The following is a 270,741-nucleotide window of genomic DNA, read 5'->3' as shown; positions in this document are numbered from 1 at the left end:
CATGGGTTTGTAATAGAACTTGATCCTACCACCCCTCCAATGCTCCCAAAACGAAAACATAGAAGCATGCTCAGGCTGGGAAAGGCTGTGTCTTGTGGTACAATAGAACTCAACCAGACACCTGAGAAATGGGGCAGGACACATGTATAGTTAAATGGCACTCCACTAAGCCCGAGGCCCAAATGGTCCAACAAATCAATTCCACCACTCCCTAAGTCATTTAGGGCAGACACCAAGGACTATGAAATGTAAATTGTCCAGCATAACAGGATGTGACTGTTTGGAGGGTCAGTCTCTAAGGAAATCACCTTCAAAGAGGAAAAAGTCAGAAAGTGAGCAAGAGGAAAATATGAAGAGAAAAAAAGTGAAATTACTAAAGATCTCAGAAGGAAAAAAAACACATCTAAAGACCTTGAATATAAGCAGATAAATCAAAAGGGAAAACATTAATAACAGAGGGAAATATGGTCTCCAGATCAGCTAAAAAAGTTCAAAAATCTATAAACAAACATTGCAAACAAAAAATTAAAGGAAAATGAATCAACATTTGATTGAGCAGAAGATCCTGTGGATTCCCAAGAATATGTGGAACTATAGAAAGATGTTGCTGAATAGTTTAAAGGAAAAAAAAAGATTTGTGAAAGAAGATTTTAGGGCCTGAACAGAAAAAATATTAGAAAACTAGAAAACTTGAAACCATGCCGGCAAATTTTATCAAAGAAACAAAGCATAACTAATTAGGAATACAAACACACAGAAGTGAAGGACAATATGAAAGAAAAGAAGAAAAAACAATAATGTTCAAATAAACACGATCTCTATGTAAGCAAAGCATATTGAAAGAAATTGTCCAGAACTTCTGAATGTAGACACTGTTGAAATAATTAACAGATGATCTCCAGAGGAAAACAAACATAATAGTGGTTAAAAAATGTTGTTCACCCTTTTTTCTCAGAGGACCAATGATATCAGCAGAGTGATGTCCTGACTTGCAAGTGAATTGGATTTAAGGGAGGCAGAGCTGTGCAATCATCAGCTTCGCTCTCTCCAGTCCTGAATACAGCTCTTGACATATGGAAATGTTCCATAACTATTTTCTTCTTCCTTCTGTGCCTCTGTGTGAGCTGTCCCCTATGGTTCAAATGTTCTCCTTCCTTACCAGGACCTCTTAGACACTGAATCAATAGTTAGCAATTCACCAACAGTGAGATGTCTTTTCAAATAGGTTTTGTGTTCTTGATCTCCTTTATCCTTTAATTCAACCATTCCCCCACATTTTTATTCATTTGTTACTATGAACTTTAAAAGCATCAAGAAACTGTTTACAAAAATTTTCTACCAATGCTCTGCTTTCCTTCTGATCTTGGCTGCATTTGTTTTATTTGTACAAAAACTTATAAGCAAAGAACAGATAAGGATTGTGTATTTCTATCACACGGGTTATATTTTTTTAACTTGTCATTATATTTAACACAATACTAAGAAAACTGCCCTGTTTGCCTATGTCCCCTTGTGAATTTCCTTCCTTCTGTTAGTTTTTTATATATTTTAAATGTTCCCCTGGAACTCTTTTCTCTTCTTCCTGTTTTTTGCATCCTCTCAATCCCTTCATTTTATAGGAACCAAAAGCTCTGAGATGTGGTCAAGGTCACTCAGGGAGCTAGGGCCAGAGCAAGCTGAGGAGTTTCTGACCCTTTGACTCCTCTGTTTCTGCTACAACACTCTGCCTCCCCAGGCCCAGCCAGTTTCTAATTAGCAGAGGGGAAATTCCTGGCCTCCAAAACATTGCAGGAATCGCCTGGAAGAGTATTAAGACCTGTCTTCTACTTAAGGGTCTGACTCAGATTTTCTTTCTTTTAAAACATATATATATATATTGACTAGATTAGAAAGGCCATTCTTTGTCTCATTTCTTTCTTATCTATCCTTAGTCACTGAATAGTGAATGTCTCAGTTTCTAACGTGGGGAATGTATCTGAAAGAGGGAAGGGTGGTGGACTGGAGTCAAAAGGCCTGGATTCTAATCCTGCCCCTACCACGGACTGGTTTTGTGATCATGGGTCATTCCCTCGCTTTTTCTGGGTCCCAGTTTTCCCATTTACAAAACAACGCATTTGTGCTAGATGAACTCCAAGTTTCCTCTCGTCCGTGGCCGTCTATGATTGGATTCTGCATTTGTACAGAGTTTCCCCATCCCCAGCCCTGGTAACAGAAATGTCTTTGGAATGTTCCTGGGGGCACCCGTTAGGGCCAGCAGGGCATAAAATGTGTGGCCACTCTGTTTATGTGTACATGAGCCTGAGGGAAAGACAGAGGAAATGGAGGAGAGGCAGCCCCCCTCCCTCCCTTCCCCCTGCTCCAGAAGAGCTCTCATAACATCTTCTACAAACACATGGGAGTGTTTATCCCCAAACAACAGCAGGCTGGAGCCAGGAGCTCCGTTTCATAAGATGTAGTCCAGACAGAGCTCAGGGGCTGCCCCCTCCTCTGATAGAACAGGGAGGCCCAGACCATTCCCGCAGGCCCTGCCCTGTGACCTGCCTTTCCAAGGAATCTGAGCCACAGAACATCGTGGAGGCTCTAGGTACTGACCCGTTGGGCAAGAGCCATTCTCCACGGATCTGCGGCCATCCGGCTTGGGTCTGGGTAAGTGGGAAACCATTCTGTGACAACAGCTACCCATCATATTGATAGAAAGCAATTATGATTTCCCAAACACCTTCCCCCCACAAGGGGGGCTGCAAGGCGGGGATCCTTAGTTATCCCCCCGGACAGATGAAAAACTAAGGCCTGCCAAGGTTAAATTGTCCATTCAAGGTATGACAGCAGTAGAGTTGGATGAGTTAAAAGTTCTTTTTTCTCCAGGACAAAAAGTTGGCCTCTTCTCATATAGTCCCTACAGAGTTAACCCCTGGGGATTGAGAAGCAAAATCTGAGAATCAATTCTACTTCGCCTGCCCCAATCCCCCATAGGCCTGGAACTGAAAGGGACCTTGGAGCCTAACTTCTCCCCATTTTATAGACTAGGAAACTGAGACACAAATAGTAACAATGCTGGCATTTATAGGGCACTTTAAGGATGGCAGGGTATCTTGGGAGGAGGGTTGAGCCCAGGAGCAGCATTCTGTTCACAATGTTACCTTACCTCCTTTAGCCTTTCTCTCTCCGTCCTCCCAGGCCCATTCATAATAATAACCATGACATTTATAGAACACTTTTAGATCTGAAAAATGCTTTTAGGTATGTGCACTCACTTGATCCTCACAACATCTATAAGATGGGAACAAATTTTTATCCTGCTCTGGAAGGCAACTGGGGGGTTATTTGAAGTTAAAATCCCCAGAGAATGGGAGGATGCTCTGCCCCGTGAGAATGGGGCTCTGGATGAAGGCCAAGGGGAAGAAGAGTTGTCAATTTGCACAAAAAAGTCCAATGGCTGTTTTCAGAGTGGCTGCTACTGGCACCCTGCTCAGCCCCATTCTGGTGCCTTTTGGAAAAGTAGGAGGGAGGGATGGTTTACAGCTCAGTCCCTAAGGGTAGTGACTAGGAAGCTTCTCCTGGTTGGCCAGAGAAAGTCAGAGCATACCTAGGTGGTACAGGGCGCATTCGCCACCAATCAGGATACATCAGGTTTCTCCCAGAGCCAGGAGGTCTGCAAGGAAGCTCTGAGACTGCCCAGGCCACGCCCCTCATTCTGCCCAAGAGAAGCTGAAGTGCAGACAAGGTTGGAGAGCATCACAGTAGCTTGTGGGTGCATTTGGGGGCTTAAAGAGAAAGGAAAAGATTTGGAACAAATGTTTCGGGGAATGGGATTGTGGGCCTGGGTGGATGCCATGGATCCCTTTGGTGAAGCCCAAGGACACTTTCTCAGAATCATGTTTTTTTTTAAAAATATAAAGCAAAATCCAGAGAATTACAAAGGGAACCCAGCATGTTGAAATAAAGATTTAATTTTCCCAGATGGGATCCCAGAGAGTCAGGTATGACAGACAAGGAGAGACCCATACAGAACCAGAGAAAGACCCCACCTCCTGTGCCCCAGGGCGGGAAGGTTGGGCGGCAGAGCATGGCTCCAACACTGAATGGCATCTTTCATCCCACCCTTAACTTACTGAAATATCCAAAGTTCAGAAGGCTTTCCCATCTTTGCTTGGGTGGCCTGGGAGGCAGCATGTACCGGAGTTAGGACGGGCCGGATCCAAATCCTGCCTCTGACACACTAACTCCTTTGCAGAATCAGGCTCACAGGACTCACAGGAAGGTGAGCTAATTATCTTTTCTCCTGACAGCCGAACGTAGCACGTTCTTCTCACTGACTCTGGTGTGCCATGACTCTCCTCCTCCTGCCCCACTCTCAGACAAGTCAGACTCCTCCTGGCTTCCAGGCCCCCGGCCACCCTGATGGCACCCTGACAGGAGCCTTGTTCTGCCTGGCTGATGGCAGAATGAGGGGCAACAGGTGGAAGAGGCGGTGAGGTGAATTTGGGCTGGAGAGGAGAAAAAACTGACTATTAGCACTGGCCAAAGGCGGAATGGGCTAAATGAGTTAAGAAGTAAATTCCCCAATATTGGGGGTTTTCAAGTGTAGACTGGCTTACCATTTACCACAACTGGCTAACCACTAATTAAGTGGAAAGTTGGGGGGTGATAGCATTTACATTCTGCTTACAGTGTGCCAGGCATTATGCTAAGTGTTTTACAAATGTTATCACAACCCTGCAAAGCAGGTGTTATTATCCTCAGTTTACAGCTGAGGAAACTGAGGCACATGGAGGTTGTGACTTACCCAGGGTGACTCAGCCAGTAAATGTTTGAGGGAAGATTCGAACTCTTTGTGTTCCCAGAGCTCTGTCCACCAAGCCCTGGGTCAGGGCTGGACCAGCGGACCTCCCTGATTGGATGATGCCCTGTTCTTAAAGCCCAAGCAGATTCCACTTACCTCTAGGATCTGATATAAAGTCCTCAGTTTCTCTCTAATGTTCTTCACAAGCCGGTCTCTTCCTGCCCCTCCTCCTGCACGATTGCCCTCCCCACTGTATGGTGTGGCCATGTCGACAGGCTTTTTCCTTCACATACAACGTTCCACCTGCCGTTTCTGGGTCTTGGCAATGGTTGTCACCCATTGCTTGGGATGCTCTCCCTCCTCACCTCCATCACCCAAGATCCCTGACGTCCTTTAAGACCCCCGAATCTTAAGAGCCGGACCCTCAAGAGTTAACTTGTATTTATTTAGTATATAACTTCATTTTATGAGAAAGTATATTCTTTTAATACATTGATTCCTATCTATAGCATTACTTTCTGCATTTCTTCATTAGAGTGTAAGTTCCTCGAGGGCAGGGACCATCTTTTACTTTTTCTTCGTATCCTCAGAGTATAGTACAATGCCTGGCACCAGTGCTATTTTTATTCAGTCACTTCAGTCACTTTTCAGTCATGTCTGATCCTTCATGACCCTTTGTTTTGGGTTTTCTTGGCCAAATTATTGGAGGAGTTTGCCATTCGCTTTTCCAGCTCTTTTTACAGATTAGGCAACGGAGGCAAACGGGGTTAAATGTGCCCAGGGTGACACAGCTCCTAAGTGTCTGAGGCCACATTTGAACTCGGTTCTTTTTAATTCCAGGCCCAATACCTGGCACAAAGGGAGTACTTAATAAATGCTTGTGGATCAGCTGACAGTTAATTGACTGAATGCTTGTTTACTATGTAGTGTGTCTGATAACTTCTCTGAGGAAACGGCTCAGATGTCAGGTCTACACATGCAGGAGAATTTTATCCCCAGTACAGCTGACTGATAACCCAGTGGTATCACCCAGCCAGACGTAGAAGGGGCGAGACAAAGGTATAGCCAGAGATGTCCCACAGATACAACTGGTAAGATGCCACCATTAGCAGGCACGACCTGGAGGGAGTGGATAAAGGAGACTGAGGAGGTCATATGGGTAGAGAAGCAGATCCAGGAAAGGAGGAATGCCAAAAGCAGCAGAAGGGTGGACACCACTCTGACCTCTCTGGGCTGAAAGGCTATTCAACTTGGTGATGAGGGCACTGGTCACTACGGAAGGGACGCTTCAGGGGGCCTGCCAGACTGAAGAAAGAGGGGTCAGTCGTACCAGCTTTTTCTGCAAGGGAGGAGAGACGTGGGGAATCATCGGCTGAATAACAGGAGCGCCGTTTTCCCATCTGGCCGTCCGAGGACGCGGGGTGTAAGAAAGAACGGGAGGACGGTCTCTGACACTTGCCAGCCATGTGAATGAGCAGTTTACTCCCTCTCAGGGCTCCGTCTGCTCCCCTGCCAAAGAAAAGAGGCAGGCAAGAAGATTCCTGAGGTCTCCCTTCCTGCTCCCGTTCCTGTGAAACGACCCTCCCCGGAGACACCTCCATCAGCTGTTAGCCATCAGCCGGCCCTGGCGCCAGGGAGAGGGATGCTGTCCCTTTAACCAGGGGGCAGCTGGGCTCTGTGTGGGAGAAGAGAGCAGGACATGCAGTTCTCAGCTGCAACAGTCCATTAAGAAGCAGGCAACAAAAGGCTCCTTAATCATTAAGGTTTCCTAACCCAATGCCATGCAAACATACATCTTTTCCATAGAGTAAACACCAGGCCACCCAGGGAGCCTCCCTCTGCCTCCTCCCCCTTCCCCAAGAAACAGAGAAATAACAGCAGTGCACGTTTCTATAGCACGTGTAGATGGGAAAAGCTCCCTCTTGCCAGTGGTCCGGGGAGGTGAGGGCAGGTGAGATCTTCCAAGTTTTATCCTGTTCCTCTGACACTCCCAGCTTCCTTTTGGGCTTAATCCAAAGGCTGCTTCCTACAAGAACCCTTTTCTGCCTTTTCTCCGTTTATTTCCCAGGTATCCAAGATTTTTGCATATGTGTAAGTTTTGTCCACTAGAATGTAAGTTCTCTCAGGGTAGGGCATGTTTCATTTCTGTTTTCACATCACCAGCCTCAAGCACAGACCTTAGAACACACAATGCTTTCTTACTGAACTGAATCTGCATTTTACAGATGAGGAAGGAAGCAGGGCCTAGAAGATCAGAGCTTTCTGCAGGCCCCTTATAGAGTGTATCACTGATCCAACAGTAGATATATATTACTTTTATCATGTCTGACTCTTTGTGGTGCCATTTAGAGTTTGCTTAGCAGAGATGCTGGAGCACTTCGCCATTTCTTTCTCCAGCTCATTTTACAGATGGGAAAACTGAGGCAAACAGGGTGATGTGACTTAGAATCCCACAACTAGGCCAGATTTGACTCATGAAGAGGAGTCTTCCTGATTCCAAGCCCAAGGTTCTATCCACTGCATTAGATCTGGGAGGAGGCTTTACAAATACAAAAGCCAGAAGTAATCTTAGAATACAGAAGGTTAGAAAACAAAACATTAGCGCCGGAAGGAACCTTAGAACGTAGAAAGCCTAGGCTTGGAGACCCTCTAGAGCAATGCCTGTGAGACTATAAGTTGTCAGAGACACAAATGAACCTCAATGGTTCTAGCACTTGTTTTTTTTTTTTTTTTCTCTTGAACCATTTTGCTTTCTCTTCCTGCTGTCATTTGCTCCTGTGGCCCTACTGAGAATAAGTGAATAAATTTAGAAACAGCCAAGCAAGCAAACAAATACATAAGTAGACCCAGCATCCTCCTTCTGGTCCCAAGTCACTTTTGTTCCTCACGAAAATACCCCTGAGGCCAAGTGGTATTTATCAGTGCTCACGTCCTTAGGAGCTGAGCTCTTGCAGCCGCACACATGAATGCCTCCTTGCCACTGCCACCAGGACTTCCCAAATAACTCCATCACTTAATAAGTGGGGGAGGCGGGGGGTGTGGAGGAGGAATTCCATCAAATGAAATTATGCTGATGCACATGTTAGTTAATGATAGCTCCAGTCATTTTCAGAGGGCCCTCTGGGAAACACAACAAGAGGCAGTGCAGAGCCCGGGGGCTTTGTTCTCTAGGCATCTGGGCAGAGCATCTGAGCATTCTCTGAATACACAACCTGTTCCAGGAGCTGAGACGAGAAATTCTTCAAAAACAGAAAGTCAAGAAGTCACATGACAGGCTTTCCTTAGCTCATCACTAGAGTCTGGTTTTGGCTCCTGCACCACCCTCCCCCACCCCCAAGAGACCCCTTCCCTGGCGAGCCAACGAGAGTGCAGCCGGACTTCTCTGGCCTTTCCCAACATAGAATGCAGAACATTAGGGCTCAAAGACAGCTGCTCACATAAGCTAATGCAGCCTGAGGGAAGCAAAACTTCCCTTATTGAATCTTCACATACTTCCCCTTGGCCCTAAGCTCGTAGGACGTTTAATGAACATTTGGGTAATTGAATTGCCTGGACATTTGGCCTGGATAATCAAGGACTCTTCAAGGAGGACTGGTGCTCAGAGAGCCCACCAGGCTTGAACAAGAAACCACATTCTCCACAAGGACTCATCCAGCCTTAGCATGAAGATGTCCAATGAGTGGGAGCATGCTGCCTTCTGAGGCAGTCCCCTGCACGTCTGGGGGATGTCATTGCTAGGAAGATGTCCTTCCTAGCAAGTTAAATCTGCCTCTGCCACCTTCCACTAATCTCTCCTCGTTCTCCTCAGAAACTAAGCAGAAACAGTCTAATGTCTCTTTCCCATGACCATCTTCAAATAATTGAAACCAATTGTTATCTCCCCTCTCTTGTTTCCAGGTTTAACATTCTCAGTTCTTTCAACCAATCTTTGTCTACATGAGGTCCTTCATCATCCTGGTGACCCTCCTCTGGACATTTTCCTGATTATCAATGGTTTTTTTTCTTTTTTCCCTTCCTCCCTCCCTCTTTCCCTTCTTTTCTCCCTCCCTTTCTCCCTTCCTTCCTCCCTTCTTTCCTTCCTTCTTTCCTCTCTTCCTCACTTCTTCTCTCTTTCCCTCCCTCCCTCCCTTCTTCTTTCTTCCTTCCTTTCCCTTCATGTACATGATCTCACTACTGAGCAGCATGAAAGTTTTGACCTGTCCCATTCCTGAACCAAGGTGGCTCACTGTTCCATAGAAAATCTATATGTCTTCCTCCCAGAGGCTCACCATATTGGTGCCCAGTTCAGCGTGGACACCCAATTAGCTTAGCCGAATCCAGCTGAGAGTGTCCTAGCCCCAGGGATCCAGCACTCTCAATATCCTTAGTATCAGGAATTGCAGGCATGTGCCACCAGGCCCAGCTCAATGTTCTTTCCTGAAAGATAGAGACGATGGCACCAGCACAAAGTACAGCGAAACCCTCTTCTCCTTAGTCTTAGCAATCATGCTTCTTTTAGTGATATCTATAATAATTATAATGGCGTTCATATAGCATGTCAAGGTTTGCAAAGCACTTTACATATGTTTTCTCATTTGACCTTCACAGCAGCCTTGGGAGATAAATGCTGCTATTAACCTCATATAACTGTTAAAGAAACTGAGGTAAACAGGGTCACACAGTTAGGAAGTATCTGAGTAGACCCAGCATGCTATCCCAGCACGCTGCCTGACTAACATCACATCGGACCTCTGGGTTGCCGTATCAGAGCTGACTCATGTTCATCTAATATCCACTAAAATCTCAACATGTTTTTACATTAAATGCTATATAGCCCTATCTTGTACTTACCAGACTGACTTTTTGAACTCAAATGTAAGACTTTACACTTAATCCAAAGAAATTTCACCTCGTTGGTATCTAAACCTCCCAAAGGTTTTTTGAATACTGGCCTTTGTCAAACAGGGTTTTGAGCTCTCTCCTCTCCCCACCCCCATTGTCCTCCCCACACACTCTGCTTTGTTCTATCTGCAAATGGAAAAGCTTGCTATCTATGTTTTCATCCAAGTCATTGACTAAAAAATGTCAAACAAAGGGCCAAACCCAGATGCCGGAGCCACTGGAAACCTCTTTCCAAGTGGACATCAGACCATTAATGACTATTCTTTGTGTCTGACCACTCAACCAGTTCCAAATCCCGCCAATTGTCCTATCCTCAAGCCCACATCTCTCTGTCTGTTTTTCCCCAAGAATGACAAGAGAGACACAATCACATGCTTTTCTGAAATCTAGTTAAACTATAGCTACGGCATTCCCCTGATCTACTCGTCTAGGAATCCTGTCCAAAAAGGAAACAAGCTCAGCCTGACGTGACCTGCTCCTGATGAAGCCATGCTGGTGGTTTGTCATCACTGCATGCTTTTCTAGATGCTTGCTAACCATTATTTCAATAATATGTTGAGTATTTTTCCCAGGAATCATAGCCTATAGTTTTCAGGCTTCATTTTTTAGAAAATCAAGGCGATGTTTGCACTTGTCTGACCTGGCAGTTCTTCTCTTGTTCACCACCGTGTCTTAAAAATCATTAATGGAGCCTCAGCAGTCCCAATGGGCTGGTGCTTTCAGTTCCTGAGATAGTCCTTGGTCTGGAATGTGGTCATCCAGCTCAGGGATCAGAACCACCTCCTTCTGTGGGTGAGCTCAAGAACCATCTACACACACTCTACATTTTTACAGAAGTTCCCCTATCCCCCGAAGGGCTACCATGGTATCTGTAATATTCCACTATTAAGGAAATTCTACCATTAAGAGAATCACTCCCTTGAGTCGTAAAATCATCTGGTTCTCTGGAAATTGCTGTGAAAACACAAGGACCTTTAGGAGGGAAGGATGCCTCAAGAGACTTCCAAGAATTAGCTGAGAATTAGACCTTGCAAAACAGGACACTGAATTGAGGCTCAAGGAGCAGGAAGACAGAAGTACAGAGGCCAACTAGGGCCCTCACAATTTGAGGAACAGACGGCTATCAGTGTTTCTCATTATTTGATGGGACAGGAATTTTCCCTAGGACAGTTAATCTCAAACTTTCAGAGCCCACCATTTTAAGAACTGCTGTTCTAGGAGAGAGCTGGTGAATATATAAATATATATTCACCAGCTCTCTCCTAGATATATATATAGATAGATAGATAGATAGATATATCTATATCTATATATATATATAGTTTTTATTTACCAGACATATGCATGTGTAATTTTATAACACTGACAATTGCCAAACCTTTTGTTCTAATTTTTCCTCTCCTTCCCCCACCATGGCAGGTTGACCAACACATGTTAAATATGTTAAAGTATAAATTAAATACAACATATGTACATATGACCAAACAGTTGTTTTGCTGTACAAAAAGAATCGGACTTTGAAACAGTGTACAATTAGCCTGTGAAGGAAATCAGAAACACAGGCAGACAAAAATAGAGGGACTGGAAATTCTATGTAGAGGTTCATAGTCTCCCAGAGTTCTTTCGCTGGGTGTGGCTGGTTCAGTTCATTACTGCTCTACTGGAACTGATTTGGTTCATCTCATTGTTGGAGAGAGCCCCGTCCTTCAGAATAGATCATCATATAGTATTGTTGTTGCCATGTACAACAATCTCCTGGTTCTGCTCATTTCACTCAGCATCAGTGCATGTAAGTCTCTCCAGGCCTTTCTGAAATCATCCCACTGGTCATTTCTTACAGAACAATAATATTCCATAACCTTCATATACCATAATTTACCCAACCATTCTCCAACTGATGGGCATCCACTCAGTTTCCAGTTTCCAGCCACTACAAAAAGGGCTGCCACAAACATTTTGGCACATACAGGTCCCTTTCCCTTCTTTAGTATTTCCTTGGGACATAAGCCCAGTAGTGGCACTGCTGGGTCAAAGGGTATGCAGTTTGATAACTTTTTGGGCATAGTTCCAAATTGCTCTCCAGAATGGTTGGATTCTTTCACAGCTCCACCACCAATGTATTAGTGTCCCAGTTTTCCCACAGCCCCTCCAACATTGTGCATTATCTTTCCCTGCCATTCTAGCCAATCTGACAGGCATGTAGTGATATTTGCATAGCTGGTGAATCTTTTATGAGTGTTTCTAACATGGCAATATTTAGACCTCATACTCCATTTTAGTCTTTGAGCTTTTCAATCAGTTTTATTCCTCACAAAACCTTCCTTTCTATCATGACATTTGTCTGCTCCTGGACGAATAGTGGATGACTCTAGTATCTGTTATATTTATTCAAGTTCTTTGGCCTAGATTCAAGCCACATGACCTAGCCTGCCCCCCAAAATACTTCCTAATGCTCCAACAAGGTCAGGTCCCTCATTGTCTCTACCTTGGTCTAGGCCCTCACTTCCTTACTGCATCCAACCCATTCTTTGGGGGCCCAATGGAAGGCTCATGCCCACCAGGATACCTGTGGTAACCAACTGGCAGTAATCACGCCATCCTCTGGCCTTCCACTTAGCATCCCCACCACATAATTTAACCTTCAATCCAATTCCATCTGGTGTGACCTCTACTAGCATCCAGTGTATATGGCTTCCTAACTAGACTATGTGTGTAAGGAGGACAGAGTTCCTCTTCCTATGATTTTTTGCATCCTGCACACACATGCACACAGAATTAGCTAGATGCCAGTCTCGCAGGTACCTTCTAGACCCACGTGAACTTGAGCTAGAGTTGTGGATCCATTCAAAACATGGCATGGAAAAAGATCCAGGAAAACTACAGGCAGAGTCCCTGGAATTCAAGTATCACGCAGCACACATCTAAGGCTGTGGGCTTTCTGTTTTGTTTTGTTTGACACAAACCCTTTATCATGCGGTCACAGGCCCCACACCCTGTGGCTGGCCCTCATCAATGACTGTCTCCGACACGTGAGGGGGCACGAGGCAAGGAGCTATGGGGAGGCACAAACACACATGTGTCAGGGCCCAGTCTGAGTCAGAAGGCAAGAGCTGACATCTGAAAACAGCTGTCGGAGTACAAGACAGGTCAGGATAACATCACATGGCAGCCCTTGGCTGTGGGAGGGAGGAGACAGATAATACAGCGAGTTCTCATCTGGGGGATCCCGGGCCGTCTCAGATCTGGGGGATGGCTCTGGGTCAGGGGCGTGGGCGGGAGACACAGGAGTACGATTTGGAGTTCCCTGCCTCACATTCGCCTCTGGTCGTCTTGGAACCACCCGGGCAAAGCGGCACCGGGCCCCATTTCATTTCCCTTAGACAACAAGGCAACCAGATGGAGTCAAAGCTGGTTGTCCTGCATAGACAGAGAGAGGAGTCTTTGATGGCTTGAGGTCAGTGTGGACCTAGGTCATGGATGGGAAGAGAACCCCAGGAAGCTGGGGGTGGTCTCGTTTAATATTTTTATCAATGACTAAATGCTCCTCAGATCCCAGCTGGCACAAAGTTAAGAGGGAGAGTCCGGGACACATCAGATGACAGAGTAAAGAGGATGCAAAGCCTTGATAGGATAGACAGAACATCTGGCCAAATCTAATCAAACTTTAGTAAGAAAGAAGGCAAAATCTTAGACTTTAAACAATCAATGTCATGAGCCATGACATGGCCAGGCAGCAGTTTGGTAGGAATCAGAGTAAGATGGGCATTAGGGAGCTTGAGGTGCTCTTAGGGCGCTTTCAAAGAGGCAGAGCTTCCCAGAGTGTTCTGCCCGCTCTTCTAGCTCACTTCCCAGCCCTTTGCAATGTGGCTTTTGACCTCATCCGTTCTTTCCTGACATGATTCTCTCCTGAGTTACCCATGATTTCTCTCTTGTCCCGTCAACCTAACCTGTTCCACTGGTCGCCTTCTCTATCTCTTAGCCAGTACCACATGGTTTTGATGACCATGGCTTTATAATATAGTTTTAGGTCTGGCACAGCGAGGCTATCTTCATTGGGATTTTTTCCTTAATTCCCTACCAATGACTTCTTATTCGCCAAATCTAATCATCTTTTTGAATCCTAATCCTCCTCTGCTATTGCCCATCTTCTCATTCAGGTTTTTATGACATTTCTCTCTCTTGCTTCCCCCGTTTCATCGCTGACAGCCCCTTCTTGGGGTCCATTGCTGGTTCACCATGTATGTCCCTTAAATAGGAGGGTGAGGATGTTCTCCTGATACCGCTTTTCTCTCTCTAAACTCTCTCACTTAATGACTTCGTAAGTTTCCATAGATTGAATTATCCTTTTTTTATATCTAGAAGTCCACAATCTCTAGAGTCAATCCTCAACTCTTTCCTGAACTCCTGATAGAAAATTATAATTGCATATTGGACATTTCAAATTTAATATTCTGCAGACATTTCAAATTCAACAAGTCTAAAACAGAATTCATCATCTTTCCCCCCAAACCCACTCCTATCCCAAATTTCCCAATTTCTATTCAGGGAATCATTGTCTTTTGAATTACACAGGTTGGAAACCTCATCATCATCCTTGACTCCTCATTGTTCCTCACTGACATGTCCATTCAGCTGCCATGTTTTGTCATTTTTTTATCTCCACGGTATTTCTCACATCTACCACTCTTTTGATACTCACACAACCACCATATTTGTTCAGACCTTCATAACCCCTCGTTCGGACTACGCAACCTTTAAACTGATCTTTCTGCCTTTTCTCTCCTCTCTCGATCTTCCATACAACTGCCAAAATCAGTTTCTCCAAAGTTCAGGTGTGAACATGTCACTCTCCTATTCAATAAATCTCAAGGACTCCTTATTCCCTTTAGAATAAAAGATCAGCTCCTCCATTTGGCATTTAAATTCCTTCACAAGCTGAAATCTTTACAGACTTATTTTATATTGCCATCCTTCTGGAATTCTCTGGTCCAATACATCTGGTCTTCTTGCTCTGAGGACGCCTCATCTTCCATCTGATGTCTTTGTATTTATTGCTGGTGTCCTCTGCCTGGGATGCATTCCCATTTATTCTCCATCTCTCAAGATCTCTGGATTTCTTCAAAAGCCAGGTTAATGAAGATTTTCCTAATCCACACAAGTCCTTGTACCCTACTTTCCACCTCATATTTATTTCATATATCTATATGTTGTCTCCCATGAAAATACATAAATTCTTTAAGGGTGGAAGACTGTTTTATGTTTGTGTCCTTACAGTCTAACATAGAATTTACCACATAATAGATACTTCTACTCTGTTGAAGGGTAGCCCTGGTCACACCCCATCTAGAGCAGTTTGTTCATCTCTGAGCACTTCATTTTAGAAAGAACACTGACAAGTTGGAAAATAGCCAGAAGTCACTCAGTGCAGTAAATGGCCTTGAGTTCATGCACAGGAGGTTTGTATTAGGGGACTGGGGATGTTCAGCTTGAAAAAGAAAAGGGTTTTTTTTTTTTTGGGGGGGGAAGATATGATAATTATCATATAGGGCTGTCATGTCCAAAAAGAATTGGCCTCTTTCTGCTTGTTCCCAGAGGGCAGAATTGGTAACTTTGGGCTTACTTGATTTAGAACAATGAGTGTAATCCCAAGTGACATGGTGGGGAATTCCTCCTTTTTGGGGTCTGCAAGGAGAGACTGGATGGCACTTCTTAGGCATACTGTAGAGGGGATTCCTGTCAAGCATGGTTTGGGCTAGATCATGCTGGATCCCATCCAACTCTGAAATTAAAGTCATTCTCTCAATTCAGTATACCTTTAAAGAACAACTACTAGGGGTAGAGCACCGAATTATCTGCAAAGATAGGAATGGGAAGGATGTAGCCAACTCAAGTAAACTTATCAAGCACCCACTCTGTGCCAGACACTAGGCTAAGCACTGGGAATACAAAAAAGTAAAAGGCAATCCCTGCACTCAAAGAGTTCAAAATTTAATGAAGGAGGCATTGCAAAAAAGCCTAAGTAAAAACAAGATATAGTTAGAAAAAATTGGAGAAAGCGACAAAGGGAAAGCACTAGTTTTATTGAGGATTAGAAAAAGCTTCTAAAGGAAAGTGGAATTTTAGCCAAAACTTGAAGGAAACCAGGAGGTAGAAGGAGAAAGGGAGAGTTCCAGACACGGGGAACATCCAGTGAAGATGTTTGGCACTAGGAGATGGAATGTCCTATTCAAGGGATAGAAAGGAGGCTGGTGTCACAGGATCAAAGAGCATGTTGAAATCGGGGCTGTGGGGTGTGAAGTGTAAGGCATAATAAAACTGGAAAAGGAGAAAGGGGACAGTTTACAGAGGAGAAAGGGGAGAGTTTACAGAGGACTTTAATGGCCTAACAGAGAATCTTCTATTTGATCATGGAGATAATAGGGAGTTGGATTTTATTAAGTAGGGAAGGGGGGAGCGGTGTGACATCAGACCTACACTTGAATAACATCAATCTGACAGCTGGGTGGGAGATGGACGAGTGGTAATAATAATACGTGGCATTTATTTAATGCTTTAATGCTTACAAAGCACTTTGCACATGAGTCTCAAAGCCCACTGGTACTGGACTTTCTCCTCCATGGTGAACTTCAATGCTCCAGGTTTATATGAGAGGCTAGCAAGTGAGGAGAGCTCCATTCAGCAGTTTAGGCCTCTGAAGTCCCTTTGGAAGCTTCTGTTTTCCATTTCTGAGAGGGAAGATGAAAGCTGCCAACCCCTGAAGTTGAGGTTGCTAATGGGGAGAGTATAGTTCTGGGCAGAAGCTACATGAGAAGAAGTGTCCATCATGCTTCTACCTCTAGCTTGCTTGCTATATTAGAAGCTTTGAGGAATTCCCTTTTGGGTAAGATCTCTGGATCTATCTGCCTCTGCCTCTGTGTCTCTCTCTCTCTTTCTCTCCCTCTGTCTCTGTCTGTCTGTCTAACTCTTTCTCTGTCTCCCCTTTTCTTCTCCCTCTCTCCTTGCTTCTCTCTCATTCTCACTTTCTCTTTTTCTCTCTTTCAACTGAACAAAAATTCCCAATTATATTCCCAGTAGAAGAGCTCCTTCATTGTATTGTCTGATGTTTTCAAATGCATACTTTCCAGAATTTATATTTTGTTACTTAGTTGGATAAGAGCAGTTATCTAAGAAAACTGCTAAATGTATTTGTTGTGGAATTGATATTTAGAGGGAAGTGAGTAGAATCTTGGAAATAAAGTTCAGGTTCTCTTTTCACCATTAATGAACAGTGATCAGAAGTTTAGCTTGAATCTGAAAATTATATCCCCTAGACTAACAGTATTTAAGAAAGCAAAAGGATGAAATTCTAGCATGGTAACTGCTGTTTCTGAGGACCACCGAGTGGCCAAGCTTTGGACCCCAGCATCCTACTTCCTCTCCTGGCAGGAATTAAAAGTCTCCCTTGAAGAAAAGGAAGGGGAGAAGAAGCTAGAGATGTCTCCTCAGCTCCTCTTAGAGCCATCCAGGACACCAATATACTACATGTGTGCTATGGCCTCCCTACACAAAAATTATCTCATTTAAGCCTCATAAAAACCTTTTGAGGTGAGTGCTATTTTCATCTCCATTTTACCGATAAAGAAACAACCTAAGAGATTACTTTACTTTTGCCCATAGTGAAGGCTTAAGTGGGAAGAAGAAAAAGGTGTTATTGCAGGATTTAGGAGGAATCAGTAAAGTTGGAGTAAAGCTATTTGTGTTGTGGGGAGGGGGAGGAAGAATTGGAAAGGACCTTGTGACAGGTTCATACCCTTTCTCTTTTGAACCTTTGGGGTGTGGGTGTGGGTGGGGTGTGAATCCAGGAAACTCTAATGTCAAACATTAAGCAGGAAGCAAAGAGCAATCAGCCTCATCTTCGGGGATACCTCCCCCTCCTGCCCATATCAGCTGTGATGGGCCACACCAGGACACAGAGTCACCAGGGGAGGCAGCTCCCTGAATGTTGAAAGAATTTCCTGGTCAGCTGTGTGAGTCTCCGTAAACTTCGGGGGCCAACCACGCTCCATTAAGAAGAACAACCCAAGAGGGGACCTGGGATCACTGAGCACAGAGAATTCCCTAGGAGGACCAAGAGAAGGTGGAAGAATCTTCCTCCCAAGCAGGCTGCAAGTTTTATAGTCCCGTGGACGGAGCTAAACAGGCTTGTCTAGAACCGTCCCCATGGCACTTTGGCTTGGGAGCCCTGCTGATGGGGGGGAATGGCTAAGTGGGCAAGAATTTCCCATGGTCACATGAAGCCTCCACCGTAGAAAGCTTCATGAGGAATGCTGGGATCGGGGGAAGTAGGGAGTGGTTGTCTACTTAATGATCCTGTAACGGCTGGAAAGCCCATGGCAGGGACAAAGGGCAGGGGAACAGTACCAGCAGGGACAAAGATCCCATCTGAAAGTCAATATTTTACTAAGATCAAGGGAGGCTGACAAGCACAAAAATAAAGAAGGGGAAGGCAAAGAGTCTGGGGTGCTAGTGACTGGTGATAGGCATCTGATTAACAGCTCCAACCAATGGGTGTTCCTGACCCTGTTCTTCCCCATTGTATGTCAATATGTGCCACCCTTCTCCTGAATAATAACTCCTGCAAAATGTACAATGATTCACGGTTCACAAAATGCATTTATATCTAACATCTCACTTGAGTTTCACACCAGGTAGGGACAGGGGATGTTATTGTCATCCCATTGTACAGATGGAAAAATTGAGGCTCAGCTGGTTAAAATGACTTGCTAGTAAATGAGGCAAAACTAGGATCCAGGACTCCTATTATTTTTTTCCCACCAAAAGAATCATAGGGAAATAATATGCAGACTGTCAAGAACGGAAAGGAAAAGAAAACAAAAATAAAAACGGAATATTCTATAATTATGAACAAGCTCAGTCCCAATGAAGACAGCAGAATATATGTCGCAGAGTTGGGGGACCACAGATGATAAATGTTGCATATTCTGTCAGACTTGACAGATGTCTTGGCTAATCTGGGACTACTTCTCTTTCAGCCTTTTATATTCTTTGTTATGAACAATGTGCAGCACATAGTGGGTGCTTAAAAATGTTTATTAATAGATTGATGGATTAATAAGGAAGGGTGAGAAATTGGGAGTAAAATAAAAACAAAAAGAATCAGTGACTTTTTAAAAGTAGAGTCATAAAGCTGGAAAAGACCTTAAAAATCATCTAAGCCAGCCCCGCCGGCTTACAGGAGGAGAATAAGTTTAGCAATAGTGCTCCTCTCCTCCATCAGGTTCCAATGGGGCATCCCAGGAGGTTTTTCTGGGCTCTTCCCTTCAAGCCTCGGCTCAGTATGGAATCCCTTCCTCCATTCCCAACCAGATTCTCCAGTCCTTGAAGATTCAGCTTAAGCCCCCCCTGGTCCATCATGAAGCCCCTCTTCCCTCCTCCAACTCAATATGACTTCACTCTTCCCTGAAGCCATAGGATACTATCAGAACACCTCATCACATGACCTTATGCTACAACCTGACAGTTTCCAGTTCCTAACATCTTCTCTTCCTCATCTGGCATAGCAGAGTATACATATATTTCTTTTGTGCTGCTGGCGTATCCTTTATCTCATTGGTTTGTAAGCTCTTTCCGCTAATGTATTCTTATGTCCTGTAATTCTTGCCTGTGCTTTTCTAGAAATCCCCCAAAGAGGACTTTCCCATCATGGTAGATGCTTTCTCTGATTATTTTAATATCTTAGGAATTCCATATAGCACTTATATTGTCCATCTGTTGTTTCAGTACAAGACCAGTTAACCACTTTCTTTCTTCATGTCTTACAAGTCCTTAAAAATGTCTTATATGTCACTTCTAATCACTGATAAAATGTTCTACCCTGATTTTACCTACCATATATCTTTGTGCTTTCCTTTGGGTAACCTGAATTTGGAGTCCTCCGCGATCAGTGGTGAACAATTTGCAGCCCTCTAGCATCATGAGGAGATCATCAGTTTTAAAGAGATGTGGGTTTTTTCAGGATTTTAATTTTAGTAAGAATTATTATTTTGAACTTGGAAAATTTCAAACAATATGATTTTCCATATACAAAGAAGAACAGAATGGATAGGAAATCATGAATCTCTATTATGTACAGATCTGTTAAAGTTTAATGAGCTAACACATTAGTTCTAAAACTGTCCAGGTTAAGGTTCCATCTGAAATTTTCCTTGGTTCTCTTCCTTACTTCTTTTAATGTTTAATTGATGATCTTTTCTTTTCCTCTTGTTTTTGTCATCATCACCATTCCTTCTCTTTTTCCTTTTGTCCTTTTCCAAGGCCTTTCCTTGTAACAAATAAGCATATTATCATAACAAATTTAACCATTGGCCCTATCCAAAAATGTCTATATATCATTGAGTGCCTTCATCTATCACCTCTTTGTCAAGGTGTGGCAAGAGGCAAGTTTAAGGAACAGTAGGAAGCACACCGGATAGAGTATTGGGCCTGGAAGACTTAAGTTCAAATTTAGTCTCAGACACCAGTTGTGTGATCCTAGGCAAGTCATTCAACACTGTTTGCCTCAGTTTCCTCATCTGTTAAATAAGCTGAAGAAGGAAATGGCAAACTACTCCAGAAAATCCCAAATGGGGCCACAGAGAGTCAGACATGACTTAAAATGACCAAACAACAACAACTACAAAGACAATGTGGCTTCCTGGAGAGTGATGCACACTTTCCAAAAGGTGCTATAAATAGATCTATCTCCTGATCTTATTCAGTGGGGGCTCAGATCATTACCTGTGTTCACAAGCAGCACCTGTCTGAGACATATATTGATGAACTAACTTAATGAGCAACTTTTTAGGTCTAGATGATAAGCACTTTTCATCCACTTCAGTTCCCAATGTGGATGGTTAAACTGAACTTTTTCATTTTGAAGTGCATTTCATGGAGGGGATTTAGTCTTGTTGAAAGGCTAGATATAAGGAATACAATGTAGTAATACTGTAACTAAAATGCTATAAATGGAATATTTAGAGAATCCAGTTCAAAAATGAAATCCCTGAGAATAGGAATTATCTCAACTTTGCATTTGTATAAGAAGCACTTAGTCCAGTATCTGGCAGATAGTAGGGTTTTAATTTTTGTTGGTTGATTGACTCAGACTAGAATATCTTCCCAGATACTAGCAAACACCTTAAAGCAAACAAATCTTCTCACTTAAAACCTTATCTGATTTCGACATTCATTGGGGTACTGGACAATATTCTGGGGTTCTCTCTGGTCATATTCATCATCAGTAGTGTATTATATTAAGGTATACATGAAAGATACTTGGCGTGAGGAAAGTTTTCAGGCTCCATTTTGTGTTTACTGAGGCAAAGGTGTTTTGTTTTTTATTTGTTTTATTTTTAAGCTGTGAAGGATAATTTTTCAACAAGCTATTTTCCTCAGGTTCATTTGTGAAATAAGGGATTTTTGCTGACTGAACCCTTAATTTTGGTCCTTTATGATGTCACAACAAATATTTATTAATAGGCTACTGGGCTGGGAGAGAGATATAAAATTTCAATGAGACAGGATGCCTGCCCCCATTGAGCTTACAGTTAGCTGATGACACAACCACAGGTAACTGTTATATAGGTCTACACAATAAAAATTATAGAAGCTCATTCCTCAGTAAAAAAGTGGTTCATGAATATGAAGAAACATTTCTTGAAACAAGAATTGCAATGGATTTATGACTGTGAAAGAGTGTTCTAAATCACTAATAATAAGAGAAATACAAATACAAATAATCCTGAGGTTTCATCTCATACCCTATAATCAGGAATAAAGACCCAAAAACATAGCAATATTCAAAGTCGGCAAGGCTGTGGAAGGACAGACCCACAAGTAGATTGTTGGTAGAACTGTGAATGGTACAACCATTCTGGAAAGAATTGGAAATTATGCAAATAAAATGACAATGTCCATATCTTTTATGACTCTATTATTGGCCTTAATGACACTATCTTTGAGACTTAATTAGACCAAGACTTAAGCTCTAGTCTCTTGATAGTATCCTTTCCATGCTATTAAATAAACTCTTTATTAAATGTTAAAATTATAGCACCTCATCTTAAGATAGGACTTTGTTTTCAAAGTGTCTCATACATATCTCACTCCACCTTCCCTTCAGCAACCCCATAAAGTAGGCCTTATTATTATCCCATTTCATAGATGAGGAAACAGAGGTTCAGAAAAGTTGAATTATATGGCTAACAGGCATCTGAGACAGGATTCTTTTTGAGTTAGCACTCAGTATGTACATTAGAGAAATTCAAAGTGAAGCTCAAGGTGATATGGGGCAAACAGCAAGTTCTCTGAGCCTTCCTCTTCTTATCTATAAAATAAGGTCCCCTTCCCATTTCACAGGTCGGGTAGAGAGGGTAGAGGGGGTAGAGAGCCTGGCCCCAGACCACCTGGAACCACTCACTATTTCCTTGAGATTCCACAAGACTGGCTGGGAGGGGAGCCTTTTGGGAGGGGCTTACTGAAGCCAGTTCAGATACTTCATTATTACATCTTCAGTAGGAGCCTTCACACCTCAGAAAGCCACAATTGCTACAAAGCCAGGTTTGATTTATTGTTTGGTTAGTTGTCTAGACTTAAGAAAGTGAGAGAGAATAATGTACATTAAACTTAAAAGTGTGCCCTTGCCCAGATGCTCCAGCCCAATATCAATTGTCCCAAATCCTTCATGGGGGTCTAGAGGGGCAAACCATACTACAGGTGCCTTTCTCTAAAGTCCCAGCTTGCCTCTTACTCAAATGCCACTAATGTCTCCCCTTTCTAATAGTCAGAGGTTTGAACCCTTCCAGGACCCCCCGCAATGGAACCAACATAGTCACCAATAATAATCCTTCTAGATGAAGAACTACCAAGTACCATCATTTGCCTTGCCCTAGGGTCCTAATTACCATTCAGCCTTAGCATCTGTCTTGAAGCGATGGATGCCCTTTTGGATCTCAGGGACTGCCACTGGCCCTGCTGCTTCCCCCAGAGCCTTGCCATCTCCTCTGCTACCAAACCCTCAGGATAACCATAAAAACTTTAGCCTGAACTGCAGGTGAATCCTCCTATAGATGTTGACCCCCCTAATTAGAATTGGAATTCTTTAAGATCAGAGACTGTCTCCTTTTCCCCTTTGCATTCTTGATGTTTAGCAAAATATTTGGTGGTTAGTAAACACTCAATAAATGTTCTTCCTCTTCTACATGAAGGTGTTTTGAAAACCTTAAAGTACCATCCAAACGAACTGATCCATTTGAGAACCATTTGCTAAGCATCTTCTCGGTGTAAAATACTGTGCTGGGCACTGGGAAATACTAAGATAATCAAGACAGGTTTACCAGATCTATCAGGAGGAGTGTTCAGCTATATGATGCTCAGCAATTACCACAGGGCAGTGTAGAGCATGGTAAGAGGATATGTGTGGCCCATAAACCTCAGAGAAGAGCAGGAAGGTTTTATAGTGAAAAAGCCCAGGGTCAGACCCTCCCTTTTCCTACCTGTGGGGTCTTAAAGAATCACGTCCCTTCTGTGGGCCTCAGGCCCACAGTTATTAGGTGTGCTATGTTCTAGGTACTGAGACAAAGGACCCTTTCAGATCTAAGGCTTATGGTCCTCAGAGTATAGCACAAGCAAGATCAGAGGGAGGGTTATTATTTCTGAATATCGCCCTAATTCTGGGGGTGCATCAGTCCAAGAGTATGCTAAAGGACCCCAAGGTCTGGGGAGCCATTTTGGTCATTCCAAGGTTCTCCCATAGCATGATTCCAAAGCTATCAGTGTCCTCCGACCGGAGCCTGAGCAGAGGAGCCAGGACAGTGCACCGGCTGGCCACCAGGCGCTCTTGGAAGCACGGAACTGCCTGAGTTTGGGGACCAAACGGTTCCATCAGTGCGACTTTCAGACTGCCTCCCTCCACCCCCCCACCCCCCCCCCAGCTCCTCTGGCAACATCCCTGCAGCAGGCTCGCTCAGGTAGCATTATTAACCTGTGTAACACCGCCACCTAGTGGAGAACATGCCCTGAATGCCTCCAGGACCAGGAGCCCCGGGGCCAGGCAGGGACGAAGTTGGCCACTGACCAGCCTCTGACTCCTACTGGGGGCATGGGGCTCACACACGTGACACTCACCAGGATGCTACAAAAGAGCTGATAAGTTCTAGGAATCACCCATCAAAGAGAGAAATATGCACTTATTAAACCCACTACCATGTGAGAAGCACCGAGCTTGATGCTTTACAAGTATTATCTCATTTGATCCCCACAACCAACTAATAGTAATAGCAATAATAATGGGAATTATTACTCCCATTCTACAGATGGGGAGACTGAGTCACAAAGCATGCCTCCATTAAGCTTGCCTAGAGTCGTCCAGCCAGGTGGTTTTCCTGACTCCACCACCACTCAGCCACCTGGCCGGAAGGTTGGACGGTGAGATCAGTTTGAAGTGGGATTCAGAGTTAGGATGTAAGGGGTGGGCAGAGAGCCTGGCCCGAGCGTTCAAGAACAGGACGTGTCACCTCTCTCGGGAGCCAGCCTGGCAGTGAAGGGCACTGGGTTTGGGTGACTCAGAAGCCAACCCTACGCCCCTGCCAGGCTGCGAATCTATGGCCAAAGCCTCTGTTTCCTCCCCTACCTAATAAAACAGGGACCGAGACACTTCCATGACGTGTCCCAGAAGAGCCCAAGGAAAGTCATTACTTCCCTTGACATGATTATTGTGGTCCTCAAGTGAATGGTTCTGCACATCTCCCTCTGTGTCTGTTCATATAAGGCTCCCCATGTCTCTCTGAATCTGTCAAACAGAACCTTAGAGCACTGCATAAGTGTGAGCTATAAAAATGTGAGCTGTAGAAAGGGTCGGACCAGAGGGTCTCTAAGCACTCTTCTGATCCCGTGAGCCTGTGTTCAAGTCCTGACACCTGGAAAATTTCTCTGGGTCTCAGTTTCCTTTTCTATAAAATGAGGGGGTTGGACTTGAGATCCCTTCTAGGCTTAAAGTGACTAAAGGACCCAAAGACATAGGGCTTCAAGAAGGAATCAGAGCTTCTTGAAGAATGAATAGGGCTTATCAAACAAAGAGAAACTGGTGGTAATAATGAGAGCAATGGACTATGGAGGAGGATGTTTGGGGGAGGATAATGAGAAGTTCCTCCTTACACATATGCTTCTCGGGGGTTGGGAAGTGGGAGGGAACAAGCATTTATTAAGCATCCAATTGGCCAAGTTAAATTATAATATGGAGAAGGGAGACATAAGGAAGCATCAAGCATCCTTAATCTTCCTCGGAAGCCAAGCCAAGCTGCCATTTTTATCAGTGAGGAAGGACACAGTTGAGGAATCTGATAGGTAATTTTAAATGCAGATAGATAGATAGATAGATAGATAGATAGATAGATAGATAGATAGATAGATAGATAGATAGATTCTACTGATTGTTTTTCAAAAAATATCCTATTCATTTCTAGGTTACTCTCCACACCATAGTCTCCCTCTTTTAGAAAAAGTTAAAACAAAATTAACAGCCATAGACTAAGACTAATGATACATGAAATATTCTCTAAGGAAAGAGTTCCATCATTTAGTACTTTGAGAATCAGAATAGGTCACTATGATTACTCAAGATTTCTTTTCTTTTCAGTCTTAGTAACTAGACTGAGTGTTTCAGTTGTTCATTACTGATACCATTGTGTGAAGCAGGTCATTTAAAGTTCTAATCTGATCCACTGAGAAAGCTACCCTCTCGATTTGATCCTCTCCTTTTTTATCTCCAGAAATTCAAAATGACTTGCAGCATAGCTCTTGCTCTTTCTTAGACAGGCATATGGCTAGAGATCTATAAGGTGGACTAAGAGACTTGCGTTCTACTCTTCCCTAAGACAGTTACTGGCTGGTGTAAATGAACAAGTCACGATGACCCCTCTGAGGATTAATTCTTGACTGGTACATAAGGGTACTCGGACGGCGTGTCTCCTGGGCTCATTCTAAGGACAGCACTTGGCAGATTTCAGAGCACTAGAGACTTGTGGGCTGTGATTACTGCAGGGCCCCTACTCTAGTACGTGGTGAGCTCTAGAGAGCTCTAGAGACTGCGATGTGGGGATCTGTTTGGCTGGACAGATAGGCTGGGATGGGAGAGCACTAGGATGCCTTGGTATTCATTTTATAAACTGTTTCTGGACCAAAAACGCTCTCAAATCACCTCTGAAAGATAAGTGCAGTTGAGGATATGATGGGAAGGATATGATGTGGAGAGGGAAGGTCCTAGCTCCACCCCCTCCCCTAGGCCACTAAACTGGGCCAGGGAAGTCATTCACAGCTGCCCTCAGGGCTGGGGAGGAAATAAAACACCTTAACTAAAGATCAGTGGTTTCTAAACCTCGGAAGGATGGTTTAAGTGCTGTTAATTGCCAATACTCTAGGGCAAATCTCCGTTGTCCCAACTCTAGTTGGACAAGACATTCCTGGCTGGTAGTTACAGTTACTTACCCCCTCGGTTGTAGGGCTCACAGGGCAACATACACAGGCTCTGGTGAAGCCACAGAGAACCTTGTTGACCTTATCGGGTAACCTAGTTACTAAGAATCCACAGGGTTTTTGGCCTAGTAAAGAACATGTTAAACATGGGTTCTGGACCTCACGGAGTTTTCTTGTTTTAAAAAAAATTGTCCAACTGAACCCTGAGAAACACTGGTCTGAGGTAACCTTTCAAAGACTCCAAGTCACAGATCTGAATTATATAAAAGCCAGAAGAGACCTTAGAAATGATCTAATTCCCAAGTTCTTAAACAGTGGCCTGCAACCCCATATGAAGTCTCATAAATGAATGTGGGGATTGCAAAATTAAATTATTAAATTAAAAATTAAATTTAAAAAAAATGTTGTCAGTAAATGTTTGATTTGCATACCCTTTGTATATACCTATATACCTGGGGTCTTGTAAAAATTTCTTGGGCAAAAAAGGGTGGCCAGTGGGAAAAGCTTAGAAGTCCTGATCTAATTCATCTACCCTAGCCCATCTCCATTTTATAGGGGAGAAAATGGAGGTCCAGAGGGGAAGTTACACTCCTTATGGGAGATTCAAACCCAAGTCTTTAGCTACTAGCCAATGGCACTTTCCCCCACAATGTCCACATCTACACAGCCCTTCCTCTTCCTCCTAGCCCTCAATTTCTGAAAGTCCCTTATGGAGAGAGGTTCCATAACTTCCTTTATCTCAAGTAAAATAACATCCCCCTCCTCTGGCTTTTTTGAGTTGGAAAGGCATTTAGAGATCATCTAATGTGACTGATGGAGAAAGTAAGACCCAGCATGAAGCACACTAACCGAGGTCACTGGGCAAGATGGAAGAGAGCAAAGCGAATGATTACCCGTGGCTGTCAATGATCACCGAGGCTCTAGAACTGTGCTAGGGAAAAACAACTCCAGACATAGACAAGGCTGTCCCTTCAGACCTGAAGTCTAACTGAGAGATGATTAATGAGCATGCAACAGTGAAGGTGTTTTGGACTGACTTAGGCTAGCCCTTCTTCTAGGTAGCTGACAGGCCTGGATGGGCAGGGGTGTAACAGCTCGAGAAAAGAGAAATGCCATAAGCAAAGACACAGAAGCAGAGATGAGCAGGGATCGCCTTGAACAGAGACCCCAAATGGGGACCAGGGCATGGGAGAATCCAAAGGACAGGGACCTTTCACTACTGGCTAAGGAGGCTGAACTTGACCCAGTAGACCACAGTAAGTCCTGGTTGGTTTTGGATCAAGGGGAGGATTCTGGAAAGCAAAGCTTTGGAAAAGATTAAAGTGTAGGGTGAATCTATTTCCATTCAAAATGCTCACGTAGCCTGGCTTCCTGGAAAGTCCTTTCTCATGTCCTAGAAGTGATATAACAAGCACTTTAATAACTGGGGCAGTCTTGAACTATTAAAAAAAAAAAAAAAAAAAAAGGGTGCACTCACCCACTTAGTGCTTCGGCCAAGGAGGAGGGAGGAGTAGGACTGGGGGGGGGGGTGCCAGCAAGCCGTCTACAAGCCAAACGGATCCATTTCCAATCTAAAACAGCATTGGCTATGCAGTGGCTGGGTCAGGCCCTGTGCCTGGTGCTCAGTGGGAAAGACAATGAAAAATTCTTCTTGTCCCATTCTACTGGAACGTCCCCAGCTCTCCAAGAAGATATTGAGAATGACTGCTCCCTATCCACTGCATCCCCAGCCTCCTCACAGGTTTCCTGTGTCTAACCTAAGTCCATCTTTCTTTGCTGTTTGTTAGGTCTTCATGCTCAGAGAGGAAGACTATAGGAATCAGAGACACAGGATTTGTGGCTCAGGGGCATTCCCAGAATCTCTTTCTACCTAGAACTCCCTCACTGAGTCAGGCAGTCTGTGCTCTGTGTTGTCTCTGACCTCACTTCTCCTGCTTAAGTGTCTCCTTCCCCAACTGCCCCATGGGTGGGTTGGATCAAATCCAATCTAAGAGTTGGTCCAGCCCTGCCCTAAGCCATGGCCTGGCATCAGAAGACCAAGGTCAAATGTGATCTTAAACACTTACTATTTGGGGAGTGTGGGCAAGTCACTTAACTTCTGCCTCAGTTTTCTCAGTTATAGAAGGGGGATAATAATAGCACCTGCCTCCTGGGATTGGGTGGAGGACCAGATAAGATAGCACGAGTTAGGTGCTTTGTTAGCAGAGAGCCTGACACTTAATAGGCACTTTATAAATACTTATTCCTTTCCTTTCCCCTTCCCTCCCCCATATGACCACAGGCAAGGACTAAGTCTCTTTAGCCTTAATTTGTTCTTCTATAAAATGAAGATAATTTGCCTGTCTCCCAGGATTATGGTGAGAATCAAATGAAATAATAAATGAAAAACACATTTTAAACCTTAAAATGCCCTACAATGTTGTTATTATTACAATAAAGTCAATAGCAATGGAAGTCCTCCTTCTCACCAACTGAGGCCATATCATACCCTAAATTGTTACTCAAAGTGAAGCACAAACCTAGATTGAAGATTGAAGCTTATTGGAACAGGGGCAGCTATTTACCTAGGTAGTATGATTTGAGGGGCTCCAGATAGGTTTCCTCAACTAACCAACATCTCCTTCACTTTCTGTTATTATGTCTACAATTGTACTCTTCTTTTGGACAATAATTTCCATCTTTTGGATTGCCCTCAGACAATACAAATGCTGCTGAGAAGGGTAGACAGAAGAAGTGGCTTCTGAAACCTTGAGATCATCTTACGCAATCCTATCTAGATTCCCAGTGAATCACAAGCCCGAGAGACAGGGAAGGAAATGGAAGCCCAGAGACAGAGAACAAATTCCCCAAGTAACCTAGGGTGTTTGAGCCAGTTCTTGAAGCCAGATGTTCTGATTCCCAATCCAATACAACCTATTCCAATAAACATTTATCAAATGACTACTTTGTGCCAGGCACTGTGCTAAGCACTGGGGATACCAAGAAATAAATAAAGGATAGTCCCTGTCCTCAAGGAGCTTATAATCTAATGGAGAAGTGGAGATAACACATGAGAAGACAAGAAGGGAGATGAGGGGGTCTCCACAAGGGGTGTCTTGTGCTGAGGAGATGGAACAAGCAGAATAGCAAATGCAGAGTAGAGTGAGTAGGAAACCCAGTCTCCGCCCTCTATAAAGGAAGGTATTGAGAGGAGTTTGGCACTCAGTCCTCCAGCCGAGAGGAGAGGAGACTGAGGGAAGTGGTGGCAATCCAGGCTTGAGTCAGGATGCTCTTTCATCTTCCCCCATCTGTTTGACAGTCATTTGGGACCCTGTCCTGGGGAAGAGGCCACAGGGCAGGAGATGGGCAGAAGGGATGCAGACTAAGGAAGTGAAGGGTAGATCTGGGGGTGCTTGGCCAACTACCATTAAGATGAGGGCCAGCTAGAATGGCATTGACTCACACTTAACACCACATACTAAGATAAGATCAAAATGGGTCCATGATTTAGGCATAAAGAGTGAGATCATAAATAGATTAGAGGAACAGAGAATAGTCTACCTCTCAGACCTGTGAAGGAGGAAGGAATTTATGACCAGAGGAGAACTAGATTTTATTATTGATCACAAAATAGAAACTTTTGATTACATCAAATTAAAAAGTTTCTGTACAAACAAAATTAATGCAAACAAGATCAGAAGGGAAGCAACGAACTGGGAAAACATTTTTACAATCAAAGGTTCTGATAACGGCCAAAATATATAGAGAATTAACTCTAATTTATAAGAAATCAAGCCATTGTCCAATTGATAAATAGTCAAAGGATATGAATAGACAATTTTCAGATGATGAAATTGAAACTATTTCCACTCATATGAAAGAGTGTTCCAAATCACTGTTGATCAGAGAAATGCAAATTAAGACAACTCTGAGATACTACTACACACCTGTCAGATTGGCTAAGATGACAGGAACAAATAACGATGAAAGTTGGAGGGGATGTGGGAAAACTGGGACACTAATACATTGCTGGTGGAGTTGTGAAAGAATCCAGCCATTCTGGAGAACAATCTGGAACTATGCCCCAAAAGTTATCAAAATTATGCCCTTTGACCCAGCAGTGCTACTACTGGGCTTAGATCCCAAGGAAATACTAAAGAGCGGAAAGGGACCTGTATGTGCCAAAATGTTTGTGGCAGCCCTTTTTGTTGTAGCTAGAAACTGGAAGTTGAATGGATGTCCATCAATTGGAGAATGGTTGGGTAAATTATGGTATATGAAGGTTATGGAATATTATTGCTCTGTAAGAAATGACCAGCAGGAGGAATACAGAGAGGCCTGGAGAGACTTACATCAACTGTTGCTGAGTGAAATGAGCAGAACCAGAAGATCACTATACACTTCAACAACAATACTGTATGAGGATGTATTCTGATGGAAGTGGAAATCTTCAACATAAAGAAGAGCTAATTCAGTTTAAATGGATCAGTGATGGACAGAATCAGCTACACCCAGAGAAGGAACACTGGGAAATGAATGTGAACAGTTTACATTTTTGTTTTTCTTCCCAGGTTATTTTTACCTTCCGAATCCAATTCTTCCTGTGCAACAAGAAATTCAGTTCTGCACACATATATTGTATCTAGGTTATACAGTAACACATTTACATGTATGGGACTGCCTGACATCTAGGGGAGGGGGTGAAGGGTAGGAGGGGAAAATTCAGAACAGAAGTGAGTGCAAGGGATAATGTAAAAAAATTACCCATGCATATGTACTGTCAATAAAAAGTTATTAAAAATTAAATAAAATTTTATCACTATAAAATAATAAACAAAGAGATGAGGGCCAGCACCCCAACTCCATTGCATGCTCTTTAAAACTGAAGTGATGCTTTGTGAGGAGCATTCTATCTGCCTCCAACTCTTCCCTTCCTCCTCCTCCTCCCTTCATCCCCCAGTTTCCAAGGGAAGGCAGCCTTAAACTTGTTTCACCTGAACACTGGCCTGACCCAGTGAAGGCCCAACCATGTCACCAGGCCCACTGGCTCCGAGCACAACAGCCCTGGAAACAGCTGGGACAAGAACACAGAATCCCATCCCAACTTCTCCTACTTCCTATGTTGCCAAGGGCAGTCCCGTTTAATGACTATGTTTCCTCTCCACAATCTCCAAATACAAGTCAGAATGACAGAAAGCCTGTCTGCCAGTGGGGATGAGGAAGATACAAATGAAAACCACATTCAGAGCTCTGCAGGCCTGGTTCAAGAGAATTCCCCAGAGAAGAGGGAAAGAAGCTAGCCCAGAATTCATTAGCATTGTCTTCAAACCACATTCAATATGGATTCCAAATGGATCTGGCCTTCAGAGGAGGCCACGCGCTGTCTGAAAATTAATGAACCCCGGACTTAAACAAATGGATGGCTCTTTGCCACCAGGCAATGGCTGCACATTGGGTTTAATTGGTTAAGCACCCCATGTACGAAATCAAGGACCAGCCATTCCTTGGGGCATGTGTTTCGATGCTGCCCTCAATTGAAACTGTCCTGGCAGTGGATGAGAGAGAACATGACCATATTCCAGACTTGGGCCCACCCCTCAGGTCTTAAACTGGGCTTGTTATGCAACAACTCAGTGGTTAATTCACTCAATGAGAGCATTGTGCCTTTGGCCAGCCAGAAGGGACTTTGGCAAGAGGAGAGGAGCCCTTTTCTTGCTGGATCTCAAATCCAGACACTGGGGCGGAGGAAGGGGACTCCTGTCTATGAAGAGAGGCAGTACACAATGTGATTTGTGTCGGGCCCCACACCCCTCTAGAGACATTTCTGTTCTCAATGATTTTCACTAAGATCCACATGAAGGATGGACCATTAGAAAGAGACACTTTGGTAGTCACCAATAGCAAACCCTCTTGTCTGATGGATTTGGGGCCTTCAAGTTACAAAAAGCTACAGCTGAAAGAGAATTTTCAGAAAGGATAATGGGTAGAACTAAGAGGTTACCTAGAGTAATAACTGAGGCAGGCATTCACAGCGTTCTCACAGGGTGACAAAAAAAAATTGGGGGGGGGGTGATCCCAAAATCTGTAATCTTCCAGTCATATAAAAACAACTGAGCTTAGCCATTAGCAAGATTTAAAACTGTACCCCAAGTCTGTCAACACTCAATCTATGACTCTTTCTACTTTTATCCCTTTAATTCTCAGGTCTTCCAGCACCCAAATTGGTTTCTTCATCACTGTCACCTTCCTCGGCATGATCAATAACATGTATATAATGCTGTGTATAGGTATGCTTTAGATGACTTTTACACATGATTTCATAAGGAAGCTCAGTCTCTCTGGTACCAAGATGACCAGTCAGCAGCCCAGCTGATGGAAGATTTTTAAGCATCCCTTTGCCAGGTTCTATGCTAAGGGTGAGGAATAAAGAGAGAAAAGCAGCTCTGGAAGTGGCCTGCTCCCCACTTCCACTTCCCAGGAGGAAGTAATGTGATTCCCAGAAAGGGGTCATGACATCTGGGGAGATTGGATGCCCTGAGCAGTCTGGACCCACAGATCAGGTTGCTAGTTAGGCCAGTGCCAAGCCCCCTCCCAGCAGGAATTCCAGCTCCTACAACCTCGAAAGCAAAGAATTCTATTGAAGGGCTGGAGAAGGTCAATGTCATCTATTTATTCTCAAAGGTTGAGTGGCTGGGCTGGTGCCCAGCTGGACCCTACATTCTGTTTAGGACACGTCAGGCTCCGGGTGGTCCAACAAAATGTCCAAGGAGACCGAAGACCCTCCGAGAAATGTCTACCTGAAACTCCAGCTCCTCCCCCACCATAGTTCTCTTAGAAGCACCAACTATGGGCAAAATTGTGAAGCTGGCAAAATTTGTTCTCTTGGCTTTCCCACCCCTTCCAGGCCCTTCTGTCTATTTTTGACACCAGATCCCAGGCCAGCCGAGGCCCACCCCCTCCTGGCACCATGATAACAGTAATGAAGCCATATATTTCTATATACAAAGTATATCATGTCCAGTATTTTCTTTGAACCTTATAACAAGTTTAGGAGCCAGGGAGAATGAGAATTATTAATCTCCATCATGGAAAGGTGTCTTTCCACAGCATTACTTTTGAGGTGGTTATTCTGTGTTCTTGTTTCCTTTATGGAGAGTTCTAGCAAGGTACAATGGAAAATATTGGATTGCAGTCAGAGGACCATTACCTCTCCAACTACCTACACACTACCTTTTCAACTTTGGGCCGATCTCCTAAACACTTTGGACATCATCTAGAAAAAGGGTTGAACAAGATGTTCAGCTCCTTCCATTTGGGGAATGTACCCCAGTTCTAAGTTTACAATTTTAAGATCTAGAGATACTTCACAGGAACCACATGGCAAACCATTCACACTGGACTCCAAGAGAGAACCCTCTCCCCCTACCCTACTTAAAAAAAAAAAAAAAAAAAAAAAAAAAAAAGACGTGGCTAGTGAGAGGACTGTGGTCAGTGAGAAGACTATGGGCTCACTGTCCCAGATGGTGCAGAAGTCCTCCTGCTTGGTTCTGCTCACCAGGAATCCCAGACTTGGCTGGTGCAGCCATCTCCTAATCCTAAATACCACCTCAAACTGCGGCTGGGACTCCTTCCACTTTCAGGCTAGATACAAACCTGCAAATGGGTGGCCCAGCACATCCATTTGACAGATGAGGCTCAGAGCGAAGTGACTTCCCTAAGATCACACAGCCATTGTATTTAATGACAGGATGAATTCAAACCCAAGTCTTCTGACTCAAAATCCAGCCTTTTGTTTTAAGAGGATCTCTGGTCCCTTCCTCCAACACCAACTCCTTCTCAAGACCCCAAACCCCCCAGACACCAAGCTTTCTTGGGTCCCCTCTCTTCAAGGTGACAAGATAACTGATAAACTCATCAGCCTTGGGAAGGCAGCAGCTTAATTGGGGAGAGGAGTGAAGGAAGAGGAGGAAAGGGGAACAGCATTCTAGAAGATAATTTAAAAAGATACAAGAAAAGCTGGTAAAATGATCTTAGCCTTTGACCCAAGGACTCCATTCCTGGAACTTCTCCCCAAGGAAGTATTGACATTAAGAAAGGAGCCACATGTACAAAAATGCTCATTCCAACATTCTTGGTGAGAACAAGAAGCTGGGAACAAACTATTGCCTGATGACTGGGGCATGGCTGAACAAACTGTGGTCTGTGAATGCGATGATATTATTGTACTGTATGGAATGATAAATATGAAGAATTTAGAGGAATACAGAAAGGTCTGCAAAAGCTTTTGCAGAATAAAGAAAGAAAAGCAAAAAGTCTATGTTATATTATCTTATATGTGTAGCGGGACAAAGAGGAAGAAAAAGATAGAGACAGAGAGACAGATATATATAGATATAGATACATAGATATATTATATATAAAGAGAGAGAGAGAGAGAGAGAGGCAGAGACAGGGAGACAGAAAGACAGACATATGTGTACATATATATATATATATATATATATACATATATATATATATGAGAGAGACAGACAGAGAGAGAGACAGAGAGAGAGAGAGACAGAGAGACAGAGAGAGAGAGAGAAAGAGAGAGAGACATAGACAGAAACAGAGACAGACAGATAGACAGAGACAAAGAGAGACAGAAGAAGAGAGAGATGGAGAGAGAGAGAGAAGAGAGAGAGAGAGAAAGAGGGAGAGAGAGAGGGAGAGGGAGAGTAGAGCAGAGGAGAGGAGAAGGGGGAAGGAAGGGGAAGGGAGAGGAGAGGGAGGAGAGAGAGAGAAAAAACTAGTAAAGTCAACATGGATCAGCAACAAACCAGTGAAATCAAAGTCAATTCTAGTGATATATTTCTCTTTGTTAACGGTGAAAAACTGTTTTTGGCAAATATATTTTGCTTGTTTTGAGATGTGGGAAGTTTAGTTATTTATTGGTATAGCTAACCCTTGTTCCAAAACTCCAAGTTCTAGGCTGCTTGGGTTACCTCCACCTTTAAAGCTCATATTCCCACCCAAGGGTTCCCCTAGAAACAGAATTTGGCTCCTGTGCCTGAGCCTCAATATAAGCCCCCAGATTGAGGGTAGACTTTGAACATAGGACAGACTCGACTTTGCCCCACAGAAAGTACAAACTAGTAAGAATCACCCCCAAGCCCAGAAGCAGTCAGGATGATCATCTCTTCAGAAAACCCCACTTCCCCAGAGACCTGCACTGTCATTTAGACTTTGAGGTGGCCACGTTGTACATTGGATAGAGAACCCGGACCTGGAGTCAAGAAGATCAGAATTCAAATCTAGCCTCAGACACCTGGCAATATAATTCTGAACAGGCTGCATAACCTCTGCCTCAATTTCTTCAAATGTAAAATGAGGATCATAATACCTATCTCCTTGCTTTTTTGTAAGGATCAAATGAGATCACATTTGTAAAGCACTTAGCACAGTGCTTGGCACATAGTAGGTGCTTAATAAAACTTTTTTTCTCTCCTCCCTTCCATAGTCCTCTGAATAAAATGCCCCCAACAAGGAAGCCTATTTCCTAGAAGGTAAATCCCCCCACCCAAAAAGCACAATTTCACAATCCACAGATTTGTTCTGGTTTTAAAGAAATCTCCAATTTTAGTCAATAATGTCCCAGAGCTAATGCTATAAGAGAGGCCAACCATACAGAATAAGAGAGAGGATGTCCCTGCTCGAGTCTGTTTTAATCAGATCAGATCTGATGATCTGTACTCAGGGCTGGGCATCCTGAGAAGGAGGCCTGGACCTTCAGGGTAGACCCAGAGAAGGATGGCCAGAAGCTAAAGGATTGGAAGTCAGGCCATGGCAGATTAGATTGAAGAATCTGGATATGGCTTAGCTTGGAAAAGGAAAAACTTAGGGAAAATGAAGGCTGTCTTCAAGTATTTGAAAGATTACATGGAGGAGAGGCTAGATTTCTTCTTTCTGTCCCCAGAAGGCAAAATTTGGAGCAAGAGTCAAAAGTTGAGCAAGAGAGGGAAGGAAGGAAGGAGGGAGGGAGGGAGGGAGGGAAGAAATGAGGGAAGGAAGGGAGGAAGGGAGGGAGGGAGGAAGGAAGGGAAGAAAGGAAGGAGGGAGGGAGGGAGGGAAGAAATGAGGGAAGGAAGGGAGGGAGGGAGGAAGGGAGGGAAGGAAGGAAGGAGGGAGGAGGGAAGGAAGGAAGGGAGGGAAAGAGGGAATTACACACCATCAGTCGATGCCATTGGTCAGCATCTCTTGCAATGATTTACATGGAGCAGGTTAACATCCTCGCTGGGCTCAGTTTCCTTGTCTTTAACACATGAGCATTGGCAACTGGTCTCCAGGACCTTCCCCACAGTCTTATATCAGTTTACAATTCACAGAAAAGAAGGTCCAAGAAAACAGACTCATCCAACATCATACAGCTAGTGCTTTTTCCCACATGTCAAGCTGATTTTCAAAAAGAACTTTCCCAATGATATTGGATGTTAATAGCAAATTCAAAATGAGTTTCTAATTGTGGAATTTTAACTATCATAGCAGGCATAAAGGAGATGCTATTTTAGGAAGGAGCCTCAAATCCCACTGTGTGTATACCTGTCTACATATATATTGTTTGAGCACTTAGATTCAAAGAATTTAGGACTAGCAGAGTACTCAGAATCATTTATTGCAGGGGTCCTTAACCTTTTCGGTCTCCCGGACCTTTCTGGCTGTCTGGTGAAGCCTGTGGTCCCCTTCTCAGAATAAAGCTTTTAATGCATAAAATAAAATACAGAGAACTACAAAGGGTACACTTTATATTGAAACGTGGTTGCCAAAACATTTTTTACCATCAAGCTCACAAGATACTGAGTGAAGTGAGCAGAACCAAGAGAACATTGTACACAGTAACAAGATTATGTGATGTTCAACTGTGATGGACGGGGCTCGTTGCAATAATGTGGTGATTCAGGCAATTCCTTCCAGTAGACTTGTGATTGAAAGAGCCACCCTCATCCAGAGAGAGAACTATGGAGACTCTTTGTGGAGCAAAGAATAATATTTTGACCTTTTTGTTTGTTTTTGCTCATGTTCTTTTTTTCCCTTTACGTCTTACTTTTCTTGCACATGACAAATATGGAAATATGTTTAAAAGAATTGTACATATTTAACCTATATGAGACTGTCTAGGGGAAGGGGGGAGGAAAGGGAAGGAGGGAGAAAAAATTTAAAACACAAAGTTTTACAAAACGAATGCTGAAAACCACCTTTATATGTATTTGGAAAAAATAAAATACTCCTCATTTTCTAGGAATGGAAACTGAGGCTCAGGAAAGAGGACATTTTTTTTTTTTTATTTATTATATATATATATATATATTTTATAATATTATCCCTTGTATTCATTTTTCCAAATTACCCCCCTCCCTTATTCCCTCCCCCCGACGACAGGCAATCCCATACATTTTACATGTGTTACAATATAGTCTAGGTACAATACATGTGTGTGAATATCATTTTCTTGTTGCACAATAAACATTAGAATCCGAAGGTACATGCAACCTGGGCAGAGAGATATTAGTGCTAACAATTTACATTCCCCTCCCAGTGTTTCTTCTCTGGGTGTATCTACCTCTGTCCATCATTGATCAACTGGAAGTGAGTTGGATCTTCTTTATGTTGAAGATTTCCACTTCCATCAGAATACATCCTCATACAGTATTGTTGTTGAAGTGTACAGTGATCTTCTGGTTCTGCTCATTTCACTCAGCATCAGTTGATGTAAGTGTCTCCAGGCCTCTCTGTATTCCTCCTGCTGGTCATTTCTTACAGAGCAATAATATTCCATAACCTTCATATACCACAATTTACCCAACCATTCTCCAACTGATGGACATCCATTCATCTTCCAGTTTCTAGCTACAACAAAAAGAGCTGCCACAAACATTTTGGCACATATATGTCTCTAGGAAAGAGGACATTTAATTGAGCAGTACAGCAAGATAATTGATGGGAATGATTTCCTCATGTATACATTGGTTTACCTTCTCATCCACATATGAATCACAAACAATAAGAACTGAGCTGGGATTCAAATCTAATCAATCTGTAAACATTTATTAAGCACCTACTATATGCTAAGTTCTGTGGGGGGGAGGGGGAGTACAAAGAAAGGCAATCAATGTTCACATAGAACATTGTGACTACAAATGATCAAGAAGGCCCAAACATTCAGGGATCAAGAGAAGTTTCTCATAGAAGGTGGGATTTTAGCTGGGCCTTTTAGGAAGCCAGAGGGCAAAAAGGAAGAGAGGATATCTCAGACATGGAGAAGAGCCAGTGAAAATCCCCAGAGCGTGGATTTGGAGTGTCTTGGCCAGATCTATTACTTTTGTCCCTGCTCCAGGATGTAAACCTGACCACTGACTTTCTAAGCCCCTTCTTTCAGAAATATCCTCATTTCATCCAAAATCAGCCATGAAATTACCCACAGAGGTCATAAGGTTTCTGCAAGTCTTCCCCATGGGGCTCAGTCAGTCTCTTCTTGAATGCACAGCCAGGAATTTGTTGCAGAAGGAAAGATTCCGTCACCAAAGAATAATTGGAACCAATGACTGCTGTACCACAGCAGAAGAAACAAACCTTGTACAACGTGTCCCCTCCGGTGCCGGGGACTCTCCTGGTGATACTGCCCACTTACTCCTGCAGAGTTTTGTTTATTTAAACAGGGAGAGCTTATATTCTTCCTGCTCAATTTTTCCCAAGCATTTCTCCGTAAACAACTTGGCCATTGGCAGAAAACATGGGGGCTGTGTGTGCCCCCAACATATGAAAGGATCTCAGTGGGCAGCAAAGGAGGCACTGAACAAAGAGTGCCACGCTTAAGTTAATGCCAGAAAAGTTCGCTGATTCCTGCTGGCCAGAAGTAAAAAAAGAACACTACATTACCGGCTCCCTGAGAATCCCTTTTGCCTCTCCCTCCCTGCCTCAGGCTTGGAGGGGATGGTGGCTAGAGGGGCAGATGCTGTTGCTTCTGCTACTGATGTCAACTCTTCGCATCTCAGAGCTTAAAGAAAGGAATTGGAACCAGAAGGGCCTTAGAATATGTAATGTGGGCACCTCGGAACACTGAATGTTAGAACACAGAATGCAGAAGGAACATTGGGAGTGAGAAAGCTATGCCTATTAGGTACCTTAGAGGTCAATAAGTACATTTCCATTTGACTGAGGGAAGGGAAGGCACGCAGCAGTGACTGGGTGATTAGTCCTGGGTCTCACAGACAGGATGAGCATCCACTTCCCTAGACCAGCTGCTGTTTCTGCTCCATGGCTGCTCATCGCAGGTACCAAAGACAGAACAGAAGCTGGTGGTGACCATCAGACTCTGCTTCTGTAAAGCAGTTAGATCTGTGTGGGTGATTTTGCTCCTGCAGAGATTCGCCATAAAGACAGTGTGGGACAGGGACAGGGAGCCAATGTCTCTGCCAGCTTCACCTGGCTCCTCTGTTCTTGTCCTCAGGTGTATCTACATACCATTTAGGGGGCATTCCCCTTAGATTCCTCACATTTTCTGTTTTGGTGAATACAGATTGAGACTCGGGGTCATTAACTTGAGTTATAAGGAATTTTGTAATCCCAATCAGTTAGTTCGTTTGGGTCAAAGGTCTTAAGAGTAATAGGGGAAAAACTGCTAAAAAATGTAATCTTAGCCCTGAGGTTTCTACTGGTTGCTGAGATATACCTTAAAAAACATTAGCTCTCCAGGGGCAGGGATGGGTTTAGCAGGGGCTAGCCTCAGTAGATGGTAGCAGAAAGCAACAGATGAGCTGAAGAGCAGATGATGAGGGACAGAAGAGGTTTGGTGCTCTTCATCCAGAAAAGGACACCACAGAAAGTTGACATGACCTGAGCCCCAGTATGTGAAAGCTGGTAGAAAGCAGCATGATGACACCCTCAGGAGACACTGGTAGCTACGTAGCATGAGAGGTAGTCACGTATCCCTGCATACATGCTTAATATGGGTGCTCCACAGTCTCATCCTGTTTTGTCTATGCTTCTTCTCCCCATTTATGTATGGTGCTAAGCTGTTGAATTAGATGTCTCTAGCTTTAAACCAATAAACCAAGCAATCAAAAAGTATCTGTTAGGTGCTTATTTTGTGCTAGGCAACAGATGAGTTCCTTTTAGTTGTGTCATGAAATATAAACACTTGATAGGCACTCATGAGCCATGGTTTTGAGTTAATGCTGATACCCACAAGGTACCCAATCTGGGGGAACATTGGGAGGGTCCATTTGTGAAGAAAACACCTATGAAATGTAGGGCTTGGGTTTCCTAATCTCTGAAAAGAAAGGGTCAAATCCAATGACAGCCCTGTGTCTCATAGGGTCACAAAGTGACTCACCCATGGTCTCTCCCACAGTCAGCCAGAGCCCAAGCCAAGAGGTGAACCCCAGATTGCCATCCCTTCCAATGACATGGTGACTTCTGTGGAATGCTAAGGACCACAGCTGGCACAACAAATGGAGGCCAAGAGGACTGTCTAAAAGCAACAGCAATTTTTTAAAAATCTAGCTGCTACCCACCCCCCAAAAAAACTCAGCAGAGATTAAAATACCAGAGAGACAAAGGGGCTGGGCTGGGGAGTCTTTCTGCCTCTGCATTCCACAAGGACAGCCCCACAGGACTGGGCTTTATTTACTTTTCCCATGTTTAATGTTTGTCCACAAAGTTAACATTTCTAGCATACACTGTGGTGAGTTTGGAATTAATCAAAACAGACAAATTCAAAAGCAGGCATGCAAAGTTTGGGAACTCCAGGATGAGAACCAGTAGGCTTCTCTGCCTTTTTTTGTCTGAGGGGGAGAAATGGCCACACTATGGGCAGTGTGGTCTACATGACATCCCATGTCCCTTCCATCTCTACAGTTTCTGAGAACGTGTGAAAGTAGTCCTGACCCACAACCAAAGAAGGGCTGTCCAGTGACCGAACTCCGCTCCGGGACTTCTATGCCTGACTGGCCTTCCAGCACACCCTCCTCATCTCCTCTGGGCACCTTTGCTCCCTCAGCCTCCGGTGCCTCTTCTCCGTTTGATGGACACTCTACCTGTCCTCTGAGCTCCAGATTAACGGCAGGCTGGTAGTCAAGAGAAATGTGCTAGAGTCCCATCCTTGCCATCGATGCATTACGTGACCTGGACAACATCTTTTCCCACAGGGCCTCTGGAAATGAGGACACTTCAGTTTAATTCTATTCAACAAGCAGCTAGTGGAAGTTTATCAGAAAAGGGGTCCTGAGGTCCCTTCCACCTCCGAGTTTGTGGGTTGCCATCCCCAACTACTCTTGGTAGATCAGTTCTTTCTGTTTTCCTTCCTTTGAATCTCTATATTACCTATCGAGATTTTGCTTCCTTACTTTTTTCATGGTTATGAGTTTCCCCTTGAAAAACCTTGTAGTAGTCCGCTCACGTCGCCACCTCCGTGGACCATTACAGTGGTCTCCTAATTGGTTTTTCTGCTCTGAACTCTTCTCTGCACAGCCACCCAAGTCACCTTCCTGAGGCCGCAGGGTGGAGCCTGCTGCTCCCTTGCTCCTCCAGGGCTACTATAGTGATGAAACAGAAAATAGCCCAAAAAACACTTGTTTAAAAAAAGTCTTCAGGGGACCTTTCCTGCTGCCCCAGGGTCTTTCCCAAACTGGTGCCACACAAGCTTTACAAGCTGATTTCACCTTCTTTCCTTCTATATACTCTAAGTCTTTCCTTTTTTACACTCTACTTTTCAGCCAGGCTCAGCTCACGTGAGCCCTCTACAGGAAGCCAGCTCTCATTTCCCTGCACACCAAAGCCTTCCTCCCTCCACATGATTTTATAGCCATTTACATTTACACACGTGTATGTGTATGTATGTGTGACATATGCACAATGTCTTTTCCAGCAAGCATCCACCATATGCTTCTTGAAGGTAGATGTTTTGTTTTTGTATCTGGGCCTGGGCCCAAGTTGGAGGCCCGTCTCCTTCAAAAGATATTTCGAATTTTCCCAGATATGAGTTCTTTCTAGTTTCTCAATTTTCCTCACCTATAAAGTAGAGGAATAACATGTGCACCACTTGCATCCCAGAGTGGGGAGACATTATAGGAAAAATGCTGGACAAAAATGTAAATGCTATATGAGAAGAAAGGCAAATGGAGGGGCAGAGAATGGCGGCGGCAGCTGAGATGTCCGTGGACCATGAACCCCCCAGAGCAGGTGTGCTGCGCCAAGCAGAGGGCCCCAGTGAAGGCTGCTTTCTCCCCGCCCAGGCGGTGGGCTGCACAGCATCATGGCCACTCTCAACAGACGTGGCAATCTGTCACTTCCCAGCCGGTGCCGGAGCATGCAGCACAAATGAATCATTTCCCGTTCTTATCTCATTGCTCTTCTGAAGCCAGAAGCCCCCGCTCAGCAAACAGTGCCACTGAGCACTGGCGTTATTCTCTGGGTGCCCAAAATAGCCAATTATCAGCATAATCACCGTGTTCAGGCTCACTGAAAAGTTACAGAGCCCCAGGGCCATCAAATGATGCTGCTAGTTCTTCAGTGAAAGAAGGGAGAGGAAGTACAGCAGGCCCAAAGAGAATAGCTGCCATATTTACCCGACACCTGTCCTCCCAACAAAAATGACTGCTTCCATTTCTGGAGCACCCTGGGCTGAATGAACATGCTGTGAGGGAGGCAGGGAGAGTTTAATTACCCTCAAATTACAAAGGAGGAAACTGAGGCTGAGAGGAGACAGGCCTTTCCTCTTGTCCAAGAGCTACAAAGGCATGAATGGATTCAGATGCAAGTCTCCAGGTCACCAGCCAGAGGTACTCATGACCTTGCCCACCCCTCAGGACCGCCGCACCCCACTGCCCACTTCCAGAGGAATATGACTCAACCAAAGTCACCCGGGGTAATCATAAAGAATAAAAATGGATCTGGTGAGGATCCAAGGAGATGATGAAGAATAATAATAATGAATCTTAAGGCTTTGTAAGCTGTAAAATGCTACAGATGACAACTATTTTTTATGACTGCTAGGATTTACATAGAGCTTTGGATCTTCCCAACAATCCTGTGATGGGAGGGGCCCTTAGTGCCTCAATTTTACAGAGAAGGAAAATGAGGCTGGGAGTGGATGAGGGTCTTGTCAGAGGTCACATTTCTCCTAAATAGCTGAGGCAGAATTTGGACTTTGGTCTCCTTGATCCAAACCAGCATACCATCCATACTACATCAACAGCTGCCTCCCTTGTCCTTACATAGCATTGGTTTTTGGAAGGCAATCAGGATTAAATGACTTGCCCAAGATCATACAGCTAATAAGTATCTGAGTTGGGATTTGTATTCAGGTAGTCCTGACTCTAGGATGGGCTATTCTATTTATTTGCACCATCTAGCTCTTCCTAGCATTTTGAATGGAAATAGTGTATTGCCTTCCATTTTAGAAAGGAGAAAATGGAAGATCAGATGTTTCTCTAATCTAATAACAATAACCAAGATTAGAAGTAGAATTTATTATGTAAAAAAAAAATCAGGAGAGGAAGGCCTGATAATCATGATCTCAGTCAAAGTTAAACCTAAAACAGATTTAATCAAAAGAGAAAAATAGGAAAACTACACTATAGGTCAGCCATATTGACCAATATTGTTTTAGACTTCTTAAAATTACTAAACAATATAAGGTTGGAATATTATTGTGGTACAAAAATGATGAAGTGTTAGATCTAGAAAAATAAGAAAAGACTTGAACTTATGAAAGAAGATTTTATCTGCCTTCAAAGAAACAGAGGGCAAATGAGCATACATAGAAATCTTAGAAGCATATGATAATAAAGATATATATTATATATGTGTACATATGCTTGTATGTGTTGTAGCTATTTGAATATATACACATATAGGATATATATGTGCATGTGTATGTGTATATATGCTTATACACATACACACATAAATATATATTCAAGCTTAATTGTAGCCTGGGGTGTGGGGAGGAAGAGGGGAAAATAAAGTAAAAAGCACACAGAGCACAGTAGAAAATATACTAAGAAAATACGAGCAGTCTTTTTTTTTTTCTTTATCTTTGTATCTCAAGCATTTAGCTGTAATGTTCCAGCTAGCTTTCTGGAGGTCCTCTGAAAGGGCCTTGGTTTCAGCAGAATAATCATCACAAGAATAGTTAGGAATAAAGTCCAAGGTCTTTATTATCTCCTTCACAGTCTGTCTCCTTCGCCTGGGGCCGGGCTAGCTTTCTGGGGGACCTTCAGAGGAGCCTTGGTCTCAGTGAGAAGTGAAGGAGGACAGGCCAGCCACCCCGAGGGTCTCTATCTTGAAGTCTCTTTGAGTCTTCCTGACTCTGGCCTCTTAAATACTCCATTACAACTAAATCCATTCATCATACTGAGTATAAGCCAATCATTATATCACTAGGAAACCATTATTTGTTGTAAGATTAAATCAGGCATACTGAACTAGAGAACTATTAATCACCTCGATAAACTAAATGACCATTGTCTCATCAATTCCACTGAGTTAACACCTTGTTATTAGAATCCTTTCATCAAGTATATTTCTCCAGAGTTCTGGCCCATTACATTTAGCGCAGAAGTTGCCACATTACAGAAGGTACTTAAATGCTTGTTGGCTTAATTTGACTGAAAGAATACTGGTTTTACAAATAAGGCCTTTGTTTCAGAGAAAAGCTTGGGGTCACAAAAAACTATGACTTGTAAAGTAATATAAAAATATTTTTACAGATATATTATTAATAATTGATACCTTGAAGTTTTCAGCTTATCATTATAAAAATAATAGTAAGAAATAATGCAAACAGTTGGTAAAGTAGTAAAGAATACTGACCTTGAAGCAGAAAGACAGGACTAGCTGTGTGTCTGTGGACAAGTCATTCAATTTCTCTCAGTCTCCATTTCCTCCTCTGTAAATTGGGCATAGCAGTAGCACCTACCTTACCTTACAGGGTTGTTACAAGGATCAAATCAAATGAGTGTATATATATATATATATATATATATATATATATATATATATATATATATATATATATATATATTCTGTGTGAGAGTGTGTATATATGTATACACACTCTCACACAGAATATATACATGTACACAGTATAGATCATATATACATACAGTATATATAAATACATACACACCCATATATATGCATGTGTATGTATGTATGTAGGTATATATGGGTGTGTATGTTTTTATAAACACCAGGATCACTATACAAATGTGTTACTAACACCAAATCTATAAAAATATCTGTATACTCCTTTTCAATTTATAAAATATTTCATTTACAATAAGTCTGTGAGGAAATAGTGCCAGTATTATTGTGTACATTTCAGAAGGGAAGGAACCAAGGTTATACGGAGGCACTCAGGTCTTGGGAACCGCTACCCCCAGCCTGTTCTACCTCTCCTGGAGCGGCCTCTCTCCATTTCCTCTGAGCACCTCACAAGACATCCCACAGATACCAGGCTAACTGGCTGTCCATTTTCCTTTGTCCTCTTGTCCCTTCGGATACCTTCCTCTGCCCAGTAATCTCAGGCTCCCATCCCAAAGCTGGCCCCATTCGCCTGTCCTCCTCCCCATCCCTGAGGCTGCTGACAAGATGCTCTTCTTGGCCCTCAGCTCCCTCTGGTGCTCAATCTGTTTCCTTCTTGCCTTTCAGGATACCCGAATGGGAAAATAGAGGGGTGTAATCCCAAATAGATAATTGGTTTATTTTAGAGAATAGTAAAAAGCTAGTTTTCTCATCAGTTTCTCATTTGGAAATTTCTACTAATAATGAAATGTAATGTGATATAGTGGACTCAGGAATGGTCATAAAATCAAACAGATGTGAGTTCAAATCTAACTTATACTAGTTTGGGGACCACAAACAAGCCACCTGACGTCTCCATGTTCCATCTTATTACAACTGTGAGTAAGGGACTCATTTGTGTGGATCTAGGGAGTTTGTGCAGAGGAGCTTCTTTCACCAACAGAATCATGGATTTGTACAAACTCCAAAACTAACCAGCACTTAAATATACTAATTAGTCCTTGCTATTTGTTCTTGATGATAAAGCAAAATACAGAAGTGCCTTTGAAATTATTAGAGTGCATAAAGATGGTCACCGAAACTACAGTTTTATTGCTAATTTAATATGATGAATCTTTGAAAGTTGAGCAAACTGATATGGTATAAGCAGGGAAAGAGCCCAGAAACTGCAACCAAAAGAAACCTAACTTTAAATTCTACCTCCAACATTTCTTGGTTGTGCAACAGGCAACTGAAGTTCTGGGTCTAGAATGGAGCCAGGTGCTGGTAAAGGCAGATGGCCCATCTCCTGAGCTGCTTCAAGAGAAGTCCCTCCCTCCCCTTATACCTCTCCCTTTGGGATGGGGGTGTTGCTGGACTTTCCAAGAGCTCTCTGGTCCTGAGTCCTCAGTAGGAAGGACAGGAACAGTTAGAATCAATTTTTTTATCTAGCTGACTTTGGTACTAACTTAAACAGAAGGCATAAAAAGGTATATTTCGAAGTAAATATTTCCTAGCACAAGCAGCAGGAAAGAGATGGGAAATAGACATCTCTCTGCATTCTCTGGGAATACAGTAAGCCATTGCTGGCAGCTCGGGTACCCTGAGCCCACTGAAAGGTCTCTCAGCATCCAGTCTTGTACAGCTCTTGCTTCAGTTAGTCAATAACCATCAATTAGTCACCAAGCCTATGTTAAGTTCTTATTTTATGCCAGGTTCAGAACTAAGCAATAAAGATATAAAGAAAACAAAACAAAACAAACAAACAAACAAAAAAACATGGTGGAGGCCCTCAAGTATCTACATTCTAATGGGGAAGACAACGCATAGATGATTAGATGCATATAAACTACACATGGTGTAAATGGGAAGTAACTAGAGAAGGCAGTAGCCATGGTAGGGCTTGGGAATGGGTTGGGAAAGAACCTTTTGACAAGGATGAAGGATGCTGAATCAAGGAGGCAGAACATTTCAGGTGTGGGGCCAGCCAGAGAAGAGTTAGTGTCAGGCCAGTCTTCCCCAGGCACGGAAGAGGAAGAGCCAGGAGGACCTTGTCCATCTGCTGCCTGCCTTAGTTCTTCTGCCTCAGGGCACACTAGAGAGAGGAACCAAGTTATGGTCTGTTTGGGCCTTTGTAAAGTACCTCCATCAGAAGGTGGTGATGAGAAGAAGCCTCTGTGAACCTCCATCTCTTTTTCAATGTGAATTTACAGAGGCTGACTCTTAGCAGAAGCCTGACATCCTACCCTGGGGCCAGCCTGATCAGCAGGACTCGGGGACTCACTGATATTCAGAAGCAGAGAAAGATTCATTAAGGAAAGGGCCCCATCAATAGGAGACATGACTGAGAGTGACGGAGATTAGTTCCCCAAGAAACTTCCCACCGTGTGATCAGATTACTCAGTACCTCACCTGATCTCCAGGTCTCCTCAGCTTGCCAGTACTGGCACCTGACCGGCTTCACTCTGGGGCTCAGGTGGGAAACTAAAGCTGGCTCTTTCAGGAATGTCGCTCCATCACCAGGTCAGTTACCTAGCTCTATTTTCTCCCATGCTCATAGACTGCACCCCCAACCTCGGCCAGCCATTCAGCAAAACTATTTGACAAGGGATATTAAATGAGATCACTAGGAACTCATCCTCTGCTGAGGGAAAATAATAAACCTATTCCACAGAGAGAGGATAAGTGTAAGATGAGGGAAAGAGGGTTAAACTGAGAGGGAGGGAAGAAGGATCACACAGGGAGACCCTGAAAAGACTCTGGAGACCAGCTGCCCCAGCCTTTCCTGTTACAGAGGCAAAAACCAAAATTCAGGGAGATGACTGTCCAAAATCCCAAAGAAAGTGAAGCCAAGAATGGCCTTCTTTCTACTGGCCCACTCAGCATGGCCTCCCCTCAACTTCATTTTCTTTCTCTATAAAGTGAAGAGGTTGCATTAAGTGATCCTTTTCAATTTCAGAATCCTAGATACTAATTCTTATACTGGTTCTGATACTAGCTTGCCTTGATCAAGTTATAATGTTATAATACTAAGTTCTCTGTATTTCTCCAAAATTCTATGAATTGCTTTTAAGAAGTGTAAGTGTGTGTATACACACACATATACACACGTGTGTCTGCATACATATGGGCAGTTAGGTGGTACAGTGGATACAATTCAGGAAGATCTGAGTTCAAATTTGATCACATATCTAAACAAATATGTACATTTACATCTTTTAGAAGAGATATGTAGACATCCTGTATTCTTATCAGTGACTCCATCCCCAGGACTACTATTTAGGAAGGTCCAAGCTTCACTCTTTGTTTTCCACTTAAACTCAAGTAAGTAATAGCTTCTTACCCACTCTTCCTGCTCAAGTGTGTACTTTTTGGTAAGGTCATATTGTCTATTCTTCTTCTAATGTATAATGTCCATTATACATGTCCACCTAGCAGGGCCTGTGGGTAAGCAGTTAGTATGATCAATGAAATGTATCCTGCCACACTGGAGGCCCAGAGCTACTTCTTAGCTCCAACATGGAGGGGCACTGCCTACATAGTGACAAAATAAACTTGGAATCAGGAAATGCAGTTTCAAAATCTGGCTCTCCATTTAATACCTGCAGGACCTCAGCTGTGCCAGATGACTATTCATCGCTGACTCCCCAGCACTCGCTTCCTTCATGTACAATGTCAAGAGGTTTGGGCCAGAAGCCTCTTACTGTCCTTTCTAACTCTGAGTTCTGTTTCCCTGTACTCATTACTAAGCATCTAGAAGAAGTCACTAAATCCCAAACCAGATTTCCCTTCCAATTACCCACTTGAGGCCACATCATGGGTCAAGAAAACCATTCCATGACTCATAACATTTACCCCTTGAATAGAAAGTTGGTGCTAGAAGCTTAGCTAAGATCTGAGGCCTGGATTTTAGTTAGATTTCTGTTGGGATTTCCCAGGGAACTGCCAAAAATCCTCCTGCTCAGAGGATAGAGAATGAGTAAATTAAGAATAGAAAGAGCTATGTTGTAAGGAAACTACCTGGAAAAAAAAATCTTGCTAATAACACTTTAGCTTTCTTAATACCAAAGACAGACTCTTAGATATGAAGTTCAATCCATCTTCTACACTGCTGCCTAACAGATGAGCTTAATGCAGACATTAGTATTTTATTGCAGAGACAGCAGGGAGCCACTGGAGGTTTTAGAATAGGGGAATGGTGGGGGGTTTTAGACCTGAGCTTTAAGCCTGTCAAACGTCATCTAGCTTAACCAATATTTAGCAAAATTCTCTTCAATATCCTAGTGTTCATTCAGTCATAACTTGAAGACTTCTAATAACGGGGAACTCATTAGCTCTGAAGCAGACTGTACAACTTTTGTTCAAATCTAATAATTAGGAGGGTAGCCAAGTGGTGCAATGGATAGAATGCAGGGCTTTGAGTCAGGAAAACCAGAGTTCAAATCTGTCCTCACACCCTTACTAGCCGGTAATCCCAGCCAAGTCATTTAACTCTGTTTGCCTCCGTTTCCTCATCTGTAAAATGAGCTGGAGAAAGAAATCACAAATCACTCCAGTATCTCTGCATAGAAAACCCCAAAAGGGGTCACACAGAGTCAGTTGGAAACAATTAAACAACTGAATTACAACTGTTAGAAAGTTTTGGATTTTTTTGTTTTTGGTTTTTTTTCTTAGAGTGAGCTTAAATCTACTCTTGCAATTTTCACCCACAATTCCCAGTCGTCTTCAAGGGCCAAACAGAACAAATCCAATCTCTCTTCCATGTGACTTGAAAATATTATATTCCCTTAAGTCTTCTCCAGGGTAAACATCCCACGTTCCTTCAATCTATCTTCATATGCCATGAGCTCATCCTTGCTTCTCTTCTGTACACTCCCTATGGCGCCTGGAGCTGAGTAGAGTGTGGGTGTTATCTGACCTGGCCATCAGCACTATCACCTCCTTCAATCTGAGCCTGATTCCTTCCTCTCCTCTTGCTGCTGAAGGTCCTGGGAATTGATTATTGTTAGGAGTGGAGGGGCAAGGAGGGTAAAGGAGATTTAGCTGCCATATCACACTGTTAATTCTGATTGAGTTCTCAGTATGCCAAAAAACTAGGCCTTTTTTTCAGATGAATGGTTATCTATACTTTTTAAAAAATTAATTTTAATTTAAAATTTAAAAAAATTAAATAATCTTAAGTACAAAACTTTTCATTTATTCCTGTTATATGTATATCATTACATCCAGATCCATGCTTTAGTTTACTGAGATCACTTTGTATCCTAACTCTATCATCTAGCAGGTTAGTTAGCCCTCCTACCATTGTGTCATCTTTACTGATAGCTATGCCTTTAACCCAATAATGGATGAATGACTCCAATGTAGCTGAATTTTAAGTAGGATTTGTTCTTGATGAAGTCATGCTGGCTCTGCATTTACTGTTTCCTGTTCCAAATGCTCACTATTCAGTTCCTTAATCTATTTAGAATTTTGTCAGGAATTAAATTTCAGTTTCTTGCCTAGAGCTTCAAAATTCCATTCTCTTCCTATGTTTTGAAAATTGGTTTGAAATCCTTTGAATATGTGTATGTATCTATGATATATACCCATATAGATATATGTACACATATTACATATATATGGATATACACACATATGTATATGTGTGTATACAAATATGTAGAGAATTAGAGAGGAAAAGAGGAGAAAAGAGGAGGGAGAATTAAAGAGGAGAGGAAAAAGAGGGGGATAGAGGTGGGAGACAATGAGGATACACTGAGAGATGGGGGAGAAGGAAAAGCGGAGACAGAGCGAAATCGAGAATGCACCTGAGAGCTGTTCTAAGCAAGGTTATGAAGTTCAATGACATTCGCTGCTTCATTAGTTCCTTCAATTCCTTCCAGCCACTAAACTCTCAGATTTATGGTCACAACAGTGAAGAACATTCACACAGGAGAATAAACAAGGTAATATATACTAATAAGCATTTAATATCTGAAATAAATGTTCTGTGTATGACTAGCCCCTAATGCAGACTGTACCTGAAACCTATTAGAAATCCCCATCAGAGGCAAGAATTTATTTTCAAATATTATATGTAACTAATTTGCTTTCAGAGGTAGTAGGGAAAACTTTCCTAGATATAAATAAGGTTCCTAATTTTGAGTGAATACTACTTTCTATTGATCTATGGGAGACCAGTATAATTCATGGACATTATTTCAGAGTAAAAAAAAAATACATTTTCTCAAATTGAGAAACTGAGAGAAAAGTTAAGTAATGTCCCATTATGTGCCAAGACAGAAATAACAGAAACATAGTCTCTCAGTCAAACCTTCAATAGTAAGCCAACACACACTAGAATAATAATCGTCTCAGAAAAATGATTATCCAGCCTTGTCTTGAAAACTTTCAGTTAGTGGAAATGCAACCACTCCTAGAGATGCTTATTCAACTTCTGAGGTAGCTCTAACTGTTTGGAAGGTTTTCTTCATGAGCTAAATCTGCCTTCTCCATGTATTGTTCCAAGTTTTGTCTTCTAGAGCAAAATAAATCTAAAACCTTTTCAGTCCCTCAACTTCTCAAGAATAATGATTTCTCCACCAAATAGTAATCTCTTCACTAAATCTTCTCTGTATTCCCACTTCTTTCAGCTGTTTCAGACATGGCATCAACCAGCTGTCCCTCATTATCTCGCCATTTTATTGAGCACTTGCTCCATCTTGTCAGTATCTCTCCCAAAACCTGAACATAACTTTCTAGATGTGGTCTCATCAGGGCAAAACACTGTAGGAGGATCAATGACCTCATTGTGAACATTCTGCCCTAAGTATGGCACCTGGCCTATTGGTCAGCCAAGCCACACTGCTAATCCTTAGTGAACTTAAATTTTACTGAAACTCTCCATGTATTTCTTGGAAATTTGTTGTCTAATCATATCTCTAACATCCTACTTATACACCTTTTTTTTTTTTTTTCTTAGCTTCCTCTAATTTTTTAAATAGCATCTTATTTTTTCAAAATACATGCAAAGATAGTTTTCAGAATTTACCCTTACAAAACCTTGACACTTGATTTTTTGAGCTCAGCTATACACTGACCTCTATTCAATGTCATTCTTCAATTTGGCCCATCTTTTCAGCCTGTCAGAAACCTGATCCTTCCATCTAATGGCTGAGAATGAAAACTGAATCTCAAAGGTCCCTTTGATCTTCCCCAACTCATGCTTAATCTGCTAAAATGAGTATTTCCAAAACTGCTCTAAGTAGAGGAATTTAAGGCAGCTGGGTAGCACAGTGGTGGCTGTTATTGTTCTTTCATTCGTGAAGAGGACCTCAACATCAGAGAGATGATGCCATGACATGCAAGTGAATTGGATTTGAGGGAGAGCTGTGCAAAGATACCCGTCTGGATACGGGAATGCAAATTCCCACCTCAAATCTTTACCAGTGGGGATAACTTTGGGCTAAGCATTTTTCTAAGATGCAGCATTTATAAAATATCAATAATAACAGCACCCTCCTCAAAGGATAGCTGGGAAGATCAAATAAGATAACAAATACAGAATACTTAGCAAATTGGGGGCCCTACATAAATGGAAGGCCCCCTACATGGGGATTCTCAAAGCCACAATTACAGGGAGTTAACAGCAGTAGTAATAAATCACATTTAAAATTATAATGCATGTTCTTTGTAACAACCCATTTTTTCAGATGAGGAGGCTGAATCTCAAAGAGGTTCAATGGCTCAAAGCCTGGGCCCAGCCTGGGTTTCTTCTGGTTCCAAGGACAGTATTTTTCCCACTATCCCATAATTCAGGGAGAGACTAGTAAATAGGGGTTAATGACAAATCTTATGATTGAAGAAGGATCAGGAAGAAGTGGTTTATGGTCTAGGAAAATTAAACATTTAGGAACTTGTCCCCATTCTCTTTCATAGTTTTAATTCTTCATGCTTAGTCTCCCCTCTTCTATGTTTCTGAAGTGGGTTTTGTTTTTGTTTTTTGTTTCCACTTGCTGGGTCATTTAATTATATATTTAACTGCTTTTGTGTCTTGGGTTGAATTAAAATTAACCTTTGGTTAGAAAGAAAAAAAAAAGTCAAGTCTTTAGCCTAAATCCAAATAAATGGGACTTAGGGAGAATAAAAACCTTATAACACCCCAGGGATGAAGTGTGAGTCACCCTCAGCCTCTTTATGGATTGCGACCATGTGTAACTTTAATGCCTCTTAGGTCTCAATTTGCTTGATTATAAAATGAGAGTTTGGATAAAATGAGGACCAAGGACCCTTCTAGCTCCATATTCTATGGAATGGATCAAATAAAAGATGTTATAGTAATGGGGAGCCAGTGTCAGGATCAAGAGTGCTGGGCACAAATCCCTTTCCTGACATACTGGTTCTGTGACACTGAGCAAGCCAACAATCTGGCAGTGACCCACGCAACTTTGTTTTCTTAAAAATTTTAAATTTAATTTTAATTTCTTAAATTTTCTTAATTTTTTTAAATTTATTTTTTTCAATGAATAAGCATCACCTTATGGAGGGAACATAGGGAAAAAAAACCCTCCAACAAGTATAGTCAAGCAAAACATGCTGACCATGTCCAAAAATAAATCTCCCCATGCATATCTTATCTATCACTGGTCAGTATGTGGGCAACATCCTAAATCATTGGCCCTCTAGAGTCATGGTTGATCATTGCATTGAAAAGAGTTTTTAAGTTTTTCAAAATGGTACATTTTTTGTAATGTTGCTGTTAAGAGTATATTGTTCTCTTGGTTCTGCCTTGTAACAGTTCAAAATGAGGTTCAACCAAGAGAATATTGTACAGAGAAACAAGATTATGCAATGATCAATTCTGATAGACGTGGCTCTTCTCAACAATGAGGTGATTCAGAACAGTTCCAATGGTCTTGTGACGGAGAGAGCCATCTGCATCCAGAGAGAGGACTGTGGGGACTCTGTGTGGATCACAACATAGCATTTTCACCATTTTTGTTATATTTGTTTGCTTTTTGTTTTCTTTCTCATGTTTTTCTCCTTTTTGATCTGATAAACATAGAAATATATATAGAAAAATTGTTTGTTTAACATATATTGGATTACTTGCTATCTAGAGGAGGAGGTAGGGGAAGAGAGGGAGAAAATTTGGAACAAGGTTTTGCAAAGGTGAATGTTGAAAACTATTTTTGCATATATTTTGAAAATAAAAAGATATCTATGATACATACCTAATATTGAAATGTTTTTGTAAAGGGCTAGAACTGAGCAAATGCACTTGGATAATGAAGCACGTGAGACTATTTGCCAATTAGAAGGTTCCCTATTAACTTGTTTGAAGGTTGACCCTCCCCAGCTATTCTGTGCTGAATTGATTGGTGGGACAAAGAGGGGGAAGTGACGTGTGTGTGGGAGGAGTAGGAGAAGAGGAAATTGAGATTCTCCCGCTCAGTCTCTAGTGGCGTTTGAGGGAGGAAGGTGTGTGTGAGATTGCTGGACCTAACCCCCTGACCTTGACTGTAAAAGATCAAGAATAAAGACGTTTAGTGATCCTGACCCCGGCTGATTTCTGGGAAGACAGAGTTCCAGCATGTTTTATGTAATTGTACATATATAATCTATATCATATTGCTTACTGTTGAGGATGATGGGAAAATTTGGAACTCAAGTTTTTAAAAAATGAATGTTAAAAATTGTTTTTACATGTTTTTGGAAAAAATAAAATACAATAGTATTTTAAACACTAAAAATATAATATTAAAATAGTATTTTAATACTAAAAAAAAATTGAGGTTCAAATGAAATGCATTCTCTCTGCTCCTTCCCTGCTGCTATAGCCTTCTACTTATGTTCCCCTCCCCATTTCTTTCCTATTGTGTCCCTTACCCCATTCCTTTCCTTTCTTCTTTTAAGATCATCAAAATATAACAAAAAACACTCCCAGGCAGAGTTTCTAATTTGGTTGCATTTATGAACTCTGTAGACATTCTCCTATTCTCCTATATCATCCTTCCTTCTCCCAATTAGAATGTTTACATTGATTTTTTTCTGTTTCTCTTTACTCCCATGTTTGTTTTTCAAGGTTTCTTACCAGACTTAAAAATAATATTTAGAAGTGGTCTTTTTCATTAGAATTCCATCCCTTTCTAATCTTCCTGTTCTCATAGGATTATATTCAATTTTGCTATGTCAGTGATTCTTGGTTGTAAGCCTGTATCTTGACCTTTTGGATATCTAATTCCACATTCTCTGTTCCTTTAGTTTTTTTTTATTCCAGGTCCAAGCCAAAGAACTGAAAAGAATAAAATATGTCCTCTGACAGATCAAGCTCAAGGGTAGAATCATTTACACAAGCTTTTTCTTTATGTCACTTTTTTGTTTTGACTTCTGTACTTCTAGAATTTGAGGATTGAGGCAGACAGATCATTCTCATTTTCCAAAGGAGGAAACCAAAGTCCAGAGAGGGGAAGAGCCATGCCTAAAGTCATACACTGAAACTTTGTACCAGAACCCAGACCTCCTGCTTTTCATTTCATTTCAAAGGAGTTTCTACAGACACTAAGATACCCTGGGCAATAACTCAGAATTCTGATGTGATAGCTAGGTACAATAGGGGGAAAATAGTAGTCCAGAAGACCCAAGTTCAAATCTGGTCTGAGATACTTCTAAGTCATTTATTCTGTCTGCCTCAATTTCCTCATGAAAAATTAAAATAATTGCACCTATCTCCTTGAGTTGTTGTGAAAGTCCAATGAGATGCTTATAAAGCACTTTGCAAATCTTAAAGCGCACTCTAAAGTCTAGTGATGGTTATGACATCTAAAGCAAGTTCAGAGAAGGGTGGGTGGTACAGGGCTAGAGGAGAAGGGGTCTGGAGGATAGGCTAGTCAATACCACACCTCCAGAGAGTCCAGTCTTTGTAGGGCCCCAGGAAGAAGGTGATGTGGTGATGGGGTGATTAGGTCAGCAGTCACCTGGGGGAAGTGGACCTCAGAGGTGACCTTCATGAAGGTCCATGCCCATGGACCATGATCAATACTTTCCTGCTAGTCTCCAGATATTCAACTTAAAAAAAAATTCATAATAATCCAGTGGCAATTCCTAGGTTATTGCTTGTCAGTTTTCAAGTATCAAGATCTTAGGTAAGGAGAAGGGAAGCTATTACAATGAAATCTTGCTTTACAAAGTGTAAGAGGGAGAAGCCTTCATGGCTGTATGATGTGTAGGTGTGCCCTGATATAAGAAAATCTCAAATGCAAAACTATGAATGAGAGAATCATATTACAAAACAATCTCTCACTCCCAGTGAAGGTTGCACCTCTGGTCCTTCTCTAAATAGCATGCATCCTGAAGGCATTCAAGGCGTGACTTCATTTACATACAGCTTTCCAGAAACGGGCAAATATCCTCAGAGGGGTCTGTATTGAGTAAGGATTCTAAACAAATAGGAGAATTTGGAAACTGCTGAAGTGCCCCATCACCCAAAGGGCCTTGTTTGGACCGAACAGGCTGCTGTTGCAGTATCCACATTCTATTTTGATTCTGGTAAGCCATAACCTTTCTTCTAGGAAAAAAAAAAAAAAATTGCTGGGGAAGCAGCCAAAAGGGACAGAGGCAAAGTGGGCAGGGGTGGGTGTTATGCAAGCTTCCCTGTGTAACTGTAGCCACTCAGCCAGCCTCTGCCACTTGACCTGGGTCTGACAAAGCCCTGTCAGCTTGCCATGACACTGACCTGTACTTCCCCTTGGTAATTCTAGCTCTGGGCTTTTCCTGGGCAGGCACCTCACTAAGGTCCTAGTCCCGTGATGTTGATAATGACCTTGACCACAAGGATCAAACAAGAACTGAGAAAGGGCCTTACAGGGAGGAAAAAGTTTCCCTGAACGTGCTTCTGTCTGAGCCGGACCCCCACCTCACCCCTACCCTTTCCCTTTCAGTCTTCTGCACTGATTAGGTTGGTTTCTGACAAAACTCAGAGGACAGGTTAAAAGTCAGGAGGAAAAACATGAAGGTTAATGAGAAACTGTGCTTTTGGAAAACTACATAAAGACTCCAGGGATGCCCCTCAATCTTAAAGCAGTCTTAAGCCACCGACTCAAGCTTTTTCAGAGCACTAAAGCTTTGGGGACACCCTGGATATAAACTCACCAGATATGACCTTGGTCCTTATTAAAAAGACAAACACAAATGGTCTTTCATCACTATGGGCCAGCTAGTGACCTGGCTGGAATCTAAAAGGCAGGAAGCATGTTATGTGGGACCTCTGGACATGGAAGTTATTTTCCAGAGTCTATTCCTTGGGCATTTTTCAAAAGCTCCAACCTCATGATTTTTTCTTTCCTAAACTGTTCGCCCCACAGCTGTCCCAGGACTATAATAGAACGGACAGGCTCTCGGAGCTGACGGGGTCTGTTCCAGTTCCAACTCCCTCTTTGCAGATGGGGAAATGGAGGCCCTTGCCCAATGCCTGAAAAGGGCAGAAGGAACGCTCCTCTGCCACATCACACTCTGATATTCTCCGAAACATTTTATCTGTTTTTGAAACTGCAGCTCTGAAAAGAAACCTTGTATCCTGAGCAGTTGGCAGCTTGCCACACTGACTTTCTCTGCATTTCATTCCACAGGATGTGGGCACAAGCACAGAACCCAGCTTTCCTTGTGATTCGCTCTCGGCTGCTTGAACCAGACTCTGCTCCTGGCAAGCAACAGACTTCGTGGGGTCACTCTCCCTGGGCAGTTTAGATTTGAGGAAATAAAAGACAAGATAAGTAAAGTGCTGGCTGGCCGGCCTCACACACCACCCATAAATCAGCCCAGAGGACTGCACGGCTGAAAGCCCAGCGCCACCTAGTGCCTGACGCCCTGTGAGAGCTCCTTCTGGATGAGAAGTCCCTAGCCAGAGCCATTGGGCAAGACTCAGGACAAGGGGGAGCCAGCAAAGGAGGAAACCCCTGGCCTGGGCCTCCCGGCTATGTGCATCCGTCCAGCACGGTCCCTCCCCCTTGACCAGGAAAGCCCAATCCAGGCTGACATAGCTCCAGGGGATGGAACCTCTGGGTGCTCACAAGGGAGTGCTCCCTGGCCAGGACCCTCACTGGCTCCTCTCTCTCCTCTCTCCCCAGGGAGATCTTCTCAGCTCCCACGGGTTCCACGAGCATGTCCATGCTAATTTCCACATCTGTCAATAAAGCAATAGTCCCCTTCTGAGCTCTGATCCAGTATTACCTCAAACTGGATGCGCCCTGTACAAAGGGGAGTCAATCAGATTTCTCCCTAAATCTCCTTCCAAACCCTCCTCTTGCTCTTCCCGGTCACCAGGTGTAAGACATCCTCTCCTCGCCACTAGCACGGCCCCAACCCTAATGAAAAAGGGGTCCTGTTTATACAGCACTTGGAGGTTTGCACAGCAAATCATCTTTCACTGGATCTTCACAAAGACATTGTGCAGTGGGGGCTATCTCCCATAGAAACTGAGGCAGAGGGTCATAAAGCTGCTAAGTACTTGTGGCAAGATCCCAAACCAGGGAGTCTTTGACACACTCTTCCCACCATTCAACCTGGCTGCCTCCTCACTTCTGGGCCTGATTCTTTTGCTTTTTAATTGGCTCACTCTTCTGAGCTATACATGGCTCCTCGGGCTGCCAAATGGATTGTTTCTTAAAGCTCAGGACTCACCAGTCACTCCTCTACTCAAAACACTCCAGCTAATTGCTTCCAGAATCAAATCCATTGTGGTTGGCTTTTAAAGCCCTTCGAGTCTGGCCCCCTCCCGCCTTGTCTTTTTGCATCTTCCTCCTCTCCACACAGTTCCCGACTCTGCCTTCCAGGCCTGCTGGATAACACTTTCTGACCTTAAAGAGCCTTTGCATCCGACCCTGCTTTTGCTGTTTCTTATATCTCCAGAGCTTGCCAATTCCTGGCAAATGCTTGTTGACTGACCCCAAAATAAAAACAAAACAAAAAACCTCAGTTCCTGCTCTTAAGAAGTTCCCATTCAAATGGTTAAGACAATATACAACTAGCCACTTATGTACAAGATATATTGAGAAGGTAACCTCAGAGCAAAGAGCAACAATGGGCAAGGTGGGATTGGAGCAGTCTTGAAGGTGGCAAGGGAGTCCAGGAGGTGGAGAAGAGGAAGGCACACATTGCAGGCACTGGAAACAATCCAGTGAGTGTAAAAGGCAGTCAGCAACCATGGAAGGTCATGTGTGAGAGACAGGAAGAAGTCCAGAGGTAGCGGATTGGAGTTTATAAGGGAATGCAGAAAGTGGCCGTGTGGGGAAGGACTTCAAACAAACCATATTCCAAACCTAGAGTTCACAAGCTGGCATGCTTGATTGAGAAGGGGGAGTGACATCATCAAACATATTTCAAGGAAATTACTGTGACAGCCAACTGGAAGAAGAAATGGAGATAAGCTAAAGTGAGGTGATGAAGCCTGAGCCAGGAAATGGAGAGAATGAGTCAAATAGGAGAGATGGGAAGGAAGAAGCAAGACAACAACAAACTGGATGGATGGGGTGAATATGGTGGGTCTGTGCAACTAGCAAGATGATGGTGCCCACAAGAGTAACAGGAGTGGGGAGAAATTTGGCTTTGGACAAGAGTCTGAGATGGCTAGAGGACATCCAGTTTGAGATGTCCAAAAGACAGCTGACCACGTACAATTAGAACTCAGGAGACTAGGAAATATAGAACAGGTCTGGGAACCACCTACAGAGAACTGAATCCATCAGAACTAATGAGATCACCAAGCAAGCTCAGGCAAAGGATGTGCCATGAATTGCTCTGGCAGTCTGGTGAAACCTATAGACCCTTCTTATAGCAACAGTATTAAATGCAGCAATTAAAATACATCAGAGTACAAAGGAAACCAATTTTACTGAAGCAATTACAATTTTTTTTTTTTTTAAAGGAAAACAGCAATTTGGCAGATCCAGTTAGTAGGGTCTGATTTACATGAAGATTCAGCAAAGAAGACTGAAGAGAATTCTGGCAGGTAGAACCAAGAAAAGACAGAGCCATAAAGACCTAGAAAGGATCAAGAAGGTGATAAAGTATCAATGGCTGCAGAAAGGTCAAGATGAGGGTTGAGAAAAAACCATTACATTTGGCAATTAAGAAATCACAAAGAATGAAGCTTTGAAGGAACAATTTTGGTTGAATAATGAAATCAGAAGCCAGATTACAAGGCATTTTCTTATTTTTAATATATATATATATATATATATTTCCCCCCCCTCCCCGAGGTATTTGGGGTTAAATGTGCCTATGTGCCTAAGGTCACATAGCCAGGAAGTGTTAAGTGTCTGAAGCCAGAATATTTTTAATATTTTTTTAAAAAGTTCCAAATTCTGTTCCTCCTTCCAAGCCTTCCCTGAGTTACAGAAGAAATGAAACACATAATGAAGATAGCTTTCTAAAGTTTAGAGAGAAAGGAATAATGAAGGACAATAGTTATTGAGGTTGGGTGGATCAAGGGAGGGGTTTTTAAAGAAAGAAATTGGCATGTTTGTTGGCAGAAGAGGAAAAGTCAGTAGAAAGAGCAAGAATCTATAAGATGGGTGGGAGGAGAGGGAAGCAAAGGGAATGCTGAGGGGATTTGCCTGAGCAAAGGGCCATCTCTTCAGTGAGATAGGGATGGAGAGATAAGGTCAGATGTTCAAAGGATGCGATAGTTTTTCTTCTTTATCTCCAGTGCTTAGCAAAGAGCAAGGCACATGCAAAAAAGTGAATAAATGATTCCTACTTGAATTATCATCACACTGCCAGCTAATTACTTTGGGAATGAAGAATCTTGGGAACATTATGAATGCTAGCAAGGGCGAGTTTGGCAAATTAGGGTGACAATGGCTATAGAAGGGCTGTTAGAATCATCAGTCTTCCAACTGCTAGTTGTACAGACACTGTCTCTGTGGATGTACTTTTTAAAATCTGGTGCCTCTGTGGAGAAATGGTGATATGAACTGGAACAAGAAGGTACCATCTGTACATAACACCAAATCTGTCCTTAATAGATGTTTGTTGAAATCGAAAGTCAAAGACTGGAATTAGCAACAACCTGAATCAAACTCTTCTTAGGATCAACATCTATTGTCATCTATTTGGTTTAGGGGGGAGGAGAGGACAAAGGGTGGCTATTAGGGCTATTACTAATCACTGGAACCATATAAGGAGCTTCAAGAAATGACCTAGCCAAACAGAACAATCAAGGGCCTCCTTTCCTCATCTCAATTCAGAAATGTAATTGGAGTAACCTAATATCTGTAACAACATGGTTCAGAGCTGAACCAGGACACACCTAGGTTTGGATTCCAGCTTGGACAGTTAATTCCATGGTGATGGGTAGCTCCTTTGCCTCTTCGCATCTGTTTCTCCAGTTCAAGTGTGGGCTAGGAGAAAAGCTAATTCCTTGCACTATCTACATTAACAACTCCAAGTTATTGGGGACAGGAATTTGTAAACTTCAAAGGAATTTAGCTATATTGAAGAGCTGACTACCTTCACAGACCACAGAAATTATGTTATCTTTCTTAGTCTATGGAGAAAATACTATAATGTTCTTGAATATTTCTATGAATAGCAAAGATATTTTCTGTCTCTATGACACCTTCATGAAGTTTAAGAGATTTGTGTCTCTGGCTCCCACATGCCATCTCCACTTTTAATATTCAGAAGAATTTACATTTCTGGAAGGAATGAAGCATGTTACTAGAAAAAGCCAGTATTATCGGCTTATAGGATGAACAGGGTGGTTAAGAAGGAAAGAAGTGACAGTCTTTAAATAGGGGAGAGAACAAGATGTTGCAGAAAATCTCTATGCCAAGCCACTACTTCAGTGCCCGTGACCTCAACTAAAATTCTAGCAATACAAATCTGAGGAAAGATCCTAATCTAGCACCACAGAAGGCAGAACTTGTGTCTGCGGCAACAAAATTCAGAGGCTGTCCCTACAGGACAGAACATTGCTAAAAAGCATCAGTAGATGAAGATGGGAGTAATCTTATGTTCTTAGGTCTCCAGGTTACAGCTGGCATTGACTCGATTCCAAACTTAATCAGACTTTGTTTTGGCCCATTGTCTTAAATTCAAATAGAGACGAGAAAGTCATTTCCTTAGTGACTTAGATGACCAGGACTTCTTGACTTTATTCTCCAACACTGCCACAAAAAGGCAGTGCGCTGCAACAGCGGTCAAATCCCAACTGAGGAAATGATTAAGATGCCTATGCAGTTTTTTCACTTGAAAAAGAGGAATCCAACTTGTACTCTCCGACTCACAGGGGTGTGAGGAATGCATTTTGCATGCCTGAGTATGCTTCAAAAATGGGAATTATCCTAAGGTTTTTCATTTCAAAGATGTGTGATTTGGTCAGTATGGTTCTTCCCTCTGGAAGCAGACAGCAGCCTTTCTCCTTGGCAGTCAGTCTTCCAAGAATTGTTGTGTTTGAAAAATTAATCATCCCGTATTCAGTCTGGAGATCAGGTCTTCTTGACTACAGGTGCAGCGTTCTATCCACTGTGCCACCTAATTGCCCAATGATGTACAAGGCGGTCAGGCAGGTCCAGCACTTTTGGTATGAGGATTTGCTGAATCCTTTTCAGGGCTGATCATTCACTTTTGGTGTTTACCTGGCACTCAACTCTCACCTGTGGCTTCAAGAAGCTGTAGCATATAGCCACATCCTGGTAAAATTATCTTGGCAGATGGGCTAAACCTCACTCATCCATAAGTTAGGGGGATGTTTACACCAAGTGTGTGAAGATTTCTCCAAGAATGGGCAAATGAGAATTTGTACCAACAGCCAGCCAGGCGGCTGAAGCAAGGGCTTGTGGAGTGCTGAGTGGTCAGACATCAAAGCCGCCAAGGTCACTCACTCCATCAGAGGCCATCATCACTGGACTTCTAAGACTCAGGAAGACAGAGACTGATGACTTTATGCAATTCTCCCTCACATCCAATGTCTGAATCAAGACATCACCTCATGATGTCACTGGTTTTCAAAAAATAAAAAACACAACAATAACAGTACCATGTGAGCAGGTTAACATTTTATAGGTTCTTAATTATAGGAAATGTTTTAAATAAACTGTATGCTTCAATATTGCCACAAACTAATTTTTTGGCACACTGGAAGTCTTATCAATGTACTTCTGACTAACATTATACTCTCAATGCATTTACATTTGTTATGCATGACCCCTTTGTAGACAGCCATTATCATCATCACCACCACCACCACCATCAGGATATCTTTATAAAGCAATGACCTCTGCTGAATGGGTAGGTCTAGGGAAACTTTCAGAGCTTTCCAAAGGTTAACACTTGGTAGATGAGGGTCAATGGTGAGTAAAGAAGACTTCCAGAAAACAACGGAAATGAAAAATGGTCAGTCATTGTGAAAGCAGAGAACACTCACACAGAAAACCAGTGTGTAAAGAAGGTTTTTATAGGAAGGGATGGACTGGGGGGCCGAAACCCCGGGGAATGATCAGAGTGTTGGAGTGGCGAGAGGGGTGTCAGAATCCCTCAGGAAGAGATAGGAGTGGAAGAAGGATCAGCATACTTCACCTCTTTCTCAGTCTTTTTTTTTGGGATCTTAGATCCCTATGTGAGATTACCTAAGGGTTCTGTCCTAAGGCATCTTTACTTCCCTCTGTACTCTCATCAGTTCCCATTACATATAATCTAGTTCTGTCCTTCTGTCCCAACACCAGACATCTCCAAGTAGAGGAGCTCAACATGCCCCAAAGGGAGCAGGTTGCATTGTCCTAGTGTCCCAGGGGCCTGACTTTTCAGCCTTCACTCTGTACAGATAAACTCCTCAGCCACTCCCCAGGCTCAGGTCCTCAATCCCCATCCCCTGACTCTTCCAAAGACCTCCCAACTAGTCCCGTCTTCCCTCACATGCTCAAAGATGTGTGATTTGGTCAGTATGGTAGCCCGTTATTGACTCCAAGGATAAAATATAAACCCTTGTTTAGCACTTAAAGATATTCCAAAGTAGGCTCCCACCTTTCTCAAGCCTGAGCTCCTCTGACTTGGGCTCAATTCCAGCCAAACAAACCCCCTGGCTTCCCATTACTCCTAAGTTCACCTTTGCATGGTTGCCCTCCATGCTAAGATGCACTCTTATCAAGTTCCCTTGACAGGCTTCTCCTGATTGTCTCAGTTATTGATTCTCCACTCCTCCACTTCCAAATCATTGGACATTCTCTTATCTCAGCACATGTCCTACCCCCAGCCTCAGAAGATTGTAAGCTTCCTGAGGAAAGAGTTCATTTCAGTGTCAGTCTTACATCAGGAATCAAGAGATCCCAATTTTAGTTCCAAAAGATACTAACATACATGGTCTCATCTTTTTCTATTGTGAAATTAAGAGTGGATAATCTCTAAAGTCCTTTCCAGTCCTAAAAATGTATAATCTCAAGTTCCTGAAAAGAAACTAATGAATTAGATTATAGATGTGGCAGGACAAGAGAAAAAGGAGACACTTTTGCCACTGTTCAGTGCTCCACTGTAGAAATGTCATAACTTTACTTATAATGGGGACTTGAAGCTACTCTAGGAGTTATTCAACAGAATAGTTACAGCCTAAAGCAGGGGTTCTCAAACTACGGCCCATGGGCCAGATGCAGTCCGCTGAGGACATTTATGCGGCTTGCCAGGTTATGGCAAATGAGCTGAGGGGAGGAGACAGTGTGAGGTTTTGTTTTTACTATAGTCCGGCCTTCCAACAGTCTGAGGGACAGTGAATTGACCCCCTGTTTAAAAAGTTTGAGGACCACTGGCCTAGAGACTGTCAAACAACAGAAGTGCTGCCCAACCCCCAAGACAGCAAAGCCACCTGTTTAAAATGAGACACCCGTAGCAGAAGGAGCTCCTGCCTCAGCTAGGCTGGCCCTGAAAAGAGGGGCCAGACCAAGAGCAGGGCAGAGAAAGGGAACTTGCACCACCTACTGCCAGGACTATGAAAAGCAATGATGAAAAGAGGGACCATTTCATACTATAACCAATTGGTAACAAAAATTCCTTTTTATAGTATATCCCTAAAAATAATATGTGACTCAATACCATGCCCAATAGTATACGATTGGATACACATAGCAGATGTGCAAACTAACTGGGCATAAATCAATACCACCCAGCCCCAAATGATGCAACTTGCTAAAGCAAGGAGTGATGCTCTCTTCCTCGACAACTCTTGATGCAGTTTGCAGTCTGCTAGCAGAAAAAGAAACAGCACACGATGTTCTCTCAGTGAAAATACAGCCGTGATGTGCATGCATGTGCGTGTGCAGTTATTAAAGCCCAGTGCCTAAACACAAGATAGAGCAGAAATATGCAATTGTAGGCTCCAATTTTCCTCTATTTCAAATGTTTTTTGCTTTGGTATGATCTGTATAAAAACAACCATCTAGATGTTTTACTTTTCAGGAACCACAAGATAAATAGTCGCCTGGTCAAAAAACCAAAAGGAAAATTTAATTAAAAAAATATAATTGCCTACAAGATGAAGAGACAAATTAAATCACTGAAAGAGTGTCCTGCCTTATGATGCTTACATTAATTTGTAGGTTTGGTATCAGAAATCTAAGAATGAGGGTTATGCCAGTTAGATGAGGATCTGTTTGGAAATAAACGCATTTTAAGGGTGGAGGGTTCCTTGATTATTTCTAAATATCAAAAAGTATCAGAGGCTGTTCTTTTGAACACCAGCTTTTCTCGTAGAAGCTATTGTCCAGAGTCTCCAATTTTCCATACAGGATAAAGTCTTGGTTTCAGCCAACTCTCAATGGAGGGGCTACTAATACAACCCCATCGCCTCGGACAAACAGCATTGGAATGTTCCGCTTGGTTGACTGAGAGAAGAAAAAAAAAGAAAAAAAAACTTCATAGAATATATCTTAAACAAATACTTATGGATTTTTTTTTTAAAACAAAGAAAAATTCTATGAATGTCAAAAAGAATATCAGAATACACATTTGGACTAGCCACAAATAACAGAGAGAAATTATTTCAAAACCCGATTGTCACATGGGCTCAGCCAAAAAGAAAAAAAAAGAATTCACTAATTCAATTTTCACTACCCCTTATCAATCATCAAAGTTATTCTAAAGGTTTAAGACTGGATGACCAGGAAATAGATATAACATTAAGGGAAACAGGAAACTCAGGAAAATCAATTGAGATTTTTTTATGAAGCATAAAGGAAAAATGAGAAGTTCCATCTTTTAAAATATTGCATTTGCCCAGAGATCCCACTGTTTTAAGAAAAAATCCCACAAACCCAAAATATTGATAGCAATATTTGTTTTCGTAAAAGCAAAGGACTAGAAACATAGAAAATGTCCATAGTACTTGAACAGAATGCAATATTACTCAATTATAAGAAATAATGGGCGACAATGTAAAGTTAAGTAAGCAGGAGCAGGAAAAGAAATAGAACTACAACAAAGCAAATGGACAAACCAAAAATCAAAAACTGAATGCTATGTAATTATAATGGTTTAGATTGGCCCAGAAGAGAGGAAAACATGCTTCTCCTTCTGTTCTTTTCACAGCCAGGTGCTGTCACAGACTGTGAGGCTAAGCTTTGGGGAACTGTTTTTTCTCTACTTTCCTTCTTTTTTATTCTTTGTTACAAGTGATAATTCTAGGGAGGCAGAAAGGGATTTATTTGGAAATGAGGATGAAGTAAGATCAAAACATAGCAATAAAATTAAATAAGTAAGCACTAAATTTGAAGAAATGGCAAGATACAAAAGGAAATATCTGGCAGGCAGATAGTTCATTTGGGATAGAAAGAACTGCCTTTGGGCATAGAGGAAATGAATTCAGACACTGCCTCTGTCCCTTTCAACCTGTGTGACTGTAGGCAAGGCATTTAACCTGTCCAGGTTTATCAGTCTCCTCACCTCTAAACGAGAAGACTGGACTAGATAGTCTCTATCTAGGCATCCTGACTCCCTATCTTTGATCAAATGACAAAGGAGCTGAAGAAAGAGCTAGATGTAAGACAATAAGAAAACAGTAGATCTCTTAAAAAATAAAAAAACTGGATAAAGAGTAGAAGATTAAAGCCTAACATTAAGGAAGCAGAACCAAGAAATGAAAAGAAGAATGAAAATTGAGCCTGTATACTACATTGTGAACTACAGTGTTACAGAAGCCAAAAGAACAGTGTTAAAAAAGAAGCAATTGTCTGTAAGGGTTGCATACTAGCAGGGATGGAATCAATTTGTTGAACTGAAAAATTAAGAATGCTAAATCATTCTATTAGACAAAATAGGCAAAATAACTTACTTTATAGATCTCCTCATAGGTTTCTTCATCAATTTCTATAGTTGTCACAGTCTCTTCTACATCTCCCAAAATCATGTTTAAATGCTGATCATAAGCCTAAACAAAGAAATGCAGTTGAATTGTTAAATTACGGAATGTGTATAAACAATTTACAATTTGTACATACCTGAAATTCAGGTAATATACAAAATGGATACTGCTAATGATTTTTTTTTTTTTGATGTGTTCTGAAGTAAAGAGATCATTAATATAGTCATGATTTATCTTTTTTGGCTTTAAAAAAAAAAAACCCAAACTCCCTTAATAGACACAATTTTAAAATTTCCTTAGAATATATAAAACTTCAGTAAACAGGACACACCTTACATATTATTTAAAGGAGACACACTATCCATAGCACATAAGCAATTAAAACTACTCTGAGAACAAAAAGAATTGCCTTTCCCAGCTTTAAAATATGTGGACAATGTGTCTTTTGTTTAAGTGTATTTATTTCTTACTGGCACAATCTTGAAGGGGATAGAGAGAGAGAGAAGAGAGAAAGATAAACAACAGCAATGTTTAATATGTGTGTGTGTATATATATATATATATATTTTTTTTTTTTCCAAAAAGAAGCAGTATATCAAAAACATCAAAAGAAGAAGAAAAGGAACCATACACATAAATATATGAGTAAGCAGTGCCAGAAGGACAATTTCAATAATAATAACATTTGGAAGGGAAAAAAAAGCTTTTGTTTTTTTCCAAAGACTTGGGAACTCTACTCAATGCAGCAATCAATCATGATTTCAAAGGACCAATAACAATGCTTGCTACTCATCCCAACAAAGAAAAAGTCGATGGACTCAAAGTAAAAACTGAGACATACATTTTCTAAGATGGTCAATGTGAAAATTTGTTTTGCTTGGCCACATATATATTTATTATAAGTTTTACCCTCGTTTTTTCATTTGGAGGTAAAAGGGGAAGGTGGGGAGGTATCGTTCCCCAAAAAAGCAAGAAAAAAGAAATGAATCATTGAAACATTTTTTTTAATGCACAAAAGTTTACAGACAAAAGGTCAGAAAGATACAAAGACAAGCAGGAAAGCTTTGAAAAATTATATACTGAGTTTCTTCTGTTTTCAAAAAAAGAAAAAAAAAAAGCAAAGTGTACACAAGAGAGACTGGGAATTTTCTATGCAATCCTTTTTCTATTTGCAGATAGAAATACTCATTCTTATTATTGTTTAAGTTCAGAACTTAAAAAGTCCTAATAATCAGAGCTATGCCCAAGTAGAATTGGTTGCTTTTAAAGGGAAAAGATTTCCCTCCCCAGTCAGGCTTCCTGTGGAAGTCAGACCTCTCATAGAGATATGGAAGAAAAGATTCCCATTCAGGGAGAGTTGGGATCAAATGATGATCTTTGAAATCCCTTTCAAATATCCGAATTTATGAGTTGCCCAAGTGATAAGGAGAAGGAGGAGACAACCAGAAAGATAGAAGAAAGAATAAAAAACAAATAAGGCTATTTTGGATACATAAAATACTAATACTAGAGAAATAGAAATGAAAATAATTCTTGCAGTTGTATCTCGCATCCTGAAGAATGGGAAAGACAAACAAAAGGACTGAACAAAAACCCAAGATGGCAATGTGGAAGCAGCTGTGGGAAGGTAAGGCACACTAAGGCACTAATCATAAAGCTGTTACCTGTAAACTGGTCCAATTATTCTAGATATCAATTTTGGATTATACAAGAAAAGTAACTAAACATTTGACACAATGATTGCACTACTGGGCAAAATTCCAAGAAGTCAAAGACAGGAATAGAGATCTTATATATGCCAAAATATTCATATCAGCACTTTGTGCTAGCAAAGAACTGAAAATAAACAAGTGTCCATCATTTAAAGAACACATGAAAAAGCAGCGATTTATAATAGTATTGTGTTGTAAGAAACGAATACTGGAATTTATCTGAAGGACATGGTACAAATAAAACCAAAAGAACAATATACACAATGCAAATAAGAGGATCTATGAAAAGAAGTCAAATCCTAAGTAACAGAAAAAAGGAACATCCTGGAAAATAGGCCATGACACACGTGTTACAGTGGAAAGGCAAGTACCAAAGATGGAATACATCGTCAGATGCAAACAGTGCATCAAATCTATGGGAAGGGGAAGAATTCATGACTAAAGAAGATGAAGAGCATTACAAAAGACAAAATAAATAATTTTGATTATATTAAAAAATTTTTTGTACAAACAAAACCAATGCAACCAAGATTAGAAGGAAAGCAGAAAACTGGGAAACAATCTTTACAGCAAATGTCTCTGATAAAGGGTTCATTTCTTAATATATTCCCCAAATGAAAAATGGTCAAAGATGTGAACAGACAGTTTTCAGATGAAGAAATCAAAGCTATCTATAGATAAAGAAGTGCTCCAAATCACTTCTGATTAGAGAAATTCAAATTAAAACAGCTCTGAGATACTTTTTTACATCTATTGGACTGGCTGATATGACAAAAAAAGGAAAGTGATAGGAGAGGATTTCGGAATATCAGAACACCTACACACTGCTGATAGAGTAGTAAACTAATCCAACCATTCTAGAGAGCATATACCCAAAGGGCAACCAAACTATGCACATTCTTTGACCTAGCAATATAACTACTAGATCTGTATCCCAAAGAGATCTAAAAAATGGGAAAGGACTTATATGTGCAAAAATATTTATTGCAGTTCTTTTTGGAAATGCAGAGGATGTCTATCAATGAGCAGGACCAGAAAAATACTGTACACAGTATCAACAACACTGTGATGATCTACTAGGATTGACTCAGCTTTTCTCAGCAACACAATGATCCAAGAAAAGGACAAAGGATTTACCAAAGAAAATGCTATCAAAAAGAACTGATAGACCATGAACGCAGATTGATGCATATATTTATTACTTGTTTTAGTCTTTCTTGGGTGATTTTTTCCCCCTTCTGATCTTTTTATTCTTTCACAACCATGATTAATATGGAAATGTATATTATATGATAGCATATGTATAAACTATATCAAACTATCTACCATATTTGGAAGCAGGGAGTGAAGGGGAAAAAATATGGAACTCAAATCCTGTAAAAATGAATGTTAAAACATTTTTTCACCTGTAACTGGGGGAAAAAATAAAATATTTTAAAAAAGACAGCAATAAACTTTTTAAAAACCAATAATATCATCCAGCATATACAAGTAATCCTCTCTGAGCCATCTACTAATTACCAAACCTAATAAGTTAGAAGACAAGTGAATGAGAGACAACATATGTGCATGTGGATAAACACAATTACGAAAGTTATGTGTGATACTATTTATTAAATGTTCTGGGAACTTTATATGCCCACTCAACCTTTCTGAGTCTCAGACATCTCACATGTAAAATGAAGATTATGATGGCACCTACTTCTTAGTGGTTGTTGAGAATGAAATGACTTAAATATCTTCTAGTGTCAAGATAGTAAAGTGAGGAAGGAAGTCTCCAGAACCCTCTGAAATTTCCCTCCAAATAACTAGAAAACAACTTCAGGATTGACCTAGGAGAAGCTAAGCAGCTTACCAGCCAGGAGGAAAGTTCTCTCCTGGGTGGAAGGGGAGAGAGATCCAAGAGCAACAGCAGCAGCAGCAGCCCACCTCATAGCAGGGGGCTTTCAAGAAAGATCCAAGTGTGGAACAAACCAGCAGAAAAGACCCTACCTTCCTGTAAATCAGTAGAGCCTTAAACAAGTCATCAGTTTGTACACCACAGCAAGGCCTCACTCCAGCAACTCCACCCACAGCACAAGCCTTGAGCCCATTTTGGATCAGGAGTGAAGGCCCTTCCCCAGGCCTGGGGACATCAGATTTCCATAGCAAGCCCAATCAGGAATAAGATCCCTCACTCAAGAGCCATAGCATGAGAAATAATATGCAAAAATTTGCTGAGAAAAATAAACCTCCAAAAATAGAATTTGCCAAATGGAAAGGAAAGTACAAAAGCTCACTGCAGAAAACAATTCCTTAAAAATTAGAACTGAAAAGTAGAAACTAATGACTCTGAGATATCGAGATACAATAAAACAAAATTTAAAAAAAGTAAAAATAGAAAAAAACAAAGATTAAAAAAAGTAAGAGAAAACACTAGAAATTTAATAAGCTTAAACTTTATTATATGGCAAGATAATATTAGTAACTCTTGGGAACTTTATTACTATAAAAGCAATTAAGAAGAGTATATCTAAACAGAGGACATGGATATAAGGTGATTTTGATGGGATAATATCCCCTAAAAGAAAAAAGCACTGGAAGGAGGGAGGCAATTGAATAGGGCAAATTATCCCACATAAGAGAAGCATGAAAGAGCTACTCTAATGGAGGAGAAGAAGAGGGTGAGGGTGGCAAGCAAAGATTGAGCCTTACTCTCATCAAAACTGGTTCAAGGAGGGAACAATATATGCGCTCAGCTGGACAGAAGCGGGAGGGGGTTAGGGAAGGCAGCGACCAGAAGTAAGGGTTGGAGATGAAGCCTAACCTCTGAACAGAGTTTGATGGAAAGAAACCTCTCTCTAGTTCCAGACAGAGTGGAAGCACTTCAGGAAGGGTCAGTCTCACTGGGGTGAAAAGTGTGCTCAGCCCAGCTAAGATGGAATCTGGGAAAGCCAGTGAGAGGCTCTTAATCACAGCAGATCAGCAGCTAAGCCCCTCAGTCCTGGCTCGGAGCAGCAGAGCAGGGAGGCAGCTTCCAGTCCCAGCTAGGAAGGCAAAACTCTGAAAAGCAGGCTGTTTCCTGAAAAGAGAAGGCCAAGCTGCCCCTACAAACACAAGGGGGCGCTGTGCTCAAAGCCAAGGATCAGAGCTGCACAGGAAGCTTGGGACAGCCCCCTTTATCCCAGGAACAGACTTTGACCTTAAAAAGTTTAAAAAAAAAAAAAAAAAAAATCATTATACACTTCAACAACAACACTATATGATGATCAATTCTGATGGGCGTGGCCCTCTTCAACAATGAGAGGAACCAAATCAGTTCCAATAGAGCAGTAATGAACTGAACCAGCTACACCCAGGGAAGGAACTCTGGGAGAAAACTGAACCACTACATGGAATTCCCAATCCCTCTAATTTTGTCCACCTGAATTTTTGATTCCCTCACAGGCTATTTGTACACTATTTCAAAGTCCGATTCTTTTTGTACAGCAAAACAACTGTTGGACATGTATACATATATTGTATTTAACTTATACTTTAACATATCTGCAGGGGTGGGGGGAAGGAGGGGGAAAATTAGAACAAAAGGTTTGGCAACTGTCAATGTTGTAAAATTACCCATGCATATATCTGGTAAATAAAAACTATTAAAAAAAAAAAAAAAAGTTAAAAATACCAAAGAAAAGAAACCTTGGCCATAGAAAGATATGGTGACAGGACAGCCCAAAACACAAACTCAGAGAAGGACAAAATGTCCACAAAGGAAATCTCAAAGCGTGATATGAATCCGTCTCAGAAGTAAAAGTTGTTGTTTGTCCTTCGTTTTCCAAGACGACCAGGACATCAGGGAGGTGATTCCATGACATGCAAGTAAGTTGAATTTAAATGAGGGAGGCTGTGCAAGGTCAAAATAAATAAATAAATGACTGACTCAGATCGAGTGTAAACAGCAGTCATTTCTGCTCTGGCCAGAAACCCCCAGGGCCTCCTCCTCTTAGATTCATTCATTCATTTAGATTCCCCCCCACCCCCCCACTAAGTAAAAGAGACCATTCTTTGCCTCAATTGCTACTTAGCCTTAATCACTGAATGAGTGCAGCCTGAGTCAACTGAGACCTATTGAAGACCTCAGTTTAAAAAGGCCAAGGTTTCCCACAGAGTTCAGAGCTATCTCCAGTCCTCTTGATCTCTATCTTGCCACTGGACCCAGATGGCTCTGGAGGGGAAAGTGAGGCAGATGATCTTGTCCAGCCTCCCCTCACTTCAATGCAACTCGCTCACATGTCATAGCTTCAACTCCCTGATGTCATGGTTCCCTTAGAGAACAAAAGACAAACAACAATCACTGTGAGTAAAGCTGGTCTGGAATTGGTCAATTGGAAGATTCTTCCTCCTTCCTTTCTTCCCTCTGTCCACACAGGGTCTTATACCTTTACCCACAGATTAGAAGGTAAAACATTTGTGAGGATAAAGGGAGAGGGGAGGGGGGATAAACAAGTGAAAAACCAGCACTGAGGGGAATATGCAGTTTAACTATAAATGTGAATGGATGCCTTATCCATAAAAAGGAAGTGGATAGCAGACTGGGAAAAAAAAAAAAAAAAAGAAGCCTATATGTTGTTTACAAGAAATACATTTGAAAGAGATTCACATAGGACTGGATCAAAATCTATTATGCATCAGCTAAAGCAAAGAAAACAGGGATAACAATCATGATCTCAGAAAAAGCAATAACAAAATTGGTCTAATTAAAGGAGATAAAGAAGGTAAGACAAAGATTATCTTGCTGAAAGGTACCATAGACAGAAATTATATCGATATTAAACATATATACACCAAATGGTAGGGTATCTAAATTTTTGAAGAAGTTGAACGCATTACAGGAGGAAATAGATAAAATTATACTAGTGGGGGACCTCAATTTTCCTAAAAAACAAGTGGACCAAAGAATAAATCACAGAAAAAAAAAATTTGATTTTATTAAAGAAAATTACAACAACGAAAACAACATACCAAATTTTATAGGATGCTGCCAAAGTGCTATTTAGGAGAAATTTTATATCTCTATATCAATAAAATTAAAAAAAGCAGACTAATGAACTAGGTACACAACTAAAAGAAAACTAGAAAAAGAACAAACTAAAAATTCCCTATTAAACACCAAATTGGAAGTCCTGACAATCAAAGGCAAGATTAACAAAACTGAAAGAAAATCATTGAACTAATAAAACTAAGAAGCTGGTTTTTATGAAAAAACAAAAACACAACAAAATCAGTAAACTATTGATTAATTTGACTAAGTAAAGGGAAAAAAAAACCAAATTACTAGTATCAAAAATGAAGGGGATGAATTCACCACCAATGAAGAGGAAATTTAAAAAATTGTTAGGAACTATTTTATCCAATTATATACCAATCTAAATGAAATGATTAAGTATCTTTAAAAATATAAATTACCCATGTTAACAGAAGAAATAAAATATTTAAATGATCCCATCTTAAAAAAAGAAACTGAACAAGCCATCAATGAACTTCCTAAGGAAAAAATCCCCAGGAGCAAATGGATTCAAAAGCAAATTCTACTAAACATTTAAAGAACAATTAATCCCAGTTATATAAGTAATTTGGAAAAATAAGTGAAGGAGTCTTAACCAAATTCTTTTCACGACACAAATATGGTGCTCATACCCAAAAGAGGAAAAGCCAAAACAAAGAAAGAAATTTATAGCCCAATTTCCTTAAGAAAATTGATGCAAAAAATTTTACATTAAATTATTAGCCAAGAGGTTACAGCAATGTATCACAAGGATAACATACTATGACCAGGTGGGTTATAACAGGAATGAAAGGCTAATTCAATACTAGGAAAGCTATCAGCATCATTGACCACATCAATAACAAAACCAATAAAAATCGTATAATTATCTCAACAGATGCTGAAAAAGCCTCTAACAAAATATAGTACCTACTCCTATTTAAAGCAGTAGAGTGCATAGGAATAAATTTAAGTTACCTTTAAAAGACATAATATTTATCACTAAATCAATAATATTCATCTAAAACCATCAGCAAGCATTATTTGTAATGGGATAAGCCAAAAGCCTTCCCAGTACAATCAGAGGTAAACCAAGGATGCCCATTATCATCTCTATTATTTAATATTGTACTAAAATATTAGCTATAGCAATAAGAGAAGAAAAAGAAATGAAAGGAATTAGAATATGCAACGAGGAAACAAAATTATCATTCTTAGCAAATATTGTGGTATATTTAGAGAATCCTAGAAAAATCAACTAAAAAACTATGTGAAATTATGAACAACTTTAGTGAAGTTGCAGCATACAAAATAAACTAACAAAAATCACCAGCATTTCTGTGTATTACCAATAAAGTCTAGCAGCAAAAGATAGTAAGCAAAATTCCACTTAAAATTACAAACAATATAAAATATTTGGGAGTTTACCTGCTAACCCAAACCCAAAACTATATGAACACAATTATGAAACACTTCATACAAATAAAATCAGATCTAAACAACTGGAAAAATATTAACTGCTTATAGGTAGGCTGAGCCAATACAATAAAAATAACAATTCTCTCTAAATTAATCTATTTGTTCCATGTCATACCAATCAAACTATCAAAAAACTATTTCATATGATTGGGGAAAATAATAACAAAATATATCTGGAAGAACAAAAACTCAAAGATATATCAAGGGTATCAATGGGGGGGAAAATGTGAAAGAAGGTAGTCTAGCGATACCAAATCTCAAACTGTATTATAAGTGGTAATTATCGAAATAATCTCATACTAGCTAAGAAACAAGACACAATAGTAAATGACTACAATAATAGTCTGCAGTTTCTGGAAGAAGATCTCAATTGGACAAAAACTGCTGGGAAAATAGTATGGCAGAAACTAGGTATAGGCCAACATCTCACAACATATACCAAGTTAAGGGCAAAAGGTGTTTATAACTTACACATAAAGGATGATAATATGAGTAGATCAATAAAGTAAGAAATAGTTTCATCTGTTAGATTTATGAAAAAGGGAAGAATTTAGAACCAAACAAGAAATAGAGAGCAGATTATATAAAATTTCAAAATTTTTACATAAACAAAACCAATGCAACCAAAATTATAAGGAAAGCACAAAAGCAACAAGCATCCCTGAAAAAGGCCTCATTAGTCATGGAAACTAAGACAACTCTGAGGTACCACTACATACCTCTTATATTGGCTACGATGACAGAAAAAAATGATGAATGTTGGAAAGGATGTGGGAAAACTGGAATCCTAACACATTGTTGGTGGAGTTGTGAACTGACCCAACTATTCTGGAGAGCAATTTGGAACTATGTCCAAAGAGCTATCAAACTGTGTATATCCTTTGATCCAGCAGTATCTCTACTGGGCCTGTTTCCTAAAGAGATCATAAAAAAGAGAAAAGACACTTGTGTGCAAAATGTTTATAGCAGCCCTTTTTGTAGTGGCAATAAACTGGAAACTGAGGGGTTGCCCATCAGTTGGAAAATAGCTGAATAAGTCATGGTTTATGAATGTTGTGGAAAATTATTATTCTATAATAAATGGTTAGCAGGATGATTTCAAAAAGACCTGGAGAAACTTACATGAATTGATGCTAAGTGAGTAGAACCAGGAGAACATTGTACACAGCAACAGCAAGATTGAATGATGATAAATTTTAACAAATATGACTCTTTTCAATAGTGAGGTGATTCAGGCCAGTTCCAATAAACTTGTGATGGAGAGAGCCATCTGCACCCAGAAAGAAGACTGTGGGAACTGAGTGTGGATCACAACATAGTATTTTCACCATTTTATTGTTGTTGTCTGCTTGCATTTTGCTTTCTTTTTCATTTTTTTCCTTTTCGATCTGATTTTTCTTGTGCAGCATGACAATTGTAGAAATGTGTATACAAGAAATGCACATGTTTAACATATTAGATTACTTGCTGTCTAGCTAGGAAAGGGGTGAAGGGAAAGAAAGGAAAAAAAAATTTGGAACACAAGGTTTTGCAAGGGTGAATGTTGAATATTATCTATGCATATGTTTTGAAAATAAACAGCAGAGTTAAATTTATAAAAATGCAAGTCATTTCTCAATTAACAAATGATTAAAAGATGTGAACTGGCAGTTTTCAGACAAAGAAATCAAAACTATAATCATATGAAAAAAAAACTATAATCATATGAAAAATGCTACATCACTATTAATCAGAGAAATGCAAATTAAAACTATTCTAAGGTAACTCCTCACATCTGTCAGATTGGCTAACACGATAAAAAAGAAAAATTTTAGATGTTGGAGGGAATATGAGAAAACTGGGACACTAATGCACAGTTGTGAACTGATCCAACCATTCTGGAGTAATTTGGAACTATACCCAAAGAGTTACCAAATTGTGCATATTCTCTGATCCAGCAATACCACTGCTAGGTCTATAAAGATATCCAAAAAAAGGGGAAAGGACCTATTTGTACAAAAATATTTACAGCAGCTTTCTTTACGGTTTTTGGCACTCAAAGCCCTCCATCATCAAGCTCCCTCCTACATACAGTCTTACGGTACTTCCAACATACTTCAATCTCCTGGCTGCCCCACAAAACAAGACACTCCTCTGAGCATTTTCTCCCTCCTGTGCTCCATTACTGACCCCTCCAGCTTACTTTGAGTCCCAACCAAAATCCCTTCTTCTACCTTCTAAGCCTTTCCCAATCCCTTGATACTAGTATCTTCTCTCTTATTTACTTCCTATTTAATCTGTATATAGCTTATTTGTGCGTATTTGTTTGCCTGTTTTCTCCCTCATTTAGACGGCAGGTTCCTTGATGGCAGGGATTATGTTTTGCCTCTTTTTGGTCCCCAGAGCTCAGGCCAGAGCCTAGCACACAGTAGGTGCTTCATCAATGTTTATGAACTGACTGATCTTTCAGATTCCTTATTCAGTAAATGTACAGATTTTAGAATTATAAAAGGATCTCGGGGGATCTTCTAGAAAATGGGATCCAGAGAAGCTGGGTCTTGTCTCAAGTTACACAAGTAGTGAGGGAAATAATCAGGATTAAAAAACTCAGGTTTCTGTTAAAGACAAAGCCTCTCACCATTTACAGCAGATATTCTTTCCTGAGGTGCTTTCTGCTATCTTCCTGTGTGGTGGTTCTCTTAATCCACAAATATTCCATAATACTTTTAAGTAATCAAATATCTTTTGAGGGCCTGCTATGTGCCACACATGAGGATACAAAGACGAGTGAAAACAGTCCTGCCACAGGAAGTAACTCATGGGCAGATGAGAAGAGAACATGCAGGGGACACGGCAGACCCGAGGCCGGATCTTGCTGCCTCCCTTCAGGCGGAGGTATAATTGCTGGAGTCCGCGCTGCGGCAGAAGGAAGGCCCCAGGGCAGGCACCATTTGGTGCTGTTTGCCCAGCACAGTTCCCTAAACCAGCAGTGTCAGAATGAAATAGAACAGGATCCTTGTGGGTCACACTAATATGATCTATTTTCATGTGACTCTGCTACACCGGGGGATTCTGGGGGCTGCCAGTTTGACACTTCCGCCCTAAAACCTTCACTAAGTGTCTGACAGGCTTCTGGCTCATTCTCACATCCCACAGGATTTAGAACTAAAATTTACTCTTACAGGTGACATGAGTGAGGTAAATGGAACCCAAGGACATTCTGTGACGTGCCCCAAACCATCCATAGATCCAGGATTCAAATCTAGGTCCTAAGAACGCCCACACTAGTTTAATGTTATGGGCGGGGAATACAGGGGAATCAGAGAACCTGGGTTCAAATTTTATCTCTGTGACTTATTATCTGTGTGACTTCGGGGGCGCATGGACCAGATGATGTCCCTGACTCTAAGTGCGCTATAACATGTAGAGAAGACTACAAATCCTACCGAGAAGAGCTCCAGTGTGGAAGGTTTTTTTTTAAAGCGGGTCTTGGACCGATTTAAGAACCTTCTCAGAAACTTATTCCAACTGTGGCCCGAGAAAGTCACCTAGCTTCAGCGACACTTCTGCAGCGAGAGAAGGACCATCCCTTCTGTTTCTTTTACCCCGAAATCCCATCTCCAGAAAAACTTCAGCACGATTAGAAAAGTTCCCATGTCCACGGTTTGATTTAACTCACATGCAATCTTCCTCGTAGTTCTCGGTCATTCCTCATTTTCACATAAATTCTTTCATCTAGACTGAGCCGGATGAGATCCAAGGGCTCCTCGACAGTGTTGGTGGTCTGTTGCTGTTAAAAAGAAAAACTGCGATGATGCATCCCCCAGGAGTGACGGAACACGCTACTCACCTGTTCTCTGAGGAATCTCTATCTCCCCTTAATACTTTCCACCTGACCTACAGCTACACAAGGCGACTCAATTAAAAATAACGTTTCAGTTCTCTCTTAGAAGTCAGCCTGTCAAAGGCAGTCACCTGAAGGCCGTTTGGGGCGAGGGGAGCAGAAGAGTGCGGGTGTAGTACTTCAGGGTTGCTGTGCAGAATTCACACTTTCCCAAGGGAGTGATATTTGCAAAAGAGGTAGAGACGCTGCACAGAGGCAAAGCTGAAACTTACACGAAAGCGAGCCAAGTCTGGGGCCTGAAGGTGGGAGGGGAGAGGATTCTGTGGATACTGGATGACCTTCAAATGGGCCTGCCTTGAGTGTCCTCATCTGTAAAATGGGGTAACAGAACCTACCTCCCAGGGTTGTTGTGAGGATCAAATGAGCTGTTTGTAAAATGAACTTTAAAGTCTATTATTATCGTAAGGAGGGAGGTCAAAGAGCACAGTTATCAAGGATTCCCATTCCGAGACCCGGACTGTGCATCTGCAGAGAAATAGACCGAGACAAGAGGCAAGGAGCAAGAAAGCAAGCCCGTCCCCCCGAGAGATGCCCCCGCGGGCACTGAGACTCCCCGGGGCGTCCCATGGAGGGGTTCCCGGGACCCTTAGCCCAAGGACTGCCGGCGGGGACGGGGAGCCAGGGGCCGAGCCGCGTATCAGGAGTGTGTAGTCCAACCAACGACCAGAAAACAAGCCAATGAAAACTCTGGCTGGCCGGCCTGAAGGTTATTGACAGTTCAGTCAGCCAATGGCAAGACGGGGGAGGGCGTGGTCTTCTCCATTCTCAGCCCAAGACTTTGTGAGATTCCCCGTTAGTGGGAAATTTCTGCGCAGGGTTGCGAGGAGAGACGATTGGACGGGCCCCGGGAAGAGAAATCAAAGAGTTCCTCCAAAGAGCATCCTCCGAGCCCTATTGAAACAGCCCAGGGGACTGGGAGGCTCTCAAGCAACATACCTGATCCGCGTCGTCCGCCATGTTTCAAATCCGGTTCTTTTTCCCGCTTCTCGCGAGATGATGTGCACGCTCTCGTGGCAAACCGCTAATCAGCGGCAGCGAGCGTGATGACGAATGTCCCTGGAGGCGCGTAGAACGAGGGTTGCAGTCACCGGAAGTAAGGAAGGAATGCTTCACTCCTCTCGGTTCCTAGCTTTCGCCTCGTGGATTTCACTTAAGCTACAGGTCTGTCTGCGGAGACCGGCGCCGGGGGCGTGGCTTGGGCCGCTGGAGAGGGTGGGTGCCCGTCAGGCCCCGCCTCCGCGCCCAGGCTAGACCCTGCAGCATGGCTCGAAAGCGGGCGGCCTGCGAGGAGCAGCCGGGCCGGGGGCGCCCCAAGAAGTCCCGGACCCAGGAGGCGGAGCTCGGTGAGCAGGGGCGTGGTCAGGTCGGACTGGGCGGGGCGTCCCCTAGGCTCGGATATATAACTGGCGGGGGCGGGTCCAGGCAGGACCCTCCTCCTCCCCCCGGGAATCTGGGATAAATCTGGCAGCTCCGGCTCCCGCCTCAGAGCCTTTGCCTGGGCTGCTCCCCGCGCCTGGCATGCACCCACCCTCCAGTGTCCCTTTTAAATGCCTCTTCACCCTGAATTTTGGGTCCGGCGCAGCGATGGCCCGGGATCAGTGGTTCACTTATTCAAAATAACATGTGAGGGAGAGCTGAAAGGCCACGTGCCGCCTCAGAGTAAGGAAGGCTCGTTTCCAAAAGCGCCATCCACCAGGAAGGCGGCGAGGTTTTTGCAGCCTGAGACTGGACGAGGGAGACGATAACGCGTAGCGGCCTTTGGAGATAAGTTATAGACCGAGCTGGGAAAAGCCTAGAAAGTCCCTTTGGAGGGGGCGGAGAGTAGGAGGAGCGCAGGGTGAAATAAATCGAAAGTAGTGAGAAGTACCGGGAAAGTAGTGAAGTACCGGATCCGGTCAGGGACGGGAATTCTAGGCTGGGGATCTGGACTTTGGTGCATAAGAGCCATTGAAATGCTTGGAGACAGAGCAACAACCACTTTATCTTTATATAAGCAAAATTAGTTTTGCAGGGGGGGGGTATGGAAGAGGTCGTTATTTATGGAAACTGAGGGTGGGTGGGGTACAGCCTGATTCCTGGTTCTCTGAAGGGTTGGCCCACAGCGCGTCACTTTCTGCATCCTCCGAGACCGCGACTCCAGCTTAAGTTTGTGTTGCATTGCAAAGCTTCAACTGGGCCCCTTGAGATTTTTACTTAATGATTCTATCTATAGTGACAGCTCTGATAAGAAATCCAAGCTGTTACCTATATTTTATATTGGTGTGCACATATGTGTGTGCATGTAGGTGAGAAAACAGGGGTGCAGCTGTAAACTTGGTTGCCTCTGGCCCCAGAGCAAGTGTTTCAAGCCAGAGCTTGAACCTTGACCCCACAGGAGAATGCCAGGTTTCTTTCCAATTCAGTTTTTAATAAACAAAAGGGTCACTGAGCAGACATTGGCGCAGGCCCAGCCCCAAAGACGCTTAAGTTCTGCAGCATCCTGGAGCAGTTGTAGATTTCAGCGTCGGTTTCCTGAGGTCTGCCTGCTGCGGATGCTCGGGCAGCAGTCCCCGTGCGTGCGTGCACCGCACACAGAGTGAACGAGTCAGAGTCCGGCGGGATGTGTGAGAGAGAGCAGAGCTGCTCCAGGCGGGGCTGCAGGAGGCTGCTGCTGAACCGGGGCTTTTCCTGACCTCATCCTCGTCCCTCTCAGTGCAACAAAGGCTCAGGGTCAGGAGGCATTTTGGGGCAGCTCACAAGGAGCCAGTGAAAAGATACAAATTAAAGCTCCCAGTCTGTGTTCATTATAAATTGGGCCTGTAAGATGCCTCTGCTTTCTTCCCAGTTCTCTAGATCAGGGGTTCTCAAACTATGGCCCTCGGGCCAGATGCAGCCACTGAGGACGTTTGGGGGGGGCGGAGGCAGAGTGTGAGCTTTTGTTTTTACTATAGTCTGGCCCTCCAACAGTCTAAGGGACAGTGAACTGGCCCCTACTTAAAAAGTTTGAGGAGCACTGCTCAAGATTTTTCTGCCCTTTCTAACATCCTTTTTAAAAAAATCTATTTATTTATAAAAATTGTATGAATGAGTAATTTTCCAGCATTGACAATTGCAAAACCTTTTGTTCCAACTTTTCCCCTCCCTTCCCCCCCCCCTCCCCGATGGCAGGTTGACCAATACATTAACGTCCTTTTTTTAAGTGTTTGCATACTTGGTTGATAACGGCTTTGTAGCAGGGGGACTTCTGGTCCTTGGAACCGTCACAGGGAACACTTTTCTACACCTCCAGGCCCATCTCCAGAGCACGGAGACGGACACTGCGCATACACAGGGGTCACTTTTGCTACTCAAAGTAGAGTTGACACCTCTGCATGAGGTATCGTCCCATTCTCGAGATGGAAAAATTGAAACAACACTAACTAGTCTGGAGGCTTGGGACTGGATCCCAGAATAGAGCCCAGAAATCCTGATTCCCAGGATGTTTTTCAAACTTATTCTTTTAACAAGTCTCCATTCAGCCGGCACTAATCATGCATACAACTACAGGAAAAAATACAGCCCCGCCCTTGGGGGGGCCAATGCTATAGACTCAAATGTCGCCTAATCTGAGGAAACTGAGGAGAGCAGTCAAGAAGGGCTTTCCTTCCGAGCCCGGGGAGAGATCCTGGGAGAGGTGAGAGGGAGACTCAGAGTTCTGAGATTAGGGAACAACAGGGGGATCACTTTGACAAAAACCAAGACCACCGGGGGGGGGGGGGGTGATGCCGGTCTGGGAAGGGTTTTAAGGCCAAGCTGAAGTTGTTGTGTTTTATCTTAGAAGCACTAGGGAGCCATTGCAGATTCTAGAGTAGAGAAGTCAACTCTCTCTCCTGACCTGCTCACACCAAAGACCATTTGGCAGTTATAGAGAGAGAATAGATTAGAGCAGAGAGATACCAGGATCAGGGAGATCAGCTCAGGAGTAATCCGAATAAGGAATGGGAGACCCTAAACTAAGGTGGTGGCTGGGGAAGGATGATGGTGTGAGAGAGGCTGTGGAAGTAAAATTCACGAGCGTTGACAACTAATTGACCGAGAGCTAAGGGAGAAAGGGCAGGTGCTGAAAACTGGGCTTCAACAGTACGGAAAAGGGAGTTTGGAGAATGGAGTCAATTCAGAGTGAAGTTAATTAAGAGAAAGGAATAAGTATTTGTAAAGCACCTCCTATGTTCCAGGCACTGTGCTAAGCACTTTTTACAGATGTTAGGTACGTTTGGTAATCATTCCCATGCCAGGGAAATGGGATTCAGGCTATTTTCCCAGTTCCGTAAACATTAAGAACACCTACTATGTGCCAGGCTCTGTGTTCAGTGTTGGGACACAGGGAGGCAATGACAGTCTCTGTCCTCAAGGAGCTCACAGTCCAACGCTTGTGCACAAGACGAGGCTTTGGATCGGGATTGTGGCTGTGGAAACAGTGATGGGCAGGGAAAAGTGAGAGAGAATTTGGGGCAGCACTTGGATTGTCCTTCCCCTGCTGCACCTTTACCTTCTTCCTCCTTCAAACAGATGTATTTGAAGATGAGAAGCCAAAGAATGTCCGTGTCCCCAGAGTCCCAGGTGGGAAAAGGAAGAAAAGGAGCAGTAGCCCTGGGGGGCCCTCCGTCGGTGCGTCAAAGAAGGTGGGAGCCAAGGCAAAAAAGAAATCCGAAAGCCATCCCAGCGTCAAGGAGGAAGCCTCTAGTGAGGAAGAGTTCACGTAAGAGAGTTCTCAGTTTCTCTGTATTTCTCATCAGAAAATGATGGTGCTAAGAACTACCTTTCTCTTCCTTAAGCTATTCCAGGCAGCGTGGAGGCTGCACAGGGCATAGAATGCTGAGCCTGGAGTCAGGAAGTCTGAGTTCAAGTTCAGCCTCAGGCACTTACAAGTTGTGTGAACCTGGCAAAGCTACTTTACCTCAGTTTCTTCATCTGTAAAATTGGAATAATGACAGCATCTGCCTCCCAGGGTGGTTGTGGACATACATGGAATGGCATATGTAAAGCCCTTTGCAAAGTGCTATATAACTGCTAGCTGCTCTTTTTAGAGCACTTTGAAATCTTTCAAACAAGAGCCGAAAATTCTGTCATTTTAAAGTAGGAAAAAAATCTTGTAGCTCATCTGGCTCAAACCTCTCATTACAGATCATCACACTAAGGCCTAGGGAGGTGGCTAGGAGGAACCAGTGCTAGGCCGAGGCCAGGGCCTTTCCTGCTGCCCCGCGTGTCGTCCCCAGAAACAGAATCAGAGTCTGAGAGTTGGAAGGGTCCTCTATTATTTGTCCAGCCCATTTGGGAAGGCGAACCCTGACTGCCGCCCCTCCTCGGACCAGGGGCTGTTTAGCCTTTGCATGCAGTGGCCATCCATTCCACATGGGGCTGGTTCTGATTGCTGGGAAACAAAACCTAAATCTACCTCTTTGCAACTTGAATTTTATTTTGTTCAAGTTGGTAAAAATGTGAGGCCCTGGGCATCTCCCAACAAGTTGTCAAGAAGTCATCAAGGACTTCTCTGGTCAGGGGTCCTTTCATCCACTCAGGATGATGGGGCTTTGCTGATGTCTAACCTTTCTTCTGTTTTCACATGACACATTCTTTGTCATCACTGCTTTCTTGTCTAATTTCTCCACAACATCCCTTTAGTGATGCTTCCGTTATCTCAGCAATCCAAGTCACAATCACCTGCTTGTCCCTGCTGTTTCCATTCTCCTTTGTTTTTTACAAGTTGGGAAAATATTTCTGCATCAAGTCTGGATGTAAGGTAGGATTTAAAGAAAGAAAGAAGGAACTTAGCAATCCCCTCATTTTACTGATGAAGAAATTGAGGTGCACAAAAGTTAACTGATTCCCTAGAGTTCAAGGCTGGGTCCTCTGACTCTAAATCTAGTGTTCTCTCTACTACAACACATTCATCTTTGAGGATTTAGGGTTCTTTGAGTCTAAAGAGGGGAGAGTATTTAAAAATTCATTTATTCATTCATTCTTAAATTATTTTTACTATCTTGTTTGCACAAAAGCCTTAGTATTTTTCCCCATTTTAAAGAAAACATTTCTATAGCCCCTACTAAGTGCCAGGCACTGTGATAAGCACTTTACAAAAATTATCTCATTTGATCTTCACAATACCCCTGGGCAATAGGTGCTACTAACTTCATTTTATAATTGAGGAAAATGAAGTAATAGATCACATTTATATAACTAGCCCCTAATCAGTAAAGTTGGGATTTTAGCTGAGAGTTGAAGCCGGGAATAGACACAAGGGGAAGAGAATCCACTCACAGGTGAAAATATACCAAGTCTCAAGTGGGGAGCATCTCATGAGGAACAGCAAAGATGCCAGAGCCACTGGATTTCAAACTGGAGGAGCAGGAAGGGCTTTAAAAGCCAAACAAGGCTCCATGTTTGATCCTGGAGGGAACAGGAGCCACTGGGGCTTAGTGAATGGGGGAGAAAAGGAGTAATAGACTTGTACGAGGACCAGTGGAGGATGAATGGGCAGAGACCTGAGGCTGGCGGAGCCACCAGTAGCTATTGCAGCAAACCAGGTCAGGGGTAAGGGCCTGCACCAGGATGGGGGCAGTGTCAGAAACTAGAAAGAAGCATATTTGAGAGATGATGCAAAGGTAAAATTGATAGGCCTAGGCCAGAGCTTAGGTATGAGAGGAGAGAGGGTTTTGCCAGTCTGCTAAGAGGCCCTAAGAGCCCCGATCTCAGCAATAGACTTTCTTTCTGTGCTTGGTCTTTGTTGTGTGGAGCAGTTGCAGATCTCTTCCAGGAGACTTTGCATTGTTTTAGGGCTTGATAAAGCCATCTCGCCTTCTACAAACTGTGGCATCTGGAGGACTTCCCCACTGCATAAGATCTCCTTTCCCACAGTGTCAGACTCCTTTGGCAAGCATCATGTCTTATCAATAAAAATAAAAACAAGACAAAAAAAGAAAAAGCCAAATTATTTTCAATACTTTGTTTCAATAATATGTTTAAGGAGTGAGAGAGCTGAAAAATTCATTGAATACCTTCCTTTAATGATGCCAGAAAAAAAGTTGGTTCTACTGTTTGCATGCCTGTGGGCTATTATTGTAACCCAGGGCTCACATTGATTTCAGTTTTCTGATTGTCTTCATGTTTGTCTTTAATATATATATATATATATATATATGTTGTATAAACATAAATATGTTTATAATCTTGTCTGTGGCTTTTTTCCATTACTTTTTGAGGTAGGTTTATAAAGTCTTCATTGTTTTGACATAGGACATAGAAGATGGGTCAGCACATGGATTAGTGGCAAATTCTGTATTAAAACACATTCTTTTAATGAAAATTGCAAATGCTTAAGGAAGAAAGCTGGCATAATTAAACAGAAAATATTTTTAGCCATAGAAAATTAATGACCATTTTAATTTTATTTTTTACATAGTTGAATAATTTTATTAATGATTGTATTTGAAGGCTTACATAGTGTTAGTTTTTTTTTTTTTTTTTTCCTTTTTCTTCCTTTTTTTTTAAATTACAGCTTTTTATTTACAAGATCTATGCATGGGTAATTTTTCAGTACTGACACTTGCAAAACCTTCTGTTCCAACTTTTCCCCTCATTCCCCCATCCTCTCCCCTAGATGGCAGGCATATGTTAAATATGTTAAAGTATATGTTAAACACAATATATGTATACATATCCATACAGTTATTTTGCTGCATAAGAAAAATCAGACTTAGAAATAAGGTAAAATTAACCTGAGAAGGAAATCAAAAATGCAAGCGGACAAAAACAGGAGTGGAAACGCTATGTTGTGGTTCACGCTCATTTCCCATAGTTCTTTCTCTGGGTGTAGCTGGTTCTCTTCATCATTGAACAAATGGAACTGATTTGGTTCATCTCATTGTTGAGGATGGCCACGTCCATCAGAATTGATCATCATATAGTATTGTTGTTGAAGTGTATAATAAACTCCTGGTTTATTAGTTGTTTTTAGACACATGATGTTGACCAAAGTATATCATACAAGTATTTATCTTAATATTGAAAAACAATCTACAGCATAGAAAAGCACTTCCAGTAGCAAAATACTTATTCAGAACATCTCAATCACAAAACAGAAACTTAAAATGGAATCAGTTATGCTAAATTGATATACAGTTGTTTGGAGGAAAACCCCTCCAGAATAGCCAAAGGGTATTGAATAAAAGAGGATTCCTGTAAAGCAGAAATAAAAACGGAAAAATAACCTGGCCTACTCTTCAATTTTGGTTAGAAATAGGCCTGACATGGATCCACACTTAACACCATATACCAAGATAAGATCAAAATGGGTCCATAATTTAGGCATAAAGAATGAGATCATAAATAGATTAGAGGAACATAGGATAGTTTACCTATCAGACCTGTGGAGGAGCAAGGAATTTATGACCAGAGGAGAACTAGAGATCATTATTGATCACAAAATAGAAGATTTTGTTTACATCAAATTAAAAAGCTTTTGTACAAACAAAACTAATGCAAACAAGATTAAAAAGGAAGTAACAAATTGGGAAAACATTTTTAGTTAAAGGTTCTGATTAAGGCCTCATCTCCAAAATATACAGAGAATTGACTCTATAAGAAATCAAGCCATTCTCCAATTGATAAATGGTCAAAGGATATGAACAGACAATTTTTAGATGATGAAATTGAAACTATTTCCACTCATATGAAAGAGTGTTCCAAATCACTACTGATCAGAGAAATGCAAATTAAGACAACTCTGAGATACCACTACACACCTGTCAGATTGGCTAAGATGACAGGAAATAATAATGATGAATGTTGGAGGGGAAGTGGGAAAATTGGGACACTGATACATTGTTGGTGGAGTTGTGAAAGAATCCGGCCATTCTGGAGAGTAATTTGGAACTATGCCCCAAAAGTTATCAAACTGTGCATACCCTTTGACCCAGCAGTGCTACTACTGGGCTTATATCCCAAGGAAATACTAAAGAAGGGAAAAGGACCTGTATGTGCCAAAATGTTTGTGGCAGCCCTTTTTTGTAGTGGCTGGAAACTGGAAACTGAGTGGATGTCCATCAATTGGAGAACGGTATTATGGTAAATGAATGTTATGGAATATCATTGCTCTGTAAGAAATGGCCAGCAGGATAAATACAGAGAAGCTTGGAGAGACTTAATGAACTGATGCTGAGGGAAATGAGCAGAACTAGGAGATCACTATACACTTCAACAATGATACTGTATGAAGATGTATTCTGATGGAAGTGGATATCTTCAACATAGAGAAGAGCTAATCCAATTCCAATTGATTAATGATGGACAGAATCAGCTACATCCAGAGAAGGAACACTGGGAAATGAGTGTAAACTGTGAGCATTTTTGTCTTTCTTCCCAGGTTATTTTTACCTTCTGAATCCAATTCTTCCTGTGCAACAAGAAATTCAGTTCTGTACATATATATTGTACCTAGGATATACTATAACACATTTAACATGTATGGGACTGCCTGCCATCTAAGGGAGGGGGTGGAGGGAAGGAAGGAAAAAGTTGGAACTGAAGTGAGTGCAAGGGATAATGTAAAAAATTACCCATGCATATGTGCTGTCAAAAAAAAAAAAGTTATAAAAAAGAAAGAAATAGGCCTGAACTGTTAATGACAACTTGTTAAAGGGTCATCATTTCTTCCTCTTAAATTTGATAAGGGAAACACTGAAATAACAGATATTTAAGCCTTTTGCATGTTCCTTCCTGTGATATTTGTAGGAACTTTGCAAGTGTTCCAAAGAAGGAGATCCCACTAAAGGTAGAACCATCAGTTAAAAAAGACAGCAGTGAGGAAAATGATGAAGATGAAAGCGAAGAGGACTGGGAGGAGGTTGAAGGTAAGGCTCTCTGGTGCCAACATGACCTGCCTCTTGAATCGTTCCTTTTTTTTCAGGCTTGCAGTCTCTATTATAGCCCTGTTGTTTTCTTGTGAATAAATGTCTGTCCCTCTCTCATTGGGCTTGTCAGAAAGCATCCTCTCTTATACCTAACTCATCCAGGTGTTCTGAATGGTGAGATCAGCCCCTTAGCCAAGAGGTCCCTGGGGCTCCAGTGACTCAGTCCCAGGCTCTCCTTGCTCCAGGGATTCCCACAGGCCACCCACCCCATCCATGTGCTTAATTAAATGCCATCCCCCTCAGGGCCAGCTGCAAGCTTCCTAGAGACCAGGACCACATCCTACCTGTGTTTCTCACAAATCCTAGACCAGGATGGATACTTATTGAGGAGACTCAACATCCATGCTCAGCTTTCTAGAGATCTTACAAAGTGGCAGATTGTCTTGTTCAGGGTTGCCTCCAGCTACTGTTCGGTGCCTCAGAACCTTCGTCCTTTCCTTGCTGGGCCAAGAAGTGAAATCGCATGGCCACTTTGTCGAGGATTTTAGATAACTTGGATGGACAGGTTCTGTCCTGCTGTTTTGGGATCACACCCTCCTTGGGGGTCCCCTATCCCCTCTAGGAGCACCCACAGAGTGCTCTGTTTGACATTTGGAGCCTTTCATCACCCAGCTACCTTTTGGTCTTCTGATACCTTAGTCCCCATCACATCCTCTGGTCTATTCTGATACCTTAGTCCCTACCACATCCTCTGGTCCAGAGCCACAGGCCTGTTGGCTGGTCCACAAACAAAGCTGTCCTTCCTCCTCCTCCCCAGCCCCTGGCCTCCCTCATTCCATCCCACCTTCTACAGGAAGCCCTTCCCATCCTCCTGAAGAGTGGTGCCTTCGTATTGAACATCCCCTAGTGGCTGTGTATGCTTCCTCTGGTTACCCTCCTGTGGTCTCCCTCATAGGTTGGGAGCTCCTTGAGAGCAGGGTGTGCTTTCTGCCCCCTTGGAGTCCCCAGAGCTTGGCACAGTGTCTGGCACACGGGCTTAAAAAATGCTTATTGATGACTGAGCCGCAAAAGTTGTCAAGCCCTGGTGACTGACAGACCCAGCGGCCAGTGGGAGGTAGAGAACGCACCGAGGGGTCAGACTGGCCGCATCCTCGCCACCTCATGGGCATCATCTATGGCATACTCGCCACTCGCCTTCAGGAACCGCAGATACCCCTCTCAATAACAGAGCAGCTGGTCTCAGAAGGGGCAGCACTCGGGGGCCCCGTCTTCTGAAACCGCAAGCATTGCTTCTCCATTGTTGAATGCACTTTTTTCAGACTGATGTTCACATTTTGTTGGTAGAACTTAATGAGCCTGGACCAGATGGAGTGGGAGAAACTGCAACCTCCTTTAAATCAGCTCTGCCTACCGAGTCCGTGGAGATAGAGATTGAAACGCCAGAGCAGGCAAAGGCAAGAGAGAGAAGGTAAGACCTTGTTCTGCTTTGTGTGCCATGTAAGGCTGCAGCCTTTGGAAGCCTCGGGAGGGAAAAGGGGCGGGCCAGCCATGCCCGAAGTGACCCAGGGGCCCGAGAAGGAGTCTTTGACCACTCCCTTGTGGCCCAGCCCTGCAGGCTTCCGGGCACTGCTTCTGTCAGGAGAGAGCTCTCCTTTTCTTCCATCCAACCCCGGGCCCTAGCAGGCCTTGGAATGTTGGACTCCTCAACAGAGCCCTGTGACCTGGGGCATGAAACCCTCAGCAGATTGTCTGTCATTGGTCATTATACATTATTGGTCATAGAAAAGAGCATATAAATACATGTAAATGAATGTAATGTCCCTCAAATGTGTAATCAAGTGTGAAGGGTCAGGAAGTCAAGCAATAATGATGATAAGTTGGTTAATCAGAAGGCCAAATGCCTGGCACATAGTAGGGCTTAATAAATGCTTGGCGATTAACGCATTCTGATCTGCTGTACTCGAAAGGAGTTTGGAAGAGGAGAAGAGCCAGATAGAGGTATAGCAGTGAGAATAAGCAAGCCATACACAGTAGGTCCAAAGTGGATCAGACTTGTCCGGATGAAATGAAGAGTCAGTGACATAAGGAACAGTGATCATGCATTTGTTGTCTTGAGTCAGAGAAGTGGGCTGGTGAATCATGACCTTCCGAGCTCAGCATTTCCCTTTGGATTCCCACTGCAGAGAAAAAAGGCAGACGGAGTTTGAGACATACCTTCGGAGAATGATGAAACGCTTCAATAAGGAAGTCCGTGAAGATACACATAAGGTGTGAGCCTCAGCGTCCACTCGGGTCCAAAAACATTCTGTGTGTCTGGTGCCGGGGGGAGGAGAAATAAGGCACGTTCTGGCCCTCACAAAGCAAGCACTCGGGGTACTCTTCATGTTCAGAAACGGCTGATCACAAGGGACTGAATCCAAGGAGAATGGGGTCTGCTCCCTCAGAATCAGAGGAGGATGAGATCGCTGCGGGCCTGAGGAGGAGGAGGAGGATGTGGACAGGCAAAAGGCAGGAGACAGACATTAGGGATAGAGTGAGTTTGACAGACCTGGAAACAAGTTGGGATGAGTTGAGAAATAAAATTGGAGGTATAGGCCCCTAATTTATAGGGTATAAATTTCTGAAGCAAGACTTTGAGCTGGGTCTAGAAGACACTAGAGTTCTTACAGGTTCTAGGGCTGGGAAGCAATGTTAGAAAAACGAGCTTGCTGGACAGATTGGAGGCAGGAAAACTGAGTGGGATTCTGGTCTGTAATGCAGGGATGAGGGGAGGAGATGCTGATTGTGGGGCTGGTCCAAAAAGGTAAGAGATTATAGGCAGACACGATTCAAGCTAAATTGGGACATCAGTCTGACATCTCAAAACTCTACTTGCTTTGGCTCAAGCGTTTTTGGTTGTTTTCCCCTTCTTGCCTTTCCTGTCCTTATCCCCCTGCTTCATAGGTCCATCTGCTTTGCCTACTAGCAAATGGTTTCTTTCGGAATTCTGTCTGTAACGAGCCAGACCTCCAAGCCATCGGCCTCTCCATCGTCCCAGCTCACTTCACCAAAGTGCTTCCTAATAAAGTGGATGAGTCTTACCTTTCAAAACTGGTAAAATGGTATGATCCTCCATCCCACCTCCTGCACAGCCTGAGCCAGGGCAGGGGGCGTGGGGGGATGGGGCTTTCCCTTCAGCTAGAGAGCAGCCATCTAGCCAGGTGACTCCCAAGTCCGCAGAATGGGCAGCAGCACTTACATGCTTTGTTCCCTCCCAGGTTCATCGCCACGTTCACGGTCAATGCAGAGCTTTCCACAGATGAGCGAGACAGCTTGTGTTCCACCTTGGAAAGGCGGTTTGCTATTTATTCAGCACAAAATGAGGAAGAATTGGTCCATGTAAGAGACTCAGTTCTTAATACTAAATCCATGTGGGGATTAATTTAGGGGCAAGTGATTTAGAAACTTTTTCATTAATTATTCAGTAATTTTAGAAATCCCGAGAAAATACCCAGTTTAGTTCACACGCTTGGTTTTAGTCTTGGACTCTAGGCAGACCAGTGTTCTCTCTGAATAAGTGCCTCTAACCATTTGGATGTAGAGCTGGGGGTACTCAGAGGACAAGTTATAGACCGGGGTTTTGAAGCTAGAAAAGATGGAGCAGGGAGCCCATCACGTCAGACAGCCGGCCGGGCCCGTCCAAGAGCATCACGGCATTTCCGTTCCCCTCGGAGACGGAGCCTCCGCTGCTTGAGTTCTCCTTTGTCCTGTCTCGCTGAGCAGAGAAACGGAGGCCAGGCCTGAGCAGAGAGCCGCCGGTTGGGCCCACGGAGCAACGTCTCAAGTTTGCTTCTTGGTTTGAAGGTCTCCAGGCCAGGGACATGACACTGATCTGTCCGTTCTTGGTTCTCAGCCTTGGGCCCACTGGCCCGTTTTGGGGAGCTTTTCAATGAGTGTTGATTGGTGACAGTAACCCCTGAGAGCCTCATAGCCTTTCCATACCCACTGTCTCTCTTTCAGCGCTCTGGGTGGTAGCAGGGCAGAGGCAGATCAGAGACCCGAGACCAGTAAGGTTCATTCTCTTGCCCATTGTCACACTGGTCTTCTGAATCCTCCTCTGCTGCCTCTGAGAGAAACATCTGTGACGCGCCACACACTGTTACCAGAGGTCCTCCCTCCGGGCTGACTTCCTGACCTTTCTTATCCTTGCCAGTTTTCTGAGGGAAATTCTTTTAACTTTATAGTTCTCTCGATAATAGTGATTTGGATCAGTTCTCACATGGTTTTTTAATTAAGTGAACAGACGTAAGGCGCTGTTCTAGAGACTGCTGGGGAGACAGTTGAACACAACCTTTTCCAGGACCTTATGATCGCATAGGAACATTAAGACATGTATATGAATGTTATAAAAATCCCAAACATGGTCAAATGTATCATGTTGAAAGAATTATCAAGACAGCGTGATGGGAATTAAATGAAAGACAAAGTGACATTAAGTATGCATCGGATTAAAATGGCCTCTTCCTAGTCTGAGATTCTGCAATTTGAGGGCTTATATTTCGCTTCTAAAAACTGTTTATTCCTCTCTTTTGACAGTTTATCCACTGAAGAATTACTTTTGTAGAACATGCTTCTTTATTTCTCTTTCCCCGAAGATATTTAGCACAGGGCTGGCACTAGCTCTTAATTAATCTTTGTTCACTGAATGCCCATTATAACTCAATGGGAAATTGATTACACTGATGCCAGTCTTCACTGCTTTGCATATTTACCTTTATTTTTATAGTTCTTGCTGAAAGAAATTGTGTGAGAATTTGGGTGGAATTTTGCATGAATTTTCTGAAACGAACTTTTGGCTTAGGTAATGAGGCTTTATGCGTCCTTCTCTTTTTCACAGATTTTTTTATTGATACTACGATCACTGCAGCTTCTGACCCGGCTGGTGTTGTCTCTACAGCCCATTCCTTTGAAATTGCTGGCTGCAAAGGTGGGATTTTATTGGGGCCCCAAGCAAAGGGGTGGGCTGTGATGGAGAAGAGCGAATCTGTTCTCTCTTACTCTTTTCAAAAGCACCTTAGAGTTGGAGTTCCATAATGTAGCTCTTTCCAAACCTTGCATGGACTAGTTTGGAAAGTGGAGGCCACAGACAGAACGGAGTCCTGTTCTTAGCTTCGTCCTGAAGTTGTCAAGAGCCCGCACGTGTCGTGGTACTGCCCAATGCTCTGATCCCCCTGCTGCGAAATGATAACAGTCCTCTCCTCTCCTAGAATGTTAGGGCGAAGAATGAGTCTGGGACAGACACTGAACTGTATAAAACATTTTTAACGTTCTCAGATGAACCTGCCAAGTTTTCTGTGTTGAGGTTGTGGCGCTGAGCTTTGTTACTGTTTCCTACTTCATTTCCAGAATTTCACAAGAGAGAAGATTTTTTCTGTGAGGCGGTTAGTACAGTAAAGAGGGACCAGGGAGATGAGAGGGCTTTTGTCTCAAAGAGACAAATAAAGTTGTAATGATCATGTTGACTTTGCTACGGTTTTCAGCCAGTGCATTTGCACCAGTCAGACCGACTGAAATCCGTCTCAGGTTCCTTGGGTTTCCTGCCAATCAGCCGCTCGCCCGTATCTCTGGCACGGTTCCTTGAGGGCAGGGACTTGTTATTTTTGTATTTTTCCTAATGCTTATTATTGGACTTTATATGTAATAGATTTTATAAATGTTAAATAAATAAATTTGTACTCATAAAATGAGGGGGGAAAATAAAATATATAATCAGCTTCTCTGTTCCAGGGCAAGAAAAAGTCCCAGGACAGTTCCTTAAAGAATCCCAGAAGTTCTTCTCAATCCCCCAGCCAAAAGATCCAGAGCCAAATCAAATCAAAGGCCAGCCCAGGACAAGCCGTAGCCTCTTCCAGGAGGGCAGCAGAGAGCAAAAAGTCAGCGCCTGCAAAGTCAGCCGTGGGCAGGAAGAAACAGGGCCAGGCCTCTCCGGGCGAGGAGACGCAAGGAGCCCAGAGACCCGTCAGGGAGCGACGGAGGACGTCAAAGGTGTCCTACAGGGAGGAGAGCGGCAGTGACGGGGCCTGGAGCAGCTCCGACACGGAGCTCTCCAGCGAGGACGACAGTCGCTCCTCTGACGGAGATTCTCCGCCCGGCCCCCGGAGGACGAGGAGGCCGCCGGTGCCCCGGAGGAGAGGGCCAGCGTCTGGGGGCGGCCCGCCAGCAAAGAGTCAGGGACGAGGCGGTCCGGCCTCCCCCCTTCCGGCAGCACCCCCTGAGGCCTGCCCGGGCACCAAGAGAGGCAAGATCATTTCTAGTGATGAAGAAGAAGAAGAAGTCAGGAAGGCAGCTGGTGTGGACCAGTGGCTAGAAGTGTTCTGTGAGGGGGAGGATAGGTGGGTATGCGTAGATTGTGTCCATGGCGTGGTGGGCCAGCCCTTGGCCTGTTATAAATATGCCACCAAACCCTTGTGCTACATCATTGGCATAGACAATGATGGGTGTGCCCGGGATGTCACACAGCGGTATGACCCAGCCTGGATGACAGCTACCCGCAAGTGCCGAGTAGATTCAGAGTGGTGGGCTGAGACCTTGAGACCCTACCAGGGCCCTTCTGGGGCCAGGGAAAGTAAAGAAGAGCTGGAGGTAAGCCCGCGGACCCCGAGTGCCACTTGTTGGGGCCGTTGTCACGGCTGGTGGTGTTCATATGGCCCAGGTATCATCGAGTGCCAGGAGCTTGGGGGGCTGACTGAGGACCTGCCCCGTCCCACAGGACTTTCAGCTCCCAGGAAGGAAGGAGCTCAGCATTGCTGGGATGTGAAGGTCAGGCAGGGAGTGACCTCGTCCCAAAACACGGCCTTCCACGTGCTAGATGATTCGCGAGCGTCGGAAGGAGGAAAGAAAGGGAGAAAACAAGGCACCGGGTGCACCCGGCTCACATACTGGGGCCCCTCACACAGTGAGAGCTGCAGAGTGGCAGAAATGGGCAGTCAGCGAGGCCTGTCAAAACATGATTTTAACGTGCGCGGGTCAGTCTTTCCACTAAGAGAGAGAGCTTGCGCCAAGGTGGCTCTGACACCATTTTCCTTATAACTATACAGTGATTCGTGGTCTGCTCTAAATAAACCTTCAGAGTCTTCTCTGGGTGGCCACTGTTTGAAAACTGCCTCCGAACCCATTGCCTCCTCCCCACAGAGAAATAGGGAAGGCAGGAAAAAGAGGCAAGGGATTGGCAGTTAGACTCCTTGAAGGAAGGCTAACGGAACTCTGGTCAGGTAGTTTGCAAAACTTTTGACTAGTTCGGGGTGGCTGCTTTTTCTGTTTCTACTGAGAATTACGCTGGAAGCTGCACTCCTTAGTTTCAGTGAAGAGGCTCAGGTTAGAGAAGTGTTTTGTTAGCTTGCGGGGGGGTTGTGCCTCTCTTCCAGTGGAGACTTGTGATGATCAGCCGTCCACCCAGAATGGTTGTAAACATGTGTAGTCACAGAGAATCCCTTCCCAAAGTCCAATCTGACCCTAGAATCTTATATTTGTTGAAAACCTATCAGGGGGACAAAACTAAGCTAAAATCATTGTAAAATTATTAACAAATTTGATCATTAATCCATAATAACACTCAGCAACCAACATACGATAATCAGGAGGAGTCCAGATTTTATTTAAAAATAAAACTCACTTTTACCAAGATCTTAACATCATTTCTTTGGCCTGTGCAGTTTCAGGCAAAGCTAGAGAGCCAGCCCTTGCCCACTGCTATAGGCATGTACAAGAACCACCCCCTTTATGCCTTGAAGAGACATCTCCTGAAATACGAGGCCATATACCCAGAGACCGCCGCCATCCTTGGGTACTGTCGTGGGGAGGCTGTGTATTCTAGGTAAGAGAACCGTTGTCAGTGTGCACATCACTCCAGCTGGTGAGCAAGGAGCTGGCGGCCCCAAGTCCTGCACAGCTTCAGTCATGAGGCTTGGGGAGTAAAAGAGGTGGTCAATGGGGGGACGGGAGGGAGGGAGTCACATGATTGCTGGAAGAATAGAAGTTTGGTGAGGAGAAAGAGGGCAAGAGCGAAGCCTTGTGAGTGGAAGTGAGTGGGAGGGTCTTTGGAAGAGGAACGTCCCACAAAAGTTAGATGTTTTATCGGGGACATGCTAGACCAGCACCTAATTATCCATCACCATTAAAAATACTTCACTATAAAGAGTTGGGAGCTAGAGTCATGCTAGTAAGGGACGTGTGCAGATTTTGAGGGTTGAGCTGCCTTTCAAATGAGATAATATTTGTAAGGAGCTTAGCACAGTGCTTGGCAAATAGGGGTTTTAATGCCTTGGCTTGGTTGAGAAAGAGACTGTTATTTATCTTCATGTCTCACCCCGTGTTGCTCATTGTACCGTACATAGTATGAGCTTGATATGTCTCTGCCGAGTGTCTTCTCAAGATTGTGGCTTAGCGTCAGACCCAGGAGTGTGCCCCGCCGTCCGCTATGGTTTGGCTTTTTACTGCTTGGAAGCCATTTTCCCTCAGCTGGATGGCGTGCTTCACGGGGGCAGAAACCATGCCCTTCGAGGCACGGACGCGGGTTGAATGCTGTGGCCACTTTGGAGTAGTCCCGACTGTTAACACAGTGTTGTGTGTATGTGCGGAGTGGGCGGTGGTTGTGAGGCCCCTGAAGACAGAACATGAGACAGCTGGGGAAGGGGAGGGAAATCCAGAGGCTGCTGAGACAGAAAACGGGTCCAGGGGCCTTTAGCGTGAGGCTGCCACGCAGGACAGGAAGTCAGAATCCGCTGCTGTTCTGCCTGACACTTGGTTACTTTAAGCTCAGAGCCCGCTCCAAGGGGTAATTTCACCCTCTTTCTATAGGTAGATATCAAAGGTGATAGCTTCCTCCTATTCTAGAATTAACATCTGTAGTTTTAGAAAACAGGGGACGTAAGGAACAAATATAGGTCTCTGGTTAGCTGAGGAATAACTGACTTGTCACATTTATCTCCCCCTGGGCATCGTCTTTAGGGACTGTGTCCACACCCTGCACTCAAGGGATACCTGGTTGAAGCAAGCGCGAGTGGTCAGGCTCGGGGAAGTCCCCTACAAGGTAACTGGACTCTGGCTAGTGGCAGCTTGATGGCGACGGTTTGGGTGGAGAGACCGAGGGAAAGGGATTTGCCTGAGGCTGGCGGTGAGAAGGGAGTGAAACTTGGCATCCTGTGGAATAAGAGCAGACAAAGGGCTGCAAGTTTAGAGAAGGGACCAGGGTGTCATTTAAGAAACTCTCGGGCCAGAAAACAATGGCCAAATCTAGGTCAGGGTCAACGTGGGAAAGAGTGGAGCTCTTCTGCTTGTGTGTCTACGGACAGCAAATGGTCCTTCGGTGAGTCTTCCAGCATATCAAAGAACGTCAGAGCTCTTAAAAACCATCCTCGACACATGAATTCCTTTGACAAGTTTCCAGCTTCCCGGTGTTACACCACACAGGGGTCGGGCGGGTGTTAGTGGGCAGAGCCAGAGTGGCTGGCCGGGGCTGGCGCGGGTCAGAGAAGCCAGCTTTTTTAAAGTCCTGGTCCGGGGCCGCTGCCCTGAGCGGAAAATGCCTTTCAGGATCTATTTTTGAAGGTTTGTTAGATATGTCTGATTCTTACTTAAAGTATTTTAACAGAGGGCTAAATAAAATGCTAGGTTTTACCTTTAAAAAAAAATGTACCCGCCCCTGTCACAGAGGAAGAAAGTGAGGTTTGAAATTGAGTGATTTGCAAACTATCACCTTGATTTCATAACAGAAACCTAACTAGAAAATAGAATTTCTGACTTCTGATTCCTAGCCCATTGTTCGTTCTCATACACTTTGCCAGAATGTCCAGGAAGCTCTGTGAAATAGTTCCAGTGAAGTCCTTGGCTGAATTTTTAGCAGCACTGATGGTTGTGGTAGTGGGGCCCAGAAGAAGGCAGCCATTTACATTGGGAGAGGAGGATGGGGAGGGGAAGCACACATCCAGGAAGCCCTAACGGCTCACCTGTAGGCCCTGCTAACATGGGGAGAGTGAGTGGAGGCGACCGAGGCCGTGGGCCCTGTCTGGGGTAGCCCCTCTGGGCCGGGGCCTCAGCCGGCTGCTGTGCCCTGCTGTGCTCCACACATTCTCCTCTGGAGCCAGGGGACCCAGCTCCATCCGGGGAGGTGCTTTCGTTGTTTAGACCTTCCTGTCCATTGGCCCCTAGCTGGCCACAAGCAACTAGCCCTTTTCTGTGCCTTCCAGACTCTCTCTTTCCAGACCATTCCCCCATCATTTCATTCTCTGACATTTACTTCAGGCTTATTCCCACATCTGCTTCTGAAGCCACAACTCTCTGCCTTTTATTCTGATTAACAGGAAAGGAGGGCTGGCTAGTCAGTCTCTGGAAAATAACCTTTGATTTTCCACCAGCACCTTCTGCCTTTAAACAAATTGTTCAGCCTTTTTTACCGTCTCCCTGACTTCCGTCAAGTAAAACTAGAGGTTTTGTCCCTCAGGGGCTTCCACGGGATTTGGGCAGAGGTTCTTCATTGTTGGTGCTTTTTCTGCGAGATCTGAGTTGTTGCCTGAGCTGCTGCTTTTCCTTCTGGTGCAGATGGTAAAAGGGTATTCCAATCGTGCCCGGAAGGCTCGGCTGGCAGATCCCCAGTTCCGGGACCAAGACGACCTGGGTCTGTTTGGCCACTGGCAGACAGAGGAGTACCAGCCGCCCGTGGCAGTGGATGGGAAGGTAAGTGCCGGGGGGAAGAGCAGAGCGCACCTCCCCAGCAGGAGAGAGCGAGCCTCGGTCCTCTGGAAATCAGCTTGTTCGGGCCGGCGCATCGTCCTTTGTCTGCTGCAGGTCCCTCGGAATGAATTTGGAAATGTTTACCTCTTCGTGCCCAGCATGTTGCCCATTGGCTGTGTCCAGCTGAAGCTGCCCAACTTGCATCGAGTTGCTCGAAAGCTGGGTATCGACTGTGTCCAGGCTATTACTGGTTTTGACTTCCACGGCGGCTACTCACATCCCGTGTAAGGAAGGCACCAGCCCACCTGGGGTCCAGCTAAAATCAAACACCAGAATGGAGGCGGTTTCATTGTGGGATGGTCGCATGTGAGCTGGCCCAGGCTTAAATTGAAAGATTCATCACCCCAGGAAATGAAGTGGGAGGGCAATTTAGGAATGGCAACTCTGGCAGGCCGGGGGGGAGAACAATGCTAAGCAGTGGGGAAAGGACTGGAGGGATTCCCCGCCTGGGGGACAAGGCTGAGACAAGGTGCGTAGTTGGACGGGGACACTCTTGCTGCCAAATCCTGAGCTATATTTTGACTTAACCCAGGAAGCAAAGGCAATTCTCTCAAATCCTGAATACTTAGAGGGGATTCCAAAATGCTATTTATTTCCCAGCCAAAATCCCCACCCTCCTTGTGGATGTAGCCAATCATGAGGCTGAAAGCCCAGAATGAGGGATGAGGATGGAGAGGGAAAGAGCCAAGTCCAGGATAGAAATTTCTGTTGTAAGCAATGAAGATGATGTCATGTCTGTTCTTTCTTGTTTCTTTAAGTCCATATGGAAGAATTTTTAAAGTGCAAACACATGCCTGCCTCCTCCCCCACCCCCACCCCTACCCCCAGGGAGACCTGTCCCTCCTTCTGCCTCCTAAGAATATGTTGTCTTCTGCAGAACTGATGGGTACGTCGTGTGTGAAGAGTACAAAGACGTTCTCTTGGCTGCCTGGGACAATGAGCAGTCACTCATTGAGCAAAAGGAGAAAGAGGCAAGTACTTTCTAACTTAGGGATCTGGGCACTGGAGGATAGAGAAGTGCACCAGGATGAGACTCTGGGCACCGGGGCCACAAGTGTGCCATGGACGTATCTTGTGCAAGTCACAGCCACTCCCCATGTCTCTGTTCCTGGGTTGTGTCAGAGGATCTCGGAGATCCCAGGAAAGGGGCAGGATCCCAGAGGTCCCCCAAGCCCTGAGAAAGGACAAGATTCTGTCAAGCAGGGAATGCAAAGAAGTAAATATGTAGGAAACACATTAAGGAACTAAAGGTCATAGAAAAATGTCAGCCTTGGAAGAGACCTTTAAAGGTCAGTTAGTCTAACATGATTTTACAAAGGATCGAACTGCAGCTCATATAGGCAAAATGACTTGTCCAGAGTCCTGTAAATGGTTTGTGTCAAAGCTCGGATCTGACCTTAAAGCCTTCTGAGAATTCTGGTCCCCAGGCCAGCCCTCTCAGCACAAGATCATACTTCTGTGGGTGCTGCTTACAGGCCCTACATGCTTCCACTTTAGAAAACCAAATATCAGGCCAAGTAAAGCTGCTTTGGATTGTGGAAAGAAAGGTGAACATCCTGGGACTTGGAGCATCTGCAGCGTCTGGTTCAGTATGGACTACAGGGAATCCCCTCTACCACAGCCCTTTGTCATGAGTGTCCAGCCTGTGTTGGAGACCTCCCTCCAGCAAGGGGGAACCAAGCACATCCATGTGTGGGATACGTCTGGTTCTTCAGAAGTTTTCCCCCGTCAAGCCTCAGTCTGCTCTAATCCTTCTTTGATATAACTTTATCTCCACTGAATCTTTTTTTCCAGACCTTACATTCCTAGTTCCTCATGACATGAACTTTTTTCCTTATTTTCTTCTGAACTCACTCACCTATGAGCATCTATCTTAAAATGAATTGCCCAGAATTGGAACATAGTTGTCCATATTGGGTCAGCCTAGGACAGAGGGCATTTTGGAATGATCACTTCCTTATTTCTGAAAGTTATTCTTCCCATTTTAATGAACCCCTAGAGTGATTTGGCTGCCATATTAATTGGTGACACATATGGGGCATGCAATCCACTAAAAATGCAAATCGGGGGCAGCTAGGTGGCGCAGTGGATAGAGCACCAGCCCTGAATTCAGGAGAACCAAGTTCAAATCTGGTCTCAGATACTTAACACTTCCTAGCTGTGTGACCCTGGGCAAGTCACTTAACCCCAGCCTGGGGGGGGGGGGGGGGGAGAGAACCATTCTCTCACACTGAGTAGGTGCTTAACTATAAGCACCCTACTGTCCTTGATTCAAGTACACCTTTTTCAGAGTTCTGGCCTTCTACAGATTCCCCTCTGGCTCTGATCTTCAAAAATGGCACACAATTGTAAAGAAACCATTTTTAAAAACAAAACAGTTTTGGGAATAAATTATGGAAAAACTAGGCCAAGTATAGAATATAAATTTCTAAACTGAAATCATATCCTTTGAGAATCCCATTTTTATTTTTGCCCTGAAAATATCAGCTTTAATATGACTTTTTCTACCCCCCCTTTTATTGTTCCACACAGAAAAGAGAAAAAAGAGTTCTGGGGCACTGGAAGTTACTGGTGAAAGGACTCCTCATAAGAGAGAGGCTGAAGCTCCGCTTTGGTGACAAGGTAAACTGGCCCTTGTGGCACCCGTCGGATCCCATCTCAGAGGTGCCAGGTGTGCAGAGCATCACCTGAAGTCTACCTGGGCTCCAGACAGGCTTCAGCTAGCGTGAGCAGAGGGGGAGAAATGAAGCCCTGACACAAGTGTGATGGAGAGGGGAGCTACAGAGAGGGCAGAGGGGCAGCGTTCCATTGGGGTTTCTAAGCACTTAGGTATTAATTGTAAGATGATGTTGGAAGATCTTCCTTGTATGTGGACCACTGGACTAGACTGGGTTCCAGAGAAATTGTATCAAGAGGCTTTCAGCCTGGAGAGCCAGGTAACACAGGCGGACAGCTGTCTATTGCTCTCCCCCCCCAAGAGCTCCATGCCCTTTCTGGAGTCACCTCAATCAGAAGGCAGAGCCCTTGAGCTGAAAGCTGCTGGTCTTTTGAGGTAATTTACCTTTCTTTCGAACTTAGTTTCACTCATCAATAAAATGAGGAGAGTAGAGAAAAACTATAGGTCAGTGGTTCCTAGCCTTTTCAAATATAAAGACTACCTTTTTAAAGTTTAAAAAAAAAAAAAAAATTCAGACCTTGGCCGCATGTGTTTTATTTGTGCTTCTTTTTTTGTTAAAAGTGACCTCCTAAAATGGGAGAAGTGCACCCTTGTTTCTTAGGTCAGTGTCCCAGTGACATTGCCAGGCCATGCTAAGCTTTTTTTTTCCCCACAGCTACCTGTAGAGAGGTGGTGGTTCATGTGAGAGAGGACCCAGTAAGAGCCAGCTGCCTAAAGCAGGGTCACTCTTTCTCCTGATCATTCACTTGTATTTCTAGGGTGAAGCTGTTGCAACAACTTCAGAGGGAGGAACAGGATTCTCGTCAGATGAGGAAGGGACCAGCTCACAGGCAGCAGCCAAAAATCTGGCTGCCTCCTGGCCCCAGAACCGAGAAACCGAAGAGCAGCAGAAACTGAAAGGAACTAGGAAGACCAAAAGGGAAAAGAAAGAGGAAGCCAAACACTTGTTCCCCTTTGAAAAGTTGTAATTTTGAATGAACCGCGGGGCCAGATACTCTCCCACTCCCTGGCCATGCACTCAAAGGCAGCTGGGTAAGTGGACCACTAGCTTAGTTGTAAAGGAAGAAGTGGTCCCCAGTCATTAGGATGCTCCAGTTATGCTGCAGGACCTCTCCTCGTGGAAGAGCAGAGCTTTCACTAAGCCTTTTGGCCCTTTTTAGTTTTTAAAGCTGGATTATTTTTTTACATAGGAATCTTACCTTTCAAGTGGTATCTTTCAACAGTCTGACAAATGCAAAGTAAATGGATTTCTTTGAAAGTCCTGAGGAACTTTGGGCACATACTGGGTTAATTTTCTTTTGGGAGAAGCACCAGATTTTGATAGATTCTACCTGTGTTATGCACATGCAAAAGCTCTCTGCTATTCATTTAAACACAATTTCCAATAATAAATAGCTATCTTCTTGCCTCATTAATTTATCATCTACAAAGACTTAAGAAATATCTTTTCCTGGCCTTAACTGCATTGTTTTCCCCTCTGAATCTTTATTTAAACAGAGGAATTGCAGCTTAGGATCTTTGGATTCACTTTAGGATATAGGTACCTATCAAAGGGCTAAAATCAATAAATCCCACAAATGTCAAATAATAAACAGCAGCAATCCTGAGCCCCTAACTACTGTACTAGTTAAATAGAAAATATTTTACATTGTAGATAGTCAAAGATAATTGTTTTGATCACTTTAGGAACAATAATAAAGTTTATATAAAAACTGATTTCACTATTTTCTTTCATAGGCCCATTCCCTCATTTTACAAATGAGATTTTTAAGTCCCAGAGGGGGAAATTGATTTGCTCAAGAGTCACACAGAGAGGGAGGGGCGGAGCTAAGTGGAGAGCTAGTCTGCTCTGGTAGAGTCAAGCTCCCATAGAAATGGGACCCACTGAGCTTTATATACGGTTTCCTGAGAGCCATATTGACTCAGAAACCCATGTGGTGACACCTGGGTTCTAGCATCTTTTTGTCAGCTATTTCTTCATTACATTTTCTTCTGTTTCTGGGGTACTGAGGAGTGATGGGGTCATCTTTCTCTGCTCTAATCTTTCACCTACCATCTCTAGTTCTTTGGAAGTCTTTTTCCTCAGCTGGTAATTAATAATCATACCTCAAAAAATCTTTGCCCAAGAGTTGACTTGGTGTGACTCAGAATCCAGTACTCACTGCTCATTAGAAAGATTTTTGTTTTGTTTTCCTTCGCAAGTATATACATCAAGTACATTTATACAATTGGGAATTTATTAAACCCTTCTTAACAGAAGTAGCCTTGGGGAAAGAATGGCAAGACAGATCCAATACCAATCACAAATAAACATATAATACTTGTGTTTTAATATGTTGAACCTATTTTTAAATCTAATTTTATCTTCTATCTATAGGCTAGTAACATCTTCACACAGCAATAATTTTTTTTTTTTTTTTTTAATTAACTATGACAGGGATCATTAGGAATGTGAGTGAGCAAATTCTGGCAAAACAAAACATAGGGTGTGACTCATGTGTAACAAAACCTTCTCCAGTATAAACATGTTGAGAAACTGATGTTCCCATAGAAACATCACTGCTACAAAAGCAGCCCCACTTTCCATAGAAGCCATCTTCTCCTAATTTTGATTTTTTTTTTTTTTTTTTTTTTTGAGTTTTGCAAGAGGAATGCCTGGCCGGGTATGGAAATACTTAAAGTATAGGGCAAGATTGGGAACTCACCGAGGGCCCAATCCAAATCACCTGATTCCACTGGCCCTAGTGAGCAAACCCCCTCTACTAAGCACAGAGTTGTCTGAAGGCAGAGAGAAGATAAGGGGGTTTTACTCAGGACCACAGGCCAGACTCATCTTCCTTCACTGCCTGCTATACCACACTGCCTCCATCTCTCTGTCATGACTGAGGATACTTCAGAAATCATGAACTGTCAAAAATGTATTTCCTGTGAGTCTTCTCGTTGGACTTGAATCAGATGTCAGTTTTCAAAGCCTCTGCTGCTTACAATAAATCTGTTTTGTCTGAATGCTTTCAAAATATCTTTTAACCACTATTAAAACTGTTTAAATATATTGTCTAACTAATAAAATATACCTAGAAAGTAATAAGGTTTTCAATGCCCCAGTTTAATTCTTCAAGGTAGAAATTGCAATGACAACAGAGAAAAGAAACAATTGTTGATGTCTAGGGTACCAAAAAACACTGCACTTGATCAAAATACAGGCAGATAAAAATTCATAGAGAATTATCCCAAAAGACTTAATTCTTCATTAACATTTTACATTTTCAAGAGTAAACACTGAAAAACTGCCAGGAATTAAAATCCACATAGGAAAAGGCTTACCAATTCCATCGTCAGTATCTTCTTGTTTATAGATGGAATCTGGTTACTCGGTATTAGAACAGAGAAAATGTATAACCTTTCATTAAGGTTAGAATTTAAAGGACTGAGAAAATGCTATCTGTTCATTGCTTATTCAACAATTAGCAGTATTGTTTTCATCCCTAAACAACAAAGGGATTGTATTTTGGGAGGAGCCTCATACATCTCCCAAGATAATAAAGAGGAGAATCTGAATTAATGGTATCACTGGTTTCAGAAATTCCAACCCCAATGCAACTCCTACTAAATATTTATTTACTAAAGGCAATCATTGCACATCCAAATTCTGAATATTAAAAAGACTGATGCACAAAGAACCCTTAAGGTTGCAACACCCATCTTTAAAACAATATGAGTGGTTAGTTGGGAAATTTAAGCTTAGGTAAGTTGAATGGAAGAATGTGGGTGGATTACTGTAAAACTAGTTAACTTGTGGGAAAATATAATAGACAAGCACATTTCCAATTAGTAATTTTGCCAATTCTACAATTATTAAAATGGTAAAACAAACTTCATTTTTCCAAGTCAAGTCTTATCCTCTACCTCCAAAGCCAGTTAGACTGACCAGCTTGAACAGCAAGATATACAGCTCTGCTAAAAGGCACTTTTTAATGTTATCGCTGAGCTGTCAGGCACCTCTGTAGCCATCAAGTTCTAGTATGTAACAATATGGCTCTATCTTTGGTTCTACTTAAAACGTGCCATCAGTTTTTTAAAAGCCCTATGAAGTTGGCTTTTTTTTGGTGTGTTGTGTTTTTTTCCTTTTCTTTTTTTTGCTGAGGCAATTGGAGTTAAGTGACTTGCCCAGGGTTACAGTCAGGACGTGTTAAGTGTCTGAGACCAGATTTGAACTCAGGTTCTCCTGACTTCAGGGCTGGTGCTCTATCCACTACACCAACTAGCTGCCTTTCTATTAAGTTTTTAAAGCACATATTTCCAACACATTTCTTAAAGTTCATCAATTCAGTTTAAAAGATAAAGAACCTCCTGCGTTAACATCTACTACCTACTGCCACGCTTCCCCTTCCCATAAGAAAAGCAAATTGCTTGAATAATGTTTCAAAAGAATTTTTCTAAGGTACATGCTGATGAGGGAAAATCAAGAGCCCCTTATAGTATTTTTACCAAACAAGCAAAAACCTAGTTGAACGTGATTTCTGTATTTCTTTGCAAATCTTTTTTCTTTTTTTTTTTTTTTTTTTTTTTTAAGGCAATTGGGATTAAATGATTTACCCAGAGTGACACAGCTAAATAAGTTCAAGTAATTTTCTTTCAGGAAGAATGCTTAGCCCTAATGGATATAAACTAAAATAACTAAAGGTTGCTAATACAAGAACTACACTATCAGATCTAAGAGGAGAGCCAAGGGAGCTTCCCCAACACTACTTATCTTTGAATAAAATCCACTAAGTAAAAAATACTAGGCACTTTTTATTAGTGGATCTCTGTGGATTTTATGGTATTCTCACCTCTGCACTGCAGCTGGATCAACTACAGCAAAAAAGGAGCTAAAAGGTCTCCCCAGGAAGATCAGAGGTAGAATCTAGATTATCCCGGCAGTGATCCCTTCCTTAAAAATAAAACTCTTTCAACAAAGGAAGTTCAAAAGGGTCAGTGGCACCAGCAGGAAGAACCACTTCCACCAACCCAAGCTGCTTATCAGAAAGAAAGAAAGCCTCCCCAGTTCACCTAAATACTAGAGAGACATTCAAGTCCCTAAGTCAGGAGGTGGGGGAAGAAGAGTGAAGTTTCCAACGGGTCCAGGTCATTTGTTCTGCCAGCTGGAGCAGGTGACTCGGCAGGCACGTGGGAGTGGTGAGGGATGCAACGTCTCTAGGATCAAATTCTCCTCCAAATTCTGAGGTGAAAGTGCACAGTCTGGAGTGTTCTTCACTCCTGTTTTTTTGCTGGTGCCCGGGTTCGAGCGATGAGAATAGGAACTATGGCCAGCAAGCCAATGGCCAGTGCCCAGAGAGGACGGTAAAAGAGCCAGCCAGCAGAAATGGTCAACAGAGTCAGGGACGTGGCAATACAAAAGGCAAAGGCTTTCAAGCCGATATTGACCAGGTCACGGAAAAGCGGAAACCAGTCCACTGTAGGGAGACAAAGAAAAGCATCTGGTTATCACCCTCGGAGCCTGCTGGCCCCTGCTCTTCAACCCCTGAGGTTCGGGTCTGGGTATGAACAGTTCTACAGGCACAGATCCGACTACTTGGACATCTCAGCCAAACCTGGAAGCGTGTTTGGTTTATGGCTGTTTCTGGCCTGCCAAGAGTGCAAACCTGTGGGGTTTGCTGTGGAACGGAGGGAGCACAACTTAATTTCTGCTCTGTGCATAGAGAGGGCAGGGTAACAAATAGGTGGCACAAATGAGGAATGCCAGAGAGCATGTTGCAGATAAGCACGAAGCCAAGGCTCCGGTGGAAATTCATTACAGGAACCACCAAACTCAGATGACAATCTCTGCCCTTGCCCAAGAGGTCTGCTTCTGCTGGAGCCCCCACTGGGTAAAAGCTTCACCTAAGCCACCACCCCCAGACACTCACTGTCACTCACAAGACACAAAATCCTACTTCACTTTTAAAGGCCTTTCCTGCATTTCCAGTCTCTTATCCTTCTTTACCCACATCCCCCTGATGCAGTGACAATGGCCTCCTCATTGTTCCTTGCACAAGCCACTCCCATCTCCCAACTCCAGCACCTCTCCTGGCCATCCCCCAGGCCTAGAATGCTCTCGCCCCTCACTTCTGCTTCCTGGCTTCCCTCTCCCTCCCAAAATCTTCCTTTCTTCAAGCCCTTCCCTATGTCCCACCATGCTGAGCCTTGACTGAGAATGATTCTCTCTTTTCCTGGGTATCCCTCATTTGTCCATATTGGTTTGCATGTTCTCAAGGAAGAGGGGCTGTTTTTTCCCTCACTTTGGATCTGCAGGGTTAATAAATGCTAAATGACTCAGCACCCTTCCTATGGCATGGGCTGCCATAGTAGTGACCAAAGTGCAGAATAGCCTCTGGACACCAGGGGGTTGACCTAGTTTTGAGCTGGAAGATTTGCCAGGTGAAGAGCTGATCAATCTAACTCCTCTGGGTCAGGACTGACATGGTGTGGGGTTCAGGTCAGATTCTCACACCAATCCGTGGAAAGCAGCTGCCATACTGTTTGTGACATGGCCCTGCCAGAGACCATGTTGGACACTACTTTGCATCCAATGTTTAATTCAATGCCCGACCAGCCCTCTCCTGAAGAGCATCTTCCAAACTGCCCAGGGTTCTGCAGCGCCAGGCCCTCCTGGTCGAGAACAGGGGCAGGATCGGGCTTTGGGAGGTATGGCGCCTCGTCCTCCCCAACTTTTACAGCCTGCCTTCATCTCCTTCAAGGAGCAATGAGAGGGGATCACACAGGCTTTCCAAAGCTAGGAAGGGATCAGGGATCCTTGGAGGGAATAAACCTACCCAAGGTGTAGAGGATCCGAGTCATGAGATTGATGCCCACAAACATGGCCATCCAGCCAGCGCCTCGGAAACCCCAGGTTTTCATCGTGTTGCTCTGATGTTCTCTCTGGAACACCTCCTGGAAGGTAAACATCAATTAATCCTCTGGAAAGGGATGGCTGAGAGGGGCCATTTTCTCATTCTATAAATAAGAAGAAAAACACTTTTCAGTGTGAAGCCTGTGAGGGAAGTTACACTAATAAAAGTGTCCCCATATTTCAGAGATTAGGAAACTGAGGCACAGAGCCATTAAGTCACTTTCCCAGCATCACAGAGCTAGGAAACGTCAAAGATGAAACTCGAACCTGGGCTTTCTTTAAGATCAATATCCTTTTTCCACTAGTCCACAATGCAAAGATAAAGAAAACAAACTTGCAAAATACTGGGACAACAGTCTTATCTTGTGAAACTTGAATAAAGCAGGCCCAAATCCAATGAAGGTCATGGATTAGCCCATGTGGCACAATGTGGCACAGGCAATAAAAAGAAGAGGCCCACACGTGGGCCCCAAGGCCCAAAGTCCCCAAACTTCTGCATCAATGGTCACTCCAAATCCAGAGGGTGAGAACGCATGCATCAAGGGGAGGCCAAGAAGAAGACCTCCACCATAAATCACTCCCTTAAACACCAGCTATCTTATCCGTCAATGACGATTGGATGGAATGTTTATCCCTCAGGTCAAATCCCACATTTACATACTCCCATATCGTTTTCTGAAATGCACTATCTTCAGAGCATGGAGCGCCTTGGGAAAGCTGACCCATCCAGAAGGGAGACACCAGGAATCCAGACCATCAGAGCAGCATCCATACAAGTGCTCTAACACTTTCTCCACTCCCAACATTCTCCCTCCTCTCCCACCCACAAATGTCCGGGCTGTGAACAAGGAGGCAGGAGCAAAGTGGCTCCTGACACTTTGGAAGGTGGACACTGACCACAGCCTGGGTGGGGTCTGACTGGGTTATCCACAAAGGAGGGAGGAGGCAATAATCGCCTTTTCTCTGTACTAACGGGAAGAGGCCGGGGGCAGGGGGGAGGGAGGAGGGGAGAGGGGAGCTGGGGATTTAAGCAAGCAGGAGGAGAAAGTGCACTGGCACTGGGCAGGACAAAAGGAAAATCTCTTTGGCTTCCTACTTTAGTAACGCCTGAAAAACTGAAACCCATGTCCCCGGGCAGGGGCTTTGCCAGTGGAAAGCATGACTCATGCTGGGATAGGCCCATAGAGGCCGAGCTTGAACTGGGGGAGGTGGGGCTTCCTGAAAGTCCACCCTGCAATGCTAGCAACAAACAGGGCATCCAAGCCTGACGCCCTCCTGACTCATCCAGGTCTCTGCAGTACCCCAAGGCCTTCCCACCCTGGTGAAAAGGCCTTCTCTTTGTCATAACCTGCCTTTTCACTAACATTCCACAGGCTTCCTAAGGGAAGACTAGCAAGGGTGCCAAGGGGCTCATCCTGAGGATCCTTCCCATTTCTCACAGGAGTCACTCCACAGAGGGCATGGGAAGCGGGCAAGTCCATGGGGTCTGTGAGTCCTCTGGTCCAATCCACACCTTACAGCTCATGAAATCAAGGCCCACATGTGGAGGAACTCCCTCAGGATCACCCAGGGAGTAAAGCAGCAGAAGCAGTATTTGAATCCAGAGCACTTGGCTTCCTCTTCAGTGCTGTGCCCATCATATTGGTAGTGCCTTCTGTGACTCCAGAGGCCACGGGGCAACCTGGGGGCCTAGCTCTGCACCCACAGCTGCTTAGTTTTCCCTTCCCTGACCCAACAGAAGGCATTCACCTCTGCAGTGAAATCTCCATGGTGCAAAAGCAGCAGGGTGTCCCCAGACTTGGTGGTATATGAGACCAACTGGTCTCCACGCTGACGAGCAATCACAGTGACCTGAAGAAAAGTATAAGTGGGAAAAATGAGGCTTGGCTCTTTTTGCCTACACTCCTGCTCTTTCTATGTCTATCTAACAATAGCCTGCTGTAATCAATGAACAAACAATTCTCAAGTGTCTCTACAGGCGGGCCCTGGAGAAAGGAAAACGAAAATGGAACAATCTCTGTCCACAAGGGGATAAAAGCCTGGATACAGTAAGAATATGCATGATCATTTGTTAGTTTGGAGAAAGGGAACATGTGCATTAGGGAACCTCAGAGAGGCCGGGCATCCCACTTGGCTAGACCGGGGAATAGATGAAGGGGCATAATGTAAAACAAAACCACATCTGATTCTAAGGCTAACGGGGAGCCACTGGAGTTTATAGAGGAGCAGACTTCAGGCCCCTGCTTAAGGAAATCCTGTGGGCAGCTGCACAAAATAGACCTGAGGCAAGAACTCCAGTTAAAAAGCTACTCAGCCTTTGCTTTTCTGGAGTTAACTTAGAAAAGAAAACCAAGTTACCACATGAGCTGGGCCCAGGTTGGGGTCATCACCACTCAAGCCTGCATAGGAAAATGCAACACGTACATCTCCGACCTGGGAACACATAAGGAAAACATAAATAGAAAATCGCAGTGGCTCTGGGGGCTAGCTTTTGGATGGCTTGGGGACTGTGCCAGGGGCAGAGCAGGGAGGAATTTCCTTCTTCATGGTTCAGCCAAGGAGGGAGGGCCAGCAGGAGCAAGTACCTAAGGGAGTTTGCTGGTATAGAACCCCACCTCTTGTCAACCATTTAATCCTTTTTCCTTAAAAGACTCCTGCTCTAAAAGCTTTCGCTGCTAGAGCCAGCAGTAGCTCTTAGTTCACAGTCTGGCGCAGGTTTGCACACCAAGGCCTTAGACTTACTTCTGGATACTTGGGGTTCTCACTGTGATAGAAATAGTCTCCTCGTCGGATGATGTCGACGTGAGGGTCCTCCATATGGGCCAGGCTCAGTGGCTTGAAGTTATCAATCTTGTCGATAAGACCTAGACAGAATGAAGCAGAATCTCATCAAAGAATTTTAAAAGAAAAGTACTAGTACAGCATCCCAAAAACCCAAGTTGAACACCTTCCTCTGGGCAGATGGGATATTTTAATGGGGTGGAGGGGAAGGGATGCAGGCTGCTGTGGGAATCAAACCATCATGATGAACCACTGCTTTTTCTTGTGAAGTTGAGAACCATGCTGGAGAGGAGGCTACTCCACAACTGCTCTGGGGGGATTAAGGCAGGGAAAAACACCCTTGTTTCCTCTCAGAGAGGTTTTTTTTGCTCTCAGTAAGGTTGTCTCTACCACAAAGAAGCAAGGCACAGGGTGGATTTAAGTGAATGGCACTTAAAACAGCTAGGTGGAAAGGGGAGGGCCTGGACTTTCCTTCTTCTTTGGTAAAGGATTCCTCCTTATCATCAGAAGCTGATGATAAGCAGGTTCAAATATGCAACTTTCCTCTAAGAAAAACAGCTGTTCTGCTGAATTCTTTGCACACTCAAGATCTGATGCATTTTGATGTCAGTATGCAAATACAACTGGCAAGTTTTGTCTGTTTTTACAAATGCTATAATATTATGTTAAATAAAATAATTTTTGAGTTTTCTTTTACCTCTCATGAAATTTAAAATTTAAATTTTGTAGCACATCCAGCATAATCTTGAGAATGACTGGCATAGTAGACAAGAGTGTTCTTGATTGGCATTTTAGTGAAATTCAAATGTTCTTGGAAAAAACAACCCAACCCCAAGAGGTGGCTTACCCGAAGAAAGGAAGAACCTGCCTATCTGGACAAAAGGAGCGACAGCTGTGAAGGACTCCACGGCCATTGCACTGGAAGGAGAGGAAAGAGTCAACCAGGTCCTTCACTTCCTCCCACTCTCTGCCCCTACACACATCTCTCAATCCCATCGCATCATGGAAGCTCTGCTTCCTTCTGAGATACAGCAGGCACTAAGGAATGAAGGGCAAGGTATTGCTCATGCAAGGCCATATCCTGCCATCGTTCTTAGTAGCAACTTCTGGCACCTACTAGATTAGGACACTATTACTCAAGCAGCAAAAACAATTCCCTAAGCAAACACTTTCCACTTTGCTTCGAACTCTGTTACGAATTGGCTCAAATGGAAGGCAGGACTGAGATTTAGAATCTTGTTCTTTGTAATGGAGAAGATAATTAGAACAGGAGAACTGTGATAGAACCCTGGGGTTAGCTAGTCTTTCATTTTTAAAAATTTTCCATCAAGATTCAGTAATGAGATTGGTCAATAGCTCCCTTTCTCTTGCCTGGATATCAGAATCACCTTTGCTTCAGAAAAGGAATTTGATTAAGTACTTTTTATCTCTATTTTTAAAATCTAATTCTTATAGCATAAGTCCTTACACCTCTCTTAGGTGCCTGTTGGAATTCACTCCAATTTCTCCATTTTACAGATTAAAAAAAAAAAATTCCTTGAAAGGGAGTAACCTGGAAAAAGTCACCCAGTAAATCAGAGGGAGAGGGGGTACAAACTCAGGTTATTTGACTTCTTCTATAACAGTCTTTCCACCATACCACAAGAGCATCAGAAAGAAAAAGAAGTATCCTAAATAAGAATTTTAAAGCTCTTTTAGCTAAAAATTTATTTAGCGCAATCCGTAGAGCCCAAAATATTTCCCTAATTTTAGATATAATTTTTAATAAGCTTTATTTCCCTCTAAGACTTAAGAGCAAGAAAAACAGGCAACTGAGATGGCCCAGTTACAGAAAAGTCTGCCCATATTCAGGCCTAGAGTTTAAAATAAATAAAACTCATGTCTTTTCTTTTGAGTCCAGCATCCTACCCACTTGGTCTCAAGCCTTGCCCTCTATTCACCTGGGATTTTTATGCCCAATCTCTCGGTCAAAGTTCCTGCTGTTCACGATTTCTGATTTCCACTCGGTATCTGAGAAAGGGAAAAAAATTGTTGAGGAGGAACATTGTAATGGCCTGCATTATGTTTTTTAAATAGAATAATTTCAGACTCATTATTTCATGGCTCGTTAAGCCAGGCAGATGCTACTGATCCCAACTCAAGAGGATGAACAAATGTGTCAGCTCCCTGCTCAGCATCTTGGTGTGATCCTCCCATCAAAACCAGAGCTCTGAGCTGGAGCCTGCAGAGCTGGAGCCCAGGACCCCCTATCTCGGAGCTGCACGTGCACTATTTTGTTTCCCATCCAAATCCCTCACCCTTAGCTCCCTGGTCAAAAGAGACAGCTTCCTTTCAGGCCTTCCCATGATGCTATTCCCTCTCAGTAAGATGAACAGGCTTAACCAAGCTGGTTTTTAAGTTGTCTTCCAACCTTCTCATTCCCATAAAGACCTTATACTATATTGAGATGCTCACGCACTAATTTTTATAACCATGTATTCCACAAACAAAAGGGATCTACAGTGTTGGAGAGCACAGTCTCTCAAAGCCAACCTCCCATTCTGAGGCTTATTCTCTCTCCAGCAGGAAGAGAGCATGGCCTTACAAAAGTACAGTCCGAGTCTCAGGTCCTGAGCCATCGTGGAACTTGTGAACTACTCAGGGAAAGCAGGGATCGGGGCCCGTGTGGCCCAGATGTGGCCGCCCACAGTCCCACTTACTGTAGGAGTATCTCCTCTCCGTTTTCACTTGACCATCTTCTGTGTACTCCCTGCAAAGGAAGCAGACATGGCAAGGATGGTCAGACCCGGCCCGAGAAGCAGGACGCTGTCATCTGCACCGGAACACCTCGAGGAGTCTCTTTTCTGCCCCACATGATGGGGCCCCTGCGCCAACATCCAGCAGGACTGAGTCGGGACATGGCCACATGGGGCAGAAGGACACAGAGTATCATTGCTGATAAAGCCCCAAGTAGCAAATCTGCTATTTTAAACAATGTTTCCATAAGCTATTACTCCCTGAGGGAGGAGGAAAAAGCGGCTTCATGCCAGACAGTGAGCATAGGCTCGGATCACCAAATGCAGCCCACAAGCTACAAGAGGCCCTGAGGAACTAAGATACACGATGGAGATGAGAATTCCAAAAGGAATCCATACCGACTCCAACCATCTTGGGGTCACGCAACAATGTCAGGAGGATGGCTTGCTGGGAACAAACCCACAGTCACCCCAAAGTGAAGACGTCCCTCAACTCAACAGAGCTGGAAAGGAACTGGCAGTATGGAGAAGTCTAAGGAGCCTCCCTATACATTAATTTTGAAATAATGAAAGTTGAAATTATGTTGAATAATGAAGTTGAAAAGTTGAAAGAAATGCCAAATTTCAAGTAGGATTAGTGACTATCCACATTCATAAACCCTTTGAGTACTACCATGGGAGTACTCAGACCCTGAGTTAAGAGTACCTGACCTAAAGCAATCCACTCATTTTACAAGTCTGTGGCACACAGAGAAAAGTGACCTTCCTGGTATCCCCAGCTCCTTCAAGCTCAATTCAGTCTATAGCCAAGGTCCCCCAATTTTCCCTACATATGTCAGACTACTGATTTAGCAGGCTATTTTACTACATTTTCAGAAACATACATCTATGCACTGGTCCTTTCTTTCCTAGAAATAAGTGCCAACTTATCAAGTATTATTACATATGGCTGAAATATTGTGCATAAAACAATTTTCCAAATGAGTATCAGTGATGTTGGCTTATTACTAATAAAAGTGTTAAGTGATCTTCTTTGTAACCCCAGTATTTAAGTACCTCACACATACTAAATTTAATTGACTTGTGAAAAGTGATTTATTTTTCAAAAGAAGGAAATATTTTAAATTTTAAAAGATGAAAAAAACATGGAAACTCATAGTTCATCTTTAAACACAATTATTCCATTTTCTTTGCTTCCAAAGTCTCAATTTCCCACATGGTAAAAAGACATTGCATAATCTGGAGAGGGGAGAGAATGAGGAACAAGAAATTGTAAGATTGTGACAGAAATTCTGTGTGCCCGTGGAATGCTTCTAATTTTAATTATCATTACAATATGAAGGCCTTAGCATCAATCCTCAAAGATAAAGCCCCAAATGGAGTCACTGATTGGAGAGCCTTCAGGAAAGAAATGCTGAGATATCTACCCAAAGCCAACAGAAAAATCCACTGTCTATGGTAGCATTCAGTTGTACTTGTCAGTTAATTTGACAAAATGGGAATTATGGGTGGGTTCCCATGTGAAGGCAAATTCTGAAGTCAAGAACAAAGTAATTGGGATTGTGCAGGCCCAAAGGAACTGCTGGGTCACAAAGGATCCACTGGAAGTAGAGATTTCTTTTCTTCAAGGACTGAACAGGACAAAATAGTCACTTGCAAAGCCTGCTTTGGAGAACCTTTTGGGAAGGAGATTAGGCACGGTCAAGAAATGGATAACTTCCAATGGGGCCAATGCACATAAATCTCTGGGAAACCATGAGGTAATGCTAAAAGGAAAGCAGAGGGGAAACAGCACCTTTGGGGACAGCTCAGATGAGTTCCTTTTCTTTAGGGTTCTGGAGGGGAAGGAAGGTCAGACTAGGTCTGGGCCATATAAGAAGTTAGGAGAAGGCATCCCAAAAACAACAACCAGACTTAGAAACGTCAGGCTTCCAGGCCAGGTTCGTCTATCTCCTTCCTGGGTGACACTGAGCAAAGGACTTTCTCTCTCTAGGCCTCAGTTTCCCCTGTCCAATAAAAAGGTTGGGCTAGACCACCTCCAAGGATCTTATCAACTCTTAAGGCCTATGATCTCATAAAGCAACAGGTGAGAGAGAGCTCCTGCCCAGGTCCTGAACCTTCACAGACTCTACTGAGAAGAAACCTGAAGCCAGCTTCGGACAGGAGAAGCACGAACAGCAGAGGCATAAGGGAGTGGAGGAGGTTTTTTACAATCGGACTCCTATCTCACTGCCTGCCTTCTCTTCTACTACTCCCAGCACAAACACCCCCCCAAAGAGTCATTGCCAAGGGCTCACCTCCCATGTGAATCCCCTCCACTCCAAGGCAGCTCTTCCTGCTCTGTGCTACCTTCACTCTGCTGGTATCCTGCTTATTTATGGTCCAGTCTGCCCCTCACCAAAGTAAAATGTAAGTCTGAAGAAAGGACTTGTTTCATTTTTGTCTTTACACCTCTCAAGCGCCTTGCTTAAGCAGGGTTGATAGTGACAGAGTTATCAGAATTACACCGTAAGGCCTTTCCTAACTTGTAAACTGTTGACCCAATCTTATTTCCTGATCACCACAACTGTCCACTCTGCTGCAGTGCCTTATATTAAATGCCCCTTGGATCAATAAAGAGATTAATGTGCTATTCATGGAACATAGAAAGGCAAAGGACAGATGAAACTTCTGATCTGTGCCCAGAGGAGGCTCTGGGGTCAGGCAAACCTAGAACACCAAGGGAAGCAGGAGCATTTAGGAAATAAAAGCAGCGCCAACATGCTAAAATGTGGGCTGGAAAATCCACCCCCCAACCAAGCAGGAGAAGGGCCCACCTCACCTGGACTCTTCCGACTCCACCCATTGGTACATCTCCACTTGACGTTTCAATTTCACGGCAGGGATGAAGACTCCATAGTTGGGATCAGACAAGAGCTTTAAAAGAAGAAGAAGAAAGTAAGCCCAGACTTGAGATCCCAGGGAAAGCTAAATCAGGGCCCATGAACTGGAGAAGCTACTAGATGAATTTCAAATCAATCAACCTGAAGGCCATTTACTCTCAAGGACATCACACAAGAAAAAATGAACAGGGGGCATTATGTTCTGAAGAACATAATATTTAATTTCAAATTTATGTATTTTTATTTCTTGCCCTCTGCCCATAAAGCTTAGTGTACAGCCTCTGAAAAAAGGTTCAGCTCATTTCAGAGATCAGGCAAATTCTCCCATCCCAGTCTTAGGAAGCCTGCACTAATCAGCTTTTCCCTTTGCAGTCTTGCACAACCACAAATGAGGTGACATTATAAATATTATTTTATCCATAAAGATGACATAAAGAAGCATAGTCCTAAAGTGTCCTCTGACCCACCACATACAAAACAAAATCAGGTGCAAAAAGGTGGGTGCAGCATGTAGCAATGGCCCTGAAAGTGCCAACTCCTTCCTTGCTCTGCTCCTGGGGAGGGGGAACCAAGCCTGGCTGTGTGTGACTTTGGTGGAGGCCCTTCCCATCCCTGGACTTCAAGTCTCTTAGCTGTAAAGCGAGAGAGCTAGAAGCTGAAAATCTGTGATGATCGGGGCTAACCCAGCTATGGCACTCATAAGCCATGTGGCAAGGCATAATAAGCCCCTTCCTCTCAGTTTCTTTACCAGAAAAAGGAGAATAATCCTTCTACCATTTATTTCATAAGAGCAGATAAGAATTAAATCTGATTAACATATGATATGTTCTCTAAGCTGTGAACAGACATATAAATGTGAGCTATTAATATTCAGTCTAGTTTTGCTGCCAAATTTATTTTATTCTATTTCTTTGAAAATGGGTAATCTAAGAAGATATAAAGAAAAATGCCTCCTCCCTCCAGGTGAAGATGACAGAATGTGATGTTGTCAGATACTGCAGTCACACTGGCTGCTCTTGCTTAATTTTTTTCCTTGTCACACAGGAATATTCAGTTTGGGGGTGGAGGTAGGAAATAACTATAAGGTAAAGATAAGGCATTAATAAAACTTTATGAAAAGAAATAAAACAGACAATTTGAATTTGGCCCAAATGATAATTTAGGATGGCAGAATGTAAAAGTAAAAATAGACCTCAGAGAGTCTCTTCCTTAGGCAAGAAGGGATCACCCAGAATCACATAGTGCTTCTGACTCTGGGGCCTCTTTCCCCACACTATAATCCCTGCCTTAAAGGAATTTATAATGTAAGAACAGTTTACAACACATTTCAAGACTTGCACACACTGCACATGCACACACTCACACACACGAAACAATAAATGACACAATAAATGAATTATAAATGACACTATAACTGTCTCAATACAAGCTGACAGGATATAAATGCAAAACTCTCAAGAGAGAATAACAGAGGCCACAGATGCAGGGCCAGATGTGGCAGAAGCACAGAAAAGAGAAGCATTGGCTTTACCTTGGATGTCCGGAGGGAGCCAATCAAGTGCACCAGTCTTCCCTCATTTTCTGGGGCCACACTGTGGATGGTGCTAAGGGGGACCACAAGCGAGAGACCCTCAGCCAGAGAAGTCGCCGTCCTCAAGGCCCGGCCCTATGATTGCAGGACAGAGGGAAATGAGAGAAAGCTAGTGGGTGATGTCAACACCCTGCCCTCTAGAGCAGTGCCATGGTGAAGTTTGATAACCCTGGGTATGTATTCTAAACAACATGGGGATCAAGTCAGGTTAGTGATCTGCAGCTACTTCCAAAAGCAAGAGGTTTACTACATGGAATATTCTCAACTGTAATAGACTGATCTGCTTTTTTGTCTTAGAATCCTTAAAAGACTGTAAACTCTATGAGGACAGATTCTGCCTTATCTGAGTTTTTTAAGTTTCCAGCTGCTCCTAACAGAAGATTCTGCATATATACATACATACATATATATATATATATATATATCTGGTGTTCAATTAAATCTTACTTGAACATGCTAAATAATACAGACATTTCTCCATATAAAAACAACTAAATCACAATGAATGAGCAACACCTGCCTTTTATTCAATAAACCTGAATTACACACATACATTGTATCTAGGTTATACTGTAACACATTTAATATGTATGGGATTGCCTGTCATCTAGGGGAGGGAGTAGAGGGAGGAAGGGGATAATTAGGAAAAATGAATACAAGGGATAATGTTGTAAAAAAATAAATTACTCATGCATATGTACTGTCAAAAAATTATAATTATAAAATTAATTTTAAAAAAAATTTTAAATAAATAATAAACCTGTATTATATATAGTGCTCTGCATATTGGAGACTCAATGCCTTTTAACTGGAAAAACTTTTATCCTCCTCAAAGTCAACATGTATTTTATTAAGAGCCTATTATGCCCTTAAAATGGGGAGGGGGAGGAAGGAAGGAGAGGGAAAAGAGAAGACAAGAAAAATGAGTGCTTGTCTGTCCAAAAGAAGAGCACCCTCTCCCTTAGGGGCTGTTAAGACATGAATTAGGGACTGAAAGCCAAACACATCCCCATTGCTCCACTGTCACTCGAGCTTTTCTGCTCCCTGGACGTGGTCAGTGTTGTTGCCTCTGCCCAGAATAGCGCCTTCCTTCTTCTCAGCTTTCTCAAATGCCCCTCCCTAGGGCCCTTCAGTGCATCCGAATACCAATTTTAGGTGTTATGTGTGAGTTAGGGTTATCCCTATTTGTGCGAGTCACACCATCGCCATTCACCAGAACTAGTCTCTGCTATGCTAACACCGGCACAGGGCACTGCACGCCACTGAATGAAGAGCTTTAAGGCTAACAAAATACTAGACTTTAAAGGAGAAGAGGAAGGAGCTTCGAGCAGCTGGGATCATTCATTCTCTCTTCTCCTGCTCCCTGCTAGCTGGGTCGCTCCCATTCTTGAGAGAGACAAGGAAATGAACTGTTTTCACCCACTCAGGAGCAGAAGAAAATCAAATCCTTTCACACAGCTTGGACTCCCTTTCCCTCCTTTGGCCTCCTACCAGTATCTGAGCGCACCGAAACAACAGGCAGTGATTTAAACTTGGTGCAGAAGACAGAATCAGCCTATTGGCCACACATTTTTACTGGAACGGCTACCTCTTTCCAAGAAGGATACAGAACACAGGGTTAGATGAAGCTGCTTTTTTCTCTCCTGCAGCGAACAGAGAGAGCCAAAAGGCAACGGAGAAAAGGGGGGACGGCACCATAACTAGACACAAGCAATCTGGTTGCTTTATGAGAGCCTGGCTCTACCAGCAGTTCCCTGAGGAGTGTTGCCCACTCCCACGGTATCCCCATATTAATAAGTCCAAAGCGTTTCTCCTAATTTTCTTCCCCATGACCCCAAAGTTCTCCTGGAGAGTGGTGGGAATAGAAGCAATTTACTCAATGGGTTTTTAAATGTGTTTCTCAAGTCTGCAATGAAATAGCAAGGATTTCCCTAACTTATCCCTCTTTTTGTCAATGCCTTTTACATCAGTGTATGTTGTCCTATTTTGTTATATTGACAGCAACTTCTGTCCTCCTGTCATTCGCTGCACTGAGTTTTCTACAAATCCCAGAAACAGGCCTGAACCCTAAGAAGGGACTTTTAGAGACACAGTTAAAAAGACAAGAGAGAAAAGAGAGTCATTCGAAGGCTAAAGTGGCGAAGGACGGTAATCCCCATCTCTACTCAGCCTTCTACTTTCCTGTCCTCCTCTTCAACATCCCAGCTGCAAGCGCCAAGCCTCACTAACTCAAGAAGCTGAGGGGAATCTGACTTCCGCAGCTACCTCCCGGCTCTCCGGGCGTTCTGAGAAAGGAAGCTTCCCCCGTGCTCGAGGAGGGCCGCTGGAGAAGAGGGCAGCGCTGACACTGGTGGCTCACCTCGTTAGTAAAGATCAGGTAGAAGGAAAGCAAGAACGTCGTCAGTCCCACAAACATGCCGCCCGACGTTTCGCTGAGGCGCTCCAGGAAGCCCGGCTGGCGGTCAGCTGTGATTCTGACATGCTCCTTTCTGTTACTTGTATCAGAGTACTAGGAAAGGGGGAAAAGATACAAAATAGATAGAGATACTGTACACAGAGTCCTTATCAATCTGTGATCACTTTAAAATTCCTTAGGAAACATTATCATAGTTATAAGCATGGAAACTACTCCAATTTTTTCTATCGTAAGATCAATAAAAACTAGGAAGCTTATAAAGTAACAAGAAAACATGACCTAACAAACATGTATTGTGCACAATCATAGTGATAATAACAACGAGCTTAGACTTTGTAATATACTCAACGTGATTACCTCGCTCTCCATTTGTATCACAAATGAGCAAACAGACTAAAAATGGGGAAGCCAGAAGTCCAGAAAATGTCAGAACGGGCTGACAACTGCGGGCCTCCTGAGCACAGGAGGAGCTTTTGTACATTCTGGGGTTGCGATAAAGGCTGACTGCGCGGATGCTCTTCGGAGCTCCAGAAGTAACCTTAACATGCAAATGAGCTCCCTGGGGGCCCAATGAGGATCCCTGGTCCTGAGGGTGCGCCAGCCTTTTCTCTGACCTTTCACTTTTTCCTCCGTAGAAGGACAATGGCGCTCCGGTCTCCCAGAGCCGCCGTGGGGTACCGAGCCCTCCGGCGGGGGGCCTGAGGAAGTCCCATCATCTCAAGTGAAAGGGACTCCTTCAGCCCCGCAGAGGCGGGTGGAAGGAGGCGTCCCGGCGGCGCTTGTTCGCTACCCCGGGATTCAGAGCAGGAGGGCCCTCACCCACGGCTCAGTCCGGCCTCCGACGAGAGCTGGGCCAGGACGGGGGCTCTGACTCCCGCCCTTTTCCGCGTACCGCACTCTATGATCTCCTGACGAACTCCGGACCTCTCTGCCTGGGGCCGCGGCCCCGGGCTGTCACTCAAGGTCCCACGGGCCCTCGCCACGCCTCGCCTCTGAGTGACAGAACTGAGTCTGGGCCCCGGAGCCAGGGTTAGTGTCAGGGGGCACAGCTCGGGTCTTCCTTGAGGGAGGGGCTCGGTCAGCCGCGGAGCCCCCCTCCCCCCCCACGGCTCTGGCTTCCGTAGCGGAGGTTCAGGGCTTTGTAGCCCTGGAGGTTCAGGGCTTTGTAGCACTAGGTACCGGGCCGGAACTAAACATAACCAAAGCCCTCCCTGCGAGGCGGGAGCGAAAGCAGCCCGAACTGGCCCAGAGCCGCAGCTTCGCTTTCACCGGCAAACCGTGTCTCTCCAATCACACAAACCATGTTTTCTTAAAGCTGCCCCATGAGGGGCGGGGCTTAGTTTCCGTGGGAGTCACGGTCAGGGCCATAAAGACCGCTCCCTCACTTCACAGGCGGGGAAACTGAGGCACGCGCTGTTTGACTGGCCTGCCACACTCGTGTGGCCATTCAGGCCTCCCGGACGCCTCCGCACGCGGGGCACTTCACAGACACTATCCCGCGTAGTTTCACAACAGCTCCGGGAGCTGTTCTCACCCCTGTGTTTTAGAGAAGGAGCTGTGGCACAGGAAGCCAGGGCTGGATTTGAACTCGGATCTTCCTCACCCAGTCCCGTGTTCCATCCTCTACAGCAGGCAACACCTTGTACACAGGAGGAGCTTCATATTTACTGAGTTGTCCCCATTTTACAGATGGGGAAAGGAGAGTTGGAATTGTTAACTGAGGAATAGCTTCTCAAAAACACCGCCCTGCCTCCGGAGGCCCGAGAGGACGAGGAGGCAGAAGAGCAGCCTGTTCGGCGAAAAGAGCAAGACTGTTTCCATACCCCTCCAGACTCGGCCCTCGGAGGCCGCAGTGAGTGAGTCACCCGGGCAGTCGCGGCTCCCCGCCCCCCCTACGGTAGAAGCGGCACAGGGGAGGGGCCACCCCACCCAGGCCCGCACCGGCCGGTGGCCCGAAGAGAGCCGCGGCGGCCTCGGCGCCCAAGGGGCAGGAGGAGGAGCGCACGGCGGTGGGAGGCTGCGGCCGCGGAGACCCCCCCCTCCCCTGGGCCGCAGCGCGGAGGCGAGCAGGGAGACCCCCCGGAGGGGCGGGGCGGGGCGGGGCCACCGGCATCTACTCACATTGCGGGACATCGTCAGCCTCGGTTTGGAGATGAAGCAGGACAAAGGGCCGGAGGTCGGCGGGCAGCTCTGCAATTGGCCGGACGCGCGGCGGGAGCTCCACGAGCCGGGAAAATTCAGCCCTCTCTCCCGAGCCGCGAAAGCACGCAGACAGGAGAACAAGGCTGGGCTTGCTGCTACAGAGTTACCACCCACGACAACCGAACGACTTTACTGAGCCTGCGCGCCGCAAGGTTTCCTGGGAAACGTAGTCTTCTGTGTTGGGGGGCGGGGGCTCACGGGAGCCTCGGCCCGGCCCTTCCGCCTGGTCCGGCCTACGTCCTTCTGGGATATGTAGTTTCCCGGGGCTAGAGGAGCTCGGGAGGCGTAGGCCGCTGGGCGCCTGGCGGGCCGGCGGCACGGAGGGAGAGGCCCGACTGGTGCGCCGCGGGGCAGGCCCTAGGAAGGGGGGCGGAGCCCGAGGAGAGATCCCGGCGCCTGGTGGCCACCGCGAGGCCGCAGCAACGAGCGTGGAGAGCGGGTCGGAGCCGGAGCCACTGGAGCCGCTGGTCCTCAGCCATGTCCTACTGCCGGCAGGAAGGTGCGGACGGCCAGGCCGTGGGGAGGCGGGGGGCGGGGAGGCGCGGGCGCGCGGCCAGGCCGAGGGGCTGCTATGGAGACGGGCCGGACGAGGGCCCGGAGGGGGCACGCGGTCCCCCGTCCGCGACGGGCGCAGGCACGACCGGGGCTCGGGCGCGCGGCCGATCGAACGCTGGGCCCCGGGCTGTTGGAGCGCGGCCCCGAGGCAGTGCGGGGGGCTGCGGGCTGAGCTCATGTGGGGCGCGCTCCCGGGGCGAAGCGCCCTTCCCCAATCCCAGGCCGAGCTGTGCCGGCCCCTGGGCCAGCGGAGGGCTCGGGCCGGGGCTTCCACTCCCGGCACGTGCGCGCCCTGGGGAGAACAGGAGGCGCCCCTCCTTCCCCCCCCCCCAACCTTGCGGGCCGCCGGGCCGGCGCCAGGCCTTGCCTGAGCTTACTGCATGACCTTGCACAAGTCATTTCCTCTCCAGGGTTCGTAAAGTGAGGGGCACCTGAGGGTCGTTCCTAAAGACATTTCCTGGTGTAAAATGGCAGATTTCATCCCAAACGCCCCCCTCCCCCCCCCCGGGGTCCGTGTCCTAGAGGCCCCTGGATAGCCTTCCCCAGCCCAGAACCCTTGGAACAATTCCCAAGGTCAACATGGAGACCATCATTACATAATCCTGAGTCTGGGGACGGGCCCCCGGGGTTCGTGTGGCTCAGGGGCTCTGACCCAGACCGACCTGCGCCGACTCCCGGAAGCCCAGAGGTCCCGGCCCTGGCGGTCCCGGAGCCGTCGCCGGTACCGGGCCTTCGCCCAAATCTCTGGTTATTCTGAGTGTCTGGACCTCTGGGCCCCCCTTCCTCAGAACCGTTAGGGATTCCTCCTTGTTCCGTAACTTAGTACAGAAATTATCCTAATTCTGCCTGTCTGAGGCTCCGGGCAAGTGCCTCCTGCACCCTCCAGACTCATTCAGATGCTAAGAGGGACTTGTGGATTGACTGGCCGGGGAGTCTTTCCTTCATTTGTTGAATGGATGGATGGAGGAGGCCTACCAGCCCAACCCCCAACCCTGAGCCCTGGTAGTGGGGGCTGGGGAGGAAATACTGCCGCCGGTGTGACCCCCCAGGTGGGGGCGGGGAGCTCCGGGAGGGCGGGATGCTGCAGGGAGGGTTGGAGTCCTGGCCGGGTGTCTCCGCTAACACCGCCTGGATCCGCTCCCCCGCAGGTGGTTGGGACTCCAGGCCTCTCACTCATTCCGCACCCGCATTTTGTGTCATCCTCCTCAGGCTCTGTCATTGTGTCAGGTCACAGACTCAAAAAGTGGCCCGGCGGACGCGGGGAGGAGCAGGGGGGTGGGGGTGGGAGTGCGGGGGAGGGAAAGGCCAAGGAGCATCTGGTGGTCCAGGTGCGGGGACCTAAAGCACATGGAAAGCACAGTAGGAAAGAGCTCAAAGGTCGGGCAGAGGCTTTCTTCCTGTGTGCTGAGGTGGGAGCAGGGGACTGGCCGCCCCCATCGCCCCCATCCTCTTTCTGGCTGGCAGAAGGCTTTCGTTATTTCAGGCGCAGGCGCGCACACTGAGGGGCATTGTGCCCCCCATGCCAGCCGAGGCAGGTCACAGAACCGGGCCAGAGCCAGACCTGGACAGCGTGGCAGATAAGATCTCCCTGCACGTGGGAAATCCCCCGGGCAGACACCTTCTTCCCATCTCTCAGAGCCGGCCTTCCCATTTTTACTTGCCAGACTCTGACTTTGTCAGGGAGCCCGGCTCCCCCGTTGCAGCCCGCTGGCCTGCATCCTCGAGCCCCTTTTTCTCGGTATCACATCCCTTTAATCACCACCAGATCCCTCTGGATCCAGAGCTTCTGTCCCAGCTGTGGAGAAAGAGACGGACAGGAATCCTTCCCCTGGAGGGCGCCCACTTCTGGCCTTCCCGCCGCTACCTGTGGGTGTGGCTCTTTCCACTGCGCCCGGTTCTTTCCAGTTACCAGCCGCCTTTATCAGCCTTTTCTCTCTGGTCCCTGGGGGAGGAAGGAGCAGCTACTCAGCCAGGGAAAGGAAGCGCCTCCTGACTACTGAGGCCGCAGAGGGGAGGGGCTCTGAGCCGGCCCCCTGAGTTCCCCCTGCTTGCCACACCTCCCTCCCAGCCGGCCTAGTCACCTGTGCTCATCTTCAGCCATTCTGTTGTTGCTCAGTTGTGTCCTCCTCCTGACTCCATCTGGGGTTTTCCACGTCCTTCTCCAGTCCATTTTACAGAGGAGGGAACTGCAGCAGACAGGTGAAGGGACTCGCCCAGGGTCACAGCCAGTGAGTGTCTGAGGCCGGGTTTGAACTCGGGCCTTCCTGACTCCGGGCCTGGCACTCCGTCGCACCACCTAGCGGTCATCCCTCAGATCTTTGACTCTGCGGCCCCCGCGTGGTTTTCTTGGCAGAGATACTGGCATGGTGGGCTCCTTCTCCAGCCTCTTGTACAGATGAGGAAACTGAGGCTGACAGGGTGCCGGGACCGGCCCAGGATCAGACAGCTAGGAAGCGTCCGAGGCCCGTGGTGCCCGTGGCCAAGCTGTCTCCTGCCGCCTCATGCTGTCCGGGGGGGACGCCTATCCAGCCTTTGGGCACAGGAATGACAATGACTGGGGGTCTCTAGCTACCCTCACACATGTACAGTAGAAAAGGGTGGAGCTGCTGAGCTGACTTCAAGGGCAGAAAGGAAAAAAGCGTCGGCCAAATGGTGGGAAGGCACGTCTGAGCCCTTAGAGCGTCCTGTTCAGCGGTGCCTCTCACTGGCGACTTCCGAGCGCGGACCCCCTTGTCCCTCTGGCAGAGACCCCTGGGCACTGGGTAGAACACGGTTTGATCTTTGAGCTCCCTTTCAGAGCCTCGATTTTAATTAACCCTGGGCTTTGGACTCCCAAGGAGAAAGACTCTGGTTCTTACCCTAAATTGGTCTTTTCTTCTCTCTGAACTTGTTTCCCCACCTTCAAAAATGAGGTGGGGGGAGGAGACTCCATGATCACTCCGTGTCTTTGTGAATTTGCTGTGTGGGAGAAACACACAAAAGAACTTTACAGACGTGTTTCAGCCCTGCCTGGCTAAAATCAAATCCAGCCATTGCCTGGTAGATCAAGGCGGTTGGTGCAAAAGCTCAGGAGGAACTTAAAGGGGGCTGAAAGAGCTGGCACGTTCTCAAGCTGCACTGATAAAGGCTCGTCCAGTTAAGAGACAAGTCCTGCTGTGCTCTGCCCCACGAGGCCGGGGCGAGGGAGGACCTGAGTTCAAATGTGCTTCAGACACTTAGTACTTGGATGACTGAGCAAGTCATTTCTGCTTTCCTCAGTTTCCTTGCCTTACCTCCTCGAGTAGTCGTGATGGTCTAAGGAGATGGCCTTTGGAGGCTCTCCCTACTGCTTTCTCCCTCCTTCCCCCTCCCCATCCAGAGTATTTCTAGGTGCCCCATTTTTAGAAGGGACAGTGAGTACTAAGTACCCTTGGAGGAAGAGTTGAAGGAACTGAAGAGATGACATCGGCCCTGTTATCAAGTATTCTGAGGGGGGTGTAGAAGGCATTAGACTTGCTTGGGTTAGCTTGGAGAACAAGAGGTGGGTGAAAAGACCGAGAGGGGATTCTGGCCCAGTCTGCAACAGTATCCTTCGGAGAGGAAGTTTTGCTGACGATTGCTGTATTGTTAGCGCTCTGCCAGGTTTGTGAAGTTGGAGGTGATCGCTTATGTTATGCCCATGTTAAGAGGCAAAGAAGCAGTTAAGGTTCAGAGAGTCTGTCTTGTCTCTTGTCAGGGAATTAGTAAGTAGGATCAGGAGCTTCAGCCAGGATCAAGAACTAGTGGGTGCTAAAAAGCAGAAGGCAATGCCATGTGGCTTTTAACTGGAGGCACTCGCTGGCACAGGAGGCAGGGGTGACAAGGGAAGGCTGCTCATGCCGCAGCCAGGCCCTCATCTCCACGTGGTTCTGAGCTTCTTCGTGGAAGGACAGGGAAGGTTCGTGAGCGCAGAGCCTCAGCAGGTTCTCAGGTGGAGAGAGCTAGGACACCCGAGTCTGTTTCAGGGCAGCTCGTGCAGGGTCAGGACCAGCCAGGGACCAGAGCAACTCTGGGGAGAAGAAAGGAGGCTTCCTGTTCAGGCAGACTCACGAGCCTCAGTTCATAAGCAGCTTGGAAGCTGAAGATTCTGGCCTGAAAAGTGCCAAATCTAGAAGCCTTGGGCGGCAAGGGCTTCAGAAAAAGGGCAGGAAAAGACTTACAGGCAGGAGGATGGCACATGGCAAAGGGACGGGAGGTCTGTTGGACAGAGGGTTCCTGGCTCCCATGCTCCCCCCCACCCCCGTGGATTCCTCCTCCTGGCCGGGAGGGTGGATGGAGAGCTCAGAGCAGCTCCCACAACCATGGAGCTCCGACCCCAGGGCCTTTTTGACACAAGAGGAGACCCTCGGGGCCTGGGATGTTCCCAGGGGTCCTCCTCCGACCCCAGGGCCTTTCCTCTTTCCAGTGCACTGAAGAGCTGTACGACCATGGCAGGGTATTGTGGACTGGCTGTTAGTGGTCGGAAGCTAGATGTGAGGTTAATAAATTGGGTAGAATGCTGATCTGGAGTCAGGAAGACTTGAGAAAAGACCTTATGCTAGTTGTGTGGTCATGGGTAAGTTCCCTCACCTCTGGCTACCTCGGATTCCTCATCTGCAAAATGGGGATAGTAATAGCACCTACCCCTTCTGTCCAAGGTGTTGAGAGGATCAAAATGAGGTAATATTTGTAAAATACTGATCACAATGCCTGGCGCATAGTAGGTGCTACTTAAATATTATTATATGTTATAGACAGGTGTGAGGTGGTGTTCTCTTGGGTCCTTTTCAACTCTCAGATTTCATAATTCTGTCAATAGCTACAAACTCTACAGTTAAGTTCATGAGGGTAGAGATTTCCTTAAACACTCAAAAGCAGGTACCAGAGTACCAGCTGCTGTCACATAAACGTTCCAGGCACTAAGGTGATTTTAATTTTGACTTGGTTAATTTTTAAGGAAAAAATGACCCTTAATCATGTGACTCGTGAGGTGCCATTCAAAGAAACTTGTTCCTTGTCTGTGACAGAATCTTGGTATACAAAGGGGCTCCTGGATTCTAGACTGTTCAAGTCCTTGGGGTTTTTAGAGCTCCCTCCTCTTCTGGATGAGGCTCCTGAGGCTAACTGGGCTCAGCACAGTTCCTGGAACGGGGGTGGGGGTGGGGGGGCTGCTTAATAAATGTGGATTGATGATTCTGTGGGCACCACAGTCTTTTGTGACTTCTCATACAGGACACAACTTTGTCCTGGGTCTTTATCTCGTGTACTACATCCACGGCATAGGCAGGTGGAGTACTTCTCTCCCTGGAGGTGTCCCCTCTCCTCCACAAGAGTAGCCATCCAGCAAGAGTGCTCTTAGACCAGCACGTTGGGGCTAAAAAAGCTTAATCTAGCCCTTTTTTCCCCCCTGAGGTGGGTGAGTCTGGGTTGGGACTTGGGGGAAATGCTATATATACTGAACTGGTTTTTTGAAGGAATGGCTCAGTGGATGAAGTAATAATATACTGGTAAATTAAAGTGATGTAAAAAACAACAATATATAAAAAACAAAGAAAAGAATCCATTCCCCTTCTTTCCACATAACAGCTTATCCCTTTTAAATATTTTGCAAATTGCTTTGAAATTCAAAAAAAAAAAAAAAAAAAGTGGTTGTAATAAAGAAACGGCCCCGCATTTTTGAGGAACTTAGCCAAGGTGTCACCCAGCGGTTTAATGGCAAACTAGGATAAGGAGAATGGCGTCTCCCAAATCTCTCAGTCCAGGATACCTTCCCCGTACTGTTTGTCCAAACGTTAACCAAGACTGTCTGCATGGTGATCTGGGCTCTGTAATGCAATGAATGGCTTTGTAACCCATCTTCGTCTCCTACACGCCCATAATGTCTCTGGGCTGTTAAAGTGAATACTTAGCTGCAACTTTTTTTGCTCTTCCACATGTCAGGAAAGGACCAGATTATATTTGTGACCAAAGAAGACCATGAGACACCCAGCAATGCTGAGCTGGTAGCCGATGACCCCAACGATCCCTATGAAGACCATGGTTAGTAGCACTTAATTTCTCTCTCTTCTCCCCCTCCCCCACAGCATTTTCTGTAAGAAGGAGCCTTTGAGGGCACTTTGGGAGGCTCGCCTTAGTGCTCTGTAACCTTTCCCCACAGTTGCTGGGGTTTCTTTTCTAGGGGATCTTCAGGGGTCGGGCAGCTGCTGGTCCTGTATCCTCTGTTTCACCTGCGTTTTTCTGTATGGTAGGTCTGAAAAGTGTCCCTGACAAAATGCTGTAGGAGCAGCTGCTGGCAGTGAAGGGTAGTCCCGTTTGGTGAGCCACAGCGTGGCATGGCACAGTGTGGAGGTGACTGACGGCTTGGAGGCCTCAGGACTGTCTCATCTAGCGCGCCCTCTGGGGCCAGCAGGAGGGGCCCCCAGGACCTCTCCAGGGGTCTATAAGTTCTCCTTTTAATGTTCGATGCACTCAGCTGATAGCTCCTGGTCACAGGGTGACGAGAGCCCCTGTGGCATTGTGGTGAGGGTCTCTAAGGGGGACCCTGAGACGGGCCCTACAGAGAAGTCTTAGGGACTCTGAGCCCCAGGGAGGAGCCGAGGGCCTGGCCTGTGGCTGGGGGTCACCGGAAGCCTTGGTGGTTGGTGAAACAGGCTAGGTCCTGTGCAGGCCGGGCAGATGTGAGGCGTTCTCCTGGGCCAGCTGCCCTGCGCTGGGCTTCTGGTGTTTGACCACCAGACACGAACTCACAAGTCTGGGCCGCAGGGCCACACGGCAGGCAGCCCCACAGGGGTCTGAGCCATGTGAGGGAGGGTCTGGAGAGGACCGTTCTCTTATCAGGCCAGAACCTCCAGGGGGCAGCCTTGGCCTGGATTGGTTCTGAGAGGAAGTTTGTAGGTCATCTGTTGCAGGTTGGTAGATTCAGAACTAGCCTCACTTCCAGCCCAGTTTTACAGAAGATGGAGAAGGTCAAATAGGTGGTTAGCTCTAGAGCTGGGATTCAAACTCAGGCCTTTGGCTCCAGAGCCCATGCTTTCCCCGCCCGGCCCGTCACTGGCAGAAGAAACTGAGTCTGCATCCGTTTGCAGAAAGCAGTATTTTTATCCATGTGAATGGGTCTGTGACTTTGCAGGCTACTCCTTCTAGGCCTGGTGCCCCGGGTGCTCTGAGCTGTGGAGGTTAGTCCCTAGAGCATCAAACCTTTTGGCTTTTGTGAAGACTTGAGTGAAAATCAGGGCAGAAAGCAGTGGACCAAGATGTATTTTGTGCAGATAGGATGGGGGAGGGGAGAGGGCACCTTTTCCTTATTGTTGAATTGTCTGGTGCCCTGGTTGTCCCCTGGGACCCACGACTCAGCTTTTTGGAATCTAGACCTCTTTGCCAAGAGGTGAACAGCATGTTGTCCTTCAGTGGCTGGAGATCAGTGAAGTGGGCACGGCCTCTCGGGTATAGCTGGGCAGGGAGGGCACCCAGAATACATGGAGGCTCCTACTGGAACTTCTGGAGAAGGCAGCGCATTACTGGCCAAATGCCCCCCAGGTGGGAGAGACAGTGGGGAGTCTGGGGGCAGGGAGAGCAAGCTTCTCAAGCGCCCTTTGCCCAGGGCCTTGCATCCTCCCCACAGATGGGCCAGGAGGCCTCCGCTCTAACAGCCAGTGGGCCTTTTTGGTTCATGATTATGGCTCTCTTTGAGCAAGATGTGAGGTTACAGATGGGTTCTTAGAGCTGCTAAAGAAACCTTTAACTTCCCCCTCCCCGTTATGGGCCTCTTGTTTTAGAAGGAGATCTGGAACTTGGTGATTAAGTCAGACTTCTAGCAAGAAGAGGCTCAGACAGGTCGAGCTGTCTAATTTTACAGATGCAGAGCCAGAGGCCCAGAGTAGGGAAGTGGCCTGCCCAGAGACGCCCAGACAGAGCCGGGATTTGTACCCAGGCCCCTGTTTCCCCCCGTCCCATGTTTTTCCCTGAGACAGTCAGGTTAGGAGCTGAGGTTGGGGGGTGGGGAGCAGGTGGTCTGGAGGAGAGAGACTAGGAGTGAAACTCAAGGTCTGCGTTCTGCTTCTGTCTATGAGACCGCCTGTCACCTCACCTCTTACCTCTGAAATGAGAGAGCCCGCCGAGGTCTTTTCCAGGCTCTGCCATGAGCCCTGACCGGCGAGCCAAAAAACGCTGGGTTTTGACCCCTGGCTGCCCTAAGCCCTCCCAGCCAGTCTGCCAGCCCCACAGGACGGGGCTGTTTTCCCCCAGAAAGCTGTGAACGCCTCTGACATTCTAAAGCTCTGTTCCCTCCTCCCTGCAGGTTTGATACTGCCCAACGGAGACATTAATTGGAACTGCCCGTGTCTTGGGGGAATGGCCAGTGGTCCTTGTGGAGAACAGTTCAAGTCGGCCTTCTCCTGTTTCCATTACAGCACAGAGGAAGTCAAGGGTTCAGACTGTGTGGACCAGTTCCGGGCCATGCAAGAATGCATGCAGAAGTACCCAGACCTCTATCCCCAGGAGGAGGATGAAGAAGAGAAAGCGAGCGAGGGTGTGGAGGAGGCCACGGCAGCGACCGCAGCAGCGACCATGGCAGCAGCCGAGGCAACCGAGGCATCTCTGACCAAAGAGGAGGAGGGGTCCAGCTAATGAAGCTGGACAGAGGCGCCCGTCTCCTGCCTTTGCCCTTCTCGGAGAGACATGGACCTTATGCAAAGTGTCTCTCGGGGGTCTTCACAGAAAGTCTCTTACCTTTTCATGTTTTGTGCACTGTATATGAAATAACTTATTTTGATGGGCAGGGGCCTCAACCCTGTGATACAAACACTGAAAAAATATGGGAGTTCTGTGTGTGGGTGTACATGTGTGTGTGTTTGTGTTTGTGTATGTGTGTACCATGTAAACCTCTCAACAGATGTAGCTGCCGCTGCTTTTGAATTCTTGTCCAGAGCACCCCGAGTCTCACCCCTTTATTTGAAATAACAGATTCCCCCGTCCCCCAAACTACTGTTCTTCAGGTTCAGACCAAGAGGGGAGGCGTGCTGGATTCATTCATTCTGTTGAAGTCCCTTTTGTGTGTATTTCATAATTCACTTAGGACTTCTTCGATATTATTATATTTTGCATATCGAAGAGAAAGGACCATTTTCAGAGATGATTGATTTTTAAGACAATCTCAAATTTATATTGTGTAAAGGTACTGATTCATGATACATTTACATCAGGAATAGATGGATATTATATATATATATATATATATATATACACACACATACACATATGTACTGCTGATAGATTCTGGGGGGGAAATGGCTTGGGTGGGATTTTTTGTTTTTAATTTATACATTGAGCTCTGGTTTTCACATATTTTTGAAAGTATAGATGTGCGGGTACATCAGGCAGCCTCTGACTCTTAGAAAACAAATGCAAAAATATGTTTATCACTGTTCCTTTACTGTTGAGAACACCCCGGTTGAGGGCCCCTTTGTTAATGCCTGTTCCATCTTTACCAAGTCATACACAATGCCCTTGGGAAGTGAGACTGAGCTGTTACCTGGAGTAACAGTCTCAGACAAAAGAGTGTGACTTCAAGTGCATATTAAAAGAAAAAAATATTTTTACCTGCTTTTGAATTCACTGCCTTTGTTTTTGCAGTTAGCTTTGTTTTCATTTAAGAGAAGATGGTCACTTACAAGAACATGCCAGTTAGTTTATCATTTATGGAACTTGGACATCCATTAGCTCATTTGACCCTGTGAGGGAGGTGGCAGTTACTGGGACACTTTTTTTTTTTTTTTTTTTTTTTTTTTTACAAACAAGGAAACATGTTCCAGCAGGTGAAGGGATTTCCCTATGGCCCAAAACTAATGATGGCAGAGGCTCCCAATCCAAACCCAGGGCATCTTTCCTCTCTACCCTTCCAAGGCGAATGGAAAATGTGAAGTCAGTGAACTGGTGTCTTACAGGCAGCTAGAGGAGTAAGGCCTTCTGTTCTAAAGCCGGAAACTTCACAAGGTATGGTATATACACAGCTCCTTAATGTCCCAGCCCCGTCAGGCCACGAGCTGCTCCATGTTCCTCATGAGTGAGTGTTTCCCAGGGAGCAGAAGATCTGATATATTTCCACACCCTCCACCTTCTTGATCAATGGTTGCTAAGCAGGATGGGAATTGGTACTTTTCTGTGATTCAGGCCTCCTTTTGCATTCTCCAGGTTATACTGAATTCTTCCATCTGCTCCCCTAGGTTTGATTTATCTTTTTCCCTGGGTCTTAGGCTTTTGCTTTCAGAAAACTTATTCTCAATTTAATTTTTCTTTCTGTCTGTAATAAGTATTCTAAGAAACCATTTAGCTAAACTTATTAGAATAATAACTGGCATTTCTACATTGCTTTGAGGTTATAAACCACTTTCTATACACTATCTCATTTCATCACTGCTCTGAGATAAATATTACAGATCTTAGTATTCTTGTTTTACAGGCAAGGAGACCGAGGTTCTGTGAGATTATTCATTCAGCTTCCCCAGGATCACAGAGTGAGGAAGGGTTTGCGTCAGAATTCAAACTTAGTACTTCCTAATTCTAGGTTCGGCCCTCTATTCCACACCGCCCTATATAAGTAAAACTCAGTAGCTGATAGAGTTCCTATGAAGAAGATGCAGGATTTTGTTCTGGATAGGTGGGGTATATTATCTTTGACTGTGGTCCCTCTGCAGAGATGTGATGATTCAGGCCAGTGCTGTTAAGATGCCCTCAATCTCCATCAGACAGGACTAACCATAGACCTTGAGAGTTCGGAGTTGTAAGAAATGTCAATGGACTGAATGTAAAAGGGTAGCTGATGAAAGAAAAGACTTGGCAGTGAGCACAGTCCTCATAAAAAGTAAGGTTTTCTCTTCACCACTGACCTACAATGCCCAGTTTGTGTCATCAAAGTTTTGCAACACAGGCTTTGGGAAAGTTGTTTTTTGGTTGTTTTTTCCCCCCCCATGTTCACATTGTAGGAATTGTAGAAATAAGGACTGTCAGTATGGAGTGGAACCTGTTCATGACACAAAGGCTGTTTGGTCATCTGGCTGTCCTTTTCTGCATTATACAAGATGCTTTGTTACAAAGCATAAGGACAGATTGCTGATAGTGACTGTGGCTCCTCCTCTGTGCATAGGCCCAGAGGGGTCAGAATACTGGGGACTTCCAGTCTTCATTAACCTGTCCTTGCCTGACCGACCACACCAGTGCCAGGGGCAGCCACAGTCCGAAGAACCCCCAAACCAGACTATTCATTACAATGGCACAAGTGACAGCTGTCATTCTAAAGGCTGTCTTAACAGTACAAAAGCCCCAGTACTAGGACTTCATAACTCTAAACCTAAATTTGTCATAGGTTAACTATGGGCCCTACTCTGGGCTTCAAGACCCTTAATAATGGCAATGAGGCTTTAAAGACTCTTTTCAGCTCTAAATTTCTTCATCCTTTTAATTTAAATGTCCCTAAGGTCCTATTCTGTTGTTGACATGCTTGGAAAATTAAAGAGGCATTTTCCCATGATCCAGATTTCCTCCTGGAGCTTGGGCTTTTATTAATTCAATTGAAATCCCATTTTTAAGGATTGGGATAATCTGCCCATGGACAAAGTACGATGGCAAATGGTATAGTTTATATTTGGTTGGCCTTGGCATTGGGTGATTGATATATTACTAATTCATTGCATGAGCTTGAAGATATCTCATTTCTCTTCATACGAGGAAGCAGTGAGATGAAATGTCCCCTTGGGCAGCTCCTTCCATAATTCTTAGTCCTTTGGGAAAGCCCTGCATTTTGCACCAAGAGATTTGAATCCCAGTTCTGTCATTTCACACGACTATTAGAATTTAAAGTTGGAAAGGGCCAATTCAACCCACGTCTACTTTGGGCCGCTTGTTTTCCTTGTCAGGACCTGTTTCTCCATCTGCAATAGGGGCTCGGTGGCAGACTTGGACACTGCAGCTCTAAATCTCCTGATTCCTTTTCTTTGGTGCTCTATAAGGATTAGGTCAGGCTCTGCAAAGGACTATGGAGCTGGTGGAAGGGGTCAGTCATTAAGAGGGTTCACGGAAGCCTGCTAGCAACCAGAGCTGGCTTTCAATGTTGCCTTGCTTATTAAGCCAAAGGCCTGGCCCAGAATACCCCCCCAAAACATGGAGAGCTAAGGAGGGCCAGGCCTACCATTGAATTTCTTTTAAGAATGAGCCTTTTGGGGGGCAGCTAGGTGGCGCAATGGGTAGAGCACCAGCCCTGAAGTCAGGAGGACCCGAGTTCAAATCTGGTCTCAGACACTTAACACTTCCTAGCTGTGTGACCCTGGGCAAGTCCCTTAACCCCAGCCTCAGAAAAAGGAAAAAGAAATGAGCAATCATAGCCAGTGATGATGAGCCTCTGGCTATCTTCCAAAAGGGAGCAAGCGGGGCTGGGGCTGTCTAGGATGCAATGTCTGTATATTGGGGGAGGGACCACTGAGGCTGGGGAAGCTCCCATCTTTGTTTGGACAAAAGGCACTCCCTACTTCCCATGTCCCAGTAGCCTCCCATGCCTTTACCACTGATTGAAGCATTTTAAGCCTCAGAAAATTAACATGCATTGAGACAAGGAAACAAGTCACCTTCAACCAAGGTCACACAGCAAGAGCTGAAAGCAGAACTAAGGTCCTTCAGCCCAGGCCTTTGCTACCTCTCTACAGCCTTGTGGGAAGTCTGAGACATAGATCAACCAGTAACCAGGATCAGGTGATGAGGATGCATTTAAGTACTTGAGTCTCTGGACCTGGGAGGGAGAGATGCTGAACATAGAGGAACCCTAAGGGTGGGTGAGCCTCTAGCATGTGTGTAAGCTTATTTTCCCAAAGTGATCTGGTAACCTGATGACTCAAGTCAAGCCTTCTTCCCACAGACAGCATCAATACTTAGTACCACTTGTTAAGGCTGGTCCAGTCTCGTGAATTTCTAGGATTTTATTAAACAGTGCAACCTGGAAGTTGGAACTTGGATCACCCTTGGACACAGTGTTTCACCCCCAAACCCCAAACCAGACCCTCTGCCTCATTATTCACAATTCACAAAGCCAGAATTAAAGACCACACGGGAGTAAGAAGGGCAAAGCCCAAGATCTAGCACTGTTCCTTCTCTAGGCAAATATCCTGACGTTGATACTGGTGGTGATGTCTTACCAGATGGACCTCCATAACGGGCCTGAGAACTCAGTACAGATTTAGTAAGCATTTGCTGAGTACTGAAACATGAAGCTAAAAATGGACGTAGTCCCTATCCTCAAGCAGCACATGCTCTCCTAGAAAAATACGACACATGTAAGTGAGTGTTATGATAGGTAAGGAACAGAGATATAACAAAGAGAAATCCAGTGTCCCAAGGAAATCAAAGGCAGAAGAGAACTCTCTCAGCCCACAGGAGGGTGATGGGGCAGGGGGAGACAAGGAGAGCAGCTCCTGGAGTCTTGAAGGAAGAGGATTCTGGGGATGGAGAAACAACCTGCTTGAATGCACAGAGCAGGGGAAGGCCAGGGTCAGGTGGGGGAATAGCCATTTTGTCCAATTTAACTAGCAAGTGTCCCCTTCGAGGATTAACAGCATGTGAAAATGGACTGCCAAGGAGGGTCCCTGGCCTTCCTTGACTGGGGCTGGCCACCAAGGACTGGGCAGAATGACCTGGAGATCTCTAAATTCACTTGGGATTCCTCCGGCTTGGAGAAGGGACTTTTGGACTGGGGTAGGGTGGGCTGCATGACATTTGAAGGCCCTTCTAGTGCTGAGCCTTTCTTCTTTAAGGTGCCATTTCCAACAAGCGAAGTCAGACATCGAGATACAAAGAAGCAGAATCAGTATAAGGAGAGAAAACATGCAAATGACTAAGTACAAATGAGGGAAAACCAGACAAATCTGAGATTGGGCGAAAGATACAGCAATAAGAGATGGAGCAGGAGAAGCTACTTTTGGTGAGATTTTAGTTAAGAATTCCAGGCTTGGGGGACAGCCAGGGAAGACAGGAATCAGGAAAATGAGTGTCATGTACAAGGAAGAGCAAAGAGGCCATTGGATTGTGGGGTACTGTGTGTGGAGGAACAAAGGGTCTAAGAAGACTAGACAGGCAGGAAAGGGCCAGATCATAAATGCTTTGTAAACCAAAAGGATGATTTTATATTTGATCTTGAAGCACTATGGGAGGCACTATGTACATGTTGGGGGGAGGTATGTAGGTGTGCACTCAATTCAGCCGTGCCTGATTCATTGTGACCTCATTTGGGGTTTTCTTGGCAGAGATACTGGGGTGTTTTGCCATTTCCTTCTGCAGCTCATTTTACAGATGAGGAAACTGAGGCAAAGATTAAGTGACTTGTCCACAGCTAGAGTTTGCTAAATGGGGTGGGGGGAGAACACTTTAGGGAGGCCACTTTGATAGCTGAGCAGAGGGTGAAGTAGAGTGAAGGGAAACATGGCAGGGAGGCCAACCAGAAGGCTTTTGCTCGTCCAGATGTGATTGATAGGATGGGGAGGAGTTAGAGTGAAGGGTCAAGGATGAAACTGAGCTTGCAAGCCTAAGGGACAGGAAGGACGGTGGAATGTAATAGGAAAGTTAGGAAGAGAGGAGAGTTTTAAGAAAAATTAATTAGGATGTCTAATAGGAAGCTGGAGACACAAGACTAGAAATGCAGAGAGAGGTAAGGGCTGAATGAAACATCTGGAAACCATCTGCATCAAAATGACCATTGAATCCAGGTTGTCACTGACAAGCTAGGGTAAGAGCAGGGATTCTGTATTTGAGGAATTCTTTCCAAGGATCACGGGTCTAGACCTAGAGAGAACCTCTCAGACCCCTCCTTTGGCTGATAAAGAATCCCAGGCCAGGAAGTACTTGCCCAAAAGAACACGAGTGTTAAGAAGCAGAGCAAGGGCTCAAAGACAAATTTTCCACCCCGTGCTATTTCAGCTCGGTCCCATGGATCTCTGAGGCCCATCAGGTCTGACTCGCTCACGTTATTGATGAGGAAATCCAAGCTCAGGTGGCAAGAAGCAGAGCCAGGGTTTTAAACTCCATCATCTTCTGTGTCTAAAGCCAGCCCCCTTTCCACCAAACCATGCTGCCTCCAACTTTGCTTCACCATAATAAATAACAAAATATGGTATCCAATGGTAAATTCATATTTTCCAATTGTAACACTAGAAAAAGAGAGGGCAAGAGACACCCATCCCAAAATACAGCACCCTAACAGACAATCTGTGTCGGGTTAAATTCTAGATGTGGAGATTTATGAGAATAGCAGTCTGCTCCATTTGTATGGGCTTCCCAGTCTACAAAGTGCTTTTACCTCCATCCTCTCATTCCTACAACCTGGGAGAGGAGCTGGCCCAGTAGTGTTATTGCCATCTGTTTGGGCACAGAGGAGTCCGGGTTGGAGTGATCTGCTTAAGGCCATGTAAGTGAGAGTGGGAATCAGTCTCCCGAGACCTCTACCTTGGGATGCCTCCGTCCTATCAGCATTTAAGTCCCAGCGGAATCCCCCTCCAAGGAGAAGAGCCGGCTCTGACCACCTTCTCTGAGCGAGACCGTTTGCTTGGGATTCTGCTGGGACAGCAGGGGCTCTACAGGAAGGAAGGACCTTGTCCTGAGTTTACAAGAGGAGGGGCAGTCCACACCGATTCCTGGGGAGTCAGGGGTTTTCAGAGCGGCGAACACATTGTTGCAGAGAAGTGAAGCTCAGGGCGCCTGCCTCGGTTACTTGCAGCCAGTACGGAGGATACCTGTTACCTGTTTTCCCAGGTACACCTTCCAAGGCTTCACCAGGCTGTTCATGTTGACTAAGAGTTTGCTGTTCTTGGGGTCCTCCTGCCCCGCGATCAAGTAGTCCGTGCCTGGTGGGAACATAACCACCAGCAGCAGGAAGGAAGGTTACCAACCACTCTGACGGCTCCCTATCACCTCCAGGAGCTGCCCTGTTTGGCATTCAAAGCCCTTCACACCTCTGCCCCTTTCCTTTCCAGACTTCTTCCACCTTTCTTCCCAGCACTCATTCTTCTGTTCAGTGACCCTGGCCTCCGACATTCTGTCTGTTGGCTCTGGCTGTCTCCCCCATCTGAAATCCTCTCCCTCCCCTACTCTGACTTCTGACCCACCCGCTTCCTTTTAGTCCCATCCATCAGTGGAAGTCTTTCCCAACCTTTCTGAATTCTATTGCCTTTCCTCTGTCACTTACTTCCAATGGATCCTTTCCCTAACTTGTCAGTGTTTGTCTGCATGTTGGGAGATGGTGACCTCCTCAACACAAGGGACCATCTTTTGCCTTTCTTTGTATCCTCAATTTGCACAAAGTATAGAGTAAGTGCTTAATAAATGCTTATTGCCTGAATGACTAAACACTTTAAAATTCAGGTCCTGAAAAACTGATACATGTATGATTCTAAAGAAGAGCTATATTCCTGAGGGTGAGGACTGTTGCTGCTTTTTCTTTTCTTTTTCTTTTACTCCCCAGGACTTAGCAGAAGTCCTTGGCACATAGTGGACACTTAATACATGATTGTTGATTGATCCATTGATTTCACTGGTCGGATTTCTTCCAGCCATACTGGGTTTTGTACAAGGGCACAGAATTATAGAATTTAGAGTGGGAAGGGACCTCAGAAGAGCTTTGCCAACTTGAACTCCAAAAAAAAAATGCCCGTCCTAATAGGTTGGTATAGAGGATTCAGAAAGGTCTTGGGTTCAATTCTCACTGTTATCTCTCATAACCAACTTGTGGAAACCAGGACAAGTCACAACCTCCCTGAGCCTCAACCTTTTTCTCTGTAAAATAAAAGGGGGAGGACTCAGTAATCTCCAAGATCTCGTCCAGATCTAAATCTACGTCGCTGGAATGGAGGGAAATGTGACTGACTTTTCCCACAAATATGACAGTAACTGACTCTTTAAGGTTTACTTTGCACAGCGCCTCCTCCCACCCCATGTTGTCTGTCTGTCTCTCACCCATCCACAAAAGTCCCCATGTAGCTCATCCCCCATCCCGGCCCATGGCAACCATCTTGCCCACTGCTTACCCGGGTTCAGAATGGGGCAGGTGCATCCCCTGTGGGTCCAGGACTCTGGGTAAATGCTCTGGTGACTCCGGGAAATTTTCATTTGACCAGACTTTAGGACCTTCTTCACCTTCACCCAGACTTCAGCATGGGTGCCCTTGTCATATGCCGAAAGGATCTTAGCCTTTATCACTGTCCAAAGACAAACAGATGCACACACACACACACACACCTGTTCAAAATTGGGACTTTACATAAACCCAGTCAAAAAGATAGAATGTAGACTCAAGTAAAACACATTTTCTGAAACTTGAGCTCATAGAATCATACAGTATTGGAACTTTGAAATCAAACACGTCCCTCCATCTTATATGGCCAGTGCAAATGCCCAGAATGCCCTCACCTCTGTCTCATAGAATTCCTCATTTCCTTCAAGATATAACTCAAGTAGTCTGCGTTCTACTTCTACTACGGGACACCTTCCCTGATTCCTGACCCCTAACTCCTAGAGCCCTCCCTTCCTCACCACTGTGGGTTACACGTGTTTGTTCTGTATATACCTTTATGCTTGTATGTTATTTACTCTATCAAAATGTACGCTTTCTGAGGGCAGGAACTGTTTCCTTTCTTTGTCTTCATATCCCGGTACCTATCACAGTTTCAAAGTGCTTGATTAATTGACTGATTGCACAATCAGGGTCTCATAACTCTTCTCCATCAGTTAAAATCCTTCCCTTCTTAGACCAGGTCCAAAATCCAGCTCTCACATACAGTCTCATCAGATTCCCTTCTCCCTCCCTACTTCCCATCCAGCCGAGAGTCATAGATTGGAGTTAGAAGAGGAATGGGTCTTAGGCCATCAAGTACAAACCCTCCATCTTACAGATGTGCAGTTCTGTCTGGTCTCCAAGTTCTGGCCATTGCAGGCTTGCTAGCTCTACCAGTAACTGAACCCTATTTCTGACAGCCCAGCCCTTCCCAAAAGCCACTTACCATATGCATACTTCATCTGGCAGAAATCCCTGACCTTCCCAACAGCCTTCTCCTTGCAGACACACTTTTCTAGCCAGTGAAGGAAGAGGCCAGAGCAAGAAGAAAAATGAAATCAAGGGTCAGCTTCACACCAGAAATAGCTAAATTCTTCCCAAACCTCTGATTTCCAGAGGGAGATTTAACAGGCAGAGTGGGATTTCTTGAAAAGTCAGATTTTTTTTTTTGTTTCTATTGGGACTGTAGATTTAGAGCTGGAAAGAAACTCAGAGGTTACCTGCTCCAAGCTACTCTTTTACAGTTAAGGAATACAAGTGACTTGCCTAAAATCAGGTTATTAAAATTTCTTCTGCTTCCAAATCAATAGAGGGAACAAAGAAATTGGCAATAAGTCCTTTAATAAATTTTAATTTAATTTAGAATAATTTAAATAAATCTTAAACATAGATTAAAACCCCATTATAGAGATCATTCCTTGGACATAACCAATTTAATTCTATAGGGACTTGGCTGGGGATAGTTAGACAAAAATGAAACCATTCCTGCCCTCATAGTTTCTTTTTCTTTTCTGGGCAGAAATCCTATATAACAAATAATCCCATATAACAAAAGGTTTTTTTTAGACCTTGCCCATCTAACACTCCCTCCCATCATTGAAGACTATAGTAGGCTGTTTCGACTACAAGTCCTCACTTTCCCCTCTTGCGATGGCCCTAAAAATCTCTTTCCCCTTTCCTATCTCAAACATCCTAGTTATATCCTGGGCCCTCACACTGAGAGGCAGGGTGAGTAGTGGATAGAATACCTAAGTTAAGAAGATCTAGGGACTTGTCTTTGGTACTTACTATCTGAAAGATCATTATGGGATCTAGGTGGGTCAGTAGATAGAGTTCTGGGCCCATGATTACAAGAACTGAATTCAAATCTATGCTCCGATAACTACCCAAACTACCTGTTTCCTCAATTGTAAAATGGGGATCATAATGGCACCTACCCCTCAGGAGTGATGTGAGATTCAAATGAGATCAGAACGGAGCTCGTCCTGGCTCAGTGAGCAGATTGTTAGATTTTCAGTATGGGTACTTTAAACTTAGAAATGGTCAAATGCTACAAATCAGAACTTGATTTATTATTCTGTTGAGTATCTAGACTTAAGAAAGTAACGGGAAAATGTGAATACCACATGTTAAATTTAAAAGAATGTCCTGTGCTACAACTTTTTCCCCAGAGAGCCAGTTGTTAAACATTTGTGAACGTATCCTTGCACTGTGTAAAGATATTGCAAAGGATTCTGTGTGTAGAACGTACATACATTGTCAAATCCAGATGACATCAGCTGCATTAGCTGAACAACTTTCTGTTCTCATTTTTTTCTCTTAAATTCTTTGTTATAAAGGATGGCTGATTGGGCAGGGAAAAGGAAGGCTACATCTGGAAATGAAGGTGATATAGAGCCCAAAGGTATGGATATTTTTTAAAAAACACCCTTTTCTTGATTTCTCTTTCCAAGGTCTCCCTTATGCATCATCACCAATGACTTGATAGTTCATATCATATTTATCTGTGTGCGTGTGGTATCCCTTGCCTTCCTCCACCGTAGTAGAAGGTAAGCTCCTTGAGAACGGGACTTGTGTCATTGAGAACTTTCTCTCCTCTGTGCTTAATCTCACCTAGGCTTATAGTGGGCATCTCATAAACATTTGAGAAACTGAATTGAATCATGAATGGGACTTCAGCCTCCTACCTGGATGTCTCAGGGCAGAAAACCCTCGCTCCTGACCATCCCACCTCAGTGGCTCCGGCTCTTCGCTGTCATTGCTGGGTCCCGGGACAAGGTCAGGGATCTGCCCCCCTACAGGGATGTGGAGGAAAGGCTCCTTTTCATGTCTGGGAAGGAAAGAAAGGAAATCCCTCATTAGACCATGAAGATTTTCAGCCCCCCGCCCCCACAGTAGGTGGGATCATGAAGTCCCCACATTGAAAAGAGACTTCTGGACATCAGCCAATCCTAGGACCTCCAACTCATTTGTTTGTTTTTAGGATGGCAGCACTCTTGATTTGTACCTCCACTCAACAAATTCTTGTTTTTCTTCACAAAAGTGGGGGACCTGGGTGAGAGCTGAGACCCATAGATTTTGCAATTTTTGATTTAATCCATCCTTCCCCAATGGGTGGATCTGGAGTCACAGGGCCACAGACAAAGAACTCAAAGGAACCTCAGATGCTATTTAGTCCCAAAGAGGTTATGTGATGGATTATCCTTGGCCACAGGGGAGGCGACCGTCAGAGTCAGGGTCCAAATCCAGCTCTTCCTGGCTCCAGGTTCAGCACCACAACTTCCTCACCATTGTCTAAAGGGCATCTGGGGGGCAGCTAGGTGGCGCAGTGGATAGAGCACCAGCCCTGAAGTCAGGAGGACCAGAGTTCAAATCTGGTCTCAGACACTTAACCCTTCCCAGCTGTGTGACCCTGGGCAAGTCATTAACCCCAGCCTCAGGGAGAAAAAATAAATAAATAAAGGACATCTAGGGAAAAATTCTACAGCCTACCTCAGTAACTCACCCAAGTGCTGGAAGGAATTAACTCCTGTCTACTTCTGACTGGGTCTTCTTGTCTTGCTGGACGGAAACTTCCTTTTCTTAGCTTAAAATAATCATGCTCACTACTGGTTTGAATGAAGGGAGGGGGTGGGTCAGACCTGATACTTCATGTCTATGTATGTATGCATGTATCTCTATACACTGCCATTATCATTAGTGAGAGGAGAGTTAATCAATGCTTGTCAAATTGAACTGAATTTCTATTTATTTATCAAAATCAGTTTTAGCCTTCAAGGCCCAGGGAACTCCCACCTCTTCCAGGAAGCCTCCCCTGACTACTTCAGACCACAGGGCTTTCTCCCCTCACTATGACATCATCAGACAGCTACGACTTCACATGTATAATGGGATTTGTATTATTTGCCTAGTTTTCAGTGAGTTGAGGAGGAGCTGTAGCCAGGGAAACAATTTGAAACTAAAAATAAATCATTTAAAATAATTTAAACTCTAGCTATATGACACGGTGTTTAGAGTGCTAGGAGTCAGGAAAACCTAAGTTCAAATATGGCCTTGGATATTTACTAGCCATATAGTACTGGAAAAGTTATTTAACCTGACCCAGCCTCAGTTTGCCTCATCTGCAAAATGGGGATAATAATTTAGCAATTGCCCATCAGGGTTGTTGGTTATAAAAATCAAATGAGATAATATTTGCAAGGTACTTAGCACCCTGCCTGCCACACAGTAAGTTCAATTAATTTAATTTAATTAACACTTAAGTGCGCTCTGTGCCAGGTGAGTCATAAATGCCGACTTCCTTCCTTCCTTTTGTAGGAATATGCCCTTCGCCAGATGGTGGCCCTGGGTTTGAATCCCATCTCAGCCCACCGATAGCTGCGTAATCTGAGAAACGACACCGGTGTCTAGTGAAGGCCATTTTTGGTTCGCTTTGCAAGCTTGCTTCCTGAATCTCCCTGACAGGTCTCCCATGGGGAGCTCACTTACCCACTTAGGCAGGCCCCGGTGTGGGGGTCACACGCCCCAGAGCAGTTACAAGGACGACAGCCATTTCCTCCAAAGCCCCAGTACCCCACCAGGCACCGCTCACAGTGCGGGCCGGCCACTCCAGGCTTGCAGAGACAGTACCCTGTCTTGGGATGGCAAGGGAAACCCTTGAGGGAAGTCCCATTGGATGAGCCCAAGGGCTGGCACGAGCAAGCTGCGGGAAACAGGACTGGTGTCAGAGACAGGCAGAAAGCCTGGTGCAAATCCTTGACCTGAGTCTAAGAAGACCCAAGTTCTAATTCTGGCTCAGCTATTTATGAGCTGATAACTTCTATCAAACCCCTTAAACTGAGCCAGTTCCCTCATTTATAAAATGGGTCCCATCTATTTCCTTAAAGTTTGAGTGAGGTCATCATAATTCATGTTGACACAGTTCTATAACACTTAGAAAGTGATTTCCTCGCAATGGTCCTGGGAGGAGGTTCCTCCATTTGACAGTGAAGAAAAGTAGGACCAATTAATCAATGAACGAACATGTATTAAGTGTTTTGATGCTGAGGATGTAAAAGAAAAAGGGAAAAACACCTGCCCTCAAGGAGCTTACATTCGATTGGGAGAGACAGCATATAACCCAGGATAGACAGGATAACATATCATGTCTGGGAGATCAAGAAAGGCCTCCCAGCGGCGGCACTTGACTGAATTTTAATGGAAGTAGGGATTCTAAGAGTTGAAAGGTGGTAGAGATGGCATGTGGACACATGGAGAACAATTGCAAGGTCTTGGAGACAGGAGATAGAGCGCCATTTTTCATCATAGAATTTGTAAAAGGGAGTAAAATGTATGAAAATTAGGAAGGAAGAAAGGGCCCAGGTAGTGAGGAACTTTAAATGTCAGAGGACATTTGGAGGTAGTAGGGAGCCATTAAGGATTCAGTGGGAGACTGACATGGTCAGAACTATAGGAAAATCACACTTTTCCCCCCACAACTATGTGAAGGATAGATTGGAGAAGGAAGAGAAAAAACAAGGAGGCCAGTTAGAAGACCACTGCAATAATCCAAGCAAGAGGGGATAAGAACCTAAGGTGACTGTGGGGTGATAGAGACAAGAGAACATGTGTGAAATATGTTGGGACAAGAATGACAAGATTTGGTAAATGATTGGACATGTGGGATGGGGGAGAGAGAGCAATGGAGGATACCAAGGTAGGTGACTAGAAGCCCATTAAAGGGGGAAGGTTTGGGGGATGGGGTGGGAGAAAACATATTGGACGTACTGCATTTGAGATGCCCAAGGGACATACAGTTTCAAATTTACATTTACCAACTCTCTCCTAAAGCTGCCTTCTCTTAGCCCTGTCTGAAGGGAAAATGTCTCAGTACCCATTCTCACCCTGGGGATCTGAGACAAAAGAAATGATAGACGTTTTCAAAGGCGGGACAGATGGCCCACGGGGTGCTCCCATATAGAAGGCCCCCTTTGGGGCTTTGCCCACAGCTCCTCCCCAGATCACAGCGAATAATAAACTTTCAAATCTTAATCCATAGTCCCATGTGTAAAGGGAACTTAATTAAAAATCACCTTCTCCTTCCTATTGGTGACAGCTCATTCTGGAACCATGCCATTAATTTCTAGGCCTTTAAAGAACCAATTAATGATATGTGATGAATTCATAAACTGAAAGAGATGACCCTTCCTAAAAACTTCCTAGAATTTTCTTTTCAAGACTATTTCTGTCTTGCCTTCCCTTAAACCAAATTTTAATTAGACTATAGACATTTCCCTCTCTTTGCCTTTTTCACTAGAAACGGGACAATTGTAGAAGCCTTCAAAATGAAGAAACAAAAATAACGCTCGGAAGGCCTTGTCTGAGAACCTGAAGAAGTGTTAGATGCCATTAAAAACATCTGAATTCTTAAGAACTGTCCAACAGTTCTCCACCTGCTCTGACTAAGCCTTCAGGAGGAAATTATCTTCCCACTACGGGGAATCTTTCAGGTTCATTCTTCCAATTGAAGCATCTGGAAGTAATGACTCTGACAATTCCCCTATTCCCCCTTTGCCAATTTAATAGTCAAATAACCAGAACAAGGTTTGCTAAAGTCTCCGCTGATTGAGCTGAAGACAGCCTAGAATGGGGGAGGAGAGTTCACCCTCTCTGTTTCTGTATCGTCCATCTATCACCCCCTCCTACAGAATGACTTCTCTTAGCCCCGGGGAAAGGGCTCCCTACCCATTCTCACCTCTGTCCTTTGGGATAATAGAAATAGACCATTTTCAAAGGCTATTAATGATTGTATCCAACTTATTGAAGGGCATTTGATTTCTGGAAGAATAGTAAAGGGATCCTAAATATTATTTAAATCAGAGGCTCTTTACTTGGGACCAGAATTTCTTTTGCTGAACACCTTTCAATATAATTCTTTTATAATATTATATATTTTATTTTATACATTGAAAAACATTCTGAGAAAGGGTCCATAAACTTCACCAAACTGCCAGAGGGGACCATGATTTAAAAAACAAAAGAATACAAAAAGCAGTTAATCTGCTCTAGTCCACCCTTCTCACTTTACAGGACAGAAAAATAATTCAGATAAAATCACTTGGGAGAGCAGAGGTCCATCGGCTCCTTCTCCTTGAGCCTCACTCCCCATTAAGGAGCTGAGCTCAGTTTCTGCACATGTTCCCTTTTCATTTAGTCCAGAGTGAAGAGATTAATAATAATAATAGCCCACCTAAAGTGTGACCTCATGCCTTCATCTCTGCAACAAGCCCATAGGTGGACAGGGCGAGTGTACATCTCTTGGAGCAAATTATACCAGTATGAGGCCCCGGACAGATTCATTAAGGTCTGTTGATAGTAGGCTGTTCTCATCCCCACTTTTCAGATGAGAAAACCGAGGCTCAGGGAGGTGACACTTTCACAGCCAGTGAATGGCAGAGCCGGCTCTCCTGAGTCTTCCCAGATCCTGCCACCTCCCCCCACCCCATCTACAGCCCAGAGAAGACTTCCTAGTGCCACCTGGGAAACAATCAGGATGAATTCTCAGTCTAGGTGCATTCAGGTGGGATGGAGCTCCCACAAGGCTGACCTCCTGGAAGGCAGAAGGTGGTTGGTATATTGGACAAGGTGAACTCTGGACTCAGAGGCAGGCGACTCGGCTCTCAGCCTTGCTCTTTTAGGGACTTTCTGTGTGGCCCTGGGTGAAATGTTTCCCTTCCCCAAGGTTCCTTCCCAGTGCTAAAAGCTGTGGTTCTGTGGTATGATCTGAGGGCACAAGGGATCCAAGGTATGGGTAATGGGGTCAGAGCACGTTGGAGAACACATCAGTGCCTAAATCACCAGCAGAGACACACTTACCCTGCAAATGAGGGTAGGTGAGCCCTGAAGGGGAGGGCTGATGGGGAGAGGAGACCAAAGTGCAAATACTCCCTCCCCTGCCCCCCCTTCCCTAGATATCTAGACTCTAGTGTCAGCGCCAACCAACAGAGCCAATTGTTAAATTTTCAACAGGAGCATTAACATCTTAGAAATTAGCTGCAAGTCAGAGCTTGATTTATTGTTCTGTTGCTTGTATAAACTTAACAAAGCAATGGAGAAAAATACAATCAGTCATACAAATTAAACTCAGAAGTGTGTCATGGACATTTCTCTTTGGAGATCTGGTTGTTGAACATCTACTAGCACACCCCTGGCTGTATTCCCCTTTAGAATGTAAGCTCTCAGAGTGAAAATGTAGCAAATACATAAAATACATATATAAAGGAGCAGGTTGTGGGAGAGAGCCTTGAATCGTGAGGAATCTGCATTAGGCACAAAGGATACCCTTTAGTGATCCAAAAAGGCTCACAGGAGAAATCAAGTATGACTAAGAGGGAAGTGGACTTTTAAAGTCAGAGGAAAGTGGGATGTAGGGAGCTAGGGAGGAGTTCAGGGAGGAGTTAGGGTGGGTCCTAGTTGGGAACCAACTTACCTGTGCAGATAAGTGAGGAGAGATGAAAGTAGGGTTTGCTTTTTAGATACACTAAGAAGACAGTCTAAGAGTCTGTGACTGTGTGGGGGACTTTGGGAACAGGGTGGACTAATTAAAGTTCTGACAATGGAGGATGTTCACGTCCCTTTGGGGGACCAATCACAGTGATTAGCATTGTTCAATTAGTTCTTATTGATTGGAGGGCAGTGTGAAGAATAGAAATCCCCACCTCTACCACCTAAGGGACCTTGGACAATCTTCCTGGGACTCAGTTTCCTCATCTATAAAATGAGATCATTAAACTAAGAGACCTTCAAGGTCCCTTCCAGTTCTAAATCTATAGTCCAATGGTCCTGGGATTGATTGAATCAGATAGTGACTCTTAGGAAGACAGGCAGAAAGGGCATTGGGAATCCACCCAGAGAAAGAAAGGGACTGGTTCCTGGGCCCGAGGGATGCTGCGCAGGATTGAGGGTTGGAAGAGGCAAGATCAGCCAATCCAACTTAACTCATCATTTTAAAGAGAAGGATCCTGGAGTCCAGAGAGCTTCTGATTGATTCAGCCAAGCAGAGTCAGAGACTTGTTCACAGTGATCCAGATGGTAAAGGGAGATTGTATTAGAAAATCGGTCTAAAGTCTCCACAAGCCAGAGGACACCCCTTCCCAGCCTTGCCCTTCCCAGTTTTCACTGACTGGCTCAAGGTCACCCAGACATTTAACGGGGTTTGAATTTAGGTTCCTGGCTCGCAGAGCAGAGCTCTATCTGGATCATACAGCCTCTCCATTCATCTTGGCCTTGGCAGCAGGTGAATGCACTTGAAATGAAATGAATTTGGCTTGCTACATCCTTTCCGCTGCCTCTTTCCTGCCTGGGACGCCTGCCAACCCCTGAGAAGGGGATGTAGCCAGACCCCACTCAGGGAGCCTCTGCTAAGGTTTCCGCGCAGACAGAGGGAACTTTGAAATAAGGTGGTGGCCTCCCAGCTGCTCTTGAAGATTTCTTAGATAGGGTGATAAACTCACATCCTGCTCGATGATCCACAGCTCCAGACACTGGGATATCTGAGGAGCGGGGGACAGGTACGACTTGAAATTCTATCCTGGCACTCAAAGCAGCGTGGTCTGACCCATTCCCCTTGGCATAATCACCCACGACAACAGGCAGGCCGGAGAGATGGAGCAGGCTGAATACCCAAGGACCCTGCTGCTCTGCTCTGTCACAACCACAGGGTCTCCCAGGCTTTTAAAGAGGAAAGAACCTGGGAAGGATGGGGAGGAGCAAATGTGAGCCCGATGGCTGGTCTTGGAGTCAGAAAGTGCTGGGATTCAGTCCTGCTCCAGACCCTTCACAGCTTATGACCCTGAGCAAAATAGGAATAATTACAGCACCCATCCTCCCAGGGCAGTTATGGGGATAAAATGAGATAATGTAGTGCTACGTTATCCAAATGCAAAGCAAGAGCTACACAACAGCTAGCTCTTGTTGTTTGTCCTTCTGGAAGAGACCAGTGACTTCCCAAGGGGATGTCTTGATTCTTGAGAACTGGATTTAAGGGAGGCAGAGTTGCACAAAGTCATCGGTCTCACTCTTTCAGAATCATGGAAGACCACCGGAATGGCTGGTGATGGCTGGGATGCAGGGGATGCTCTTGACATCTTCAATGTCTGACCTAGTTCTAAGTGCTCCACCTGCCTCAGCCACCTTTGGGACACTTGGAACAGAGTGGTCTCATCTGCAGCGGGGAAGGCTCCTAATTCACTGATGGGTTTGAGGCCCGTTGTTTAGTCCTTCTGCTGAATGGGTTCTGCTGTCAGGGTGTGGTGGCTACACATGCTACAGCTTCTGGGAACTCCAGGTGAGACCTGAGGTAGATGAACAGTGCCTGAAAAGAGCTCCAGGATGAGAGATGCTACTCTTGTTTGCCCCATAGCTATTATTATTATAATTATTATTATAATAATTATTATAATAATGCACTTGGGAGCCAGGTGGCCTACATCTGCGGTCAAGTTCCCTGCTGGCTAGTTTTGTGATGATGGGTCTCATCTTGGTCTCTGTTTCCCCTTATGAAAAGGGGGATTTTGATACTTTCACCATATCATACAGGGCTGTAGGGAAAGCACTATAGTATATATATTAATTATTGTCCCTTAGGCCCTGTTAGTTCCTCAACACTTTATGTCTTAAGCCTACATCCAGCTATGAAGCCCTAGGTTCTAAAGCCCCTTCGTTCTACAATTCTGTCCAAGGTTCCTTCCAGCTTTAACGTGCTAGGTCTAACGACCCTTCTAGCTCTAACATTCAGGGTTCTAAGGCCTCTTCCGGCTCTGATGTTCTAGGATTCTGGGATTCTCTAAGAAAGCTCTGAGCCTTACCACATCCCCCAAGCTCCAGGCCCCGATGCCCAGCAGATACTCACGTTTGCAGACTTCTGGGGAAGACATGGGCTTGCTCCAGTCCCGATAGAACCCTGACTTGCATTTCTGGCAGTGACGGCCCTCCGTGTGGTGCCGGCAGTTGTCACAGATGCCACCTGTGCGCTTCCCAGAGCTCAGCCAGACGTCCTCATCAAAGTGGCAGCTGTCAGCGTGGTTGTGGCAGCGGCACTCTGTGTGGAGGGCAGTCCCCAGTCACCCACGTGAGCAGACTATTGGAGCTGGCCATAGTCTAGGTGTCTCTCCCCGGTTTTGTGCTCTTATCTCTCAGTGGGGGGAGAATCATGGGGGTTTGGACAAGTTACATTGCACAGGTCTACTTCCCATCTCTCCCATCAGAGCATTTGTCTCTAAGTGAAATCAGATTAAAAGAAGTGTCCGGCTATTCCTTGAAGGGGGATAGAAATCACCAGTGTGGAGGGACCACTTGAAAGGGGCCAGGAAGTCCCTTTGACCCTTCCTACTTTTTTGCAAGTTGACTATCTGCTTGTGAATCTCAGATCCCTCCTTCATCCTCATCCTCATCTCCTCCCTCCTGCTTCCTCCTTGTGTCACTAAACAGCACTGGCCACTTATTCAGTAAAGAATTTCCAAGCCCCTCAAAGTGAGGATGACATCTTGTTCAACCCTTGGGACAGATAGCTTTGACACCAGAAAGGGATCCCGATACTGAACATCATGGCATTCATCTTCTCCGAGGGTTTTGGCAAGAGTGATAATAACAACTAACATTTAGTGGTTTAAGATTCACAAAGCACTTTACACATCTCACATGATTTGAGCTCAGAGCCACAACTGAATTTGATTCAATAAGTCTTTACTAGGAGTCTAGCTGTGTCCTTTATGACTTGTGATGGCTTTGCTGTCAAGGAGACAGAAGGACCTTTTTCCTCCTCTGAATAAAATATTGGGAGAAATGATTCTTTCTCTCTTGTTATAGTCAAGGAGAGTTTCACATATGAGGTAAGCTTAGCCTTTAAGGGAGTATAGCTAGGAGAAGATATTCCGCCTTAGAAGAACTCATTCCTTTGGGTTTGACAGACATCCCCACAGGTTCTGCAAATATCTCTGTGAGGGTGACTGTAACATGCTGTTGTCTCCAGAAGCTGCCGATCGCTCTCTGGGAGGAGATCTGCTGTGTCAACTCAAATCTCTTGGACAGATTCTTCTTCCTGTAGAGAACTGTTGTCTCCAGACAGTTGCCGTTAACTCTGGTCCAGAGTAGTGACTTCCCTCTTTAATCCTCCCAGAGAATGGGTGTGGGATAATGCAAGGGCTTCTGGGAAAAATTACTTCAACCAATGAACTTGCTCCTCCTAAGCATGCAAGCTCTTCCCCAGAAATTCACAAGTAAAACTCCCAGTCATGGCCAGAACTAGAGAATTGTCAAGTATTGACTTAGCACTTAGTAAGAACCTAATATCTCCCCCTTTCTTTTGATTTAGAACATAGGGTGGTCATGACCTTGAAACATAAATCCATCAATATGGGAGGCATTACACATAATTACATAGATTACATAAACACATAGTAACATAGTAACATAATACATGCTAGAAGTATGTAACAAATAACAGGATCAAATAATCATAAATTGAGAATTTATACAAGTCCATAAATCCATTGTCCATTAGTCTCATCTTGTGTTAGGAAATCCAATGATTCCTGCTGGTTTTAAAGTTCTTTAACAGTCTTCTTATCAGCCATGCTCTTTCAGTGTCAGATGTTTCTTAGATTTTCTCCTTTGTTTTGAGGTCTTTCTCTTTTTCTGTTTCTCTCTGATGGACAAGGCAAATACAACTCGTTGGCACCCATCTGATTCCTTCTCCTGCTGAAAAAATACAAGCAAACCCTCTCCCCCCAGGCAGTTAACCTATCTGGTCCCTTCCATTCACCACTTTCTGGGTCTCTCCACATCACCTGGCGATTATCTAAGGACAGTGTAGCTGCTCACACTGGACACTGCCCTTCCGGTGAGTTATAAAACCTGTCTGCTGGAGCCAGTGCATCTTTGTCAAAAATTAAAAAATTAATGGTATAGAGAACTAAATTTAGAAGTTCTCTAGGGCTACCTGTGGCTCCCCCTTTCTTTTGTTTTTGGAGGAGTCTCTTAATGTCTCTGTTTCTTCTCTCTACTATTGCCTGACCTTGCAGATTAAAAGGTATTCCAGTGGTGTGTAATATCTTATACTGTGCACAGAAGTGCAAAATGTTTAGAACTATATGCAGGTCCATTATCTGTTTTTATTTCTTGTGGCACACCCATAATTGCAAATGCTTGGATAAGGAATTCAGTTACCACTCAGGCTGTCTCTTTTGCTGCTGGTATTGCAAAAGTGAATCCTGAAAAGGTATCTACCACCACATGGATAAAAGACAGATGACCAAAAGATTTATAATGGGTCACATCCATTTGCCAGATTTCATTGGGTCTCAAACCACGAGGATTCTTCCCTGGAGGAAGTGTAGGAGCGTGGAAAGGAAGACAAGCTGTACAGCTTTTTACTATGCTCCTAGCTTCCTCTCTTATGATTCCAAATTGTAAACATAAAGCTCGAGCAGCCTGATGATATTTAGAATGAGATTCTTGTGCTTCCTTAAATAAAAGACTACTGGCTAACATAGTTAAAAGGCTATCTGCCTTTGATTTCCATCAAAATAGGACTTGGAAGTCCACTATGTGAGTGGACATGCAAGATATAACTCTTGCTTGGATGTTTTCTCACTTGCTCTTGAAGTTCCTTAAAGAGCTGATAAATATTAGAGGTTGCAAATTTTATTTGGGCTGTGGCGATTCTTTGTACTACACCTACTGAACAGGCTGAATCAGTAATTATATTTACGTCTCCTGGGTAATAAGTAAGAGCTAGCATGATAGCAAATAATTCATTCTGTTGAGTGGACTGAAAAGGAGTCCTGACTATTCTCTTTATGGTTAAATCATAAGAGTATACAGCACAAATATTTTCTTTGGAGGTGTCTGTAAAGATTGTTGGTCCTTTAAGAGGAACCTTAGAAACCTTTTCTTCAAAAATTCATCGCCAATTATGTAGTAGCCGGGTTATCTTTAATGGAGATCCATGTGCAAAATTTGGAGCAGTGGCCAATAAAATTTGCCATTCTGACATGGTCTCACAGCATACATTAATTTGTGCGTTAGTATAGAGTGTGTATATTTTTTCAGGACTTATTCCAGATAATTGTATTACTCTCTTAATAGCCTTTAATAAAATCCTAGCCACAAGCACTGGGTAAGGAGTAAGGCTTTGTTCTGGTTGTGCTGGGAGGTTCACCCACTCAATCACACTGTCTCCTTGATGAAGGACTGCTGTAGGTGCCTCTTTTGTAGCAAAAACTGATATTTCCAAGGGTTTTTGAGTGACTCTTTCAAGCACATTGGATAAAGCCAGTTCAACTTCTCTCAAAGCCTCTTGTACTTCTTTTGTAAGCTGGCGTGGTGAATTTAAAGCACTGTCTCCCCTTAAAATGTCATATAGAGGTTGTAGTTGATTGGTAGGTAAGCCTAACACTGGACACATCCATTGGATATCTCCTATTAATTTTTGGAAATCATTTACTTCTCTGTTCTTAAAGAAAGCTTTTGTACTGTGAGTGTCTTAGGATATACTTCATATCCTAAATATTGAAAAGGAGCAGGTCTTTGAATTTTTTCTACAGCTATATGCAGTTTGTAGTACTTTAGTGTTTCCATGGTCTTTTGTAGACATGCTTCTAACATTTGTTCCTCAGGTACACATCCCAAAATATCATCCATATAATGTAACAATATAACTTTTGGAAAGGCTTTTCTTACTGGAGCAAGAGCAGCAGCAACATACATTTGGCACACAGTAGGGCTGTTTTTCATTCCCTGTGGCAAAACTGTCCATTCATATCTTTTATAAGGCTCAGCCAAATTAATTCTAGGCACTGAAAAAGCAAATCTTTTCATATCCTCCTTATCTAGAGGGATAGAATAGAAACAATCCTTAATGTTTATAACCCATAGAGGCCATTCTCTTAGCAACTCTGTAGGAGATGGAAGTCCAGGCTGAAGAGTTCCCATAGTTTCCATCTGTTCATTTACTCTTCTTAGATCAGTTAACATCCTCCATTTCCCAGATTTCTTTTTCACCACAAATACTGGGGAATTCCAAGGACTTAGAGAAGGCCGCAAGTGTCCTTGGTCAAGTTGTTCGTTCACTATGTCTAATAAGACCTGAATTTTATCACTTCTTAAGGGCCACTGTTCTACCCACACTGGTGAATCAGTCTTCCACTGAATAGGAACCGGTGAAAGTGCAGGTAGGCCTTCAACAGCAGCCCTGCCTAAAAAGCCGAAGTGCTTATTTGTAATCCTATCTGCTGTAAAATGTCTCTTCCCCACAGATTGATGGGGATTTTTTCAACCACAAAAAGTAAAAACTCCTATTTCACCTTCAAATATCCATCTCAAAGGCCTAGCACTAACTTCTGCTGCTATTGATCCTCCTACCCCAGACATGTAGGTGTCTGCCTTAATCTTTGGCCAGTGACTGGGCCAATTGGCACCTCTAATAACTGTACGATCTGCACCCATGTCTACCAATCCTTCAAATGGTATTCCATTTATATAAATAGTAAGCATAGGTCGGGCAGCTGTCACAGCTGCTGTCCCATATATTCCTGGGTTTTGTTCATTGGAGTCAGAATCTAGGCCACTATCACCAGGTTGCTTATTAGGGGTACGTAACAATAAGCCTGATGCTACTACTTCTCCTGGTTGATAAATCACATGTTGTCTACCTGTGTTAGTGACTGGGATATTAGCTACACGTTCTCCAGTTTCCCACATCAGTGTATGGATGGACACTGTTTTGTAGGCACTCTCAGAAGGTGAAATGGTCAAGCCTACTGTGCCTGGAGACAAAGAATCCATAGGCTCAACAGGAACAGATTTCACTTCTCCAGGGAGTATCTCAGTAGTCTCTACTGCACACAACTCTATTTTTCCTAATTTCAATCCCTTTCTTCCATCTGATTGCCTTTTGGCTGATTGATTATGTCTTAAAATTCTCTGGATGTAACCTCGGCTGCCATCATGCCCCACTTGGGGGGCTGAAGCTGGGCCCCACCTGTCATTTCCCTAGGTCAATCTACATTTGGAGACCCAGTGGAGACCCTTGTGACATTTTGGACATGGAGTTTTAGGTCTTCTCTCACCCTGTCTTCTCACTGTATCTCCATATCTACACTGAGCTCTTAGATGTCCAATTTTTTCACATTGGAAACATCAACGAATTTCTCTAGAAGTCCCTTGCCAGGAGGGACCCTGTCTTTGCACGTTCATTATAGTCCAGGTGTAAAAAGCATTTGTTCCCACTATAGCACAGTGTCTTATGATCTCCTCTAAAAGAGCATCTTTGTCTAATCCCCATCATAATTCTTTTGCAAATCTCATTGGCATTTTCCTTAGCCAGATGTCTGGTCATTATTTCTGTAGCTGCATTTTCTCCAATAGTTCTTTTGACAGCAGTTTGCAAACGTCCCACAAAATCTGCAAAAGGTTCATTGAAACCTTGCTCTATTTTAGTGAAAACCTCTCCCAGATCTTTCTGTCCAGGGAGGGAACCCCAAGCTTTTATTGCAGCCTTAACAATTTGCTCATATATTGTCATGGTTTAATTAATCTGTTCTGAATTCTCTCCATAACGACCTTCACCAGCTAAGTACTCAAAAGTGAATTGTGTGTTAACTCCTATTTCCAAATTGCATGTGATTTGGATTTTACATAATTAATGAAACTCTGCAAGCCATAACAAATTTTCTCCAGGTTCTAAACATGTCCTTGCTATGGATTTCCAATCATTCGGGGTTAGGACTTCATAAGACAAACCATCTAGTAACATTTTAACATAAGCTGATGTAGCTCCATAAAGGGTACAACCTTTTTTCAAATCTTTAATTTTATTCAAATCTAAAGGTGCATATCTTCTCCTTTTATGACCTACAGAGTCAATATCTTCAATCACAGGATATGCATGTATAAAATCACTTATATCCTGTTCTTCTCTCTTAGCTTTAACCAATGCTTTTCTAATCTTGTCATCAGCTTAGGCTGCTTCACAGGCAATTCTGTTTGTGTTTCTGCCTCTTCCCCTCCTCCTTCTTGCTCCACCCCGAAGGGTTAATTGAGGGAGGAGATGGGAAATGCTCCTGTTGCTCAGAATTGTACTTAACTTCATTGTTATCTGATTCATCCTTTTCACCTAGTTTAGTTGACACTTCCCCATTTTGCTCCTTCTTCTCTTCCTTTAGAATAACATTTTTTAAAGCCATTTGGATTAAATTGTAGGTATGAAGTGTATCTGTGGAAACTGAGTTTGGTCTGGAACCAAAGGGCAAAATGTCACAAGGGCAATTGTAGTGTTCACCTAATTGCTTTCCTACTAATTCCCATTCATCTAGATCCAATTCTTCTTCCAAAGAAAAACAAGGACATATGACCTTCACAGTTTTTAAAAGTTCAGTAATCTCCTCCAAAATTATTACCAATCCTTGGCTTTTCATAACCTTGATAATGCTCTCTAAACATTTTCCTTGAACAGAAGACGTTTGCCCCATTTCACTATAAGAGATTGCTGGTTTAGCCCTTAACAAGTTAAGTTCCTTATTTATCTATTAGAACTCTCACTTAATCTTTAACAAAGTTTCCTTGTTACTCATGGTTCTGGGTCAGAGAGACTGAGATCTGGATCAGAGGCTTTCCCACTGGAATCAGGATCGTTTCTGTCCCTGTTCAGGCGCCAAATTGCAATGGTCCGGTCTAGCTCCTCTGAAGGGCTCAGAATAAGTCCTTGTCAGGATAAACAAAAGTCCTTGCCCCACGTTGGGCGCCAATTTGTAACGTGCTGTTGTCTCCAGAAGCTGCCGAGAAGTTGTCTCCAGAAGTTGTCTCCTCTCTGGGAGGAGATCTGCTGTGTCAACTCAAATCTCTCAGACAGATTCTTCTTCCTGTAGAGAGCCATTGTCTCCAGACAGTTGCCGTTAACTCTGGTCCAGAATAGTGACTTCCCTCTTTTATCTTCCCAGAGAATGGGCGTGAGATAATGCAAGTTCTTCTGGGAAAAATTACTTCAACCAGTGAACTTGCTCCTCCTAAGCATGCAAGCTCTTCCCCAGAAATTCACAAGTAAAACTCCCAGTCATGGCCAGAACTAGAGAATTGTCAAATACCGACTTAGCACTTAGTAAGAACCTAATATCTCATTATTTCATTAACACTTAGTAAGAACCTAACAGGTAACCACTTATACCTCTGTGCAGATTAGCTGACATCCATTTGAGATCTAGGAAACCATTTAAGATTGGCATACAAGATGGCACATCCAGAGAGAGGAGGATGGGGACTGAATGTGGATCACATCATAGTATTTTTACCATTTTTGTTGTGGTTATTGTTTGCTTACTTGTTTTTTTCTTTCTCATTTTTTTCCCTTTTTGATCTGATTTTTCTTGCGCAGCATGATAAATATAGAAACATGTTTAAACTTATATTAGATGGCTTGATGTCTGGGGAAAGGGAGGTGGGGAAAGAGGGAGAAAAATTTGGAACATAAGGTTTTGCCAGGGCGAATGTTGAAAACTACAAGCATATATTTTGGAAAAAAAGCTATTACGAAAAAAATAAAGAAATACAAGATGGTATGGGAAATGCTTTATTATATTATTTGGAAAACTTGTTAAACATCATACTATTTAAATCTAACTATTTCCTAGAGGTTGTTTGAATCCAGAATATTGCCCTGACATCAGTAACTCTCTAAGGAATTTTGGGTTCTTTCAGCTTCCAGATTTACCCAAAAGACTTGTTTTGGAATCCCTCACTCAAGTCTTGTTTTAGATCCACTTTAGCTTGGGCTTTGGGCTTCCCTTATGTTGTGATTTCACCTAAAGTTCATTGAATATTTATATTTACTGATTTTCATCTCAATTGTCCCAGCTTTCAAGCTGTCTTCTCTGCAAAACTGTTTAATTATGTGTGGATTGTGTGTAGGTGCCCTAGTCTAAATCTTATGTAATATAAGCCCTTCCAAGGCCTGAATGAAACCCTTTCTTCTCTCTCCCAACCAGCAACCTAATACATTTATTTTCAAAACTATTTCAGATTTTGGGGTTCATTCTTATGACTAACAATGGTAATCTGAAGCAAAAAAGGTAAGCTAAAAAAAAAAAAGGGACTAAAAAGGGAGGTAGGAAAGTGTCAAAATGGATGTCAAAATATCCCCCAGTGAGAGTTTGGATCCACTTATATACTTCCTCATATACTTGGGCATGACACTGTCTGAGACCCAGGATCTTTTCAGGTCTTTACCCCAGCCACTTACTTTTGCACTCATTGGGCTGATCGGTTTTTCCATCTCCTGGTTTCCACGGCTGGTCATTGTACAGTGGCAAACACTTCTCACAGTGAAGGCCTGCTGTGTGATGTCTGCACACACATGTCCCGTGAACCTGTAATGAAGAGGATGATGTCCAAAGTCCCTTTAAGTTGACATTCAAAAGTCCAAATATAAAGCACTATGCAAGTACATGATGTTGCTAGTACGAATTCAATAGATAGTTCCAATTCATTTATTTTCAAGATATCTTTTTCTTTCTTCCTTCCATTCTCCCTCCCTCCCTTCTTTTTTTTCCTTGGTGTTAAGTGGTTTGCCCAGGGTCATACAGCTGATAAAAAGCTCAGTCCTCCTGACTTCAGGGCTGGAGCTCTACCACTGTACCACCTAGCTGCCCCTCTTTTCAAGATATTTATTAATGACATATTTACATATGCAAATCATGTGCCTAGCTACTAGGGATACCAAGTTTAAAAATGACCCAGTTCCTGTCATTAAGAAGCTTCCAGTTTAGCAGAGGGAATAAGACATATACATAAGTAACACAAGTTAGAATGGAATATTTTCCTTACATCAGATATAAATCTACTTCTTTTCTATGTCCACTGTCTGCTTCTAGTCATGTCCCTCTAAGGTATGATAGGTGGCCCAGTGGATAGAGGGCTGGGCCTGGAATTAAGAAGATCTGAGTTCAAATCTGTTCTTAGAAATTTACTAGCTGTGTGACCTTGAGCAAAGCACTCAACCTTTACCTGCCTCAGTTTCCTTCATCTGTAAAATGGGGATCATAATAGTACCTACCTCCCCAGGTTGTTGTATCAAATTAAACAGTATTTGTAAAAGGTACCTACTTGTTTCTTTTCCCCCTTCCTTCCCCCTGGGACCAAGCAGAACAAGACTAATCCTTCTAATGCCTGCATCTAATACTAATTTCATGTAAGCAAAGGAGAGATCCAGACAATGGGCTATAAAGAAAGGCTACACAAAGGCTCAGATGCAAAGAAAGAGAAAGAATCTCAGCAGGCAGAGGGGAGAAAGGACATTGTTTCAAGGCACATTGGAATTCGTTAAAAGGTATATATTAAAAAGAAAAGGCAAAATGGGAAGAGAGCCAGCTTCAGGTCCAAAAGGCCTGAGTTCAAATCTTGCCTCTGGTACAGGGTAGTTGGGTAATCCTGAGCAAGTCACACTTAATCTTTTTCAAGATTAACTCTCCAAGACCACAACTGAGAATGGAGGTGGCAACCTGCCTGGGTGGAGGGAGCTTCCTCATCCAGGAGTTCCCTTATAACAATGAAATCACAGACCTGGACCCATGCTTATTTATTAGAAACAAAGCCTGCAATATTTAATGTAAAATGAACTTCTGGACACTAGTGGAGGAACGATCATTGATTGTTCAAAGGATCGTTCAAAGCAATTCTCTGAATGACAAAGTTGTAACACTGGAGTGGGTAGAATATTAGAACTGTGAGATGCATTAGGGGACAATTGTCATAACCCAAAAAAGGAGGCCCAGAGGGGAGAAAGCACCCACCCAAAGTCAAACACAGGAAGCAGGTAGCTGAGGGGGAGGGTAGAACCTTCTTACTTGAAATCTGATATTCTGGGTTCTATGTCCCCCTCCAACCCTGACATTCCAGGTTCTAAGGCCCCTTCCTTTACTAAGGGGTCATAGACAATATAGAAGTTTAAGACACAGACTGGGGAATGGCCATATATTCAAAGCTATAACTAAGGTCCCTTCTAGCTCTGACCTTCTATGTTCTAAGATTTCTTCCAGTTATGACATTCTAGGTTCTTTGTCTTCTTTAAGCTCCATATTCTATGTTCTAATATAAATATCATAACTGAGTATTTTGTGAGTCCCATTATTCCAGGAGAACTGCACCTCCAACAAGACTGTCACTGGGCTATCACCCCTGTCATTATCATCTCTGCTACCACTACTGCCACCCAGCCTTTCTTACCCCAGAATTCTTCACGTGGAAAAGGGAAGATGAGGCCGGATTGGGGGAAACCTTGAAGGCTATCCTTAGGAATCTGGCCTTTATTTTTAGGCAAAGAGATACATTCATTGAAGGTTTTATAATCCAGCAGACCTTGTTAGAGGAGCATGGAAATGTAGGAGGGGAACACTCTCCCACAAATTCCTATAGTGCTTAGAATCAATCCCTTACTTCAGTATGTAGCACCCATATAAGACTTCTAGTTGTCCAGACTCACAACTGACTTCCAAGGTGGTGGGAAGAGATTGAAAAGTATGGCCAGAGAACCCTCTGTTCAAGTGTGGGGAGAGGGAGAACTCAGTGATGGAGAGAAGAGAGAAAAGGGATGGGGAAAGGAGAGAGAGGGAGGGGGAAGTGAAGAAAAAGGAGGAAGGAAAAGTTTCACATTTTAGGAAAGTGAGGAGCAAGTTCCCACAACTAACCCACAAAAGCTGCGACTTGGATCCCAAGTGTCCTGATTCCCCAGCAAGTGGTTCTAAACCTGCAGGGAAGCTTTTACAGAAGAATCACTCCATGGAGAGTAAACAATTCTATGGTAGCCAAGAAACTAATGGATGACCTTTAATTTCCCCTCCTACCCTTGTGGGGATGTTGTCTTGGCTTGTCACGGCTTTGGCCCGGGCTACCAGAATGCTTGAGATTTTCCTCTGGCACTCAGATGGAGGTTTTCCTGGGCCAGCCATCTGCTGTTGACTGAAGGGAAATGCCCGTGTTGATCATTTTGTAAAACCACAAGCCATGAAAAGGCCAGTCATTTACCTCAGAGTTGGTTCTGCCTTTAACATCAACTGATCTGGTCATCATAAGTCTTGGAAGAATATCTGTGTGTGTGTGTGTGTGTGTGTGTGTGTGTGTGTGTGTGTGTGTATGTATAAATGTGTATATTATATAATATGTATAATGTGTATTGTAGATATATAATATATATTATACATATAATATATATATACATATAATTATGTATGTGTGTGTGTGGAAGGAAGGAGACAGAGGCAGAGACAGAAGGACAGAGACAGATAAAGATTATCATCTATGATCATAGACTGATAGAGATACATAAATAATAGAGATGATAGATAGAGATAGATATCAGGAAAAAATGATAAAGACAGAGAAAAAGATAGAAAAAGAGCTTCTTATGCTTACTGTTGTGATCTTGGGCAAATAATACAACCTGTGTGAACCTGAATGTCCTCATCTGAGCTCTCTCCCAGTTTCCAATATCAGATCCTTTTGCTATTTAAGCAATAGCACTCAGGACCTCAGTTTCTCCATCTGTGAAATCAGGACCATAATGCCTGTACAATCTGCCTCATAGGACTTATTGTAAAGACCGAGTGAGTGATAGATGTAGATAACCACTTTTTCCAGACTTTTTCACCTTAGTTCTTTTCATACATCCTGCATTGCTACCCAAATGGCTTCCTTGGACTCCCCACCCATAGGCATTTCATCTCTGACCTCTGCCAAAAGATACCAGCCTCCACTGCCTGAAATACTCTCCTTTATACCTGTTTTGTATATATTTTTTAGTATTTATTAATTTATATCCTCCAAATAGAATGTAAGCTTTTGGGAGGAAGGAACTTTTTCCTTTCTTTTTTTGTACTTCCAGCACTCAAAAATGGCACCTGAAACAAAGATTTTTAATAAATTTTAAACACAGCTGAAAGATCTGAGTTCTAGTCTCAGCTCTGCCATTATTTAGATGTGTGATCTTGGGCATTTTTTCCCCTCTTCTCTGGGTCTCAACTCTCTCTCTCTCTCAAACAAAAAGATTGAATTAGATTGTTTCCTTCAACTTTGAAAGTTGTAGTGTTCTTTGAACTGGTCTCACAAATTCTTTAAAAGAAGTTGACTCCCTTTCATATATGGAAAAACAAAGAAAACCCCAGGCTAAAGAAGCCACAAAGCCATTAGATCCTTAACAACATTTATAAGTGTTTCTAATAAAATAAAAGATCATCTCCTGGAAAGAAAACCATCATATTAAAAACCACAAGATGAAAGTAAACCAAAGCTCCCATTATATAATTAAAAATAACCACCTTCTAGTCATTAAGTAGTTAAGTAATAAAATAAAACCACTTATCTTTTTAGCTTCTAGTTCCAGCCAGAACATTTGAGAAAAATTCTAATAAAAATACCAACAACTTCTGTTTCAAATCATAGATCTTCGTGCTACAAGAAGAAACTTTTGATGGGCTTCAGTGGTCGCTACAAGTTTTTGCTACTTAGAGCTGCTCTTCCAGTTCAATCCCTACACTCAACAAATGGTCATCCTATCTATGGCTGAAGACTTTTAGGACTGGGAGCTCTCCATCCCCTGAGATGACCTATTATACCCTCAGGACAAAATGCAGCTAAGTTCATTAAAGTTGTAGCTCTATGAGCCAGATCTCTCTTCCTGTTACCAGTGCAAAGAGACTAGAAGGGAGTCTCATTAGGCACACAGAGAAATCCTTTGATCAGCTGAGGAAGAGAATTCTCAGGAATTATCAGACAAGAATTTGAAGGCTAGATGCACTTTAGAGGGGGCGAAAAGATTTCTTTAGATCAATGAATGAATTTATTGGGCACTAAATTTTGACCCTTTGCAGAAAAAAGAACACCAGACTTCAAAACTGGAATTTTGATGCTGTTTTAGCAGTTTCTGTTAGCCCTGTGGCTTCGTGCCAGTTAGATGAAGACAGAGTCATCCAGTTCAATTCCAACACTTTACATAAAAAGAAACTAAGGCTTAGAAAACAGAAACCAATTTTGCCAAATTACAGAACTGGAGAAACATCATAGACCATTTAGTCTGATTTCTGTATCTGATCCAGAATTATATTTAGAAGATCGGTGACAAGATTTTGTTGAAGAAATAAATACTTTTCAGTGAGAGGGACCGATTCCTCCCCAAATAGTCTATTCTCCTCTTGGAAAGTTCTACTAGGAAGAGTTTCCATATATCAAGACTAAATCTGCCCCTTTGCAACTTCCTCTCCAGCTTTTAAGGATAAGATGAACATGTCTAATCCTTTCTTCACGTGACATTTCTTCATAGACTCTAAAACACCTATCATTGTCTTTCCTCTTTTCCAGGCTAAACATCTCCAGTTCTTTCCCTCCTCCTTTCGTTCCCACTCTCCCTCTCTCCCTATGTACCTTCCTTCTCTCTCTCTCCTTCTCCCTTCCTCTTGCTTCCCTCCCTCCTTTCCTTTCTCTCTTCCTCCCTTCCTCCTTACTTTCCTCCCTTCCTTTTTCCTTTTCTCCCTTGATCTCTTCCTTCCTTGCTCCATTCCTTCCTTCCTTCCTTCTTTCCTCTATTACTGCCTTCCTTTTTTCTTCTGTTCCTTCTTTCCTTCCTCCCTTTCTTCCTCGTTCCCTTCTTTCCTCCCTTCCTCTTTCTATTTCTTCTTCTCTCCCTTCCTCCTTTTTTCTTGTCCTTATTGCTTTCCTTTTTCCCTCCTTCCCTTTGTTTCTTTCTTCCTTCCTCCCTTCTTTCCTCTTTCCTTCCTTCTTTCTTCATTTCTCCTTTCATCTCTCCTTCCCTTCCTCCCTCCCTTATTTCCTTTGTTACTTCCTCCCTCCTTCCCTCTTTCCTCTCCTCCTTTCCTCCTTCCCTCCCTCCCTCCCTCTGTTCCTTCCATGGTACTCAGAACTGAACATCATACTCCTTCTTTGGTCTGGCTAGAAAGAGACTGTCCTTTCCCTCCTTCAGGACACTATATCCCTTAATGTAGCCCAGAAAAATGAGGGTTTCTAATTTAGGGGGAAAGGAGAGGATTGACACTATAATACACTGTTGACTTATATGGAACTTCATATTCCTCTTAAAATCCCAGATATTTTTCAGAATACTGCTATCTAATCATGTATCCCCCATCTTGTACTTGTGAAATACATTGTTTTTCTACCCATAGGAAAAACTTTACACTTCTCCTACTTAAGCTCATTTCATTCTATTCAGCCCATCATTCTAGCCTGATGAAATATTTTTAAGATCTGGAACCTGTCATTCAACATATTAGCTATTCTACTTAAACGATAATCTGCAGCTCATTCAAATACTCGATGAAAAAAAATGGTGTTTGAGCTTCCCATGAGATCCTTGGGGCATCTCACTAACTTTGTTCCTTCCAAGTTGTTATTGAATCATTAATAACTGCTTTGGAGTTTCATTCATTCAACCAGTTTCGAATCCACTTAACTGTGCTAACTCCAGCCAACATCTCTATTTGCATCCACATGGATAATGTACAATGATAAAGATACATGGACCATTAGCACAAAATGTTGGAGAATCACTAGACCAAATGACCAGTAAATCCCCTGACTGCTTTGAATCTATTATCCCAGTCCCTTTTCCTTCTCTCTGCTGTTCCTGTATTCACCCACTCCCATCTACTTAACCTCTGCTTCCTGGTTCTGTCCAAAACCGAAAGTGCTGAAATACCTAAGGGAAAGCTATCTCCGGGCTGCAGCTACTACTCAGGAGAGCCTGTGGGTGGGACAGAGGAAGATCTGCACTAACTTTCTGTATGATTTTGGGGCAAGTCACTTTCCCTCCATAGCCCCAGGTCCCTCTTAAACCCCAAGGTCTGTAATTCTATTTTTAATGCTGTGATTTCTTCCCAAAAGTCCCCAGAAGGCATTACCATCCCTGCCCTAGCTAGAAGCAGACTCTCTGAGGAGGAAGAGACCTCAGAAGCCATCACGAATCCCTCTATCACACCTTCCCAACAAGGAGCCATTCTTCTGTTGATTAAAAAAGAAGAGAGAAATCAGTCTCTCCCAAGGCAGATCTCATCAGCCTGCCTTCCAGCCCCAGTGTGTGTGTGTGTGTGTGTGTGTGTGTGTGTTTTCTGCATCATCATCGAGAACAGCAGCCTTGGGAGCCACCCACCCTGGCACAAGCTGGATCAGATAGGGTGAAAATTCAGCTCAAGGATTAGCTGCAGACTGCAGAGGCATGTGGAAAGTCCAGATTATTTGCAGGGTGAGGAAAACTGGGGCCAAATCACCTAGCCTGAGGGTAATGGGAAAACAAAGGCTCTGGCCCATAACCCAGGACCACAGTCTGCAAAGTACTCAAACTTGGGAGGTTTGTCTTCCCTAGTTGCAGCGGCCCTGCCAGTGGGGTAGAGACAGTTCTGATGGCGGCGTCAGAAGGCCTGGGTTCAAATCCTAACTTTGACATTATCTCTGTGGACTAAGTTTCCTCTTACCTACACGTTCCCACTCCAGATTCATTCTAACTTACATCTTTTCTCCCCTCCCCCCAAGCTCTAAACCTACTCTCAGAAAAGGTGTAACAGACTTTTGCAGAAGGATTAAGATAATGGTAGAGTGCTGAAATCAGGCCTGGGAAGACTTGGATCTCAGTCCCACCGCTTAACTTTGTCAAAGTTCCCTGGTGATTTCTCCGGGTCACATTTTTCTGTTCCTTTCTTTTTGAGTTCCATTTGGAGGTAATAGTTCTTAAGCCTCATGGGAGTGAAATTAAAGAGATGTCCTGTCTTTCTCTATTAACTATTCCGTTAGCAAATACAAAGCACAAGCAAATACATTCCTAGCATGTACTCTCACTTATGTATCCATTTTTTCCTTAAAAATTCTACTCAGGTGCTATTTTCTACATGAACTTTTTCCTGATCTCCCAAATTCACATGCCTTCCCCTTCCCCCAGCAATTTATCCTGTATTTATTTTGCTTATACTTTTTGTACTTTTATGCATGTCTCCCCAGTAACATTGCAAGCTCCTTGAGGGCAGACTATGTTTCATTTTTATTCTTGCTTTCTACTGGCAGCAGCTGAGTTGAAGTCTCCCTTGCCTTCCAGTTGGCAGACAGCCGGATCAGATTCACTGGCTCTGCCTGACAATATCTCCAACATTTGCAGCAGGATGGCCCCCAGGGAGCGCAACAAAAGTCCTGCCACAGTTCTTCCTCTGTTTAGAAACTGAAGCCGGGAATGGCCTTGTGACAGAATCCTCAGTCACCATAGCCCCACTGGGCAGAGAGGGATGTTTGGGAACTTAGCAGTAACCAGTAACACCAGCTTGTTTATAGAGCTACTGCTAAGAGCAGGTCTCTACTTTAGCCAACAAGGGAGGAGTTCTGGGGGAAACTAGGGCCCAACCCAATATCTCAGGAGGCTCTAGCCATCCCAGGCACTGGCTTACTGCTTCGGGTTACTGAATGTTTAAACACAGCTCTATTCGTTAGCCCCCATTCGGTCTGAAAAGGAAAGGGGAGAGATTTGGGAGCACCTCCTGACTTGCCCTCATAATCCTGTGCACAGAAGGTCTGAATTTGAGATTATTTCAGGACTACTATCTTGCAAAGTATAAATGGAAAAAAGTTTCCCTGTTGACGGAGAAGTTTTGCAGATGTGTCTGTTTGCAGACGGTATTGTGCCAATTACATAGTTCATCTCAATAAAGTTAATGTTCATTCAAAAGAGAACAGTTTAGCCATCCATACTAGAAACACAAAGTGGATGAAGAATGACCATTGCCCAGATTATAACAAGTAGCCTGATAGGCAAGTTATTCAGTTAATCTATCAATACCTGTACTTTGGACAAGTATTACAAATGGACAGTATGCTGAGTCCAGAATTGACTCGAGAGGATGTGTAAAGAGATCATAGACTGGAGGCCATTTTTAGGAAGGACATGGGTAAACTAGGAAGCATAGAGAGGAAGGTCACCATCCCATCAAAATATCCCTTCAGTTTGTCTAATCCCACCTCATTTACAGTTGGGGAAATTGGGACCCAAGGAAATTGAGGAACTTGACAAAAGCTACACTGTATAATGGTGACAGAGAAAGGAAAGGAGACAAGCATTTATTAAGTACCTACTATGTACCAGGCACAATTCTAAGAACTTTACAAATGGGATCTCATTTGATTTTCACAGATTAAGAGTTATTGCTGCCATTTTACAGATGTGGAAACTGAGGCAGACAAGGGTGAAGTCACTTGTCGAGGGTCCCACAGCTAGATTTGAATTCAGATCTTCCTGACTCCAGCAGTGTCTCAAATTCGCTGGAACTAGAAACCAGGCCTTGGGATAACTAATCCAGGACACTTTCCATGACAGCAACAGTGATTTCCTCATGTTCTTACAGGGATGAGTCACTGAAAGCTCTTCCAAGTATTTCCATCCACCTCTGCCCTACAGGCCACTAAGGGAAGGGAGAAACTGTCCCTGAGCTTAGGAAAGCTCTGCTGACCCCAGGGAGGGTCAGGGGCTTGTCCTCCAGGAACGCTTCCCTGCCTCCCTCTGTATGCACACCTCGGTGCTCTTGTCCACGGCATCATATCCATATTTCATCTTCTGGAATTGAAATTATGACATTTGCCAGAGATCTCTAGAGTCATCCTCTAATTCATAGGCAGCAAGGTGGTGAAGTGGGCAAATCACTAGTCTTCAGAGTCAAGAAGGCCGGAGATATAATTCTGTCTTAGTCATCATTAGCTGGGTGAACCTAGGCAGGACATTGAGCCTCTAATCCTCAATTTTCTCATCTCAAAAATGGGACAATAAAGGCACCTACTTCTTAGGATCAAATGAGATATTTGTGAAGCACTTTGAAAGCCTTAAGGCTCTATATAAATGGCAGTTGTGATGATGATGATAATGATGATGATGATGAAGGTGATTACTTGGTTACTTGGGAACAAACAAATGTGGTCTGGCCAGCTTGTGAGAGGGTTAGATTAGGTGGCCTCTGAGGTCACAACCAGATCCAGTGTTCCTCGTTCTATGTTCTAATATTCCATGTTTTAAGCTTCTTCCCAGCTCTAATATTTTATGATACGATATTCTCTGCAAAAAGGTATAGGGGATACAAAGAGATATAAAACATAATCCCTGGCCTCAGAGAGCTTGAATCTGGCAGAGAAAGTGAGACAAGTGCCCCACATCATTGTACTATAGGGTAGAATATGATACAGGAAGGACCCGCTGAGAGTTATGGGTATTTTGGACATTTCTACCTTGGTGGTAAGGGAAGCTTCTTAAGGGAGGTGGAGTTTGATGACCTTAAAAAGTAGGAGAGAGAGACCTTCATAGAACAAGATGGAGGAAAGAGCAGAGAATGGTATGAGTAGAGCCATAAAGCACGTGTGCACCTAGTCTTAAATCCCAGGACAGCTAGAATAAATGTGAGGTCCTTCCCATAATCCGGCTTTACTCCTGCTTCCCCTCCTCCCTATCAGTCCATTCATCACATCAAACGTTCCTCACCTTATTCCTGGAGTCTCCCATCTCATCTACTGGCTGACACATTTCCCCGTGCCCATTGCAGAAGCAGCTTCCTCGAACAATCAGGTCATAAATGGCATAATGGGTGAATCGCTGGGGCTTCTCCAGGAGCCTCGTCCCCTGGCAGGGGCAATCTTGCCTTTTTAGCAGCAGAAGACGGAGATTGGTGAATTTCAGCAAATCCTGGGCTTCTGGGCCATAAGGATCATCAATCTGATTAGTAGGAGTTAGAGCCCGGTAGATGACCTAAGAGATGAAAAGATGAATCAAGCTGCCTGCACAGAATGGGAGTGCCCCCAAGGCAAGAACTTTTATTTTGGTATTTGTAACACCTGTACCTAGTGCAGTGTCTAAATATAATAGCTACTTCCTACATGCTAGTTGAATGGAATTGAGAATGGAGGGTCTGTTCTGTAAAAGGCAATGCTATAGTGGATCCAGTCAAGTGACTGGGCTTAGTTACTATTTGATGAAGATTAAGGCAAATACTTCCCTTTCTCTGAGCCTCAGTATCCCCTTCTCTAAAAATGAAAAAGACTAGATCCAAAGCTTAAACTTTTTCCACTTGCAACCCCTTTTTTCCTGAGAATTTTGTGTCACCTGGGGTATGTGGGTATATAAAATAGATATACAAATAAAAAATTTACTGATAATAAATCATAATTTTCAACCTCCAATTCAGTTTGAGACTCCACATGGGGCTGTGAATGATATTTTATGAAGCTTTGGACTAGATTATATCTGAGGTCCTTTTCAATTCTGACATTCTATGAGTTACAAAATAAAATAGTATTTATTCTTCATGAGAGCCAGCATAGGTAGAATAGGCTGTCTGCAGAATAGGATAATAATAATATTTGATTTTTATTTTTTTCTCCATTACATGTAAACAAAATTTTTTTGACATTCTTATTTTTTTAATTTCAAATTTCATATTTTCTCCCTTTTTCTTCTTCTCCCAACTTGAGAAGGCAATCAATTTTATATAGATTATACATGTACAGCCATGCAAACAAGTAATAGTAATAAGAATGATAATGTTTGTGTAGTGGAAAAGCATTTCACAAGTATAATCCCATTTTATCCTTATAATAACCTTAGGAGGGAAGTACTATTATTATCATCCCAATTTTACAGGTGAGGAAACTGAGGCAGACAAAAGTTAAATGGTTTGTTCAAAGTCACATAGCAAGTATCTGAGAGCAGATTTAAATTCAAATTCTTGACGCTAGATCCAATGCTCTGTGCATTATGGGGTCCCTTAGCTAACTTCTCCCTCAGTTCACTGATGTCTAAAATTCCTTTAAGAAGGACCAAGTCTTCCACACCACTATTACCCAGAAAATAAACTCTTCCAGAGGTGTTTGCAGCATGTCTACTTAAATGAAGAGAAGAGAAAACTTCTCTAAAATTCAAGTGTCCAGTATAATGGCAAGACCTCTAGCTCTGGCACCAGAATACACTCCAATCAATTCAACAAACATTTCTTCTGTACTTACCATTGGCCAGGAGCTGAGGGTATAAATACCCATTTTCCAGCTGCATATGGGAAGGGAAAAGGGAAAAGCCTGGCTGCTGGAAAACCAATTAAGAGCCTATTGCAAAGATTATGTTTTGATGAACTATGATAGACTTGGCTCTTCTCAGCAACGCGATAATTTAAGACAATTCCAATAGGCTTGGGATGGAAAATGCCATCTGCGTCCAGAGAGAGAACTATGGAGACAGAATGTGAATCAAAGCATAGAATTTTTACTTGGTTTGTTTGCTTTTGTCTTTCTTATGGGTTTTTCCTTTTTGTTCTGATTTTTCTTGCATAACAGAACAAATATGAAAATATGTTTACAATGATTATACATGTATAACCTATATCAGATTGTTTGCTGTCTTGGGGACAGGATGTAAGGAAGGAAGGGAGAAAATTTTGAAACACAAAATTTTACAGAAATGAATGTTGAAAACTATTTTTACATGTATTTGGGGAAGAAAAGAAAATAATACTATTCCAATAAAGCAAATGAGAGATTGTAAAGGGCTGGTTGAGGATGCAGAGGTAAGACAAGAAAGGCATCGTGCAACAGAAACTGTGAGGTTTTGAATGTGTTCTCACTCTCTGAGGCTCAATGTCCTCATCCATTAAAATGAAGGCATTGAATAAAGCCAATGGTCGCTAAGGCCTTTTACAGGCTCTGGGATTTCAGACCTGGCTTCTTCTCTCACTCCCAGGGCTATCCTGGGTGGTATGTCCCAGATTCCCTCTGTGTGGGGCTTCATCTAAGATACCTTTGGGCATAGATAGTTCAGAATTCTATCACTTATCCTCTGCCTAAATGGTAAATGATTACCAAGAGAAAAAATATAAAAGGAAGAAAAGGGAAATTGGGGAAAATGAAAGGGAAGGAGGGCATTAGGAACCTGAAGGAGAGAGGGAAAGGATACTGAAGGATTGGGGGCAGGAAGGAAAAAATGAATTTTTAAAAAGCATTTATTAAACACTTATTTGCCAAGCATTTAGTCAAAGAAGATCTACAGAAAGGAGGCTGGGGCCATAAAAATCAAGTTTTGCCAACCTACAGTCCTTTGCCCCAGACAGAGGAATGCTTCTTTTCCCTCACTTGGAACAGTTATGAACCCTCCCTCCCCCTGTCCCATTCCATCCAAGATCCCAAAGGGAAAAGCACCCCTTGCCTCCCTGGGAGCCTCTGACTGGGGCGCTGAGTCATGACCAGATTGGGGTGTGCTATTTTTGTCTCCATGAGATCAGGCCCCAGTCTTGCTCTCTGCTTGGGCTCCGTTGCTCAGCAGGGCCCTTTATACAAGGGCTGGACAGAGGGTGGGCTGACATACCATGCACGCTCTCTGTCAGCAAGCCAGCCCACTCAGCAACATTTGTTCTGGAGGCTTAATTCCTCTTTAGAGAATCTTAGAGCTGGAAGTGACCTTGGAATCATTTCATCCAGCTCCCTCGCTTTTCAGAGGAGGAAACTGAGACCCCCAGAAAGGTCTCAGGGTCACACATTAAAATATTACTAGGGATGGGAGGAGCGCCTAGGTTTCCTGCCTCCCATACTCTCTGATCATAAACTTGCATTCAGGGACCTGAGAAATCAGCCAGTCCGACACCTTCATTTCCCAGGTGAGATAAGATGAGCAAATCATACAGATTCTTAAAACAAACAAATAAACAAACAAACAAACAAAAAGAAAAAAAAAAAAGAAGTCCAATTCAGGCCCCTTTCCTTCTCTGTATTCATTTCATTTCCAGAGTTCTTTATACCTTGTCTGGAGGACTTTAGCCATGACTTATCAAGGATAGATGCCACGCTTGGAGTCAGGAAAATCTGAGTTCAAATTTAGTCTCAGATACTTTCTAGCTCTGTGACTCTGGATAAATCACTTTACTCTATTTGCCTCAGTTTCCTCAACTGTAAAATGAATGGGAGGACACAGTAAATCCCTCCAGATTTCTACCCCCAAAAACCCAAATGGAGTCATGAAGAGTTGGACGTGGCTGAGAAACAACAACAAAATTCTTCATAGGAAGCTGCATATTGCATATTGTGTATATAAGAAAGTGGCTTTATGTGAATTCTTTTGGCAGCTGATAGCACAAGTATTAAGAGTGCTGGACTTGGAATGGGGAAGGTACAAGGGCAAATCTATCCTCAGATACTAGTCACTGGGCAAATCACATCGCCCTGTTTACCTCAGTTTCCTCATCTGTAAAATGAGCTGGAGAAGGAAATGGCAAACCACTCCATATCTTTGCCAGGAAAACCCCCAATGGGATCACAAAGAGTCAGACACAAGTGGAAAACTACTGAACCACAACATCAAAGATCATTTCAAACTTTGGGTCTGAGCTTGACTCATAGAATGACAGAATCCTAGGTCTGGAGCTGGGAAGGACACCAGAAATCATGAAGGCCAGTCCCCCTCATTTTCCAGCTGAGGAAATGGAGGCTGAAGCTAGGTTAACTGACTTGCCCATGATTTGCCACTACTTGATGGGATGTCATTACTTGTCAGGAATATCCCAAGGAGATTTCTGTTCATGGAGGGGTTGGAGTAGCTGCCCTCTGAGGTCTCTTAAAACTGAGAGCTGGTGGTTCTGCCCTTATTCTTATGGGTTCTGACCCATGAGACCGAGAGGTGACGTATTTGTCCTATCTGCCATTGATTTTACAGAGATTGCCTTCCTCTCTATCTCTGCTTTTTTTTTTTCAAGTGGACAGGCAATTGGAAAACTTGCTGCATAGAAAATATTTTGTCCATTCCTTTGTGCTCTGTGAGGGCCCAGAGGAGAGGGGGAGGGGGTGCCGGCTGATGCCCCAGAGATCATTCTATTGTGGGTCTGGCTCCATCAAATCCCAGTCAGACAGCCTGATGCAGCCACCAGCCCTCCCTCACCTGATCCAGCAGCCCAGGCCAAGAGAGCCTTCATCCTGAGCCCCCATGGATTGGGGTAGGGGATCCTCCTTTCCCTCACCATGAAGTGAGCCGTCACGTACCCTCTCAAACCACCGAGGGCCTTGACATTCCCCAGGCCAAGGGAGCCATGAGCTAACAGCCCCAGCTGCAGAGGCCAGCTGTCCACATTCCACCAGCCCATGCAGCCGTAAGCCGACGTCTGGCTGGTCCAGGTTCCAGCATCCCCTACCCAAGCAGAGCCATGGTCCCTCAGCCCATTGCCTGCATTGCCCTGGGCCTCAGAACTGTCGGGCAAGTTCTTCCAACTGATTCACAGAAAAGGGGGCAGAAAGGGTGGCTCTTCCCTGGGTATACCTGTGCTGTCTCAGGTAAATGGCCCCACCTGGAATTATACTATGTGTCTGGTCTCTTATAGTGGGTCTGGTGTCAGGTGTACTTAACAAAAACTAGTATTCATGTTCTGCCCATGGAGTCCCCATTTACACCAAGGGTTTCCCATACGGAGCACAAAGAATAGCTTTGGTGGGATTGATTCCTCCCTTTCTTCTTCTTCCCTCCTCCTCCTCCCTTTTCCCACCCATATAGAGTCTAGGAACTGAGGCAGGAAATTGCTTCAGTGTCTGAACCTCCTTGATATTGGCAAGTGCTCCCACCCTCCTGCTTGTTACTGGTCTGTCCCATCCCACCCCTGCCCCCATTCTCCTGGACCCTATCCCTCCTTGTTCCTGACACCTTTCCATAATATCTTTTGCTGCTCTTCTTCTTGGAGTGGCAGTGACAGAGCACCAGACCTGGAATCAGAAAGATCCGAGTTCAAATTAAGCCTTAGACACTGGCTAGCTGTGTGATCCTGGGCAAGTCACTTAGCTCCTGGCTTGCCTCAGTTTCCTCATCTTTAAAATAGAGACACACTGGAGAAGGAAAAGGCAAACCACTTCACTATCTTTGCCAAGGAAACCCATGGATAAAGGCCACATAGAGTTGGATCCACTGAGATGACTGAACAACAGCAACAAAATGATGTAGTGGATTCCTACCTCAGCTTTGACAAGTGTGCATGACCCTAATAACCAGCATTTATGTGGGGCTTGAAAGTTTGCAAAGTACTTTACAAACTTTATCCCACTTGATCCTTACAACAATTCAGGCACTATTATTTTCCTTGTTTTACAGATGAGGAACCTGAGCCAACAGAGCAGAGAAGTCTTACTCAGGGTCACACACTGAGAGAATGTCTGAGACTGAATTTGAACCCAGGATTTCTTGACTTCAGATCTGTGCTGATCCACTGTACCATATACCTGTCTCCAGGTGAGCTAATTTCTGGGCAAAGTGAAATGTGAAGGTGGAAGAGAACTGGGTGAGCAATTATAAATACTCAAAGGAAAGTAGTTTTGCATCTTGGGAAGGAAATTGATTATTCATATTAGATATAGAAAGAGCTCAGGCTGGCAATGGATACTATGGGCCACAAATAGCTTTTAGTTTTCAGCTTTCCCAGGAAAAGGAGGCAGATGGCAAAAGGATAATAGAGATAAGTCCAAATAACTCAGCTCACTTTCTCTCCATTTTCTTTGCCAAAGAGAACGGTCTTCAGGCAAAAAAGAACAAAGTAAAAAGTGGTTAGTAGGGAGTTGAAACTCAAAGTGAGTCTTCAGAATGATAATAAGAGAATCCTTGGTTGTGTTTGGTGAGTTCAAGTCACCAGAGCTACACAGGGGAGTAGAGGGGTCGGTGATAAGCAAAGTGCTGAGTCAAACATCTTGGGGAACGAGACTGGAAGAGAGCAAATGTCTCAATTCTCAAAAAAGGGAAGAACAGAATCTGCAAACTATGAAGTTGGTGAGCTCAACTTTGATTCCTGGAACCAGAATCAGAGGATCTTGCCCAAACTGGCACAAGAGCAGCTTTGATGCCCAGGGAGAAAAAGGAAGAGGAAGAAGAGGAGGAAGAGGAGGAAACAGTAGCAGAAGAAGAATAAGTAGAAGCAGCACAGCAGCCACAACAGCAACAGAAGAAGGTGGAAGAGAAGGAAGAAAAGGAAGAAATTTTCACAGTTTGTATATAAAAGATTTAGGGATTTTAGTAGATCGAATGCTCAATGGATTAACAATATTCAGGAAGTATCAGGCCAGGTATCCAAGCCTAGAGAGAGAATTGGTCTACTGTGTTCTGCCCTAGCCAGACTACACAGGCGATACTGGTGGCACATTTTAGGAAATGTATAAAGATAAGCTGAGGAGTATTCAGCACCAGAATGGCAAAGGGCCTTGAAATTATGCTGGAAAGGGATCATTTGAAGGAACTAGAGGTGTTTTGTTTGGGGAGAAGAGAAGTGGATTCTTCCTAAATGAAAGCCTTCTGGTCTAAGATCCTAACTAGAAGTTGAAGAAGGTGATCCCTGGTTCTACGTAGGTGAGATTAAATGGTCTCTGGCATCTTTTCAAGTTCATGAACTTAAGCTATACAATGATAATACAATCCTAGATTGATGGAAGTTATCCAATGAACACTTATTAACTAACAATCAGTTTCACAGACAAAACACTCCAAATGAACAAATACAAAGAGCAAGTCCATCAGATGGCTCCAAATTTCCCTATTAGAATCATGTTGAAAAGCTCCATATTAAGGGTCAGTGGATGCTTTAAATGGTAATCTACTAGCAACATTTTAGTGAAAATTAGTCATGCACATTGCCCAGAATCATGCCCAGAAAGTAGTTGTCTAACCTTTACCACCTAGCAGAGAAAACAAGGTGAGTACATCAATGAGGAAAGAGGGGAAAGAAAGATTTAAGGGCTGGACACTCTTACCAAGGATGGCTTACATGGAAAACCTCAATGAATACAATGAGCAGGACATCCTAAAGGAGGGGAAAGAGAACAGGGAAAAAAGGTCTGGAGGGACCTCCTCCAGGTCAAACCTCCTGGTCTTTATACAATGTTGCCCAGAATTGGCCCCGAGTAACTTTGTGACAATCAGAAAATTATAGATTTCTGGGCTTGTAATCAGGATGATTTGAGTTTAAATCCAGTCTCAGATATTTACTTCATATGTAACTTAGGACAAGTCACCCAATCTCCGTCTTTTTCAGTTTCCCAAATTTTCAAGAGCTATATAAGTGCTATAATTATTATTATGAGGATGCTGACCTATAATGAATATTTAATAATATATATAACATAATACATGTTTAAAATAAAATTTTAATAAATGCTTTATCATTCATTTATTCATTTAATATCACTTCATAAATATCAAATTGATGCTACAAAGAATATTAAGCATCTTTATTTGCCCATCATAGCACAATACATTTCACAAAATCAGATTGAAAGGATGCTCACATACACTAAATTCAGTTATGAAATTGACTCAGTCAAGAGTTTCTGATCTTGGAGATATCATGCAGTCTTTTTTTTGTTGAATATAGGCTTAGATTTACAAGTCTTTGAGGAGAGAGAGAGAGACAAAGCTTTGAATTCAATAGTGAAGTGCTAAAAGCAACCATGCTAACTGAATTTGTGAGCCTCATAAGCTGATCAGTGAAACAGAAGTGCAAAGGAAAGCAAGTCAGCCCAATAAGAGCAGAAGTGATGGAAGAAATGTTGAAGAAGAAATTGGACCTCATAGGATGGTTTTAGAAGATGGGTTTAGAGCTGACTTTGGGTGTGGTAGGAGAGATTCCTGTTGAAAGAAACATTAGCAAAGGAGGGGAGGTAGAACAAGAGACCAAGTCTGAGGATATCAGATTTACTGGAGGTGGAAGATACGAGGTTCACTGGGACCAGATTATAGAGGGCTTTGAGCAGCAGACTAATGGATGGGGCACTTACCTCACCTCTGGTACAAGGAATAGCATCCGAATACCTAGATGTACAAAGTGAGCCTTCTTCAATGAGGTCATCTTGAAGCCCAAAGGTGGCTGTGCAGTTAGTGGCAAAATATTTATAGGGCCTCCAGGTATGTCCACCATCCTGGGAACGCTCCAAGATCATGGCAGCTGGCCGGGGAGATTTGAAGACCACAATGACATGAGTCAGGTAGAACTCTGTCTCCAAGTCCAGGCGAATCTCTTCTCGTGAGATACCTGAAGCCGACTGCCACCAGGTGCTGGGAGCAATAAAGACATCGTCTGTCATGGAGGATGGTGGATGGGAATTGTTGGGTTGCTGAGCATTACACTTGGTGCATTGAAGAAGACCACAGTTCAAGGTGTTGGAAGGGAGAGCAGGCTGATCCACATAGGAGCAGGAGAGCTCTGTCCCACTCTCTCCACAGGTAGTGAATGTGATAGGGGTTCTGCCTGTAGCAAGATTTCCCACGGGTGGGTTGCAGGCATGGTGGTCACAGCGAAAAGTATGGAATTTCCCTGGATGTGCAACACAAACATTACCCCCCCCCAAAAAAATAAAGGTCAGATTTAGTAATCTCAAGTCACTTTTTCCCTGCTCATACCGTTCACACCCATACATATTTTTCCATCTTCTTATTCCCTTTTATTTTATTTATATATATTATATATATAATTAGTTTTAAAGTGTTATAGAATACAAGAACTCAAAAGAACTTTAGAGAACAAAATATTATAAGCTAAAATGATAGAGATGGAAGTAACTTTTAGAAATTAGAATTGGAAATTATTTAATCAACCTCTATAAGTAATAGAGGAGAAAACCAAAACCAAAGGACACTTGCCTAGGGTCATCCAGAGAGTAATCAGCAAAATCACCAAGCTGTATACAGAATCAAGATCTTCTGCCTAGAACCCAAATATTCTTTCTCCTTCCTGGTTCAGAGCCTACCCCATGTCCCATCTCCTGAGAGCTCCAGAACTGTCTTTTGTTTCTTTTGAACTTGCAAATGTTCTGGGCCTGTCTTAGGTTGTCAAAAAAGGTCTTTCTGCCAACAATAATTTCATCAAAGAGAATGACAATAATGAGACAGCATACCAAAATTTATGGGATGCAGCCACAGCAGAGCTTAGGGAAAATTTTATATCTCTAAATGCTTACATGAAAAAATAAATAAATAAGAGCAGATCAATGAATTGGGCATGCAATTTAAAAATGTAGAAAAAGAACAAATTTTAAATCCCCAATTAAACACCTGGAACAAGTCACTAAGCTGACTGAACATCCTTTCTTCAGGGGACAGAACTCTTCTTAAGAGAAGATACTGAAGGTACAAACCCCTTGGGGGAGGCAGCCTGTGGACCAATGTTCACACAAAATGGTAGAAGGCAAAGGGCAAAATCTTTAATTTTATTTATTAGTTCAATAGTTTTCTTTCAATTTTGTTAATCTCTTCTTTAAGAATTTCTAATTTATTGTTTAATTGGGGTTTTAAAATTTATTCTTTTTCTAGATTTTTAAAATTGCATGCCCAGTTCATTGATCTGTTCTTTATGTTGTTTTTTTTTTTTTTTTATGTAAGCATTTAGATATAAAATTTCCCCAAGTACTGCTTTGTCTGCATCCCATAAATTTTGGTATATTGTCTCATTATTATCATTCTTTTTGATGAAATTATTGATTATTTCTCTTATTTGTTGTTTGATTTGGATAGAAGCAGGGAAGGAGGAGCCTGAAGGTGAGATGGAAGGGAAGAAAGATGAATAAGGTCAGGTTCAAATTGCTAATTTCCCAATTTCACTAAATCTCCAATGTCAAGTCCAAATTTCTCTGATTGGCATTTGATATCCTCCATAATCTTATCCATCGTTATTATTCCAACCCTTTCCCTTCCTCCTCTGGATTCCCCCTTCTATGCCCTTACTCAGTTTTTCCCATGTCTGTAACACTATTACCCCATCTCTTTGTCTCCTCAAATCCCATCTATCCTTCAAAGTCCAGTTTCAATTCAATTCTACAAAATCCCAGAGTTGGAATGAATTTTGGTGGAACATCAAGTCCAACATACCTAAACGAGAATTTGCTGAAATCCTGCCCAACTAATACATTTACTAATAAGAGCTGACATCCATGCCACTTCACATATTACAGAATACTTCCCTTACAACAGTCTTCTAAGGCAGAGAGGGCAATTTCACACTTCTACCATTTTATAAAAAGATTAAATTGATTCTGCAGGATTCCACAGACAATAGGTGTCAGAGCTGGGACTTGATGCCAGATCTTTTGACTCCAAATCATTCATTTATTCATTCAATCAGTATTTATTAAATATCACCAACAAGTGGCTCTCCAGTCTTTGCTTGAAGACCTCTAGTAAAGGGAACCTGCTATCTCTCAGGCAGCTCATTCTACTCTGGGACAGCTCTAAGGATCAGGAAGCAAAATCCACCTTTCTTCAAATTCTATCCAACTGTTCCCAGTCCTATCTGATGACTCTTCAGTTACTCAAATGCAGCTAACACATCTATCTTCCTAAATCTTATCTTCTTTTATTAAAATGATTTTCAAAGGTTTTCTTGATATGTTTTGTTTTACATTACAAATATTTACAGATTATGCCCACATTGTGATAGGTTTCCTGTCACTAAATAAAATTAATAATGTAATAATCTTATCTAAAATTGAATGCAGAAAGGTAGAAATATTACATGTATCCTTTTCAGACCATGATGCTATAGAAAGTACATGTAATAAAGAGTCATGGAAAGCTAAATCAAAAATTAATTGGAAACCAAAAATGAGTGGGTCAAATAACAAATCACAGAAATAATCAATACTTTCATCAAAAAGAATGACAATAATAAGACAATAGACCAACATTTATGGGATGCAACCAGAACAATACTTAGGGGAAATTTTATATCTCTAAATGCTTGCGTTAAAAACTAAAGAGTAGATCAATGAACTAGGGATGCAATTTTTAAAATCTAGAAAAAGAATAAATTTAAAACCCCCAATTAAACACTAAATTAGAAAAACCAAAGGAGAGATTAATAAAATTGAAAAAAAACTATTTAACTAATAAATAAAATTAAAGAAAAACTAATAATAAAGATAAACCTTTGGTTAATATGATTTTTAAAAAGAAAGAAGAAACTGAAATTACCAGTATCAAAAATAAAAAAGGTGAATTCACTGCCAATGAAGAGAAAATTTAAACAATGATTAGAACTATTTTGCCCAACTGCATGCCAATAAATCTGAAAATCTGAGTAAATGGACGAATATTTTTAAAAATATAAATTGTCCAGATTAGCAGAAGAGAAAATAAAATATTGAAATTGAACAAGTCATCATTAAACTTCCTAAGAAAAAAACTCTAGATCCAGATGGATTTACAAATAAATTCTACCAAACATTTAAAGAACAATTAATTTCATTACTATATAAATTATGTAGAGATAGATTTCCCTAATGAATATTGATGTAAAAAATTCAAATAAAAAATTAGCCAAAAAATTACAGCAATTTAACACTAGCATAATACAATATGATCAGGTAGGATTATATTAGGAATGCAGGACTGGTTCAATATTAGAAAAATAGTTAGCATAATTGAAATATCAACAATAAAACCAACAAAAATCATATGATTATCTCTATATATGCAGAAAAAAGCCTTTGACAAAATATAAAATAATAACAAATAGTATCATTTAAAACTACCAGTAAGCATTATTTGTAATGGGGATAAGCATTTCCAACTGAATCAGGGTGAAATGAAAATACCCAGTATTACCACTATTATTCAATATTATATTAGAAATGCTAGCATTAGCATTAAGAGAAGAAAAAGAAATGAAAAGAATTAGAATAGGCAATGAGAATGCAAAACCATCATTCTTTGCAGATGATATGACAGTATATTTAGAAAATACTAGAAAATCAACTAAAAACTATTTGAAATTATTAATAACTTTAACAAAGTTGCAAGAAGAAAATTTTTTACTAACAAAGTCCAGCAGCAAGAGATAGAAAGAGAAATTCCATTTAAAATAATAGGAGTCTATCTGCCAAGACAAATCCCAAAACTATATGAACACAGTTATAAGACAGTTCAAATAAATAAAGTCAGATCCAAATAATTGGAAAATATAAATTTCTCATGAGTAGACTGAGCTAATATAATAAAAAGGACAATTCTACCTAAATTAGTTTATTTATTCAGTTCCATACCAATCAAACTACCCAAAATTATTTTATAGAGCTTAAAAAGATTTAAAAAAATTCATCTGGAAGAATAAAAGCTCAATCATATCAAAGGAATTAATTTTAAAAATGTGAAAGAAGATGGTCTAGCAGTACCAGATCTCAAACTATATTATACAATTGTCAAAACAATCTGGCACTGGCTAAGAAACAGAGTGGTGGAATAGATTAAGTACAAATTACATTATAGTAAATAACCACAGTAATCTCATGTATGATAAACCCAAAGATCCAAGTTTGGGGAACAAAAACTCATTATTTGACAAAAACCACTGGAAAAACTGGAAAACTATATAGCAAAAGTTAGGCATAGGTCAATATCTCACATTGAATACCAAGATAAGGTCACAATGGGTACATGAGTTGCAATAAAAGATAATATCATAAGCAAGTTAGGAGAGCAAAGAATAGTTTACTTGTCACATCTATGGATAAGGGAAGAATTTAGAACCACACAAAAGATAGACAACATTCTGAAATGTAAAATGGATAATTTTGATTACATTAAATTAAAAAGAAACTTTTGCACAAACAAAACCAATGCAACCAAGATTAGAAGGAAAGCAGAAAGATGAAAAATGATTTTTATAGCAAGCATTTCTGATAAAGGTCTCATTTCTCAAATATATAGAGGACTGAGTCAAATTTATAATAACACAAATCATTCTCCAATTGATCAAAGGATATGAACAAGCAGTTTTCAAATAAAGGAATTAAAGCTATCTATAGTTATATGAAAAAAACTGCTCTAAAATTTTCTATTGACTAGAGAAATAGAAATTAAAACAATTCTGAGATGCCATTCACACCTATCAAATTAGTTAATATGACAGAAAAAGAGGGGGGCAATGATAATATTGGAGAGGATATGAAAAAATTGGGACACTAAAACACTGTTGATGAAGTTGTATACTGATTTAACCATTCTGGAGAGTAATTTGGAACTACGCCCAAAGGGCTATAAAACCCTTTGATCCAGAAATACCACTACTAGGTCTATATACCAAACAGATCATAAAAAAGGGGAAAAGGACTTACTTATACACAAATATTTATAGGAACTCTTTTTATGCTGGCAAAGAATTGGAAATAAAGGGAATGCACATTACTTGGGGAATGGTTAAACAAGTTGTAGTATATGAATAGAATGGAATATCATTGTGGCTGTTCATCAGGCAAATTTCAGAAAAATCTGGAAAGACTTACGAATTGATGCTGAGTAAAGTGAGCAGAAAGTACATTGTACACAGTAACAGCAGCATTGTGCTATGATCAACTTTGATTTAGCTCTTCTCAGCAATACAATAATACAAGATAATTCCAAAAGATTCATGATGGGAAATATGATGCACATCCAGAGAAAGAACTAAGGATTCTGAATATGAACTACAGCATAATATTTTCACTTTTTTGCATGTGATTTTTCCCTTTTGTTCTTTTTTCTTCATAATATAGAAATGTGTATATGTATAATTTATATCAAATTGCTTAGTGAATGCATCATTCTGCATTTGTAGCAATCCCTCAATCTCAGTTTTAAAAAATAAACAGAAATCTGTTTTCTCCTTTCCCTCCCCTCACTAAATTTTTTTAAAAAGAAAAAAATTAAATATGCATAGTCAAGCAAAACAAATTCTCCCCCAAAAGCTACATAAACACACACACAAATATAGGAATATATTGTCACATGTATGTATGTGTATATATATATGCATATGTGTGCAAATTATTGCATTGTATATATAGATATGTAATATAACATATATGCATGTATATCATGAATCATGCTGCCCCCTAAATCCATCACATCTTAGACAGGAGACAGATAACATGTTGATCATTACTGCTCTTCAAGAATCACAGATAAGTTGTTGTGGTGGTAATAATAGCTTACATCTTTCAAAAGTTGTTTGTGAAGGAATAGCTGAATAAGTTGTAGTTTATGAATGTGATGGAATACTTCAGTGATTTAAAAAATGATGAAGGGGATGATTTCAGAGAAACCTGAAAACTTTTGTATCAACTGATAAGTGAAGTGAGCAGAACCAGAAAAGCAATTTATAATATAACATCAAAATTATAAAAATAATTTTGAAGATTTTTAGAAACCGATGAAAAACTAAATCAGCAGAACCAAGAGAACAATTTTTATAGTTACAACAATACTATGTCTCATCTTTTCCAAGATTTATCCCCATTTCTGTCACTAGACTCTCACATTACACGAATCTGAGTCCCCATCCTGACTACTCTCTTCAGAATGCCACCCAGCTTACCAATGTCCAACCTAAAATGCGGTATTCAGGACTGAACACAATGCTGCAGGTATGATCTAAGATCAGGTCACAGTACAGTGATAGTGTACGAAGGCAGCATTAGCTTTCTTGCCTGATCTTTCATATTCTTGTCTCATATCATTCTTGTAGTCTACTAAAACCCCCAAATATTTTTCAATGAATCACTGTTTATCCACACTTATTCCATCTTATACATGTGAATCTGTGTTTTTCTATTTGTTTTTTAAATCAAGTATAAGACTTGATGAATCCTCTGATAGCCAACTCTAGAATGGCTTTTCCCCTTTCTCTTCCCCATAGTTCTTGACTGTATCTCAGGTTAGGACACTAGCTTGTCATAACAGAATAAGCCTGGACTTTGGTATCTGATAATGCTGCCTCTGATGCTTGCTACCTAGGAGTCCTTGAATAAATCATTTGATCTTTATAGGTTTCAGTTTCCTTATCTGTCAAATGAGTTGGATTTCATGGTCTCAGGGGTCCCTTCCAGTTCTATATTTATGAACCTATAAAGGATGCTTCCTGTAGCATTTCTCTTTGATTGTTCCAATCTCACCTCTCAAGTTCACAAGGACCTCTGAGTTGTATGTAGGAAGTTTTGACTTCCTTTCTATATTCCTGAAGAATCCACAAGAGGGTGAAGCACAGAGTAGGTGATCCACAAACATCTGTTGAGTTAAATTGGGAGGCCGTGTGGTATGGTAGAAAGAGCATTGGGTCATCATACCTAGAACGCACTCTCTCTACATCACTTCTATTCTTCAGGTGAAATGCCACATGACTCTCACACAAAGTCTGTCCTGATCCTCACATTTCCTCCTCCCATTACCCCTACCCTCCTTGGTGCAAACTACTTAATCTATCCATAGAAATGAGGGTGATCCCTGCATTCTCTGCTTAACAAGCAAGGGTGTGATAGAGCCAAATCATTCCTTGTTAACTTTTCAGTGTCAGCATTTGTGCCTCAGAAATGAGGAAATGTAAATCTGGATCTGATTTGTTATTTTGTTGTCTAGGCTTAAGAAAATAATTAGGACAATGTCAGTAATACATATTGAACCTAACAGAATATGGTGGGTATATTTTCCTCCATGCCCAGCTGATTGTTAAACATTTACCAGGATACCTCTGCTTCCAGGGCTGCTGTGAGGAAAATGCTTCATAAATTATAAAGTATTGTGGGAATGTTAGCTTTCTTAAATTTATTTGTACAGGAGACTCCAGACTCCATGGTAGTACCAAGTATTGAGCAAACTCTCTTCAAGCAAAAAATGCTAGAGACCACAGCTTCTCAGTTACTTGTACTTCTTTGATTAATGGTATGACTTTGGGTGTGTCATTAACCTTACTTTGAGAAATCAATCTGATACCCTGTCCAATCCCTATAGTTCTTGACATCCATATTCCCTTTTCTCAGCACTTCATTGAGGGGAAAGGCATGGGGACATTTCCAATCACTCATTTACACAAAGTACCCCACTTTTTTGAGGCAATTAGGGCTAAATGACTTGTCAAAGTCACACAACTAGTAATTATCTAAAGCCAGATCTCAGCTCAGGTCCTCCTGACTTCAGTATCCCACTTTCAAAACCTGAATCATATCCTTAAAATAAAAAGAAATAGAAGGAAAGCCTAGGGAAAGTGAAGACTATGAAAAAAATCCTTTTGCTTTGCATCATTTCACAAGATTCCATCATTCACAAACACTAATGAGTACTTTGAGATCCACATGAAAAAGTTGCCCATAAGGTACTTGTTTAGTAGTTCTGTCTTGGTTAATAACTATTCCTTGACATCCCACAACATGCAGTTGCAGGGAGATCGGCTACATTTCAGTGACAGAAATTGCTAATTATTGCTTCTTTTTCTTTCTTACCAACTAGAATAAAATTCATTGACTCTAAAACAAAACAAAACATAAAAAGCAAGAGGAGTTCCCAACAGAAACTGCCATGCAGAAAAAGTGAGAATAAGGAGCTCTTAACTGGAGGATATTGGTGCTAAGAGAGGAGCAAAGGCAGATTAAGGATGCCCTTACCCTAATAGAAGCTTCTAGCTAAAAACTTTAGAACAAAGAAATCAACTGTAGAAGAAAGCCAGTGGCCTAATCAATCAGAGGTTCTTAATCTTGTTTGCTCATGAACCCCTTTGACAGCCCAGAGAAACCCATGGACTCTTCTCAGAAAAATGTTTTTAAGTGCAAAAAATAAAATACAAATTACAAAAATGCCAAATTATCAAAACATATATATATATATATATACACATTTATATAAACAACGAGCTCATAGTCCTCGGGTTGAGCATCTTTGGGCCAGCTAATCCCTGTTCTTTCCAACTCTAAAATTCAGGAAGGAAGCCCCACACAAAGAATAAACATTGCACTTGGGACAAAGGATCTGAGTTCATCTTCCAGTTTTTCCTCTCACTACTTATGAAGTTTTGGGAAAACCCTTTCCCATCTTTCTTATCTGTAAAATGATAGGGTTGGACTAATGTGACCTCCAAGGTCTTTTCCAATTCTAAATTTATGATCCCACGATCTGTAGTTCTCATCCATAAATATAAACTCTGTCACAGTCTGTCCTCTGTCAAGGCTTAAAGTGTGACCTTTCCAAGAGTATTTGATTTTCCCTATTCTTCCAGGGGAATTCAGAACACTGGAAAACCTTCAAAATTTAAAATTATGAATGGCTCAAGTAGAATGTCAGTCACTGTTGGGGAGAGCATCTTTGGGCTAACTGAATGCGAATTGGTATTGTTATCAGATCACAAATTTAGAGCTCAAGGGGACCTTAAAGGCCATTGAATCTCACCTCTCTCATTTTATAGTTGAGAAAACAGGTCCAAAGATATCAAAGGAATTGTCTAGGATTATACAAGTAGTAAGTGGTTGAGGCAGGATTGAAACTCAAAACCAGGAACAAGCCTGAAGGCTCAGGATAATTCTGGAAGTAGGCAGACAGGCAAGTACAACACCCTGAAGTCCTGGCAGGCCCTACAGGTAAAGAAAGCACTGTGCTCAAAAAGCACAAACACTGAGGTTCAGAATGTTCATAGAAAGCCCCAAAATTCTGGCAAATGTGGAAAGAATCACTCAATGGCTGAATCTGCTGGCTAGGAAAGCCCACGGGGCCCATTAATTTCCTCATCAGAAAGACACATTATAAAATCAGATATAGCTCCAGAAATCATTGGATCTAAAGTCATAAAGCCTGGGATTTCTGGGTCTGTATACTGTATAATTCTGGGTAAATTGCTTTACCTTTCTGAGTTAGGTTAGTTTTCTCCCCATCAAAAAAGAAAATAATATTTCATTATCTATCTCACAAAATTGTTCTGAATAATACAAATTGCGCTATTAACATGGGAACTCTAATTCTTATTAATCAGTCTGTATTTCTGTAGGTTTAAAGTATATCCAGTTTTGGTCTGATTACTACAAGAGAAACTCATGGGCCTTCTGCCCTCATGGAACTTACAGTCTAACTAGGGGAAGAAGTGGAATATAAAGAGGTGGTAAAACTGCCACCATGACAATACTATGTGAGCTGGATTAAGGCTGGGCCCCCTTTCCAGGACTCAGTCACCATTCTCTGTTGTTAAATGAGGGCATTGGGACTTAGGACCTCAAAGATCCCTTCCCACTTCAGCAGTTAATGCTCTTAAAAGACCCTTTCTGTTCCAATATCTCTGATCTAAGACCCCATTCCCATTCTAGTATTTTGTTTTCTCCTTGAAAAGTTCCTTCCAATTTTGAGATTTGCTGACCTTTGAGATCACTTTCAGAACTAACTCTCCAGGATGGCAAAGAATCTTAAATCAACTTCCTTCAGTCTTTTCCAGGGAGCCTCATTATCCATCCCTGGGGGCATCTCAGGAGCTTCCCTCTGAACCTCTTCCAAGTTCTCTTGGAGCTTGTGTGGTTTTGGAATCAAAACTGGGAATTGCTCTTTAAGGCGAGGCTATTCCAACTTTTTGAAGTAACTTAACTTGTAAATTTTTAAAAATTAATAAAATTGTTGAGCCCTAATCAAACAATTTTAGTGATATATCCAAGGCAAATAGTAAGAAAGCTAAATTTATACCCATTTGGAGTCAGTGGCAATGGCAAGGATGCTTAAAATACAAATCATAATGATAATATAAAAATAAACTTAAAAAACCTATTAGGATAATAAGACTGAGGGGTATAGATCTGCTAAAAAAACTGGTTTTCCTTTTCCTAAGTCATAGCAGTTTTGAAGCACTTACTATGTGCTAAGCACTGAGAATACAACAAAAGTAATAGTCCCTATGATTAAGAAGCTTATACTTTATTGATAGAATGTAACTTGTTTGCAGATAAAGAAATGCGGTTATATATTTAGATGTATGTAAATATAAATATATGCATATGCATATCCACATATACACATATTGTACAGACATATCATGCATTTACATGTATGCATACACATATAGACATAACTAGCTATAGATGAGAAAGAGGGAGAGGGAAAGGGAAAGAGAGGCAGGGAGAGGGAAAGAAGAGGAGGGAGGGAAGAGGAGAGGGAGAGAGGGGGCAGGGGAAAGAAGGGGAGAGAAATAGAAACAGAGAGACAAGGACAGAGAGAGATAGAGACAGAAACAACAAAGAGACTGACAGAGAGAGAGAGAGAGACAAACAGAGAGACAGAGAGACAGAAAGAGAGAGGAAGGAGGGAGGGAGAAAAAAGAGGGAAAGAAAGAGGAGGGGACAGAGAAAGGGAGAAGGGAGGAGGAAAGGAAAGAAAGAAGAAGAGGGAAAGGGAAAGAGTATCAGTAAGAAGGAAAGAGGGGAAGGGAGGGAAAGGAAGAGGGAGAGACAGGGAAGGGGAGAGGGGAGAGAGAGAGAGAGAGAGAGAGAGAGAGAGAGAGAGAGAGAGAGAGAGAGAGAGAGAGAGAGAGAGAGAGAGAGAGAGAGAGAGAGAGAGAGAGAGAGAAACTAGATCTATGATTTTCTTGATAAAAGGAATACTCAGGTGAGAAATTTCCCTTTGTTATTATAAGCAGCATTTTCTCCACCTGTTGAAAGATTAACTAACTGACAGTTACAGAGAGAGACAGACAGATATAGACATATATATACACATATTACATACATACATACAAAGGGATCTTGGCAAGTTCAAGAATCAGGAAAGGCCTTTTGAAGGAGTTACCTTTGAGATAAACCTTAAAAAGAACTAGGGATTTAGGAGCTGGATATGGGGAGGAAGAGCATTCCAGGTACCCGGAACAGCCTGTGCAGATCCATGGAGGTGAAAGAAGGAATATCGTGTCTCAGAAACACTAACACTAAATTAGTGGAACAGAGGACATCAGAGAAAGCCCTATGTAATCAACTTGAGAGGAAGCTGGAACCAGTCAATGAAAAGCAGCTCCTTACCATAGACACGTACTTATCTCTAAAACATTTGTTGCAAACTTCCCTGGCTGGGTATGATATAGTGGAAACTAAGTTGCAATTAGAATCCCAACACTACTATCTCAGTCCAAGCTCTCTTTATTCCCTGGGGACTCTTGGCTTGTCACTTCCCCCCGTGGGATGCAGCTTTTTCATGTAGGATGAAGGTCTGATTAGTACTTCAAAAAATTACCTGGATCTGCAGTCAGTGAACTTAGCTCTGATTCTTATTCTACTGTATTTGGAAGCAAAATGAGGAGGTTCAAATCCTGTCTCTCCTACTTACCACCTGGGCAAGTCAGAATCCTTATCTATGAAACTCAGGCAATGGATTGAATGATATTGAAAATCTTTTCCAGATCTAAATCTGTGATTTAATAGAACAAGAACTCCGCATCCTTGCACCTGCTTTTAAGTATTTTGATAAGTGCATTTTAATATGATTTATTTTCTTTGAAATCTGATATGTCTTATTTTATACATTTAAAAACAATATTCCAAAAAAGGGACCATAGGCTTCACCAGCCTGCTACAGAGGTCCAGGACACATACTTAAGGAGCCTTCTTAAAAGAATCCCATGAACCTCCTTTGTTGTCAGTTTCACTATCAATTCAATAAACATTTATTAAGCGCCTTCTGTGTGCCAGGCACTAGGGACAAAAAAACAAAAATAAAAGTCCCTAATTTTAAAATCCTCTTTAGGGAAACAATCACAAATATTTATTAAATATCTACTGTGTTCCAGAAACTGTGCTAAGTGGTGAGGATCCAAAGAAAGGCAAAAGACAATGACTTACCCTTTAGGATTCCCAATCTAAAGGAGACAACATGCAAACAATTTATGTACAAACAGGCAATAGATTGGATAAGTAGGAGATAATCAACAGAGTGGAGGTGCTAGCAATAAGGGAGATTGGGAAATGTTTCCCTAAGAAAGCAAGATTTTACTTAACCAAGAAAGCCAGGTAGAGGAGATGAGGAGGAGAAGCATACCAAGCATGAAGTACAGCTAAAGAAAATGCCCAGAGCTGGAGATGAAGGGTCTTCTGGGAGGATAAACTAGGAGGCTAATGACATTGGATGGTGGAATACATGGGAGGGTGTAAAGTGTAAGAAAACTGGAATGTTGAAGTGAGGTGAGGGGTGGAATGGAGCAGGATATAAAGGACTTTGAACATCAAACGAGGTTTTATATTTGATCCCGCAGGTTATAGAGAGCTACAGGAGTTTATTGAGTATGTCTGTCTATAGAGTGATAAAACACATGTACATAAACCGTATGTGAAATACATACAAAATAATTTCAGAAAGGTATTGGAAAACAAAGAGGCCAATAGCTGAAAGAAAGGTTTCATATTAAATATAATGCTCACAGAAGCACTTTTTTATAGCAAAAAACCACAAAGTGTCCATCATCATGGAATACCTAAACCAATGGTTTCATCAATGAGATGGAATATTATCTTTCTTTCTATAAACTAGTGTTAGAAGTACTAGGAAATCAGAGAAACATGGTTGGATATATAAGCTCATTCAAAGTGAAATAGAACCCATATAAATAGCATATACAATGGTCACAACCGCATAAATCAAAAGTTCAAATAATAATAAAACAAATAATAAAGTCTATGTCATTATAATGACCAATCCTGAAGAGAGAAAATCTTTTCCTTCCTTTCAACAGCCAGGTAGAAGACTATACTCAGCTGATTTCATTTTTTTTCTAAAATTTTTGCTACAAGGGGCAGCTAGGTGGCGCAGTGGATAGAATACCAGCTGGGAAGTCAGGAGGACCTAAGTTCAAATATGGCCTCATACACTTAACACTTCCTGGCTGTGTGACCCTGGGCAAGTCACTTAACCCCAATTACCTCACCAAAAAACAAATAAAATTTTTGCTACAAAGGGGAATGCATATAGTATTATAAATAAAATTAATAATAATAGTAAAATATAATAAAATGATTATATATAATATATAATATAATGTAATAAAAGTATTAAAATATAATATTAAAATATATTAGACATAATATTGTGTAATGTGATATATTAATAATACAATACATTATGTTACATAATATAACATCATATTATATAATCTATTATGTATATCATATAATTATAATATTACATAATCGATTATAAAAAATAGAAAATTTAATATTAAACAATAAAAAATGAAAATTCATTAAAATGAAACTATTTTTCAAAAAAAATGATATTAGACTAGGTGATCTCTGAAATTCCTTCTACCTTTAATTTTAAGATCCTATAACTAAAAGATATCTACCATGTCTTCTAGCTCTACCATGATTTTATCTAAAACCAGTCACCTCCTTAGAGTTCTCCCAATCTTCCAGATTAATCCAGGTTTTCACTATAAAATTCAGGGTAAAAGCCCCTTCTCTTTAAACAGTACATCTTCATAATCAATGCCAGACCCCTAGTTATGCTATAATGATGTCAGACAAGACTCTTGTTCTCATTAGAAAATAAGCAATGGACTCAGAATCATCTCACTACAATTTCCATGGATTTTTTTTCATACTGTATTCAGGCATAACAGAAAGTGTCCATTCAGTAAAGATTGCCATCATTACTCAGACTCTTGGCCCGGGAGGGTAGAACTAACGGCAGTGGGTGGAAGGGGAAGATGGGGCAGATTTCTGGGAAGTTAAGAGGAAAATTCTCAATAATGACGCTGTTCTCAAATGGACTAGGTAATCTTAGGAGGCAGTTGATTCCTTATTATTGAAAGTTTTCAAATAGATGCTTTTTATCAAAATTGTAGAGGGGATTCTTGGTCACATGTAACCCATTGGTCCATCCATAGCAATGATGGGACCAAGAATCTGGTGACTTCAGTCTTATCCCTAACTACTATCTGCACTTTATTTACCTTTGGACAAGATTAGCTCTTCTTCAGAGATTCTAAAAGTTTCTGTCCCCCAACCTTGTGCTTCCTTCCCCAATTATATATACCTTCATTGATAAAAAACAATAGATGCTAACAATAAAAATAATTACCACGTTTATGAAGCACTTTAAAGCTTGCAAGGCACTTTCAAATATGATCTCATTTGATACAACATCAACATCCCTAGACAGATGCTATTATGACCCCCCATTTTATAGATAAGAAAACTGAGGCAGGCAGAGGTTAAGTGACTAGCCTAGTAGTTCACAGCTAGTAAGTGTGTCTGAGGCAGGATTTGAACTTAGCTCTTTCTGACTTCAAGTGTAGCACTCTCTCTTCTTGATCAGCTAGCTCTAGTCTGTTGATTTCTGAAAAGCTTTTCAATTGTGTTATATATGTGTGTATACACACACACACACACATATATATGTATGTATATATATAAATTCCAGAAGAAAAAAAAATATATATATATATTTCTGGAATTTCAATCCTATCCTATAAACCAGGGTAGCTATCAGGCCAGACCAAATTTCAAAGCATACTATGGCAAAAGGGATGCTGGACTTACCAATCTCTGGCACTAGCATCACAACCATTCCAATCCAAACAAAACCAGTCTTTTTGAAGATAGAGAATATCCCCTTGTTGTGACAAAGATCTGCCATGACTCAGTCAAATGCCAACCAGTTTTCTTCCTTTGCCTCTGGCATTCATTACTTCCTCATGCCATTTTCTCAAAGACACTGTAATTTAAATACTTTTTGCATTTTACATGTCTCTATGGTGTGCGATTTGGGGGGGTGAAGCTGAGAAGTGCAAGGAGAACTAATCTCTGCAAAAGGTCAACAAAATGAAGACAGGAGTTAGGGAGAGGACCCTGGTCATTAGATTCCTGGCCCAATTATTAAGGTGTCTTGCCTTGATTCCTGAATTAAGAGTTTTGCTTCAAATAATCAATGTAAACTATGCCTGAACATTTCCTGCATCTTATCAATTACATAAATTATCTTGTATGTGTATTATAATTACCATCAGTAATTTATATATATAATACCTATGTTTTGTAATTTTCAACACACTTTTACATTCATTAATTCCATTCTCACAACAATCCTATGAAGAGACTGGGAACTTATCTTTACCTTACAGCTAAAGAAATTCAGACTGAGAGAGGTAATTACATGGCTACATGAAACTTGCTCTCTGTCTCTCTGTCTCCCTCTGCTCTTTGTCTCTCTGTCTTTTCTCTCTTTACTCTAATTTCATTTATCCCAATGACTAACACCCAGAAAAATAAGAATAGCTATTCTTTCTCCTCACAAGTTTCGCCAGTACATAATGTTTTACGTTGTTATTCTAAACAATTGCACTTCCCTCTGTGGATTATTTCCAATTTATCCTGTATCTAGCTTGTATGTGCATAGTAATTTGCACACTGTGCCCCCAATAGATCATGAGCTCGTCCAGAGCAGAAACTCTGACTATTCTTCATTTATTTAGCGTTTGGTACATAAGCAGGTATACAGTAAATGCCTATTGACTGACTAAAATATTAACAAAGTATTGAAGGGAGAATGGATAATCAAGTCCATCTGGACTAGTTAGTGGTTTTTATCTCGAAACAAAGTTACCATTTCCTAAACGCAGTTCACCATGTATCCTAAAGCTGTAACAATACTGGGTTTCTAGGTTCTGGTCTTGATTCTGTAAGCTCCGATAAATAACTTCCCCCCCATTTCCACTTCAGAAAAAATGAAGGGGACCCACTAGAGATTTTAAAACTGGAGTCCACGAATTTATTTTTAAAAATATGTTTATATTTGAAATCCGAGGTACTTCCATGGAACTGGTTTCTTTTGTAAGCACGGGCATTTTAGTTTATGAATTTGAAAACCTGATTTTGAGAGGCTCCTTCAGACTAGCAGAGGGGTCCAGGACACCCACAAAAGAGTTAATAACCACGGGCTAGGTGATTTCTGAGACTCGTCCCATCTCTGACAGTCCGTCTATCTTTGGGTTTCTGAGACCCGTGCTAGTTCTACGGTTCCCTTCCGCTCTGACGCTCCGGGTTCTAAGGTGCTTTCGCGTTGCACTAGTTCGGCTTCTGAGGTCGAGAACAATTCTGACCTGTCCATTTTCCCCGGCCTGACATTTCTGTCCGTCCCCGAAGACAAAGCAACCGGCTCCGTTTTCAGCCGGGTCTCGGGGTCTCGGGGTCTCTCTGGAGTCGGGAGGTGGGGAATAGCAATAGAAGGAAATCAATCATTCCTAGAGATGGGAGAGAAGAGGGTCTACGGGGTTAATTCCTGCTCTGTCCCAGGAAGGGCAGGGGAAGGCGGACTGCTTAAAGGAATCCACGCTCCTTCCCCCTGCCCGCACCCCCTGACCTTAGCGCGTGCGTCCGCATCCTTACCTGCCTCAGCAGAGCCGGAGACCGCGTAATGCAGAAGTAAGATGAGGACGAGCCCGAGGGCCGCCATGGCTGCTAGAAGGGCTGCCGTCCTTCGCGTCCGAGCCCGAGCCCCGGACCCGCTCCTCACGCCAGCGGGGCGGCCGGCGGGGCCATGCTCTCCACTCTTCCCCGGCTCCCTCACCCGCGCCCTGGGCGGGGGCGTGCAGGGGAGGGCATCGCTCTCCGGAAAGTTGGGGAGGAGCGGGAAAGGGAGGATGCGCGGAGGGAGAGGGGCGCACGCTGAGCGCGCCCGGGACTCACCTGCCTCCCGAAACTTCCTACCCAAACTACTGCTAACGAGGATCGCTTCTCAGTGCTGGGCGAGGAGCCTCGTGCCGGTCTAGCCCCGGGACAACGCTGCGCACCCAACAGAAGCCCTGGCCGCCTCTCCCCCAGGGCCAGGCTTCGTGCCGGGCAGTCGCCCCGTGGCTTCCTCTAATGCCCAAGTAGCAGAGAAGAAAAAAATGGGGGGGGGGGGAGAGGGAGAGGGACAGCGGGCGGGGAGAGTGAACAAGAAGGGCCTTGAAGACTCAGTGCGTCTTGTCCCGACTCCAGCATCGGGCTCCCAGGCCCAGAACTTAGCTTTGGGGAAGGGGACGGAGGGGCAAAGAGGGGCAGAGCAGAGCAATCCTAAGAGACAGCTTGGAGGAGGAGGGATAGGGGAAAATTACATTATTTCCCTGCGTCACCGACCCCCTTTCTGTCCCAGGTCCCGTCGGTGACCCAGCGCTCCTGTGCCCTTGCAGCTGCCCCCCACTCCCCCTCGCTCTTGCAGGGGCTCTTGCACTCGGCTCAGTCTGGCTCCTAAGACTGGCTTCACACTAAAGTCTGCCAGTCTGTCGGCTTGGATCGGGGAGGCTGGGCGGGGGCATACTCCTGGCCCTTTAAATTAAATGCCCAGCACGTGGGTATCGCCACTCCCTTCCCTAGGGTCTCCAGTCTAACCGCGTGGACATTGTCTCAGGAGCGCCCTCTGCCAATGCTTCTCTTCCCTAACCCATCGTGCCTCCCTCCTTGCCTGGCAGAAGCCATCCAATCAATCACCAATCACGAGTCCCAGAACCGGAGGATGTTAGAGCTGGGGAGAGTCTTCAGACGCCAAAATGTTACGTTTGAAAAATCAGAGATTATGAATTTGATCAGCACACACTCGTTGACAGAGCTGGGCCTGAGTGAAGAATGTTTATATTTGGTTCCATCTTTTAAACAACCGTATTCTTCACATGAAGTGAGATGGCTGCTCATCATTGATATCCCGTCTCCCAAAGAGCATGAAGACATGTATGGGGTGGGAGGCAGTAAACTGAAGTCCTCTACAGCCTAGAATTGATGGGGAGAGAGGTATGAGCAGCAGAAGAAAGTGAACAGGTCAATGGGAATAACACAACAGAATGTAAGCTCCTGGAGGGCTAGGATTGTTTCACATTTGTATTTAGCAAGCACTTCATAAATGCTTGTTGATTGATCAGCACTGGGCTCTAAAAGAGGGGTAGTTCTAGCTCTAGCATGCTGAGTCAATTCAACATGGACCATTATGGACAAGTGTGGACAAGTATGACATGGATAGGCCATGAAGAAGAAGGTTGTAATCCAAAAAGAAGAAAATGGGGGGGGGGGGGGAGAGCAGCAGCTAGGTGGCGCAGTGGATAGAGCACCAGCCCTGAATTCAGGAGAACCCGAGTTCAAATCTGGTCTCAGACACTTAACACTTCCTAGCTGTGTGACCCTGGGCAAGTCACTTAACCCCAATTGCCTCAACAACAACAACAAAAAAGGTTGTAATCCCCACCATTGTGGTCTGGATGCTGGATGGATTTTTTGGTTGACTACCAAGAAGTAATAGAAGAAAGTGAATTTCATATTGCCAAATACCGATTTAATTTATATTGATCAGAAACTCATGACATGGAAATGTTGATGCTTTTAAAATGTTAATAGTTCATTCATTTTCATAATTGTATTTATGCTTCCAAATTTTATTAATCACACTTATTACTAATTAAATGACATCAACCCATAATGTACAAAGGAGCAAATATGCAAATGAGTTGTAGCTTTATCTATTGGCTCCTTCTCTGCTGCATGTAGTCATAAATGTGTGTGAGGCAATTGGGGTTAAGTGACTTGCCCAGGGTCCCACAGCTAATAAGTATTAAATGTCTGAGGCAGAATTTGATTTTGGGTCCCCCCGACTCCAGGTTTAGTACTCCACTATCTATCCACTGTGTTATCTAGCTTCCCTGAGGACCTTATTCATTCTTTAAAAATCCTTCCTATGACCCTATCATCCCTCAAGCATCATTTTTATTCTTCCCTATATCATTAATTTTTATTAAACATTAGTATTTACTAAAATAATAAGATGACAAAACTCAGACATGATGAGGCAAAGTGATAGAACTGTTTAATGCAAACAGAAATGGCTCCACTGGCTCAAAGTTTGATGTTCTTTCCACCCACATCCCCTATATCTGTTTCCCACTTGTGGAATAAAATGAAAAAAGGTGATGTTACCCCTTCCTTCCTAAGGCACTTATTGTATAGATATGTGGAGTCAAACTGAATAGAAGCAGATACTTCTAGGCTGCATATTGACTTAGAAAACCACAAATTAACATCTAGGTTGTGTTGTGCTTGCGTTTTGTTACACATTTCCCAATTATGTTTTAATCTGGATGGACTACAGGCACTCTAGGAGTCCTGGCTCACCAAGGACCACCTCTGGTCTTAACTTCTTTTCCATCTTTGTATAATTCATTCTGTGTGTGTGTGTGTGTGTGTGTGTGTGTGTGTGTGTGTGTGTCTACTTTTCTCAACTAGCATGAAAGCTCTTGAGGCCAGGGCATCACTTAAACATATTGTATGCTTCTTCCAACAACCCTCTTAAATCTAGTATAAGGCTGGGCACAGAATAATCAATACATAATACTAGACAAAAGCCAGGGAAGCCTAAACCCCCTGAGTTCCTTGGTCAAAGTAATGCCTGGAGTAATGGCCAAAATCCCTTTTTCTGACAGCTGGGAGTTTGATTACCAACTAACCCACCAATTCCCTTTACTTTCCCTTAGTATACATCAACACCAGTGCCAGAAGATTGACCCACATACAAGGTCTTAATGCCTCTCTCCCAATGCCAGGTTCTGTTTAGTCCAGATCAGAATCCTATTTTTAAAAATCCAGTTGTTTTGGCCTTAGACTTGAGTTATCTCCTTCCCTGACTACCCCCTCCTGTTGTGACTATTTTCCCTCTATAAATTCAGATTGCATAACTTTTGTCGGGCTAGGTCCTGGATCCTGCTGAGATCTTAGTGTATCCCCGCCCTCCCCAACCACACCAGTATTCTCATTTGGAAGCATCCACTGTTTTCCATGGCCGGCACTAATGCTCTTGGCAGAGATAAGTAACAGAAGGTAAAGGCTAACCTGTACAACAAGGCTAGGATGACAGGCCTGCCCTAACCCCATTGTGGTTATGTGTCTAAGACACTTTACCCTAGCAACAAAAAAGTCATGACTGACTTCTAGAGAGGCATCACTTGAGCTCAGGCCCTTTGCTGCTAAGAATGGGGAGACTGATTTTTCCCAAATTAAAATCAATAAGCTCAACTGAACTATTTCTACAATGGAATTAGGATGGAATGAATCCTCCCTGCCACCCCACATGTTGTTCAGTTCTGTTTTACTGTCTGTGACCCCATGTGAGGTTTTCTTAGCAAATGTTTTGCAGTGGTTTGACCTTTCCTTTTCCAACTTATTTTACAGATGAAGAAACTGAGGCAGAGTTAAGTGACTTTGCCAGGGTCATACAGAAAAGAAAACTAGATTTGAACTCAGCTCTTCCTGACTTTAGGTCTGGTGCTCTATCCACTGTGTCACCTACCTGCCCCTCCACCCCCAGCTTAAATTGAATTGCCTGGAGGTTGGCTTCTTGTGTGTGAGATTCTCCAGGAGAGAGGAATGGAAAAAGTTGGCCCCAAGGCATCCCCTCCAGTATTTTAAAATGCTTCCTGGCTCAGACCCCTACATGGCCTTCCCAAAGAAGCCCAAGAAACTCCCTAAGGTATGCAGAAAACTGAATGGTGCTGTTTTTTTTTTCTGCAGTGACTGAGAAACTCCAAATGGCTCTTGGTCAATCGCCCACAACATCCTGACTCTAGTTCACAACTCACAGAAGGCTTCATGGACCAGAGAACAGTGGGCTCAGTACATTACACCTGCCCGAAGTCCTTCCAGGAGGAGCAAGACTGAGATAGTAGAGTGATATACTTAGAGAAGCCCCAACTTTAGTGGGATTTACACACCCCCAAGCAGTTAGTCTCAGGAAGAACCCTAGGGGAACAGAGTTCCTCTATGCTATCTCCACCATGCAACCACAGAGAAGAGAACAGGATCCCAGTGTTATTCCCCATTTCCACAAATGGCAGACTTTCCTAAAGATTTGTGATAAAGCTTTGTGATAGCCCCATGGAGCCCCAAAGCTCCTTACTATTATAACTGTTCTCTGGTTGTCATTAATTGTCAGAATCCTAAGTCACCAAAGTGCTGGGAAAGCCTTTCCTACACGAGAGTACTTCCATTATCTTTCATGAGCAATAAAATGGAAAAAAATCCAAGTTCTTACTATTAAGTAAGAGGTCCAGGGTCTCTTTAACTCGTTGCACTATTATATTAATTGAGTTTTCCACTACAATACCCTCAATTAACATTCTCATAATAAATATGGACCTCTTGGCTGCCCATCTAATCCCATGGAAAAAGCTTTTTTTTTTTCTTTTCTTTTTTTCCCTGCACTTAAAAGAATCCCTCCCTACCCAATTACATGTAAAGATAGTTTTCAATCTTTACTTTAATGAAATTTTGATTTCCATTTTTTTCTCCCTTACTTTCTTCCCTTCTCCTCCTCAATATGGCAAGCAATCTGATTTAGGATATACATGGACAATCTTATTTAACATATTTACACATTAGTCATTTTGTTAAAAAAAAAAAAAGGAAATGAGAAAGAAGCAGCAAAAATAAGTGAAAATAATATGCTTCAATCTGCATTTGGACTCTATAGTTCTTTATTTGGATGTGGATAATATCCAGATGAGCCTTTTGAAATTGTCTTAGATCATTGTATTGCTGAGAAGATCAAAGTCTGCCAAAGTTGATCATCTCACAATGTTGCTGCTATGGTATAAAATGTCCTCTTGGTTCTGCTCACTTCACTCAGGATCAATTCATTCAGTATTTTTCACAGTTTTTCTGAAGTCTGCCTGTCCATCATATACCACAATTTGTTCAGCTATTCCCCAATTGATGGGCATTCCCTTGATTTCCAATCCTTTGCCACCACAAAAAGAGCTGCTATAAACATTGTGTACATGTAAAAATCAACCCCCCCTTTTATGATCTTTTTGGGATATAGTGCATTGATGGATAAAAGAGTATTCACATTTTTTATAATCATTTGGTCATAGTCCCATGGAACAAGATTAAACATATCACCACCCTTTTAATAAAGAGGGCCAAATAGGATCCAGTATGCTTTCCCCTTTCTGATCAAAATAGTAGCAATTTCACTCTCTGACCCCAATTACAGTCAGAGCACAAGGAAATTGGAATGATTGGAATTATAATGAAATTATAGAAGCAATCATGGAGAAATTGAAACTGGAGTTAGGAAGGAATCATAAAAGGAAGGTGTATTGATGAAAACAATATCCCCTTTTAAGAATCCTCTCCACCTGCTTAGGAAGCCAGAGGAGGAAGAGTACCTCATTTGTGCAACTTAAATAGTATGGTCACCCCTATCAGGATCCCAAGTATTATGGAAGTTACTAAAAAGAATCAGATCTCAAATTGTAATGATTTGCAGTGACGGTAAACTAACATGTTTTATTCAATTCTCATTACCAAGGCTTAACAGCCATTATCTTTTATGTAGGAGGGAACTCAGTACATGTTGACAGATTGCCCATGAGCTATATAAATTCCCTAGCTGTGCTGGCCAGACCCAAGACTTCTCTGGACTATAGGACCAAAATGTGACATTGTGTAGGTAATATCCTCCCAAGGGGAAAATCTGAGAAGAGAGCCTCTCCATTCTATCTGAGCACCTACTTAGGAGGGTGTGGGCAACAGCTCCTAACAAGATATAGCTATCCTCTCCCCCCCTGTTAAATTCCTGGGGAATCATCTGGTCCTCAGGGGGTCACCAGATCTGGGATCCCATTAAGTTCCATCTCCTCAGTTTGTGAACTCCAAATACTTTGCAGGAGGCTCAACACCTCCTGAGGCTCTTTGAGTTTTTGAGACAGTGAATCTGCCCTCCAAATTCTGCTAACTGTGATTAACAAATCAGCCACAAGTTAGCAGAATCTACTGGGACCATTGTAATGGAGGTTGTCCAATAAGCAGTCTCCAGTGCCCTTACTAGTGCCCACGTGAATATTGTACCCTGGGGAGGCCATTACCTCTCCTGAATTATGCCTTTTGGAGTCTATGGACCAAGCATCTGAGCAAAAGCTTCCCTATGGACTTTGGGTCGTCCTATGATGAACATTATATATATTGGTACTTATCTGCTCCTCCTAGAGATCAGCAGGATCACAAAAGATTTTCTCACCCTTTGTTTAGACATGGAAAGCAGTATTGAGAGATAGCACCCATAAAATGGAGATTCTACCTCCAGAACTAAGCCAGACCCAGAGAGTATTCCCCCTGTCCTGCCCCATGTGCCTGGCAATGTAAGCCGCCCCTAATGGAGATCGCTGTCCCTCCTTGTGCTGTACTTTGGAATCCCAAACCTCACTCAAATTATAATGAAATGGCAAGTTAATAGGACGTTTCTCCTCAAACAATCGAGCAAGATCAATATCAAAAAGTGTCAAAACTGGGAAAGCTCTCCTATCTATCACCAACCCCCAACCAGGGCCAAATGACAGCTGTGAATGATTCACTTTCAGGGGAAGCCAGATAGCCAATGGTGTTAGCCAGGAGAGGAGGTGGGTGACCAAGGTCACATTGGTGCTAAGAGGTTAGAACTCACGATTCCTGAACTTGTCAGTCTTTCCCTTTGCCAGGCTTGATTACAGCCCTCCTCCAGGAGCTGCCCATCTCTGTATCTGCAAGAATGTCTAACCTGAGGGAGCTGTGCAAGGGGCTTCCCCTACACCCCCTGCCAGAGAACAAAGGACGAAGGGAGGGGATACCCCATGCCCCTGTGAGAACCCCCAACCTCAGTCCACAGGAAAAACAGGTAAGAAGCTTTGGGCCTCCTATCTTCTTGTAATTGTAGTCTTGGGGATTCTCTTGGCCTCCAAAGAGTTTCTCCCTTTTCCTTATGGGAATGGCCATCTCTTTGAAAGAACTCTTTTTTCCCTGTAATATAATAAAAAGAAAACTAACTAGACTTCACAGGGGTTTTAATGAAGAAATGTGAGCTCTTATCTGCAAGTCAACAAAATATAACCCCACAGGAGAGGTTCGTACATGTGCTATAGTGAGCCTGATTCCAGACTATGGAAGGATCTAATTGATCACTTTAACATGTGTCATGGAAGAATACTTTGCTCATGTCCTGCTTTTGACACAGTAGTTGAGTGACCCTAGGCAAAGAACTATAATAATAATAATAATAATAATAATAATAATAAGCCAAAACAAAAATAAATAAATGACAAGAATTGCACTTGCATTTATTTGCATGATGCCTTAAGGTTTGCAAAGTACTTTAAATAGCTTATTTCTTTTGATCTTCATACCAACCCTGTGAAGTAGACACTATTATTATCCTCATTTTTACAGATGAGGAAACTGAGGCTGAAAGGGGCTGATTGACCTTGCCCAAGGTCACACTGCTGGTAAGCATCTGAACCCAAGTTTTCTTGATACCTTTAACATACTAGTCATTTACAAGTTCATAAATTGCAGAAAACAGCTGAGTATCCTAGGAAAGTAAAAATTTCAGAGCAGATGACACCTTTGGTAAAGAGATTTCTTAAGTAGTGAAATCAGTCTTTTCTCTTCCCCGGTGATCTTGAGCAAGGTATTAAATGTTTCTATGCCTCAGTTTTTACATCTTTAATATGGTTATTAAGCTACCTCTTACAAGACAGTTGTGACGTTCGATACTCCAGAAAATACTTTAAGAGATTATCGTTCTTATCATCACTACAGGATATGCTCTGTCTCATTAGGAAGAAAATCTCCAAATATTTGTCTATTACAGAGATCTCTGAGAAGAGACATTTGGAACTGGAGAAAAATGCAGCTTCCTCCCCCAACACACACACACACACACACACACACACACACACACACACACACACACACAAGTATTTTCTCAATTTCTCCATACGGATGTCAAGGGTTAGGGTTAATGATCTGTGCTCTTACATAACTCTCTTGACCGAGCGCCAGTCCAATAGTTCTTCATTAAGACCCTGGATTAGAACTGAAGTCTTTCTGTCTTTTCAATTAAATCAGGCCATGAAACTTGTATTTGGCACCAACTGTGTGCCCAGCCCTCTATTTAGATCTTCCAGGAAAACAGGAAAAGGTACTTCCTGTGTATGAAGCTGCAAACTCTTGTTTTCCATATGAAAAAGTTGAAAACAAACCATAACTAAACTCTGTGTTCAGACACTGAGTCCCAGATGAGTCACAGAAAGCATCAAAGAAGCGCTGTCACTGGATCCTTGATGGAGTCCTCCTCATTGGAGAGATAGTGAGGAAGAGAGAAATTTTCTTCCAAATGAAGCATTACCATTTTCCTAACCACTATATTTGGACTCCATTTAACACAGCAAAGAAACTCTCTAGCCTCTTTTAATTTTTTTAAATTAAATTTTATTGTTTGCTCTCTATCCTAATGTAAAAATACTTTAAAAAATTTTTTTTAAATGTTGATTCTGGATATATTTCTACTTTGACCACAGACTGATACAGGGTCTCACCTTGGATCTCACCAATGGGTGACTTTGTTCTTTATAAATGGTATGCTCTTTAGCCTCAACTAGTCCCTCACTGGCGCTCAATAACCCTTTTATTCTTCACTTACTGTGTCATCCTCCAGAGTGACTAAGCCTGAATTTTTGTCCTCTTCCTCTTATTGCCCCCTTTCACTTTGATCTCACAGCAAACAATCCAGCCTCCTCCCTTACTCTGTGCCTCCAAACTTCTCAGTAATTCTTCCCATCTTAGAGGAGGAGTTATTGAAGACTACTTGCCAAGACCAATCCCTCCCTGTACCTTTCATCCTCCTGTCTCCATAGAGTTTTGACTTCAGTATTCATTCTCTTTTTCATAACTCTCCTAGTTATTTCTACTGGCTTCTTTCTTTTCTCCCCTCTGTTTTTTTCCCCTTAAAAAATTAACTTGACAAACACAAATATTTTCATATACAAAAAAAGAATAGAAAAAGAGATGGCATATGAAAACAATATCATATATAAATTGTTTCTTTTTAGGTATATATTAATTTTATCACAGTAATATAAATACTGCCCTGTGTTTCTATGACCCCTTCTACCTTCCTTCTACTATATTCTACATAATTTAAAATGCTTCATTGACATCCCTTTTTTTTCCTTTTTACATCTTTACTTTTACCCCTCTGAAATCTATCCCAATCCTTCAAAAAGCTCTCCATTGTAAAGCATGATCAAGCAAAACCTTTCACTTTTAGTCTATTTCTCTCCAAAAGGGATCCTCTCCCAACTTGCAATTTTCTCCTCAACAAAATGTTGGTTAAAATAGATGATTGTTAAAGTCCTTCCAACTCTAAATATTGTAGGTTGTACTAGAATCCTCCAAAGTCAAATCTAGCTCTATAAACCAAATTCATGGAGTCACAGATATGGAATTAAAAGGGACTTTCAAGGCATCTGGTCCAACCTTCTCATTTTACAACAGGGGAAATATGCCCAGTGAGATTAGGTGACTAGTCCAAAATCACACTATGCTTTAGAGGCAGGATTTGAAAGCAAAATCTCTAATGTCAGAGACAGTATTCTTTCTGTTTACCATGAAATCATAGACTTTTTTGTTAGAAGAGGTCTCAATAGCCATTTAGACCAAGCTATATCTGGAAAAGAGTCTCCTTTATTACTGGCCCACAACTGATTATTCAGTTCATTATTCATTATTTCTGATTGAAGACCTGCAATAAAGGGGAACCTCTAACAATCCTGAGCCATTCTACTTTTAGACAACTAAATGTTAGGAAGTTCTTTGTGATATCAAGCCTAAATCTATTTCTTTGTGATTTCCAACTGTTGTTTTTCCTGCACTCTGGGAACAAATTAGAACAAATCTAATCCCTTTAACCAATGGCAGTCCTTCAAAAACTTGAAGGCAACTATGGTGGCCCCAATTGTCTTCTCTTCTCCAGGCTTCATTTCTCAGTTCCTTCATCTGACCAAGGATGACTTCCTATAAGTACAAAACTATAACATTGATAGAAAAAAGGCTCTGAAGGTCAGTACAAATATTTTGAATAAACGTAGAATCATCTGAATCAATGTTCAAAGGAATAACAATGAACTTTGAAATTGAAGATCAGTTTTCATTGAGATATATGAGTTCTGTACATTTGGGTTTTTGTTTTTGTTTTTACAGAATATCAGTAACATTTATAACTACAGGGATGCTAATGGGGAGAGAAGTAACAGGAGACTGAAAGAAATCTGGACATTTGACTGAAATCTAATAATAACCTCCTCACAGAGATGGGGAGGAATTGAGTTATACTAATTAGTCTGTACAAATGATGACACTTTGAGACATCATTTGCTAGTTTATGAAGCACTTTCTTACAACTTAACTTATTTGAGCCTTACAGAAACCTTGTGAAGTAGATAGGACAGAAGTTATTATCTCCTCTTTAGAGAGAAGGAGCTTAAGACCCAGAGAGGAAAGGCAATCACATAGCTATTTCGCCTATATTATTACGGTCCTTTCATAAGAATCAACTTGTTTTCACTTGGACATATTTACACATGTGAACCTGTCCTTGCTTAATAACTCATCTCCTCTCCTCTTCTGTCTCATAGTTGGCTTTGAAGAATGCTCTGCGGTACTTCCCCCCTGAAGTCCACAAGATTCTGGCTCCAGAATTTGCCCAGGAGCTAAAGCTATATGGACATATCTACATGTATAGATTCTGTCCAGATATTGAGATGAGGTGAGTATCTATGTGACCATATTGCAGGAGGTGGGGAAGAAAGAGCTGGAGATCCTGAGCAATGTTAGGGACTGCCAAGATAAATCATGTTGGATAAATAGAAAAAAAAGCCAAGACATTAGACAATCTCCATTAGTTCAAATCTTTTTTATATTTCATCCCCTCTTTCTACTTTTCTGGGAAAAAAGAGGTAGGTTACCCTTATGGGATTTCAATCAAATATTTGATGAACCTCTGGTAGAGGTGGGGTAGGGAGAGAAATCATAGGTACTATTTAAAATAGAAGAACCTTTAGAGATATCTGTAACCTCCTAATTCAGTAGACAAGGATCATAGATTTGGAGCTAGAAGGGGTCATCTAGTCCAGTGATTTTTAACATGTTCTAGTCACAATGCTTCCATTGCCTCCAGGAAGCTAGGAGCCCTTCACTAAGTTAAATGAATTGACCCATCCCATAATATCTTTGTGGCAGAGCAAGCACTCAAATCCAGGAGATGGTATGACTTATGCTATTATTCTTAAAGGAGAGAGAAAATGGTTTATGTCATAAATTCAGACCCTTTTTCATATCCTTCAATCTATGTCTCAATTGGGCAGGAGGTGAATAGGGATGAAAATGTAAAATCATTGTTCTTTAAATTCAGTTTACCAAACATTTATTAGGAGCTTACCCTGGGCAAGGTACTAAGTTAGGCCCTAGGAATATAGAAATGAAATATGACATGGTTGCTGCCTTTAAGAAACAAAGAATCTATGGGAGGGTAGGTGCAATTTACGTAGAAACAACTCCAATTGAATCTAGAATGTAATAAGGGCTAAGGAATTCACAATAAGTGCTTCGAAGAATTTGAGAAAAGATAGACCATTTTCAGCTTAGAAATCAAGATAGTATCAGGAAAATAATAGGTTTCTTTCTTTTAAAATTCATTTAAAATTTTTGAATTCCAAATTCTCTCTTTCTCTCCAGCCCATCACTCATTCATTGAGACAGTGAGCAATATAATGGAGGGAGAGGTTTCCACAAGGAAAGAAAGGTGTGGAGGGGAAATTTGTTCCAATCATGGAGGCTTTGAGAAGGGAGAGGTCAGAGCAAAAACTGGGGAAAGTTGTTTCCAACTGTCCTTTCCTGTGTCTCCCCTCCCTCCTGAATGTCCTTAATTCCCCGTTATAATCCCCACTGAGGAATTAGTAGCAGTAACAACAATAGAAATCAACATTTACTCATCCTAAAAATATGCTCCCTCTCTATCCACTACCCTATGCCTGCCTCTATTTAATGACATGGTGGTTAAATATACAAAATGGAATGCTTTTTAAATTAGTAGAAGCTTCAAAAGAGTGTGCTCAAATTGACTACTGATTTGGACCTGATTACTTGATCAAGGGATAGTAATTTGTTACCAAGAAGGCATTTTGTAATGTCAGAAAAAGGAAAACGTATCTCTGAAATCTTGTGTTTCTTCTAACAGGGATCTTTGATCTCAGCTCAAGGCTTACACATATAAGATGGTGGAAGTGACTTTTTCTCACATTTGCCTCAATACAGCAATTGTTTTCCAATACTTGTACCACTTTTTCTCTTTCCTGCTATCATACTGAGTATATCTGTGTCTTTCAGGGCCTACCCGATTCAGAACTACCCTTGTAAGACTAAATCAGCAGCAGCGATAATGCACATGATTATGAACAACTTGGACCCTTCTGTAGCCCAGGTAATCTACCACCATGACCCTTGGTCATGTATGAGTGGTCATGGAAAGTACCTCTTACTCCCATTTCCTCACATGAGAATCAAGGCAAGTCTTGAACTATTTCTGAAGCCCAGAGTTCAAACAACTAAATTCAATTGGTTGCCAAGAATTAATATGAAAATAAAGAAAGTCCTAGGAGAGGAAAGGATGCTGTTTTAGGATGATATCAAGGATTGAGGAGAAGACAGCTTACTTTTTGTTACTCGTTAACACTCGGAGGGAGGAAAAGAATGTCATGGAGGATACTAGAAGTGCATTGGGAGACAGAATGTTGTAGTGGAAAGATTACTGGCTTTGGAGTCAAAAGGCTTGGTTGTGAACCCTGACTAAGACATTTACTGTCCAACCCCAGGCTCTCTACTAGAGGCTATTCTAGGCCCAAGTTTTCTTCTAGCTGGAACTGATGACATTTAAAGCCCTTTCCAGCCCTAACTCTTCTGAACAATCTGAACAGGGAAATTCAAAATAGGTAGGATGTCACAGGCAAAAACGAGCATTTCATGTTCATGAAACATTGAGAAGACCATCTTAACTGGGCAGAGGATTTGTGTTAGGATTAGTGGAACATCCTTTTGAATTGGCAGGTTAAGGCCAGAGTATGAAGGTCCTTGAATGTCAATCTAGGGAGAATAGATTGAATCCTGTAGCTGTCAAGTCAAATAAACAAACATTTATTAAACAATACTACTAAAAAGATAGAAAGAATCCCTATTTATGTAAAGATCTAATAGGGGAAGATATATTAAAAAACTTATTTACAAACTATATATGTGTGTGTGTGTGTGTGTGTGTGTGTGTGTGTATACATATAATAAATTGGAGATCATTACATAGAGAAGACATTGACGTTAAGGGGATTTGGAAAGACTTTTTGAGGAAGGTGAAATTTTACCTGAAACTTGAAAGAGGTCAGAGATGGAAATGAGGAGAGAGAGAATTTCAGGCATGGGGGACAGCTAGCAAAACTGCTAGCATTGGGAGATGTTTTGTTCAAGCAAGGGACTGGGAATGGGGGAAGAGTTGGGTGTAAGGCATAAGAAAACTAGAAAGATAGGAAAGGGACAGGTTATGGAGAACTTGAAATCCAAACTGTGAATTTTATATTCCAATACAAGTTTTTGAAGAAGAAAAAAGTATGATGACAGGCTAGTCTTTGAAAGCAAAGAAAAATTATGAGATTTAATGGCCTCTATGGTCCTTTCTAGGATATTTGAACTCAATAAAGTCATCATATCCTCCAGGGTACTTCATTATGCTCTCTTTCCAAAGTGGTAACAAAATTAGGTCCAGCAATGCAAAGATCATCCTGTCTCTGATCTCATCTTTATTCTCCAGTTTCCCCAGGAGCTCGTGACTTATGGAGGGAATGGTCAAGTCTTCAGCAATTGGGCTCAGGTATAGTGCATTTCACCATGTGGTTAAAGGCTTGAGATTCACTTCATATTGCCTCTAGATAAAAAGGAGTTTGCCATCAAATTTGACTTGAAATCCCTGTTTCCTAAGGATATTGGAAAGTCTCCTCTGACTCCAAAGAGCTTTTATTATTTTGATAAATTGGAGGCTAGCCTCTGAGCAGTATGGGGTTTCATGGATCTCTCGTGAAAGAAAGTGGATCTGTGTTGAGAGCTACAGTAGGAATGGAGAAAATAAGTGGAAGAGGATGAGTTGAGACTGGTGGGTCTCATGAGGCTGAAGAAAATTGGTTTTATGTTCTTCCCCAATATCCCAAGCTCCAGGCTTGTACTTTTCATCCTATCTCCCAATTTTCTTGGATAAGGCTCAGTCTCATTGGCCAAGTCAGGATTGGGAGCTTCTTCGAGCTATGGAAACTATCAAAGTTGAGTTTAGACTCAGGTTATACCCAGTTTTCACTATCCACTTCAAAGATGGGAAGAGGAGATCAGGAAGCATCCCTTCTTCAAAGATCTGAGTAGCACAAGGATATTGCCATTTTGCAGTGGAGGGAGTGGAAAATCTTTGGTTCTTCCTTATAGCCTTCAGGCCTGATATGAATGAAGATCAGATAGAGACCCAAAGTAAACACAGTCACAAGGGAGTCCTTCTAATGGTGTCAATCCTATTTGTATTTAGGAATAAACATATTAATTTGTATTGTAGGATAGAGCTTTGGGACCTCTCATTTGGAGGGAATCCCTTAGAGCAAAGAGAGCTTCTGATATAGCCCCTAGGAATGTAATTAAAGGAGTCTTAGGCTACAAGTCAGCAGTCCTGAGTTCTAGTCATACTTTTTGCCAATATTAACTATGGGATTGTGAGCAAGTCATCCCCTCCCTGGACTTTACTTTTTTGATCTATAAAATGAAAAAGCCAGACTAGAAAATCTAAGATCCCTTTGAATCTAGAGATAAGGTATACATCCAAGTAACCATTTCCATCTTTCTCTGTTTTTTTTTAGTTCAGACTGGTCATGTCCTATTTGGCTGAGATGACAGAGGAGCAGACCTTGGTCATGTATAGTGGCCATCCCTTGGGCCTCTTCCCCAGCAGCCCCAGCGCACCACGACTTGTAATCACCAATGGAATGGTAGGCAACTTTAAAGAATAGAATGAACTGTCTTCCACTTAGGAAGATGGTACTCTCGACTCTCCCAATCATATCCCTCTCAACACAATCTAAATTATATCACTAGCATTGGAGCTGGGTCATACTGAATTATTCACACTCTGTGACCAAGAGCATGTCTATATAACTTGAAAATCTATAGTTGGAGTAAAGGGATCACAAGTTAATTGATCTACATAGGGATCAAATCAGGAGTTAGTTGGAGTCAGTTAGTACTGGACTGTTAAATTTTCAGGCTAGGCATTTACCTTGGAAATCACTGGAAATCAGGGCTTGATTTATTGCTTTGTTAATTTCCAGAATTGAGAAAATGTTGGCAGTGAAAATAAGCATAAAAGTTTGTCATATTTACACTTTTTCTGGGAGAGATGATTGTCAAATAGTTATCAGTACAGCCCTGGATAGACCTATAACTTTATTTACATCCATTCTGACTGCCCATTCAGCTAACCATTGTCCTTGGTGCCTAGTAAGTTTGGGACATTAGCTATTTTCTTCTGTGTCTCCAGTGATAAACATATAAATAGTCACTTGACATTGTAGAAAGTCACTGAAAAATCACCTGGGTAAGAGATCATGTGCTTTTTACAAACCATTCATTCAATTTCCTTTCTTGCTTGCTTTATGAGTTTGGTGGGGAAAAATGTCTTTTCTGACATGGAGGGAAGGGGAAATCAGCACAATGCACCAAGGCATCTCTGTATGTGACACCTTCTGATGGTACTTTTTTCAGGTAATTCCCAATTATTCTTCCAGAATGGAATATGAGAAACTCTTTGCAATGGGAGTAACAATGTAAGTCAACATTTTTCCCCCCATGAGGCTGGGGTTAAGTGACTTGCCCAGAATCACACAGCTAGGAAGTGTTAAGTGTCTGAGATCAGATTTGAACTTGGGTCCTCCTGAATTCAGGGCTAGTGCTCTATTCATTGCGCCACCTAGCTGCCCTAAGTAAGTCAACATTTTTTAAAAGGCAACCAACTTCATAAGTTGGGAGTTATCTTATTCATGGTCTTGACCTGAACACTAACTCTGTCCCTAAAACCTTCTAAATCCATAAGACATTAAAGAGGTGTAAGTTGGAGCCTATCTTTGTCCACAGGAAGTTTATAATTGGTATGGGGAAATGTATAAATAAATATGAAATAATTAGTGAACAAGACTCTATGTGTAAATTGTTGTGTAATATATCCTTTTAGGGAATGGAGACTGCCTCTGGAATCAGAAATTAGATACAAACCCTGCTCATTTTTTATTCAGTAAATTTTCAGTCACATCTGGCAGAGATGTGCTTTACCATTTCCTTCTCTAGCTCATTTTACAGATGAGGAAACAGAGGCAAACAAGTTAAATGACTTGCCCAGGATTACAAATAAAATAGATGAAGTCATATTTGAACTCATGACTTGTAGATCCTGTGCTCAATCCACAATGCTGTGGTCCCATGATCCCAAGTTTCTTGTACAATAAATGGAGAAGTGGAATAAATAAAATGGGGAAATATTTTCACTACCTATCCTAGCAATACTACTTCTTCCTCTAACATCCTCCTCCTAAATCTAATCACCACATTTTCAAGATGAAATAGAGATGGTATTGAACTTGTGACCATTGAAAATCAGTTAACCACTATGATCCTCAGTTTTCTCATCTGTAAATTGGGGATATCTACATCTCAGTACCAAACTATGGCATAAGAGAAATAATGCTGGACTTGTTATTGAGTCCTTTTTCAGACACTAGCAGGGTGGCCAAGGGCAGATCACATAACCTGTCCAATCCTCAATTTCTTCATCTATAAAATGGAGATAAAAAGAATCCTGCAATCCCTGGCTCAAATTAGAGAATGTATATACAATTGGATAAGAGCCAAATTGGAAAATGTAAATAAAGCATTTTGCAAGGGCTTTCAAAAGCTTTGCGAGCTTCAGCTATTATTGTTATTCTAAGTGTAGGAGTTTACAGGAGGGTGAAATAATTGTGGGCTTGCATAGTGAGAGATAATTGTGGGCTTCTATGATATGAACAGTTAAGGGAAGGAGAGCCTCAAGAGAATGATACACACACTGACTGAAACTATATAAATAAAAGCAATGATAATGGTAACAACACTAATAAACACACCAAAAAGGTCAAAAGGAATCATAGAAACAAACTAGATTGTTTACATCCTTGTCAAAGTTAACATGCACATTTTAAATATCTACAAAGTTTGTGGATGCATCCATATGTTATTGTCAAGTCATTTCAGTTGTTTCAACTTTTTGTGACCTTATTTTGGAATTTTCTTGGCAAAGATACAGGAGTGGTTTTGCATTTCCTTTCACAGCTCATTTTACAGATGAGAAAACTGAGAGAAACAGGGTTAAATAATTTACCCAGATCACACAGCTATTTAATGTCTGAGGTCATATTTGAATTCAGGTTGCTGAGGAGCCCAATGTTTTATCCATTATGCAACCCAGCTGCTCATATCTGTATAATCATTTCAGTTAAAAAGAACCCCAAACAATTAAGCAAAAAAGTACTTTTCATACACAATCTTACTTGAATCTCCCAAAAATCCTTGGAGGCAGGACTTACAATATTCCCAGGAGGCAAAAGTCCTGAAGTTTGGAAAGTTCCAACAGAGAATAATCTCCTTCACTGATCTGTTGCGAAAAAAAGTGCTTTATAAATGATAAAGTGCTATGTCAATGTGAACATTTTCCACTATCTCCATTTGGAGATAAGGAAACCTAGAGACTAAATGTTTTGACTAAGTTCATTTTGTCTTCTTTCTTATGGACAGGTACGGGCAGATGACAGCAGGAAGCTACTGCTACATTGGACCCCAGGGAATAGTGCATGGCACTGTGGTAAGGGACTCCTGGAGGTATTTGCCATCCAGGAAAATAAATTCTATGACTTAACTGAGAGTCCAGAAATAGTAAAAATTCTTCAGAAAGCCAAATCCTCCAACAGACAGCAACATGGGCTCAATCTCAAAGGACATAGAAATGCATGCTTCCCTCCTATATCATTTCTAGGGCGACAATCTCTGAAATCTGAGGAGCACCTTCCATCCCACCCAGGGTCACCCTTACATCTTTTTTGACTGAGAGCTCCTCCTCTCTAACCCTTTCCCTTCCTCTTCTGCTTTTTCCTGGGGGTTGGAAAATCCAAAGCCCTTAGGGAGACAGAGCTCTCTGGGCTATGGATGCCCTTTATCCTAATAAGCGTGTGCCCGGGGTAGGCAGTCCTCTGGGACACCCCTATCTCATTCCCTAGCTGAATTATACCCTAAGTTTAAGACTTTTGAACTAACAAAAGTTTTCTCGTGATCTCTCTGCAGCTGACAGTGCTCAATGCTGGCCGGCGCTACTTGGGAGTGGAAGACTTAAGTGGGAAGGTTTTCGTGACCTCTGGTCTTGGAGGAATGAGTGGTGCCCAAGCCAAGGCTTCTGTCATTGCTGGCTGTGTGGGGGTGATAGCTGAGGTGCGTCCCCAGTCTTGACCTGGGCTCAGGAGCACAGGACCATAGCTATAAAGCTAGAGGGTTCCTCCAAGCCCGTCCAACCCAATGTCTTACAGAGGGGAAAACTGATCCTAAGGGAGAGAAAGTGAAGGCATTCAAATCCGAGTTTCCCTTCTAACTAATCATGCCACTGTGAGCAAGTCACTTCCTTGTCTGACTTTAATTTTTCCCTCTTTGAAATGGGCTAGCATCTGCACCTTCAATGGGGTTTTCATATGGAAAATGTTCCACAAACTGTAAAGTGCTATATGAGTGAGACCTCTGGTTTTCTAATTGCTACTAGCGAGAGAAAAGACAGAGTCTTCTGGACAGGTTTTGTCCACCCTACAGAAAGAATGCCAAGAGACCAACAATTTTCTGCTTATTGTGAAAAGAATACTCTAAGGTTTTAAAGTCATAGGACAGCTGGCAAGATCAGGAAACTGGGCTAAGAAGAGTTGGAATTAAGCCCTTGCTCAGCAGCTCTTCTATCTGGGGGATCTTTGGCAGATCCCTTCCCTCTCTTGGTCATAGTGTCCTATCTGTAAAGTGAGAGAAGAGGACTGGGAGATTTTAAAGGTTCTTTCTAGCTCTAAATGCTGTGATCTATCAGATTCAATGATGGCCAAGTCTTGCATCTTCTGATTTTTCTTCAGTGAATAATCTGAGAGGGTGAGGTTTCTATATAATCTAGATATTTCTGGCTTCTTTTATAGCTAAAATCTGAACCATATATTACATATTTATTTTTTATCATTCTCTCCTCATGCATTGAAATCACTATTTGTGTGTATATAGTTGTATCTGTAACTGTATATTAGTATCTATATCTGAATCTACCTATTTGCATTTGTGTCTATATTTGTGTCTGTATCTATTTATATATCTGCATCTACATTTTTATCTGTATCTGTTTATCAGTGTCTGTATCTATGTCTATATCTATATATGTACCTCTCTCTCTCTCTCTCTCTCTCTCTGTATATATATATATATATATATATATATATATATATATATATATATATATATATATATATATATATATATATATATGTATACACACATACACATACATACATCTGTAGCTATTAATTTATCAGCATCTGTTAGGTTGAAGCTTCTATGTAATCTAGATATCTCTGGCCTCTTTCATAGCTAAAATCTGAACCATATATTACACATTCATTTTTATCATTCTCTTTTCATGCTATTTTGTGTGTATATATCTGTATCTATAGCTATATATTATTATCTGTATCTGAATACATATTTGCATTTGTGTCTATATCTGTGTCTGTATCTATCTATCTATCTATCTATCTATCTATCTATCTATATATATATATGTATTTTGGCATCTACATTTTTATCTGTTTATCAGTGTCTCTATTTGTATCTATATATGTATCTTCATCTATCTATCTACATATATATCTATATCTATGCCCTGGGCTGTATTTATTTATCTATCTATCTATAGCTATATATCTTTCTCTCTCTCTCTCTCTCTCTCTCTCTCTCTCTCTCTCTCTCTCTCTCTCTCTCTCTCTCTCTTTCTCACTCTCTCTCTCTCTCTCACTCTCTCTCTCTCTTTCTCTCTCTCTATATATATACATATATATATACACATATATATAGATATAGATATATAGATATAGATAGATAGATCTGTATCTGCATCTTTCTCTCTGTGTGTGTATATATATATATATATATATGTATCTACATCTGTATCTTATATCCATACACAGATATACATATGTATTGATTGTTTATGTATGGACATGTGTGTAAACAAGTGTATAGACACTTAGATAGATGTATATGTTTACATATAGGTCTATATTTATTGACTGAAGTTCTATATGACTGTTCTGAATTTAAGTATCTAAATGATTGGAACATTCTATACTTCTCTATAAGAAATCCCCTCAACAACTCACACCAACTGATGTATCAAATTATGTTGCTTTTTATGGAAGAATTGAGTTTTGCTGATTTCCTCCCCTCCCCCCGTTACATACCTTATTCTAATTATATCTGTGACATGAATGGGAAAAAAGGTCTCCTATACTTTGTTTAGCTACTCATACTTTTTAACTGCAGCATCAAGGAGTATAATGTTGAGTCTAATCTATACAAAACAAAGGAAAATGGAGATTTAAAACAATTAGCCAAATTTAAGCTCCAAATCCTAGTTCTGAGGCCAAAAAATGTTTTTAATGGTTTTTTTCCTTTAGCAATGAAATTTAGCTTGTTTATCTCTTTCTTTCTGTCAGTCTCAGATTTTATATCTTATTTTTCATGAGCAAATAATTAAGGGAAACATCTGATTCAGGCTCCTACGGACCCTTTAGGTGACAAAATGAAGTAGGAAGGACCCCGGGCCTAGCTACTAGTGCTACCTCTTCATCCCTGACTCTCACTGGATGTGTGATCTTAGACAAGGCTTTTTGAACTCCACTTTCCAGTTTAAAATGAGAATCCTAGTCAGGTACTAGTAATTCACAGTAACCTCTTTTACTGGGAGGAGGCTGAGGCTTCTGGATTGCTTGGATTTGCAGGGTTCAGTAGGGCTAAAGTATGCACTAACTCCAGAATACTGAAATGTTGAGTTCCTGAGACTGGAGAGCCAACAGGCTGCCTAAGAAGGGTCCAACCAACCCAGGTCAGAAAAATTGAATGGCTTAAAGATTCAATACAATTAGCACTGGGATTGGGTTTGAAGGTGGCCATTGAATTTTCAGAAAGGACAAGATAGAAAGGCCCAATCTCAAAATCAATCAGTCAATAAGCAAGTAAATAAATAGACAAACAAATGAAAGAATGAATGAGTTTGAACAAAATGATTTCTAAGATCCCCTACTATCCCAAATTCCATGATTCTAGGTCAAAAAAGGATGCTTTACATTCAAACTCGGAATACAGGGTGACACAAGGTAGGACTAATCTTAACAGAAATGATTATTCATCTGTTGTAGGTTGATAAAGCTGCACTCTTGAAACGTCACCAGCAAGGCTGGCTGATGGAAGTCACAGATAACCTGGATCACTGCATTAAGAGACTCAGGTAGGACTTACTGACATTCATATACTGGGCATGAGTCAGAGATTACTGATGAATAGGTTGGTTTTTAAGTAGGTGCCGTATGGCTTTTATTTAAGCTAAGCACTAAGAGAACTGAGCCATAGTTCTGGTTTTGGTACTAGCTATCTTTATTATCTTGGGGAAAGTATCTTACCTCTCTAGGTAAGATATCTCATCTGAAAGATATCCTCATCTGAAAATTAGGTATCCTAATATTTGTCCAGGCAAAGTAGATTCTAATGTCCTCATAAGCATCAGTTGCTAAAAAATCATGATATCATCCTCACCATCATCATTATCATTATCATTATTGCTTTCATAGCCAGCACTGCCCAATTTGTCATGACCATTTTGGTTCCATTTATCCTGGTGGCTTATGAAACAGAGTCATTGTGCTGTGGCCCACTTTAGTGCCTCCATTAAGTCCTGGCCTTATTGTTTCCAAATTAGATATCGCCTGATTATTTTCCCCTGAGAGTTAAAAATATTTGTATGGGTGGCCAGCAGGGATTGAGGTAAGTAAAAGTAATTGAGATGTTTGAAATATTATATTGAGTTCCATTATGGCTCTATTTCAGGGAAGCAAGAAAGAAGAAAATTGTCCTTAGCCTGGGTTACCATGGGAATGTGGTTGATCTTTGGTAAGTTCAGGCTGAATGTTGTGGGACCCTATTAGACGAGGTCTGTCCAAATGGTGTCCTCTGGAGTAAAGGCACAATTCTGTGATAGGATGGAAAAAGAACCAACTATATGTCATGATTAAGTCCTGTTTCCTTTCTGGATCTCAACGTGGTCATCAGTAATATAAGTGAAATGTTTATAGCCTCACTTAAGTCATAGCTTTGTTATAGCTATAACAAAAAAGGGAGATAGAAATTCCAATAAAATAATTAGCCAAACTAATTTAAGTACTAAATCCTGGTTGTGAGTCCAAAAATATTTTAAGTATCATTTTCTTGTTTTATATGTTTTAATTCTTTCTAATTACATATAAAAACAATTTTAAACATTCATTTAAAAATTCCCCTCCCTCTTTCCCTTCCTCATTGAGAAGGCAAGCAATTTGATAGAGATTACACATGTGCTATTGTGCAGAACATATTTCCAAATTAGTCATATTATTAAAATAAAACAGAACAAAAAAAGTATACTTTGATCTACGTTTAGACTCCATAAATTCTTTCTCTAGAGGTGAATAGCATTTTTTCATCAAAAGTTCCTTAGAATTTTCTTGGATCTTGGTATTGTTGAGAAGAGCTAAATCTACCATGGTTGATCATCACCATCACACAATGTGTGCAATGTTCTCCTGGTTCTGCTCACTTCACTCTACATCTGCATATTCTAGAAGTCATCAAGTCTCTAGTCACTTTGCACGCTCTTAACTTTATCCCTCGTCTCTTCTTGGGGTAGGGAGAGACTCGTCCATGAGCTGGACACAACTGGGGAACTGTTAGTGGACCTGGGATCTGATCAAACCTCCTGCCACAATCCTTTCAATGGTGGATACTACCCTGTGCAGCTCAGCTTTCAGGAAGCCAATCAGCTCATGGCCACAAACCCAGCCAAGTTTCGGGACCTGGTGAAAGAAAGGTAAAGGGAACTCCATCTAACCTTTGGGTATTTGGTGTACAGGGCCAAGCACAGCCTTAAAGATATTCAGTGTCAATAGCTATGTGATTTAAAGAGGTCTGAGAAGGCTTTGACTTCTCTCAAAATATTTTTCTCATGCTACCTGAAATTCTTTGTTTCATATTGGTAAAGTGTTTGAAATGAGGCCATTAGAAGGTTTGAACAAATATATATATATATATATATATATATATATATATATATATATATATATATATATATATATATATATGTACTGGGGAAAACAACATATTAAATCTCTCCTTTTTTTTTTTAATAGTTTTTGTTTACCAGATATTTGCATGGGTAATTTTACAACATTGACAATCGCCAAACCATTTGTTCCAATTTTTCCCCTCCTTCTCCCCCCCCCAAGATGGCAGGTCAACCAATACATGTTAAATATGTTAGAGTATAAGTTAAATACAATATATGTATACATGTCCAAACAGTTGTTTAGTTGTACAAAAAGAATCAGACTTTGAAATAGTGTACAGTTAGTCTGTGAAGGAAATGAAAAATGCAGACGGACAAAATTAGAGGGATTGGGAATTCTATGTAGCGGTTCATAGTCATCTCCCAGAGTTCTTTTCCTGGGTGTAGCTGGTTTAGTTCATTATTGCTCTGTTGGAACTGATTTGGTTCATCTCATTGTTGGAGAGGGCCTCGTCCATCAGAATAGATCATCACACAGTATTGTTGTTGAAGTATACAACGATCTCCTGGTCCTGCTCATTTCACTCAGCATCAGTTCCTGTAAGTCTCTCCAGGCCTTTCTGAAATCATCCTGTTGGTCATTTCTTACAGAACAATAATATTCCATAATATTCATATACCACAGTTTATTCAGCCTTTCTCCAATTGATGGGTATCCACTCAGTTTCCAGTTTCTGGCCACTACAAAGAAGGCTGCCACAAACATTCTTGCTCATGTGGGTCCCTTTCCCTTCTTTAAAATCTCTTTGGGATACAAACCTAGTAGCAACACTGTTGGATCAAAGGGTATGCATAACTTTTTGAGCATAATTCCAGATTGCTCTCCAGAATGGCTGGATGTATTCGCAGTTCCACCAACTATGTATGTGTCCCTGTTTTCCCACATCCCCTCCAACATTCTGCATTACCTTTCCCTGTCATTCTAGCCAATCTGGCAGGTGTGTAGTGGTATCTCAGAGTTGTCTTAATTTGCATTTCTCTGATTATTAATGTAAATCTCTCCTTCTTAAAAAATAATTGGGGTGGAATGAGAGTAAGGAAAGCGGTAGCCCCCTACAGGTCACATTCCTTCTTTGGCCAAATCTTTCAGCAAATATCAGAATCAGAGAGTGTGTGTGTGAGGGGGAAAGAGAGAGAGAGAGAGAGAGAGAGAGAGAGAGAGAGAGAGAGAGAGAGAGAGAGAGAGAGAGAGAGAGAGAGAGAGAGAGGAAGAGGGAGAGAGGAAGAGGGAGAGAAAGGGAGGGAAGAAGAGGGGGAAAGAGAGAGAGAGAGAGAGAGAGAGAGAGAGAGAGAGAGAGAGAGAGACAGAGAGAGACAGAGAGAGAGACAGAGACAGAGAGACAGAGACAGAGAGAGACAGAGAGAGAGACAGAGAGAGAGAGAGAGAGAGAGAGAGAGAGACAGAGAGAGACAGAGAGAGAGACAGAGACAGAGAGACAGAGACAGAGAGAGACAGAGAGAGAGACAGAGAGAGAGAGAGAGAGAGAGAGAGAGAGAGAGAGAGAGAGAGAGAGAGAGAGAGAGAGAGAGAGAGGAAGAGGGAGGAAAGAAGGGAGGGAGAGAAAGAGGGAGAGAGCATAGATCGTATGAAAATCTACTCTTCCATTTACAGTTAATTGGGAGTGGGGCACTGAGGAATCTAAGCTATTTGCTCTATTAGTAATAACACATCACGCTACTGCAGAGAGCCCAGTTCCAATGGGCTAGCCACGTTGTTTGAATACCAAACAAATACTTGTTAAAAGATTGTTTTCTGAATAACTCACACAAGACAAGAGCTCACATGGGGGTCACTAAAAGCAATGCAAGGACACTCTCAAGGTGTCTTTTAAGAACTTTGGAATAGATTGCATGACTTGGGAGCCACTGATAAAAAATCCCCAGCATGATGTGCTGTGCCCTTTGAGCAAAGTAGAATTGAGGTAGCTCAAAAGAAATGCAAGATACACAAATTTAGACATTCCTCCCCAAATGTTCTTGTGGACTATCTGTACCTGATCTGTGGTAGATCCTGCCAAGCTTTTATCAGTCTGATCAGCCATAGTTGGACATACTGTAACCTGTCTCTCATACACTAATGTCATTTTGATCCTTTTCAAGAATGAAGGACAACAATCACATCATTGATTCAACCTTTTCTCCCACACTGATCCTCCCATCACTAGGTTTCAGCACAAGGAGAAAGGCAGGGCAATAGATCATTGGGTCAGGAAGGCAGGACAATCGATTGGGAGGACAGGAAAACAAAAGGGGTTGCAATAACCTTGACTAGAGTATTTGCCTTTTCCACCTTTGTGATTGTCAACAGTTAGCCTGTGGAGTCTGAGCCAGTGTTTCTAAACTGTCCTGTCCATGGGTGATTACAGGTTGTCAAGAGTGGCAGCTGGCAGTAACATGGCTCTGAAGAGTCTCCTTGCCTGAGTAGTATTCCCTTAGTGTCTGTGTTTATGTTCCCATGTATTGTATGAATCTGGGAATATTCTCTCTTAGCTCTCTGTATTTCAAGCTGCAGTAAGTCTTAAGGCAGAATATACACCAAAGAACATGTGTAGTATGATGCTATATCATTGGTGAGTGAGACCTGTATCTTTGACAGCACCTTCTGAGACCATCCCTATATTCCTGGTTGAATTGTGCTAGAAATCATGGGACCAGGGGCAGCTAGATGGCACAATGGGTAGAGCACCAGCCCTGAAGTCAGGAGGACCTGAGTTCAAATCCAGCATCGGACATTTAATACTTCCTAAATGTGTGACTTTGGGCAAGTCACTTAACCCCAATTTCGAAAGAAATTAAGAAATTATGGACCCCTTTGAGACACTGCAAAACTTTGATCCTTGGAACTCTATCCCAGTAGCAAATATCATTACATTCCCCAAGTGCTTAGAGAACTTGAACAGACACATACTTCCCCAGCTCCCCACCTGTTAGACATATCAATGCTGGGAAATTTGTCTTTAAAAAATTGAAGCTTCAGATAATAGTTTCACCCTTCCCGACCCTCAAAGGATCATGTAGAATAGATTTTTACTCTGGGAACAATCCAAACTGCAGAAAAGTATCAAGGTAGACCAAAGTCATTTTGTACCTGCAGCTTATAACCTTTCTTTCTTCTTATATATCCCAGCTACTGCCACCCTGCCTAATGCTGCAAAGGTAAAAGTGTTTTAGCCACACTGAGGGCTACTGTTTTCCTTAGCCATGGGGCTCACAGCGCTCACTTAACTGTTGATTACTATTTTCTTAGCCATGGATGACATCAGCAGTTTTTGTGATAGTTTTGCTAACGGAGAGATTAGACTAGAGGCCATCTCCTCTAAAACCCCTGGAATCTTCCTCTGCAAAATTAGGGATATACTCTAGATATACTCTAAAATTTCCAATCCAGGATCTTTGCCAAGAAAATCCCAAAAGGTGATGTGAAAAATCAGACACGACTGAAAATGATTAAAGAATGGTGAGATTCCCACTTTAAATCCTAAAATCCTGTAACTTCTCACATTTTTCAACTGATTTCAGCACTGTGCCTGGATTTTCTCCTTTTCACATCATACATTCTTTTTTATATCATAATCATTTGTGTGCATTTTCTCCTGGACTCCCATTCTGCTATCCATTAGGTTGTAAGCTTCACTACCCCTGCCGAGGGGTAAGGAGCAATATCTTAATCAATCAGCACATATGTCATCACAAATGAACTCTTGATTACTCTTTAGCATAGATGCAATAGATTGCTCGTGTTTACTCTCAAATCATTGTTTCTAGATACCTTTAAATGTGCAATTAGAAGATAAGAAACATAAGGCTAAGTAGATTAGTTCTTTCAGTCTAGTTTTTGGGGATTTTTTTCACTAAAGTGGGCTCATTTCATTTCAGCACCAGCTTGAGAAACTTGATTTTATTTATTCATCCATGGCCTGGGGGAATTCGTGTAGACTAAATTTAAGAGAGATAGATATATAAATAATGACAAGTATAAAAGATAGTTTGTATAAGAGCATAGATTTGTAGATTTAAAGTTGGGAGGGATCATAGAAACCACCTAATTTCATGATCCAAGAAAAGTTTGAAAAAAAAAAAAAAAAGGTAAGTGACTTGTCCAATAACTGTATGAGGCAAAATTTGAACCCAAGCTTTTCCTTTTAAGGTTTTCCTACATACAGAATCTTATTTAATCTTATTTGATTTTCACTACAGAGAAGGTATTAGAGGTGGTAGGATAGGCAAAGATTATTATCCCCATTTTACAGATAAGAAAATGTAAGCCTGGGCAAATAGACAGCTTGGGGCAAAATTAGTACTAAGCTATTGTTTTTTGTTTGTTTGTTTTACTCTATATCATGCTATCCCAATAGATCAGAATGAAACTGGTAGGGTGGCCTCTGTCAGGATAATTAGTCATATTTGATGATTAAATTATAGATAAAAAAAATTTGGTGGGCACAGAACTAGAGAAAGGAAATAAGCTGTTTCCATAAGGAGATCCAAATCAAGCTGACATGGTTTAGCATAAATCCATTCCACCCCTCCTCTTGCCAACCTCATCTTCCCAGCAAAATATGTCTGTCCAAATAATGGGTAACAGTAGTACATCAAAAACCTCAGAAGATAACTGTAAAACTCCTGAGTGTGGCAGGAACTAGATTAAAATGTAATTGGGAAATGTTTAATAAATCAATAAAGATATACAACAACAATAAAGATATACAACAACAACAAAAAAAAGATTGTAAACTCCTTAAGGGCAAGGATTATTTTATCTCAGCTCTTAGCACAGTGTCTTGCATGTGATAAGGATAATATATTTTTTGTTGTTTGTGGTTCAAAGTCCCTTCCAATGTTGAGATTCTATAATTCAAAGGTCCTTTGAGACTGTAATCCCCCTTTGCTTGTGCATTTCAGTCTGAAGAGGCATGTAGCAGCAATCAACAGACTTGCAGAGAAAAACTTCTTTTTTTGGGACTATGGCAATGCTTTCCTTTTGGAAGCTCAGAGAGCTGGTGAGTATGCCCCAAGTCTTTACAAAATGGACCCACAAAAGAGCTAGTTCTTTTTAGTTAGCAATGAGTTGAAGGGTAGTCTGGAAAGTTCAAATGTGATAGATTGGCTATGATGGCAAAATATGATGGCTGGGGATTTTTCCTAATTTCTGAGGTTGACATCAGGAAATTGATTGACATCAATTCTGATACTTTCCAAATCACATCTTGGAATTCTTCCAAGAATCAAGAGGAGCTAAGAGAACCATCCTGGCTGGCAATTTTGACTTTTTAAGAAATTTGAACTTTTAAAATTTCAATTTTATTTTCAATTCCAAGTTCTCCCTCATCCACCCTCTCTGACTGTCAACCATTAAGAAAGCCAAAAACAAACAAACAAACAAAAAACTATTACAAATATGTATAATCACACAAAACAAATTTCCACATTAGCCAATGCTATTTTTTAAAGGCAAGAAGAAGAGGGAAATAAAAGAAAATGTGCCCTAATCTATAACTTTGAGTTTATTGGATTTCTCTTTGGAAGTGAACAATATGTTTCATCATGAATCCTTTGAAACTATGGTTGAGCATTGTGTTAATCAGAGTTACAAAGTCTTTGTAAGGTGATTATCTTTACAAAATTGCTATTACTGTATAAATCATGAATCTTCTTAAGTTTAGAAGAAAAATATCCTTCAATTTAAAAAAACAAAAACTGATCATTCAACGTCCAGAAGATACAGATATAATCCACCTTCCTGGTTAGCAAGCTTTTACCCATATTTCTTTAATTCTGTGTTATCTCAAAAAATAGATTTTTTTGCTTTTTTTTTCCTTTTTTTCTCATTTCCAAATTCCCTCCTTTCCTTTACCCTTTATCTATTCATTGAGAAGGCTAGAAATATGATAACCATAACATAAAAATATATTGATGTAATACATTTTTACAAAATATGCAAAACATATTTCCACATTATCCGTGTGTATCTTTTTCTTGATGCAGGGAAGGAAAAATTGCAAATACAGAGAGGAAGAAAAGGGGGAAATTTAATTGTAAATGGAAGTCTATTTTTATGATACAATTTATGCCTCTCTCTCTCTCTCTCTCTCTCTCTCTCTCTCTCTCTCTCTCTCTCTCTCTCTCTCTCTCTTTCCAGTCTTTATCTCTATCGCTCCCTCATTTTTTTTATCTCCAGTGATTAGTACAGCGTTCTACCAATAGTAAGTGCTTAATAAATGCCTTTTCATTTATTCAATTTCTCAAAAAAACAGAAACAAAGACTTCCTTGTAACTACAGTTCTATGCAAGGAGGTAATGAAAATATGGTGTAGTAGGAAGGGCCCTGGACTAGGAGTCAGGACCTTTGAGACATTCAGTGAGCAAGAAGGGACAACAGAAAGCTGAAGCCTAGGAGCCTATATCCATCCTCCTCATTCCTTCCCACTCGCCCTCCACATTTTGTACAATCTTTATGTTTTCTTCTTCCTTTAGAATGTAAGCTCCTTAAGGGTAGTCTTTGTCTTTCTGCTTGCATTTTTATTTCCAGAGCATAGTCAAAGGTGGAACTATAATAAGTGCTCAATAAATGCTTCCTGTCTTCTCTCTGATTGTCATTTAGGAAGAGGGAGAAGACTTAGGGCTGTATGTACTTCACTGATATTAAAAAAAATTTTTTTTAAACTTCAGAGGACGAATTTTTCCCCATTGAGGTGTCTTATACTTTTTACTCTGGGCTTGACCATTTTGTGCAATGTATTTGTAATCTACCTGCAGGTGCTGATGTGATGAAAAAGGGAGGCAAAAAAACAGAATTCCGCTATCCATCCTATGTTCAGCACATAATGGGGTAAGAGAGAATGGGCAGAAGTAGCCTACATCCATTGCCATGTAATGCCTAAGAAGGAATCTGATCTTTAAGGCATGCACCTGATTTGGGGAGCCTAGTAATTAATTACTACTCCCTAACCAGCCACTATGTATTGCTAAACTCTTAAAAGGGGATGACCACAGAATGTTTAGTAATCAGTGAAACCTGGTTCAAGTTCATCTGGGGAATTAGAATTTGATAAATCTAAAAAAAGAGGATTAGGGTGGCCTTAAAAGTCAAGATAAGGAGTTTGGATTTTATCCTTTGGAGAGTTGGGAGTTGTTGGAGATTTTTAAGCAAGGGAAGTATAAGACAATTCAAAAAGATTTATCTTCCAGAAGAATTAAGAAGAGAAAATATTAGATAAAGCTCTCTGAAAGCTTTTTCAACAAATATTCATTAATAAAACATTCACAAGGCTTTATTGGGGATAAATTTGGATGATAATGGGAAATGAAGAAGGAACATATAACAAAGACAATATGATGGAAAAATCATAGAATTTTGGGTTGAGAGGAATCTAGTAATAATCTTATATAGATCACCTCATTGAACAGAGAAAGAAACAGGTTCAGAAATCAGATGAACTTTTCTGAACTCTTATATCTTGTTAATGACCAAATCAGAACTCGAGGCTAGTCTTTGGAGAACTAGTCCACCATGACATAAAAGATGTAAAAAGAAAGAGGACTCCACGCAGACAGACAAGTGAGAAAAAGCAAAAACAAAAACAAAAAAGAATTATTTAGAACATATATATGTCTGTATGTACATATATATTATGTATATGTACATATATATTACACACACATATATATATGTAATATGTATATGCATGTATACACATATATAGTCAACCTATTACTAATTGATCACTACACTTCTTATTTTAGGGGTAAAATATGTTCCCATTTCCCTTCCCACACTTTCCCCAAGATTGATGAAGTAAATACATATTGTCTGAAAATTGGTAGAAATTATAATGGTGAATACAAATTATAAACCCTTGCATCTATATACCACTTTATGGCTTTCAAAGTTTATCTACAATCTCAGACCAGTCATATATTATTATTTTAATTATTTGGAGAAAGGAACTAGAAATTAGAGAATTGATAACTTTGTCAGGGTCATGCCATGGCAAGCTTGGGAGTTAATTTTCCTTATTTCCAATCCCAGTTGCTTTTCCCTCTATCGGGCACTAACCTGGTAGCTAAAAATCACATCCTTCAGACAGATTTTTTATTTTCCTGCCTCAGATATTTTGGGGCTTAGAACCAGGGGACCATACTATTCAGAGGTCTTATGTAGCTTTTGCATTTTGTGGACGAGAACACTGAAATCTAGAAAGGGAAAGAAAATTGCTCATAGTCCCATAAAATGGAAACTCAAAATCAGGAGTTCTTGGTCCAAATTCAGTTTTGCTTTTTTTTTTTTTTTTTTTTTTTTTCTCATTTCAAAATGCTTCCTTGGGAAGCTTCCCCCAGCCTGCCAGACAGCTACCGTGTTGCACTGTGGCTTCTGTGCTTCTCATGTGGGTTTGGTTTTGTTTTTGCTATTTTTCTGGGTGCAAACATTTTTGAGAATTTTCAAATAAGCACTCAGAGCTCTTTCTGCTCAGATTAATTTGTTGGGAATGCTTTGGATTCTTTCTGCTTTGGCTAATGAAAGGAGAGTCCTGCCAGAGGTCAGGACCAATAAGGCAGGAACGTGAAGTATGCCTCCCAAGTGAAGCATTTTGCATTTCCCAGGGACATATTTTCTCTGGGATTTGGACCTTTTCGCTGGGTTTGTACATCCGGGGACCCCCAGGACCTAGTGACCACAGACCTGCTGGCTACATCCGTTCTGGAGGAAGCTATCAAGCATGGAGGTAATACCACTGTAATTGAAGGCAATCTAGCTTCTGTCCCTCGTATTATAAAATAGAATAATGGATTCATAGAATTTCAGAGCTAGAAGAGATCTTAGAAAATAGGATGTTAGAATATCCAACGAACCTCAGAGCTGAGAACGGCCTCAAGAAAATAAAATGTTAGAAATGGAAGGGTTTGCACATGTTTAACCTTTATTGGATTGTTTGCTGTCTTGGGGAGGGGGAGGAAAAGAGGTAGGGAGAAAAATTTGGAACACAAGGTTTTGCAAAGATGAATGTTGAAAATTATCTTTGCATGTATTTGGAAAAGAAAAAAAAACTATTATTATTTTTAAAAAGAAAAGAAAAATACAAAAAAAAATGGAAGGATAACTTAGAGTGTTGAATATCAGGACTGAAAGAGACCTTAATCAATCATCAAGATTTATTAAATACCTATTATGTACCAGGCAATAATATAAATATATGAAATATATAAATATATAAAATGATATAAAGACAACAATGAATCAGACCTGATTCTGAAGGAGTCTGTAGTCCATCAAGGAAGATTATGTATGTATATATTATATAGGGATCATACCAACAGTTGGGGTCATCAGAATTCTGCCTTAGAAATGCCTGAAATATCAAAGCTGAAAGGGACCCAAGAACATAGAATGTGAGAGCTGGGAGTAGTCCTTGAACATACTCATGTTGGAGGTGGGAGGGCCTGAAAGATCCTCAAACACCATCCTTCATTTTATACAAGAGAAAAGTAAAACTGAAGTAGTTTACACAACAGGTCTCTATGTCCCATTTGCAAAGTGGGGAGACATAGCCTATCTGTGTCTCACCTCCCTGCTTACTATGTTCCCCTTTGGAATCTTGTGGGTTGGATCAAATAAGTTCTTTCAGCCTTAGTGGTTTTTTTTTTTTGGGGGGGGTGTTGTTTGTTTGTTTGTTTAATTCTTTTAATTCCCAGGCTCTTTAATTCCCAGGTTCTTGTAGTGACACTCCTCTGAGAAATGGGAGTCATCATCTCCAATGAAGTGGAATTAAGGGAAGAGGGAATTAGCATTTATTAAGCACCTACTAAGTGCCTTACAAATATGATCTCTTTGATCCTTACAAAAAGAACTTTGGAACCAAGGAAGAGGCATAAATAACCACAAGCAACTTTCATAGAAAGGGATAGAGAAGAATAAGCAAGTTCTGGGTCTAGGACATACCTAATAAGCAAATGAAATGTAGAAAGGACAATAAAGATACAGAGAAACAAGAAGAAGCACTTGTTGTTTTTTAAAATAACATTTTATTTTTTAGAGGATTTTTCAAAAAGCTAGAATTTATGTTCAATCGTTTTCAACTCTTCATGATACATACACTCATATATAGGCAAAGATACACGAATGACTTGCCATTTCTTTCCCCAGTTCATTTTACAGGTGAATGAATTGAGACAAACAGGGTTAAGTGATTTATCTAGGGTCATGCAGCTAGAAAGTGTCTGGCCTGGGTTGGAACTCAGGTTTTTCTGATACCAGGCTTGGTGCTCTATCCAAAAAACCACCTAGCTGCCCAAGCATTTAAGTGGTGCTTTCTTTTTAAAGGTTTAAAAAGTGCTTGGTATATGGTATTTCATTTGACCCTCACAACAACCCTGGGAGGGACTGTTGTTAAGATGGCAAACAGAATTTAAGTGACTTGCCCAGGGTCACACAGCTAAATGTCTGAGGCAAATTTTGAATTAAGATATTTCTTATTCCAAACCAACAATCCACTAAACCTCCCAGCGGCCCAACTGAAGCAAATAAGGATAAAACAGGCTCCTACATTCTTCATGATGTTCCCTTTTCTTATTATAGTGAAAGACTCTGTGAAGCAACAATATGCTGATAATATCCGCTGGATCCGAGAAGCTGGGAAACACAAGCTAGTAAGTGGATTGTAAGGCGGGGGGGGGGGGGGGGGTGAGAGGGGGAGGGGGAGGAGGAATGATGGTAATCTAAGGGGAGCAAACATGGCCAGTCAGTTATGTTACACTGTACTGACAGAATCCCAGAAATTCAGTTGGAAGGGATGTCAGAGGCAACCAGCCCAACCTGTATCTGACTGAGAAGATGCTCTATGACATCTCCCCCAAGTGATCATCCAGCCTCAAAGAGGAATGGATATGAGTAAACTACTTCCTATTTGGTTCCCAGCTATAGATTGCTTTCTCAAGCAAGGTGAGATTTAAACTCAGGTCCTCCTGACATCAGGGCTGGTGCTCTATCCACAGCACCACCTAGCTGCCCCTGGGGCTATAGTTCTTAAGAAGCTTAGAGGACAATCAGATTCAGAAAGCATTATTTAATTTTAAGCTAAAAGCTGAAGACCATAAGGGCACCTTAAGGGTATTTTCCTCACTGCTGCAGATAAAAAGGAGATTTGGAAGGGAAAGTCAAATCATGGAGATAAGCAGTTGGTTAAGAGGATGATGCTGACTCATTTAACCTGTATTAGATTGTTTTTGCAAAAGTGAATGTTGAAAGCTATCTTTTCCTGTATTTGGAAAAAATAAAAAGCTATTATATAAAGAAGATTGCACTGAAAATAGAATCTGAATTTCTAGATCATATCTTAAAGTACAGAAATAAGGAGCTTTTGTCTAGGGATAAAGGCAACCTAATGAAGACTGGTTAAAAATATTTTTGCTTGGAGTATTCTAAATCTGATCAAGAAGACTTTAAACTGAAAAGAGAAGGGGAGAGAAAAACAACCAACAAACCTAGCTCTATTTCTTTCTGCTTAGTCAATAGATAGCAGTATTCACCATAATAAAAAGAATAAGAGCAGTCAGGATGTTCAGAATACCTAGGTAAAAAATGCAGTAAATAAGCCAGCAATAAAACTCATTCTTTTAAATACTTATAGATGAATACATAAGGTACAGATAATAAACAAGATGGAGCAGAAACCACAATGAAAGGAAACTAATCAATCTCACTGAGACTCATTGGGATGGGATTTGTGTCTGGAATATAGTTATGAAAGTATATTTTTGTTGGTGCTGTCCGATCATTTTTCAGTTGTGTCTGACTCTTTGTGATGCTATCTAGGATCTTGGCAAAGACACTGCAGTGATTTGCCATTTCCTTCTCTAGCTCATTTTACAGATGAGGAAACTGAGGCTTAAGTGACTTGCCCAGAGTCACAGCACATTTAACTTGAAGGGACAGGAGAATAGTGCCACATACATTAAGAAGATGCATTCATTCATGTGATGAAATCCAGGAATCAAGTTAGAGAGGCAAAACATAGAATATTTGGGTGGTGATCAAGAAGGAGAAAAATAGGAATGATATTATCTTAGGCATCTCTTAATGATCACCTGGATAGGAGGAAACATATGAGATTGCTCAGAAAACAAATAAAAAACCTGGCGTGGAAAGATGATTAATCATGGAAAGATGAAAGATGGGAGACATCTGCTGTAAGTTTCTTCACCAGAAACAGAGCAGCTAATAAGCTTACTCTGGTGATTTCATCCTTAAAAGGTAGAGTAAGCAACAAAGGAAAATGCTAATGTAGACTTATGAACAAGGGCTAGCTAGTTATTGATGAAGCAAAGGGAACTTTGGAGAATAATTAACCATTCCCTGTAAGGATGCATTATAAAAGATGAAAAAAACAGACAAATATAGCTGGATATGTTCCTTGAGTGGTAGCAAAGTATAATACGATTCACATTCAGAGAAGACACAGGTAGGATCCTATGGCCAAAAATTGTACAGAGAAAATCAGTCCAAGAGGGATAGGAAACTATAAGATACAGTCCTATAGATTCAAATCAAGACAATTCCAATGAAGAAGAAATGGGGGAATTAACATAGATACATAGGGAATCCATCCATCAGTTTTCATTTTCCAAGACATGGCTCAAAGCTGAAGCCAAAGACAGGTAATGAAGAATGAATATGAAAATATGACATGGTTCTGGAAGGGCAGTACCAGAAGTACCAAAACTTAAAATGAAATTTGGTTTACAGTGAATGCTCAGGACATTGAAGAGATTTTGTTGTTTAAAGGGGGGAAAGGGTAAAGGGGAGAAACAAAGAAAGGTCCCATAAAGAAAAAAAAATCACATAAAAGATCATTGATTTAAAGCTGAATAGGACAGCTACTTGGGGTGGACCAGACAATGATAGCGAATGACAAGAGAAGGGGGTAAAACCTCACTAAATTTTGCTTCTTGCTTCTGTTTTCTCTCCCAAGTAGAATAATCTTTGAAATGAAAGGAACACACACACCCCCCTAAAAAAAGAAAGAAAGAAATGAAAGGGGCTGAATAAAAATGTTTTAAAGGCAAATGAGATCCAAGATAAGAGAATAGTTTTTTTTAAAAAGTATCCAATTTCCTTTCCTAATTTCAAATTGACTGACTCTTCCAGAATATTGATAAAGGCATGATGGCTAAGTTTCTTGAAAGTTCATGTAGGGTAAGAGAGGTACCTCAAAGTCTAGAGAAGGTCCAAATCTGTTGTAACTTTTTCTTAAAAGTAGAGTCTACAAATCATAGCAAAATTCTAGAATACATTATTAAAAGGAGAGTTTGGGGGGCAGCTAGGTGGAGCAGTGGATAGAGCACCAGGCCTAAAATCAGGAGGACCTGAGTTCAAATCTGGTCTCAGACACTTAACACTTCCTAGCTGTGTGACCCTGGGCAAGTCACTTAACCCCAATTGCCTCAGGGGAAAAAAAAGGAGAGTTTGGCAATACCTAGGAAAGGGAATAAGCATTTATATATAAATAATACCTATATGTCAAGAATTGTGCTAAGCCTTTTACAAATATTATCTCATTTAAACTCACAACAACTCTGTAAAATACTTTAAGATATTTTGAAATTGAGATAAAATTAAGATAGGTTATTATCAGAAGCTAGGTGATTTGCCCAGGATCACACAATGACTAAGTTTCTGAGATCATATTTGAACTCAGCTCCTTCTGACTGCAGGTCCAAAACTCTATCCTCAGCCCCACACATCTGAAAGGGAAGCCATGATCAGTCAGGACACACCATGCCAGATTCATCTCCTTTGTTGACATGGTAACTAGAAAAGCAAAAAAGCAGCATGGTGTCAGAGAGAGGGCCAACCTTAAAAGATCTGTGAAGAAGTTAGCTAATCTCTGAGTGTCCCAGGAAAATCTCTAAAGTTAAAAGCTACAGACGAGTAGCTGGTCACTATTAGTGAATACTTTTTGACCCAAAGAATTACCAATGAAACCAAGATTCACATCTTCCTTTTCCTCTGGGCAAAAACAAACAAATCATCTCAACAACCAAACAAACTAAACTGGTATTTCAGGAGAATATTATAGGCACAGTTTACCTAGATTTTTAAGAAAAAAAGAAAAACAGAAAAGGAATACAAAACAAAAGAGAATATAGTCATGTAAAAATAAATAAATAAATAAATATATATATATATATATATATATATATATATATATATATATATATATATAGTCATGTGCCAAGCAGAATATCAGGAAGGATTTAAAATATATAACAACAAATTACCAGATCAAGAAAGTATATATATATATACTTTGCCCTCCCAAGCCGGCTATAGTTAAGAAAATTTATATTTATATATACATATGTAGATACACACACATATCTTTTCTAACTCTGCTGACTCTTTTATTAAACTCTACTCCATAACTTGCTATTATTACTTAATTTCCCTCCACCCAAGGATCCCTCCCTTGTCTTCTTCCCTCACCTTTGTTTCTCCATTTGCACTTCACTCACCACTTATTTATACACCTTTCATGGTATATAGATATATAGAGATAGATAGATAGATAGATAGATAGATAGATAGATAGATAGATAGATAGATAGATAGACAGTTGCCTATTGAATCCATTCCTAATGTGAATAGGTTTTTAGAACTGTGAGCCATCCTCCCCCTTCTCTAACGCCTCTGAGTCTTCTGCACCTCATTTGTATAACATGATTACTATTTTTACCTTAAGTCTGCTAATCTTTTTTTTTTGAGTCACCCTATTGTTGATGTGATCTTAAGCATATAGTTTACATTTCCCATATTAAAAAAAAGAAAAAAGAAAAAAAAAAAACAACTTGTCCATGTTCAGTTCCTTTAAATTGATATTTGATATTGGCTTTTATATGTTAAATTTTCTGTCAAGTTTGTGTTTGATTGATTGAAAGTCTTGAAAATCTACAAGTTCATTGAAGGTACATTTCTTCTCATTCAAAATTATACATAATTTTGCTGGATATGCTTTTTTTGGTCACAGGCCTAGTTCTTTTGATTGTTGCTAGATATAATTCCAGGATCTGTGGTCTTTTATTGTAGCTGCTGCTAAATTTTGCAAATCCAATTGTAGCTCTGGTATATTTGAATTTTTTTTCTTGTTTCTTGCAAAATTTTCTCTTTGATCTAGGGATTTTGAAATTTGGTAATAATATCCTTGTGTGTTTCTCATTGAGGTGTTGATTGGTAGATTTTTTGTATTTCTACTGTACCCTCATGTTCTATCACTACAGGATAATCTTCTTGGATTATTTCCTGCATTATTGTGTCAAGGTTTTCTTTTTCATCACAACTTTCAGACAATCCAATTATTCTTATATTTTCTCTTGTTGATCTGTTCTCCAGATCTGCCATTTTTCTTATGTTTCACATTGTCTTCTATTTTTTCATGCTTTATAATGTTGTGTTATTTCTTGTGACTCTTAGACTCTTTAAGAGATGTATGAGTGAGCACTTGTTGTATAATGTTATGGAGAGGATTATTACTCAGATATTACTGGAACTAGATGAACTGAGGTCCCTTCCACTTCTGAGATTTTATGTCTGTAAATTTAAAATAGATGTAGGAAAATAAATGCAGGATTGTCATCCCAATTCTAGTGGGTGCAAAATTCATGCCTGATTCTTAGCACTAGACAATGTAGTGGTATACAGATATGTTTTTTAAAAAAAGCCTCCCCCATTTTTTTCCAAATTAAGAACAGATCTTTGCATAAGAATTGGTATAATGACTGATCAAATAATTTCACTGATATAGGGAACTTCTAGATAAGCAAACTCCTCCAATTCAGGGCATCAATTTCTCTTCAATTTATATTCTTATATAGTTGTCTAGAATACTGAAGGGCCCAAGTGATTTGTCCAAGGCTACACAGCCCATATGTATCCTTAGTGAGACTTGAACCAGGATCTTCTTAGTTCTCTCTAACCACTGTCATGCCGATTTTCATAAAACAGAAGTACATAGAAAGATAATTAACATTTTAAAACAATAATCAGTAGGTACTGAATGGATGCCCCAGATGATGTCCAAGACATAATTTTACCATTTACAAATGAAGAAAAACAACGTTTCTGTCCCCCTCTATCATCACTATATCCTTTCCTCCCTTTTGGGATTTTATAACTGAGAATGGAATTATATCTACAAAGGTGCCTTAACCTTCCTGGAGAAAAGTTCTTTGTTTTGCAAATTTTTAAAACTTGTCAGTGGATTTCAGCCATACATGTGATCCCACTGAAAATGGCCTGGTCACACATCCTCACTGACTTGTTCTTCTTATCTTTTAGGTGGTAGGTTCCCAGGCACGGATTCTATACTCTGATCAGAAGGGTCGTGTGGCCATTGCTGTGGCTATTAATCAAGGCATCGCTCAAGGAAAGATTAAGGTGAGGTGAAATCCATCATGAAAGGATGATGATAGGGAAACAGGAGACGTCTGAGGTCTTGGCCTTTCCCAGGGAACTGCTCTAACCAAGAAAAACCAATGATACATGCTGCCTGAATCAATCATGCACAATTTATTTTATTTTATTTTTTATCCTTAACTGAAGCACTCTCCCCCACAAACAGAACATTTCCATATACACTGCAGAAATGCAGGATTCTGTATGAAAATGTGAATCTCAATTTGGCATAATTTGCTTTTTAAGAAGTATATACTGAATTCTACACATTATTTTCAAAACTATCCTGTTTAGCTATGCTTCCTTATGAATTTCTTTCTGTTCTCTTCTGTATATATTTTTCTTTTTTTTCTTCCTTTTTTTGGGAGGCAATTGGGATTAAATGACTTGACTAATGTCACTAGTGTTTGAGACTGGATTTTAACTCAGGTCCTCCTGACTCCCTTCTGTGCATTTGAAAACAGTTTTCATGGCTTTCTTTTTGAGGGGTTAGAAAAAGCTAGAGAAAGGAAAAAACCTTATAATAAATAAGCATAATCAAACAAAACAAATCTACATGGTAGTCATGTCCAAAAAATGGATGCCGCTCAATGATCTATGCCCATCTTCTCTGTCATGACATGGGTAACATGTTTCACCATCTATGTCCAGAAACCCAGTTGGTCCGACATAAATTACACACGCATTGTGTATCCAATTCTTTTCATGAATAGGATGCTTTTTAACTGCTTAGCCTTTGTCCCCTATCATTTAAGCATGTAAATTACATGTTATGTAATAATAAATATTTATGTATATAAAGCATACATTTATAGTCCACTAACATATAATAATATACATATTAAATAAACATTACTAAAGACATTAATATAAGTATTATTAATAATTATATAGTACATACATATCTTTACCTAATATATCTCACATAGTACATAATACATTATATGTATATATTACATAAGACATAATATGTTGACGTACATAGACATTAACATCCATGTAGGATGACCAATAAAGCTATTTCCTCAAGCAGATCATTACCAATAGGAATACCTTTATCCTCCACTCACGAGAAATCAGCAACCCTCCAGCTGAAGATACACGATCCTTCAGAGCAAGTCCATATACTGCAGATGAACCTTGATACCTTTGAGTCTTATTAAATAGCTAATGATAATATTTCAAACTATTGACATTAGATAGGTTTATTGGTTAATACATTTTTATTGTTTTTCTTAGGTTCAAAACAATTACATTTGGAAGTCCTTCCTAAAAGATTCATTTTCTTAGCATCTCTATGACTTTTTTACTTCATAAATTTTTATTTCTTTATTTTTTACCTTTCTATAATTATCATGTTAATACCCAGATTGTCTGATAGACTTGCAGACTGAAATAAATTTTAGCTATTTTGTTTATACATACATATATATCTATACATATATAGATATATATGTATGTATGTCTATATTTTGAACTTAGGTCCTCCCAATTTCAGGGCTGATGCTCTATCCACTGTGCCACCTAGCTGCCCCTATTTTGTTAATTTTTTACAAGTTGAATCCATCATTTGTTTTCACAATCATCTTAATTTCTGAGCATGTGTCTTCCCCTCTATGAATTAAAGAGCCATTCTTTGTAACAAAGAATATTTTTAAAAAGAAAAGAAAAGAAATCAGTTCAATAAAACCAAGAATCAACCAATTCTGACAGAAGCCCTAATTAAAGGTAGAAATTAGCTAGAGAAAATTGGCTGCTTTAATTTTGGGCTATAATATGAATATTTACACAGAATATCTACAATCCAAAAGTCTTACAGGATAGTCAAACTTTTACAGGATGTTCTGGTCTTTAACTCTTAGCCATCAGAGGTTTATCTTCATTCAACTAACTTAGTGTATTGTTACCTTCTCCAGGGAAAGAAATACTTTATGGTTACTAATCCATTAGCCATCCCTCCAATTTCATCTAACTTACTTTATTGACATATATCTATAAATATAGATAAATCCATATATATATAATGTATATATGTATATATATAATGTATATATGTGTGTATATATATATATGAAAGATGACAGTTAACTCTTGCCACATCTTAATCATTTAGCACAATGACTGTCACATAGTAAGTGCTTAATAAAAATGTTTCTTTTTTGTTCCTCATAGACTTCATCCCAAAACAATCCTCTTTTGTGACAAAGAGAAGGAATTTAGACAAATTGATCACAATATCAACTATGTATATAGCATCTTCCCACCTGTCCACTAAGAGAAGGGAATTTGTTTCATTATCTCTTCTTTATGGCCTATGGTCATTGCATTTAATCTGAGATCAAACGCTATTTTAAAATTGTTTCATTTAATTATTGTAAACATTATAGCTATTGTTTTCTTGGTTCATCTTTTTTCACTCTATAGTTTTCTATTTCTCCTATTTGTCCTTTCTTGTTGTACAATAACATTCCATTACATTTATACACTATAATTTGTTCACTCCCAAATGACGTGTATTGACTTTGCTTCCAGTTTTTTGCTATCACATTTAAAAAATCTATGAATCTTTTTGTATAGACATATTCCTTCTTTCTGTATTTGATCTCCTTGGGATATATGTCCACTAGTGAGATCACTAGATCAAAAGGTATTTTTTTTTAATTTTTTTTTATTATATATATATATATATATATATTTTATAATATTATCCCTTGTATTCATTTTTCCAAATTACCCTCCCTCCCTTATTCCCTCCCCCCGACGACAGGCAATACCATACATTTTACATGTGTTACAATATAGTCTAAGTACAATACATGTGTGTGAATATCATTTTCTTGTTGCACAATAAACATTAGAATCCGAAGGTACATGCAACCTGGGCAGACAGATATTAGTGCTAACAATTTACATTCCCCTCCCAGTGTTTCTTCTCTGGGTGTATCTACCTCTGTCCATCATTAGATCAAAAGGTATTTTGATAGGTTAATGACTTTTCTTGCATAATTACAAATTGTTTTCAAAATAGTTGAAGCAATCCACAACTCCATCAATAATATATCACTGTGTCTGTCTTCCCTCAACAGCCCCAATTTTGATTATTTTAATTTTTTTTATCATATTGGGAGTGAGGTAAAATATCATAATTGTTTTAATTATTTGCATTTTCTATTATTATTATTACAGATCTAGGGCATTGTGTGTGATTATTGACAGTATATTTTCTTTTTGTGAAAACCATTGTTCATAGACTTTTGATTTGTACCTATCAGAAGGCTTTGCTGAGTGTTTTTGCTTGTCTACTTAGGCTCCTGTGGTCCTCAGCCGAGACCATCATGATGTCAGTGGTACAGATAGTCCCTTCAGAGAAACATCCAACATTTATGATGGATCTGCTTTTTGTGCAGGTGAGAGGGATGATGAAGGTTCGAGAGAAAAAGCTCTGAGATGAATAAAGTAGTCAGGAAGAAGGAGGATTTGATTTGAATCTTGAGAGATGGACAGGGTTTGGATGGATTAAGGAAAAGGCATCCAGGAAGGATCAACAGCACAAAATATTATAAAGTTTGTATTTTAAAATAATATCAAAAATGTTATTCAAGAGCCCTGTGGAAAAACCGTTAAATGACCCATATTATTTACCTTGTCAAAAGGATAAAATGATTATGAGAACATGAAAAAAATTAGTCAACTGACATTTTCAAAAATTCTTATGACCTTACTCTTTGGTAGGAGGACAACCATATCTATCAATAAGGTTGTATTAATAGGGAACAACGGTTATATGGGTAAACTGGCCATTTAAGTAGGAGATAAATTGAGTTATTGACTGAACAATTATTTCTGAATGATAAAAAAGTATAAAATATTGACTAGAACTAGACTAATTTTTAAACAAAAATACTCATCAATCAGTAAACAAGTACTTATTAAGCCTACTATGTGCTAGGCACTGTGCTAAACAATGGAAATATAAATATAAAAATGAAACAATATTTATTCAAATGAATATCAGCACATTCAAATTCATTCCTTTGGGAAATTAGTTTGTTGTTGTTCAGTATTCAGCTATGTCTGACTCTTCATAATATCACTTGGGGATTTCTTGGCAAAAATATTGAAATAGTTATTTCCTTCTCTGGATCATTTCACAGAAGGGAAAACTAAAGAAAACAGGGTTAATAACTCATCCAGGATCATACAGCTAGTAATTGTCTGAGGCAGGATTTTAATTCAGGAAGATGATTATTCCTGATTCCAGGCCTAGTATTTACTATGCACTATGGCACCACCTTTCTGTCCTCAGGGAAGTTAGTTATTAGTTATTAGTTACATCAGTTACACCAGTTAGTTAGTTATCAAGTACACTAATAGGTTACATTGAACACCCAAGATTTTAGAGCTTGTTCAGATCTCTTCACAGCATGGCAGAATTAAAGCTATTGAGTGAAAATGGGGAGAGCTGGGTTCAAATCCCAACTCCAGCATTTATTACCTGTGTGACCATGGTCAGAAATATAATTAGGATAGGATACATGCAGCTCTGACTTTGGGAAGATTTTGAATTTTGAATTCAAAGTTTTTCCTACATGAATTCCTTTGGATTCATCCTTTGAATAGATACATGAATTCTATTGAAACAGTTTGATTAAATCCAATAAATATTTATTAAGTACCTACTATATACCTTACTATATACAAGGCATTGTATTATCTATTAAGGATACAACAACAAAATAATCTCTGCTCTCAAGAAGCTCACATTCCAATTAGGGAAGAAGGGGTATCCAATCAAGGGTTGTCTAGCATATGCCATTGTGGAAGGTAGTTTGATTTTACTAGACCATTCCTATCTCTTTTCCCCATCCTTCATTCTGGCTCAGGAGGTCATTGCCTCTTAGAGGTCATTGCCTCTATTCTTCCCCTCTCTCACCTCTAGAGTTGGAAAAAACCTAAAAGGCATAAACTAACCTGTCATCTGGGAGATAAATAACTTACTCAAGAGAGTTGCTTTTAAAAAAATACTAGGACAAAGGTTCCAAGTCCATATGGTTTCTCTTCTCTGCATAGTAAGAAAGCATAAACATACAGATCATTAGTAAAATTCATAGAACTCTGAGTCCCTAGGATATTCTTTTGATCACAGACAAGAAAGGGAATTTTTCCAACCAGTTCAACTTGATGTAATTAATTATTTACAGGTTTTCTCTCCTCCTTTTCCAACAGTCAAATCATATTCTGTGGAGAAAAAAAAAAAAAACACAACTCAAGATACAGTTAAAACTATTTTCTCTTTACTAGAAAGTCAGTGTTTAAAATTATAAATGACCAATAAGCAAAATTAAAAATTAGCAGAGAAACTCTTAGAGATGAACCATACTACCAGCTGCATGCGTCAGTAAAAAGAAGGGAGAAGCAGTAGAATAAATTCACTATTGTTCGAGTAGTTTTTCTGAGAAGTGGGCATAACTCAGTTTCTCCTTGTTAGGCTTTATTATCTTGGCCAGGCAAAGGAAAAGGCTCTAGCTGCTTTATGGCTTAGAGTCAGTTCCCCAGAAAGTCTTCCATTTTCTACCACTGCTGCTGTCACCACTCATTCTCTTCAGAGTGATTTAAAAACTCGCTGCTGCAGAGATCTCTGATTTCCAGTTCTGATACTGTGATAGTTTCATCTTAGCAACTTAGTTTCTCTCAGAAGGCAACATTCATTTTCCCTTTTTTGCTACCTATTCCAATATGGTGAGCATAACATGGAAGCTTAAAGATAATTTAATCCGCATTTCTCTAATTATTAGCTATTTGGAACATTTTCCCCCCATGGCTATTAATAACAAGGCAGCCTGTTTAAGTGTTTCCAGAAAGACTGTTACACAAGTAAGCAGATGAGTAAATGGATGATAATTTGAGATGAACTAGTACTAACAACCAGGGCAATCATGAATGGCTTCCCTATGAAGGTGTTATCTAAGCTCATGAAGGAATTTAGGGAGTTTAAAAAACAAAATTGAGAAGGGAATATATTCCATGTGTGTTAGGCAAGCTATCCAGTGAAGGGCACAGAAAGCAGAAAGCCAGGCTCCAGGTACAGAAAGTATATTTGTTTGTCTGGAATTTAAAATGCTTGAAAGGGAATACTGTGAAATGTCTGGAAAGAGAGGTTGGGATCAGATTATGAAGGACTTTAAAAACCATTTTAGTCTAGACAAAATATAGAGCCAAGCTTCTCAAGCATATGAGAAAGATGGTCAGACCAATGGGATAGAAAGACTATTTGGCAGCTATATGGATTATGGATTAGTGAGGGGTAACACTGGAAAAAGTGAATCCAATTAACAAGCTGCTGTGATATTATAATAGTCCAGACAAGAGGGGATGAAGTAAATTTGGAAGTAGTAAGAAAGAGGACAGATGGTAGGGACATTATAGAGGTATAATTGGTTAAAAACAAAACAAATCATATGTAGGATGAGGGAAAGGGAAAAGGATTTTAAAATTAGTTGCCATTTTCAGTATTAATAAGATTCATGATGCTTTTGCTTTTCTCTTCAGATATCCTACATTAATCTTTCAGTATAGTCTCTAGTATGTGCCTCCTGAATGTGCATTTGGTCTAATCCATTGCCTTTTTCAATTTTCATTCTTAAGATCAGAGAGGGAAGAGTTAATGATGACCCCAATATTATGTACTTTAATGACTGGAAGGACTATGATAACCTCAATAAACATGATTTAGGTAGAGGGATGTATTTGAGGGAAAATACAATGACTTCTGTCTTATTCATGTTGAATTGGAGATACTCACAAGACATTCTTGGTTGGAAATATTTAGTAGTAAGTAGTAATATGTGATTGGAGCTCAGAAAAGAGACTGGGATTGGACATATTGGTCTAAGAATCATTGGCATAGAACTTACTGTTGAAAGCATAGGAGCTGATAAATATTATTGGGAGTATAGATAAAGAAAAGACTTAAAACTTTGGAACACACCTATATATAAAAGGAGAAATATGAATGATGACCCAGCAGAGGAAACTGAAAAGGATACTAAAGCTAGGAGATAGCAATGTCATAAAAACCAAATAAAGAGAATATATCCTAAGGAAGAGGGTGGGTGGTTATCAAAGGCTGCAAAGAAGCTGAGAGAAAAGAAAAGATATTAGGCATATGGCAATTAAGGGAAAAATTTAATTTTGGAGTAAGTAATTTCAGAAGAGAGATAGGTTGGAGGCAAGATCAAAAGGAATCAAGGGATGAATGAGGGGAGAAGAAAATACGGACAGAGTCAAAGGAGAGACATTAACCATCCATTGGGGAGATGGCAGGATCAAGGGAAGAAACATGGGCCCTGTCTGTAAGCAGATAGGGAAAGCTTGAAAGTTAGAGAGAGGGTTCAAGTATAGGGGTAGGGTAAGCTTCTAGAGGAGATAGGAGAGGATGGGATCAAAGTCACAAGTAGCACCTAACTAGCAAGAATAATTAGTTAAGGTAGGAAATACCATGTTATTGTTACTAATTTTTTTACTTAAAAATTAATGCATTTTATTTTGTTGATATTTTCCAATTACACTTAAAAATTATTTTTAACTTTCATTTTCAAAATTTTGAGTTCAAAATTCCCTTCCTCTATCCTGCCTCTTCTCTACCCTTTGAGCATACTAATTCTACATTAAAAGTCATGGGAAACATATTTCCATATTAGCCATGCTGCTGTTGTATCCCTAGTATCTAATACAATGCCTGTCATGTAGTAGGTCCTTGGTAATTGCTCATTAGTTTGAATTGAATTGAATTGAGAACCATGATGTTGTTGTCCTTTAAAGATATTTTGAAAGTGGGGCAGCTAGATGCCATAGTGGATAGAGTAGCAACCCTGAAGTCAGGAGGACCTGAATTCAAATCTGGCCTCAGACACTTAATATTTTCTAGCTGTGTGACCCTGGGCAAGTCACTTAACCCCAATTGCTCCAGCAAAAAAATTTTTTTGTAAGTTTACAGCATTATATAAATGTAAATTACTTAATATGATTAAGGACCATTCATTTGCCTAGTAGTTCATGCACCTTCCCAGACCTAGTTCTTAACAGACTCATAATAAATGGAGAACTATTTATTTCCATCATTATTCTATCCATCGCAAAAGTCATGGCCATGTTGGGGTTCCTTTTTGTGGAAAAATATCATAGGATCTGGAGCTCTCTTTCTCCCTAGACATGGCGGTGCAGAACTTCGTGGGAGATGCCTTCCGAGGTGCCACGTGGGTGGCTTTACACAATGGAGGTGGAGTTGGATGGTAAGAAGTTCTGGGAAAAGAAAATGTAATAGGTTTTTCATAACAGAGTTCAAACTTTGTTAGGGGCTGCCCTTAGTTTCTGGTTTACTCAGCCAAGCAGAATGGTGTAATAGAAAAGCTATTGCACCAGGAATCTGGACACCCTAACTTAGCCTGACTCTGTTACTAATTAATCTGTGTGAACTTGGACAAGTTATTTTACCTTTTCAGGCCTCTATATTCTCAGATAGAAAGTGGGGACATTTCTGCTATATTTTTGACCTTCTGTGACATCCTACTCCCTAAGCCTCATGACATAATTTCTCAGATATGTTGATAATGAATACTTCTAAAAGTTCTGGGGAGCAAGAGGTGGAGGGCATATGATGTGATAATCTAGTATAAAGGAAGGAAAAATGACAGGCAGCTGGGACTATGACTAGTTGATTCTGGTCTTAGCTATGTCAATATTATGTTGGGTAAATATGGGCCTCATTTGCAAAGGAGGGAGAGGAGCAAAGGAAAATTTGGCTGAGTGATCTCCAAGGTCTTAGGATTCTATAATCCCCATGGCTGGCAGGGGGAAGAAAGGGGACAAGGCCATTGCTGAGAGAATGGGAGAAACCTCTCCCCAACCATTTTATAAGAAGCTTTTAGCAAGCTGCCTCCCTCACAATGTTCTCAATGATAAGATTCTTCCCTTCTTGTGGCTAAAAATAGTTTACAAGTATTTGGATTTACTCAAAGTTTTACCTTTCAAAGAGAACCAGCAAAGCCAGATAAGGAGGGACAGGTATAATTGTGTTTTTATAAACTGTTCTTTAGTAGGATAAACTCATCTTTTTGTCAACCAGAAGGGCAGAGTCATTTCAGAGCCATATTTCCCAGATTCTTAAATGAAATTTAGTAAATAATTTTAAAAGTGTACTACAAGGGGTAGCTAGGATAGAGGTGGCGCTGTGGATAGAGCACCAGCCCTGAGGTCAGGAGGACCTGAGTTCAAATCTAGTCTCAGATACTTAACACTTCCTAGTTGTGTGATCCTGGGCAAATCACTTGACCCCAATTGCCTCAGGGAAAAAAAAAAAAGCAGCTTACTACTGTATGAGACATTATGTTAGGGGCTTCAAATAAATACCATAGAATTCTTAGTCTCAAGGAGTTTACAAATGAATAGTAAAAACGAGATGAATTTACAAAAGAAAATAATGAAAATGTCAAATGCACTGCCCTGCTTTTCCCTAACTGGACCACCAGACAGCAGATATTATACTTTAGGTCTCCTGATTATTTGAAAAACTCTGATTTGAAACTCTCCTCAGAGGGTTAAAGTTTGGTGAGCCAATGCATGATTCACTTTCCATCCAACTGTCTACCTGGGCCATCTTTTTAATATTTTTCAATTTTCAAGCATTCTTTTTTTTTTTCTCCCTCCTACCTTCCTTCTGCTCCATGGAAAATAAAAAAACATAGAATCCTTGTACCACTTCAAGAAAAACATATTCCCACATCATTCACATACAAAGAATGCATTTCTTCTTTTGAATATTAATGCCATTATTTCTCCATCATGAGGTGGATATTAGTCTTCTTTATCAGTAGTCTGAGATCATGATTGACCATCTGATGAAGCAGAGTTTATAAGTTCCAAAAGTGTTGATTTTTGCAATATTGATACATATTGATATGTAAATATCAATATAATATTGATGTTATAGTATCATTTGTTTTTGTTTTTGTTCACTTTATTCTGTACCATTTGACAGAGGCCTCTTCTGAAACTGTCCATTTTTGTGAGTATTCCCTTATTTCCATTTGGGGTTATAATGAAAAGAGATGCTCTAAATGTTTTTATACATATGAGTGTTCTTTCTCTCGCTTTGATCTCTTTGGATATAGACCTAGCAGTGGTACCGATGGATGGAACTGAACATGCTGTTCCGTAATGTTATGTGCATAATACCAGTTGCTTTCCAGAAGAGCTGGACCCATAACAGCACAGCATTATGTCTGTTTTCCCACTGCCCTTCAACATGTGCCATGTACCATTTCTTTTTTTTTTTTTTTTTTGCTATCTTTGCCAAATAAGAGATGGAATCTCAGAATTGCTTTCATTTGCATTTCTCTAATTGTTAGTGATCTGCAACTTTTTTTTTTTTTTTTTTTTTTTTTTTTTTTTTTTTTTTTTAGGTAGCCTTGATTTCTTTGAGAACTTCCTGCTCATATTTTTAGACCATTTGTCACTCGGGGAATGGCTCTTAGTCTTTTGCGTGTGATGCTGCTAGTCATATATCTTGGAAATAAGATTTTTATTGGAGAAATTATGTGAGAAAGATTTGGCGCAGCATAATATTTTCCTTTTAGTTTAATTTTATGTAATTAAAATGACCAGTTTTATCTTTTGTAATCCTCTCAATTCCTTGCTTGGTCATGAGCTCTTCTCTTTCTACAGATATCCAAGCTATCTTGAAATCTGCTTTTTCATACCAAACTCCCCACCCCTTTGCCAGTTTTTTAAAAAATTATTTTCTTTTAATAAATAGCTTAATTAAACATGCAAAACATGAGCATCTCATTAAACAAAAGAGAAAAAGAAGTTATACATGAAGCTTTATTTAAAGCATAGTTTAAAAATATATAATAAATTTAACACAGTAATAAAACTACCCTACTTGTCTATGCCCCCTTCTGAATTTCCCAGCTACCCTCTCCTATTTATTTATTCATTCGTTTGTTTGCTGAGGCAATTGGGGTTAAATGACTTGCCCAGAGTCACACAGCTAGGAAGTATTGTGTCTGAGGTCACCTTTTTGCATTTCCTTTTGCACCACATTTTCAATTCTCTTCCTATATCTCTTTAATTTGATTTTCAAAATCCCTTTTGAATTCATCAATAGCCCAAAACCAATTTTTATTTTTCTCGGAGGCTTTGGATATTCTAGATTTGCCTTTGTTATCTTCTTCTGAGAGTGTGTTTTAATCTGTTTCCATAGTAACTTTTTGTGGTCAGAACCTTTTTCTGTTGTCTACTCATTTTCCTAACCGATTAGATAGCTTTTAACTCTTTGATTAAGTAGGGCTCTGTTTTCAGTGTGGTGGATGCACTGTCCCAATATTAAGGGGTTTTGTGCAGCTTTTTTCAAAGAGTCTTCTAAGAACCTGCCAATGAACACTCTTTTCTGCCCTGAAATTGTTAGGAGTGTCCCTACCTCACTTAGCTTAAGATCTAGATAGTAAAATCTATCTATATTTTTGATTGAGCAAGAGTCTTACCTCAATGTTAGTAAAGGGATGTCCTGTGAACTGAGGCCTTTAGAAGTTTCCATCACCATCACTGCCCATGCCCATTACTGGTATGCTGGTTTCCCAAGGCCCTCTCACCCAAATGAAAATCTTTTCTGCCAACCTTCCAATTTGCCTTTGGTGTCTCTTGGCTGAGAGATGGAAGCCACTAGTACTGTCACAGATTTAGAAGTCCCTAGACCAGTTCCTACTTTGCTGGAACCAGAACTGGCACTGGAGCTAGGCCTGTGTGGCATGGCCTACACCAGGACTGCATACTAGATTTCCAAACTGGTGAGACAGGTTGCTGCCCTTCTAAGTTGTTTTCAGCCGGAAAATGTTCTACTCTGTCTTTTTGTGTGCTCTGATGCTCTAAAGTTTGTTTTAGAGTCATTATTTAAAGGAATTTAGAACAATTTGGGGGAGAAGTCAATGAATTCCTGCCTTCACTCTGCCATTTTGCTTCTGCTTCTATCCCCTTTTTTCAAAGCCTTTGGATTTTTAGTTATTACAGCTCAGTAGATTTACAACAGAAGAGTCATTACACCTACTCTAGTTTCTGCCAAGAGCAACTGCAGCAGTGATGGAAGTTACTGAGGCATGGGGAAAAAGATGTTAAATGATGGGAAAGGACATTGAATATTTGCTCTGGCATTGGATCATGCTTTTTCCTATCTAGAGCCTGAGTTTCTCATGCTAAACATCTTTTAGTCTTCACTGCTATCATCTTAAAACCAGTTAAAAGAAAGTTCCAGCCTCTTTTCAAAGATTTCATACCTTCTCCCTATTTGTCTTCTCACATCCTGTAAGAATCTTACCTGATGTGTATTGTGACAAATTTCTAAAAATAATAAGATGAACACTAAGAATTTATTGAGTTTCCATTATGTAGTGATGATGGTGGGTGGTGGGGAATGGAGGTAGGATGAGGGGCTATACTAGTTATGATGTGGGGTACACAAAGATGAATGAATGTCAAGGAGTTTGTAATTTAGTTGGTGAGATAAGATACATATTTTGGGAAATAATAAATATTAATAATGTATTATTTAGTCAATAGTAAAAGTAAATGGTAAAAAATTAGCAATGAATAAAAATAGAAAAATAGTAATAAAAGATTTGAATTGTGCCTCAAGATAATTATCTAATAGGTAATAAAGTTATAAAAATAACTAACATATACATATTGCTACAAAGTTTACAAAATATTATCTTCAAAAAAACTTGTAAAATAAGTAGTACAAGAACTATTATACCCATTTTATACATAAGGGAAATGAAACTCAGTGAAAGGACTCACTCAGAATCACCCAGAAAAGTAGGCATCAAAATCAGAATTTGAACCCACATCTTCTTGATGTCATATTCTTTGAACAAGTGGTATAGAAAATCAGAGGAGGGCCAAGACCACTTCAGTCTAAAAAGTGGAACTGTCAGAACACTTTTATGGAGGATGTGACTTTTGTGATGTATCTAGAAGTATGGCTAGAGATGGACAGAAAGTAGAAAGGCACTTGAGAATTATGTAGTAGAAAATTTATATAAGCTATGTTCAGGGAATGATGAATAAGTGAATTTCATTTTTTAAAATTGCTTTTTTTCAGGGGTGAAGTAATAAATGGAGGATTTGGCCTAGTGCTTGATGGAACTGAAGAAGCTGAACGGAAAGCTAGAATGATGCTCAATTGGGATGTGTCCAATGGAGTAAGCAGATTGACAAACCTTGTTCCCTTAATTCTTTTAAGGGTCCATTATTTTTTCTTGGTTCCTCAAATTTTGATTCTTCCCTTTCTCCTTTTTCCATTCTCCCAGTTCTATCACTATGTTCTTTTAATTCTTCCTTTAGAATGTCTCTTGCTCTTGTCACCTTTTATCTTTTTTAAAACCACCATCTTACAGCTTGGGCTATGGCAAAGACAATATAGCCTTCCAATTCTCTCCAAGTCTGTCTCTGTCTCTCTCTTTCCTTCTCTCCATCTCTCTCCTATTTCTGTTAATCCTTCACACTGCCACTAAATCAATCATTTTTACCATGTCACTTTCCCTATCTCCAAATCTTAGTGACATCCCAATAGCTAATCAAGTCCACATTATTTGAGTCCATATTCTTTGATCCAACATTCAATATTCTCTACAACCTAACCTTATCCAGCCTGTTCTTCTACCACAATTATGCTAAGAAACATAATTTTCTATTTTGGAGTCACCAAACTTTAGACATTTCTTCTTGTGTTTGCAGATAGATTATATTATTTGGGTCAAGTTTTTAGGCAGTCAGCTCATATTCTGATTTTATGTTCTGCATTAGAAAAGTCTTCTTCCCTTCATAATCTCTTATTTTATTGGAATCTGAGAAATGTTTATGCATTCATTCAGTGAGAACACTGGGTGTTTGCTCCATGCTTTAAACTGTGCTATTTGCCTTTTAGAAGATATAAAAAATATAGAAGTCACTTTAATTAATGACTTCAGTGGAGAAATTTGAAATCAATAAGTCAGATCCTATAGAAAAATTCTTCTGTGCATCCAGATGCTTCCTTTTCATGGTCATTAATATGTACCAAGTCTATCTGGAAGTGTGTCCCTGGAAGAAGAGTTAGAAAACCATGGAAAAAAAGCATCCCTTGCTCCCAGGTGAAATCAGTAGACATCAAAGGACACCCTGGAGAAGAGAGGAGGTCATAAAATATAAGATACATCTTGTAGGACAAAGTATGGAATAAGGGAAAGGGGTCTTCAGGATTTGAAAGAATTATCTTATTATACATTTGATTATATCTGATTATATATATCTGATTATACATGTATGTGCATATATGTATATATGTATATATATATATATATTTGTTTGTTTGTTTTGTTTGTTTGTTTGTTTGTTTTTTTGCTGAGGCAATTGGGGTTAAGTGACTTGCCCAGGGCCACACAGCTAGGAAGCATTAAGTGTCTGATTCCATATTTGAACTCAGGTCCTCCTGACTTCAAGGCTGGTGCTCTATCCACTGTGCCACCTAGCTACTCCAAGCTTTATGGTTTTAAAATATCTCAGCATGGGTTCACCAGTCCCATCTCAATCTCTTTTGTGTACCTCCTTGCCACTGCTAAGCAGCTCCAGAGTTCAAGGCCTGGGACTATAGCCCCAGCATTCTAGGAGAAACTTTATATAGCTGAAAATTTCTTACATGGTATCCATCCAAAGAAACTATGTGTTACAATCTTTGAGTCTATACTTGGAATGGGTGGGAGTCTCTTTGTTTTTGACATTGAAGCTCCCATCCACCTCATTTTGAAACCCTTATTGACAGGTGGCCCGGCGTTGCTGGTCAGGAAATAAGAAAGCATATGAAATCATCTGCCAGACAATGGAGGAAAACCGGAAATTGAATGTCACCCTTCCTTACGATGTTCTGGATGAAAGCATTTTGGAAAAAGCTCTACAATGCTAGACAAGGATCCAAGGAAGAAATTAGGCCTTTTTGCTGTATTCCTTTAACAATAATAATTCTTATCACTTATGCTTGCTTGCCTGATTCTTAATCATTTCAAAGTGTCTTCCCATTAATTATCTCAGCTAAGTACCATTACCTGCATTTTCCAGAATGAGAAACTGAGACCAAGATAAAGTGTCAGTCCATAAGCATTCAACAAATACCTTCTATGTGCTAAGCAGAACTAGGAGGAGAACTCAAATTTCCTTGCTCCTAGTTTGTGTGTATCTATAACAGAGGGACTTGAAATACCTGCTACCTCATTGTTGCATTTGGTGGGAGTAATAAAGACCTATGAAACTGGTGAAGAATTGAATATTTTTTCTACTTTCTGTAAAGGCTGTGGTGAAAATGATCATGTAGGAGATCAGTGGAGTTTTTCTTGAGAAACAAATAACCTAAAGAAATAGGAATAACCATGGCTTATGTTGTGATCAATGAGAAGGGTCTCCTTGAAACTGGGAACAAGAAAAGTTAAAGTTGGTAAGATAGCATGAGATCAGACTATAATGAACTTTGAAAACAAGCAGGAGAATTATTATGGCCATCAGTTTCCATTGTTTTTACATTTCCAGGATATCAAGAGAAGACGTGGTCTATTCATAATTTGAGGTTTCAAATCAATTAATATACATTTATTAAGCAGCTACTTTATACTCATCACTGAACTAAACACTAGGAACAAAAACAAAGATTTAAAAATTTTTTAAAATTAATTTTATAATTATAACATTTTTTGACAGTACATATGCATAGGTAATTTTTTTACATTATCCCTTGTACTCCCTTCTGTTCCGAATTTTTCCCCTCCTTCCCTCCACCCCCTCCCCTAGATGGCAGGCATTCCCATACATATTAAATATATTATAATATATCCTAGGTACAATATATCTGTGCAGAACCAAATTTTGTTATTGTTGTTGCTGTTGCAAAAGAAGAATTGGATTCAGAAGGTAAAAATAACCTGGAGAAAAAAACTAAAAATGCTAACAGTTTACACTCATTTCCCAGTGTTCCTTCTCTGGGTGTAGCTGATTCTGTCCATCATTGATCAATTGGAATTGGATTAGCTCTTCTCTATGTTGAAGATATCTACTTCCATCAGAATACATCCTCATATAGTATTGTTGTTGAAGTGTATAATGATCTCCTAGTTCTGCTCATTTCACTCAGCATCAGTTCATGTAAGTCTCTCCAAGCCTCTCTGTATTCATCCTGTTGGTCATTTCTTACAGAACAATAATATTCCATAACATTCATATACCATAATTTACTCAACCATTCTCCAATTGATGGACATCCATTCATTGTCCAGTTTCTAGCCACTACAAAAAGGGCTGCCACAAACATTTTGGCACATACAGGTCCCTTTCCCTTCTTTAGTATTTCCTTGGGATATAAGCCCAGTAGTAGCACTGCTGGATCAAAGGGTATGCACAGAAAAACATAAAGATTGAAAGGATAGAGGAATGTCACCAAAACTCAGAGGAGAGAGCACCCAGGAGAAGAGGGTTAACAATCAAATGCAGCAGATAGGATGAAGACTTAAAAAATACCAGATTTGGCAAAAAATACCATCTTTGACAAGAGATCATTGGCCACTTTAGGGAGAATAGTTTTTAATTGAGTAATGGGATAAGAAGTTTGATTAAAAGAGAAAGCAGCAATTAGAAGGCGAAATTGTAAATAACTTTTTCTAGTTTAGTTAAGGACGGAAGGGGTCAAAGCATTATGATTTGAGGGGACGATAGGGTTTGGTAAAGGTTTTTTTTTGTTTTTTTTTTTTTAAGAATGGGGAAGACTTGAAGACAGCAAAGAAATGAGAAGATAAGCAGAGATTGAAGATTAGAGAGGGAGAAGATGATTGAGGACACAATCTTTTGGAGAATATGGGAGGAGGTGGGATCAAGTGTATAGAAACAGGGTCTCTGAAGAGAAGAGTCACATTATTGCCAAAGACTAGGGAAAAAGAGGAAACATTGGGGATTGATGTCAAAAGGTTTTGAGATGAAAAGTGGAATACAGGTCATGTGCTACTATGTACTAAGCAGAACCAAGCAGAATCAGCACTAGAACTCAAGTTTCCTGGCTCCCAGTCTATGAGTATCTATAGCAGGGGGGCTGTTGTCTTCCTGCCTGTTACCTCATCATCACATTTGTTGGGAATAATAAAGATCCATGAAACAGGTGAAGGATTGAGCATCTTTGAAGAGAAGAGTTACATCATTGTCAGAGACTAGTGGAAAAGAGGAGAGATGGGGGGCTGATGTCAAGCAGTTTTGAGATGAAAAGGAGAAGAGAGTGGAATGTGGAATGGCCTTAATATTCTCAGTAAAATAAAGGGTGAGGTCCTCAGCTAAGGAGGATGTGGATGAGGTCAATTTTAGGAGAAAAGAGAAGATAATGAAATTGCTTCCCTCTGGAGTGAGATAAAGAATCAACTAGGGAGGGGTGAAAAGATAGCTTAATGTTGTGAGAGCCCACTTGAAGTTGGTTAACATGAATTTATAATGTACCAAATGAGCAGGGTTATGAAGCTTCCTCCAGTTCCATCAAAAGCAGATGAATAGGAACAGAGAAGGCAGAGAATGGTAGTAATCCAGGATTTAGGCTAAGAGATGAGCAGTGTTAGGGGTTGACTTGGCTAACTATCAAGTTGATACTGGAAAAGAAGGAACATGAATTTAGAGTTGGGGTAATGGACTGAGAAAGTACTAAAGGGTGATAAGATATAGAAGTTTTGATAAGAGTAAGGAATAGATTTGGGAGAGGTAATGTATAGGGAGAGGAAAGATCAGATAAAAGAATGAAGATAGTTTTCTAGTTTTAAAGCATGACAATGAATTGTTTTATCTCCACTGCAAGTAGTTTGCTTTACCTCCGGAAGGAATGCTTTTTGAAAAAGTAAAATACCAAGTATGATCAAGTCAGAAATACTCATAAAGCCTAAATAAATTCTAAAAATTCATAACAGGGCAAAGGACCCTGGATTACAACCAAGATTCAATTACCCAGCAAAATTGAGCCTAATCTTTCAATGGAGGAGATGGACCTTTAGTGAAGTAGGGGGATTTTCAATCATTTCTAATGAAAAGGCAAAAACTAAACAGAAAATTTGATCTTCAAATACAAGACTTAAGAGAAACATAAAAAAGGTAAACAGGAAAGTAAAAAAAAAACATTATTTAAAGATTAAACTATCTGCATCCCTATATAGGAAGATGACTTATAACTCTTGAGAACTGTATCTTTTATTTGGGAAGTTAGAAGAAATATACATAGACAGAGGGTGCGCATATAAATTGATTTTGATATAATGATTAATTAAAGAGACATTAAAGGGTAGAAAAAGGATTTCACTGGGGGAAGAAGAAAGAGGAGGTAAATGGAGTAAATTAGAATACATGAAGAGTTACAAAAGACCTATATTATAGTAGAGGGAAAGAAGGGAAGAAAGATGAGCATTGTCTGAAGCTCAATCTCATCAGATTTGGTTCAAAGAGGGAATAACATGCATACTCAGTTGGATATAGAAATGGCTAGATAAAAGTAGGAGCAGAAATAGTAGAAGAAAGACATAAGAGAAGGGAGGAAAGATAATAGAAGGGAGGGCAGGTTGAGAGAGGAAGTGGTCAGAAGAGGGACAAGATGGAAAGAGTGAAAAAAAGCATAAACAAGGAAGAAAATAGGATTGAGGGAAATACACAGTTGGTAATCGTAACTGTGACTGTGAATGGGATGAACTCTCCCAAAAAATGGAAGCAGATAGCAGCTTGAGTTAAAAACCAGAAACCTACATTATGTTGTTTACAAGAAACACAGAGATACATGCAGAGTTAGAGTAAAAGGCTGGAGCAGAATTCACTTCAGCTGAAACAAACAAACAAACAAACAAAAAGCAGGGATAACAATTCTGATTTCTGAAAAAGTAAAATTCTTAACCCAATTCTTCCTCTCACAGGTTAGTTTGAGTCCTTAAACAAAGTTATAGTTATGCTGATGCCATTAGTTTGAGGCTTTCCTGGCATGTTTCCCCTCAAAATTATCTGGAGAGAATCATTCAGACATCCTTACCTGCCCATGTTAGAAGGGAGCATTCACTAAAGTGATATAAAAATAGTTGATTAGAAACAATTGTTTCCCAAAGTCTGTGACACTTTCCTACAAGTACATTTTCTTTCATGCTGATTACCTTACTAATCAATTGGCCCCTCTAGATCTCAGAATACCACAATAATTTATTGATTGAGGCAGTGAGTACTTTTAAGACAAATTCAAAAGTTGACCGAGATGCCATTTTATTTATTTCAGGAGAAAAAGAAGCAAAGAATTTATAGTCTTTTAAAATTTTGAGAGCAAACGCAAATGTTTGAGTAGATGTCTTAAAAATTTCAATATTTTGGAACTAAGATTTCTCTATGACTGCTATATACATAGCAGTGGACCAAAATAACAAGGATAGTAAAGTTGTCCTAAGAACTTAGCTACAGCAGAGGGTGCTGTAGGTCTAATGAAACCAAACAAATAGGCAACAGTTTAAAACAAAAATAAGAGCGAAATTAGTGATTTTAAAAGTATGATGATTCACTACTTCATACAAAAACATTGTAAAAAGGAATATATGTGTATGTTTTTATATTTTTCAAAAATATGCATAGAAATACCAGGTAATGCCCATCAACCCCAATTGCAGAATGATTAAATAAACCATGGTATAATTATGGAATTTATTGAGAAAAATGTCAAGAATGACTCAAAGTGGTACAAAAATAATTCAGAAGAACCAGAAATGTTACCACAACAAATGTAATTTCTTTAAAAGGACAAGAAATAATGTCAGGTGTTTAAAAAAGAAACCCAACTTCAGAATGAATTGGAAGGTCTCACAGGACAAAAACACTTTTATATGTTGTTTATTTACTTAATTCAACTCTGTTAAATGTTAAGAGTTTTTAAAAGATTTTACTTTCTTTTCTTATTTATTTTGCTGGTAGTTGTTTGAAATTAATATATTTTACAGGTTCTATATCCTTATGCAATAGAGACAAGAGTCACTTAATTTAGCATCTACTTCGGAACTGCAGGCAACAAAGAAATACAAAGAGCCTCTCAAAGTAGCCTCAATTTCAAGAGAAAGGAATATTTTTAACAAGGCATTTCAGAAAGAATGTGCTATCATATCATGTGTCCTTGATCTTTGTTCGTTTGTTTGCTTGCTTGTTTAAATACATATTGCTTTATGAACCATGTTGGGAGAGAAAAATCAGAACAAATGGAAAAAAAAAACTATGGGAGAGGGAAAAAACAAAAATAAAAACAAAACAAAACAAACAAACAAACAAAAAAACAGAAAAAATAAGTGAACATAGCTTGCGTTGATTTACATTCAATCTCCTTAGTTCTTTTTCTGGATGCAGATGAAAATTTCTAACCGGAGGCTATTGGGATTGCCTTGGATCACTAAGCCACTGAGAAGAATCAACCATGAATTTTTTTCTGGGGAAATAGGTTATTATAAGACAGAGCCCTGGTCATTCAAGTGTTTATGATAATATTCATGACATGATATTTTGTTATTTAATGGTACTAATCACAACTCTCCTCAATTATAATGCCAGCTTCTTAATTTGGCCATCCTGATTCATCTCTCCTCAGTCTAATCCATCCTCAAGTCAGCTGTCAAAGTGGTTTTTCTTAAGTACAGATCCTTTTGTGTTATTCCTCTCACTCAATGAACTCCAGTGGCTCCCTACTGCCTCGAAGGATAGACTGGAAACTCCACTGTTTGACTTGACTTTTTTACAACCTCATACCATCTTACCTTTCTAGCCTCAATGCATATTATACCATCTGTAATGGACACCACAATCCATGATCTAGCAAAACCAGCTTTCTAATTGATCTCACGAATAGCACCCTAGCACCTTTTAAATGGGCTTGCTCCTCCATCCCTGGAGGGCATGTCTATTCCCCAAAGTATCCTCAATTTCCTTCAAGATGGCAGCTCATGCATCACTTTCTGCACTAGTATGCTTTTCAAGATCTTTTGGCTTCTAAGTGCACTTTCTCCCTAAGTACGTTGTGTTTCTTTTTTATTTATATTGTATATGTTTATAAGTATTCTGTCTGCAGAATGTAAGATTGCCAAGCACAGATATTTGTTTATTATTTGGTCTTTTTATCCCTAGAACTTGGCAGAGTGCCTGGTAAATAAGTTCTGAGTAAATCTTGTTGATCAAGACATTCACACGTATATACGGCAAACCTAAGATGATAAATTGTGAGGATATAGATAATAAATATTGTTTAAGGAAACCAAAGATTTGCATGAACTGAAACAGAAAGAAAGGCTTACTGAGAAGATAAACCTTTAAAAAAAGGGGGGGTTCAGAAAAATCTGGAAAGATTTAAATGAACTGATGCAAAGTGAAGTGAGCAAAACCAGAAGAACACTCTACACAGTTAAAGGAATATTATTTGATGACCAACTGTGAATGACTTAGCTATTCTCAATATTACAATAATCCAAGACAATTTTAGAGGATTTACAGTGAAAAATACTACCCATCTCTACAGATTTAGGTGATGTTGTCTGAATACAGATTAAAGCATATGTTTAAAAATTATTTTCTTCATTTTTGGGGTTTTTTGGGGGGGAGGGTCTATTTTCTTTTGCAACATGGCTAATATGGAAATGTTTCACATGGCTTCACATGTATAATATATACTGAATTACTTGCCTTCTCAAAGGGAAGAAGGGAAAAAAGAATTTGGAACTTAAATTTTTTTAATGTTTAAAAAATTACATGTAATGGAGAAAATTTAAAGTTCACAAACATAAAAGATGAGTAGGATTTAGATAGAAAAAGGCTTTACAAACAAGGGAAAATATAACCCAATACTTTGCATGTTAAAGTGTCTTCCCTTCTCTCCACCAAAATTCTGTCCTTGCTCCTGTTCTCTGTCTCTGTGTCTCTCCTCTCTGTTTCAGCAGTATCATTCAATCCCTTATTTCAACTATCATACCAATGAAGTTAATTTCCAAATTTACAACTCCAGCCTGTAATTACCTCTTTCCTAAGCTTCAAACTCACCTCTCTACTTGAAGGACCTCTTTCCTTACATGTCCAAACCCAACCTGCTCAAACTTACGTTCTTTCCTCCTTTATTTCCTTTGACACTGCTATCTCCCTTGGTGTAGGCCCTCATCACCTCACATTTGCACTATGGAAATAGTCTTGCCTTAGTCTTTCCTTACTATATTTTATGTTCTACTTGACAAGTTTGGGTCTAAACCCCAGTGGCTCCCTATTACCTTTAAGATAAAAATAAACTCTTATATTTGGTTCTTAAAGGCATTCATTCATTCATTACCTGGTATTATGGATCAGAACTTGAAACAAGGTGCTAAATCACTGGAATTGATAGAGACAATTATTAGAGTTCACACCTTTAAGAAAGCATATATAAGGAGGAGCTCCACAAGCCCACAGAAGCCCACAAGCCCAGTCTCGAAGTCGGAGTCAGATTCATTCCAACTTCCATCTTTGTGATGAATGGGGCACTTCGGGAGATTCAGACCCAGGATTCAGTCGAGAAGATTCACAAGTTGAACAGAACTATAAGCAAGAAGCTCTCAGGGCCAGACACAGAAGCTCACTCTCCCAGAGGCGGAATCAGATTCATTCCATTTTCCACCTCTATGCTGGCTGGAGGCTGAAGGACAAACCTTTGGATTCAGAGACATTCAGAGGGAGCTCTCGGAACCCCTTGGCCTCTAAGAAAGCTAACTGGCCTATTTTGAAGGAGACAATAAAGGATCCTAGCTGCATTTGGGGTTATTACACTGAACTGAAACTAAGGCTGCCTCCAGAAGCTCCCCAAGAAACCTACTCACAGAGAAAATTCTATTTTAGAGGAGAACAATACGTTTTAGAGAAGAATATTACAACCTGGCTCCTTTCTCCTTTTCCAATCTTCTTTCTTGCATCTTACTTGCCACTATGTACTCCATGATTCAGTGACACTGGCTTCCTTATGTTTCTTGAACATGACTCACTACCTCTTGACTCTGGGCACATGCACTGGCTGCCTCCCCATGCCTGAAATGCTTTCTCTCTTTTTCTCTGCCTCCTGACTTCCCTAGAGTCTCAGCTGAAATCCTACCTTCTGCCAGAAGCTCAGTTTTCCTTCATCTTAGTGCCTTTCCCTTAAATGTTTCCATGATCTCTACAATTAGATTACAAATTCTTTGAGGGCAGGGAGAGATTTTTGTTTATTTGTTTTTTGCTTTTCTTTGTAGAGGTTTGCTTATCAAATTGTGGGAGTAAACTGAGAAGTTTCTTTTGAGAACAAACACCTCTTTCATTTTATTTTATTTTATTTAGCTCTTTGATGATTGTGCTAATTCCAAATGATGAATAGGAGTGGAGGGGATAAAAACAGTTCTAGATGTGGAATTAGGAAACCTAAATTCAAGTTTTGACTGACATTTGAACCTAAGTGTGCAGACCACAATGGATTAAACAGTTCATTGACTTAACCTCATGGCCACTTCACCAACCATTAACATTTTGTAGTTGCAAAGACCCTTGACAAGTCACATGACATTTCTGAATCTCTCTATTACAGGGATTCTTAACCATTTTTTGTGTTGTGAATTCCTTCTGTAATTTGGTAAAGTCTATGAAATCCTTCTCAGAATAAATCTTTTTAAATGCATAAATTGAAATACATAGCATTATCAAGAAAATCAATTATATTGAAATATAATTATCAAAATATTGAAAACAAAAATTAAAAACCAAATTCATAGATCTCTTGAAATCTATCCACTGACCCCAGCTTCAGAATTCCCATGCTATTGCCATCTACAAAATATACAATTCTTGGACCTCTTACTTTATAAGTGTTTGTGAAAGAAGTATCTTTTAAAATACAAAGCACAATAAAAATATGAGTTGTGTATTTATGAAATACACATAAACACCCCTATTTAACACACATTTATTAATATTTTATATAATGGCAAAAAATTCTTCAACATCATGACCACTTTTGATAAAACTAACCTACTTTGGATTAACACTTTAAAATTCAGCATTAGATGCAACACAATGATCAGTAAATGTTTGATCTTTGTTTCTTAGGGTTCACTGAACAACAAGATGGCAATTAAGGCATCAAGTTGTTTTTTGTATTAAAGTAAATGCTATTCTATTCTTTTCTTCCAATGAAATCGTAAAGAGGGAGACTGTATAAAAAGACTGATCTCAAGATGATCCTCAGTCCTTTTAAGTCCTGTTAAGGAAAATCATATTTGGTTATAGCAAACAAATTTTAAACTGTGAATAATTACATAATGAATTATGTGATTAGACCCATCTATTTACATATTAATATTGAGTCAGTAAGCACTTACTTATATACAAAGCATTGCACTAATTGCTAAGAATACAAAGGCAAAAACATTTACATTTGAATGGAATAGGCCACAAGTAAGCTTAAAAATACTATTTTTTTTTTTTTTTTTTTTTTTACCACATATCTGAGTAAACACCTTTGGTAGAAAGTAATTAAAATTATTGGATGAATATCAATGAGGACTACTGCATTTAGCACTCAGGACCTATAGTAAGAGAAGTGCAGTGTCTGAGATTTATCTCTATAATCTGAAAGTAGAAGTAGCTGCTCTCTGGGGACCTAATTTGCCAATTCAAGCAGAAGTTGGGTAATGTTGCTATTTATTATTTCTTCTTTTTCTCCTCCTCCTCTTCCTTCTCTTCTTCCTCTTTCCCCCTTTTCTTCTTTATCTACCTTTAATGGTACCATGATTATCTTTAATTATACAAATCCTACCCTTTTTTCAAAGCCTCCTCAAATGCCATTTCTACCAGGAGAAATTTCATCACTTCTGCTTTGGCTGGAAGAGATCATCCCTTGTCGAGATTCCATTCTCTAATAGCTTAATGATACAATATATCATCACTATAAATATTCCTACTACCTATGAAGACTGAATTGCAACCCCATTTGCCTTAATAGATAGTCATTGTCAGTTTTGACTGAAAATTATATTAGGTAGGTTAATTGGGCAATAAGGTATTGCAATGGATAGAGGAATGGGTTTAGAGACAGGAAAATTGGCATTCAAATTTAGTCTCACACTTACGAGTTGTGTAATCCTAGGTAAATCATTTAAGCTCTGTTTGCCTCAGTTTTCTCACCTGTAATATAGGAATAATACTAGCACCTCCCTCCCAGGGTTGTTGTGAAAATCAATTAATACAGTGCCTGGGAGACAGTAGATATGCTTAATACTCATTCCCTACCCCTTCATAAGACAAAATATATACTCGTCACTGGACCCATATTCAAAATCTTGTTCAGTTTGAGAGGACTTACTAAGAATAACAAATATTTTTATTGTTCCAATATTGTCAGCCTTCAAGCCTGTTTTCTATATGCTAGGATGAAGAATCAGAGAAGTCTTTTTTTTTTCCCCCCTGAGGCAATTGGAGTTAAGTAACTTGCCCAGGATCACACAGCTAGGAAGTGTTAAGTCACTGAGCCATATTTGAACTCAGATCTTCCTGACTTCAGGGCTGATGCTCTATCTACTACACCACCTCGCTGCCCCAATCAGAGAAGTCTTAGGGGAAGATGTCATAGACACTTGTTTGTACTGCTTTGATTACAATATTGAATACATTCTATATGGATCTAATTCTCCCTACTAGATTATAAACTGTCTAAGGAGAATACCTGTATCTTTTGCTGTTGTTGAGGAAGTTGGGGGTTAAGTGACTTGCCCAGGGTCACACAGCTAGGAAGCGTTAAGCATCTGAGGTCACATTTGAATTCAAGTCAGGAGGACTTGCTGCTCTATCCACAGTGCCACCTAGCTGTCCCTCTGTGTCTTAATCTCTCTATGAATTCCCTTGTGCAAAGCTTTATAAATAGCAATTTCTCTATATATGATCCAAAGATAAATGAATAATAGTATAGGTTAATTACTTGTCACCTATCCAGGCTAGTTCCAATGGTCTTGTGATGGAGAGCCATCCGCACCCAGAGATAGGTGTGTGGGGACTGAGTGTGGATCACAACATGGTATTTTCACCTTTTTTTGTTGTTTACTTGCATTGCTTTCTTTCTCATTTTTTCCCCTTTTTGATCTGATTTTTTTTCTAGTGCAGCATGATAATTGTGGAAATATGTATAGAAGAATTGCACACATTTAACATATATTGGATTATTTGCCATCTAGGGGAGGAGATGGGAGAAGGGAGGGGAAAAATGGAATACAAGGTTTTGCAAGGATGGACATTGAAATCTATGCATATGTTTTCAAAATAAAAGCTTTATAAAAATTATTCATTACTTTTAAAAGGATAGAAAGCTAACCCTGAGACTCATACTGTACAGTATACAAACACTTCTTGGTTTCAAGAACAATCATTAAAGGGTTTTAATTTTGGAGATTGGTCTCATAATGTTGGCCAGGCCTGATGTTAGGCTGCTCTTGGGGTTCAGATTTGAGATTGGAATCAATTGATACAATAGATCTTCTACGATCCCATGACATTTACTAAGCAGCTAGGATACAGCACTGATTCAGTCTGGAGCACTCAGGATCCCTTTTTACCATGCTTCTACTTTTACCATGACAGTGTGTCAGAATAGTATGTAAAATCCAAGGAGGAAGTTGGCTCATCCTGAGCAGTGCTTCTGTACTTGAAGACCAGGAAACTATGTCAAAGCTTTAGTGTCTTAGACCAAATAAGTTTCAAGGAGGATTTTATGATCTTTAAAAAAACTTTTATAGATAGCTTTTTTCAAACTCTTTATTTTCTCCCATACAGCTCCTTCTTCCCTCTCACAGAGAGCCATCCCTTATAACAATTTTTAAAAGAGAAAAAAAAAATCAGCAAGATTGATACCAAAACGATTTGATAATATACATGTAGATTTCACTGCAAAGATCTTCTCTCTTCCCCCAATCTCTGCATAGGACTGGAGGGAAGTGTCTTCACTATATCTTCACTAGGTACTGTTTCACTTTCCTGATTTTATTACATTCATTTGTATTTGTGTATGTGTATCATTCTACTTATAGTGTGATAGTTATTGTGTATATTGTTTTCTTGATTCTACTTTCTTCACTCTGCATTTAGCAGTATCTTGCACAAAAGTATTTCAGGACTTCTATGTATTTACCATATTCATTGATTCTTAGTGCACAGTGATATTTTGTTACATTCACAGACTGCAGTTTTATTCTTCCCCATTGAAGGGTATCTATTTTGTTTCCAATTCTTTGCTACTACAAAGAATATTGTTATAAATGTTTGAGGGGAGAATATGGAACCTTTCTTTTTGTTAGTGAATCCTTGGGGTTAGTGCTGGAAAATCTGGGTCAAAGAATACAAACATTTTAGTAACTTGATTTGCATCATTTCAAACCACTTTCTAGAATGGGTTGCATTTCTCTTACTGGTGATTTGGAACTTTCATAGGGTTGTTAACTGTTTGCAATTCTTTTGAAAATAATTAATTCATATCCCTCAACCACTTATGGGAATTAGTTTTTAAATGTATTTTTTGTTGTCTTTGATATTAAATCATTATCTGGGAAACTGATGTAGTCTTTCCTCCAATGAACCATTTCCTTTTTTATTCCAGATGAATTTTGTTTGCACAAAATATTTTTAATTTCATGCTATCAAAATGGTCTGTTTTGTAATGTAATCACAAATATCTTAAATATCTGTAATAATTTAACTAGAAATTAAGTTAATTTTAAAGTTAAATGAAATTTTAGATTTAAAATTTTAAATTAAATTTTAAGTTAAAAGTTATGAAAAGAAATCTTATAAAATTAAAAATTTGTAATACCTCTACTGTACAGTCTATATTTGAGTAAGAATTCATTTTGTACCCATGTGAAAAGTTACATGATCTGTGATCTTTCATAATTGAGTCCTATAGTCATTTTGAATTTATTGTGGAATATAGTGCAAGATGTTAGTCTAAGTTCATAGTGTCCTCTGAAGATCAGCCCCAGTCTTCCCTGTTCTCATAGTAGGTTTCTATGTCGGGTTCTTTCTTTGCCGCTTCAATTTCTTTTTTAAATAAAAAGCATTAGTAAAAGCACCTCTAATCATGGGGTGGGGAAATGGTGCCTCAAGTTTCACTTCAGCTCTCCCTTCTGACTTGGAATCCAAAACCAAGAGCTCCACCCTCCAACAAGTAACCTGCAGCCAGCAGCATCCCTGTCCCACTGCTTTTGCATTCCCGGTGTGCAGGTTCCTTCTCACCCAGAGCGTGTCTCTCAGCACAGCTGGTACTGGCCTGGATCAGCTGAGGTTCCCTCAATCTTTCACTACTCCACAAATAGTACATGTATAAACTACAGCTTAAGCTACAGTTACACTCAGCTAGCTCCAGGGCTTCCCACTTGGTGTTTCTGAAGAGCTAGTCCAGAGGTGCTTGCACTTCACACCCTCACACCGGGTTCAACTCCAACCCCAGGCCTTTCTTCAGATCTTCTTGGGTTGTACTTAGGGGACCCTAGTTCTGCCCCCAAGTCTTCTTGATTTTTCACCAGTCTATGATGCCCTGAGGCACAACTTTGTTCTACTTTTGGGGAAATCAGGAGAGCTTAAAATTTACTAATCTTCTCCACCATCTTCCCAGAATCCTCTCCACTGCAGCCTATTTTTACAACCCACTAAGACATATGCTAAGAGTCAGAAAACTAAAGATCAGACAGAACAGGAAAAAGAGGTTGACACATGGAGTTGTACCAGGGTCTAATGTGAAGATGACTAAAAAAATCTAGCTGGAAACTGCCCTTCTCTAGGCTAGGGACTGAAGCTGGTGAGAAGCAAATTCCCATAGAGTAGATAAAGGTAGGTAAAACAGTTCTGAGATTCAACCCTAGGAACAACCCCAGCATCAAAGGGGGAATCAGAAAGAAAATTAGCAACTAGGGAATAAAATAGGGGAGGGGAAGGAGAATATTAAAACCACCAAATACCTCAGAAAAAAAGAAAATTCTGTTAAAAACCCAGATGCAAGCAGCCATTTTGACAGAGAAGAATTAAAATTAGAAGAGAAGATAATTAAGTCCAAGAGATTACAAACTTCTCTAAATATCGCAAGACAATCTGATAAAACTCAAAACTCTATGGACTACCAATATACATGAAACCATATGTTACTGAACAATTCAAAAAAGAAATCAGATTCTTGAGGGAACTTAGGAGGGACAATTACAGAACATATTAATCTCTTAAAATATGATGCTTAGAGTCAATTTAAGGAGCCTAAGAGCTTCTAGAAGATCACAAATAGCAAAGTACTGCATTCCTCTTTTGTGACATATAATTTAATGAGACTGTGGTGAAAATCCACTTTCCAGATGTAAGTATGTATACAACTCAGTGTGGCCTACCACAGTGTCCCTACAAGTAGAAGAATTTTAATAAACTCAATAAACTCTAAAATATTTATTCTGTGCTGGGCACTATACTAGTCTATGAAAAGGAAGACAAGAGACAGTCCCTGCCCTCAAGGAGCATTCATTCTACATATACAGATAAGTTAGAAAGGAAACCCACTAACAAAGGGGCAGATCTGGTGGAACCATAGATGAATTTTAAGAGAAGATAAAGAGCCTTAATAGGTAAAGATAAGAAGGCAGAGTGTCCCAGGCTTGTAGTTCCACAGTGATGGGAGATCAAATACTGAGTCCAGTTCAGCTAGAATGGGGAACATGTAAAAGGGGCTGATATGAAACAAAGCTTTAAAAGCAAATTGAAACCAAATTATGGGGAGCTTAAAGGCCCGATTAAACGCTCTGTACTTTATCCCAGGGGCAATAACAGATTTCACTTGCAACATCTAAAAACCAAACCAAAACAAAACCCCAAACCAAACCAAACCAAACAAACCCCCCCCCCCCCCACACACACACATTTACATGATTGTCCTTGCTTCCAAAGTAGTCACACTGAGGTACCTATATGCTTTGGACAAGTGGATTTTATCCACAGCCCACTAAAAGATGTCACAAAGCAGTAGTAAAAGAGGTTTACCTTTCCAAATACATTGACAGCCATCCCTCCTCTACCTTCAATCTTTTTTCACTTAGAAAAACCTTTAATCAAGGTGCTTAGGGAATGAGAAGTTAAGTTAATTTTGTGGTTACCTTACAGTTAACTATAAACACCTTTTTGCTTTCATCTTGTTGTTAGAATTTAAATGTTGGAGTTAATTTTTTTAATAACTTTGTAGCACTAAGAACTGACTAGTAACTGTTCACACTTTGCCTTAGTAACACTAAGCAGAGTCTATTACTCTCTCTGCTAATGAGAAATCCTGTTCAGCCTCAGGATAGTCACTTTGTTCAGGAAGGGGAAAAAAAAGTAGAGTTTTGTTAGTATGATTTATGATAAGGATTTCAAGACTATGTAGTTCAACCCTTTGGTTTCACAGAGGGGGATACCAATGTCCGGGAAGAAGCAGTAACTTGTTTAAGATTTTAGAAGGCAAATTAGTAGCAAAGCTCTATCCAGATTTAGAGCTGTGACTTTAGAGGACATTTCTTACAAGCCTTTCATTCTTATAAGCCTAACATTAACAAAATCCTGCCAGCCAGTGAATCAACAACCATTTACGATACCCCTTCTGCAGGTCCAGCTTGGCACTGGATTCTGGAGATATACTATCCAGCATTCACTTCTCAAATCTGTTTCTCCCTCTCATGTTTTCCCCAACTTCTCAGCCTGATTTATCTTGGACTTATTCTTGAATTCACCTCCTTCTTGCTACTCCCAAGTTCTGAATCTCACTTCCTCTAGCTTATTAGACTATTGCTGTTTGTCTTTCATTGTTGAAAAGGAACATGACATCAGGGAAATGAAGCCATGACATGCAATCAATTGAATTTAAGTGAGGGAGGACTATAAAAGATCACCTACCTTATTTTCCCCTCCAGACTCATCTGGATCCAGTTATAGATCAAGACTGGAGATAGCTCCGGATGCAACGGGAGACCTTGGCCTTTTTAAACTAATATCTTCAATAGGTCTCAGTTTGACTGAGATTGCACCCATTCAGTATTTAAGGATAGGTAGCAATTGAGGTAAAGAACCTTCTCTTTCAAAAAAAAAAAAAATCTAAACAAATAAATGAATCTGGAAGGGGAAGACCCTCAGGGTTTCAGGCCAAAGTAGAAATGATTGCTATTTACATTCAATGTGAGTCAATCAGGACCCAAAAAATGACCAAATGGGACTTGGCCTGGGATCTATTGATGGCCAATCAATAATAAGAACCAATGGAGTTTTGGTTTAAGGCATGATCCTTAAGAAATCCAATCAGTAAATTCCAAGATATCTTAGGAGGGTTCAGAGATCCAAAAGAAAAAGAAAAAAACTAGGCTTTTTGGCTTTTAGTTTTACAACCTATTTGCATATTACTCTCTTCATAAACTTTTAAAACTTTTAGCTTAAGCTGTTTCCTGAACTTGAAATTCCATCTTCAACCTCCATACATTTGTATAAGCAAGTCCACATGCCAGGGTTGTACTGCCTGTTTCTATTGGTCCCAGTCCATCTTTTTTCAAGGTCAAAATCTGGTACTCCCTCATTGTAATCTTTCCTGATTCCCTACTTATTGGTGCTTCCTCCCTCTTTAATCTACCTTTTATTTCATGTATCCAAATGTTACCTACTCTTCAGTAATGCTCTCTTGACTCGGTCAATCCCATAACTTTCACACTTTTGCTGGCTTCCTCAACACCTCAAGGACTTAATCTCCCTTTTACTTTCTAGTCCCTCTTTGTGTATTGTCTTAAAGTAGGCAATCCCATTAGAATAGAAGTTCCTTGAGGTCAGACTCTTATTTTGTTTATACAAGCAAACAAGCCTCCCTAAAGCTTAGTTTAGTTCCCCCCCCCCCCCAAGTAAAACAGCCCAGGATGAGGAATTCCATCTATTTGTAGATGCTGCTGTGTGTTTATTTGCAAGTTTCTATTAGCAACAACTCATAGGAATACTACTGTAATTACAGAAGGTATTTAATATATGCTTGTTAATAATGATTATAGTTAACATTTACCTAGTACTATGTGCCAGGAATTTGCTAAGCAGTTTACAATTATCTCATTTGATCCTCATAACAACCCGCAGAACAACTCTTCTATCCCCATTTTACAGAGGAGGAAACTGAGGCAAACAAAGGTTAAGCCACTTGCCTGATTTATTGATACATTACTTCCTCCTTTGCACAAATGGATAGCAAATATTTGTCAAATGTTATTTTAACTGGCTGTGACTCTCTCGGGCTATTTCACTTTTCTTCCCTAATACTTGTGATAACTAAATGACAAAACTTCAGATTTAAATTATTAAATTAAATTATTATGAATTAAATAAATTATTATATTTATTGTTTTTTTGGTCAATATAGGCTGTGAGTTTAATGTTAAAGCTAATGCTGCTGCATTCACAAAACCATTTATACTATGACAAAATAGTTAATATGAACAATTTCAAAGAATTTTATAAACTGAAGAATGAAATAAGCAAGCCGATTCATACAGCATTTAAAAACATAAGGCAGAGGATGCTCAGACTTGCTATCCATTAAAGAGGTGATAGGTTTAGCCCCCACAATTATGTCTCCTGTAACCTAAACCTAAGTATGCTTTTTTTTTTTTTTAAGATTTTTTTTTGCCTCAATGAGGAGGGTGGAAGAGAAAAAAAAGATGTCTATCATTTTTTAAAAACAGAGAAGTATATGTGTGCGTTTAATACAGATGTGAAATACTACATGAACTTTCAGTCAAGGTCCCTGTATTATTATCACTTAAACATTTTTGCTACGAGACCTCTCAGAAAATGGGAATAATCTGCAAATATTTGTAATGTGAAAACCCAAAACCCAAAAATAAAACCGAGAGAAAAATTGGTGCAGTTGTAACTATTTCTGTAAATCACCGCGAACGCGCACGAAGTCCCCGCTCTCTTCGTTTATCTTTGTTCTCTCAGTT

General features: G+C 41.5%; 6 protein-coding genes and 1 long non-coding RNA gene across 10 annotated transcripts; 3 read left to right on the top strand and 4 right to left on the bottom strand.

The window, feature by feature from the left end:
• Positions 1–3,934: 3,934 nt before the first annotated feature.
• On the bottom strand, positions 3,935–6,482 carry LOC141551775 (uncharacterized). 2 transcript variants are annotated; one of them, XR_012484959.1, is made up of 2 exons: positions 4,940–6,482; positions 3,935–4,487 (listed from the first exon to the last, which is right to left on the bottom strand). It is a non-coding gene; the product is annotated as an uncharacterized LOC141551775 (long non-coding RNA). The 2 variants fall into 2 exon arrangements; XR_012484958.1 differs by having other exon boundaries at positions 6,114–6,482.
• A 59,161-nt stretch (positions 6,483–65,643) lies between these two features.
• On the bottom strand, positions 65,644–80,697 carry LSM3 (LSM3 homolog, U6 small nuclear RNA and mRNA degradation associated). The gene is made up of 4 exons (XM_074283816.1): positions 80,542–80,697; positions 79,381–79,491; positions 67,488–67,583; positions 65,644–66,042 (listed from the first exon to the last, which is right to left on the bottom strand). Exons 1-4 carry the CDS (start codon positions 80,560–80,562, stop codon positions 65,962–65,964), a joined length of 309 nt encoding a protein of 102 aa, XP_074139917.1. The 5' UTR covers positions 80,563–80,697; the 3' UTR covers positions 65,644–65,961.
• On the top strand, positions 80,672–105,932 carry XPC (XPC complex subunit, DNA damage recognition and repair factor). Of its 2 annotated transcripts, XR_012484960.1 has the most exons (17): positions 80,672–80,948; positions 84,133–84,322; positions 89,353–89,471; positions 90,816–90,939; positions 91,655–91,739; positions 92,415–92,572; positions 92,729–92,849; positions 94,348–94,437; positions 95,238–96,092; positions 97,163–97,323; positions 98,457–98,538; positions 100,047–100,181; positions 100,293–100,462; positions 101,116–101,209; positions 102,771–102,860; positions 103,674–103,947; positions 105,554–105,932. XR_012484960.1 is itself a non-coding variant. In XM_074283811.1 (16 exons), the coding sequence occupies exons 1-16, from the start codon at positions 80,867–80,869 to the stop codon at positions 103,881–103,883; spliced, it is 2,766 nt and encodes a 921-aa protein (XP_074139912.1). In that variant the 5' UTR covers positions 80,672–80,866; the 3' UTR covers positions 103,884–105,932. The 2 variants fall into 2 exon arrangements, 1 of the variants encoding a protein (XP_074139912.1); XM_074283811.1 differs by having other exon boundaries at positions 103,674–105,932.
• Positions 105,933–107,696: 1,764 nt separating this feature from the next.
• TMEM43 (transmembrane protein 43) lies at positions 107,697–124,567 on the bottom strand. Of its 2 annotated transcripts, none has more exons than XM_074283813.1 (12): positions 124,334–124,567; positions 122,156–122,305; positions 119,737–119,871; positions 118,145–118,239; positions 115,288–115,337; positions 114,529–114,598; positions 113,436–113,506; positions 112,550–112,671; positions 112,166–112,240; positions 111,557–111,658; positions 109,731–109,848; positions 107,697–108,371 (listed from the first exon to the last, which is right to left on the bottom strand). In XM_074283813.1, exons 1-12 carry the CDS (start codon positions 124,343–124,345, stop codon positions 108,169–108,171), a joined length of 1,203 nt encoding a protein of 400 aa, XP_074139914.1. In that variant the 5' UTR covers positions 124,346–124,567; the 3' UTR covers positions 107,697–108,168. The 2 variants fall into 2 exon arrangements, with proteins under 2 accessions (XP_074139914.1, XP_074139915.1); XM_074283814.1 differs by lacking the exon at positions 124,334–124,567 and adding an exon at positions 122,570–124,263.
• CHCHD4 (coiled-coil-helix-coiled-coil-helix domain containing 4) lies at positions 124,561–133,792 on the top strand. The gene is made up of 3 exons (XM_074283815.1): positions 124,561–124,913; positions 130,907–131,005; positions 133,263–133,792. The coding sequence occupies exons 1-3, from the start codon at positions 124,892–124,894 to the stop codon at positions 133,589–133,591; spliced, it is 450 nt and encodes a 149-aa protein (XP_074139916.1). The 5' UTR covers positions 124,561–124,891; the 3' UTR covers positions 133,592–133,792.
• Positions 133,793–137,913: 4,121 nt separating this feature from the next.
• LOC141551778 (netrin-4-like) lies at positions 137,914–197,551 on the bottom strand. The gene is made up of 10 exons (XM_074283812.1): positions 197,220–197,551; positions 179,868–180,403; positions 171,580–171,843; positions 161,317–161,443; positions 152,935–153,123; positions 146,535–146,748; positions 144,734–144,876; positions 142,993–143,061; positions 142,021–142,191; positions 137,914–140,841 (listed from the first exon to the last, which is right to left on the bottom strand). The coding sequence occupies exons 1-10, from the start codon at positions 197,284–197,286 to the stop codon at positions 140,705–140,707; spliced, it is 1,917 nt and encodes a 638-aa protein (XP_074139913.1). The 5' UTR covers positions 197,287–197,551; the 3' UTR covers positions 137,914–140,704.
• A 6,723-nt stretch (positions 197,552–204,274) lies between these two features.
• Positions 204,275–252,988, top strand: UROC1 (urocanate hydratase 1). The gene is made up of 20 exons (XM_074283810.1): positions 204,275–204,501; positions 208,298–208,428; positions 210,048–210,141; positions 211,516–211,575; positions 212,597–212,725; positions 213,498–213,559; positions 215,556–215,622; positions 216,099–216,242; positions 219,245–219,333; positions 219,930–219,992; positions 220,765–220,944; positions 226,102–226,199; positions 227,956–228,028; positions 229,801–229,922; positions 231,773–231,843; positions 237,527–237,625; positions 240,951–241,050; positions 245,853–245,934; positions 250,800–250,899; positions 252,498–252,988. Exons 1-20 carry the CDS (start codon positions 204,376–204,378, stop codon positions 252,636–252,638), a joined length of 2,031 nt encoding a protein of 676 aa, XP_074139911.1. The 5' UTR covers positions 204,275–204,375; the 3' UTR covers positions 252,639–252,988.
• Positions 252,989–270,741: the final 17,753 nt, after the last annotated feature.

The sequence above is a fragment of the Sminthopsis crassicaudata genome, chromosome 1 (genome assembly GCF_048593235.1).
Source record: "Sminthopsis crassicaudata isolate SCR6 chromosome 1, ASM4859323v1, whole genome shotgun sequence".
Classification (NCBI taxonomy): domain Eukaryota; kingdom Metazoa; phylum Chordata; class Mammalia; order Dasyuromorphia; family Dasyuridae; genus Sminthopsis; species Sminthopsis crassicaudata.
This window is presented reverse-complemented; position numbering and strand designations above follow the sequence as displayed.

Coding starts and splice junctions, on each gene's coding strand:
- LSM3 (XM_074283816.1), bottom strand. CDS start 80,562: ATGGCGGACGACGCGGATCAG. Junction 79,492..80,541: donor TGGCGGACGACGCGGATCAG/GTATGTTGCTTG, acceptor TCTTTTTAACAG/CAACAGACCACCAACACTGT. Junction 67,584..79,380: donor AACTACGAGGAAGATTGCAT/GTGAGTTAAATC, acceptor TTCTTTGTTTAG/GCTTATGATCAGCATTTAAA.
- XPC (XM_074283811.1), top strand. CDS start 80,867: ATGGCTCGAAAGCGGGCGGCCTGCGAGGAGCAGCCGGGCCGGGGGCGC. Junction 80,949..84,132: donor GACCCAGGAGGCGGAGCTCG/GTGAGCAGGGGC, acceptor TCCTTCAAACAG/ATGTATTTGAAGATGAGAAG. Junction 98,539..100,046: donor TCGGGGAAGTCCCCTACAAG/GTAACTGGACTC, acceptor CTTCTGGTGCAG/ATGGTAAAAGGGTATTCCAA.
- TMEM43 (XM_074283813.1), bottom strand. Junction 111,659..112,165: donor ACCTGGGCCCAGCTCATGTG/GTAACTTGGTTT, acceptor ACTTTTCTTCAG/GTCACTGTGATTGCTCGTCA. Junction 108,372..109,730: donor TCGGATCCTCTACACCTTGG/GTAGGTTTATTC, acceptor GTCTCCCTACAG/TGGACTGGTTTCCGCTTTTC.
- CHCHD4 (XM_074283815.1), top strand. CDS start 124,892: ATGTCCTACTGCCGGCAGGAAG. Junction 124,914..130,906: donor GTCCTACTGCCGGCAGGAAG/GTGCGGACGGCC, acceptor TCCACATGTCAG/GAAAGGACCAGATTATATTT. Junction 131,006..133,262: donor CGATCCCTATGAAGACCATG/GTTAGTAGCACT, acceptor TCCTCCCTGCAG/GTTTGATACTGCCCAACGGA.
- LOC141551778 (XM_074283812.1), bottom strand. CDS start 197,286: ATGGCGGCCCTCGGGCTCGTCCTCATCTTACTTCTGCATTACGCGGTC. Junction 142,192..142,992: donor CCAGATGAAGTATGCATATG/GTAAGTGGCTTT, acceptor GTCTTTGGACAG/TGATAAAGGCTAAGATCCTT. Junction 140,842..142,020: donor CTGCCCCATTCTGAACCCGG/GTAAGCAGTGGG, acceptor TGTTCCCACCAG/GCACGGACTACTTGATCGCG.
- UROC1 (XM_074283810.1), top strand. CDS start 204,376: ATGTCTAACCTGAGGGAGCTGTGCAAGGGGCTTCCCCTACACCCCCTG. Junction 216,243..219,244: donor GTGTGGGGGTGATAGCTGAG/GTGCGTCCCCAG, acceptor CATCTGTTGTAG/GTTGATAAAGCTGCACTCTT. Junction 241,051..245,852: donor TGGATCTGCTTTTTGTGCAG/GTGAGAGGGATG, acceptor CTTTCTCCCTAG/ACATGGCGGTGCAGAACTTC.